General features: G+C 42.6%; 4 protein-coding genes and 4 non-coding genes across 25 annotated transcripts in view; 4 read left to right on the top strand and 4 right to left on the bottom strand.

Annotated features, from left to right (window-relative positions):
• Positions 1-34,857, bottom strand: part of Lrba (LPS-responsive beige-like anchor) — a 559,239-nt gene extending 524,382 nt beyond the window's left edge. For 5 of the 9 annotated variants that reach the window (XM_006502347.4, XM_006502349.4, XM_006502350.4 and 2 more), the window contains exons 1-2: positions 33,559-34,857; positions 32,809-33,244 (exon numbers count right to left, since the gene is read on the bottom strand). In XM_006502347.4, coding sequence (XP_006502410.1) covers positions 32,809-33,024 — 216 coding nt within the window. In that variant the 5' untranslated portion in view covers positions 33,025-33,244; positions 33,559-34,857. The remainder of the gene's footprint in view (positions 1-32,808; positions 33,245-33,558) is intronic. The other 4 variants (NM_030695.2, NM_001077688.1, NM_001077687.1 and 1 more) reach the window with 2 other exon arrangements.
• A 31,929-nt stretch (positions 34,858-66,786) lies between these two features.
• Positions 66,787-66,897, bottom strand: Gm23025. The gene has a single exon (XR_003954747.1). It is a non-coding gene; the product is annotated as a U6 spliceosomal RNA (small nuclear RNA).
• Positions 66,898-115,644: 48,747 nt separating this feature from the next.
• On the top strand, positions 115,645-120,373 carry Rps3a1 (ribosomal protein S3A1). Its single transcript, NM_016959.4, has 6 exons — positions 115,645-115,805; positions 116,512-116,615; positions 116,887-117,074; positions 119,065-119,273; positions 119,721-119,830; positions 120,203-120,373. Exons 1-6 carry the CDS (start codon positions 115,744-115,746, stop codon positions 120,322-120,324), a joined length of 795 nt encoding a protein of 264 aa, NP_058655.3. The 5' UTR covers positions 115,645-115,743; the 3' UTR covers positions 120,325-120,373.
• Positions 117,626-117,696, top strand: Snord73b (U73B small nuclear RNA). The gene has a single exon (NR_004418.2). It is a non-coding gene; the product is annotated as a small nucleolar RNA, C/D box U73B (small nuclear RNA).
• On the top strand, positions 119,455-119,522 carry Snord73a (small nucleolar RNA, C/D box U73A). Its single transcript, NR_004417.1, has one exon. It is a non-coding gene; the product is annotated as a small nucleolar RNA, C/D box U73A (small nucleolar RNA).
• A 7,413-nt stretch (positions 120,374-127,786) lies between the features above and the next one.
• On the bottom strand, positions 127,787-287,508 carry Sh3d19 (SH3 domain protein D19). Of its 9 annotated transcripts, NM_001374679.1 has the most exons (23): positions 286,889-287,195; positions 217,448-217,487; positions 183,125-183,165; positions 181,576-181,715; positions 179,329-179,368; positions 177,876-177,918; positions 174,948-175,086; positions 174,658-174,811; positions 172,956-173,945; positions 164,516-164,623; positions 160,054-160,166; positions 155,362-155,423; positions 153,966-154,230; positions 151,275-151,343; positions 150,961-151,101; positions 145,135-145,207; positions 143,396-143,526; positions 141,436-141,494; positions 137,581-137,783; positions 137,127-137,179; positions 134,981-135,167; positions 134,530-134,627; positions 127,787-131,718 (listed from the first exon to the last, which is right to left on the bottom strand). In NM_001374679.1, the coding sequence occupies exons 5-23, from the start codon at positions 179,342-179,344 to the stop codon at positions 131,602-131,604; spliced, it is 3,021 nt and encodes a 1,006-aa protein (NP_001361608.1). In that variant the 5' UTR covers positions 179,345-179,368; positions 181,576-181,715; positions 183,125-183,165; positions 217,448-217,487; positions 286,889-287,195; the 3' UTR covers positions 127,787-131,601. The 9 variants fall into 9 exon arrangements, 8 of the variants coding, with proteins under 8 accessions (NP_001361608.1, NP_001075883.3, XP_006501609.3 ...); NM_001082414.3 differs by lacking the exon at positions 181,576-181,715; XR_003954328.1 differs by lacking the exons at positions 179,329-179,368; positions 181,576-181,715 and adding an exon at positions 147,920-148,091 and having other exon boundaries at positions 129,398-131,718; positions 286,889-287,508.
• On the bottom strand, positions 157,658-157,779 carry Gm25188. The gene has a single exon (XR_003954775.1). It is a non-coding gene; the product is annotated as a small nucleolar RNA SNORA32 (small nucleolar RNA).
• Prss48 (protease, serine 48) lies at positions 255,765-264,701 on the top strand. Of its 2 annotated transcripts, NM_001001650.2 has the most exons (6): positions 255,782-255,864; positions 257,383-257,427; positions 257,769-257,931; positions 260,000-260,259; positions 260,935-261,101; positions 264,233-264,701. In NM_001001650.2, the coding sequence occupies exons 1-6, from the start codon at positions 255,822-255,824 to the stop codon at positions 264,491-264,493; spliced, it is 939 nt and encodes a 312-aa protein (NP_001001650.1). In that variant the 5' UTR covers positions 255,782-255,821; the 3' UTR covers positions 264,494-264,701. The 2 variants fall into 2 exon arrangements, with proteins under 2 accessions (XP_006501683.1, NP_001001650.1); XM_006501620.4 differs by lacking the exon at positions 264,233-264,701 and having other exon boundaries at positions 255,765-255,864; positions 260,830-261,003.
• Positions 287,509-288,358: the final 850 nt, after the last annotated feature.

Here is a 288,358-nt window from a genome sequence, read left to right as displayed (position 1 = left end):
TTTTGTTGTGAAATTAAGACCATTCCAAAAAATAGTCTAGAGTGAGGGATGTAACTCAACTGTTTGTCTAACTCATACGAAGCCCAGGTTCAATCCAGTGGCATATAAAAATCAGACATGATGCCATATACCTATAATACTAGCATTAAGGAAGTGGTGGACAAAGACCAGAATTTAGAAGACAGCCTGGCCTACACATACTACCTTATCAAAATAATAACACAACTATTTATTATTATTACTATTATTATTTCAGAAAAAGGAAAGTATATATGCAGAAACATTGTCAGCTTAGAGAATCAGAGACATGCTGACAGAGTAAAATGAGAGGAATGGGGCTGGAAAGAAGGCTCAGAGGTTAAGAGCATCAACTGCTCTTCTACAGGTCCTGAGTTCAAATCCCAGCAACCACAAGGTAAATCACAACCATCTGTAATGGGATCTGATGCCCTCTTCTGGTGTGTCTGAAGACAGCTACAGTGTACTCATATACATAAAATAAATATAATCTTAAAATAAAAAATTAATAATAAATGAGAGGAATGAGTGTGGGGGAAAGCTCAGTTGGTAAAGTACTCACTCAGTCACCACTGAGACCAAAGTTCAATCTCCAGCCCTGAGGAACCCAAGACTGGCGGGTCTCTGGCAGTCTAGCTTATCCAGAGACCACCAACCTCAGTGAAAGACACTATTTGAAAAAGCAAGGTTAACAGTTCCTAAAGAATGACCAGAGGCACCTCTGGCTTCCAAATGCATATATAAAAACATGCATGAACATATAACCACACACATCTACACACATACAGAGGAGGAGGAGGAAGAGAAGGAGGAAGAGAAGGAAGAGGAAGAGAAGAAAAAGAAGGGAGTGGTAAGGGAGGAAGGGAGGGAGAAAGGGGGGGGGGGAATAAGGAACAAGTTTAGACTCCCAAAAATTCTGCAGGCAAGAAAAAAGGCTGAAACTCTACAGTTGGAATGACATGCCATATATCAAAGGAGATTCATCAATTTTAATAGATTTTCCACTCGGTTGGGGGATGCCAACACATATGGGAAATAAAGGAAGGTGACTCATATAACAGATCTAAGAACTAAAAGGTAGGAACAAAAGCCTGGGAAATTATTGCTAGCTTAAGATCTAACCTACTTTCAACATCAGCCTGGCTGGGTTTTAGAACAGCTACAGACCAGTTCTCATTCATTTCCCCTGCTTAGGAACAGGAATTTACCTAGCAGTTATTTAATACCAATATACCACTGTATGCTGGTGTTGGGAGCTGGTCTACAGAGCCAGATGAACTGCCCAGAAAAAAAATAAAAAGAAGCCTAAGGAATCTTAAATACTATTTAGCCTGAAGGGTGTAACATGAATTCTTTTTCTTTTTCTTTTTCTTTTTGAGAAATGTTTATTTTATGTGTGTGAGTGTTTTGCCTGCATGTATGTAACATGTGTGCCTATTATTCTCAGAGGTCAGAAGAGGAGTCCAGATGCCCTGGGGTTAAGGATATAAGCAACCATGTGGGGGCTGCGTCCTCTACAAGAGCAACAAGTGTACTTAACGGCTGAGCCAATCTCCAACATTTGATAAGATTTTGAACTTCAAGCTTTGTTCTAATGCAGAAATATTGTAAGACTATGTTTTTGAGCTATAAATTATGTGTTATTTTGTTATGCAACATAAATTTGTTCCATTAATATATAACTGGCAGGCTAGAAATAGTTCCATTCCAGAGCTGGAATAACCTGAGTTTAAGGCCAGCCTGGGATACATAATCAAGATCCCATTTTTAAAAAAGCTGAAAGGTCATTTGCCAGTGGCTATGACTGGGTGATTCAAAAACAACTCTTTTCAGACATCAGATAACAAGCAGACTTAGGCTTGAATCTCTGAAACTTGAGAATCTAGGTAAGATTATCCCAAATTTGTTCCTAGAGGTACTTTGCAAATCATGCGCGGGGGGGGGGGGGGGATCCCCTCAAAGCCTCACTGAGTTAAAAAGACATCCATCTGAGTTCAGAGAGACTACAGTGGCTGAAACTCAAGAAGATACCATGAGTATCTGATTGAATGCTAACCTGAATAGACATTCCATGAGACATCACCAACATCACAATGATTAGCGTATGTAATCTGAAAACTTCCCACTAAGCACTGAGAGCTCAAAGTCTGAATTATATCTACTTTGTGATATAGCAATTAGAAGTTCTTTCCCACATCTCTCACTGTGAGGGAACAAGTACTTAACTACAATATGTTAATTGAACACTTGAATAAACGGTTCTCTCTCTGAGAGGAGAATACTGTATGCATGCAGTACAAATTTAGATTTAATGGAAAACACAAATTAGGAAAAGGAATAGTACACAAACATTTAAATCAGCTAGAAGACAGGTTAAAGGGTTTTGATAGAATTAGTATCTTCCAATTACTCTTATGAATTCATCACTAAATGCTATTTTGTTTCAAAAATACAAGTTCCTATTTAGCTATAATTCTTTAACAAAAATCAACATGAGAAAATTTTGCTCCAATGTTTTTCAGTTTTTCAAGTATAGACATTTTCACATTTTCAATGAAATTACTTTTAGTGACAAAATTATATACACATTTCCACAAATCCCACTTTCGCTCAAATTTCATTCAAATAAATCCTATTTCCTCATTCACAGTTAAAACAATAACTTAAGAATTAAAGGGACACACTGCATTTGAAGCTAAAAATATCACAGCAGTTAATTAGTAAAAAATATTTTTGATCTTTTTGTAATCGATTGTAAAGATAAATCCAACTTGTCTTTCAGTTCAATTTTCAAATACTTTGCCACTATTATAATTAGTAAATCTTTCAATATCCAAAGGCTACTTATAATCACTAACTCATATATTTTCATCTGTTATTTAAGATGATAAATCTTTAATCTACTCATCCAAGTACAAGTGAACACACTTCCACAGCTAAAGCAAAACACACAAATGAGCTTCCTTTATCATCTCCTCTAGAGTTCCTCTAGGGCAATGTTTTTTGGTTTTTTCTAAATCTTTTTTTTTTAATGATCTATTTATTTCTTATATGTAAGTACACTGTAGCTGTCTTCAGACACTCCAGAACAGCGCGTCAGATCTTGTTACCAATGGTTGTGAGCCACCATGTGGTTGCTGGGATTTGAACTCAGGACTTTCAGAAGAGTAGTCAGTGCTCTTAACCACTGAGCCATCTCACCAGTCCCTAGGGCAGTGGTTCTAAACCTTCCTAATGTAACCCCTTAATACAGTTCATGTCACAGTAACTAACCCCAACCATAAAATTATTTTCATTGCTACTTCATAACAGTAATTTTGCTACTACTATGAACCGTAATATAAATCGCTGTATTTTCTGATGGTGCTATGAAAAGGGTGGATGAGCTCCCACGGGGCACAACCTACTGGTTGAGAACCACTGCTCTAGATGTCCCATAAGCTTTTCCTTTTTTTTAACCTTGGGATTAAAACCATGCCCAGATTTTATTGACCCTTCTTATTCTTAATATCTTCCCTATACATTTTCTAATAGAAAATATGTAACTCCTCACTCCCTGAAAGTATACAGGTAACTATTCCAGGTGACAAAAATTAATTCATTAGTCATGTCATAAGTTCATTATATAGTGAAGGCTAAGTTTCCCAATTTATTCTAGATCTTACAAACTATTTTATTCTCTGCTATCATCAGACCAATTTAAAGTACTTAGGAGAGAGGGATTTATAGGTTTGTGCCAAAGACCAGCCTCGGCTTGAGGAGGGGTTCCTGAGAGAAGGAATGTCTGCAAAAAGACAAATGACTCAAAGTCAAATTGTGGGTTACAAGCCTATGTTCTGCTCAAGACAGCTTTTCCAGACTGCTCACTCATAGTGCAGCTGCCTCTGTTCCTTTAGATCTGTGAAGCTCCTTATATAATTCATATTGCATCCTTACATTTTGCATAGCTGAGAAAGTATATATTGTTGAACTCATGTATTCAGCATTCTTTGCCATAGTCTTTTAAGAGCTGTCCTGAAGGTCACAGCGTGATACCATTTTGCTAAGACATTAGCCACATCCTCGACTCCTGGATACCTGCTGTCTCTGACTATCATGGAATCATTAATGTTGGCAGGAAGGATGTTCCTCAAATGAGGAAAGTGAAGTTAAAAAAATAAATATATATACATATATTTATTTGTGTGTGTGAAATATATTCACACACACAAATACATTTTTTAATATACAAAACAGGCCTTACACAGCAATCATCAACACTCATGAAGGCCCACACCCTGCTGGCTCTGTTCCAGGGACAAGAACCATGTCACACTGTCCCTGACATGGCTGAGCAGGTTTGTCAATCATGAGATCTTATCATGTTGCCTAGGCTGGCCTTGAATTCTTGGGCTCAAAGAATCATTCCCTCTCATACTCTGGAAAAGCTAGGACCACAGGTGCATTCGACCTGTGAGAGGTGAGAGGCAGGCTTATGATCCTTCCAGTTTATTTCAAGTATACTAAGGTAAGAAAGCTAGACAACCAAGTTTAAAAATTAAATGTCAAGGAGATGGAGATGTAGCTCAGAGACAGAACACGTATTTGCATGCACAATGTCTTTGCTAGCTAGTGTTTTGTCAACTTGGCACAAGCCTCAGTCACAAATTTGATTCCTACCACCACAAACAAAAAAAGAAAGGTGGGGGTAAGGTTACATCACAGTAACTCTATTGTTCAGACAGAAAGAATCTAATTTTATTCTTAGAGAAGTCTCTCTTAAAACATAAAAGGCTTACCTGAGATTTTATTTACCAAAAAGATAAATTCACAGGATAAAAGTATATATATAGAGAGAGAGATACCTTAGCAATTTGAATAATTTTTACCATCACATTTCTAGCTTGGAAAGGAGATAAAGAAAGATCATTAAGGTAGGTCAAAGAAACGGCTATAGAAGACAAAAGGTGAGCCATGAACCTGCGGAATGTAGAGCAGTACTTATCAGTGAAAGTGAGTGAGTCAGCAGATGGAATGTAACAGAAGAAATTGGCAAGTCACCAGGCTGAAAGGCAAGCTAAATGGCCACATTGTAACCTGTGCATCCATACAAATGACTGCAAACTAGCAACTCTGAGAAAACAGTGCACAAGATAATTTCCCAAGAATTATCCATTCTAAGGACTTTTTCCCACTTTGTTTTAAAAGTTTCCATTCCAAATTACTGCCAGCGCATGTGACTCAGTGAACATTTTTTTTTCTTTAAATGTATTTGTTGAACCACCAAACACAGAAACAGAACTGAAATGGCACTGTTGCTCAGTTTACCTCCAAAACAGCAAAAACTGGTTCACCACAAGTGGATTCAGTATTGCCATGTCTCCTCCAAATTTCTTTTCTAAAGTGATGAAAATTAAAGTCTGCCATGTTACTTATTTCCTTTTATCCATCAATATGAAAAATAACTTTTTGCCTGATGTGGTCAGACACATCTATAATCCCAGCATTTGGAAGGCTGAGAGAGAAGAATTGCCACAAGTTCAAGGCCAGACTTAGTTACAGAGTGAGACTGTCTTAAAGTCCCACCCACAAAAGAAGCCTTTGTAGTGAGTAAGGCCCTGGCCAGTAACATACAAGCAAACCTCCCAGGAACTAACAGCAGCTTTGGGGGCACATTTTTTAAAAACCTCTTAAGTGAATACTTCCTTGCTGCTGACATACAACCTGGATACACCAGAGCTGAGAGACAGGGTGAGGCTCAACCTACATAGAGCACCAACCTGTCAGGACAGACATCAAAGAATTATAACAGTCTTTTCTCTGATCCACTACCCTAACCTGAAACCTGGAGAATTACAATTTTATGGAATCTAAAAAAAAAACGGTTTTTCCCTGCTCCTACTTATTCATTCTTTTAATTTATTAATACTTACTGGTAGATTCATTCATTTCTAGGGATATCAAGAGTATAAAACATGTCTTCAAGTAGAAAAATGTAGACCTTAATGTATATAATTCCTAATGTAGGACCATCTGTCCAATTAAACTATTGTTTTAAATTGGTCCTCTAAACTATGCCCTTCATCCTTTTGCTATTTTGTAAGGTTTTCATGGCATTAAAAACTGCATGCCATACAATTCACCTTTGCCGTTCAGAGTTTTTAGTTTATTCAAAAGTATACGATCATCTCCAGCATCTAATTTTTTGAGGTGTCTGTTTGTTTCTGAGACAAGGTCTCATTATGCAGCTTTGTCTAACCTAGAACTATATGAACCTACTTTCTGTCACTATGAATTTCCCTACTAAGAATATTTAATAAATACTATAAATAATAGAAATAGTTAATATTTAATATAAATATAATTTAATATAAATATACAGACAAAATAAGTACAATGCCTTTGCAGTGTGCTTTTTTCCTTCACTTTGCGCAATGTTTTTAAGGCTCATTAACAGTACAGTATCAATACTCCATTCCTTTTTTATGTCAGTGTGTTTTCAGATAAAAGAAAAAACAAAAGTATCTTACAGCATCAAATACTTTGGCACTTAAATTTGTATACATAGCCATCTTATTCTTCAGAAAGATTAATTGTTTTCTTAGTCTAAACAAGCTAATGTTTTAAACTAACAGCTTGTCCTAGTTTGCTTCCCTGTTGCTTTGAAAAAACTAACCAAAGCCCCTTGGAGGAGGAAGGGGTTTACCTGGCTTACAAGCCACAGTTTACCACCAAGGAAAGCCAAGGCAGGAACTTCAGTGCAGGAACAGAGGCAGGAACTCAAGCAGAGACTATGGAGGAGCCTTGCTTACTGGCTTGCTTCCTCTAGCTTACTCAACTACCTTTCTTATGCAGCCCAAGCCTACCTATAGTGCTGCCCAGGGTGGCCCCACCGACACTGGGCTGGGCCCTCCTACATCTATTATCAATTCAGAAAATGCCCATAGATATGCCAAGGGGCCAATCAGATGAAAACAGTCTCCTCTATTGAGAGTTTTCTCTTCCCAGGGATGCCTAAGTTTGTGTTGACAAAAACTAACCAGCTCACAGCTAAAACATAAATTCATGTTTAATTCTAAAATGAAACCAATGAGGTAAGCTCTACCAGGAAACTATATTTAACAGTAAAAGTAATGATTTTAAGTTAGTTGGGGCAATGTAAATTGCACTCTAATTTTTTTAATTATAGCCTAGATTAAAAAAAATTAATATATATTGTAATCTGGGGATTAACATGGTTTAACAGGCATATTTGTATAACCTTATGTGACAAATGAAGACAAGGATGATAGTGATCCGAATGTTTCTTTATAACTCTACACTGAAAAAAACACTTTACATTAGTTCAGTATAATGAATATGTAAATAGAATAACCACATATACTTTAAATACATAAAAAGTACATACTTTATAGTGCCAGCCCATGTGCTAAAATTATTTACAATATGGAAACAAACATGCTCTACTAATCATGCTTTTTGAATCTAAAGATTATACTTTAAACAGAACTAAGCCACCTTATTCATTAGAAGATAAAATATCTGAAAGGGGCTCAGCAAGTAAAAGCACTTGCTGTGCAAGCCTGACGACAATGGGGAAGCCAAGAACCAAATCCTGAAAGCAGTCCCTTTACCACCATAAGCACACAATGGAAAGTGCACACACACACACACACGTATACATGCACACACAGAGTGCAATAATTTAAATTATAATATAATAATTAAATATAATTATATCAAACATATTACATAATTCTTTTTAATAAATATTCTTATATTTAAATTATGTTTTGGTTATATAATACATACACATTATACAATATTGTGTTATGACTTATATCATAAATTAAAATAAATAATATCATAAATTATAAATAAAAAATTTAAAAATATAAAAGGAAATATTCCAATCACACATGATGACACACACTTTTAAACCCAGTACTTGGGAGGCAGAGACAGGCTGATTTCTGTGAGTTCAAGGCCAGCCTGCTCTACATAGTGAGTTTACAAGAGAGTCAGAGCTACATAATAAGACCCTGTCTAAAAAAAGAAAATGGAGGAAATATTCTACTACTCATATTTACACCAACTAGTTACAACCTCCAAGTCTGTATAAAATGTTTTAATGGCGGGCTTTAAGTAAATAGTTATAGACTACCAGCAATACTGTAATTTCCTATTTACTTTCTCATCTTGGGTATTATTCATGGTTGAGACAATATGTTAATGTATACACATATAAAACATGTACATAGAAGTAAGGTTTTATGAATTTAGCAAACCTCCTGCCTCTGTTACTTACATCTTTGGGGAACAGAGAAGCACATACTACGGTGCACCTGTGGAGGTCAGAGCACTTTGCATATAAGCCATGTCACCAACTCCACTCTACCCCCTGCCTCCTTAACTATCAAAAAATGTAAAACTTGATATGAAATAGAATATAAGCAGATCCGGTAAAATTAGTAAGTGGTGAAATGAATGAGGAGGGTAGACTGGCAAAGCAAATCTGCCAAACCAATCAGTGAATATCACCAACCTTGGGGTAGCCTTTTTTCGTCCCAATGAAAGTAGCAAAAATATTAGGAAAGCAAAACTGAAACCTACCCAGCCACCTTTGAAACCTGAAAAGAGGGATATTGCAGGCTAGAAGGCTAAGAAGCTTCCCGTTCCAAAAGAATAGCACATAAATTTCAAGGAAAAACACAAGCGTCCCAGGGGACCACTTCTCCCTGCCCTAGGGAAGACAAGGAGAAAGAATCTTTGTGGAAATTTCCACCTGAGTCTATAATAGAAGGAGGAGGAGAAGAAGGAGGAACAACCAATCAACTAACAATATACACTGTTGGGACAGAGATCAGAGAAGCCAACTGAAAGCACATTAGTCATAATTTGACTTTTCTCAGTCAAAATTATCCTTCAGATTTTGGTCTATAGGTTTTTAAACTGTCATACTTATATGGGAAGGGTTGGTTTTTTTGTTTTGTTTTATCCAGAATCAATTACATGGCACTTCCAGACAAATTAAGAACATAAAGTATGCAATAGTTCCACTGATGTGCAGGACAAGACACTGTGACAGACCGTAATTTGTAGTTAAAAGAGTATTTCACCCAGAACTCCAATAATGACAGGAACTAAAATAAAAACACACCAAATCTTTCTCCAAACGGGAGTTATATAATAAAGTATTAGGAAACGTTTGTAGATATCTGTAGTGTCACTAAAGATAAGGTACTTACAGAGTATGCATTAAAAAATCATGAGATGAGACAAACGCTCCCAATTTTTAACCCTCATCTTGTTAAAAATTATCCATAATGTCAAACACTTCCTATCTCAAATGTATGGTCAAACTCTATGTCTAATCCCACCTGGAACAATCAAATCCAAAGCCATTTGAGAGACGAAGAAGCAAAATTCAGTAGGTTACCTGCCTAGCTGTACTAAGCTGTGTTTGATCACCAGCAACAAATAAACCAGGTGTGGTGATATACAAATGTATCTTAGAGGTACAAGCAGGAGGATAAGAGGGTCAAGGTCACCCTCAGTTACATTGTGTACTGGCTGGTTTTTGTGTCAACTTGACACAAGCTGGAGTTATCACAGAGAAAGAAAAAGGAGCCTCCCTTGAGGAAATGCCTCCGTCCATGAGATCCAGCTGTAAGACATCTAGTGATCAATATGGAAGGGCCCATGGGCTGGTAGTCTTGGGTGCTATAAGAAAGCAGGCTGAGCAAGTCAGCGAAGCAAGCCAGTAAGCAGCACCCCTCCATGGCCTCTGCATCAGCTTCTGCCTCCAAGTTCCTAGCCTGTGTGAGTTCCTGTCCTGTCTTCCTTTGGTGATGAACAGCAATGTGGAAGTATAAACTGAATAAACCCTTTACTCCCCAACTTGCTACTTGGTCATATTTTGCCGAGGAATAGAACCCTGACTAAGACTAATGGCAAGTTCGAGACTTGGCGGGGAAACATGAAACCTTGAGAAAGAAATCGAGTAGGAGTGAGAGAGTGATAGGGATACAGGCAGAATGATAAGTTCTGGTCATCCTGAGCTCCATGTCGAGCCTGGAATGATTAGTGGAGCTCTAGGCCAGTGAGAGACCCTGCCTCAAAACAAAGTAGTCAGCACCTTAGTAACAAGGTCCAACACTGTCCTTTGGCCTTTACACACACCACCAGCAGCACATCTCTAGAGTTATGAAGATTAAATTAATAATCGAAGGCTGTGAGCACAACATTCTAGTAAAGGACTCAGGTGGCATGCTGAAGCCGTTTAAGCTCCAGCACTATAAGATGGAGTGGGCAGGAGGTGTTAACTATAGGTGAGAGTAGATATGAGTAAGTATTTAGCACATTTATTCACCCAACATGTGCTTAGTGAGCACATAGTATGGTCAGATACTCTTCTACGAGTCTACAGCAAAATAGCAGACAAAAACAATAAACCTATTCTCGGGGAGATTATGTCCTAACAGAAAACACAACAAATTGCATACCTCCTGGGATCATGCTAAGAAAAATACAGCCAAACAGGTGACAAGAAAAAAACTGTTTCAGTAGTAGTAAAATATTCTTTGATAAGGGGACATCTAAACAGAAACCATAATGAAATGAAGGAAAGAATCAAACACAGAGAACTAGGGGAAGAAGTCAGATGCATCCTGGCAATACAATCACTAACTGTGCAGAAAAGTCTTCCTGGTTTATAATTCAAAAGTGCTAACTTTCAGACAAAACCAGGCATGGTTGAACTAAAGCAATGAAACACTGCTTTGGGAGCACTGAAGACAGCACTGCTCTGGACTACCAACCCCCAGCTCGCTAGACGCAGGGTCACGTGAGAATAAAGGCCCCAAAGCTGGAGCCCAAGCACTGTGAGCATCTGAAAGGCAGCCCTCGGTGGTGAGGCAAGCAGCCCTGGCCTGGGAAGCGTCTGCTACACTTGCTCTCAGGCAACCTGAGGACAGAATCCACCTGTGCAATCTAGAACCACTCAAACTGAAACTTCCGTTTCAAGGGTGGTACCGGACTGGAGCATAACAGAGCAGACTCTAATCCAGACAGGCGGAACCCATTCTAAACTCAAGCCATATTCATAAATTAAAACCCACAGAACATGAACTCACTCGTACGTTTCTTTTTTGTTTTATAATAGTGATTAAACTGGGTACCATAAGTACAACAAAGCTACCCTCTGAGCCAGTGGTCATGATCCCTGTGATGTAGAAAGACCCTTTTACAGGGTCAAATATCAAATATCTTGCAGGTCAGGTGTTTACATTACAATTCATAATAGAAGCAAAATTACAGTTATAACGTAGCAAGAAAAATAGTTTACGAGTGGGGGTCACCACACATGAGAAATCATATTCAAGGGCTACAGCATTAGGAAGGCTGAGAAGCACTGCTCTAAGCACATACAGTCACAATTTTTTTTATATATTTCATAAAACAGGAGCCAGCCTGGACAACATAGCAAGTTCCAGGCCTACAAAGCAAACATGGCAAGTTCCAGGCTACAAAGTGAGATCCCCATCTCAGAGGAGAAAGAAGAGAGAAGAGAGAAGAGAGAAGAGAGAAGAGAGAAGAGAGAAGGAAGAGAGAAGAGAGAAGAGAGAAGAGAGAAGAAGAGAGAAGAGAGAAGAGAGAAGAAGAGAGAAGAGAGAAGAGAGAAGAGAGAAGAGAGAAGAGAGAAGAGAGAAGAGAGAAGAGAGAAGAGAGAAGAGAGAAGAGAAGAGAAGAGAAGAGAAGAGAAGAGAAGAGAAGAGGAAGATGGGATACAGAACTTGGCCTTTTCCCAGAAGAGAATTTTAGAAACCAAATCATCAGATGGTCAGATTTTAACTTTTGATAAGCAACTATATAAGGTTACTTGAAAGAAATGTGAGACTCAAAAGATGGAATGGGAAGAAAACAGTATTTTAAACGTACATTAAAAAAAAAACAAAGAATAAGTACCTAAACTAATATTTTAACACCAAAAATACACAAGATGGAAAAGATTACTAAATATTCAGCAAGGTTCACCATTTTTCCAAACAAGTTCAAATTAATGACCCAAAGTTAACACAGAAATGTCTAAATAAATCAATGTGCTCAATATAGCAAAAGAGTACAAAGTTTAAAAGTAGAAAAATGCACTAGAAATCCTTCCATATGGACTAAACGAATTAGAAACCAACACAGTGGCACAAGAGTATCTGTCAATAAACTTAAATCGTAATGAAAGATTGTGAGAATCAGCACATTTTCAGCATGGCTCCTAGGCTAAAAATTACAAAAAATATACTCTTCTGCTTTCTAAGAAACTCTAAAGACAGGAATAGCATTTGTGAATTGTTAGAAAATACATTTGTGGGCTCAGAAAACAGGTGTTTTATAGCACTTGCATATACTAGACCCTGGGTTGAAGCCTAACCACACATAAAAGATGATAAAAAAAATCAAATCAAAAACTAGAGAATATAAGTTGAAGAAATGGGCTACCTGGAAGATAAAATGATTTATGCCATCAGCTCCATAAAGACAAGGTCCATATCTACCTGACTCATTGCTTTAGTCCCTGTACCCACTGCCTCACTGAGTGGAAATGCTTGCTTGTTTCATGAAAAAAAAAAAGTAGTATCAAGTTATTAAAACATAAAGATATCGTCAAATAGGAAAATATAAACATTCTACTTTAAAATCTTGTTCACAGTTAACTCTTTAACTTCTTAAATTACTTACCTGAACATTTAAATGCTGAACCCTGATTAAATTCACACCCTATCCTGTAAGAACAATCTTGCCCCAAAAGTTTGAATAGGCGTAAATTTATTGAATAAATCTATCATAGAAGCAAATCCTACAGGACAGACAGGGCTGAACAGAGGAAGCTTGTTCTCAGAGGGGAAAAAAAGTAAATCAACTTCAGAAAAAGGCCATTTGAATCATGGAGACCCATGAATAGAGCTTTCAACACTGAAGGTGACACCAGACTTGTCTTCTACAACTAAAATATAAGCATCACCCTTTTCTACTGATGTGCCCAACATGATCAACATATGAAGTGACAGAAAGAATTAGGTTTCTTTTCTTTGTTTTCTGTGGTGCTCGAGACCAAACTCGGGTTCTCAAACATGCTAGGCCAATGCTTTACCCAAATTCCAGACTTACATAATCAATATATAAGGTCATTTCAATATTGGAAGCTAAATCTTTCTTCTTTTTCTAACTGTGCAGGCGTTTTGCCTGAGTTCATGTGTGGTTGGTGCCCTTGGAGACAAGAAAAGAGTGTCAGATCTCCTGGAATTTGAGCTACAGACAGTTGTGACCTGAAACATGGGTACTGAGAATTAAGAATCCTCGGGAAGATTAGCCCAGTGCTCTGAAGCACTTGACTGTCTCTTCAGGCCTCTAACTAAATCCTAAGCAAAAGAATAAAAGAAAGTCCAAGGCGCTGAACAATAATGAACTATGTCACTAATTCCACTCAATTTAAGTATTTATTATATTTACGAAAACCTCAGTTTTCCTAACACACTTTGAAGTTCTTTAAAGCAAACCAAAAGTAAAAACCACTGACATTCAGGCAAATGTGTCTACACTGGATAAGTTAAATAAGCCAGCTACCTTTCCAGACTCACAGAACTCAGTTACATAACTAAGCGCATGCTCGGTCACTATTTCACATCCATGGTTCTCTGCTGGTATCTACCACCAGCAGCTCCCTGGCTTAGAGCTCAGGATTTCCATCTCTTTAATTAGAATCTCAAAAACTTTACTTGACTGGATAGCTGAATAAGGGTGACCCCAAAGTCTCATTTTTTTAGTGCTCAGTCATCAGAAAGTGGCACTACTTGAGAGGGATTAGAAGGTGTGGCCTTACTAGAATAAGTATAACAATGTTAGAAGCATGTGACTTGGGGTGGATTTCGGGGTTTCAGAAGCCCAAGCCACCATACTTGGTGGTGCTCTCTTCATGCCAGCACTCTGCCTGTCATGTGTCCAGTAATGACAACAATAGACTAAACCTCCAAAAATGGAAGCAAGCTGCAATTAAATGTTTTCCTTTATAAGAGTTGTTGTAGTTGTGGTTTCTTTTCATAGATTCAGAACACCGACTAAAACACCCAGTGATTTAAGTAAGTTACATTTGCTTTAAGTCAGTTTTATCATTTATAAAGTGAATATTAAAATATAGCTTGATTAAAATTGCCTCCTACAGAACTATTAAAGAACAGAATAAAGCTGGGAATGATGACTATTGTGAAGTCATGAGGACACAAGTTCAAGGTCTTCCTCAGCTACACTGTGACTTCAATACCAGTCTGAGCTATATATGTTCTATCTAAAATAAAGAGAATAATAGGAATATAGAAGTGATGTGAGTTCATATACAACTCCTAACAAAATTCAAAGGAAAGCCTTAGCTATATGTGAAAGGCTTAAGAGAAGAGAAATAAAGACGTTCAAGCAATGCCTGCTTAATGACTTCAAAACTCACTTTGCTTTTTCCACTACATTAAATGGTTCTCTGGCTGCAACAGGTGAAAAAAATTGTAAAATACCCTTTGCTGTATTAAACAACTAATCAAGGTAGAAATCTACACCTCTGATCGAATTTTCAGGACTAGTTTTTTTGTTTTGTTTTGTTGTTGTTTTGTTTTGTTTTTAATGCTCTCTCTGAAGCTAAAGAATGAATACTAAGCTAGCATCTCAATGGGAGTATAAGCTCCACGATTAATACCACAAAAATAACTGTAATGCCACTCACTGGTAGACATTATTGGCATGATTTCTGAGTACCATTGGTATTCTGTATAAACTCTACAGGTTTACAGTGGCCCAATCCTGTACTTTGCCCAAAAGTTCTAGTATTTTAGCTCAATCATGGAAAACATAGCCAATGACATATCATACCAGTAACATATCATTATGAAAACTGTAAGAAATGAGGTGGAATAATGCATGTGTCAAATAGACACAGCACACAGCAAGCCTCAATAAATCTTAACTATTATGATTATCTTAACAGCATAGAATCAAGTTCAATTCAGAAACACAACAGTCACCCATATGCTTTTTTTTTTTAAATGTTTTATTTAATTACATTTCAAATCTTGTCCCCCTTCCTGGTTTTCCCTCTGCAAACCCCTCATCCCATCCCATCCTCCCCTTTGCCTCTATGAGGGTGCTCCCCCACCCCATCTCCCAATTCCCACCTCATCACTCTAGCATCCCCTTACACTGGGGCATCAAGCCTCCACAGGACCAAGGGCCTCCCCTTCCATTGATGCCAGATAAGACAATTCTCTGCTACACGTGTAGTTGCCACATGCTTTTCTCTTGCCCCAAGATCCACAATTAGGAACCACTCATCCAATGTATGCTTAGCCAGCTTTCAAAACCACTCCCTTTGTAATTCTGGCCATTGGCAATGAGCAGCACTGAAATAGAAGCCACCAAGTGTAAGGGAATTTATTCTGAAGTTCTTTTGGTTTATGCCTATTTGCATATTAATTTCATAGTAACCTAAGAAACTGAGTTGGTGATAATACCAATAATATTTTCTAAATAGCTTTATATCATCTTCACTAATGATTTATTTCTTCTTTTGTTGTTCTATCTTCTGGTTTTGTATGCTGTGTCAAGGTCTTGCTTCTGTGGCCCTGCCTAGCCTGGAATGTTACTATGTAGAACATAAGAACTTGGCCTTGGAGCTCAAACTATGCTATGAAGAACCAGGAACCTTGACCTTGGAGTGACCTTCCTACCCCTGCCCCTGCCCCTGCCCCTGCCCCTGACCCTGACCCTGACCCTGACCCTGACCCTGCCCCTGCCCCTGCCCCTGCCCCTGCCTCCTGAATGCTGAAACCACCACCACCCCCAGACTCTTCAACATTAAACACTAATGAACAATTTTAAATTAGGGCCTGCTTTGTTTAAAAGTTATACTCTGGCATCACTTTTGAAATTGATTATCATATTATAAATATTTTTTAATTTTTGTAAATTAAATCAGCAATTTTTAAAAATGATTTGTGCTTTAATATGTATAGATATGTACATATAGATATATATGTGTGTAGATATATATAGATATAGATATAGATACATGATATAAATATATATATTATAAGCTGAGATATTATTTAAGGTACCAAAACTCAAAGAACATAAAAACTATATTATAAGGTTTAGTACATATATTGCTTCATACGAAACAAATATTTCATCAGTCTCATCAGAGGTAAGATTATTTTAAATTCTTACAGCTTTATGAGACTCAATATAGTTTATAAGTAAAAGTGTCATACCAATGAAGTCACTACACATTGAACAAAGATCTCTTTAGACAGGAGAAAATCCTTTCCAGTTCCCACACAATAGATTCTTCTCTAAAGAAACATAGTTGCCAGGTGTGGTAAACTAGACCAGCAATCCTAGAACTTGTGAAATAGAAGGAAGATAAGGAAAAGTTCAAGGGCATCCCTGACTACAAAAGAAGTTGGAATTCAGTCTGAGCTATACAATATCCTGTCTCAACAAAAATAAAATAAGCTGAGAAATCCTGCATTTTCTCCCTTTTCAGTACAAACACACACATTCACAGCCACACATGGTGACACACATCTTCAATCCTAGTAATAAGAGAGACCCTAAATAAACACAGAGAGATAGAGAAAAAGAGGATTATATACTCTAGCTCTTTTTTTCTTTTTAACTTTTTTACATGTAGTTTCTAATTGTAGACTAATAACTACATATTTATGGGGTACAATGTAAAAAATTTAATATGCATATGCACAATACAAGTGTCAAATCATAGCTCAAAACATCTCCATCTGGGTTTAATATACGAAAATCCATCAATGTAATCCATTATATAAACAAACTCAAAGACAAAAACCACATGATCATCTCGTTAGATGCAGAAAAAGCATTTGACAAGATCCAACACCCATTCATGATAAAAGTTTTGGAAAGATCAGGAATTCAAGGCCCATACCTAAACATAATAAAAGCAATCTACAGCAAACCAGTAGCCAACATCAAAGTAAATGGAGAGAAGCTGGAAGCAATCCCACTAAAATCAGGGACTAGACAAGGTTGCCCACTTTCTCCCTACCTTTTCAACATAGTACTTGAAGTATTAGCCAGAGCAATTCGACAACAAAAGGAGATCAAGGGGATACAAATTGGAAAAGAGGAAGTCAAAATATCACTTTTTGCAGATGATATGATAGTATATATAAGTGACCCTAAAAATTCCACCAGAGAACTCCTAAACCTGATAAACAGCTTTGGTGAAGTAGCTGGATATAAAATTAACTCAAACAAGTCAATGGCCTTTCTCTACACAAAGAATAAACAGGCTGAGAAAGAAATTAGGGAAACAACACCCTTCTCAATAGTCACAAATAATATAAAATATCTCGGCGTGACTCTAACTAAGGAAGTAAAAGATCTGTATGATAAAAACTTCAAGTCTCTGAAGAAAGAAATTAAAGAAGATCTCAGAAGATGGAAAGATCTCCCATGCTCATGGATTGGCAGGATCAACATTGTAAAAATGGCTATCTTGCCAAAAGCAATCTACAGATTCAATGCAATCCCCATCAAAATTCCAACTCAATTCTTCAACGAATTAGAAGGAGCAATTTGCAAATTCATCTGGAATAACAAAAAACCTAGGATAGCAAAAACTCTTCTCAAGGATAAAAGAACCTCTGGTGGAATCACCATGCCTGACCTAAAGCTTTACTACAGAGCAATTGTGATAAAAACTGCATGGTACTGGTATAGAGACAGACAAGTAGACCAATGGAATAGAATTGAAGACCCAGAAATGAACCCACACACCTATGGTCACTTGATCTTCGACAAGGGAGCTAAAACCATCCAGTGGAAGAAAGACAGCATTTTCAACAATTGGTGCTGGCACAACTGGTTGTTATCATGTAGAAGAATGCGAATCGATCCATACTTATCTCCTTGTACTAAGGTCAAATCTAAGTGGATCAAGGAACTTCACATAAAACCAGAGACACTGAAACTTATAGAGGAGAAAGTGGGGAAAAGCCTTGAAGATATGGGTACAGGGGAAAAATTCCTGAACAGAACAGCAATGGCTTGCTCTGTAAGATCGAGAATTGACAAATGGGACCTAATGAAACTCCAAAGTTTCTGCAAGGCAAAAGACACCGTCAATAAGACAAAAAGACCACCAACAGATTGGGAAAGGATCTTTACCTATCCTAAATCAGATAGGGGACTAATATCCAACATATATAAAGAACTCAAGAAGGTGGACATCAGAAAATCAAATAACCCCATTAAAAAATGGGGCTCAGAACTGAACAAAGAATTCTCACCTGAGGAATACCGAATGGCAGAGAAGCACCTGAAAAAATGCTCAACATCCTTAATCATCAGGGAAATGCAAATCAAAACAACCCTGAGATTCCACCTCACACCAGTCAGAATGGCTAAGATCAAAAATTCAGGTGACAGCAGATGCTGGCGTGGATGTGGAGAAAGAGGAACACTCCTCCATTGTTGGTGGGATTGCAGGCTTGTACAACCACTATGGAAATCAGTCTGGCGGTTCCTCAGAAAACTGGATATAGTACTACCGGAGGATCCAGCAGTACCTCTCCTGGGCATATATCCAGAAGATGCCCCAACTGGTAAGAAGGACACATGCTCCACTATGTTCATAGCAGCCTTATTTATAATGGCCAGAAGCTGGAAGGAACCCAGATGCCCCTCAACAGAGGAATGGATACAGAAAATGTGGTACATCTACACAATGGAGTACTACTCAGCTATTAAAAAGAATGAATTTATGAAATTCCTAGCCAAATGGATGGACCTGGAGGGCATCATCCTGAGTGAGGTAACACATTCACAAAGGAACTCACACAATATGTACTCACTGATAAGTGGATATTAGCCCAAAACCTAAGATACCCAAGATATAAGATACAATTTCCTAAACACATGAAACTCAAGAAAAATGAAGACTGAAGTGTGAACACTATGCCCCTCCTTAGAAGTGGGAACAAAACACCCTTGGAAGGAGTTACAGAGACAAAGTTTGGAGCTGAGATAAAAGGATGGACCATGTAGACACTAGCATATCCGGGGATCCATCCCATAATCAGCTTCCAAATGCTGACACCATTGCATACACTAGCAAGATTATGCTGAAAGGACCCTGATATAGCTGTCTCTTGTCAGAGTATGCCTGGGCCTAGCAAACATAGAAGTGGATGCTCACAGTCGGCTATTGGATGGATCACATGGCCCCCAATGAAGGAGCTAGAGAAAGTACCAAAGAAGCTAAAGGGATCTGCAACCCTATAGGTGGAACAACATTATGAACTAACCAGTACCCCGGAGCTCTTGACTCTAGCTGCATATGCATCAAAAGATGGCCTAGTCGGCCATCACTGGAAAGAGAGGCCCATTGGACACGCAAACTTTATATGCCCCAGTACAGGGGAACGCCAGGGCCATAAAAGGGGAGTGGGTGGGTAGGGGAGAGGGGGTGGGTGGCTATGGGGGACTTTTGGTATAGCATTGCAAATGTAAATGAGCGAAATACCTAATAAAAAATGGAAAAAAAAAAAAAAAACATCTCCATCTGAAGTTTTTAGGTTGTTTGGTTGGTTGATTTTGTTTGGTGTTAGAGAGGGTCTCTGTAGCTTTGCAGTTCTGGACCTTGCTATATAGACAACACTGACTTCAAACTCACAGAGATTCACCTGGAATTAAAGGCATGCAGCACCATGCCTAGCTATCTCCTTTTTCAAAGTCTTCCTCATGTTCTTTATTTAGTACATAATAAATTATTATGAACTATAGTCACCCTAAACTCTAGAGCTCACTTCTATCTACCTATTCAAGTATCTGTCATCCAATCGACCTCTACCCTACCGCACCTGTTTGTATTTCATCACATGTTTAAATCTAGACTCACCATATGTCAGCACTCAGGTTCCTGAGTGGTATGGTGGTTGAATGAAAATGGTTCCCATATTTGCAAGTTTAGTCCTTAGTTGATGAACTATTTGGTAAGGATTACGAGGTGTAGCCTTGAGCTGGAGAGATGGCTCAATGGTTAGGAGCACTGACTGCTCTTCCAGAGATCCTGAATTCAATTCCCAGCAACCACAAGGTGGCTCACAACCATCTTGTAATGGGATATGATGCCCTCTTCCGGGGTGTCTGAAGACAGTGACAGTGTATTCACATAAAATAAGCAGATAAATCTTTAAAAAAAAAAAGGGGGGGAAGGGGTGGCCTTGTTGGAGAAGGTGTGACACTGGGGATGGGTTCTGAGGTTTCAAAAGCCCACACCAGGCCCAAGGTCACTCTGTTGCCTGTGGGTTAGGATGTAAAGCTCTCAACCACTGTTCCAGATCCATTACTGTCTGCTTCCTGTCATGATGACCATGGACTAATCCTCTGAAACTGTACATAAACCCCCAATTAAATGCTTCCTATTATGAGTTTCCATGGTTATGGTGGTTATGGTATCTTTTCACAGTAATACAATAGTAACCATGACTGACAAGGTACCCTATTTTTTGAGAGCCAATAAAAGAATACTAATGTAAAAAGAAAAAAAAAAACTACTTAAGAGCAGTTTAGCATGTGGTGCACACCTGTGATCCCAGCTACTCTGGAGGTACTGGAGAATCAGTGTGAGCAATTTAGGAAGATTATGGATCAAAACAGAAACAAAAGGGCTGGAGATACAGCTCAGTGTGAAACGCTTACCTAGGATATAAGAGGCCCTGGGTTCAACTTCAAACACCACCAAAAAATAAAAAAGCAGGCTGTGAGACTATTTTTAAAAGAAATTCATGAAGGTCTGCAGAGATAGCTCAGCAGTTTCGAGCACTTTTTCTCTTGCAGAGGAGCTAGGTTCAAGTCCTAGCACCCACATGGCTCACAATGATTCCTAACTTCAGTTCCAGATGATATGACACTCTCTTCTGACCTTCACAGGTACAAGGCATGTACACAGTATACAAAACATGTTTTTCAGCAAAAACATTTATACACATAAAATAAATAAATCTAAAACAAATTTTTTAAAAGGCTATTTCATGATAATATTCTTTTAGATGCAAAAAGGATACTAACGGCACTCAAAGTTGTATGATGACAACCACAGCTGTGAAGCTAGTTGGTCAGGTACTTGCTGCATAAGCAAAAGACCTGAGTCTGGATCTCCAGGACGAGTGTAAGGGCTGGGTAGAGCAGTACACACAAAAGGGCTGGGTATAGCAGTACACACAAAAGGGCTGGGTAGAGCAGTACACATCTATAACCCAGCACTAGAGGCAGGAAGAGAGGACAAGCGGATGCAGGCTTGCTAGCCAGCCCATCTGGCTGAAGTGGCAAGTTCCAGGTTCAGTAAGAGCCCTTGTCTCAACAATTAAGATGAAAAGACATAGAAAAACACACCAGACATCAACATCAACCATCACACTCTCAGAAACAAGCAAGTGCACATACACACTTACACACACACACACACACACACACACACAAAAAGCAATTAAAACACACAAATAAATAAAGAAGGAAGCACACCTAGTAAAGTAGCTGCATAACAAGGATGAGTTAGGCTTCTCAGTACCTAGGTCCAAGCGCCTGGCTGGCATGACCTTATAACGCCAATGCAAGGGGGTGCAGAAACAAGAAGAACCTGGAGTTCACTAGCTAGCCAGTCTAGCTGAATCAGTGAGCTCTCGGTTCAGTGACAGACTCTGTTTCAAAAAAATAAAATAAGGTAATAGAAAATTGAGGAAGACATCCATTGTCAACTTCCGGCATCCATGTGTGCATGTGAAATGAACTTACACTGGGTATACACACAGAAACACAAACTCACACATAGGTATACATACAGACACACAAACTCACACATGGGTATACACGTAGACACACAACCTCACACATGAGTATACACACAGACACACAACCTCACACATGGGTATACACACAGACACACAACCTCACACATGAGTATACACACAGACACACAACCTCACACATGGGTATACACACAGACACACAACCTCACACATGAGTATACACACAGACACACAACCTCACACGAGTATACACACAGACACACAACCTCACACATGGATATATACACAGACACACACTTACACATAGGTATACATACAGACATACAACCTCACACATGAGTATACACACAGACATACACACTCACTCACACATGGGTATACACACAGACACACACACCCACACATGGGTATACACACAGACACACAACCTCACACAAGGGTATACACACAGACACATACCCTCACACATAAGTATACACACAGACACACAACCTCACACATGGGTATACACACAGACCTACAACCTCACACGAGTATACACACATACAACCTCCCACATGGGTATACACACAGACATACAACCTCACACATGGGTATATACACAGACACACACTTACACATAAGTATACATACAGACATACAACCTCACACATAAGTATACACACAGACACACACACTCACACATGGGTATACACACAGACACACACTCACACATGGGTATACACACAGACACACACACTCACACATGGGTATACACACAGACACACACTCACACATGGGTATACACACAGACACAACCTCACACATGGGTATACACACAGACGAAGCTGAGTTATATGATGGTGCAAGTCCATAATACTAGTGCCAAGGAGGGTGAGGAGTTCAAGGCCCGCCTGGGCTGTATATAAAAAGAAAAAAGAAAACTGAGAAATGTGGTAACATTCACTGGTAACACTGCTTGCCTAGCTATAAAGAACAGAATTCCATATGAAGAAAGAAACAGATAGGAAGAAAGGAAGCAAGCAGGGAGAAGGGCAGAGAAAGACAGGAGGGAGGGAGGGGCAAGTTGCCCAACAAATCCTTTAAATGAGATAGAAAAGAGAAAAAAAAGAAAGAAATATCCCTCAAGGTTTATTTACATGGTATAGCCTTTATATAAAAAAATAATAATAATAGGAACAGGCTCAGCGGTTAAGAGTACTGACTGCTCTTCCGAAGGTCCTGAGTTCAAATCCCAACAACCACATGGTGGCTCACAACCATCCATAATAAGATCTGATACCCTCTTCTGGTGTATCTGAAGACAGCTACAATGTACTTAAATATAATAATAAATAAATCTTTAGGCCGGAGAGAGCAGAGCCAGAGCGAGCAGAGGTCCTGATTTCAATTCCCAGGAACAATATGATGGCTCACAACCATCTGTACAGCTACAGTGTACTCATATACATTAAATAAATAAATCTTTTTAAAAAAATGATAGGAACTAGACTTCTAATAGTTCTAGCTTCTTTAATAAAAAGATTAAGACATTTATATTTAACCAAGATTTTATTTTTTAAGGCAAAATTAGTTTCTGTTGTGTAGGATGGCTCTAATTTCTAGGCTCAAGGAATCATCAGGCCTTACCTCCTATATAAAAAGGCACTAAGAGGTAAGCCAATATGCACAGCTTTAGCAAACACTTTCAGGGTGCTAAGCATTAGGACGATTTCTAGAGCGACAAAGCTAAAATACTGTATGGTTCCTCTATAGCAGCAGCTCTCAAACTGTGTTGGCAGTGACCCCTTTGTGTTAAATGACCCTTTTATAGGACCACCAGATAACAGAGATATTTATATTATAACTAATAACAGTAGCAGAATTAGAGTTATGAAGTAGCAGTGAAAACAATTTTATGGTTGGGGTCCCCACAACATGAGGAACTGTAACTGAGGAACATGGGCTGCATCATTAGGAAGGTTGAGAATTACTGCTCTCTCTACATATTATGAAAACAAAACTATATTTGGGCCCACAGGTAATTTCAACTCTCCCTGGCTTAGAAGGCAGAGACAAGAACTCTGTAGCAAGCTGGTTAGACTAGGCAATGGGTGAGCTCTGGGTTCTGAGTGAGACCCTACCTCACTGAATAAGATAAAGAACAAGATTGCCCATGTCAAGCTCCAGACTTGGAATTATACATGTGAGCATACATAATACATGCTTACAACACACACATACAAAAAAAATCACTCAGTGAAAGAAGAGCTAAATAAACAGAGACATGTTCTATGCTCATGTACTAAGCCAATATTCCTCAAAATAAGCTATAGATCCACCAGTCCCCATCAAAATCCATGCTTGCTAGCTAGGCATAGTGGTACACAACTTTAGTCCCAGTACTTAGGAGTTGAAGGCCAACCTATGTCTACATAGTGAGTTCCAAGACAGCCAGAGCTATGTAGAAAGAGACCCTGTCTCAAATTAAAAATTAAATTCCTGCTCTATTTTTTACAAAACCTAATAACCTGAATCTACAATTCACTTGGAAATGCAAAGAACCTAGAATAATTAAAATATTTTTTAAAAAGGAAAACATTAAGACAGCTACATTCCCTATTTCAAAACTTACTACAAACTTAACAGTAATCAGCATAGTTTGGAATTTAGTAAAAAAAGATATATAGATCAATGGAAAATAAACAGTGTATCTCAGTGATACAGTCTATGTTTAGTATACACACACATATACACAAATGGGGGAGAGGGAGGAAAAGAGAGAAAGGAGGGGGAGAGAGAAGGGGGAGGGGAAGAGAAGGGGAGGGAGAGAGGAGGAGGGAGGGTGAAAGGGGGAGGGAGAGAGAGAGAGAAGAGGGAGAGGGTGAGAGAGGGAGAATGCACCTTGGGTTTCATCTACAGCTCTACAAAATAGAAATTTAAAATACAGTGAGTTAGAGAGAGAGAAAGATGACAGTGCACACCTTAAACCCAACATTCCTGAGGTAGAGGCAAGAGAATCTTTCTTAGTTCAAGACCAGCCTGGTCTACACAGCAAGTTCCAGGTCATTCAGTGAGACCCTGTCTAAAGGAAATGAATAAATCCCATACCTGTAAGCTCATTCTAAGGAGGTCAAGAAAGGAGGATCCCTAGGGCTTGCTTGCCAGCTAGTCCTGCCACTGGGTTCAGTAAAAGCCATGCCTCAAAATATAAGGTAACCACAGGTAAGTATAACTTGCACCCTCATCAAAGAAGCCTCTTTTCTCCGTGGACAGAGGCCACTACAGAAAGCTACAACTATTCAAAGGGCAGAGAACAACCAACTGTGGAGTGCCCAACCCCAACTAATGTATTACACACAGCCCTTACACCAATGGCTCAGGGAACATCGCACAAGATAGGGTGCAAAAAGTCTAAGAGCCATAGGACATCTGCTACAAGACAAACCTCCTAATATGATAGGGAAACTACACCCATAAAATGACAACAGTGTGGCTGCTTAAAGAAAATCTAAAAACGATGACAATACCAGTTGACTGCCAACCTAGAGAGGGGAGATCACTTGGGGTCCCACCTCTAGGGAGAGATCTTCAGGCAATTAAAACCTGCTGAGAGGGGGAGACTTAGTCTTCCCCAAAGACAAGCATCCTAAATGATTATCTAATACCAACCAGTCAGCCTCCTCCCCCCCCAAAAAAAATACACATATAGACTCAGTATGTACACACACATACACGTATGATCACATACATATACATATATATGTAACAACAATAAAAAATAAAAGACCATGAGTTTGAAAGGGAACAAGGGAAACCATGGAAAGGGTTGGATGGAAGTAAAATGGGAGGGGGGCAAATGATTATATTTTAATTAAAAAAAAACATTTTCTGAAAAAAAAGAATATCACAAGATGGACAGCAATTGATATGCAATCCTCAATTTCTGACATCCATGCACACACATACAAGTATACAGACATACACCTGCATGCACATGAACACACACACACAAAAAAAATTGTAATGAAATCAGTCAAGACAGATATTTATGCTTATAGTCAACTGAGTTTCAGCAAAGGCACCAAGACAGAACAATACTAAGATCAGCCTTTCTACAAGTGGCAAAGAGGCAATCAGATAACCAAGTACAAAATAAAAATTCACATCCTGTAAAAGTTAACACAAAACCCATCACAGGCTAATTAAAAGAGGGAAACTGTCTTAATGTCTTGAGCACAGAATGTAAATATTCCAAAATTAGATAATAAAATTAAAATATACTAATGGTTGTAAAGCTCTATAGATAGACTTAAAATAACTGAATTATGTAAATGAAGTAAACATACTGATTAATCTCATCAACACATTTCATTGGTCAATGGTCCAATTAGCTCAGAACATTAAGACAGACACTCCACCAAAAGATGTGTGTGACACAAGAGGTCCCACTGTCCTGTCTGGCATCCATACTACAACTTGAGAGGAATATACCAAACTGAAGCTAAATTCAAGAAAAGCAAAAGAGAAACAAAATGAAACTGTTACTTGAAGTCTCACCTTACCTTTGGACTCCAGATAAGTAAGTCCATAAATCCTTTTTATTGTGCTCAAAGCAACTGAGTAGAGGTTTGCTGAGGTTTTTTTTTTTTTTTTTTTTTCTTTTGTTTTGTTTCTTTGGGGTTTTATCGAGTTATTGAGACAGGGTTTCTCTGTGTAGCCCTGGCTAACCTGGAACTTGCTCTGATTAACAGACTGGCCTGGAACTCATGCCCCTGACTCACCAGTGCTGGAATTAAAGGCCTGTGCCCAATTGCACTTGAGCTTTCTATCACTAATACCAATCACAAAAAAGATAATCAACAAGAATGTTTCTAGAGTAGATTACTCCTAATCCTTAAATGTATAGGTACAGCATTATGTAGGAAGTAATCTAGATACTGATACAACTAATAAAAACCCAGTCGATGAGTTATCTTTATACTAAAGTTCATTTCAGAGTTTGAAAAGTAATCAAATATGGATTTATATAGCCCACATAAAATTTTTAAACGTTATTTTTATTTTTAAAGGTTTTTTTTTTAATTAGACTTCTAATTTTTCCCTCCAAAAACTAAAGATGTGCAACACCACTGAGACCACATTACAGCAAGACAACAATCAGCTGGGATGGCTGTTGCCCTCTGAAGCAAGCAAAGGTTATTCTATACCATTTATAAAAACATTTCTTTGTCAGGACATACGTCAATTGTTACACAGCAAATAATAAGACATAATATTCCATTTTTCAAGCTGTAACATTTAAATTAAAAATCAGAGGCTGTACATGTTGTGTTATTATACACTTGTAACCCCAGGGAAGATGGAGTAGGGAAACCTCAAAATCACAACTAGCCTAACTAGCCTCACTACACAGCAAGTTCTAGCTCAGCCTGGCTACATATTACATAGGGATGTTGTTGATGATGATGATGATAATAACAACAACAACAACAACAAACTAGCTGGGTGGTGGAGCCTTTATTCCCAGCACTCAGGAGGCAGAGGCAGCTGGATCTCTAAATTTAAGGACAGCCTGCTCTATATAGCAAGTTTCAGTACAGTTAGGACTACAGAGACCTGTCTCAAAAACCCCCAAAAAGAAGGGGGATTTGTCAACTTGACTACACCTGGAATTAACCCAAAAATGGTGAGCACACCCATGAGGTAGAGCCTACTTTTGCAGGATTCTGGCATACTGAAAATCAGCTGAGACATCCAGCCCCAGGAACTGCACAACTACACATTCTTGGACCTTCCACTTATAGGCAACCATTGTTGGATTGGCTGGACCACGGTCATTCTAATAAACTCCCATATGCATATAAAAAGATTCACTGTGTAAGCTCTGTTACTCTAGAGAACGCTGACTAATGCAAGGTCCTAGCAAATAAATAAATAAATAAGCAAGCAAGCATGAAAATATATGTCATTAGCCCAAGAGAGAAACATCATTCAATTAAATACCACTGAGTATCTTTAGATGAATAGTAGAAATCTTGAACTCTGTAACATGTTCCTGGAATATGCCAAAATATTAATTGTTCTGTATCCACTGTCTGATAAGTAAACACACAATTGAAGACAAAAGAAAACGGTTTTAAATTGCAACATGAAAAATATAAAAGTGGAGAACTTTGAAATGCTAGAATATATCAGTATCCTACTCATCAAAATTTAACTGAGAAGCAGATTTGCAAAGGAAATTACCAGAGAAAGTAACTGTTAAAGAATTTAGAACAGGTCAGTCAAGCTACATGAGCAAAGTTCGGAAGCAACATTCTATGAAGCCAGATGTCTGGAGTTGTATGGCCCTACTACTTACTATCTGGACAACTCTGGAAAGACAGGCTGCTCTTTAACATTAGAAAGTTTTTTGGGTTTTTGTTTGGTTGGTTGGTTGGTTTGTTTTTTTTGTTTTGTTTTGTTTTGTTTTGTTTTGTTTTGTTTTGTTTTGTTGTTTTTTGCTTTTTGTTTTTCCAGATAGGGTTTCTCTGTATAGCCCTGGTTGTCCTGGAACTCACTCTGTAGACCAGGCTGGCCTCGAACTCAGAAATCCACCTGCCTCTGCCTCCTGAGTGCTGGAATTAAAGGCGTGTGCCACCATGCCCCGCAGAAAGTTATTTTTTAAAGTAACAAATATTTAATCATTTAAACAAAATAAACAAACAAACAAATGGTCATAGAATATGTTTTTAGCTGGGTACAGTGGTATGTGCCTTTAGTCCTAGCTACTGGGGAGGCTGGGATAGAAAGATCACTCTGAGTCCTGGAGCACAAGGCTAACATAGGCCACACATGAAGATTTCATCTCTCAAAACAGGGAAGAAAGAATGTATGTATTCCTAACTTTAATATGCCTAAGAAATGAAAAAGTTATGATACTGCACTAGCAAGTCTTTTCTCAACTTAACACAGACTAGAGCCACTGGAGACGGGGTAGCCTCAATTAAGACAATGCCTCCCTAAGCCTGGGCTATAGACAAACCTGTAGAACACCCTCTTAATCAGTGATTGATGGATGGAGTGCTGCCACCTCTGGGCAGGTGGTCTGGAATCCGTAAGAAAGCAGACTGAGCAAATCATGGGGAGCAAGCCAGTAAGCAGCACCCCTCCACGGCTCCTATATCAGCTCCCGCCTCCAAGTCCCTGCCTTCTTTGACTTCATGTCTTGATTTCCTTCAGTGATGAACAGTGATGTGGAAGCCAAATAAACCCTTTTCCCCCACAACTTGCTTTTGGTCATGGTGTTTCATCACAGCAATAGTAACCCTAACTAGGGTAATACTCAACATAGTTGGTATTTATTAAACGAAAATCCCATTAGAGACTAACTCTCTACAAATGAAGGTGCACATGGCTTACACTGCTATAATTTCATGACTTACACATGTCTCATGTTCTGTTGCTTGATTCCTATTTTTCACAATTTTGGAAGTTTTAATTCAATGTACCATTAAGAAAGAGATAGTTAGCACTCGCTGAGGTACATACCTATAATCCCAGTGTGCAGGAAGCAGAAGCGGGAAGATTCTAACAAGTTTTTTGACAGTCTGGTCTACACAGACAGAACCAGACCAAGTAAGTATACATAATGAGAATCTGTCTTTAGACAGAAAGACAGGGGCAGAGGGGCAGAGGGAGGGAGGGAGGGAGGGAGGGAGGGAGGGAGGGAGGGAGGGAGGGAGGGAGGGAGGGAAGGAAGGAGGGAGGGAAGGAGGGAAGAAGGAAGAGAAGGAAAAAAAGGAGAGAGGGAGGATAGGAGAAAAAAAGATACAACTGGGGCAATATTTTTGTCAGCAATGTGCCTGCCATGCAAGATTGACAATCAGACTTCAGTCCCCAATTCCCACATGAAAGGCACGCACCTGAACCCTAGTGTTAAGAAGGTAGAGACATGTGGATCCCTGGAGCTTGCTGGCCAGTCATTCTAGTTGAATTCTCCAGTTCCATGTTCAGTGACAGATAGATAATACAGATAGATAGAAAGATGGATCGATGGATGGATGCATGCATGCATACATGCATGAATGCCAGGCATTGGTGCACACCTTTATTCCCAGCACTCAGGAGGCAGAGGCAGGTTGATCTCTTAAGTTTGAGGTCAGTCTAGTCTACACAGAGAAACCCTGTCTTAAAAAGAAAAAATGGGGCCAGTCAACTGGTAACAGCACTGGCTGACAATCTGATTTTGATCTCTAGAATCCACAAAAAGCCAGATGCCCTGACTCATATCTGTAATCCCAACACTTCTTCAGCAAGCTCGGAGGAAAAAAGAATCACCCCAAAGGGCAAGGGTCGGCTAGACTAAACTACACAGAGCAGACGGTAAGACAAGTAGAAGTGAAAGGAGAGGACTACCTTCCAAAAATCTGCCCTCTGACCTCCACACCCAGGCCTGGCATGCTCACCCGCACTTACACATGCATGCCCGCACACAACAAAGAAGAAAATGTGTTAAATAAGTAAATAAGGTGGAGAGTGCACCACTGGACATCAACCTCTGGCCTACACACATACATACACTAGTACATACATACATACAAGAAAAAAGTTAATAAGCAACTTTCTGCACAGACTGAATGAGAAACCAATGATGTGAACTAAAAAAATGTGTTTACATTAAAGTTGTTTTTTTTAAAGCAATGTTGTAAAAAGTTTTTTTTTTTAAGTTAGATAAAAAGGAATAAAATCCATTGGTGGAGGGTTAGCCATGAATATTTATCAAGACCAATGACTGCTGTGTCCTTGAGGCAAGCACTGCCTAAGGTACAAATACCTGCTTAGAGACAAAAAAACAACCACACACCAATTCATGTGACTGATAAAGTCCTGAAAAAACTAATCCTAAAAACCAAACTGGAGCAAGTGTATATTTAACTCTTCACTATCTTGGTCTCCGAGTTTTTGAAATGGCACCTATGTATTAGGTTATGTAGAGAAGAGTTAAATAAGAAGGCCACTTGGTCCACTACCGGGCACAGAATCAAGGTTCTTCTTTGGAACAGAATTACAGCTCACACTATGTCCACTAAGAAATATTAGATGCAGCAATGGTAACAAATGAGATGAACTAGCTGGACCACCAACGCCCTATATTTTAATCATGAAAGGTACTCTAAATGATGACTGAGGAAAGGACTGCCAGGGGCCCCTCTCAGCCACTCTGCCCATGCTGCTCAAAAGGGTGGATACTGCTGAAAAGGGCATACAAAGGACAGACCTTACCTCTTTGTACACTGTAAGCATGCAAGTATGACGAACCTAACCTTAAAGTCCATATCAGGACCACCCTTCAGCAAACTATTAATAAAAAATTTAGACTTTCTTTAATGATAAAAATCCAAGTGATTCCTGTTGGTCATCCACCCCATCAAACCACACTATAAAGAAGAGGAGTCTGTACCTTCCTGCCAAAGCGTGCTGTATGTCCACACAGAAACAACTAAGGATGGATGATATCACTACAAGATTTCTGTACATCCAAACTACATTAGGTTCAGAAAGAGAAACCAAGATTACATTTTAAAAAATTAGTTTTTTGTGGAAAAGGAATAGATGAATTTGCGTTTCATCTGGAAGCTCACTGTTGAAAGTTCAAACACAAGATCCCCAAAGTAGTAAAGTTGGATGATGGATACCCAGAGATCACTACACTATTCTAATATATATAATATGCATATATTATATATATGTTTCAATAATAGTTTCAAAAATGTGTATATATGTATGTATCTTTCAGTATATCAAAAATCATAATACAATAATAAAGAAATAAAATATAGCTTAAAGTTTTACGCTTCAAAAGTAAGTGCCTATACCTATATCACCTATACCTATTTTGTCATTCTATAATCTGTATTGCAAATAACCGGACTAACAGTAAAAGCCTAATGAAGGAAATAATTAACTGCCGGGAATAAAACAGTCTAACCTCAAAAATATAGAGGTAAAAAGAATGGCTACTAAACAGTTATTACAACTACTGCACATTTATATCTGGCACCTTGTATTATCTTCTAACACTGGTTGAATGAGAGAAAATTATTTTAAAACCAAACTCGGTTTCAACTCTTTTAAGTTTATAAGCAACAGAAAACTAAAGTCTAAAGGCTCCACTAAAACTAATTTCTAAAAATGGAATGGAAAAAGAAAAAAAGAAAGTATCTCATATCCACTTAAAATAAGCCATTGCCCACCATAGTATAATCAACAACTTCCAATGACCAAGTTTGTTTCAATGATAAACACAAATTTACAAAAGTATCAAGCTCACACTGTGGCTGCCTCAGGCCTTTTTCAAATTGACATTCAATTATCACAAGATAACCCTAAACCCACTGCAAAATTCAACCTTGGTTAGTTATTTCTAAAACTAAAAGTAGCCAGAATTTTAAAAATACTAATTTACAAGTTAGCCTATATCAGCACTATGAACATGAATTCTGTATTTAAAACTAACTATAGCAAAACATAACTTAGGCAAAAACTTACATTAGCTCCCAAGTCCAAAAAAAAAAAAGTCATTTATTCAAAATATTAAAGAGAAAAATCGCAGGCTTAAACATACACTCCAAGAGGAAAAAAAAGTTACATCCAAATTCTCCATTGAACACCTGACTACACACACACATGCACACACATACACACACAAATATACTTCCACATCAACACTTGCTTAATTAGCACAAAGGTGATCTGTTCATGTTCATTGAAAACCTGAAGCATCAAATTTTGCATAATTCTCTTTAAACTGAAATACAAGTAATTGCTCCATTTAGGTCAAGTAGAATTTTGTGTCTATCCGTGGAAAAAGCCATTAGATTGAGTGAAGCACATGACCCCAACTTCGTCTTGCTCCCCAACTCACCGAGAAAAGTATATGCTTATAAAATATTGATCTACTTACCAGGTTAAAGACAGTTTCTACAATATCCCTATTGGACACTTCTCCAACTTCAACCAACCCCGTCAGCACGGCGAATTTCATTCTGATGCCCCTGATGGGGAGCCCCGGCTTCAGAGACAGCGCACCCCCTTCCGTAGGGGTTTCTTCTTTCCCTCCACCTCCCCCGTCATCACCTGTTGGTGGCCGGGAAGGGGCACGATTGTCTTCACTAGCCATGACTAGTTCACGAGAAAGGACAAGTCAGAGTCACCCTGGGCCAGCAGTCGCTGCACGGAGAAGAGGCACCAACACACACGCAAACGCTAAACCAAAAAGGGTCTCTGTTCCAACTTGCGGAGAAACCCAAAAAAGCAGGAAAGTCCTTGGTCGTCGCCCTCCTCCTCTTGGAGACTATTTGTCCAATCTCTCTCCCGGAGGCTGACAACAACGCCAAAGCCTATTGGAAGATTAAACATCTGTTAAATAGGGTAGGTCTGTCGTGGGATTTTTTAGGGAGGAGAGGGAAATAGTTACTGTCTGTCAAATAAGTTACTAAGGGCACCCCAAGGGCCAGCCGGCCGGCCGCTCCTCCCGGGCTCCATCGCCCGCTCCGCCGAAGGCGGGTCCTCCAGGCCGGCGAGCAGGCTCACTCCTCCCCCCCCCCCCCCAGCCCGCGCAGGTGGTGGGCGCGGGCAGGTGCACCGCGGGGGACTGTCGCCGGCAGAGGACGGGGGGCCCCTGCGACCACTGAGGTCCAAAGTTCCTCCTCACCCGGAGACTCCGGCCTCGTCCTCACCCCCGCCGGGGCGCAGCGAGACGGAGGTGGCGGCGGAGATCCAGGGCAGGAAAAGGCGGGGGAAGGGGGCGGTGATTCTCCTCAGCGCTCGGCCCAGGGGGAGGAGTGGAGCACCTCGCCCGGGCACCTGAGCTCGGCTGAGGAGAGGAAGGGAGGTGTGTGCTGGGGCGGGAAGGCAGGCCCGACGCGCCTGCGGGGACGGGGACAGGGACCGGGACGGGACCGGGGAGAGAAAGGTCAAGGCACCTGGTCGCAGCCTTCAAGTTTCCCTAGTCCGCTCCCCGGGAGCCCGGCGGCTGCCTAGAACTCCGTGCTTCCCTAGGCCGCCCCACCCCTGCGCTCAGCCCTTGCAAACGCAGCTACTGCAGGCGGGGGCGACGCCGCGGCTCGTGCCGCCGCGGTGGCCGAGGATGCTACTGCCACAGAACGCCGGGCTACGGCGCGCGGGACTACCCCTATGCCTACTGAAGCTGCTCCTCGCCGCCATGACAGCGCCGAGGGCCGCCGGGCGCGGCGTGCGCGTGCGCGAGCGCGAGCGCGCGGGGTGGTGGGGCGGGCGAGCGAGCGAGCGGGCGGGCGCCCTAGCGGAGGCGGCTTAGTAGGGGACGTGCGGGCGGGCCCGGAGAATCGCGGGTGAGTGGCGGAGCAGAGCACGCGCGCTCGCTGGAGGTGCCACGCGGGCGGGAGCGCGCCTCGAGAGCGCGCTGCTCAGGTAGAGCCGCGAGCGGCGCGCTTTTCCCTCGCACTCTTCGCCCAGACTGTGCTTTGGCGACGAACGGGAGGCGGGTGCTGTGCAACAGCAGGTCTCTGAGCGCCGAGGGTACCCGCCCCACGTTGTCAAGGTGTCCTCGTGTTGGACTTGGAGAAGGACACCTGAGGGACTTAGGAGTCGTTGAGGTGGCGGCGCTGGAGCCTCTGGGGAGCAGTCTCCACCCCTGACTGAGCTCAGCTGCTGCCTGCCCGCCCGCGGCGCTAACTGGGAAAGATTTCCACTGGGATGCCCTGGCAGCTGCCGCTGCTCGGAGGGGAGGGACAGCGACTGGGAGGATTCCTTGCCTGGCAGCTGCCGCCCCAGCAAAGCTCTCCCACATTCTAAGGAGTAGAGGATTCATTCCTCAGACAGCTGCTCGGAGCTGTGGAGGCGGGATTCACCGGGGGGGTTGGGGGGGGGCTGGAAATGGGAAAGGGGGTTCCTCTCAATTTCCCAGTGTGGAAGTTAAGTTTGCCTCATTATAGATGCTTTTAAATATATATAAATGAGGATTTGAAGCCAGTACAAATTGTCATAGTCTAATGTTGTCATTCTCTTCACTGCCTCTGATGATGGCAAAGCATTGATCCTGGTGCATTAGTATAAAATAAAATGAACATAGAGGAGGTAGTTGTTCTATTAGTATTCTCTGGGATAAGACTTTAAAGTACTAAAATACTCCCAGGTTCCTAAAAATGACGGGATGAAGTAATCAAAGTACTCTGAAGGAATCCAAAGAAACGTAGATGAGTTTGAGAAATGAAATGGTTCACTTGAAAAGGTATTATTTGAAACATCCTTGAAAAATAGACCGTTTTAGCTGTCACATGGATACTTAAGAGAAGCAACATCAGAAAAGATTCTAGCAACGAAGTGTGTTTAGTTTATTGCACCTTTTTTAAATACTCAAAAGGAAGCTTCTTAAAAGAAATTAGGTTGCCTCAGAATGGATTTACAAATTCCAAAGATAAGGCAGACATTTTTCTAATTCTGTGAATTGCTGATTTGTGAACTTTTACTGTTAGAGTTAACATCACTGGCCACCTGTTGCTGAAATCCCTGAAGAAGGAAAACAAACAAACAAACAAATTCCTTGGATCTCAGTGTGTAAATCTGAAATAAGGGAGTGAGATGTCCCTGCAGGATCAAGAAAACATTCACTTGACCTTCTTGACCTTCTACCAATTTCTATTTTGAATGTGGGAGCCATGATTAGGCTACCAAAGTCATCTGGTAAGATTTTGCATCCTTGGATTTGGCAGATAGTTTAAGTTACTATATCTAGTTTATAGGCACTAATAATTTGTTGATGAATACCTTCTAATAAAAGCAGATGGATGGTAAGAATGAAAATGGTCACAGTCAAACCCTTTTCAAGTCACACAGTCTCAAGGATCCAGGATAAGGTACGTGTCTCATGCATTTTTGAGATTATTGGTAATGCTCCTTTACCTGGGAAGCAAAAGCTGTTACAAGACAACTACTTAACTATTTCAAAACAAATTACACACTTTAAAAAATCATTTCCCAGCACTTTTGTCACCACCTACTTTTCTTAGTAGTTTTACTGCCGAAAGAAGTACAGTAAATGCAGAAGAGAAAACTTGGGCTAGCCCAGCCCTGGTTAAAGTACAATCCCTGTAGATTGCCGTTTAGATGTACACCATCCTGAGGGATACTTTGGGCTAAACTGCCCATCAATTCATAAGCTCCTTGATGTAACTATATTGTAAATACTCTATCCTATATTAATGGGGATTAAATCAAACACTGAAGTGACCTGCTTTAATTCTTCCTGAAAGCTCTTGCTACCATTTGAATTGAGGAAAATTGTGCTACCATAGATATTTTGATATTATGAAAACAGTTTTTTATTAGTTAGATCTAATGAAAGTTAGTCTAGTCAAAAGCCTTCATATGAGCTATCTACAGCTAAGTTTATAATACGGTTTCAGCTGTATTATACACACAAGGGAGGATGTGGGGAAGAGAAAGTGAGGGGGGGGGGGTAGAATGAGAAAAATGGAGCAAGGGTAAGCTTGCCTTCTGCAAAGCCAGGTTCCAGTTTCTTGTTGCCATTTAATTTGTATCTATCTGATATCAATGTCTTGGAATTAAGTCGGAAGATTTTGATTTTTCTAATTTTCCTTATCTTAAGCATACATCAAAAACATAACAGACAACAAAAGAGAGAGAGAGAAGTCGGGTGTGGTGTGGTTCAGGCCTAAAATTCCAGCGAAGGCTTGATGACCTCAAAGTCAAGGCCTACCTGGACATTTTAATGAAATCCTATCTCAAAAAAAAAAAAGTTATAAATGTGTTAGAGGAGCTGATAAGTTGACTCAGAAGTTAGGAGCACTGTTACCACCATTTGTTAAGAGGACTGGGATTTGGGGCTGGTGAGATGGCTCAGTGGGTAAGAGTACCCGACTGCTCTTCCGAAGGTCCGAAGTTCAAATCCCAGCAACCACATGGTGGCTCACAACCATCTGTAACATGATCTGACTCCCTCTTCTGGAGTGTCTGAAGACAGCTACAGTGTACTTACATATAATAAATAAATAAATCTTTAAAAAAAAAAAAAAAGAAAGGGGTCTGGAGAGATGGCTCAGTGGTTAAGAGCACTGCCTGCTCTTCCAGAGGTCCTGAGTTCAAATCCCAGCAACCACCTGGTGGCTCACAACCATCTGTAATGGGGTCTGATGCCCTCTTCTGGTGTGTCTGAAGACAGCTACAGTGTACTCATATAAATAAAAATAAATAAACCTTAAAAAAAAAAAAAAGAAGAGGACTGGGATTCAGTTCCCAGCACCACCCCCACCCCCCAATGACTCACAACCATCTGTTACCCCAATCCCAGGGGATTTGACAGACACCCTCTTCTGAACTTTGTGGACAACAGGCATGCATGTGATATATACATGCAGGTCAAACACTCATGCACACAAAATAATAAAAATGTTTGATTAAAAAAAAAAAACAATTGGAAATATATATAGCACAGTGATAAAGAATGCTTGCCTAGCGAGTGTGAGATCCTGGGTTCAGTCCCCAATACAGAGAGGAGAAAAGGGTGAATTCAGAACAGGAAGCTTTTTTGCATAACTCAGAAGAACTCAAGCAAAAAGAATGTAATTTCATACTGAAATCAAGATTATCAATCTATGAACTCTTACCTGCATACAAAGAAAAAAAAATGAGAACAAAGATGAGATGGAATTTTCTCCTCTCAGAAAAACAATCTACCCAATTGTAACTTCTTGGCATTTTGTAAATATATAGGTTAAAAGATAACTTACAAGGAAAGTACAACCTATGTGATTGGAAATGTACCCGTGTATACCTCCAGATTTGAATTTTAACCATTCTTTAACACAGTTTATGAAAGCATAGGCTGAAAATTCATGTCTCTAACTTGCTTCTTCTTGTAAGAAAGGCAAACATTTTTTTAAATTATTTCTTAAATTACATCATTCCTACCCCCCTCTTCCTCCCAACTTTTCCCATGTCTGCCTCTCAAATTTAAGATCACTTCTTTCTTAATTACTGCTGCACATGAAATTACTGAGTCCATTTAGTGTTACTCATATGTACATGTGTTTGTGGCTGGTCAAGAGAACAAGAATTAGTTTTCTCCAGACCCTGAGCCCTCTGGGAAAGTATACAAACATTATTAAATAAAACTTCAAAAGTTAGCATTTATTACTGACTTTTGTTGATTGGTTGAGTTTTAGAGACTTTCTTGCTATAAAGCCCAAGCTGGTCTTAAACTTGCTCCAATCTTCCTTTAGCCTCATGGGTGTTGAGATTAAAGTGTTCACTACCACACCTCCTAAGTAATGTGAAAGAGGCAGCTCATGCATCCTATTCCTTCCTGGGAGTGCCGTTAGAATGCATGAAATGTTCTACCCTGACACACCACTCCAACACTACAACTTTTTTTTCGGTGTTGGAGATGGAACCCAGGCCCTTGAGAATGCTAAAGAACTAATCACTGAGCTACAGTCCTGTAACCACTGTAATTTATATGTGCACATATCACTAGAGAAATTAACTGCATTTCTCAGTTTTAGTCTGAAATCCTTGCCCAGCTGAGGTCTCTGAGACACCAAGGCTACCTCTGAAAAGAGATATTTACTCTTTTCATGCAAGGAGTAAGACTGGAGAGCAGACTGTTTGAACTGCTTTCTAGTCTCAAGTGGAGGAGAAAATTGTCTACATATGGTAGTGTGCTTGGAACAATCTCTCTTAAGACCCAAACTATTAGAAGAAACCATGTAGAAAAGTGTCAAAGTCCATCAGCCAACATCCGAAGCTGTTTGTTTGGTAAACAACCATACCCAAATCCCTGCCATGTAAGTAAATCCATCTTGAATGTTGTAGTCACTAGTCACAACCCTGAGAAGACTACAGCCCCAGCCAACATATATCTGAATTCATACAAACCTGTTGACCCACAGAGAATAGTAGATACTTGTTGATGTAAGCAACTGGGTCTTGAGTTATTTGTCATCTAGCCTAAAGACCAAACATCAGGTAAAACAAATACTCAAGTTTTGAGTTACCATCACTTTGTCCAGAGGAAAAATGTTCAAATACTGCAGGTCATAGCTATGCTGCAATTCATATTCCCTCTAACTGGACCTGCATGTTGCATAAGGTTTTCACTATGTTTAGTCAGAGAACAAGAGAAAGATGATGTGTATGGGCTCACATTTGGAGTTATAAGGTCAAATTGGCACTAGGATTCCCTTTCTTTCTAAATGAGAACTCGGTTTAGTTTTACTAAAGGAAATACCCACTTCCTTACAAGCACTCCAAACTATTTTCTCTGCAGAGAGCATACATTCTCAAATACACCAAATTAAAATGAAGAAAGTATTGAGCAAAGGGGAACTATCTACTCTAATTAACTGCAGATGCACATTGGCTGAACAGCACGTCCACAGTAGGCTACCCTTCACCATTTAGAATGTATCCTATAAGGCATTGGTTCTCCTTCCTAACACTGCAACTCTTTAATACACTTCCTCATGTTGTATGGCCCCAACCAAAAAAATTATTCCTCTGCTACTTCATACCTGTAATTTTGCGACTGTTGTGAATTGTAATGTAGATATCTGATATGCAGGATATCTGATATGTGACCCCCCCAAAGGGTAACGACCCACAGGTTAAGAACCACTGCTCTGGGTTCTTTCCAGCTTCTGGCTATTATAAATAAGGCTGCTATGAACATAGTGGAGCATGTGTCCTTATTACCAGTTCGAACATCTTCTGGATATATACCCAGGAGAGGTATTGCGGGAATCCTCTGGTAGTAACTATGTCCAATTTTCTGAGGAACCACCAGACTGATTTCCAGAGTGGTTGTACAAGCTTGCAATTCCACCAACAATGGAGGAGTGTTCCTCTTTCTCCACATCCTCTCCAGCATCTGCTGTCACCTGAATTTTTGATCTTAGCCATTCTGACTGGTGTGAGGTGGAATCTCAGGGTTGTTTTGATTTGCATTTCCCTGATGATTAAGGATGCTGAACATTTTTTCAGGTGCTTCTCAGCCATTTGGTATTCCTAGGGTGAGAATTCTTTGTTTAGCTTTGAGCCCCGTTTTTTAATGGGGTTATTTGATTTTCTGGAGTACTACTCTGCTATTAAAAAGAATGAATTTATAAAATTCCTAGGCAAATGGATGGACCTGGAGGGTATCATTCTGAGTGAGGTAACCCAATCACAAAAGAACTCACATGATATATACTCACTGATAAGTGGCTATTAACCCAGAAACTTAGAATACCCAAGTTACAAGTTGCAAAACACATGAAACTCAAAAAGAATGAAGACCAAAGTGTGGTCACTTTGCCCCTTCTTAGAATTGGAAACAAAACACCCATGGAAGGAGTTACAGAGACAAAGTTTGGAACTGAGACGAAAGGATGAACCATCTAGAGACTGCCGCACCTGGGGATCCTTCCCATAATCAGCCTCCAAACGCAGACACCATCGCATATGCCAGCAAGATTTTGCTGAAAGGACCCTGATATAGGTGTCTCGTGTGATGCTATGCCAGTGCCTGGCAAACACAGAAGTGGATGCTCACAGTCAGCTATTGGATGGAACACAGGACCCCCAATGGAGGAGCTAAAGAAAGTACCTAAGGAGCTAAAGGGGTCTGCAACCCTATAGGTGGAACAACAATATAAACTAACCAGTACCCCCAGAGCTCATGTCTCTAGCTGCATATGTAGCAGAAGATGGCCTAGTCAGCCATCATTGGGAAGAGAGGTCCCTTGGTATTGCAAACTTTATATGCCCCAGTACAGGGGAATGCCAGGGCCAAGAAGTGGGAGTGGGTGGGGGAATGGAGGACTTTTGGGATAGCATTTGAAATGTAAATGAAGAAAATACTTAATAAAAATATATATTTAAAAAAAAAACACTGCTGTAAGGGAGTGGAGGGGAGAATGTAATGGAAGTGTAGTTTAGTAATAGAGTGCTGTCTCGATATGTGTAAGGACCTAGGGTCAGTCTCTAGTAACACATGCACAGAAGGGAGCTGGAAGAGCAAGTTGTTTAGTGCTGTTTATTAACTAGAACTAGAAGTTAAGCTGAAAAGACAGGGAGAGTGTGATAAACATGTTTAAGGACCAGTTTCTATTATGAGGACAACCATCTATCTGCCTGAAAAATATTATGAGCAATAAAGTAACAGAATTTTACTAGCCTCTTAAGAAAATCACTAGCAGCTTCCAACTCCCACTCCATATTTGGTAGAATCAGCCATCGTATGGTATTATTGGACTGTAGTTGCATACTGCTTTATAATTTGCACAAAATATAAATATGAAAAATTGTGTGGAGTAAGAAGAGTAGCATCCATTGGAGTTGGGTGATTCATTTTACACTTTTCCTCCGAATGTTAAGAAAATAAAGATAAAGTATCAATGTCATCTCCTCACAGATAATGCCACAATATCTTTAGTAAGGAGTATGGAAACATAGATATTGTTCATCTGTAACCGTATACATAAAACATGTATGCACATTGTTCTAGAAATGTGATGTGCCATAAATATATTATCACCTTTCTTATATGAGCAGCTATCTTCAAATATAGAAAATGCCATCTTGGGCTGGAGAGATGGCTCAGCGGTTAAGAGCACTGACTGCTCTTCCAGAGGTCATGAGTTCAAATCCCAGCAACCACATGGTGACTCATAACCACCTGTAATGAGATCTGATGCCCTCTTCTGGTGTGTCTGAAGATAGCTACAGTGTACTTAAATATAATGAATAAATAAATAAATATTTAAATTTTTAAAAAAGAAAAGAAAATGCCATCTTGCATGGTCACAACCTGGTTCAGAGGGTCTCAGTGATCTGCCTTTATATTTTCCCCAAAGTAGTATTTTTATTATTTGGAAATTTCACACAAGGTACCCCATCACACTTGCTCCCAGGTTCACCCTCCCACATTTGCACCCCCACCACTCAAAAAGAAAGAAAAAAAACACCAAGTCCATAAACTCATTAGAGCACGGTCAAACTCCCAATGGCAAACCCCTTAAAGAGGACTGAGTTGTACCCCACCCCACCCACCTCCAGAAGCCATCAACTGTGAAAGAGTTTAACTGTGAAGAGCTACACTTCAGTATCTTTATCACAATTTTTAAGGACTCTCTTCAATACCTTCATGTCTGGACTGCTTCTTTTTCTTCTTTCCTTTTTTTCTTTCTTTCTTTCTTTCTTTTTTTTGGATGAGGGATGGCACAGAAGCCTTCAATGTCTCTCATTCTCATTTATGAGTCTGCAGTCATCAATACCACTGCAAAAGAAGCATTGCTGTCCATAGCTGTGTATGGCAACAGGGATCATGAATTATCAACATGATTGTCTCAACATGGATTCCAGCAGCAGCACAGACGTTTTACAGGTAGACCTAACTCAGAAAATGAACCATTTGTCATCTCAGATATCTTGATGCTGCTCAGAATCAGAGTGATCATGTCACTGAGCTCTGTGTGTGTGTGTGTGTGTGTGTGTGTGTCTGTGTGTGTTGAAGGGGTTGGAGGTGCAGGACCTATGAGAGCTTCAGACTGCTACACACCACCTTGTGCTTCCTACAGGCCACCCTGCTGGTCCCTCAGGCACCATGCCCAGTGGTGGCAACTACCAACAACATACTCTTTTGTCCACCACAGCTGCATTTCCATATCTTTAGTTCTGCTTCTCTCTTCCATAGATGCTGCTGCACTTCATCCTGCCATCTTTTTTCCTATTTGAGCTTTCTCATCTGAAACCTTTTAACATAACCTACCTTTTTTAAATCTCAGTGCCTAGAGCCATTAAATCAGAATCATGAATAAAATCCAGATATCAAAATTTTATTACAGCTTCCTGGACAATTTGTCCAATTTGTTCATTTGTTTGTTTGTTTTTCTTCTAGTTCTGTTTGTTTTATTTCATGGTGTTTTGTTTCGCAGGGACTAGGTACATGGCTGGCCTGTAATTTGCTATGTAAGGCAGACTGGCCTTGAATTCGAGATCTGCCTCCCAAATGCTGGGATTACAGGCATGGGCCAACACACTGACTCTAGCTAATTCTTATGTGAGACAAAGACAATAACCACTGAGATCCTTTTTTTAAATTTTGATTTCATAATAGTCCTTTGATGGCATATATAATAATGAGTTTAATGAGATTCCTGCTGTTTGTGTTTAGTGGTTATGTTTGTTTGTTTTTGTATTATTTTGTAGATTGGCCTCAAGTTTAATGTTCCCCAGCATCAGCTTCCCATGTGACAGGATTACAGGCATGTATATATCATACCACAGGGCTCATGAAGGGTTTTGGTTTGTTTATTAAGCTAAAGTCTCCTTCTGTTGACCTCCCAGCTTAAGTGATCTTCTTGCTTCAGCCTCCTGGGTAGCTGGGACAAGAAGCATGAGCCACTGATCCTAGCTAAGTCTAATATTATTTAAAATCAATTTGAGTGAAGATTTTTAGTATCACTTACTAAAGTTACTGAAAATAATCTATAGTGTCACTAAATCTGACTTTTTCCTAAAGGCATTAGCTCTCTAAATGATGAGGATATATGAGAGCTCTGTGTAAAGAAAAATACATTTGCTAGATTTCATACTAAAGACAACACAAGCATGGAGCAAAACTTTTAAATACTTGATTTCTACCTCAAATGTATTAGTAAATTAGAAGTTATAATTAACATTATAATTGTAAAATTATAATTTCCAGAGTATAATTGAAATGAATTGAACTACAGTAGAAGTGGGAAAATTGTATGTTGTATAGTAATATTAGAAGGTATTTGTTCCTCGGCTAAATTAAACTTTCTTTAATTAAGGTTGTCTATCAGTAAAACTTGATGTTTAAGATTTTTGAAACACATTTTGCTTATGTCATTTCAACTAGTTGAGAAAATACTAATACAGAAAGTAACATTTAGAAGTACTGATGATCTATTTCTAGTTACATGACTCAAACTGTAAATGCTTAAAAGAAAGAAAATTCTATGAACTGCGGTCCTGGAAAATGAGGTAAGACTAGCTTGAGTAGAAACCAGTCTAGTCAGCGACCTCCACACACTCATTTCCTTCTGCCTGCGAGCTTTCTTTACAGATGGGTGGAAGTTAAAAAAGAACTTTATTTTTCTGTTTTTTTATTTTTCCCATAGCCATTTTTTTATTTGATATTTTCTTCATTTACATTTCAAATGGTATCCTGAAAGCCCCCTATACCCTTCCCCTACCCTGCTCCCCAACCCACCCACTCCTGCTTCCTGGCCCTGGCATTCCCCTGTACTAGGGCATATGATCTTCAAAAGACCAAGGGCCTCTCCTCCCATTGATGGCCTACTAGGCCATCCTCTGCTACATATGCAACTAGAGACACGGTGCTGTGGGGTACTGGTTAGTTCATATTGTTGTTCCTCCTATAGGGTTGCAGACCCCTTTAGCTCCGTAGGTACTTTCTCTAGCTCCTTCATTGCAGGCTCTGTGTTCCATCAAAGAGATGACTGTGAGCATCCACTTCTGTATTTGACAGGCACTGGCATAGCCTCACAAGAGACAGCTATATCAAGGTCCTGTCAGCAAAATCTTGCTGGGATATGTAATAGTGTCTGGGTTTGGTGGTTGTTTATGGGACAGATTCCCGGGTGGAGCAGTCTCTGGATGATCCTTTCTTCCCTCTCATCTCCGAACTTTGTCTCTGTAACTCCTTCCATGGGTATTTTGTTCCCCATTCTAAGAAGGAATGAAGTATCCACACTTTGGTCTTCATTCTTCTTGAGTTTCATGTGTTTTACAAATTGTATCTTGGGTATTCTAAGTTTCTGGGCTAATATCCACTTATCAGTGAGTGTATATCATGTGTGTTCTTTTGTAATTGGGTTACCTCACTCAGGATGATATCCTCCAGATACATCCATTTGCCTAAGAATTTCATAAATTCATTGTTTTTAATTGCTGAGTAGTACTCCATTGTGTAAATGCACCACATTTTCTGTATCCATTCCTCTGTTGAGGGACATCTGGGTTCTTTCCAGCTTCTGGCTATTATAAATAAGTCTGCTATGAACATAGTGGAGCATGTGTCCTTATTACCAGTTGGAACATCTTCTGAGTATATGCCCAGGAGAGGTATTGCTGGATCTTCTGGTAGTACTATGTCTAATTTTCTGAGGAACCGCCAGACTGATTTCCAGAGTGGTTGTACCAGCTTGCAATCCCACCAGCAATGGAGGAATGTTCCTCTTTCTCCACATCCTCGCCAGCATCTGCTGTCCACCAGAATTTTTTACCTTAGCCATTCTGACTGTTGTGAGGTGGAATCTCAGGGTTGTTTTGATTTGCATTTCCCTGATGATTAAGGATGTTGAACATTTTTTCAGGTGCTTCTCAGCCATTCCATATTCCTCAGTTGAGAATTCTTTGTTTAACTCTGTATCCCATTTTTTAATGGGGTTATTTGATTTTCTGGAGTCCAGCTTCTTGAGTTCTTTGTATATATTGGCTATTAGTCCCCTATCTGATTTAGGATTAGTAAAGATCATTTCCCAATCTGTTAGTGGCCTTTTTGTCTTATTGACCGTGTCTTTTGCCTTACAATTTGGTTTGCAATTTTATGAGGTCCCATTTGTTGATTCTTGATTTTACAGCACAAGCCATTGCAGTCCTGTTCAGGAACTTTTTCCCTGTGCCCATATCCTTGAGGCTTTTCTCCACTTTCTCACCTGTAAGTTTCAGTGTCTCTAGTTTTACATGGAGTTCCTTCAGTAGACTTGACCTTAGTACAAGGAGATAAGAATGAATCAATTTGCATTCTTCTACATTATAACCACCAGTTGAGCCAGCACCATTTGTTGAAAATGCTGTCTTTTTTCCATTGGATGGTTTTAGCTCCTTTGTCAAAGATCAAGTGACCATAGGTGTGTGGGTTCATTTCTGGGTCTTTAATTCTATTCCATTGATCTACCTGTCTGTCGCTGTACCAGTACCATGCAGTTTTTTTTATCACAATTGTTCTGCAGTATAGCTTGAGGTCAGGCATGGTGATTCCACCAGAGGTTCTTTTATTGTTGAGAATAGTTTTTGCTATCCTAAGTTTTTTGTTATTCCAGATGAATTTGCAAATTGCCCTTTCTAACTCTGTGAAGAATCGAGTTGGAATTTTGATGGGGATTGCATTGAATCTGTAGATTGCTTTCGGCAAGATAACCATTTTGACTGTGTTAATTCTGCCAATCCATGATCCCCATAGCCATTCTTATCCAAGGCTAACAAGGTGAACAGAATAAGCAAACATGTGTATTTATTACTGTACACATGAACATGATACATGTGGGAGATACATTTGCCTGTTACATTAGATGGGTGATTGACAGAGGACAGCTCTGTGGAGCCAGTTTTTCCCTCCCACCATGGGGGTTCTGGGAATTAAATTCAATAGCAAGTGGCCCAAGTTGGCTCCAAGCAAAAAGATTTTTTTTTTTTTTTTTTTTTTTTTGGTTTTTCAAGACAGGGTTTCTCTGTGTAGCCCTGGCTGTACTGGAACTCACTTTGTAGACCAGGCTGGCCTCGAACTCAGAAATCTGCCTGCCTCTGCCTCCCAAGTGCTGGGATTAAAGGCGTACGCCACCACGCCCGGCTTAAGCAAAAAGATTTTATTGTTCCTTGTTTTAAGTTCCCAAATATCAGCCTGAGCAACATAGTAAGTAGTCCCTGTCCAAAATAATAGGTGAGGACAAAGAAATACAAACAAGGTAGGAAACTCAGCATCAAATCAGACATTGCAATCGGAGGTCAAGGTCGTTCTCAGCTGTGTATCAATCAAGAGGCCACACTGGACTACATGAGACCATGTCTCAAGGAAATAAAATGACAACAATCACAACAAAAACCATGCAAAAAAATCAAACAATCATTTCTCATGTACATAGCCAGTGAGATGTAGAAGCAGCATTAAGTGAGGTGTTAGGTGCTAAAGCCTCTGCCCTTGCCTCTCAAGTTCTGGAATTACAGGCACGTGCCATTACAACTGCTCTAGTGAAATTACTGAATAAATTACTCAACTTGGCATTTCTTCATCTATAAAGTGTTTATACCAAGAGGATTTCAGTAATTCTCTTAGCACGGCAGGCTGCAGGCAATCAGTACCTAATAAAAATAAGTAAACTTTATGATAAATAAAGCATAATTATTTTAAAAGTTTGGAAAATTTTTGAAAGCCATTTTCTGGTAAACTTGTCTGTTCAGTGTCTTATCCACCAACTATCTGATTAGCACGTGACAGTCACAAAAAGTTGTTTGGATTACAGAGCCTATTTATTTCTTAAATCAAAAGAGGGCATTTTTTTTCCCTATATTTTCTGTTCCTTTTTAGTTCTGTTAGTCTTTGTTTTTTCTGCTGTTGTTGTTGTTTAGAGGGGCTTGCATGTTTGTTTGTTTTTTTTTTTTTTTTTAGATAAGGTTTCACTAACCGTGGCTGGCCTGGAACTCACTATGTAGAACAGCCTGGCCTCAAACTCACAGAGATCTGCCTCTAGAGTGGTAAGATTAAAGGCATTGCCCTCCATGTTTGGCTCCTGATGTTCTTTGAAGAGATAACTCTTGACAGTGGGTTTCTCTTTGCTTATAAGCTGTCCACCAAGTAAGATGACTAGCAAACCACAGCAAGGTGATACCAGTTTCTGCTCTGCCTGATCAGGCCTTACAGCTCTCTACTTCCTCTTTGCAACTTTTTTGTAGGTAAATGAAATAAGTATAGTGGTGAGTTTAGCTAAACCATTTGCGTTCTCAGCCACCCGCCAGAGCCCTCTGGATTCAAAAATGAAAGACACACACACACAAACGCAAAGGTTGGGCAGTTCTAATCTTTTTTTTGCTCTTAGCAAACACCTTCCTCTGGTACTTCTGAGTTAACATTTTTAAAATCTATATTTCATCCTTGCTGCCCTAAACACAATTGGGGAAGTGGCCCGTGTGGCCACTTTCCCTGATGGCTGGCCTTTAGGTCTAGTCTTCCCCACCCCCACCCCTGTCACCCCACCCACGACGTGATCTCCTTCCTCTCTCCCAGTTCCCAGCCTGCACAAATCCAAAGGTCCCACCTTAGTTTACCTGCCCAATCATTGGCCGTTGACTCTTTATTGATCGATCAAAAACCAACTGGGAGCCGGGCTTGGTGGCGCACACCTTTAATCCCAGCACTCGGGAGGCAGAGGCAGGCGGATTTCTGAGTTTGAGGCCAGCCTGGTCTACAAAGTGAGTTCCAGGACAGCCAGAGCTACACAGAAAAACCCTGTCTCGAAAACAAACAAACAAGCCAAAAAAAAAACAAACAAAACAAAACAAAAAAAAAAAACAATTGGGGACAAAGACCTTCAGCGTTTGGACATGCAGATTCTCAATTTTGAGGACCAGATTAATTCAAAACTTGAAAGCCAATCCCCAATTTAAAAAAAAATTCATACAGAGCTGTGACAATTAGAGTTAGTGAATTCCATCCCACCTCGTGCAACATACTCATCACCCTAAGACCCTTCACGGGACCTCATCATCTGCTCCTACACAGAATGCTCTTGATTTCCATCCCATCCTTTGTCCCTTTATCAGTAATTATTCTGACTTCTTTTGTAGTAAGCTGAGTTCTCAATTATGTCCTGGTGACTTTTAATCAGTGAAAATATTTCAAGGCCTACATGGGAGCTCATGAAAACAAAAGCTTGGTCAGCAGTGTTTCAGATCACATTGGCGAGGTCTGGCTGGAGAGAGAGATGGCTCAGCACTTAAGAGTACTGATTCTTCTTCTAGAGGGCCTGGTTAAGTTCTCACCACTCACAAGGCCAATATATATCACGTGAACATCTTCCTCACCTTATCCTGTCCACCCTCCCTAAACAAACAACCTATTCTATGGCTTGTTAGCTGTCTGCTGTGATCTCTTTCTACTAGGTTCAGTGTGGCGTAGAAAATGAAGGTACTTTATTTACCTGGCCTTCATTTCTGTTTACAGAATTTCTTTGGAGCCTTTTTGCAAAGCTCCGTTCCATCCACTCCCACTGTTGCACCTGCTGATCCGATTCTAACCATCAACCAATGAGCAGGAAGGTCTGAAGCCAATTTCTGATGGGAGAAGTGGGAGGGGCACTCATCAAACTGGTTTGACTACCCCAAGACTGATTACCCTAGTTTTAACAAGAAAAAGAAAAAACTTACAAAATAACAGGATTCTGGACTTCCCAAATCTCAAACTGGATTTTGGAGCACTGACCAACTATATGTTTCACCCCTTTAAAATGTATGTATTACACTATTGTAGTGGGAGAGGTGGGTGCCATGATATTCGTGTACTTGCAAGGGGATAACTTGCAAGAGTGAGTTCTGTCCCTCTACTGTGTATATCCCTGGGATCACAGTTAGGTCATTAGACCTTTGCATGGGCCTTTAGCCAATGAGTCAACTGATTTTGTCTTTATGTTTTTGTTTGAGACAGGTTCGGGCTGGCCTTGAACTCACTATGTAGCAGAGGATAACCTTAAACTTCTGAGTCTAGGATTACAGGTGTGGCAAGGAAACCTGCTTGTACAAGGCTGAAGATCAAACCCAGGGCCTGAGGCATACTAAACTAGCACTCTACTGAGTGAGCTACTGCCCCAGCACACCCCACCCCTTTTTTGTACTGAACTACAGATAACTTTTAAATAGTACACTTTTTCTAGGTGTTACATGAATATTACATTAAGTGATTCACTTACATTTTAAGTTAGCATGCAAAGTAATAGTTTTCCTTATTTTCGGGCACACTTTGTTTTGGTTAATCCTTCCACTCTTTCTCAACTTGACCTTCTTCCTGCCCACTCTTCATCACCTTAGGGCAGCTGCTCTGTATATACAGCTTTGGGAGAGATAAATTGCTCTTCCCAGCTCGTTTTTTATGGTGCCCCATGGGATTAAAGAACTCATAGTCCCCAAGCTAACAATCCAGTCATGTTGACAATGCAGAAAATGGAAGTCTCCTAAGGTAAATAAAAGGTACTTAGACTAGGGAGCTGTGTACCCCCTTCAGTTAAGTGCTAGTTATTTGGTAGAAACTATAGGAAGAAATATACTTAAATAAACATCTAGCCACTAAGTATTTGCTTGCTTGCTTGCTTGCTTGCTTGCTTGCTTGCTTGCTTGCTTGCTTGCTTGCTTATTTGTTTATGGTGTTTGGAGGCAAGGGCTTGTGTAGCCAAAGCCAACCTTAATGTGCTGATCCTTCCGTTTTCCCCTCCCCAGTGCTATGATTATACATGTAAGTACACCCAATTACACTTTTCTTTTTACATGGGTTCTGGGGACCAAACACAGGTCTTCATGCTTTTGAGGCAAGTGCTTTACTGAGTTTTCTCACCAACCCATCCATGGTCATTTTAATTGCCCTTTCCTTGTGAATCCACAGACATTGTTTAAGCATCTTGCCCACCTCTACCTTGTTGTGAGTGAACATTACCTGTGTATTAGTCAGGGTTTTACTGCTGTGAACAGACATCATGACCAAGGCAAGTCTTATAAAAAAACAACATTTAATTGGGGCTGGCTTACAGGTTCAGAGGTTCAGTCCATTATCATCCAGGTGGGAGCATGGCAGTATCTAGGCAGGCATGGTGCAGGAGGAGCTGAGACTTCTATGTCTTCATCCCAAGGTGGCTAGTGGAAGACTGACTTCCAGACAACTAGGGTGAGGATCTTATGCCCACACCCACAGTTACACACCCATTCCAACCAGGTAACACCTATTCCAACAAGGCCATACCTCTAGATGGTGCCACTCCCTGGTCCAAGGATATACAAACAATCACAACCTGCTTCACCCAAGTCTGCTCTCCCCAATGCTGAGTAACCCAAGGTCCCTTTTCAGGGATGTGCTGTGCTTTCCATACAAGTTTGTGTTCAAATGAAAGAAGCAAATCTTGAATATAGAAGCATTTGTGGACCTCATTGTTTCCAACAGGCGACCATATCCCAACTGGAAGCCATTTTGTTCTTTGTCACTTAGGAGCACTAAGGATGGAACTCCAGTGATAGATCCTAACACATGAAGGATCTCCAGCACTTCATAAACTAGGCATCATGGTATAAGTCTGAAAGTCTAGCAGTTGGGAGGTAGAAACAGAAGGATCAAAAGTTCAAGGTCATCTTCAGGTACATAGCTAGTTTGAGACCTGCTTAGAAAACATAAGACAAACAAGCACAAGAAAGGATCACAGAAGGAAGTATATGTGATGTTTGAATGAGTTGAGGCAGGAGGATCTCAAATGCAAAGAAAGGCTGTGCTACATACATCAAAATTAACTTGGAGAGTCATTGGAAGAAACAACTGTATGCCCTATTTATCATGGCACTATTCACAGTATTCGAGTTATGGAACCAGCCTACATCCCCATCAACAGATAAATTTTTAAAATGTACTGGCCTGGCATGATAGTCCTGCCTTTCATCTCAGCACTGTGGAGGTAAAGGAGAATCTCTGTGAATTCAATGCTAGCCTGGTCTATATAGTGAGTTCTAGGCCAATCAGACTAAACTAATGAATCACACAGAGTCCATATATTTCTCTCATATACAGAATCTGGATGAGGGACTTAAGTAAAATAGAGATTATTAGGAAAGAGGAAGGAGAATAAGAAAAAGGAAGTAGGTGCTAGAGAGATGGTTCAGTGGTTAAGACCACAGACTGCTCTTTCAGAGGACCCAGGTTAGATCCTTAACACTCACAATTTCATTTTCTTTGATGTTGGGACTAAAACCACTTTCACATAGTACCACCTATGGACATCTTCAACACTTGGTTTTTTGAGACAGGGAAGCTTTGGCCAGCTCTGTACTGCAGAAACGGTCGTTTTTCTGATACTTAACACATTCTCAAACTCAGCCTGGTATTAATGGTATATTGGATGTATATACCTAAAAGAAAAAGACAAATTTTAATAAATCCTTGTACCCAGGTGTGATGACACACACTTGCAGTCCCAGCACCCGAGAGACTGAAGCAGGATGATCACAAGTTGGAAGCTAGCTTGGGCTACAAGTCAGACTCTCAACAAACAAGCAAGAAATATAAAACTTGATATGAGCTACTACCCATTCAGATATAATAAGTGTTACCTATGTAGATCCATGCAAAGACTTTGAGTCATAAAACTTAAGAAGACTGGGGTAGGAGCTGGAAAGATTTCATGCCCTCTTTGGCCTCTTGAGCAACAGACACACAAGTAGTATATAGACATACTTGTAGGCAAAGTACCCATACACACAAAACTAAATGTAAAAGAAGGCTGTGGCAGCTGCACTGCTGAATGCCTGTGATCCCAGTACTTGGGAGATAGATTGTAAATTCAAGCCCAGCCTAGGACACAGAATACCCTAACTTCTTTTTGATGATTTGTTTGTTTTTATTTTATGTGCATCAGTGTTTTGCCTGCATGTATGTCTGTATAAGGATGTCTGATCCCCTGGAACCAGAGTTACAGAGAGTTGGGAGCGGCCATGTAGCTGCTAGAAATTGAATACAGTTCTCTGGAAGGGCAGCCAGTGCTCTTAACTGCTGAGCCATCTTTCTAGTCCCAAGGAGACCCTATCTTTAAATAAAATTTAAAAAAAAAAAATAGGGAAGGAAGAAGGAAGAGAAAGGGGAAGGACAGAAGGACACAAGTGCTCTTTACCACCAACCCAACTCTCCAGCCCATGGAATTGCAGTAGTTATTACACCTACTAGACCTGATTATTGATGCGTAGAAAAATGGATGGATGGATACAAGCATTTGTGCTTTTCAATATTCTGATAACTGTGCTGCAAGGTAATTCTTCCCTACTCTACTCATTTAAGAACATCAGTCTAAGATGACTTCATTGGTTTTAGCAAGTGGACCAGAGTGAGCTCAAACATCTCTTCTCAATCTCTTGTTCAATATTTATGGCTTCTCCAAAGCCATGGTGTCCAGCTTCAGCAAGAATTTGTTTCTCCACCCTTAACTAAGCCCTCCAGAGCTTACCTCCCCACCACTTCTCCAGCCTATTCCCAACTCCTGCAGAACCCAGGGCCCAGAATGCTAGGGAAACACTCCATCATTGGGCTACACCCCAATGGCAATTGTTCTTTTTCTGTTTTCCATGGAAGCCTACTTTTACACCAAACATAGTACTTACGACATGGATCCCACATCCCACAATTTAACATTGGAGGTTTTAAATATCGCAAGTAGCCCTGAAACTCCAGGACATGTAGTAATTTGCCAGTCCACTGAGGCATGAAATAGGATTGCTACTTCTGGGATTGGAGTCAGTGAGCCGGTTAGAAGCCTGGCTACCCGGATCCACATTTCTACATAACGTTTTTCCATGCTGGTCACAAAGCTAACAAATGTTTATATTAACCCCATTTTACAGAAGAAGAATTAATGAAAGTATAAATTAGGGGAGAATTGAAGGACCTAGAGATTTTAATTGACTGCTGTATTATTTGTGACCCAACCATTATGGAGGTAAAAACTGTCTTTAATTTTAGAACCCTGGGACTCATACTGGGCCTGACAGTTGGTAGGTGCTAAGTAAATCATTTTCTGGTTAATGAGAGGAGGTGTGGTAAGAATTCTGCCTTCTCTCTCTGAAAAGGAATCTCTTGAGGTCATGGCCTTAAATTACTTCTCACTGAACCCCCAGCCCCTAGAGTAGCACCCAGTTTATACAAGTCAAAAGCCTCCTATCTCAGGCTATGATCATTGTTTTTTTTTTTTTTTTTTACTGCAGCATGGCATTACTTACCCCAGACTGGCCTCAAATTCCATCTTCCTGCCGGAACCTCTCAAATGCTGGGGCTGCAGATGAGATGCACCATGCCTCGCAGTGCATTTTAGGTTTTCTATGAAGGCTTCGGAATAGAAAAGTACAAAAGTATAAATCAAGCCAATTTTACACACAATTCACAATTGCTTTCAGCTTTTAACTTTTCAAATAACTTTACCAACAGCTGCCATGATTATAACAGGACTTGCTTTTATGCACTATGAGAAAGAAAATCTATATTTTCTTGGGCTGTTAATCATTATTAAAATATAGCTGGAACACATATATAAGTGCAATTCCTAGTTATATATTCTCCCTTAAGTTAAAATAAAATAAAGAAAATATTCAGTTTCTTAGTTAATTCAGATGAATACTTTATCTCATAGGATGAAAAAATGAGGCAAAGATAAATATAATCAGAGTTTTTTTTTTTTTTCCCTTTGAAAAATGTTTTGCTTTGTAGCTCCGGGTAGTCTGGGGCTGTCTATGTAGGCCTGATTGCCCTAGAACTTTTGGTGATCCCCCTGCATCAACCTTCAAGTCCAAGACTTCAGGACTATAAATATAGTCCTAAGACTACAAATCACCTGTAATTACAGTGATAAATCACCACTCCCAGTTTGAGAAAACTTTTTTTAATGCAGTCCTAGCTAGGCTGCAGTCGCTATATAGATAGGATGGTCTCAACTCAGAGAGATCTATCTGCCCCTGCCTCCTGAATGCATTTGCCATTATTCCCTGCCCTGAACAAAGTCTTAAAAAAAAAAAAAAGACATTTATTGATTTGCTTGTTAGTTTGGGGAGATTGATAGAGAGTCTCAGTAACCCAAGCTGTCCTCAAACGCACTATATACCTGAATATGACCTTGAACTCCTGCTCCTCCTGGTTCCAGCTCCCAGGTTCTGGGACTACAGGTATGTACCACCATCATGTATGTACTACCATCATGTGTGTTCCACCATCATGTATGTATCACCATCATATATGTACAACCATCATGGTGTGTATGCATTTTAATTTACTTCTGTTTGAGATTTTTTCCCCCTTTCAATGGTGAAAATGAAGCCCAGAGTTTCACACATGCTAGGCAAGTTTTCTATCGCTGATCTACACCCCTAGGGTGTGTTTTGGCAGGAGATAGATTTGACGGTAGTACAAGGATCAAAGAACAAAGAACATCTCTTTATCTACATGTCTAGAATGTGTTAAATGTGACTGTAACCTACCCCAAAACGTTTTCCATCCTGAGAAGTCAGCTTTGTCAAATTAACCACTTTTCACTTATCTTTTAAGTTTTCCTTTTTTTACTCTTAATTATAACTTTGTGTCTGTCTGTGGATATGTGCATGCATGTGTATGTTGCTATGCTAAGAACTTAGAGGTGTTGGAGCCCGTAGATAAAGTTACAGATGGTTGTGAGCCACCTGACACAGGTGCTGGGAACTGAACTCAAGTCCTCCAGAAGAGCAGCACAGTCTCATAAACGTTGAGGCTTCTCTCCAGCTCCCACTTTCACTTGAGAAAAATGACTTCAGATAGAAAGGGGTAACAAAGGCATTTGCTATCATGGTAGCTTAAATGAGAATGGCTGCCAGAGGCTCATATATTTGAATATTTAGTCACTAGTCAGTAAAACTATCTGGGAAGGATTAGGGGTGTGTGGCTTTGTTATAGAGGTGCATCACAGGGGGTCGGGGGTGAGTTTTGAGGTTCAAAAGTCCATGCCATTCCCAGTTAGCTTGCTCTGCTTCATTCTGTGTATAGCGCAGAGCACCCATGTGGAGGTCTGAGGACACATTTGTAGAATTGGGTTTCTCTGTCAGCCTTTATGTGGGACTGAGGACCAACCTTTACCCACTGAGCAATCATACCCAGCCCTTTAAAAAATGTTTATTTATGTGAGTGTATGTACACGCTCATGTAAGTGTAGTATACATGTGTGTGCCTATGGAGGCACTTCTCCTCCTATGGGTAACTTGTGGTCAGGCACTTCCTCCTAAAGGGAAGATGAACAAGATCAACTGAGAGCGGTGTTGGGCACAAACAGTGAAACCTGTTCTATCCTTGAAGTGACTATCAGGAAAAGGACTATTTATCATCTCATGCATATGTATGACAGCATATGCGCATGCCTTAAATTATGGAATGTATGGCCTGCTCAAATGCAGATTATTCTGTGTAACAGGTTATCTGTCAATCAGGGTAAGGATTCTTTCCTGCCCCTGGGGATCAGCTCCTCACTTTGCCTAGACTCAGGGCTCTTGAGCTGCAGGATGCTCAGGGCGGGTCCCATTCTATAGGCTGTACTCTCTGCTTTTACCTTCACTTTTAACAAAGCTATACGACTTTTAATACATCTTTACTTTTGTTGTTGTTTGGTTGGTTGGTTTGGTTTTTCAAGACAGGGTTTTTCTGTGTAGTCCTAGCTGTTCTGGACCTTTCTCTATAGACCAGGCTGCCCTTAAACTCAGAGAGCCACCTGCCTCTGCCTCCCAAGTGTTGGGATTAAAGACATGTGCCACTCTCACCAGGCACAAATCTAAACTTTCATTGCTACTGCTCTATGCTGTGAGTTTCACTTTCCTCTGCCACCAGCCCATGAGGGCAGAGAGAGCAGAAGCAGAGAGCAGGGCTCAGACTGCCATGAGTATGACGGAAGAGCTTCTGGGAGACAGCTTCAGTGAGATGACTCTATGTATTGTTCCAGGGGTAGAGCATATAAGGCTCTTAGGGGTAGAGGTGGAGAGGGCTGATTGGTCATAACACAAGGGCAGGAGGGAGAGCCAGACTTGTGCTGACTCATGCAGTGTCTGGAGAAAGCACTGTGCAGGGTCATCCTCCAAGTAAGGTCAGGCCTCTGTACTCAGACACCCTCCAAAAGAGTTGGATAGAGAAGAAGCCCCACTGAGAAAGGGAGGCCTCCATTCTTTTTTTTTTTTTAAAGTATTTTTTTTTTTTATTTATTATATGTAAGTACATTCAGACACTCCAGAAGAGGGCATCAGATTTTGTTATGGATGGTTGTGAGCCACCATGTGGTTGCTGGGATTTGAACTCAGGACCTTTGGAAGAGCAGTCGGTGCTCTTAACCGCTGAGCCATCTCACCAGCCCTAGGCCTCCATTCTTAACCAAACTCAGAGAGCTATCCAGACATGGTGGACTGCGATCTTAATAGCAGGGGTCTCCAACAGTGTGTCTTGTCCAATTTGTTGTTTGAAACCCAGAGAATATAGGAATCATGTCAAAGGGCACCCAGAGAGATAGTACACTCCAGTAATGTCTATAGTTGTCAGCTATTCTGTCATAGTAACGGGAAGACCAACTAATACAGAAAGTTGGTGCCGGTGGCATTGTTGCTATGATAAACCTGACCATGTTGTTTACAGGCTTTTGGAATGGTTTGTAGGAAGAATCCTCTAGCTTCACGATAGAGAAGCCTTATAATTCTTTAAGCTGAGCTTAACAGATCATTCTAGTGAGAACTCAGAGGCTCAGATTGATGCCAGCAGAAATGGAGACAATAAAAACTGTTTGTGAGGTTCGAGAGAGGAACAAGGACTATCTGAATCTAGGAACTGGACTGGAAGTTGTCTGTTCACGTTACATTCTGGCAACATGTCTGCTTGCATTCTTCATATGCCCTGAAGTCTGAGTATAGTTTCAGAGTTTAAAAGTAATGGACTAATGACCTTGTTTGAAAGAGTTTTGAGACAATATACTAGTTGGACTAGGGTATGGATTTAGTGAGGCATATAGTGAAAATTCAAACCAGAAAGTAAAACAGGAATCTGTAAAATATGCTAATTTTGTTCAGTAAGAAATGTGACAATAGATAAATCTGTTGAACACTGTGGGTTCAGACAAAGGGGCTGTAATTACAAGAGACTGATGCTATTAAAGAGACACTGTGCATTTTGCTCTGAGATAATAAGAAAGGAGCTGAGGATCAGTCCCCAAGGCTCCAGTGCATAAAAATAAAAGTTCATTTGAAAGAAGAGAACCGGGCTGGCAAGATGGCTCAGCGGGTAAGAGCACTGACTGCTCTTCCGAAGATCCTGAGTTCAAATCCCAGCAACCACATGGTGGCTCACAACCACCCTTAGTGAGATCTGACGTCCTCTTCTGGTGTGTCAGAAGTCAGCTACAGTTATACTGTAGCTTATGTATAATAATAAATGAATCTTTGGGCCAGAACAAGCAGGGACTGAGAGAGCCGGGCAGACCAGAGCAAGCGGGGTTGACCAGAGCAAGCAGAGGTACTAAAAATTCCATCCCCAACAACGACATGAAGGCTCACAACCATCTGTATGTACAGCTACAGTGTATTCATATACATTAAATAATAAATAAATAAATAAATAAATAAATAAATAAATAAATAAATAAATCCTGAAAGAAAGAGGGAGGGGGAGAGAGGAGGAAAGGAAGGAAGGAAGGAAGGGAAGAGGGAAGGAAGGACAGAAGGAAGGAAGAAAGGAAGGAAGGAAGGAAGGAAGGAAGGAAGGAAGGAAGGAAGGAAGGAAGGAAGGAAGGAAGGAAACCTAGACAAAGACAGCCTCCAAAGCACCCTGCTCCAGCAGGCCTTGCTAGCTGAGTGCTTCCCAGGTTCAGCCAAGCAGGTGCTCAAAGGCCATTGTGGTTGTAGCAGAAGAGGGTTAAGCTCCATCCAATTGGTAAAAGGAACATATGTCATCTGTGTAGTGCTGGACACTAGCATGAAGAGGCCATGGAGACTTACACCTGTATTCTAAAAGAGCTACTGCCATGTATGGCAGGGTCAGATTCTCTGAAGAAAACCAAGTAGGCTGCATGTGAAGTCATGAAAGAGGCACCTAAGTGACAGTGGAGCTATAGCCAACATATCAGAGATACCAGAAACATGGGGTGTTCACAAAGGAAAGGTGAAGTCCCTAAGAAGAGATGCCCCGAGAGAGGGTCCACTCATGTGACAAGAAAGGCACTTCTGCTGGATTCACAAACCTCTTGGTTCCCAGGTAATGTAATCCCTGGTGCCAGACACAGAACTGCAAGGTTTGCTGTTTGCCCTGCTAGGGTTGGGGTTTGCTTGGGTCTTGTCTTTAGCTGTTGGTCCACCATTTCTCTCCTTTTAGAATGGAAGTCTTTTCTCTGTTCTGTTGTCAGGTGTTCTGTCAGAGAATACCTTCCAACATCCTGACTGTTGGGAGACTTGTGTTTTGATTTTATAGGGGCTCATAGACATTGTCAAGAATATCAGGAAGAAACTTTAGGCTTTGGAACCATGTCAGGACTCTAAGAAGGCCTTTAAGCAGCAGAACCTGGTGAGAGGAAGTTAGGTCATTGGGGAAGTAAAAGGTAGATTGAAACACTGGCTATTTCCTCTCTCATTGCTTCTCAACTATGATGTGAGCATACACTTTCTGCCAGGCTCTTCCACCATTATGTTCTGTGTCACTCCAGGCCCAAGACAATGGAGTCACTCAGTGGTGGCCCGAAACCTCTGAAATAGTGATCCAACATAATACTTCCCTCTGGTAATTAGTTTATTTTATTACAGGTATTGATATTTTCAAGTTATAAGAAATATACTTCAAAGTATGATGGTACACAGCTGTAATTCCAGCACATGGCTGGAGGTGGAAGGTTAAGGCAAGTTCAAGGTCATTCTGAGCTATAGTAAAACTCTTTCTAAGGGGAACCACATATAAATAGACACACACATATACACACATCCTGGGTGTATACACACACAGTGGGAAGCATCACCAGTTGGCTTGAGCGAGAAGAGAAGGCTGTGATGAATAGAGAACAAGCCTGGTGAAATATTGCATTCCAACACCAATAAGGAAAAGTTAACATGAAACTCACAGGAGTACATCATCTAAAAACTCTAGAATATGATTAAGGAATAAGATTCAAAGACCCATGAGATAGATGAAGGATCTGAAATAAAACTAAAGGCACAAGAATCAAAGCAGAAAATTCCTCAAATCTAGAGGGAAAATAGGGATATCGAAATACAAGAGCCATTGAGACCTCTGAATAGATGTAAGCAAAGAAGAATCTATAATGTATTATACTCAAGATGTCAAAAATGCAAAGTAAAGAAATATAATAATAATAATAATAGTAATTATTATTATTATTAGGTTTTTTGAGACAGGGTTTCTCTGTATAGCCCTGGCTGCCCTGGAACTTACTTTGTAGACTAAGCTGGCCTCGAACTCAGAAATCTGCCTGCTTCTGCCTCCTGAGTGCTGATATTAAAGGCGTGTGCCATCTTGCCCGGCACAAAGAAACTTTATTAAAAGCTGTAAGGGAAAAAATACCAAGTCATCTACAAAGATAGAAATGTCAGAATAGCATCAGATATCTTGTCAGCATTTCTAAAAGTTAAGAAAGCTCAAATAATATATCTGAAGCCCTAAAAGTTATAACTACCAACCAAGATCCATATCTAATAAACCTACTACATTTTAAATTTTATAGGAAAATAATCACCTATCAATACAAGCACAAAGTAAGGGAACTCATTATCACTGATCCAGTGTTACAGAATAATCCATGGAGAAGAGTAATGTGTACAGAAGGAGGACTCTCAGTTGCAAAAGAACAAGAATAAATGTAGAGAGGAGTAGATGAGAGAGCTAGGAGCCATCATGTCTTCACAGTCAACCAGCAGATCCTTAATCCTAATGGGGAAGAAGATAAAGTCAAACAATAATCCAGCCTATGAGAAAAGCAACAACATTATAGGAATTAGTAAATACTTCTCAGTAACAACTTGCCAAAAAGAGACATAGACTGGCTGGCTAGATTTAAAACTTAGATCCTATTCTCTGTGGTCTCTAAAAAACATATCTCATGAGTTTAAAAAGAAAAAAAAAATCCAAAGACTTAAGAATTAAAGAATAAAAAACATGGGGCTGGAGAGATGGCTCAGTGGTTAAGAGCACTGTCTGCTCTTCCAAAGGTCCTGAGTTCAATTTCCAGCAACCACATGGTGGCTCATAACCATCTGTAGAGGGATCTGACACCCTCTTCTGGTGTGTCTGGAAACAGTTACAGTGTAAACATATAAATAAACTAAATCTTAAAAAAAAGAGAGATAATAAAAAACATTTTATCAAGCAAATAGAAACCAAAACCAAATCAATATATCTATACAGATGTCTGAGAAGAGACTTGAACCAAAAAAGAAGAGATAAAAACTACTACATCTTTTTTCTTTTTTTTTTTTTTTTTTTTTTTTGGTGTTTTGAGACACGGTTTCTCTGTGTAGCCCTGGCTGTCCTGGAACTCCCTCTGTAGATCAGGCTGGCCTTGAACTCAGAAATCTGCCTGCCTCTGCCTCCCAAGTGCTGGGATTACAGGCGTGTGCCACCACTGCCCAACCAAACATCTTAATAAAGGGAAAGTTCATCTAAGAAGGTATAGCAATTGTAAATATTTCCCTAATTACTATAGATGCAAAAATGCTCAATGAAATTTTTGTAAATCAAACTCCAGAATCCATTAAGCAGTACCCACTTGACCAACTAAGTTTCATTCCAGGGATGCAACTTTGGTTCAATATATGGAAATCAATAAGCATTTTTATAAATAGATTCAAGAGCAGGGGTCATATGAACATTGTAATCAATACAGAAAAGCCTTCAGTAACCCTTCAAGATAAAAATTCTCTAAGAAACTATGAAAAGAGTTGTTGCCTTCTAAGCTAAGCATGCCAAAAGCACGTCATGGTTTTGACCTCGGTCTTTGCAGCAGAAATGTTAGAAAGTGCTCAAACTCTGAAGATATATATTTTGAGTATGGGTTTGAAGTCTAAAATATGAAAGAAAGGGAGAAGTAGGGCTAATTTTAAAGTTTCGTGCTTAAGCAGCTAGAAGAATTCAGTTGCCGTCAGTCAGATGGGAAGGCCACATCCTGTTGTAAATATAAGTCTGTGGGTTTACAGATGGGCTTTATTTCTTCATAGTGTTTCCTTAGTTATCAAAGTACACTGTTTCCTTTGGTGCATAGCAGGGTTGTTCTAGGAGCCCCTGCAGACAGCAGGATGCTCACATCCTTTATTTAAAATGGCTAGTGTTACAGAGCCTGCATAATTTATTTAATCTCTAGATTACTTTAGCTAAACTGCTAGTGCCCAGTGTAACGTAAATGCTGTACCAAGAGCTGAATGTTCAACACAGATGCAATGTTTTAAATGTTTTCTACTTGAGGTTAGTTAAACGTGGGGTGTGGACATGGTAGGTCTCAGGTCAGGACCACGTTTCACACCGATAGATGATTGTTTTTAACTATAAGGGATCTTTGTGCGCAGTTTTTACATTCCCAGTAAAGTGCTGGTAAGTGAGAAAAGCTTCCTAACTGTTCCTTTTAAGCATTCCGAGTGCCACCGCTGGTGTAGTTTGTGATCCTTGCTCTTGCTGTGCGGCTGAGATCCGGCTGGCACATCGTGGGCGGTTCGGCACAGTGATCCGAGCCGCCCCTGGTGCCGCGGTACGCTAATTGTAGGAATTATCTCTTGCTCAGCTAGCTTCTGAACAGAGAATTTCTGCTGTGATTATCCTCTGTCCTAAACCTCTCACCACAGTGTAAACAAACTATGCTTTCTGCTCCACAGGGAATATTTCACTCTCCTGTTCTATTTCTACAAATAGTTTAAATGTAAGTCTCTATGTGCCTTTCTTCTCATTTTATCTTTTGTGAAATAAAACATTTTTTAATTAAAACAAACAAACAAACAAACAAACTTGCACCTGTAGACCAGGCTGGCTTTGAACTGACAGAGATGGGACTGTCTCTGCCTCCTGAGTGCTGAGATTAAAGGTTTGTGCCACCACTGCCCCATGAAAAGTAAAACTCCTGCTGGGTGTGGTGGTGCACTCCTTCAGAGTGAGTTCCAGGACAGCCAGGGCTATACAGAGAAACCCTATCTCGAAAGAAAAAAGAAAAAGAAAGAGAGAGAGAGAGAGAGAGAGAGAGAGAGAGAGAGAGAGAGAGAGAGAAAGAAAGAAAGAAAGAAAGAAAGAAAGAAAGAAAGAAAGAAAGAAAGAAAGAAAGAAAGAAAGAAAGAAAGAAGAAAACGCCTAGCTCTTCTGGGCTTTACTCTTATTTCAACCAGGGTTATTAGACAAGTGTTTTATTTTCTTTAACAGAAATGCAAAGTCTCTCTCTCTCTCTATCTCTATCTCTCTCTCTGTGTGTGTGTGTGTGTGTGTGTGTGTGTGTGTGTGTGTGTGCATTGTATAGGCATATTTTTGTGTGCATATGTACAGGTACACATGGAGCTCAATGGTCAGACCTAGGCATCTGAGTCTTGTAGATAAGCTGGCCTTGAACTCACAAAGATCTGCCTGCCACATTACCAATATTAAAGGTATTTCCCTCCATACCACCTTATTTTTTGAGACAAGGTCTTTCACTGAACCTTGAGCACACCAATTTAGTTTATCTGCCTAACAAGCAAACTATAGGAATGGATCCTATCTCCTCCTAACCAGTGCTGAAATTATAGGCATAACTGCTGCACCAGGCAGACATGGTGTTGGAGACAGAACTGAGTTCTACATCTTGATCCAAAGTAATCCAAGAAGAGGTTCCTCTCTGTGTTGGGCAGAGCTTGAGCATTGGACCTCAAAGACTACCCCCCATAGTGACACACTTCCTCCAACAAGGCTACACCCAATCTAACAGGAACACACCTCCTAATAATGTCACTCCCTGTGGGCCAAACATTCAAACACATGAGTCTGTGGGGACCTAACCTATTCAAACTACCACAACCAACAAACTATGTATATCCCCAGCCCTACTTTACATTCTTTTTAATCTTTTTTTTTCTAGCTGCATATGTACAGCAAAAGCTGTATTCTTTTTTTCTTTTTTATTGGGTATTTATTTCATTTACATTTATTTTCCATTTTTTATTAGGTATTTAGCTCATTTACATTTCCAATGCTATACCAAAAGTCCCCCATAGCCACCCACCCCCACTCCCCTACCCACCCACTCCCCTTTTTTGGCCCTGGCGTTCCCCTGTACTGGGGCATATAAAGTTTGCAAGTCCAATGGGCCTCTCTTTCCAGTGATGGCCGCCTAGGCCATCTTTTGATACATATGCAGCTAGAGTCAAGAGCTCCGGGGTACTGGTTAGTTCATAATGTTGTTCCACCTATAGGGTTGCAGATCCCTTTAGCTTCTTGGGTACTTTCTCTAGCTCCTTCATTGGGGACCATGTGATCCATCCAATAGCCGACTGTGAGCATCCACTTCTATGTTTGCTAGGCCCAGGCATACTCTGACAAGAGACAGCTATATCAGGGTCCTTTCAGCATAATCTTGCTAGTGTATGCAATGGTGTCAGCATTTGGAAGCTGATTATGGGATGGATCCCCGGATATGGCAGTCTCTACATGGTCCATCTTTTTATCTCAGCTCCAAACTTTGTCTCTGTACCTCCTTCCAAGGGTGTTTTGTTCCCACTTCTAAGGAGGGGCATAGTGTCCACACTTCAGTCTTCATTTTTCTTGAGTTTCATGTGTTTAGGAAATTGTATCTTATATCTTGGATATCCTAGGTTTTGGGCTAATATCCACTTATCAGTGAGTACATATTGTGTGAGTTCCTTTGTGAATGTGTTACCTCACTCAGGATGATGCCCTCCAGGTCCATCCATTTGGCTAGAGGAACACTCCTCCATTGTTGGTGGGAGTGCAGGCTTGTACAACCACTCTGGAAATCAGTCTGGTGGTTCCTCAGAAAACTGGATATAGTACTACCGGAGGATCCAGCAATACCTCTCCTGGGCATATATCCAGAAGATGCCCCAACTGGTAAGAAGGACACATGTTCCACTATGTTCATAGCAGCCTTATTTATAATAGCCAGAAGCTGGAAGGAACCCAGATGCCCCTCAACAGAGGAATGGATACAGAAAATGTGGTACATCTACACAATGGAGTACTACTCAGCTATTAAAAAAGAATGAATTTATGACATTCTTTTTAATCTTAACAGCAGCATGAAATCACATGTTAAAGTTGATGGGAAGCTTGGGAGTAGTATGATTCAAATTATTGTCTTAATTAGGCAAATTACCCAGCTCATTTTCAAAAACATTTCTAATATCAGGGACCCTATTTACACAATGTGGTAATCCATTTACTTCACTTCTAAAGAAACCAGATTGCCAAAATGTTCTTTCTTACAACTAGGTAAAGTTGTCATTTCTATGGCTTCTACCCACACACCCCTGGAGAAACAAAAAGAACACCTGCTTTAATCAAACATCTAGGGATATGTCCCCAGGTAGCCCCAATCTATCTATATAACAGTAAGTCAGGATCGTATCTATTCAACCCACTTTTCTGTTCTGGGAAATGAAAGGGTTGGACCATTTACTGCGTCTAGCTTTGAGATTTCAGGTGAGAGAGAATACAGTAAATATGGGGCCTGGTGAGATGGTGGCAGCCTCCACACCTATGGGTTTGAGTTAGATCCTAGAATATGGTGGAAGGATAAGAACTATCTTAGGCCCCACATGCACACCAGACATACACACATACACAATAAAATTCAAAAGAAATGTTTTTAAAGAAGAGTCAAATCTTGTTTAAAAAGTACATATGGTCAGTCATGGTGAAATAAGCATGTGACCTGCTCTGGAGGCTAAAGTACCAGTGTCATGCCCAGATTGTGAGGTCCCCACAGTCACCAGCGACCACCAGGAGTCTAACTTGTATGCAAAAGCAAATAGTCTTTATTCAAAGCTTGAGCTCAGACCCTCCAACCTCTCCAATACAGTGGATGGTGTGGAAAGTCCTGAGCTGGTCAAGCCTTGCCTGCTTATCATGGTTGCTGTAGCAGGGTGAGGGACTTTTTAACTTGGCAGTTACATGATGGTGCACTTCTATTGGCTAGTAATGATTTCAGCTTGGTATGAACAATAGTTACTAGCTTCATCAATCTACTTTCGACATCAGGCACTTTCCCCTTAAGAACTGATTGGTTGTTGCTAGGGATGGAGTGGCTATTTGCTCAGGGGAATTGTGGTTGTTACCGGGGTGAAACCGTTCCTCAAACAAGTTGGGATTTTTCTAGAGGATGAGTTCATTCAGAGGACAAGTTAATCATAAAATGGAATCTGAAAGCAAAATGGAGTTTGTAATGTTAAGCTGGCACCTTCAAGAGGAGGACTCAAACTTGAGGGCACCATGGGCAATGACAACTGTCCTGCTAAACTAGAGACAAAGAGACAAGAGACAGAGAGACCAGGAGAGTCCCAGGGCCTCTCAAATGACACATGAACACTCTACCACTGGGCTATGCCAATTCTTACAGTCTCTGATTCTCTGAAGTTCCAGTTATTTTTGTTTTCTTTGACCATTCAATCTTTTAATTGGGATTCGTGGAGTAAGTGTAAGCAACACTGTTGACCGCCAACATCTGCTGTGCTGCTAACTTGGAAATTTTTATTAACCTTTCTTAAAAGAACAAATGTTATTTGATGTTATCATAAATGTATAATTTTTACAAGAACTTCAAATAGCCTGGCAGTGATGGCACATGACTTTAATCCACTCAGAAGGCAGGGGCAGGCAGATGTCTGTGAGTTCAAGGCCAGCTGGGTCTTCAGAGTGAATGCCGGGATAGCCAGGGCTGTTATACAGAGAAACCCTGTCTCAAAAAAGAAAAAAAAATATCAAATATTCCCAAAATATATAACTCAGGAAATGAATGTCTAGATCAACCACACTGAGAAATAATCTCTGAAAATAGTATTCTTGCATAAACTTCTAAGATTCGTTTTTTTTATTGATACTATCGTTATTATTTTGAGATGGAGTCTTACTCATCAATCAGGCTTGTCTTGAACTCAAAATCCTCCCAGTTCAATCTCCCAAGTTGCTGGAACTTTAGGCAAATGTTACCATACCCAGCTAAGATCCTAGATGTACATTTCAACCTATACATTAATTTGAATAAAAGCTAAGTAATTAACAAACACTGATACTACATATTCATGTTGTATAAGATTACATAAATGTTACTTTGCAAAAAAAAATGTAACTATGGTATTCAATCAATACCTATTGTTCACACACCTGCCTTTTACAGTACAGAATGCTTTTTTCTTAATGCTTTTGCATGTCATTTAGTGCAGGGACCACTCTAATCTTCTCTGTATTGGTTCAATTTTAGTATATGTGCTCTCCCTACTTATAAATCACCCCATGCATCTAGGCAAGTACACTACCACTGAGCAACGCCGCAGCCTTAACCTGATCTCACCATTCTAATGTGCCTGTCCTGAGTGTTTAGTGAGGCTTAGAGACTTTTCAGAGATTTATTTCTGCGAGTCATCACTCACAAGATTCCTATCTACACTTATTAAGAAACTGTGGGCCGGGCAGTGGTAGTGCACATCTTTAATCCCAGCACTTGGGAGGCAGAGGCAGGTGGATTTCTGAGTTCGAGTTCTGGTCTACAGAGTGAGTTCCAGGACAGCCAGGACTACACAGAGAAACCCTGTCTCGAAGAAAGAAAGAAAGAAAGAAAGAAAGAAAGAAAGAAAGAAAGAAAGAAAGAAAGAAAGGAAGGAAGGAAGGAAGGAAGGAAGGAAGGAAGGAGAGAAAAGAAAAGAAAAAAGAAAAGAAGAGAAAAGAAAAGAAAAGGAGAGAAAAGAAAAGAAAAGAAAAGAAAAGAAAAGAAAAGAAAAGAAAAGAAAAGAAAAGAAAAGAAAAGAAATTGTGACAATAGGAACCTAAAGCTCCTGACACCTCTCACTTTTTAATCTTTCCGTGAGACACAGGCAGAGACTCACACCTTCTAGACAGCAGCTTACACCTGGTTCCTTTTTCAGATCGATGGGTTTGAGATCAAATTTGAAAGAGCAGGAAAAAAAAAAATTTTGGCACTCCACCCCCAGCCAATGGCAAATATACAGCAAATAAGCTGTGCCTTAATTGTACCCTTCTCTCTAGAGGTAATTATTATTTCAACGCAGAGAACAAGAGAAGCATGAAAGCATAAACCACGGTGACATGTTTGAAGAGTTAGAATGTGAATTCAGTTACGGTGTGTCATTGCTAACTACTGTTATTTGTGTTTTGTTTCTCTTTTGTGTGTGTGTGTGTGTCAGTGTTCGTCTTAATATAAAGCAGAGGCTGGCTTGGAACTCTCAAGCCTTCTGCCTCAGTTTCCCCTGTGCTAGATTTACAGCACAGCTTTTGTTATTTTTTTTCTGTATACTTTTCACCTGGATTCTGAAGATATTTCTAGAACCAGTCTTGTCACTATAGAGTAGAAATATAGTCATTGGTTTCTCTTTTTAAAAAATATTTTCTTTATGTGATTGTGTGTGTGCCTGAGTGTGTGCACACCACATGTGTGCAGAGGCCCACAGGAGTCAGGAGAAACCTCAAATTCCCTGGAACTGGAGTTCTGAGAGGTTGTGAGCCATCTAGTATGGGTGCTGGGAACCCGGGTTGTCTGCAAGTGCCCTTAACCACTGAGCAATCCTCCCAGACCCTATAATTGAATTTTAGTTATATACTATACAACTGTCTTATGATATACAAGATACAGAATTGAGGGTATAGCTTATTACTACAGTACTTGATTAGCATGTGAAAGGCTATGGGTTCAGTCCCTAGCACTGTAAAACACACACACACACACACACACACACACACACACACACACACACAACAATGTATACAATGCATTGGGTTTTAGTACATTCAGAAGTAGCCATTTAGTCAGTTATCTGCATCATCATTATCTAGTTCCAGAACATTTTTAATAGTCCAAGAGTAAATGTTATACCCACAACTTCATTCCTCATTTCTCATTTTCCCAACTTATTCCTGGCTAACACTGATGTAACGGTAAGCTTTAATGTTTGCCTAGTCTGGACATTTTATACAAATGGAATTATAGAATATGTGGCCTTTTGTCTGGCTTCTTTCACTTAACACAGTGTTTCCATCCATGTGCTGCATGTATCAACACTTCTTTACTTTTTAGGGCATAATTATATTCCACTGAGTGTACACAGCACATCTTGTTCATTCATTTACCAGACATTTAGATCATTCCCCACCCCACCCCACCCTTTTTTTTTATTTTTTTTTGGTTTTGATAATGCTGCTGTGCACATTTGTGTGCAGAGACTCTTTTCAATTCTGTGAGGGTAGATGTGGTGTTTCTAGGTTATATGAGATCTCTTTATTAAATCACTTAAGGAAATAAGGAAATGTCACTTGGATCCCCCAATGACTGTGTTGTTTTACAGTCCCAATAGCCATGCATCAGGATTCCAATTTCCCTGAATCCCTCAGGGTTCTAGTGCCTATAATCTTTAGTTATAATACAGCCGTTCATCCTAGCACATGTAAAGTAGTGTTGTGGCCTTCTATTGATTAATACCTCTGAGGATTTTTTCATGTGCTCAGGGGACACATGCATGTTTTGGGAAGGAGTTTCTGGATCCTTTTTCTTAAGTTCATTTCTGGTTTTTTGTTTTGTTTTGAAACACGGTCTTACTATGTAGCTCTGGCTGGCCTGGAACTTGCTATGTAGGTCAGACGAGACTCAAACTCACAGAGATACGCCTGCCTCTGTCTCCTGAGTGCTGGGATAAAAGGCAAGCGCCACTGGACCCAACTGTTTTTAACTTAATAGACCAGGCTTGCATTTCTTCCTTTATATGTGGGTACTTCCCATTATTGTGATAGAACCCTAAGAAAACAGTGTGAGGGGGAGATATGTGTATTCACAGGCTCAGAGTCTCCGTGTGTGACCAGCTGGTTCTACTGCTTGCACGTTTCCAATAAGACAAAATGTCATGATGGACAGTCATGGTGGGAGAAGGCTGCTCATTGAATAGTGAACAGGGAGTGGGCACAGCTCCCCCACCCCTGAGACGGGCTCCTGTATCCCAGGATGACATCAACTTGCTAGGTAGCCAAAGATGTCTTCCTATTTCCACCACCCAAGTGGTGGAGATGTATACCATTATGTCCTGCCCCTCTGCCCATTATTTTAAATGTTAATTAATTAAATAAAAGAAAAAAATTAAAATCCTTGGGGACCTGAATACAGGATAATGTTTCTCAACATGCAATGAATGGCTTCATAGAATTTTGCAGCAAATAGGAAAGTAATTCAGGAGTGCATTCTAAGAAAAATAGGAAAAAAATTGATAAATAATTAAAAGGAAAAGTATTTAGTGGGTAGAAAATTAAGCTTCACATAGTTACTATGTAAGAATATAGAACCTGTAATATATTTTGACTTCTACTCTTACCTGTCAGTGCAGATAAAGCAGACGCAGACTGTTGGAGGTTATTACATGAAGCATGCAGATTGTTGGAGGTTATTACATGAAGCACGGCTAAAGGCAAACCTGTCCCATGGAAGCTGAGAGGGACCGAAAGGAAACCAAGGTTGATTACCCAGGCTAATGGCCTGGGGCCAGAAATGACAGGTGGCTGCATTAAAGAAGTTATTACCTTCACATGTTGAATGATGGCCAGTGATGTTTTAAATAATAAGAGTGGCTCTTGAAATAAAGCTTTCTGATTAACTCCCCACCCCTCTTTGAAATCTTTGGTAGTTAAAGCTAACTTCGATATAACTCAGGAACTTTTAAACAAGTTCATGGGAGCACACAGAGTTAACAGTTTATAAATTTTCTTTATTCCACAGAGGGAAACAGGCACAGGAACTGGGCACCTCTGTTGTAGTCATCCTGATGAAAGTCTCCTGGGTTCTCTGGGCTATTCATTTCCTCCTTGTAAATACACTCCACCACACTTACAGGAACATGAAGAGACTTTAGAGAAGAAATGGTTCCTGATAGGCAGGTAAGGCTGAAATTTGAGATCACTGGGCGGAAAGTTTGGGTCAGTAAGACAAGCAAGAAGAAAGAAATGTGGGGTCAGAAATCTATTCAAGCAGTCTACTTAAAAGAACTCAGGACTTAAGCAGAATTAAATAACAATAAAGCCTCAGGACCTCACACAAGCAGGGCACACTCTTAACTCAGTTTCACCCTCTGCCCGCCTGGGAATTTTTAAGTGCTTAAGGAAAGAATTACATTTTCAAACCTTGCCAGAGTCTGCAATAGAAGCCATAAAGAGATGGCCACAGAGCTTTTGACACAAACGGATCCTGACAGGATGCTGGGGGGCTGGGTACATTGTAGAATGCTTGTAAATTTGGAGCCATGTATATTCTTGAAAGAGTTTTCCAACTGTACCGGATGAGTTGAAGAAAATATTTTACAAGCATCCAGGGTAACTAGTGTGCTGGGTACTTTCCATCATTGTGACAGAACCCTAAGAAAACAACGTGAGAGGGAGACATGTTTATTTTGACTCACAGGCTCAGAGTCTCCGTGTGTGACTAGCTGGTTCTACTGCTTGCACGTTTCTAATAAGGCAAAATGTCATGATGGACAGTCATGGTGGGAGAAGGCTGCTCATCGAACAGGGAGTAGGGCACAGCTCCCACCAAGTAGGTGCTACCCCCAGCTTCCTCCTACTCATTAGCTCCTCTAAGGTCTCTAGCCTCTCATCAGTACCACAAGCTGGGGACTAAGGCTTCAAGGGTCTTCATGGGGGACATTTCAGATTCAGGCTATAGCAACCAACTAATTCCCAAGAACACTAACATGCAATGAACCAGGAGAGTAGTGCAGTTGCCAATACTGACTAGAACCTGTTCTCATGAATCATATTCACAGATAATAAGAACACTTACGTTATAAGACAAGGAAGTTCAGGGTTAGGGCAAGGTTGACTGATGTCATTGATTAACAATGATATAAAAACAGAGGATTCTTCTGTCTCTTCAAGTGTGTCAACCCAGGTCTCTTGCTGCCCTTAGACAGTGGAGAAGTGACTGCAGTAATTCTTGACATCATATCCCAGAAGTGCTAACATCCAGAGAAAGAAGACCCATTTGCAGGAGTGAGAATCTATCTTTAAGAACCCTACAAAATTGGCTGCATGCTTATTTGGAAACCATTTACTGGTCCCAGGATGAAATGCCCTAGATTGGTTACGCCAGTCATATTGCTATAGTAAAGAATGGAATTTGCCTGTAGATGGAGGCATTCCATTGTCTCCTCCCCTAGAAGTTAATCTGGTTGGGCAGGTCCTTGACCTGATGAAGACCACCTTAAGTTCTGTTAAAGAGGAAGGAGGGGTAATTATCCTTTTAATGAAACATGTACCTTTCCTTGCCAGAATCCCCCCCCTGCCCATATACACACTCTTTTACAGGGCCACAGACAAAACTTTTCCTTTTCTTCTCTCTATTTCTGCTCTAAACATGCTTCCCCTAACACTTGGGATTTCCTTATTCAAACCCTCGCACTACCGTGGCTGCCTGCCCCATGCAGCTGCTGTCCAGACTAGTGTAGCTCAGTTGGGATGTTTGCTTGTTTTCTTCCCCTTCTCCGTTTTCCCCACCTGGGAAGTTTGCCTGCCCAGGGATTTTTCTTTTAAGCTCAAACAAAAGTGCCCTCAAGCTTCTGTCTGAGTACCATTCTGTCATGGTTTGTATATGCTTGGGCCAGGGAAGGACACTATTAGGAAATGTAGCCTTGTTGGATTAGGTGTGTCACTGTGGGCATGGGCTTTAATACCCTAATCCTAGCTGCCTGGAAGTCAGTATTCTGCTAGCAGCCTCCAGATGAATATCTAGAACTCTCAGCTCCTCCTGCCTGGATGCTGCCACGTTCCCTCCTTGATGATAACAGACTGAACCTCTGTGCCTGTAACCCAGCCCCAATTAAATGTTGTCCTCATAAGTGTTGCCTTGGCCATGGTATCTGTTCACAGTAGTAAAACCCTAACTAAGACACATTCTTAAGTTATTTTATTAACTAGATTAAGCCCCCTAAGAAGGGACCCTGATTTCTAGCTATTATCTAGTGACTGTATAGAGACATCACAAAACTGCCAGTACAGTATGTCTGGGATAGATAATAGAGAGTCAACCATATTTAGTACGGTCTGAAACAGAGCAAGGCAGTGCTGAGGTTGCTTCATCCTGTATTCTTGATAAGAACATTTCAGGTTTAATAGGACTTTACCTCCTTGATGGAGAATCCCATGGAAAATTACCCAACTCTATTCTAGGAACCCAAAGTCAAGATACCTCAGCTAATTTATCTTCGCTTCTGTTAAAACTGCTTGCTTATGAGCAACTCCTCCAGCTAACTGTTTATCTTAGCACAGAACCTCCTCTCCAGCTAACCATTTCTTTTCTGTCAAATTGTTTGCTTATAAAAAGCCAGTGTCCCCTGCAAAACACACACACACACACACACACACACACACACACACATTTACACAGGACAGCTACCAACTAAGATACCAGGACGTGTTTTTTGCTTTCAAACACCCCATGCTCTGGACACTCAAGGCTATATCTAGATCCCCAAATACCCACGTGTAATCTCAGTCAGCTAGAATAAAGACTTTCAATTGTATATAAACTGTGGCTGAGTGGTCATCTCTGGGGCTCCCTACAACAGGTCTACTTTGACTTTTATTGGTATTACCTTAGTTTTGCCTTATCTGGAACTTGTTACGGGTTGGCAATACTAGCAAGATGTCAGTATTTCATGCTCACGTTTTGATAAATGTTTCCCCCAAAACCCAAAACCATTACTGAGGTGCATTGTTCTTGTGTAATAACCAAAAAGGACATAAATATCTGAGAATTTGGCTTGGCAAAACAAACAAACAAACAAACAACTGATGAAAACATCTGAGTACAAATGAGTTAGTGTGTGTGATTGTTTGAATAGAAGTGGCCCGCCCCATAGACTCCTGTATTTGAATGCTCGGCCCATAGGAAGTAGCGCTATTAGGAGGTGTGGCTTTCTTGGAGTAGGTGTGGCTTTGTTGGATGAAGCATGTCTCTGGGGGTGGGCTTTAAGTTCTCCTATCCACAAAGGCCCTGTGTGGCAATGTCTCTTCCTGCTGCCTTCGGATATGGATGCACAGCTCTCAGTTCCCCAGCACCACGTCTGCACGCTGCTGTCTATGTACGTGCCAATCATGGACTAAACCTCTGCACAGGTGGGCAGTTTAGCGGAAGCTAAGTAAGCCAGTCCCAATTAAATGTTTTCCTTTATAAGAGTTGCTGTGGACACAGCGTAGCTCCACAGAAATAGAAACCCTAACTCAGACAACATGATCTATGGTATACATGTGAGACAGTTTAGACACATGTAACTTGTTATAATTAAAGATTCAAAATTAATGATCAAGTTACTTATCAGTGAACTCAAGAGAGCAGCGTAGGTGAGAGGGTATATTGTGCTGTGAATTCCATAAAATCAGATTGCAAGAAAATATTCAAACCCTTTTAAAAAGTGAAGAGGTTAAGGGGCAGGGATTTAGATCAGTTGGTAGAGTGCTTGCACAGTTTGTACATGGCCATGGGTTCAATCCCCAGTACCAAGTCAAAACTGGGCATGGTGGTACATGCCTGAGATCTCAGCCTTTGGGAGGTAGAGGCAACGGGGTCAGAAGTCTCAGCATCCTTTTCAGCATGAAGCAATTTCAAAGACAGCATGGACTTCGTGAGACTGTATCTCAAAAATAAATAAACAAACCATAAGTGAAAAAAACAAAAAGTAAATAAGGGAGCTGAAGAGACAGACCAGCATTTAAGAATGCTTACTGAATGCTTACTGCTCTTGCAGGGGACCAGAGTCCAGTTCCCACACCCACACTGAGTGGCCCATAGCTGCCTGTAACTGAAGCCCATATGGTACAGGGAGAGAGTAATCTCCACAACTACCGTCTCACAAAATACACACATGAAAACAATTTTAATAGTATTGAGAGAGAAGTAAAGGGGCTGAGTGTTACCCAGGATCATTACACAGGCACCTAACCTTACCAATAGATGTGTGTCTTCATTCCTAGCAGGCCAAACAAAAGATGTCCACAGGACCATTACTGTTAAACTTCTAAAAGCACCCAGGACGATTTGCATTTGCTTGTGGTGCTAGAGAACAAACCTGGAGCCTTTCGAATGCTAGACAAGCACGTTACCACTTAGCTACATCCCGACTCCTTTTACTTTTTATTTTGAGATATGTTCTCCCAAATACCCAGGTTAACATTTGAACTTCCTGTACTCTGGCCTCAGCCTCCTAAGTATCTGGGATTACTTGACCTGTGCCACCAGACCCAGGTCCAAAAATCCTTTTACTTGTTTGTTTGAGACAAGGTCTCAAGTAGCCCACAGTAGCTTCAAACTTGCTTTCCTGCTAGTTTTGAATTCTTGGTCTCCTGGCCTTTACCTCCCAAGTGTTATGATCATGGGTGTGTACCAGGAATCCCAGATCAAAACAACTTTTAAATGAGGCATTTTATCTGTGTTTAAGTGGCAGACTGAGTGTACAAATTCTAATATGAAAAATAAAAACGTACAGTAAAGTGTCCTCAATTTTTTCCCTTTATAATTCTGATACAGCTTTTTTTTTTTAATTAGCTATATATACGTGTAGAAGTGTTGCCAGAGTTGGTATGGTCAAAGGCTGGCCCAGGGAGTCCTAACAATCAGGTCACCTGTCCTTAATATGCCACTTGAAGGCACAGATAGTAGTGAAAAGCAGGAAAGGAGATTTATTCAATGTAACCATATTAGGAAGAGGAAATTTCACCTCCAAATCTATCTCAGGGAGCACTAGCATGAAGTTTTCATTTAAATGGAGGGGAACAGGTATACAACTTACAATCCTACTCAAGCTGCGGTCCCACCCATCACTCACCCAACCTGGCCTCAGTGCCAGGCTATCCCGCAATACTGCAAAGTAGGCTAGAGAATTTTTCTAAGTGTGTAAAATCTCTTCCTGGGTGGCAAGTTCCAAGTTAGAGTTTATTGTTTTTAAAGAGAGAGAGAGAGAGAGAGAGGGAGGGAGAGAGAGAGACTTGCCTTTTCTTTTCCTTTCTTTCCCCTTCTCTTTCTTTTTGGTTTTTTTTTTTTTTAGATTTATTTATTCCTTTTAGATTTATTTATTTATTTTATATGAGTACACTGTAACTGTCTTCAGACAGATTACAGATGGTTGTGAGCCACCATGTGGTTGCTGGGAATTGAACTCAGGACCTTTGGAAGAGCAGTCAGTGCTCTTAACTACTGAGCCATTTCTCCAGCCACCTACCTTCCTTCCTCCCTTCCTCCCTTCCTCCCTTCCTCCCTTCCTTTTTCTTTTCTTTTCTTTTCTTTTCTTTTCTTTCCTTTCCTTTCCTTTCCTTTCCTTTCCTTTCCTTTCCTTTTCTCTCTCTCTCTCTCTCTCTCTCTCTCTCTCTCTCTCTCTCTTTTTCCTTTTTTTTTGAGACAGGGCTTTACTATATGGACCAGGCTGCCCTTGAGTTTGCAGAGATTCACCTGCCTCTGCCTCCTGAGTGTTGAGGCTAAAGTTATGTGCACCATGTCTGACTTAAAGAAACAGATTAAGTGTAGGATAATATAAAGGTGCTCGGGGGACAGAAGAGGAAACAGCCAAGAGCATGGGTGTTGGCTGCTTAAAAAGAGCCACACTTACTGTGGCAGCCATACTCGAATTTTATGTGCGTTTGAGTTATTATCCTTAAGGGGTGGGTAAGGAAGTTAGTAGAGATCATAGGGTTTTTCCTGAGTTGCATCAGACTGGGTTAAAAGCTGACAAAACAAAACCATGGATCATAGGAAGGTAAGGTTATCTTTGCACAGAATAATCTTGTTCATAATATTCCCAGAAACTATCCAGAAGAGAAGTAAGATCATACTCAAAATCATATACACTCAGGCCTTAAGCATGCTTTGTTGCTAGTTTGACATTCTTACTTGAAAATTGCTCTACAGGAATGTGGCTCAGTTAGGACAACGCTTGCCTAGCATGCACGAAGCCACCAGTTCAAATCAACCCTTGAGGAGTGGCATTCTGAATTGCAGAGTGGCAGGGGTAGAGGCAGGAGGATTAGAAAGTCAAGTTTATCTTCTACTGCATAGGGAGTTTGACCAACTCAGGTTCAGGAAGCCCTCTCAACATGAGAAAGTGTGTGTGTGTGTGTGTGTGTGTGTGTGTGTGTGTGTGTTTGTGTGATATTGACTGGTTCACAGCCATCACGGCAGTATGATAATTGTACTGTGATTTTCAGTTGGTGACAGACTTCAATCAGACCCCACAGTGGGAATCTCCTTTTCCTTCCCAAGTCCTGGCGTTTTTCTTGTCGTTTTATACTGCCTCCCTTTGACACCCATTAACTTGATATCGTGACTCATTAATGTATCTGACTTGGAGATAACGAACACCTGGCTCCCTCCTTCATACCAATCCACAGCAGGAAGAGAAGGGAAAGCTACTGCCAGGACTACAGTGAGAAGTGCTTTGGTTGCTCAGGCCCCAATGTCCTGAGTTTTACAAAGTGGGTGCCTGTACCACTGTCACCCACAGGCTGGCCTCAGGAGGACCTACTCTTTCCTAGTAACCTTTGGTTTAAGGTGGAGATATCTCTTCCCTTCCCTTCCTGTCGCATAGTTAAGTCAGCCTGAAGCATTTAAGCTTTTCCAAAAGGCTCTGTGGGAACAGAGGGAAAGGAAGGGAAAGTGAACCAGCTGGCCATTTATAAGGGCAGATCTCATTCATCCTGAGCTGGTGTCTGGTCCTATCTGCCTCTGAGCTGTGAAGGCCATCTTTTCTTTTCCTTCCCAGAGTGATGAAATGAATTCTTACAGAAGAGTAGAGTAACTCCAGCCAGAGACCTCAGCTCCTGTCTCTGGGTTTCTAAGTTCCCCCTTTCTCTAATGCACACCTCCTTTACTGGTTGAATCTGTGGTACAGGTGGTCACAAACCCTCTCAGAAGGTGATGTTGCTCTTTGGTTTTATGCTTTTTTGATGCCACAAGTTTAATATTCTAAAAAGAAATATAAGAGATATCTTTTTAAAAAAAGTTTTTGTGTGTGTGTGTGAGTCTCCAACATACTAATTAAAATAATTACCTTTAAGTTTCTAAAAGGTTAATAATTATCCTGGCCATTCTGTGTGGAGACTAGCCTTAAATACAACAGAGACATGATCAGGACAGCAAAACACTGGTTTCCTATTTTTAAGTTTGTTTTTCTTTAAAAACTAAAAGTATACAGGCTTTAGGGGCTGGAGAGACAACTGTGGGGTTAAGAGCACTTGATGCTCTTCCAGAAGACCTGGGTTTGCTTCCCTGCTCCCACGTGGCAACTGATAGCAATAGGTAACTCCAGAGGATCCACCACCCTCTTCTCGCCTCTCTGAGGGCACTATAAACATGTGGTACACAGACACAGCATGCAGAGAAAATACCCATACATATAAAGGAAAAGAAATGAATATTTACATATATATATATATACACACATACATATATATGTGTGTGTGTGTGTGTGCATATATGCTTTAGAGGCAAGTACCCTTGTCCTTAATCTTTTTAAACCTCAGTCTACTCAGTCATAAAATAATTCTTTAGAAGGTTGTACAATGACAGTGAGCAAATCAGAAACTATGGTTTACTTAGTAAATGGTCAATGAGACATAAATCCTGCTTTCCATAGGTAAAAATAGGAAAGCAAATATTGTAAAGGCCTTGTTTAACTACAACAGCGGTAGCAGAAGGCTACCCGGTATCTCCGGGCCTGGCCTGGTTGGATCTGGATCTGAAGTCATCCTGCTCTGTATCTTCCGGTTCCTCAGTTCCTGGTTCAGTCCCTTGCCCTGCAATAACAGCGACAAAACCACAACCGAATGAGCATAGTGTTGCGTGCCTGTGAACCCAGTGCTCAGGAGGCTCAACTGTGAGGACTGCAGTGACTTTGAAGCCAGATGGAGCCACAGAGAGAATCCCAAATTCTCTGGGCTAGAGTGACCCCTACCTCAAAAACAAAAACAAAACCAGAAGACACAGAACAAAACCAGAGGACCTGTCAGCGTGCAAGTACTTGTTAGCCAAGTCTAACTACCTGAGTTGCATCAGCAAAATCCCCATAAAAATCTGGATGCAGCAGCATGAATGTGCAATCCGCACTCTGCTCATACGGTGAGATGGGAGGCAGAGAGGAGAAATCTGTCAGAAGCTCATTGGCCAGCTAGCCTTGGAGCTGATGTCTAAAGACAGAAACAAGAGAGACCCTGTCTTAAAACAAGGTGGAAGAAAAGAACTGACTCCCCAAAAGTTGTCCTTTAAACAAGGAAGTGTGTGTCCACACTCAACATATACACATTTTAAACACTAAATCAATTCATTAATTAAAAAAAACAAAACACAGAACAGCTAATAACATAACCAAACCCACCAAACAAACAAGGAATTCAGGGAAAAGTTTTTTTTTTTTTTTTTTCCATTTTTTATTAGGTATTTAACTCATTTACATTTCCAATGCTATACCAAAAGTCCCCCATATCCACCCACCCCCACTCCCCTGCCCACCCACTCCCCCTTTTTGGCCCTGGTATTCCCCTGTACTGGGGCATATAAAGTTTGCAAGTCCAATGGGCCTCTCTTTCCAGTGATGGCCGACTAGGCCATCTTTTGATATATATGCAGCTAGAGTCAAGAGCTCCGGGGTACTGGTTAGCTCATAATGTTGTTCCACCTATAGGGTTGCAGATCCCTTTAGCTCCTTGGCTACTTTCTAGGGCAAAGTTTTAATTCGATGGGTTTGATGGAGCCAGAGGGGGTGTACCTGAGGCCTAGCACCACAGGCAGCTGAGGCAGGAGGATCACTTGAGCTCAGTAGTTCCTACAATTTTTCTAGCATGCAGAAAACAAAACAAAACCAAGCAATTTCTCTTAGTGAAGTTCTGATCGTACCACTTTGCTGATCAACAAACCATTTGGTTCTTCACAGCCTTCCAAATAATTCTTTTTTTTTTTAATTTATTTATTTATTATGTGTAAGTACACTGTAGTTGTCTTCAGACACTCCAGAAGGAGGAGTCAGATCTCATTATGGATTGTTGTGAGCCACCATGTGGTTGCTGGGATTTGAACTCAAGACCTTTGTAGAGCAGTCAGAGCTCCTAACTGCTGAGCCATCTCTCCAGCCCCCTTCCAAATAATTCTTAACTGTATATTCTGGCATGTGATAGATCATGAAATAAAATGCTCTAAGTTGTTTCTGTGGAATAAAAACAGATGAAGGGGGGGGGGGGCTGGCGAGATGGCTCAGTGGGTAAGAGCACCCGACTGCTCTTCCGAAGGTCCAGAGTTCAGATCCCAGCAACCACATGGTGGCTCACAACCATCCCCAACAAGATCTGACTCCCTCTTCTGGAGTGTCTGAAGACAGCTACAGTGTACTTACATATAATCAATAAATAAATCTTAAAAAAAAAAAAAAACAGGTGAAGGTCTAGTTTGGTGATTAAGACTTTACATTGCATGTACAATGTCATCAGGTTCAATCGCCAGGACCTCAAAAATAAAATAATAATGATGGTAAATTCATTTTCATTGTTAAATTTGGTATACTATTCCTTGTGCTTTGTTTTTTCTTTTTAATTGTTTACAGGTTTATTTATTTTACGTGTATCAATAATATTTTGCCTACATACATGTATGTGCACTATCTGTGTGCCTGGGCTCAAGAGGTCAGAAGAGGGATGTACAATCTCATGGAACTGCAGTTAAAAATGGTTGTGAGCCACTGTATGGGAGCAGCCAGAGCTCTTAACTGCTGAGCTCCTTAAATGTTTTATTTCTTAGGTGGAATAGTAGATACATGCTTGGTTTGCTTAAGAATGGTAAAATATATAAAACATAAAAAGGACCACTCTTGACATTTCATGTCACTACAGTGTTACAAAAGCACCACTACTGTTGGGGTAGAGATCGATGACGCTTGGAAGTGGACTACACATTGAACATGCATGAAGACCTTGGGTTCAGGCACTGGCACTACACCAAACAAACAAACAGACATATTAATGGCCTCTGCACCAGAATTCCTCCTCTTGGATAAGTGTTTCTACAGTGCATCTGTAGTGTGTGTTATCGACATTCATTGTTAGAGCTGAATGCTTCTCCACTGTCTGAATACATCCTTTCACTGGCAAACATGCCAGGCTAGCTCTTTTGTCTGTTTCAAATAATGATGCTGTGAATATTTGTGAACAAATTTATGTTTAAGTATCCCTTCCTTCCACTTTTCACCTGAGGGGAAGCACAAAGTATTAAGGAAAGCATGCTTTAAAAGGGGGTAGAAGTGGCTATGAATTTGAGGGATACACACACACACACACACACACATATATAATTTTAGTTTTATTGAAAATATGTTTTTCATACACTATATTCTGATCACAGTTACCCTCTCCCCTCCATTAACTCCTCTCAGTTCTTCCTACCTTCCTACCCACCCAATCTACACCTTTTCTCCTCTCTGTCTCTCTCTCTGTCTCTGTCTCTCTGTCTCTGTCTCTCTCTCTCTCTCTGTGTCTCTCTGTGTCTCTCTGTGTCTCTCTGTGTCTCTGTCTCTGTCTCTCTGATTAGAAAACAAACACCTTTAATCCCAGCACTTGGGAGGCAGAGGCAGCCTGTTCTACAGAGTAAGTCTAGGACATCCAGGACTGTTACTCAAACCCCATCCCCACCCCTCCAGAAAAAAGAAAGAAAGAAAGAGAGAGAGAGAGAGAGAGGGAGGGAGGGAGGGAGGGAGGGAGGGAGGGAGGGAGGGAGGAAGAAAAAAGAAAATACATGTAACAAACCAACAAACCAGAATAGGACAAAATAAACAGAAAAAAAAAAAAAAAGAAGCAAAGAAAAGGGGCAAAACAAACAGACCCAGAGACACACATCTGCATACAATGAACTCCCATAAGAAAAAATAAGATTGGAAACCATAAAATACACAAGTGAAAGACTTATAATGATAAACAAAAACAAACAAACAAAAAGCCCAGCAAGGCATAGTGAGACAGAAACCCTCCCGCACGGCCTCTGAGCTCATTTTGTGGTGGCTGTATACTGTTGGGCATGGGGCCTGCTCTTAAATGTGATTTGTATATCCAGTGAGACTCCATTGGAGAAAACTGATTTTTTTTTTTGACACCGAATCTCTCATATTAGCCTTGGTTATTTTGGAATTCACTATGTAGACCAGGGTGGCCTTGAATTCACAGAGATCTGCCTGCCTTTGCTTCTCAACATTAAAAAGAAAATGAAAAGTTACGATTCATTTTCTCAGCAACTAAGGAAGTCAGGGAAATTGATGAAACTTGCCAGCTGTGGCTGTGCAAGTGACCACGCAGAGAGCAGGGTTTGGGAAGGACGTGTGCAGTGTCTCACGGTGGGAATGAGTATTTTCCCGATCTCTCCTGCACAGGTTAGGGTGGATCAGAGCTCCTGCTGAACCAGAATATCAGGTCTCCACTCAGGCTAAAGGTTCCATTCTCCCGACAATAGTGCGCCCTTAGTGAGTGTCAACTGCTTTGTAACACCCCTCCTCTGAAGAGGCAACCATAAAACCCCTTAGGATGAAACTGGAGAAAGGAAATGACCCATTTCTACCGTGACAATCTGGAGCGCTGGCTCCTTGGTGGAAGGGTTGATATCTGGACTGGAGTTTTAGTCCTGCCCTCACATACAGCAGCCTTCAGGCACAGTGCCTGGTCAGGATCAGATAAGATACCAGAGGTCCCTTCTGGCCAGAGAAACAAGGCCTTTTGGAACTTTTGCTTTCTATGTGAGACCCTGCCCAGAGCTGGCCTGTTCAGTTTCAGTATCTTGTTCTCACTATTATCTTTTTTTTCTCCCTTCCCTTCTCGCTCAGGGCCCCTCTCGCTCCGATTCTGCTCCCTCCGTGCCTCTGCTCCAGGTCACACCGGCCCATAGGTTTTTCTTTGTTTCTCTTTACGGATGGTTGTGAGCCAGCATGTGGTTGTTTGGATTTGAACTCATGACCTCTGGAAGAGTATTCAGTGCTCTTAACCACTGAGCCATCTCACCAGCCCTCACTAATATGTTAATATCATTTTCGGATTGTTATTGCTAATCTATAGAAGATGTTTTTAGAGTTGCTCTTGTATCTTGCAACTTTGCTGTACTACATGTATCTTTGTTGTTGATGTTTTAATGTTTTGGTGTCCAGCCTTCATGTATGTCTGTGTACCTACCACACGTGTGCCTATTGCCTCAAGAGGCCAAAAAAGGGTGCCAGATCTCTGGGACTGGAATTACAGATAATCGTGTGGGTGCTGAAAATTGAAACTGGACCCACTGGAAGAACAGCTCTTACCCACTAAGCCCTCTCTTCAGGCTCTCTCTCTCTCTCTCTTTTTAACGAATAAGTTTCACATAGTGTAGTGCAGGCTATCCTAGAACTTATCGTGTAGACCAGGATAACCTTGAATCTCAGCAGTAGCTTGCTTGCTATAAGCTTCAGTCTCCCAAGTGCTATAATCAAATCAACATGCCTAAGTTTTCCTTAGATTTATAGAGGTATAATTAAAAATTTTTATCTATTTGGGACTACAGAGATAGATCAGTGGCCAAAAACACTTGTTATATGAGCATGAGAACCTGAGTTTGAAATTGCAATGAGAAGCCAAATCTTTTCTTTTTTCTTTTTTTTTTTTTTTTTTGGTTTCAAGAATCTTCTTATCTTTTTAAAATAGTATTTCAAAAATTTTTTAACTTTTTTTTTTGTTTTTTTTTTGTTTGTTTGTTTGTTTGTTTGTTTGTTTTTTCAAGACAGGGTTTCTCTGTATAGCCCTGGCTGTCCTGGAACTCACTTTGTAGACCAGGCTGGCTTCAAACTCAGAAATCCACCTGCCTCTGCCTCCCAAGTGCTGGGATTAAAGGCATGCGCCACCACTGCCTGGCTAAGTTCAGACTTTTGTTTTTTTGGTTTTTTTCTTCGAGACAGAAGTTTAGACTTTTAAGAGAATCTGACCTACGTTTGAACTCAGGTAAAACTAACAGGCTAATACCTAGCATTAGTTTTCAAATTGCCCCTCAACAAAACCTGAGCCTTGCTCCAGTCTCTAGGCTAATTCCCAACATGACCAGTGTCTCCAGGTTATTCCCCAACAAATCTGCACCACCACCACCCACAGGTTACAAGCCCACTCCCTGCCTAACGACCACCAATGCACAGGGGAGCAGAAGTTAAGTTTATGATATGACTCCCAGCACCAGCCAATTACATTATGTTAAAGGCCACAGTAGCTTTCCAATGAGATGCTTGCACACTTACCCCACCCCCACCCCCACTTACTGCTTACTATAAATTCTTGCCCCAGTAGACATTTGGGGCTCCCCCACCACTAAAACTGTCCTGCATGACAGCGGTGCATTGGAGGGGCTCGAGCTAGCTCGAATACAATAAAGACCCTACTATAATTTACATCAGATTGGCTCCTGTCTGTTTTTTGTTGTTTTTTTTTGGGGGGGGTGGGGGGAGGCACTATCACTTTCCTGGCACTACAAAAACACCTATGCATGAAGTTGGAGTTGGATATTGTCCTGAAGGGTGGGGATCAGGTAGGGACAGACTGGAGGGTCACTATGACTTGCTGGCAGCCAGACCAGCTCCAGCATCAGTGAGAGACCCTGTCTTTTTTTTTTTTTTTTTTTCCTTCCCCCAATTTAGGACTGGTCAGCTTGAATAAAGTCAGGGAGTCTGGTAGGTCTACAAGTCTGGGGTAAACGTGTTCTGGCCTGACCAACTTGTTGGACCATCCTATAGCCAGGGACTCTACAGATGGGACAAAAAGCCAACCAGGTCTTTGCTTTAAGCTGTGAATCTTTGTCTCAGGTGAGGAGAATGAAGAAGCCAGCCATCTTGGCAGTTCCCCATCTATTTTATTACCCAGTTTTAGGGCCTCTCTCTACTATATGTCTTGCCTAAGAGGAAAACTGTCTTAGGCCTTCAAGGTTTTTGTTGTTGTTGTTGTTTTCATGTTTTTTAAAAATTATTTTTATTAGATATTTTCTTCATTTATATATCAAATCTATCCCAAAAGTCCCCTGTACCCTCCCCCCACCCTGTTCCCTAACCCACCCACTCCTGCTTCCTGGCCCTGGCTTTCCCCTGTACTGGGGCATATAATCTTCGCAAGACCAAGGGTCTCTCCTTCCGATGATGGCCGACTAGGCCATCTTCTGCTACATATATAGCTAGAGGCACGAGCTCTAGGGGTACTGGTTAATTGATATTGTTGTTCCTCCTATAGGGTTGCAGACCCTTTCAGCTCTGAGAGTAAGGCAGAAGCTGATGAAGCAGGACACCTGATGTTTCTGGCCTGATGGGCACACTTCATCATAGCCTTGAATCTCTACTTCCACCTCTCAAGTGCTTGGTTAACAGGCATTTGCCCATATTCAGCTTGTCTGGTTTTATTACTGGGTAAATATTGGCCTCATAATATAAATCAAGAACTATTCTTTCCTAGTTTTTTGGAAGAGCTTATAAAGAATTGCTATTGGTTATCTTTAAATGTTTGGTAGACTTCATTAGTGAAGCCATTTGGACCCTTTTCCCCCCTGGGATAAAGGGATGCTTGTTTGTAAGATTGTTTTGAGATCAGATTCTCTCACTCATGTAGCCTTGCCTCAGTCCCGCTATGTAGCCAAGGTGGACTTAAACTCCTGATCCTCCTGCCTTTGTGCTCTGGAAGTTCTAGGATTGCAGGAGGACTAAAGTTGTGTTTTAAGTTTAAATTGCAGTGCTCAAGAAATCTGTAAAACAAAACTGCCTCTACTCCATAAACTCCACTTGCTCGAGGACAGATAGCATCCTGAGATGCTGGGGCTGTTGCCATGTAAGATAGCAAGCCACAGGATGTTTCTGATTCTGTTAAACAAGCTTGATTGCCCCAGCTGCACAGGACATGCTTGATCACACATAGGCGAGAGGTGTGTCGTCAGGAAGGACATCAGGATGTATGCTTGCCCCCAATTGGACGAAGGCAAGAAGTACACAGCCTTGTAGGTTTTTCCCTTTGCAAGGCTCACAAACATCAACCTGACTTCAGGCAGCAGCACAGACAACAAACACTGGCGTGGCCTTCCGTGGTAACACCGATCATGGATATCAGCACAGCATCAGTCTGCAATGGACTAGGGACCCCCAACATAGCCTTCCATAGCAGCAGGAATCCCGGACAACAACATGGCCTCAGGTGGCATCATGGGCCACGCAATCAGTGTGCCCTGGCAGGAGCGGAGCTCATGAACACCCACATGGCTTCAGGTGGTACCATAGACCACTGAGCTTCCTGTGACTTTGGGTGGTCTACTGGCTGGTTGTGTGTGTCAGTTTGACATAAACTAGAGTCATCACAGAGAAAAGAGCCTCAGTCGAGAAAATGCTTCCATAAGAACCAGATGTAGCTGGGCGTGGTGGTGCACGCCTTTAATCCCAGCACTTGGGAGGCAGAGGCAGGCGGATTTCTGAGTTCGAGGCCAGCCTGGTCTACAGAGTGAGTTCCGGGACAGCCAGGGCTACACAGAGAAACCCTGTCTCGAAACAAACAAACAAACAAACAAACAAACAAAGAACCAGATGTAGGACATTTCTCAATTGGTGATCAATGTGGGAGGGCCCAGCCCATGGTAGGTGCTGCCATCCCTGGGCTGGTTGTCCTGGGTTCTGTAAGAAGGCAGGCTGAGAAAGCCAGTAAGCAGCACCCCTCCATGCCTCTGCACCAGCTCCTGCCTCCAGGTTCCAGCCCTGCTTGAGTTCCTGTCCTGAGTTCCTCCAACGATGGAAGAGTAAGCCAAATAAATCCTTTCCTCTCCAACTTGCTTTTTGAACCTGGTATTTCATCACAGCGATAGAAACCTTAAGGCAGGTGGTAACACAGACCACACACATCAGCATGGCCCCCAGATGCAGCAGGGCCATGGTGGCAACACAGACCTCCTGCTGTACACTACGGATATCCACTTTATCTCCAGTGGTAGTATGAGCCGCAGATATTGGCATGGTCTCCAGCAGCAGCCACACCACAGACATCCATATGACCCTTGGCTTCAACATGGCCTGGAGACGAATCAGAGACTATAGACACTAACACAGCCTATGGGGGCAACACAGACTGTGGAGGTCTTTTGAGGATGTCCAATCCAGAAAATGAACCATTTCTCATCTTGGACATTCCTTTGTTCCTCTCACAGCCAGGATGAATGTGTGGCTAGGTAGCCTGTTCAGAGATTGAGTCTAAAAACTCTAAGCTGCTACACAGCTCTCTGTCCTCCATGTCCATGCTGGCTGATCTGAGGCTCTCTGGGCTCTCAACCTTGGTGCTCGTGGCCTGCAGGAAGCACCACTCACTGCCCTCTGCTCTCCTGCCTCCCAGCAGGGAAAGCAGCTGCAGTGGCTCTATGTTGGGCATCCGCCTGTGAGCCTAGGACTGGTCCTGTTCAGTAACGGCACCTGGCTCTGCAGGACTGGCTCTTCCACGTGCTTCAGCAGCTCACTTGCAGATGAAGTAGATGCCGGGGTCAAGCCACTCAAAGTGCTGGATCTGGGCCTAGATGGTCAGCCTATGCCTTCTACCAGCCCAGGGTGCATTTCTTCATTCTTTACTTCTATTTGAACATTTGAATCTAAATATGGTCTCAGGGCTGGAGAGATGGTTCTGTGTTAAGAGCACCTGCTGTTCTTGCAGAAGACCTGGTTTTGGTTCCTGCTACCATATAGCATATGTTCACTGTCTGAATTCTAATTCCAGGGAATATAATATCCTCTTATGGCCCCCTTGGGCACAAGGCTCACACATGGTGCACAGACATATATGCAGGTAAAATACTCATACACAATTGAAAAATAAGTCCTTAAATCAGTTTCCTGCAGATGGTAAGTACATATTGCCTTTTGTGATTCAGTCTGAAATTACCTTTAAATTGTGCTAGTTAGTTCATTTACATCCAATGTTACGAATGCTGTTTTGTGCTTTTTGAGGCAGGGTCTCACTAGGTAGACATATCTATCCTGACACTTGCCAGGCTGGCCTGGAACTCACAGAGATCCAGAGTACTAGGATCAAAGGCACCTGCCACCAAAACCAGACAGCAGAGCTTTTGGCTGGGCATCTCTCCACCCTGACCTTGGGCTTCTTCTTCCTCTTCTTCTTCCTCTTCTTCTTCTTTAGATTTATTTATTTTATGTATATGAGTACACCATTGCTCTCTTCAGACACACCAGAAGAGGGCATCAGATCCAATTACAGATGGTTTTGAGCCACCATGTGGTTGCTGGGAATTGAACTCGGGACCTCTGGAAGAACAGTCCGTGGTCTTAACCACTGAGCCACCTCTCCAGCTCGACCTTGTGCTTCTTATCCTTAAGCCTCTATCTCCTGAAGGCTAGGATTACAGGCACATATCAGGAAGTTTACAAAGAGCTGGGCATCAAGCCTACTGCTCTGTGTATGCTAGGCTGGTACTCTACCAGCAGAGTTACATACGTCTCTTGCCCTAAGTGGAGGTTGGTTAAGTAATTCTTGTTTTCTATATACCAATGTGTGCTTTGACTCCTCTTACTTTTAGCACACACAAAGGTATGTGCTAAATTTCCACAGAAGGAACCTGTGTTGTTCTAAACCAATGCTTTTTCTTTTTTTTTTTTCTAGGTTCTTTCTACAGCCTTTTATTTCCTGTGTATCATAATATTCTGTCTTAACATAGAAAAACAACATGCTTGCTGGGATGAGATGGCCCTGTGAAGCTAGCCAGTTTTGAAAAATAGCAAAGAGTCAGCATGCCTTTAACATGCAGAGTAATAGACAAGCGCACACCTCCTCTCTCTGGCAGGGACAGGAGGCAATATTCCTTTGCTTTGGTCTTCACAGACGTAGGCGAGAGGCAACTAAAAATCGACCTTAGAGTCAAGGCATCCTGACTTAAACTGTTTACCCTGCCCCGCCTTTCCTGTCTTACAGAAATTCTCCAAAAGGTTCTACTGTTGGCTGTCCACAGCCGTCACCTGATCCGAACCTGGCGCTGACCACTGGGTAGCAGCCAGTGGCCTACTCTCCAGAAGCTGTCTGTGTGCTAAGCACTGCTGTCTTGTGCTTCTCTGTCTCCTCTTGTAACTCCCAGGACTGACCATCACACCAAAGACACTGCTGAGGAGACGCTCATCGGAACAGTGCTTACACAAGGTGTGAGCCTGACTGCCAACGCTGCTTACATGAATAAATAAAAATAAGTAACTAAACAAGAGAAGGAAGGAGTCTGACACTGAATACAAACACAAGAGTTTTCCCTCAGGCTCTCAGAACAGCAGCTACAGAAAAATTTAATATTTGTGCTTAAACATTTGACTCCTGGCTCCACTTCCTCCGCTGTGTGGTTTGGAGCACATCACAAAGCCCCTGAGTGTCCTTCTCTGAGTCACCCCCGGAGATTAAGTGAGATCACGTCAATGACTCTTCTACTGGCTCAGGGCTTCCTCTAGGCTATCGTTCTTTCCTATTGACAACATACAAGAAAAACACCTAATTCTCTTGGCACTGTCTTTTTTGTGTAACCATCAGAGGCTTCAGCTATTTAAAACACTTCTCATCTTGGCAATTACTGGGAAGGAGAAATGAGGAAGTAGGACTAGGGATAGAAAGCTGAGGTTATGTGATATTTCAAGAAGGAGAGATTCTATCTGCATTCATTCCCAAGGCGTTCAGAGTTGACAATTTAAATACTACCCTCATTCGGCTGATACTGAGTGTCTTTGATAATAAATAAATTCTAAAAATAAAATTAACTAAACCATCCTGGATTCTAGCGTATGCTCGAAGCTTGAGAGGAGAAGAGCCATTGGCCTGTGTGTTTTCCACTTTTAAGGATCCTTTGAGATGGGAGGGGCAATTATGATTGTCTCCATTTTACAGGGACCTAAAAGTCAGGGATCAAGTGGCTTGCCTGTGGTTACTAAGGAGCTAGTGAGGAAGCTGGAACTTAAGTCAGGTCAATTAACTGCAAATTACAGTCTCAGAGCTGTGGAGATCTTAAAATAAAGTATCTTTTGAGTGGATAAAGGTCACTACACACCTAGATAACACTTCTGAGAAAATACATATCTAATTGATTAGTAAAAAAATCTTATTGTAATAAATACAAATGCATAGATGCAAAAGCTACCATTTGAATAGGAAAGAGAATTGTGCATTTAAGGGAAGACACTCAAATAGTGTGATGGCACATGCCCGTAATCCCAGCATTTGATAAGTGAAGGCAGGAGGATCAGTAGTTCAAGGCCTGGGATGCTTAAGCCTGAGAAAGGGCCTGTATTTTCTTTAATCTTATCTCCTTATAAATAGATATATAGGTGAACAGAGTCATGCCTTTTCTTTACAGTCATTCTTTGTTCAATTTCCCTCTTGTCAAAGGCAACTTCCCCTTGCTCTAATCCTTGGGGTCAGCATTTTTTGTTTTGTTTTTGAGACAGGGTCTCATGCAGCCCCGACAGGCCTTGGACTCACTATGCAGCTACAGCTGGTCTTGAAGAACTTTTCAAGTGCTGAGAACATGGGTTGGCATTGTCATGTCTGGCTGCCAGTCTCTAAATTTTGCAGTACATTTAATTCATTTATTATAGTGTTCCACATGCTGATAGATGCATAAACTCTGTGAGCACTAAGAAAAAAATTTCATAGCTGGGCGGTGGTGGCACATGCCTTTAATCCCAGCACTTGGGAGGTAGAGGCAGACAGATCTCTGTGAGTTCAAGGCCAGCCTGATCTACAGAGCTGGTTCCAGAATAGCCGAGGATACACAGAGAAACCCTGTCTTAAAAAAAAGGCATGTACATAATCCTTATTGATATGTCATAAACATATTTTGATAGATAGCTATTAGAAATAATTTTCTGCCCCATGTGGTAGGACATTCCTTTAGAAAGCAGAGGCCGGTAAATCTCTGTGGCTATAGAGTGAGTTCCAGGCCAGCCAAGGACATTTTCATAAAACTTAACTAGGGAGCTAGAAGGTGACTGCTCTCAATTATCTGCTCCTCCCTTGTGGACAGCATCAGATTTGCTTATTTTTACCATGGCAGTGCTGGGGAAGGAAGGAATCCAGGATTTTGTGGATTCTGAGTGAGCACTCTAACCCTGCAGTATGCCCCAGCCTTAGTGACAGAATTTTTGGTGTGCACGTGGGAATTCTGTGCCAGCCTGCCTTCATTCTCAGTATGTTCAGGTACCGTGAGCAGATAGGATGTATGGAATACATGGATGGTATTCTGCAAGGAAAGGAACGTGCCTTCCTGTTTGCCTTCTCTCTCAGTGGAGCTAGTGTTGATTTTTCATCTTGGGTCACATGGATGAAAAAGCACAGAATGGCTGACACTGGAATTAGACCAATGATGTCATAGCTGTGTATGTCAGAAAAAGCATGAGACCTATGTATCACCTTGGTCTATGTATCACCCTTACATTACAGATGGCTTCTACATGGTTTCTCCCACTGTTATTTAAGTCGTTGTTGATGCTTCCCTGGAGTTGTGGAACGTGGTAGACTTAACCAAACTTCTAGTTAGTTGAATTTCAGGAAGACTTAGAGTTTTTTTTTTCTTTCTGAGATCAAACTACTCTAAGGTGAGACTGAATGGAGACCCCCATCTTCATTTTCTGAAATGTTGCTGACTGGAAGAAAGTTCCAGAACTTGTGCTTTTAGACTGACCAACTTAGTTCCAATTCCCTTATGAAGACAGTGACAATGGCTGTGTAGGAAGTGAAGACAAGTGGTTCCCTGCTGCAGACAGACAGGTGGCGTGGGTCCCTGCTGCAGACAGGTGGTGTCCCTGTGATAGCAAAGAGAACGGAGACCCCAGCATGAGGGCACCTCTATGCTCACATAATGGCACCAATAACACCATGGACAGATGTGATCTAATCTCTCTCCTCACTCTTTCTGCTTTGTTTCTCGGAACAAGTTCTTTCTTCTTGTCTGCCAATTACAGCAAACCTCCAGTGACTTCTACAGAAGCAATACTCAGCATTTCACCAGGGTAGGGATAGAGCTGGCATGGGTGTGAGTGGACAAATGTGGGAAAGCTGACCAGATAATAAGGCTCAGACTCATTTTGGTGAGACATCGAAGAAGGAGCATTAAAGTTACTGATGCCTAGTATGTGCTAAGCCTGAGGTAGAACTTCTGACATTACTGTATTGTTCACATCTTAGAGCTACCACAGGAACTAGGTATCATTAGTCACACTTACTGTCGAGAGAACAGGGACTGAACAAGCCACACAGACGTGAGATAGTTGGCCCAAAGCCCATGATCGCTACAGGATGCTTTGCTAGTGCTTTAGAAACCTTTTGAAAATATCTCATTTTTATTTATTTGTTTGTTTGTTTAATGTATATGAGCACACTGTAGCTGTCTTCAGACACACCAGAAGAGGGCATCAGATCCCATTTACAGATGGTTGTGAGACATCATGTGGTTGCTGGGAATTGAACTCAGGACCTCTGGAAGAGCAGTCAGTGTTCTTAGCCACTGAGCCATTTCTCCAGCCCAAAATCTCATTTTTAAGTGCATTGCTCTTGGGTATATTGCAGTGATGAAGCTGTGCTTAGCATTTATTAGACCTAGGGACTCATAGGACATTTGCTAGTCCTAGGCTTGGAGGTAGAGCTCAGAGCTAGAGTGTTCACCATGTATGATGTTCAGAACTGTCAAAATAGAAGTGGGAGGGCTAACTAGAAAGGAAAGGAAGAGAGGATGAGGGAAGGAGGGAAGAAAGAAGGGGAGGGGAATGGAGAGGAGAGACATTTCTCTTGCTTCTTTCATTCAGTTAGCATTTGAAAATTTTGAATCTCATTTTGAAAAGACCTAGGGGTTGGGTTGTTCCTTAAAGGGAAGGGGAAGGAAAGAGAAAGAAAAGTGGGCAGGGACGGAAGATGGATGGATGGATGGATGAAAAGAAAGAAGAAAGGATAAAAAAGGAAGGAAGGATGAAAAAGAGGAAGGAAGGATGAAAAGAGGAAGGAAGGAAGGAAAGAAGGAAGGAAGGAAGGAAGGAAGGAAGGAAGGAAGGAAGGAAGGAAGGAAGGAAGCAGGCTTTCTTTGTGTGGCATGCCCTATTCAATACTTTGTAGCACTTGGAATCCAGTTGATCCTTTGGCTCAGTTTACACTTTAATAGGGGAAAGTGCCAGATGGCAACAGGATGAGGAGTTTAATCCAGGGAAACTGGCACACTATTTTCTTGACAGAGAAAGTCTTAGTATGGAGGGAAATGTCAGCTTAATTAAACAATGTGTTCAGTGACATGACTGATTGTATTCTGGCAAAGGGTCCTTCTCACATTAACTGATAATACTTTGTTGACCTTCAACTTTTCTGCCAATTCGTAAATTTTGGGAAAACCCTAGAGTGGCTTTCAACAACCTCATCTCAGAGATATCTACAAAGCAAGCTTCTACAGCAGTGGGCTGTTTTCACTACATAAACATCTTAGAAAGCCTAAATTCCTATGAAAATGTGTAGAAGGCTGTAAATTAGACTCATTCAGGGGCTGGGGCTATAGCTCAGTTGGTAGAGGTGCTGCCTAGCATGCATGAGTCCTGGGTTCAATCCCCAGAGAAAAGAATAGCATTGTGATGTAGTAGCAAACGCCTGTCATCATAGCACTTGGGAGGCTGTGGGAAGAAAATGTCAAGAGAAAAAATATATGTGTGGGGGCAGAGGGTATTGGGAGGCGAATCACCTATTGACTGATCAAGTACTTCCACCACTCTGTCAGAGTAAGTTGCAAGCTAGCCTCATTACAGGACATGGATGCATGGGAAAAATGTCTGCTGCTTCTGCCTCTGGCTGCATAGGTCCGGCCAGCTCTGGGCATGTAGGTCAGACCAAACAACCTAGCAAACCCCTCCTTATCTCACATGGCAGAGGAATGGATTCTCTTGCCCAGTGGAGGATCTCAGAGTCTGCACCCACATCTTAAATATCTCAAATAGAGGGACAAATAGCAAGTACTCTGCTGTAAAAAAAAAAAAAAAAAAATCAAGCTTTTCTTCCAGCCACTTAGTTCCCTTAAATAATGACCCTGAGCCTAGGTATTTATTAATAAATAGACCATAAGAGTCAGCCTGTTCTTGGACTTGCTCTTACCGTATTATCCCTTTTAGTCTAACCTGGGTTCATCTATTTGGCTGGTTTCCTCTCCTTGTCTCCTCAGCTTTCCCAGGCAAACTTCCCTTTATTCTAACCTGAGTTCAGCTACCTGACTGGTTTACCTCCAACTCCTTAGTGTCCTGGCAAATCTCCTGTGCCTCTGGCTATTTCCCAGAATTCTCTCAATCCCTGCTGGATGTCCCACCTCCTATTTCCAGTCTCAGCTCATTGGCCATAGGCTTTTTTTACTGACAGGTGATGCTTAAAAGTGATTCTCTTTACACTCTGCCCTCAGTGTCTCCAGCACTGACATGAGGATGCTGTGGACAAAGGAACCTGGTACATAAGCCCTTCCACCTGACTGGGATGGGACCTGCATGCTCGTTAACTGGTCATGCCCTCTACTCTGCTTTCAATTTTTCCTCTTAGCACAGGCTAAGTCCAGGAGGCACACCCTAGCCACCATATTCTCTGATTAAAGGGCCATGCCAGATGCTCCGTCATCAAACTCACAGCTTTGACAGTTGGTCTTATGGCTGTAGAGACAGTAATGATTCTATTAAGTGATTACCCAAGCCCTCAGGTTCTTCTTAGATCAAGGAGATTCTTTCAAAGCTGGGCTCACTTGTGTGTTCTGAGACTAGGATCTCGTCTCTACCCAGACAAAGAACTGGAGGGCCAGTGTCTGCGCTCTCTCTCGCCTTGACGCCTACGAGGAGTGTATAAAGGCTTTGGCAGTGGAGCTGGCAGATGCTCTCTAAGGAATTCCAAAATCCAGGAGCTCATCTAATTTGGTTGTCATGCTTTACGAATTAAGCCTCTAAACAAGCAACCTATTTGTAAATAGAATGGTGTTAAGAAACATGTCTACTGCTGTCTGTGCTGGGCTAGATCTGTCCATCAGCAGGAGTAAAGAGCTGGCTTTAGCCTTCTTTGCTTCTTCAGTCCACACTACATGTAAGTTATTTACTAGAGACTTAATGTGACTGACTGCTTTCACCTGCCATCTGTTGATTGAGTGCATGGAGTAAAAACGAGGAGAATTTTTTTTTGTTTAAAGTTCTGTTAATAGGGTTAAGATTAGAAAACGTAGCCGGGCGTGGTGGCGCTTCTAGCACTCGGGAGGCAGAGGCAGGTGGATTTCTAAGTTCGAGGCCAGCCTGGTCTACAGAGTGAGTTCCAGGACAGCCAGGGCTATACAGAGAAACCCTGTCTCGAAAAACCAAAAAAAAAAAAAAAAAAAAAAAAAAAAAAAGATTAGAAAACGTTGTGAAGTGAACAATTTATACTTGACAAGGCAGTCACTGTGTCTGGGATTATACTTTTTAGCAACTGGAAATCATTTTTGGGTGGGAATATAACTTAGAATTAAGTTATCTCTTTATATAGTGTGACAATATAAAATATATCACTATATAGTACTCGGATAATTTGATGTTAACAAAAATATATATTGTCATGTTTTTAAATACTAGATATGGTCATGTAAGGGAATAGTCCCAGTGTTTAAAACTTTACCCTATCAAATGTTTCTACCCAAAATTTATGTTTTACTTGAGACACTTTTTTTTCATTAACTAAGAGGTATTGTTAGTATTGAAACGAATATACAAAGTTCATCATAGGTGAAATATGATAGAAATATCACTTAGTCCCTTTCTGTTCTGATCCTTCCTCCTTTTTTTGCTTTTTGTTTTGTTTTGTTTCGAGACAGGGTTTCTCTGTGTAGCCCTGGCTGTCCTGGAACTCACTCTGTAGACCAGGCTGGCCATGAACTCAGAAATTCCTCTGCCTCTGCCTCCCAAGTGCTGGGATTAAAGGTGTGTGCCACCACGCCCGGCCTGATCCTTCCTTGAATACTGATTTTAGAAAGCTTCCAGGTGCTTGTTCCTCATGCCAGAGTCTGATATAACAAACAGCTAATTACAGTCACCTTTTCCTTCCACAGAACTCTGGCCATGCTCCAGCCAGTTGTACAATTTCCTTTAACCTTAATTTATATTGACTCATGTTACTTTTAATGTAAAAGTTTTCCTCATGTAATTTTGTCTCTTAATGTTCCCCCACAAAACTGTACAGTTACCACCTACCTCTTAACTTAGGCTCAGGACTGTTTCCACTGTTACGTTTTGTCATGGCTGCTTGGATGCATCTTCTCTCTAACTGCTGCTCCTACATCACCCTTCTGTCAGCCTCGAAGACGTTACTAAGAGATCAATGGCCTCAAATCCTAAAAGCAATTCAGGTTCCTCTAAAAGGAGACAAATGGGCCATGGGCCATCCAACTCATTCCTCTTCTTGTCATAGAGCAACACTGTTCTACACCAGCAGCTCTAAACTGGTTTAAAAGGGGGCCTAAACACACAGGGACTAGACAGAATTCCTTCTGGTTCCCTCCCACTCTGGCTCCTCCCCTTGACCACTTCTTTTTTCTTATTATCCTCATACTTATGTCTCACCCTGTCCTTTAAACATTTTTACGTATGGAACTTCCCCCTATACCCAAAGAAAATGTTCCACAAGCTCTCTCAATGGCTCTCACTCTACAACAGCTCCATTTGTTCCCTTTGATCCCGATTCATCTGTAGAAAGACCTTTTAGATGGTGTGGAGAAACCCTGGCTGCAGCGGGCCTTCATCCTGTTCACCCAGGCCAGGTACAGTTCTATACATTAGTCTATTTTCTCCTTGTCCTCTCCTCTGATGCTCTGTAGCCTGCTGGTGCTTCTGCCAGCTCGCTTCAGGACAACGGTTCAGACAGTGGGATCAGTCACTGTCACCTTAAATCAACTCTTTGCAGGCCTACTCGCCCTTCCAGCCTCCACTGCTCCTCCCCTAACCTTGCCAGAAAAGTCTCTCAGTTCGAATCTGTAACCAAATCACCTGCTTTCAGCCTTCTAATAACTATTCTCCAAGCTTCTTCAGAAATATAGGATGACGATCATCTGACCCATTACAGCCAGCCAAGACTCTTCCCCTGCTGCATAACCAGAGGATGCCCTCTTCAATGGACCCAGAACTACGCTCTCTGAAAAGGACCTGAACAGCAGAAAGCAGCTGTGAAACTCCTGCCTGGCATTTTTTTTTTAATATCCTCTCAGAGTTAGGAATGATAGTTTCCTGCTGAAAGATTACACAGCCTAGCTTCCCTAGCAGACTACAGACGTCATTTCTGTCCCTCTACAGATCACATCCTATCTTCTTCTGTAGGCATTTTAGCTATTTACACATGTGAGTGACAAAGCTCCCTTGCTGTGAATAAACTCAGTCTAGCCACCAAGCCTCTTTCTTGTCACCTTCTCTCCCCAGCTGCTTTGATAACAGCAATAGGTGTGGTCACAGGAACTAAATTGACTAAACAACCCAACTGTTAAATGGTTTATCCTTTCGAAGACAATCTATCCTTGAATTTTAAGTCTTTCTTTTAAGGGAGGAGGGTCTCCTAAATTTCAGATTGCTGATGAACTTCAACTCCTGATTTTCCAACCCCTAATGGAAGGGTTGGGATCACAGGATGTGCCATCACATCAAGGTTTTGGTCACCGCCACCTTTCTCACATTATTTACAGATGCAGCATTTCTTTATTTCTTTCTTTATTTTATTTATTAGATATTTTCTTCATTTACATTTCAAATGCTACCCCAAAAGACCCCTATACCCTCCCCCCTGCCCTGCTCCCCTACCCACTCACTCCCACTTCTTGGCCCTGGCGTTCCCCTGTACTGGGGCATATAAAGTTTGCAATACCAAGGGACCTCTCTTCCCAATGATGGCCAACTAGGCCATCTTCTGCTACATATGCAGCTAGAGACACGAGCTCTGGGGGTACTGATTAGTTCATATTGTTGTTCCACCTATAGGGTTGCAGATCCCTTTAGCTCCTTGGGTACTTTCTCTAGCTCCTCCATTGGGGGCCCTGTGTTCCATCCTATAGATGACTGTGAGCATCCACTTCTGTATTTGCCAGGCACTGGCATAGCCTCACAAGAGACACTATATCAGGGTCCTTTCAGCAAAATCTTGCTGGCATATAGTGTCTGGGTTTGGTGACTGATTATGGGATGGATCCCTGGGTGGGGCAGTCTCTGGATGGTCCATCCTTTCGTCTTAGCTCCAAACTTTGTCTCTGTAACTCCTTCCATGGGTGTTTTATTCCCTATTATAGGGAGGAATGAAGTATCTATATGTTGGTCTTCCTTCTTCGTGATTTTCTTGTGTTTTGCAAATTGTATCTTGGGTATTCTAGGTTTCTGGGCTAATATCCACTTATCAGTGAGTGCATATCATGTGTGTTCTTTTGTGATTGGGTTATCTGACTCAGGATGATATCCTCCAGATACATCCATTTGTCTAAGAATTTCATAAATTCATTGTTTTTAATAGCTGAGTAGTACTCCATTGTGTAAATGTACCACATTTTCTGTATCCATTCCTCTGTTGAGGGGCATCTGGGTTCTTTCCAGCTTCTGGCTATTATAAATAGGGCTGCTATGAACATAGTGGAGCATGTGTCCTTATTACCAGTTGGAACATCTTCTGGGTATATGCCCAGGAGAGGTATTGCTGGATCCTCTGGTAGTACTATGTCCAATTTTCTGAGGAACCGCCAGACTGATTTCCAGAGTGGTTGTACCAGCTTGCAATCCCACCAACAATGGAGGAGTGTTCCTCTTTCTCCACATCCTCAGCAGCATCTGCTGTCACCTGAATTTTTGATCTTAGCCATTCTGACTGGTGTGAGGTGGAATCTCAGGGTTGTTTTGATTTGCATTTCCCTGATGATTAAGGATGTTGAACATTTTTTCAAGTGCTTCTCAGCCCTTCGGTATTCCTCCGTTGAGAATTCTTTCTTTCGCTCTGTACCCCATTTTTAATGGGGTTATTTGAATTTCTGGAGTTCAGCTTCTTGAGCTCTTTCTATATATTGGATATTAGTCCCCTATCAGATTTAGGATAGGTAAAAAATCCTTTCCCGCCCTTCCGCTCGACTCGAGACTCGAGCCCCGGGCTACCTTGCCAGCAGAGTCTTGCCCAACACCCGCAAGGGTCCACACGGGACTCCCCACGGGACCCTAAGACCTCTGGTGAGTGGATCACAGTGCCTGCCCCAATCCAATCGCGCGGAACTTGAGACTGCGGTACATAGGGAAGCAGGCTACCCGGGCCTGATCTGGGGCACAAGTCCCTTCCGCTCGACTCGAGACTCGAGCCCCGGCCTACCTTGCCAGCAGAGTCTTGCCCAACACCCGCAAGGGCCCACACGGGACTCCCCACGGGACCCTAAGACCTCTGGTGAGTGGAACACAGCGCCTACCCCAATCCAATCGCGTGGAACTTGAGACTGCGGTACATAGGGAAGCAGGCTACCCGGGCTTGATCTGGGGCACAAACCCCTTCCACTCCACTCGAGCCCTGGCTACCTTGCCAGCTGAGTCGCCTGACACCCGCAAGGGCCCACACAGGATTCCACACGTGATCCTAAGACCTCTAGTGAGTGGAACACAACTTCTGCCAGGAGTCTGGTTCGAACACCAGATATCTGGGTACCTGCCTTGCAAGAAGAGAGCTTGCCTGCAGAGAATACTCTGCCCACTGAAACTAAGGAGAGTGCTACCCTCCAGCTCTGCTCATAGAGGCTAACAGAGTCACCTGAAGAACAAGCTCTTAACAGTGACAACTAAAACAGCTAGCTTCAGAGATTACCAGATGGCGAAAGGCAAACGTAAGAATCCTACTAACAGAAATCAAGACCACTCACCATCATCAGAACGCAGCACTCCCACCCCACCTAGTCCTGGGCACCCCAACACAACCGAAAATCTAGACCCAGATTTAAAAACATTTCTCATGATGATGATAGAGGACATCAAGAAGGACTTTCATAAGTCACTTAAAGATTTACAGGAGAGCACTGCTAAAGAGTTACAGGCTCTTAAAGAAAAGCAGGAAAACACAGCCAAACAGGTGATGGAAATGAACAAAACCATACTAGAACTAAAAGGGGAAGTAGACACAATAAAGAAAACCCAAAGCAAGGCAACGCTGGAGATAGAAACCCTAGGAAAGAGATCTGGAACCATAGATGCGAGCATCAGCAACAGAATACAAGAAATGGAAGAGAGAATCTCAGGTGCAGAAGATTCCATAGAGAACATCGACACAACAGTCAAAGAAAATACAAAATGCAAAAGGATCCTAACTGAAAACATCCAGGTAATCCAGGACACAATGAGAAGACCAAACCTACGGATAATAGGAATTGATGAGAATGAAGATTTTCAACTTAAAGGGCCAGCTAATATCTTCAACAAAATAATAGAAGAAAACTTCCCAAACATAAAAAAAGAGATGCCCATGATCATACAAGAAGCATACAGAACTCCAAATAGACTGGTCCAGAAAAGAAATTCCTCCCGACACATAATAATCAGAACAACAAATGCACTAAATAAAGATAGAATATTAAAAGCAGTAAGGGAGAAAGGTCAAGTAACATATAAAGGAAGGCCTATCAGAATTACACCAGACTTTTCACCAGAGACTATGAAAGCCAGAAGAGCCTGGACAGATGTTATACAGACACTAAGAGAACACAAATGCCAGCCCAGGCTACTATACCCGGCCAAACTCTCAATTACCATAGATGGAGAAACCAAAGTATTCCACGACAAAACCAAGTTCACACAATATCTTTCCACGAATCCAGCCCTTCAAAGGATAATAACAGAAAAGAAGCAATACAAGGACGGAAATCACGCCCTAGAACAACCAAGAAAGTAATCATTCAACAAACCAAAAAGAAGACAGCCACAAGAACAGAATGCCAACTCTAACAACAAAAATAAAAGGGAGCAACAATTACTTTTCCTTAATATCTCTTAATATCAATGGACTCAATTCCCCAATAAAAAGACATAGACTAACAGACTGGCTACACAAACAGGACCCAACATTCTGCTGCTTACAGGAAACCCATCTCAGGGAAAAAGACAGACACTACCTCAGAGTGAAAGGCTGGAAAACAATTTTCCAAGCAAATGGACTGAAGAAACAAGCTGGAGTAGCCATTTTAATATCGGATAAAATCGACTTCCAACCCAAAGTTATCAAAAAAGACAAGGAGGGACACTTCATACTCATCAAAGGTAAAATCCTCCAAGAGGAACTCTCAATTCTGAATATCTACGCTCCAAATGCAAGGGCAGCCACATTCATTAGAGACACTTTAGTAAAGCTCAAAGCATACATTGCACCTCACACAATAATAGTGGGAGACTTCAACACACCACTTTCTTCAAAGGACAGATCGTGGAAACAGAAACTAAACAGGGACACAGTGAAACTAACAGAAGTTATGAAACAAATGGACCTGACAGATATCTACAGAACATTTTATCCTAAAACAAAAGGATATACCTTCTTCTCAGCACCTCACGGGACCTTCTCCAAAATTGACCATATAATTGGTCACAAAACAGGCCTCAATAGATACAAAAATATTGAAATTGTCCCATGTATCCTATCAGACCACCATGGCCTAAGACTGATCTTCAATAACAACATAAATAATGGAAAGCCAACATTCACGTGGAAACTGAATAACACTCTTCTCAATGATACCTTGGTCAAGGAAGGAATAAAGAAAGAAATTAAAGACTTTTTAGAGTTTAATGAAAATGAAGCCACAACGTACCCAAACCTATGGGACACAATGAAAGCATTTCTAAGAGGGAAACTCATAGCGCTGAGTGCCTCCAAGAAGAAACGGGAGACAGCACATACTAGCAGCTTGACAACACATCTAAAAGCCCTAGAAAAAAAGGAAGCAAATTCACCCAAGAGGAGTAGACGGCAGGAAATAATCAAACTCAGGGGTGAAATCAACCAAGTGGAAACAAGAAGAACTATTCAAAGAATTAACCAAACGAGGAGTTGGTTCTTTGAGAAAATCAACAAGATAGATAAACCCTTAGCTAGACTCACTAAAGGGCACAGGGACAAAATCCTAATTAACAAAATCAGAAATGAAAAGGGAGACATAACAACAGATCCTGAAGAAATCCAAAACACCATCAGATCCTTCTACAAAAGGCTATACTCAACAAAACTGGAAAACCTGGACGAAATGGACAAATTTCTGGACAGATACCAGGTACCAAAGTTGAATCAGGATCAAGTTGACCATCTAAACAGTACCATATCACCTAAAGAAATAGAAGCAGTTATTAATAGTCTCCCAACCAAAAAAAGCCCAGGACCAGATGGGTTTAGTGCAGAGTTCTATCAGACCTTCAAAGAAGATCTAATTCCAATTCTGCACAAACTATTTCACAAAATAGAAGTAGAAGGTACTCTACCCAACTCATTTTATGAAGCCACTATTACTCTGATACCTAAACCACAGAAAGATCCAACAAAGATAGAGAACTTCAGACCAATTTCTCTTATGAATATCGATGCAAAAATCCTCAATAAAATTCTCGCTAACCGAATCCAAGAACACATTAAAGCAATCATCCATCCTGACCAAGTAGGTTTTATTCCAGGGATGCAGGGATGGTTTAATATACGAAAATCCATCAATGTAATCCATTATATAAACAAACTCAAAGACAAAAACCACATGATCATCTCGTTAGATGCAGAAAAAGCATTTGACAAGATCCAACACCCATTCATGATAAAAGTTTTGGAAAGATCAGGAATTCAAGGCCCATACCTAAACATGATAAAAGCAATCTACAGCAAACCAGTAGCCAACATCAAAGTAAATGGAGAGAAGCTGGAAGCAATCCCACTAAAATCAGGGACTAGACAAGGCTGCCCACTTTCTCCCTACCTTTTCAACATAGTACTTGAAGTATTAGCCAGAGCAATTCGACAACAAAAGGAGATCAAGGGGATACAAATTGGAAAAGAGGAAGTCAAAATATCACTTTTTGCAGATGATATGATAGTATATATAAGTGACCCTAAAAATTCTACCAGAGAACTCCTAAACCTGATAAACAGCTTCGGTGAAGTAGCTGGATATAAAATAAACTCAAACAAGTCAATGGCCTTTCTCTATACAAAGAATAAACAGGCTGAGAAAGAAATTAGGGAAACAACACCCTTCTCAATAGTCACAAATAATATAAAATATCTTGGCGTGACTCTAACTAAGGAGGTGAAAGATCTGTATGATAAAAACTTCAAATCTCTGAAGAAAGAAATTAAAGAAGATCTCAGAAGATGGAAAGATCTCCCATGCTCATGGATTGGCAGGATCAACATTGTAAAAATGGCTATCTTGCCAAAAGCAATCTACAGATTCAATGCAATCCCCATCAAAATTCCAACTCAATTCTTCAACGAATTGGAAGGAGCAATTTGCAAATTTGTCTGGAATAACAAAAAACCTAGGATAGCAAAAAGTCTTCTCAAGGATAAAAGAACTTCTGGCGGAATCACCATGCCAGACCTAAAGCTTTACTACAGAGCAATTGTGATAAAAACTGCATGGTACTGGTATAGAGACAGACAAGTAGACCAATAGAATAGAATTGAAGATCCAGAAATGAACCCACACACCTATGGTCACTTGATCTTCGACAAGGGAGCTAAAACCATCCAGTGGAAGAAAGACAGCATTTTCAACAATTGGTGCTGGCACAACTGGTTGTTATCGTGTAGAAGAATGCGAATCGATCCATACTTATCTCCTTGTACTAAGGTCAAATCTAAGTGGATCAAGGAACTTCACATAAAACCAGAGACACTGAAACTTATAGAGGAGAAAGTGGGGAAAAGCCTTGAAGATATGGGCACAGGGGAAAAATTCCTGAACAGAACAGCAATGGCTTGTGCTGTAAGATCGAGAATCGACAAATGGGACCTAATGAAACTCCAAAGTTTCTGCAAGGCAAAAGACACCGTCAATAAGACAAAAAGACCACCAACAGATTGGGAAAGGATCTTTACCTATCCTAAATCAGATAGGGGACTAATATCCAACATATATAAAGAACTCAAGAAGGTGGACTTCAGAAAATCAAATAACCCCATTAAAAAATGGGGCTCAGAACTGAACAAAGAATTCTCACCTGAGGAATACCGAATGGCAGAGAAGCACTTGAAAAAATGTTCAACATCCTTAATCATCAGGGAAATGCAAATCAAAACAACCCTGAGATTCCACCTCACACCAGTCAGAATGGCTAAGATCAAAAATTCAGGTGACAGCAGATGCTGGCGAGGATGTGGAGAAAGAGGAACACTCCTCCATTGTTGGTGGGAGTGCAGGCTTGTACAACCACTCTGGAAATCAGTCTGGCGGTTCCTCAGAAAACTGGACATAGTACTACCGGAGGATCCAGCAATACCTCTCCTGGGCATATATCCAGAAGATGCCCCAACAGGTAAGAAGGACACATGCTCCACTATGTTCATAGCAGCCTTATTTATAATAGCCAGAAGCTGGAAAGAACCTAGATGCCCCTCAACAGAGGAATGGATACAGAAAATGTGGTACATCTACACAATGGAGTACTACTCAGCTATTAAAAAGAATGAATTTATGAAATTCCTAGCCAAATGGATGGACCTGGAGGGCATCATCCTGAGTGAGGTAACACATTCACAAAGAAACTCACACAATATGTATTCACTGATAAGTGGATATTAGCCCCAAACCTAGGATACCCAAGATATAAGATATAATTTGCTAAACACATGAAACTCAAGGAGAATGAAGACTGAAGTGTGGACACTATGCCCCTCCTTAGATTTGGGAACAAAACACCCATGGAAGGAGTTACAGAGACGGAGTTTGGAGCTGAGATGAAAGGATGGACCATGTAGAGACTGCCATAGCCAGGGATCCACCCCATAATCAGCATCCAAACGCTGACACCATTGCATACACTAGCAAGATTTTATTGAAAGGACGCAGATGTAGCTGTCTCTTGTGAGACTATGCCGGGGCCCAGCAAACACAGAAGTGGATGCTCACAGTCAGCTAATGGATGGATCATAGGGCTCCCAATGGAGGAGCTAGAGAAAGTAGCCAAGGAGCTAAAGGGATCTGCAACCCTATAGGTGGAACAACATTATGAGCTAACCAGTACCCCGGAGCTCTTGACTCTAGCTGCATATATATCAAAAGATGGCCTAGTCGGCCATCACTGGAAAGAGAGGCCCATTGGACTTGCAAACTTTATACGCCCCAGTACAGGGGAATACCAGGGCCAAAAAGGGGGAGTGGGTGGGCAGGAGAGTGGGGGTGGGTGGATATGGGGGACTTTTGGTATAGCATTGGAAATGTAAATGAGTTAAATACCTAATAAAAAATGGAAAAAAAAAATCCTTTCCCAATCTGTTGGTGGCCTTTTTATCTTATTGACGGTATCTTTTGCCCTACAGAAGCTTTGCAATATTATGAGGTCCCATTTGTCGATTCTTGATCTTACAGTACAGGCCATTGCTGTTCTGTTTAGGAATTTTTCCTGTGCCCATATCTTTGAGGCTTTTCCCCACTTTCTCCTCTATAAATTTCAGTGTCTCTTGTTTTATGTGGAGTTCTTTGATCCACTTAGACTTGAGCTTTGTACAAGGAGATAAGAATGGATCAATTCGGGCTGGAGAGATGACTCAGTAGTTAAGAGCACTGACTTGCTCTTCCAGAGGTCCTGAGTTCAATTCCCAGCAACCACATGGTGGCTCACAACCATCAGTAATGGGATCTGGTGCCCTCTTCTGGTGTGTCTGAAGATAGCTACAGTGTACTCACATAAATAAAATAAATAAATCTTTAAAGAAAAATAACAGCAAATCTTTAAAAAAAAGAATGGATCAATTCACATTCTTCTACATTATGACTGCCAGTTGTGTCAGCACCATTTGTTGAAAATGCTGTCCTTTTTTCCACTGCATGGTTTTAGCTCCCTTGTCAAAGATCAAGTAACCATAGGTATGTGGGTTCATTTCTGGGTCTTCAATTCTATTCTATTGATCTACCTGTCTGTCGCTGTACCAGTACCATGCAGTTTTTATAACAATTGCTCTGTAGTACAGCTTGAGGTCAGGCATGGTGATTCCCCCAGAGGTTCTTTTATTGTTGAGAATAGTTTTTGCTATCCTAGGTTTTTTGTCATTCCAGATGAATTTGCAAATTGCCCTTTCTAACTCTGTGAAGAATCGAGTTGGAATTTTGATGGGGATTGCATTGAATCTGTAGGTTGCTTTCAGCAGGAGAGCCATTTTTACTATATTAATCCTGCCAATCCATGAGCATGGGAGATCTTTCCATCTTCTGAGATCTTCTTCAATTTCTTTCTTCGGAGACTCAAAGTTCTTGTCATACAGATCTTTTACTTCCTTAGTTAGAGTCACGCCAAGGTATTTTATATTTTTTGTGACTATTGAGAAGGGTGTTGTTCAGATGCAGCATTTCTAAATGTACTAACCAATGGTCCTTCCAACTCTGGACATGGTGCATGCGGTTTTTACACGTAGCCCGAGAGAATTTCATATGATAATACACGAATGAACAACTGACTTGTAGTGTTGGGAATAGAATTCAGGGCATGCAGGCATATGATCTACTACTAAGCAACACCACAATTATTTTTGTTTATTTATGTTTGAGAAAGGGTCTTACTGTGTAGCCATGGCTAACCTGAAACTAGCTACGTAGATAAGTCTGGCCTTGAATTCACAGATATCTACCTGTTTCTGCCTACTGACTGAAATAAAGTCATGTACTACTATGGCCAGCATATTTTATACAAATAATTTTAATAATTTTGTGTCTGAACAAAGTTTTCCCATGTGGAATTTTCTACTGAAGCCACTTATCAAAGGTCACACAATTTCAGCTTTTGAAATATTTCATATTTCCAGGTTACATTGATCAATCTATATTATCATCAAAGCATTTGGGGAAATATTATCATTGAAAAGACACTTGAGATTTGCAGGGTTTCCTGGAACTTGCTCCATAGACCTGGCTGGCCTCAAACTCAGAGATCTGCCTCCTCACTGCCTCCTCAGTGCTGAGATTAAAGGCATACCATCTTGTCTGGCTTCTAACACGGCAGAATTCTAAGAAGGGAAACAACAACATAAGATTTTCTCAAATGTCTTTATTTATGGGAGACATTTCTATCCATTAATTAATTAAATGACCAACTAAACAGCAAGATACCAGCCAAATTCTGTTCAAAATGCTGTTATTTTAGAAAGAATTACATGTTTAAACAGAAAAGAAAACCAGGACAAGGCAAGATACAGGAATGTCAAGCTGCTCTGGCCAGAGGGCGCTTCTTGGTTCCAGAAGTCACAACTTATTTGGATGCCACACTGAATGACAGAAGAAATCTAACCCTAGCATGTACAGAACAGCCCCACCGGCTCTCCTCTGTCAGACTGGTGCTTCACGTGCCTGGAGGCCCAGCACTCACAAGGCCGAGGTAGAACATCTACAAGCTAGCGACAAGGATGTCCTACATAGTTTCAGGTCAGGGGTCAAAACAAAACAATAAAACAGAAACAAAAACAAAAAACCCAACCAAACAACCAAACAAGCAAAAAGAGAAACTAAGAAGGAAACTAGACATAGCTGGCTTCAGTAATGTCTCCCACTGTAGTTTTTACTCATGGGCAGAGAGAGAAAGGCCATTCAGGTTTTATTCTGGAGTTGTCAGCATGTGGGGAGGGGCCTATAATAAATTCTTTTGGGAAAGTTTCACAGTAGTGAAATGCCAGGTATAAAAAAAATCTGAGTCAAATTATTACTGACGGCTATAACTCAGTGGTTGAGCATTTGTATTGAAAGCATAAGGTTGTAGGTGGTCCTGGATTCTATCTAACACTGAAAAAGAAATGAGAGAGAGAGACTGAAAAGAGACTCTGCCAGCATTGAATTAATACAAGCATCTGCTATTATTTGAATGCCTGACTTGGAGCTGCACTGTACGATGCCCTTGAGTGGTCCTCCTGCCTCATCCCACACACTGCTATGTCTACTTCCCAGATACTTCCCAGATACTTCCCAGATCCTTAGATGGAAGACTATGTTTGGAAGGAATGTGGTCCTAGTCCATGTCACGAGCTTTCACCAGTCTGCAATGACACAAGGGAAATAAGGTCTATATTGGTATATACGAGTAATTGCTAAAGATCTTTTTCCATTCTGAGGCTACCATTTTGTGTGAGTGACAGTGTCCTTTGCCATACAGGAGCCTTTTCGCTTCGTGAAAGACCCTAACTTTAAAAACAAACAGCAACTATAAAAAACACCTGGATGGCGGGGGTGGGGGTGGGGGTGGGGTAGAGCTGACTTCTTCACTGAACAGAACTACACTTTTATCAGGGGATATCTTATTTTTATTCAGGTAGTCAAAATGTAAATTTTAAATGAAATAGTGTTGTTAGGAAATGTTGGGTCTTTTGTTGCTGTTATTTTACAGTTGGCAAAACTTAATACTTGTTGTCTTGTTAGCTCCTAAGATTATTCTGATATCTGGGCTGATTCACAGATAAGATGTGACTGATGTCTTCTAACCTTCTCTATTCATTGAATAAATATCCTGAGGGGTTACTATGTTCTGAGAGATGGGGCACAGATGGGAAAAAGGCCACGGCGTTCCCTTTCTTGCACACAGTGAGAAAGAGGCATGTTTTGTCTCTAACAAGTAATGCTAACAAGGTCTTCGGGAACCAGGTCTGAGAGAAAGCCCACTTTTCCAGGGACCGGCTTCATATTGAAAGGGACTGGGCTTCCTTTAAAAATGTTTGGGCACGTGCCAGCTAAGGAGGGTGAGGGAGTTGTAAGCAAGGGAATCGTATTACTTCAGGGGAATGTAAGTAATTTATTGATGGCTGAAGAATAATTATTTTGTAGGAGTCCAGACATGGTGGAGAACAACAGTGAAAGCAGCTCTGAGCACTCTCAGCTAAGCAGGGGCGCAGTGCAATGTTGCTGTGCGGGAGATTGGACCTACGGTCTTGGGCATGTTCTACAAGGGATTCTACGCCACCCCGTCCTGATGTTTGGTTTTGGTTTTGTTGTTGTTGTTATTGTTTGTTTTTAAAGTCAAGAGTCTCTCATGACACCAAAAAGCTTCTGTATGGCAATGACACCATCACTGGGGAAAAGTGGCAGCTTACAGAGTAGGAAAAGAGCTTTACCAGTTACAACACATCTCCTAGAGGACGTGGCGGTTTGAATGAGAATGGCCCCCAGAGGCTCAGTATTTGCATGCTTAGTTCCCCCAGCTGGTGAACTGTTCAAGATTAGAAATTGTGGCCTTGTTGGAGGAGGTGTGGCCTTGTCAGAGAAAGTGTGTCACTGAGGGTGGGCTTCGAGGTTTCAAAGGCTCACACCAGGCCCAGTGTCTCTTTCCTTCGGCCTGCTGCCTATGGATCAGGATGTAGCTCTCAGCAACGTCTCCATAATCTTGCTTGCCTGCATGCTGCCACGCTCCCTGACATGATGAAAACGGACTAACCCTGTAAGCAAGCCTCCAGTTAAATGCTTTCTCTTAAAAGAGGTAGCTTGGTCATGGTGTCTCTACAACAGCATGTGACTGAGACAGAGGGTTAATATCTAATACATATAAAAAACGAAAAACAACACCATTGCACACACTAGCAAAATTTTGCTGAAAGGACCCAGATATAGCTCTCTCTTGTGAGACTATGCCGGCCGGGGCCTAGCAAATACAGAAGTGGATGATCACAGTTGAAAGATCCTGGCAGAATGTAAAAGGACACAGAAACCCTGAAATTGGCAAGATAGACGTCAGTGTTAGCAGAACTAGCTTCACTGATTTAGAAAAATAGAGGTGCACAATGCTCTGGCCACTCCTTGAACCTGTGTGTCTGCCAATGTTCTGACCAGGTGTGTGCCCATTGCTGCACCTTCATTAGACTCTTTCCTTGTACCCCTCCCATACCCATTTCTTGAGAATAGACATTGTTTAGATCTGGAAATCCCCTACTCTCCCCCTTCTCCTTTCCCCCCTGAGGGCCTATAAAAACTGGGAACTCTTTCCCCTCGAGGACGACTCCTCTACCCCTGCGTGGGATATGAGTCGTCCCCAGAGCTCTGGCTTTCCCCGAATAAAGCCTCATGTGGTTTGCAACAAGCTCGGTCTGTCGTGAGTTCTTGGGTGTCCGCTATTGTCCTGAGGCCTGAGCGAGGGGCTCCTCTCGGAGTCTTTCACAGTCAGCTATTGGATGGGTCACACGACCCCCAATGCAGGAGCTAGAGATATTACCCAAGGAGCTAAAGGAAACTGCAACCCTATAGGTGGAACAACAATATGAACTAACCAGTACCCCGGAGCTCTTGTCTCTAGCTGCATATGCATCAAAAGATGGCCTAGTCGGCCATCACTGCAAAGAGAGGCCCATTGGACTTGCCAACTTTAGATGCCCCAGTACAGGGAAACGCCAGGGCCAAAAAGGGGGAGTGGGTGGGTAGGGGATTGGGGGGTGGGTATGGGGGACCTTTGGGATAGCGTTGAAAATGTAAATGAGGAAAATACCTAATAAAAAAAAATTAAAAAAAAAAACAAAACGAAAAACAAAACCTGAATACAAGAAAACAGATAACAAAATAGGGCAGTGGTGGCACATGCCTGTAATCCCAGCACTTGGGAGGCAGTGGCAGGTGGATTTCTGAGTTTGAGGCCAGCCTGGTCTACAGAGTGAGTTCCAGGACAGCTAGGGCTATACAGAGAAACCCTGTCTCGAAAAACCATAACGAAAAAAGGTCATTTGAAAAATCATATGGAAAACTACTAGTGTAGAAGCTTCCTAAATACATACACATATGGAAAGAATCTAAATGTTGTGACCAAATAATAGTGGAGAAATGCACCCAGTAGACATCTTACACCACCAACTAAAACCTCCAGTGCTAGGAATGGGTTCCATCTTGTTGAGTCACTGGCAAAGGAGGTCCCATGAACCCACACCCACACCCAAATAAAACCCTCAGGCTATTGCCAAGGTTACTGTTGCTCTCCACAACTTGATGGTAAGACCCTACCGCTGAGAGACGTCAAGCTGGTGCCTGACTGGTAGCTTACCTGTCCTGACTAGCATCACCGATGCTGGAAGGCACTCTGCACGCCTCTGGAGGAAAAGCAATCATCACTATCATCCAGCTACACACTGCGACCTACCCCGGTGACCTGCCTGCAAGCTAAACTGATGTACTAGTGGCATGGATGGCATGGGAATAACCAACCACCTTTTGATTTGATTTAACATCCACTCTCTGAGAGAAAACCCGTATCTGACATTGCCAACATGGCCAAGAGCCTGAGATTAGACAGGTCATGGGCTTAGGGGAAAACTGGAACTGCTAAAGGAACATAGCAATAAAATGACCCCCAATGACATAATTCCATTTCTGTAGGTCAGTGCCCCACTCAGCCTACATCAGAGAAGCTCCTTCTTAAAGTAACTGGGAATTAGCAAAGAGATTCACAATTGGACAAGGTGTGGAGAATGAGAGACGACTGTGGAGCACTCAGTCCTAGATGTCTCCATCCCCTCAAGGGTAAGGGAACTGTGTGGAGAGGAAGCAAAGTGCTAAGAGCCAGAGCTGATGGCTGACTAAAGGAAGCAGCATCTTCCAGACACAGCAGGATTGGTGCACATATGAGAAACCACAGATTTGTTTGTTGCAGATGCACAGGGCCTGCACAGGTTCAAGCCTGATAAAGTCCTAACACTGAGAGGGAAAGGCAGACATGGGGTCTGCTTTGTGGTTTTTTAAATTTATTTTTATTTTTTAGTTTTTTTTTTTTTTTTGGTTTTTCGAGACAGGGTTTCTCTTTATAGTCCTGGCTGTCCTGGAACTCACTTTGTAGACCAGGCTGGCCTCGAACTCAGAAATCCTCCTGCCTTTGCCTCCCGAGTGCTGGGATTAAAGGCGTGCGTCACCACGCCCGGCTATTTTTAGTTTTTTAAAGACAGGAGAAAACAGAACATAAAGTTGGACGGGTAGGGAGGCAGAAGATCTGGGAGGGATTCAGAGAGGGAAAAACATGATCAAAATATGTTGGGCAGTGGTGGCACATGCCTTTAATCCCAGCACTTGGGAGGCAGAGGCAGGTGGGTTCGAGGCCAGCCTGGTCTACAGAGTGAGTTCCAGAATAGCCAGGGCTATACAGAGAAACCCTGTCTCGGAAAACCAAATAAACAAACAAAAACAACTCAAGAAACAAACAAAATATGTAGCGTAATTCTTTTCAATAAAATAATAAAGTCAGATTCTCACTATATAGGCCTGACTGGCTTGGAATTCACTATGTAGACCAGGCTAGCCTCTAACTCATAGATCCAATTGTCTCTGCCTCCTGAGTGCTGGGATTAAGGGTGATACAGGGTCTCATGTCTCATTTGAGGCTCTGTTGGCCTCAAACTCCCTATGTGTTACCTTGAACTCTGATCCTCTGCACTTCCTGTGTGTTACACATGCCGCTGCCACCTCCTCTTCCTCCTCCTCCTCCTTTCCTCTTTTCTCAAATAGCGGTTCTCTGTGTAGCCCTGGTTGTCCTGGAACTCTGTAGACCAGCCTGGCCTGAAACTGATCCACCTGCCTCTGCTTCCTGAGTGCTGGGATAAAGGCAAGCACTACTACTGTTCAGGCGTGCATTTCTACACCCAGTTCATGTGGTGCTAGGCTTTGTGTCAGACGAGCATCTAGGAACTGGGTTACATCCCTAGCCCTTTGTTTCTGTCTTCTGAATTGTAGTAAGAAAAATAAGATCTATTTTCAGATTACCTTTTGACGTGGGGAGGAAGGGAGTTTGGTGAACTGTGCTGAAGATCAAGTCAAGGCCTTCCTAACTGTAAGACAAATGATCTCTATCACTTACTTACATTGCAGGCCTCATCTTAACGATCTCTGAGGATACACTTGGGTAGTTTTAAATAGAGTCACACAGTAAGGACTGGAGACATGACAGACAACTGAGATTTGTGGAGTTACTGAGGACTTTTTGGGTGGGACTAAAGGGTCAGGGAGATTGGCTCAGAGGGCAGGGGTAGGAGGACTAGGAGGGATCTTAAGAGTTAAAGGCTTGCCGAATGGAAGCTATGCTGTAGCTGTGAGGGTTTGGTGGGACTTAATGACTACCAAGAAGAGCCTGAGGGCAAAGAAAAGCCCCGAGGGCCCAGCATCCAAGGTGTCTGCCAGGCGTGACTAGTCACAGACTGGGGAGTTCAAGTGCTTTTAACATGACCGATCGGAACAAAGATGGCTTCATCAACAGAGAAAAGTTTCATCATATGCTTCCTTGTTGGAGAAAAAGTCCAGCTGATGAGCATCTTGACTGATGCTATGATTAGTGAGGCTTCGGGTTCCATCGAATTCTGACAATGTCTTCTGAGAAGTTAAACAGGACCCATTACGAAGTTTGGTACCCTTCAATGGGGTGACTCGATGGAGGAGCAGGAATGGTGTGAGAGATCCATTTATAGGACAGGGTGGATGAGCTGCAGAGAAAGGCACCTGTTGACAGAAAGGGAAACTTGATTACACTGGACTCATACACATCCTAAAGAGAGAGAGGCAAACGACAGAGAGGATGGAGGAGAGCCTCACATTCAGCTAGAAGCCAGAATATGACGAGACTTCTAGCTTCTTGGGAACCTGAGGTGGGAGGATCCTGTAAGATCTGGGAGAAGGCGAAGCCACATACAGAAACTCCATCTCAAAATAACAATAATAGCAACAGTTGTAACCAAATACTCCTAGCTACTACTTGGGGTGTTTATATTATAACACACACACACACACACACACACACACACACACACACACACACATTTACACATTTCTTTATGGTCAAGGACGATGAACCAAGTTACCTTGGTCACACCAATATACACTGTCACAGAGCAACATTTCCAGTCCTAGGTCTTCAGAGAAAGGCCTCACTGTGTAGCCCAGGCTACCCTCAGAGACTCTTGTCTTGGCCTTCTGAATGCTAGGATTACAGGGGTGTGCCATCACCCCTGGCTCCACAAGTTCCTTTCAACTAAACAGGTTTTGCTGTTCTTGTTTTAGCCTCAGACAGCTGGGTACATGTTATCTTTATAATAGGCATTTCTGTCATTTCCCAAATATAGGGTAACATGACGGTAGCCCTCCTCTCAAATCAGAGTCAATTTTGTTAAAGAAAGTTTTCAATTTGTTTCTGAACCCTAATCAATCTTTATATCTGAAGGGGAAAAAAAGCATTTAAAAACTTCTTGGGAGCCTGGTGAAGAGGGAGTTGGTTCTGATTTGGTCACCATTTTTTTTGTTTTTGGCCTTGGCTAGAGAGGATGTTAGAGTTCTGCCCTTGAGGTAGCTGGTGACATGTCACCAGGCTGTGATCTTCTGAACTAGATGTGGCAGAGCATGTCAGCAATGCCGGCACCCAGGAGGCGGAGGCTTGAGGAAGGTGAATTTGAGGTCAGCCCGAACAACACAGGAGGAATCTTGTTTTGAAAAATACTAACATAAGAATGGGGAAGCCATTTTTTATGGTGGGGGTTTGGGGATGTGGAGGGGTGGAGATAGAGGTAGAGAAATGGCTTAGTGGTTAAGAGTAGTAGTGACTGCTCTTCTAGAGGACCCAGGTTCAATTCCCAGGACCCACATGATAGCTCACAACTGTCTGTAACTCCAGTTCCAGGGGATCTGGGACTTTCACACAGACAAACATGCAGGCAAACCATATAAAATAAAAATAAAGACATCACTTTTAAAAGTGGGGAAGGGGTGGTTTGCATTAAGAAAATTGGTGGGCAGTTAGGTACAACAATTGATCACGACTGTGCCTTTTTGGGGTGCTAGAGATGGAATCCGTTGTCTCAGGCATGCTGAGGCTTTTCCAGGACACCACTCTAGTCCCCACTCCACTAAAAACCCAAACACTCCTCCTATCCCAGAAAAAACAAAACCAACCAACCAAAAACCCAGGGCTGTCGAGATGGCTCAGCTGGTAAAGGCACCTGCAGAGACCTCTCAGGCAGTGAGGAGGCAGGGCACATTGTATGGCAGCGCTGCGGGCCAGTGTGCGCAGGATGGCAGCCTCTCCCTGAGCCTTATACCCACATAGTGGAAGAAGAGAACCAACTCTTGAGAATAGGTCTCTGACCTCCACACAGAGACCTGTGAGGCACAGGACCACACACATAGTCATACAAAAAAAAAATGTGATTACAAATGTGTAAGAGTTACATATGTATATATGTGTGTGTGTGTATATATATATTCTCTCCTCTCCCCTTCCCAGTCTGTCTTGCTAGGTAGTTCAGGCTAGTACTCACCATATACTCCAGGCTCTCCTCCAACTTGCTGTCCTCCTGCCTCCAGAGCTCTGGGATTGCACACACGGCTAAGCCTCTTTTTTCATGAAAGTTCACAACACAGCCAAGCCCAAGAGTAGTCAGCACGTGAACAGCGTGCCCGAAGTCATGCTTATTGAATTACACTAATGTTTTGAAATAGATCACATGAATATTCCCGTTTTACACCCGAGGGAACTGATGGCTAAAGAGGTCAGAAGGCTAAGTACTGTTGGAATCACCATTTGAACATGGATTTGCTATCTCTGATTCAAAGCCCATGGTCTAGGGAAGAAACGTACTCTCAAAATTAGAAACAGAGAGTTCCCACCCTCGGGGCAACGGAAACCACAAGAAACCTGAAGTGGGTTGAGCATCTCTGACAATCTGCAGGCTCCCATGCACAGCCTAGCCAGCCCGCGGCCCGCTGCGCGACCTCCCGACACACGAGGGCGCTGTCGCAGCACGGCGGGAAACGAGCCGCCAGCTAGTGTCGCGAGATTCTTAAAGCCGGAAGGGCGAAAGAGCAAGGGTCACGTAGACGGCGCTCCCCGCCCGGCTCGCGTTAAGTTCTCGCGCGAGTTGTACTTCCGCCCTTTTGGCTCTCCGGTCGGCACCATGGCGGTCGGCAAGAACAAGCGCCTGACGAAAGGTGGCAAGAAGGGAGCTAAGAAGAAAGTGTGAGTGGCGGATCGCGCGGGTCCCCGGCCGTTGGGCTCCGCAGGAGTTGGTGGGCGGGTTCTGGGGTGCGGCGTGGGGCGGATGGTGAGGATGCGGGGTGGATTGCGCGGCGGTGCTGCGCTGCGCGGCTGGCGGGTGCGTCCCGGGCGGCCGCCTCTCCGCCACCCGGCCGGGTGTCGCGCGCCGCGTGTGATCTCCGCCCTGCGTCTCTAGCAGTCGCTCGCGTGTCGCGCGCGAACTGTGGGCTCCTGGGTTGCTGGAAGTCCGTGGCACTTTTTAACACCGCTCTACGTCAGTCACTCTGGCTGTCCATGTCGGGACCCCATGTCAACTTGTGTGCTGGGCTCTCGTGGGACCGACCTGGAGACCCGGGACACTTGTTTAGCAGCAGTTTGTGCTGTTGCGGACCAGTCACTGTCACAGGTCCCTGAGGTTCCAGGGCAGTGTGTATATAGTACTGCCTGTGTGATGGAGGAGTGGGGAAGGCATGGCTTCGAACTTACTGCTTTGTGCACTGGCAGACCAGCCGGCCTCGCAGACGTTCACCCCACGGGGAGGACGTCCGTCGTGTTAAGTGCAGGCCGATTGCAAGATCGTGCCTGGGAAACTGTTAACAGAAGTCTGAAGGATAAGAAGCGTTTAAAAGTGGTCGGGAGTGTTGTTACAATTTACAGAGAAACTTGAGGTTATTTTTCTCCCATCCAGGGTCGATCCATTTTCTAAGAAAGACTGGTACGATGTGAAAGCTCCAGCCATGTTCAATATTAGGAACATCGGGAAGACACTAGTCACGAGGACTCAAGGAACCAGTGAGTACTGTGGGCCCCTTTTGCTTTGTTCCTAAGCTGTGGCATGTGCATATTAACCGGCGCCTTGGTCAACTCTGATGGGGCGCTGGATTGAAATGTCAGCCCAGTGGTTGGAGGGCCTGGCATTGGGAGTGCTTGGTCTTAGTACAGATGTGGCAGCAATGAAGTGTTTGTACAGCTGTCCAAGAGAACGTTTAGGTGTTGGCAGTAAGCCACTGGTGTGAAGGTGGGTTTGGTTAACAAGTTAACAGGGTTTGTGGTTCTTTTTTAGAAATTGCCTCTGATGGCCTCAAGGGTCGTGTGTTTGAAGTGAGCCTTGCTGATCTACAGAATGATGAAGTTGCGTTTAGAAAATTCAAGCTAATCACTGAGGACGTTCAGGGCAAAAACTGTCTGACTAACTTCCATGGTATGGATCTTACCCGGGACAAAATGTGCTCCATGGTCAAGAAGTGGCAGGTGAGACCAAAAGCTGCGAGTGTGAGTGCTGTGGTGTGGGTGTGCAGATGTGTCATGGGTGTGTTGGTTGGTAGGTAGTATCAAAACATGGAATGGAGAAGTTGGTTTCATTTCATTTGAGTATCACTGTTAATTCTTGAGTGCTGGAGGTAGAATCCAGGGCTTTCCACATGCTGGGACATCAGTCCTAACATTGAGCTGCATCCTTTAACTTGGTATTGCTTGTTACGGCCACATTAGGTGAGTTGGGCAGCTTTGCCAGTTTGGGGACTGTTCTAGGGTTAACATCGTTAGAGTTGATAGAGAAAAGGTGCTCTATCTAGCTGACTCAGTTGTCTGACAGTGGAGTGTGGCTAGAGTCAGATTCGGTCCCCTTCTGTCCTTGAAAGTAGTAACAAGCTTTGATAGCTTAATTTCTTCAACATCAGCCCCTGGGGTTGTGAAGATGAAATGACATGTAGGGAAATGGGCTTAGCATGGTGACCAGCAAAGAAGGCTGATTCAAGGGAAAGCTGTTCAGATGTATCCTGATATTGACATTGTATATGGGAATGAGTGATGACAAGATGTTTCGGTCCCAAATGAAGCCTACTGATTACCGTAACATTTATTGCTGACATTCCCTTATACTTTATGTAATTTTGGAAATAATAGGCTATTTAGTACATACTGATGTATATACTCCTTTGCAGTGAAGTGGATGCCAGGATTTTGTTTCCGGGCAGTTCTGCTGGTCTCAAATTCTTGAGTGATAGGATTGAAGGCATGTACCACCGCTCACGGCAAATATTGGGTATATTTGAGAACTTAATATTTGTAAAATTCAAAGAAATCAGATCGCTTTGCCACAAAAATGGTCCTCTAAAAGATGGTAGTATGGTCTAATTACAGATTTTGTTTAGCTTTGGATCTTAGCTTTGGAATTATGTTTTTAAGTTCTTTGTGTAACTTAGGAATAAAAAGGCATTTAGAAAATACAGTTTTACAGCAGAACTTCTCCACTGCCCTCTTTCAAGAAAGGATCTTCAGGTCTGGAGGGATGGCTCAGCAGTTAAAAGCACTGACTGCTTTTCCAGAGGTCCTGAGTTCAATTTCCAGGAACCACATGGTGGCTCAAAACCATCTGTAATGGGATCTCATGCCCTCTTATGGTTTATCTAAAGACAGCTACAGTGTACTCACATAAAATAAATTTTTTAAAATAAAAAGGGTCTCCAACCTGTTGTGATCTGGTACTTGCTATGTAGACCTTTGTATACTGAGTGCAAGGATTGCAGACATCTGTCATGTACAGCTTATTGTGTGTTTGGTTTTTTTGGGCTCAAATTCCTAAAAGATCCAACATTTTTGTGTGTCCTGCTTGGAGTACTGAAACTAAAGCCGCCACACACAACCTATTTTTCCTTTCTAACAGGATCTTTCTTTTCTTCCTTTTGTGATTTTTTTTTTTTTTTTTTTTTTTTTTTTTGAGACCGGGTTTCTGTGTGTATCCCTGGTTGTCCTGGAACTCACTTTGTAGACCAGGCTAGCCTCGAACTCAGAAATCCGCCTGCCTCTGCTTCCTAAGTGCTGGGATTAAAGGTGTGCGCCACCACACCCGGCTATTTTTCCTTTTTAAAAGATAATATTCAGTTTCATTCTGTCTATACTATCTTAGAATTTAACTTACAAAGCTTTTATGTTTGAGGGATGTTGACATAAATGTAAAGGGTATGGGTCCAGTTGATTGTTTTAAAGGGAGGGCAACAATGATTTTGGGGTATCATTTTAATTTCACTTTAAGGAAGTGCCATAAACGGTATATTTGTCACGTGGGCTTGACATTTCCAAGGTTTTACATTAGCACTTAAAATGATTTAGGCCGTGAAAAACATAAAAGGGAGGGGAATCTCTGAGTTCAAGGCTAACCAGGGCTATGCTGTGAGAACCTGTCTCAGAAAACAGCAAACCCCAAAACCATTATGAGCTGACAGTATCCTTTTCTCACTAGACCATGATCGAAGCTCACGTTGATGTCAAGACGACCGATGGGTATTTGCTCCGACTTTTCTGTGTTGGCTTCACTAAGAAACGCAACAACCAGATAAGAAAGACATCCTATGCGCAGCACCAGCAAGTCCGCCAGATCCGGAAGAAGATGATGGAAATCATGACCCGAGAGGTGCAGACTAATGACTTGAAGGAAGTAGTTAATAAACTGTAAGTGCGTTTCTTTTCTCTCCTCTAAAAATGTTCAGAATGCCTGTTAAATCATCCTTCTGTTAAAGAAGAGGTGGAGTTGGACCTCAGCTTAAGCACTTCTAACATTGAAGTTATCTTACAGTGGACAGTGAAAATTAGACTTAATACACAATGAATAACAACTTTAATAATGCATGGGAACATGTGATGAGAAACTGTTTCGGTCCCAGTTGATGGCCACTGATAACATTACATTTTTCTGATGTTCCCATGCAGTATACAGGTGGTTAAGCGTGTTAGACAAAAAAGCATAAGGAAGACTTAAACGTTGATTTTGTTGCTAGGTGTTAAATTTAGATACTAAGATTGTTTTTTTGCCATTTAAAGAAAATTGCTTCTTGTATGAGAGACTTTGGTGGGTTTTTTGTTTGCGTGTCTTTTAAAAAAAGTTTATTGTTCTTGCAGGATTCCAGACAGCATTGGGAAAGACATAGAAAAGGCTTGCCAGTCCATTTATCCTCTCCATGACGTCTTTGTTAGAAAAGTAAAAATGCTGAAGAAACCCAAGTTTGAATGTAAGTGGGAAATCATGTTTCATGAGATAGAAGTTTGTGGAACCAAGTACGTGGTTTTAGAAATGACTGGTTAACATTCTTGATGGGTGTATGTGTATGAGTGATTTGCCTCTGTGTGTGTGTGTGTGTGTGTGTGTGTGTGTGTGTGTGTACACACGTTCCTGGAGACGTTGGTGTTGAGGGGCTGCGGCTGCAGATGGTTACGAGCCACCTGTGGGTGCTGGGTGCTCTGCAAGGACAAGTGCCACCTCTTCACCACTGAGCCAGCCTCTGCATGAAGGTTTTCAGGGCAAAGTAACGGTCGCTTCCTTCGGGCTGTAGTTTAGGTTCTGATACTTGTTTCTAACAGGATCCTCTTCCTTTTCCTTTCAGTGGGCAAGCTCATGGAGCTGCATGGGGAAGGCGGCAGCTCTGGCAAAGCAGCTGGAGACGAGACGGGTGCTAAGGTTGAGCGAGCTGACGGATATGAACCGCCAGTCCAAGAATCAGTGTAAAATCCAGATTTTTAATAGTGACAAATAAAAAGTCCTATTTGTGATCGTTTGCTTCTGTCCATTGATTTGAAACACGAGAGCCTGGTGAATCAGGTGTTGATTTTAGTGGGTTTTATCCATTAAGTTAGAAGCCAGGTTAGTAATGAGACAGGGTGGGGCTCTGTCTGGCCTCCAACAGATTTGCATATATCTGGTTTTAAGGCGTGTGCCACAACACCCTGAAAATAGAAACCAGCATACTCCCAAAGTTCTTTTCTCCCTTTAAATAACCACACTGCTCAGTAGCAGAGTTAGTTATAAAGTAGCAGCAACAAAGATGGTTTTATCATGGCAAAAAGGGTCACAGCATTAGGGTGGTTAGGACCACTGGGTTAGACTATATATACTTGGTGAACCAGAAGACTGAAAACTGAAAATCATAAGATTTTATGAAGCCCAGGGATCATCCAGATCTCGGGCCTTACATGTGCTAGGTAAGTGCTTTGCCACTGAGCGTGTGTGTGAGTGTGTGTGTGTGTGAGAGAGAGCGTGTGTAAATGTGTACATGTGCTAGGTAAGTGCTTTGCCGCTGAGCCTGTGTGTGTGTGTGTGTGTAAACGTGTGCATGCCACTCCAGAAAGTTCATATTTATGGAGATCCCTAGATTTTTCCAATAGATAACTCAGTTTCTTAATTTTCATTAAGCAGTTCCCCCCCCCCCCCAGTTTTAGCCTATACATTCACAGGGTAAAATTTTAATAATCCTCTAGGCAAATAGTCTTGTTTAAAGTATTAACAAAATAGGTGCCTTAGACATGGTAGCAAGCAAATACTATCACAACTACTTTTCTAGCTGTGAAGTATTAGTTGATAGATGTATCTCAGGCGAGCCTGTTGATGTAATAGCTGATTTCATTTGTGGGCTTGAGTCAGATAACCAGCATCCTTCCTGGGTGAATAGGAGTCAGTTGGTGTAAAGTTGGGTCATTACTAGGAATTGAATTTGTGTGAAAGTTGGTCTTCCCCTTACTACCATGAGGCTGGATATTTGTAAGATTGAAATTACTTAGTCTGCTATATCTTTGAGTAGGTATTTAGGGTAGCCTACCTATAGGCCACCCTGAAAATCTGTTAGAAGTGCCTCCAAAGGTCTTTGAAATTATTTTACCTTAGTCTATCATAGAAAAGCAGATTTTTGAAATAAAGACAAAACTTAAACCTTTCATTTGTTTCTTTAGCGTGGACTGAGGGTAGACTAACTTGAGGAGGGGGAGTAAGTCCTAGGGAGACTATTCTCATAAAGGATGGGCCATTGTAACAGAATAATGTGGGGAATGGATCACCTGCAATGCTGTCAACACTGCTCAGCCTTTTGGTCTTCATTTGGCTCCAGTGCTTTAAGTATTTAGTGACCATTACTAGGTTGATGGCAGCAGTTACTTGGTTATCTGAAGCTTGTCTCTGGGAGTCACTTCTCAGGAAGTTCTTTGAGTTCATTAATATTTACATGTACTTTATATCCAGAAGTTTTAAGAAATATTTTTATGTATATGTGTGTGTCTCAATGTATCATGTGCCTGCAGAGACAGAAGAGGCGTGTCCTCTGGAACTCAAGTTCAGATAACTGAGCGGCCGTGTAGGTGCTGGGAACTAAGCATGGGTGCTCTGGAAGAGCGGTTCCACAAAACAGGTTTACCTTGGAGCCCAGGCTGGGCTCTTAAACTTCTAGGAATTGCTGAGATTACAGCTAAGTGCCACCATCCTTTAAACATTTGAATGAGACTTCTGTTAGTCACAGGAGTAGAGGGCAGGCCCAAGCGGTGCTGGGACTTCATGTCTAAAGTTTTTACTGCAATGACAGATGCCTTGTCTGACAAGAGTGGGAATCTCCTGAGACTTATCTGTCACACTGCCACCTGTGAGGTATTGATAAAGAGAACAGTAGTCCATTGGTCTGACGCACTTTGAGTCATTGTGCCTGAGACTTGGAAGTAAAAAGGGATGGAGAAGTAGACTTGGCTCCCTGGTTTTGCATAAAGTGGTATGTCAGCTTTTTATAACTGAAACCAGTGCTACTTTGTTGATGGGAAGAGAAGTGGCTTATTTGAGTTCATATTTGACCAACTGGATCCTATTGCTTTGGGTGTATGGTGGTGGATGCATCATAGCAAGAGTGGCAGAGGAGCCCCATTTACCTTGTGACTGCACTAGAAACCAGAGAGCATATCTATGACCAAAGACCCGTTTGACCAAAGAGCCCTACCCAAAGGCTCTATATAGTGTGTGGACCTGAGATCGGTGCTGCAGGTTGGCTTTAGCTGTGCTGGTGAGAAGGCTTGCTGATGGTAACTAATGAAATGTCTGAATGAATCGAATTCTACCCTCTGTTGGTTAGTTTAACAGTAGCCTTTTAGGGTAGCATCGAAAATCAAGGTTGCCCAAGTGTGTCAAACAGAAGTGGCTTAGGCAACCTTCTACAAACCCTGTGTGTCTACATACATGTTCTATGTACAGTATACCAAAAATAAAACCTTGTGGCTGCTCTTTGCATGTGCCATGTTATACTTACACATATCCAGTGTAATCCTGAAGGATGAGGTAATGTCTCCCTTGGTATCACAGCCATTACTTTGAGTGGTAAAGTCCTTGTATTTTGATTCCATAGCCTCGTGTCTTTGTTAGTGAAATGACAGTAACCCACATGTGTAAACATGAAGCACCAATTACAGGCACTTTACTTTGATTCAAAAGCATATCAAAAAGTATTTGTGGGCTAGAGAGAGCTCAGTGGTTGATTGACTGACTGCTCTTCCAGAGAACCTGCGATCAATTGCTACCACCCACATGGTGGTTCACAATTCTCTGTAACTGGTTCAGCAGGTCCAAAGTCCGTGGGGAACAAGCATGCGTGTGGTACACAAATAACATGGAGGCAAAGTAATTCACACACTTTAAAAAGTAAATATTTCAGCATGAATCTTGGTTAGCTTTCTGTTATGGTGATAGAGGTTGCTTAGCAGCACTGCCTTTGCCTGGGTGACCAAAGTATAACATTAAATTAGGGGTGGCAGTAGATGTTGCTTACTACATGACAGCCAAGATGCAAAAGAAGGTACCAGGGTCCCAATATGTACCAGGTTTCTGCCTCCCAAGCAGAGTGAGATTGAAAGCTTGCACCCATGTTTTAAGAAGTAAACAACCTCCAAATATCAGGAAGTCCCTGAAACTTAAAAGGTTCACAAGGGCCCTTGCTCCCTGAGGTTGTATAAACAGTAAGGATTACTGGAGGAATGAGACTCTTAGGCATATATGAGACTCTCACTTGTTATGTTGCCTGAGAATTCTGTGGAAATGCCAAGATTAGAGCTTTTATAAGTGATCATCTATACTTCAGTGTTGAGGTAGACTTTTCAATGATGCACCTGCCTTGAAATCACGACTACTCCTTTTTGTTTGTTTTTTGGTTTTTCGAGACAGGGTTTCTCTGTGTAGCCCTGGCTGTCCTGGAACTCACTCTGTAGACCAGACTGGCCTTAAATTCAGAAATCCGCCTGCCTCTGCCTCCCAAGTGCTGGGATTAAAGGTGTGAGCCACCACTGCCCAGCTTCATGCCTACTCCTTAACCCACACTCTTGTAACCCCAATAAACTGGTTAAGTAAAAATTAAAAGAGAAAAAAGCATGCACCTGGCCCTGAGTTTTATTTTTGAGAGATCCTGGAATTTGATATGTAGACCTGTAGTGGTGAGACTAAAGGTGTGTCTAATACCTGACCTAATTATTTTTTAAGTAAGTTTCACTACATTTATATTGCTTAGATTGGTTTCCGGTACTGGGCCTCTCATCTCAGGTTCAAATGCATACCACTACTTTGATTTGATCTTATTCCTAGATATTGTCTAAAAGAGATGAGACATCATGTTCACACAACAAAAACTAGTTTTGAAAGTTGGTTTGGACCAGAATGGTCCTTTTTAAGTGCTTATGTTTGAATTATTAGTCTCCAGTTAGTGGGACTGTTTTGGAATTACCAGGTATAGCCTTTTTGGAGGTGTGCCACTGGGCTTTGAGGTTTCAAAAGTTCAGGTGAAGCTTGGTGTGTCTCTCTGTAGTTTGCAGATCAGGATGTAAAACTCAGCTCTTCAGCCGGGCGTGGTGGCGCACGCCTTTAATCCCAGCACTCGGGAGGCAGAGGCAGGCTGATTTCTGAGTTCAAGGCCAGGCTGGTCTACAGAGTGAGTTCCAGGACAGCCAGGTCTATACAGAGAAACCCTGTCTCAAAAAATAAAAACAAAAACAAAAAACCCCAAAACTCAGCTCTTCAGCCACTGCCATTGTCTGTCACTCTAAACCGCGAGCCCCCATTAAATGCTTGCTCCCTTTTGTAAGTTGTCTTGGTCATGGAGTCCCGTCACAGCAACAGCAACAGTGAATCAAGGTTGGGACCAATTTATTCATTGTACTAGAAGCCTAATAGATTGGGTAAAGAAATGTATCTGTATGTTTCAATGGTAGTAAAAGAATTGATTCAGCATGGAAAATTAAGCAAAAGAAGGCAGAAAATACTATATGCTTTTATGAATTTAGTGGTTAATCAAGTAGTGGAAACCAGAATAGTGGTTGTGGTGGAAAAGTTGAAAGGTTCGTAGTGACTGAGTGGGACTCTGTGAAGTGTGAAGGGACTCTGAAGACAAATATCTCATATATTGACTGTATGTGGTGTCATTTCATAGAATTATTTATTTGCTAGCCATGTGTTTTATGTAAAGTATGACTCTTAGCTGGTACAACCAGAAAGGCCATTGGTGCTACCAGTTTCTTGGCTTCCCTGGTGTTCCGGCCTGGGGCCTGGGTACCACTTCTAGGAGTCATGGGGCTGGATCCGATCATGCTTTCCAGCATTTCAGAGGTCAGGATCAGCATCGTCAGTGGTCTGACAACAGTGATTCTTACGTGCAGGGCTCTGCTCTGCACTGTGCTGGAGAAGATAGCCCTGAATCTCCTCCCTGAGGTAGTCAGTTTCCATAAATTTCCTTACCTGGTTCTCAAAATCTTCTATGTCCATCCCCTAGAGCATGATCTACCCCATCCAGTAGGAACAACCAATAACAGGTCAGACCACTTGAGGTTCACATTTGTAGAGGATCAACACTTTATTTTTGTTTGTTTGACTTAAATTTTTGAGACATGGTCTCACTATATAACTCTGGGTTTCACTAGAAATAAAAACTATGTAAACCAGACTGTCTTAAACTCAGAGATCTGCCTCTGCCTCCCGAGTGCTGGGATAAAGGAATGTGCCACCCAGCTTTCAAGTTTTTCTTTTTCTTTTTTTTTTCTTTTTGAGATAGGGTCTAGTTATGTAGCTCAGGCTGGCCGGGAACTCACTATATTGACCAGGCTAACCTCAGACTCCTGACCTGTCATTTGGTCTCTGTCTTCTGAGTACTGGGATTTCAGAGTCTTTCTACCAGCACATTTGCTCTGCATACAACCAGGATTTAAAAATCCTGTCAACATTTCCATACATCCACAGAGAAAGCAGTACTGTCTTTGTGATGCTGAACTGGAGGGTTAAATGCAACGAATCCTTTGAGAAATGATGACTCTGGTTTTCAGCTATGCGTGGCAAACAGCATGGTAGGCTGCAGGAATCTTCAAGTCATGACTTGTACTGGCAAGTTTTGTGTGTCAACTTGACACAGGCTGGAGTTATCGAAGAGAAAATAGCTTCAGTTGGGGAAGTGCCTCCAAGAGATCTAGCTGTAGGGCATTTTCTCAATTGGTGATCAAGAGGGGGAGGGCCCATTGTGGGTGGTGCCATCCCTGGGCTGGTAGTCTTGGAAGGAAGCCAGTAAGTAACATCCCTCCATGGCCTCTGCATCAGCTCCTGCCTCCTGACCTGCTTGAGTTCCTGCCTGCCTGCCTTTGATGATGAACAGCAGTATGGAAGGTGAAAGCTGAATAAATCCTTTCCTCACTAACTTGCTTCTTGGTCATGATGTTTTGCAGGAATAGAAACCCTGACTGAGACAACTATTAAGAAAAGACTTCTCCATGATCGGAAGAATAAGTGTAGATTGATTTGTTTGTGATTTCATGTAGGCTTTGAATTATGTATCAAAGGCTAGCCCTGAACTCCAGATCCTCTTTGCTTCTACCTACCAAGTGCTAGGATTATAGGATATGCCACTGTGTCTTGACTCATAGTTATTTTGATATGAGGTATCATTATGTTGTCCAAATTGGCTTTAGATTCAAGTTTAACCCACTTGGGCTGAGGTGACCTTGACGTCCCACCTCCACAAGCAGCTGAGAACAGGTGTGTCTCATCAGCCCTAGCTTGTTCTCTTCTCTCCCCCCACCCCCAACCCCAACCCCTCTCAATGGCTTTTTTGAGACAGGATTTCTGTGTAACAGTCCAGGCTATCCTGGAACTCCTTTTGTGGACCAGGCTGGCCTCTAACTCTCAGAGATCCACCTGCTTCTGCCTCTGGAGTGCTGGGATTAGAGGCATGGTCACCACACCTGGGCTTTTTGTTTATTTTGCTTGTTTGTTTTCCTAAAAAATGTGTAAAGAAGAAATAGCGGATAATTTAGATTGTTGGTCAGCCAGATGTGGCACACAACTCGTCCAGCACTTGAGGAGCCCCAGCAGGGTGATGGCTAGTGAGTTCAGCCTGGGATACACAGGGAGACCCTGTTACAACAGCAAACGATTGTTGGCTAATTTTTGAGAAGTAGACAACTAATACTTCTGATTTCTGATTTTGAACCATTAGTTCTGAAAACAGTGTCAGTGAATCCCTACCTAACTTGCAAAGATAAAGGCAAACAATATGCAATTGTTTAAAATCATCTGGGTTGGAGATGGCTTGTTGTTATATAGCCTTAAAACATTACAGACCTGAAGTTATAGGCAATCACCAAAAGAGAACTCCCCATTAGTGGATGAGCTCACAGTCTGAATTTCTGGAACCCTCCTCTGGGGATTGCATATCGGTTATTCACATTACAATTCATATCAGTAGCAAAATTACAGTTATGAGGTAGCAATAATGGTCGGAGGTCACTATATCATAAGGGACTGTATCAAAGGGTCACAGCATCAGGAAGGTTGGGAACCATTGTCCTACTGTCTCATGTAGCCCAGCCTAGCTGTGAAAGCTTCACTAAGCCGGAGAATGGCTGTGATCCTGATCTGTCTGTCTCTGCCTTCCAAATGCTGGGATTATGTACACACCACCAACCTGGCTAGTACTTCTCCATCTGAAAGAACATTTCAGAGGCCGGGGAAATGGCTCAGCGGTTAAGAGCATATGTTCTTGTAGAGGACTTGAGGTCAATTCCTAGCATCTATCTGGTGGGTCATAACCATGTGTAACTCCAGTTCAGATGAGCCGGCACTTTCTTACACACACACACACACACACACACACACACACACACACACACACACATATATGCAGGCAAAACACAAAATATTTTTTTAAAACATTCAGAGCTTTAATTTGTTCTTTGCAATCACTGCCCACCCTTCCTCCTTCCCTTCTTGTTTTGCAAGAAGATGGAATCAGACTCCTTAGTGCTGGGATTACAGGAATACCTGTGGGATTCTTTCTAATGAGTTGTGTGAGCCTTCAACTTCTATAGGCTAAGAAAATACCAAAACATTTAAAGATTTATTTTATTTTACTCATATCTTTGTGTTAGTGTGCACCTGTATGCAGGTGCCCATGCAGTCTGGGAGAGGACTTCAGTCCTCTGTAGCCAGAGCTGCTGGCAATTGTGAGCTGTCTGCCATGGGTGTCAGAAACTGAACCCTGGGTCCCCTGGAAGAACAGGATGCGCTCTTAAAGTCTGTCTCTCCAGCCACACGAGCAATTTTAGCAGCTAACGAGAAACATCATTTCAGCATAATAAATGACTGGTCGTCTGCAGAGCTAGGCTGTTTTTAGGGCTCTGCAGTGACCTTACAAGTCTTGGCTCCTTGTTGAGCTTTGTAGCCCCACACTTTAGAAAAAGAAAAGCTTGTAATGAAAGGAGAGGCCCCTAGATGGCGGCAGAGTTCCGAGTGAGGCTATGGATTCTGTTCCACACAGTGAAGTAAAAAGTAAGGTAGCAATGATTTCCCATTAGTTCTGGAAAAGAGAAATCAGCTTCTGAATTCATTCAGTGACATTCAAATTGGCATCGAATCATGAATTTTATGGCCTATGTGCATCTGACATTAATTAAAAGGAAACAATGTTCATACCAAAGCTAAAATAGTCTAACTTGATCCATATATTCATTGCTGTATTCTCAGGGTCGTGTACCTAAATTTAAGAAACTGAATACAAACAATGGTGGTTTTTAGGGATACTGACTTACAGTCCTATAATTATCTTTTTAAAATGCCAGTTCTGATGATATATTTTGGTAAATACACTTAATATTCTCTCTTCTAAATGACACAGGCTGATTCCAAGAGCAGTGAAAGAATTACATTCTTCCTACAGCAATGTATTGCAGGCACCTGAGGAAACCTTATCTTTGAAGGCTCAAAGGATAATATATTAAAAATGGCTTCTCCAGTTTTAACCTAAAAACAAAAAGCAAACCCCAAACCTGAGTATTTCAGGAGGTTTGTATGGTGTATGGTTTGGGTATGAAGGTGGCCCCAGAAAACTCATGTATGCAGGGTTTTGCCCTCTATCTACAGGCATTACTGAGATGGGATCAGGTCATGGTCAGATGAACTAATCCTGGATGGGTGGAAGCCACGGTGGATGACCTGGTGGCTGAGTGGGATATTAGGGGCCAGAGGAAGGCTATTTGAGGTGTTTCTCTGAGGAGTACGCCTTGTGCCTGGCTCTCTTTTCTCTCTCTTCCTGTTCTCTACTTTTTCTTCCTTTTCTGCCTCTTTTCTCTTTCACAGATTCTATATGGTGAAAAACTCCCCAATGTGATTGCACCAGGCCCAAGGTGATGGAGGCAGGTGACCATGGATTGAAAACAGGCCCAAATTTTCTCCTTTAAGTTGTTTATAATTAAGAATTTTGTCACAGCGATGAAAAGCTGACTGACAAAGATGAACAATATCAAGCTTTTACCTAAAAGTTTTGGAAACAAACACAATAACCCATTTCCATTTATCTCATAAAATTTTCTTCACAATTATTTTTCTTTGAACACTGTTGAGTTCTGCCATGACCTCAATCAATATATATAATAAGAAAGTACCATGAGAACCACACAGCTACACTTTCCTTTCTAGTAGTTGGGAGAGAAATACATAGCAAGAAAACAGCATGGAAGAGTGAGATGGAAAAAAAAAAAAAAGAAAGAAAAGGAAATTTGTTTCAATATATATCTGCATCAACAAATAGCAACGGTATTGAGTAAACTCAATGGCCCGTGAAAGCCATCCGTCTGTCTACCAAACCCACCTAGCAAATAACCACTCCACCCACCCGTGCAAAGGACTGGAGATACAGGGTTAAGACAGGTACCATCTACATATATTCTGAACAATGCAGTGTAGTCTGAGATGAGGAATCGAAAAGCTGAGTTCAGTTTATTATGGTGTCAAGTAGATACACAACTATCGCACTTATCCTGCTTACAGAGAGCCAATGTTTAAGAGGGATTTTTTTTTCTTCAATAAAGATAGGTTGCTCAGAATCTTCACTATTAAATGTTGAAATCTCACAGGCAAAGACACACTTCATACCCCTCTCCACACCCCTGCCCCCTTCTTGCTCTTGTATGGCTTGCTGCCAATGAGAATTTAGTCTGAATAACACTCAAGTCATCCCATTCTCGTAAAACTAACATGGGTGAGAACCTACAACGATGTTCCTTAAATACTCTTAACCGAAAACATACAATAGAAACCCCAGACCCTAAATGCCAAAATCAAGTGCAATCATATGCCAAGGATAGGAACTTTAGTAGAAAACAAAGTAAATATTCCCTTATAGAAGCAACACGTTCAGGAAACCGCTGGCCGCCCAGGTTTTGGATAACGGGGAAGACTACAAAGAAGTGGTCCAGCATATGGAACTCTTCTTGAAAACAGAAGAAAGCCACGGACCCTGCTGGAGAGCGCTTTCCATCTCCAGTGAAATGTTAACCCACTGGCCCATTAGATTGTCTTCAAAGTATTTGGCTTTAGTTTGTAAACTGTAATTGATTCAGTCACACAAGAGCCACTTTTGAAACTCAGAACATGTGAGCCTGGATGACAGGAAAGTGGCCTTGTATTTACTCCACTAACTGCAGAGATGTGTTGCATGGGACGGGGGGCACTGCACCAGCCTTCAGTCCTCTTAAGTTATGTTAACATCTGATTATATTGAGGAGAAATGAGCTATGGGGGCTTGGTACTGTTCTTCATCTTACCATTTGCTCTGTAATCTAAGATACTATCCAAGCTTCATAATGTACCACTATAACAAGAGACAGCTTTTATGTATTACTGGGGTAATGCAAAGAAAATGAGTTTTCCTTTGGGTACCAGTAATTGTCAAAGGAATGATTGCAGATTCAGAAAATGTGCTTTATAAGAACCCTGTTAACATGAAGTATACATACACCGAGGAAGAGGTAAGTTGTGGCATGTCTGTGGAGGGGTTAGTTGTATTAGCAAGGCATCTCAGGGATGGTTTTGGTTCTTTTGACCCCTTCAGTTCCCTGGACAAATGGGGAACGCTGGGACACACAAGGAGCACCTGGGGGAACACAGGCTTGTTTCCCCACCGGCTTGTAAATGTTCCACTAGTTACCAAACTATCTGTCCTGCAGCAAGAATTTGCCCTGGGGCTAAGACTAATGCGCTCAAGCTGTTAGAGTTAATTGAATAGCAAAAACGAAATTCAGATTACCATCCATGTCCTGATAGTTACAGCATGTAGAATGTCAAACGTCCTCTTTTTTAAACTAAAGTAGAAAATGAAGGAGCATGGTTAATTCGGTGTGTCGATGGGAACAGGTGTCTGAGTCCAGTTCCTGCTTGTTAGCCAACCCTTGCTGCCTGCACCCCGATGCTGTCTTTCCCAGGGGAGCTGCATCGCCTGCCATCCCTGCTAGCGCTTCCCTGCCGGCTCCCTCACTCTCGGGTTCTACGTACACCTTTCCACTGTGAATGAAGCTAAGCGATAAAACCTACAAGTTCTCTGCCCTCAGAAATTCTAGTGTACCACGTACATCTTAGATACTCTCTTTCTGTTAAAACAAAAAAAATAGTGCAAATATCTGATAGTCAAAGTGAGTGTTCAAGTGAGTTCTTGTGCCAGGCAACAGGCAAGCGTCACCTTCAGCTGACTTGTAGAAACTGAACGTAGTTTTTGGGAAACATTCCAGCTCTTCCCATTAGTTCTCCACGCATCCAGGCATCATCTATGGGCTCCAGCTCCGTTATTACGTCTCCAGCCTGGAAGAAGACAGGAGTTAGAAATAATTATTGGTTTCTGCAGGGTATAAGCACAGAGTGTAGCCTACCTGGAGCGGCGTGAATAATCTTGTCTTTATATAGCTCGTTTATCTTGATTTGCAGAGAGGATTAAATGATAAACCGCACAGATGATATACCTAATGACATTTGCTTTCAGGCCTCTTTTTCTCCGAGTAAACTCAGTCCCCCGCCGCTATCCGCCTTGCTGCAGCTTCCTGCTTATGTCTTATGCTCCCACAAGCACAGTTCCTAATCTAAATCACTCTTAGATCAATAACAGTATCAGCTATATATACACAAATGCACACAGTTCCAGTTAACAAGTGATTACAGAATACCTACTATGTGGCAGATGCTGTCCTGGGTAATATAGTTATAATGTAGTAATGGAGTTGCTCTAGGGTGGGAAGGCAAGAGAGGGATGGAGAGTGTGGCTTTGCTACTCACGAGGGCCGTCTAAGAGGGGCACAGTCACACTTACATAAAGGTCACAGGTGGAAGAGTGAGCCGCCTGCTCCTGCGTGCTCTGTCCTAGTCCGTGCGTGCCTCACAAAAATTAAACTACATTTGTATAGATGAGCACCGATAGCATCCTCATGTGAGGGAGAGACCTTTTCATATTTTTTGAGTGCGATGTGCATGTGTGTGGGCTCGTGTGTGCGTAAGTGCATGCACACGTGTCTGTGTGTACACATGGAAGCCAGAGCTGGACGCCAAATGTCTTCTCCATCATTCTGCATCTTATACTGCTGAGGAAAGGTCTCTTACTTGAACCCAGAGCTCACTGCTCAGCTAGTGTAGTTGCCAGCTTGCTCTGGAGTCCTGCCTCCAGCACATGGCCATGACCTTCTGGCATTTACATGAATATTGGGCATCTGAATCCCGGAACTCATGGTGCAGCAGGTGCTGCTCCCACCAAGCTCTCTCCCCGGTTCTTAATGTCCTTGTTTTGTAGATAAAGAGTCTAAGGCTCAGACATTATATATGTCTTATTTAAGGCTTCTATTGCTGCACCAAAACACCATGACCAAAAAGCAAGCTGGGGAGGAAAGGGTTTACTGGACTTACACTTCCAGATCACAGTCCATCATGGGAGGAAGTCAAGCAGGGCAAGGAACCTGGAAGCAGGAGCATTGATGCAGAGGCCATGGAGGAGTGCTGCTTACTGGCTTGTTCAGCTTGCTTCTTATAGAACCCAGGACTACGAACCCAGGAGTGGCACCACCCACAATGGGCTGGGCCTTCCCCATTAATCACTGATTAAGAAAATGCTATACAGGTGGATCTTATGGAGGCATTTTCTCAATTGAGGTCCCCTGATTTCAGATGACTCTAGCTTGTGTCAAATTGACGTAGAATAGCTAGCATGCTAGGTGGCAGTGGCACACGCCTTTAATCTCAGTATTTAAGAGGCAGAGGAAGGCAGATCTTTGAGTTCGAGGCCAGCCTGGTCTACAGAGTGAGTTCCAGGACATCCAGAGCTATATAGAGAAACCTTGTCTTGAAAACAACAACTATCACAAACAAAACAAAGACTAGCCAGCATAACAGAACTTACTAGAATTGCACATATAATTAGTGTAGAGCCATAATTCAAATTTTAGGGTGTTCTAAGGTCCACATTCCTAATCAAGAGGCTATGAGGAGGCCTCCACAGTTCACACTGTAATGTTACTATAAAACTGCTTTGTAACAGTCTGAGCGTATTGTACTCAGATTCCTGCATATAACCGTGTTTCCCTCTATCATGGGCTTATTCTATCCCTCCCCAGCATCAGCATCAGCACCAGCACCAGCACCAGCATCAATTGGAGTGCTTTGCCTCAGCAGAGAATACAATACTGGTTTACCATCATCCAAGTCACAGTGGTAGTGTGTCTTCACATGAGCAAACTATGATTCCCTTATCAGATGAGGATCAGATTTTGTTTTTGATGGTGTCTAATAATTTCTTAGAGCCTGGATTTAAAGGTCTGCAAAGGTCTAAGATGACACTGGCTACTTTAAGAAGAAAGTATATTTACCAGGATAAATGGATTTCTTTGTAGCACTAATATATAGCTCTCTGCAAAATTGTTCGATTAAAGCCTTTCCTTTTCGGAGACTGGAATGAAAGCATGGTAACTATCGGATGTCATTTATGTATACCTTGCTTAAATCTGTAAAATTCTGGCTATTCAAAACGTGTTACAAATAAGTTATAATATAACGAGTAGTTGAAGCTATGTTTCTAACCATTGTCAGCTTTGTGAATGCTAGGACTATCTAAGATAGCTATCTACTAACATACTGTGCACATTTATATTTAATATTGTTTAATAAACTTTAATGACCAATAGAAAAGCAGTAGATTTCCTTAACAAAAAAGCTCAACCATTTGACTTATGAGCCAGTCATTCCTGAAGACAGCCTGTTCTCTGTGCGGTATGCTGTGAATTCTGCGAATCGACACAAATCAAAGCCAAAATATGTAGCATGTACTATCTGATTTCTCCATTAATTTCAGATGTTGGTAGCAGGCTGTGAGGCTGTAGAGAACACTGCTAACGAAAACCCCCACATCAAGATCTGCTACTATGAAGCCAAGACACAAGGAATTCTTTGAAGATTGGGATTACTAAGTTCCCCTAGGTTCCTAAAGGACAGTTGATGACGTAAACTATCAGACCTTATTCAGTTTATTTAGTTCTTCCTCCCCAAATGCTCCCCCCCCCCCACTTTCTTTTTGATAAATCCTCACTAGAAGCTCAAGGTAGTTTTGCTGAGGTATATAAAGATATGTATTCTGACCTTGAAAGAGAGCTCATCTTCGTTCTCCCCAAGAAAATCATACAGGGCTTTAACCTTCCTCCCCTTCGGTATTGCGGAAGCCACACCTTTTGCCTCAGCTGCAAAGACACAAGAATCTCAAGTATGCAGGAAGACAATCACACAAAACAGACAACTTAAGAACCTGCCTTATCTTTCTCTAAATATTTTCAAGTAGTTCTGAATTTACTTAACTTGCAAAAAGATAAAGGATGTTCACCTAGGAGGAAAAAAGTTGTACAAAGTCTATGTGTTAGTCAAAGTTAGCTGCTATTTAATGATAGCTTTATCTTTTGCTCTCCACATAACTTTGATGCAGTAGTATAGAAGTGACTTTATTAATCATCTCTTCCGGATGTAGATAAGAAACTTAAGCCAAGCATGGTCAGAGGTAAAGGGCCCACGCAGTAGGTCACACTAGTAGCTGTCATACCTGGGCAGGGTTGCACAAACACTGCTGGGAAGATGCCCTCCCTGTCATGCAGTCGGCCCCGGTACCAGTCGGAATCTAGACGTTCAAGGATCAGGATCCGATCTCCGCGTTTGAAGGGTAAGTCCTCGCTGGTCTCTGCTGTGAAACTGTGAAGAGCTTTGCACCATTCTCCAGGAGGGCTGCTGTCCTGTTTTAAAGCAGGAGTCTAGTAAGAAACTCAAGGGTTTATCTCACATCATTTCTCAAGGCTTCAAATGTGGTGAGGAATAAAAGCTGAGGGGCCATGGGGGCAGGTAGGATGGCTCAGTAGTTAAGAGCACATGTTGCTCTTCCAGAAGACCAGAGTTCAGTTCCCAAGGAAACATGTCAGGCAGCTCACAACCACCTGTAACTCCAACTGAAGGGTATCTAACGCCCTCTTCTGAGGGCATTCACATGTAAACAAATAACATAAATAGATTTTTAAAAAATGGGGAAGCGTTTTTTAAGAGTTCAAAACCGGAAGTTTTGTTCAAATTACTTAATATTTTATGTTACTATTAAGTTTCAGAAATGTTTCCAATAACAAGTATGACAGAGTTTAGGGTTTTGCTAGTTTTAAGGGACATGCAATGTTTAAGCAGAAAATTTCTTCCTGTGAGCTGTTCTAATATCATCATAGGTTACTTCTAACTCTCCATTAGGAACATTTTCTGTGGGGCTGGGGAGACACAGAGAATGAAGGGGGGATGGGAAGGGAGAGGGAGGGAAGGAGGGGGAGAGGGAGAGGAAGGGAGGGGCAAAAGGAGAGGAAGGGGGGGAGAGAGAAAGAGGGAGAGGGAGAGGGGGAGAGAGAGAGAGAGAGAGAGAGAGAGAGAGAACACACATGGATGTGAGAGATAGCTCAGAAGTTAAGAACACTGGCTGCTCTTCCAGATGACCTGGGTTGGATTCCCAGCACCCACACAGTGACTCAGAGTCCTCTGTACACCAATTCCAGGGGATCTAGTGCCCTCTTCTGGCCTTCCATGGCACTGCATGTTCATGATACACAGAGTACATTCAACAAAACACCATATACATTTTTTTAAAAATGAAAAAAGTTAAAAAAAAAAACCTTCTCCACCAGTCTAAGTGGTACATGCCTTTAAATCCCAGTCCTTAGGAGGCAGAGGCAGGCCAGTTTATCTAGAGTTTGAAGCCCGCCTGTCTACAGAGCAAGACCATGTCTTTAACTCCCTCCAATGCATGAACCCCGATGAAGGGGCTGCTCTTCCAAGATGGACAGATCAGAATCTTTAGCAGGCAAAGGCTTTGCAGCCACGCAGGCAAAGGTTCCAGACTGGCTCTATCATTTCCTGTGACACTAGGCTTCTCTGGGATTTGGTTTCATATAAGGGTCACTGAGAGAGTCAAATGACAGGACCCAGAGAATGTATTCCACAGTGCCTGGTGTACCTTCCCTTCCCAGTAACTGCTGGACTAAAAAACAAAAACAAAAACAAAAACAAAAAGCTTGGGCTGGCAAGAAGGCTCAGCGGGTAGGAATACTTGACTGCTCTCCCGTAGGTCCTGAGTTCAAATCCCAGCAACCACATGGTGGCTCACAACCACCCATAATGAGATCTGAGGCCTTCTTCTGGTGCATCTGAAGACAGCTACAGTGTACTTATGTATAATAATAAATAAATCTAAAAACAAACAAAAAGCTTGCAAAAAGAAGAACCCCTTACCTGCTAGGTTTGGTGGTTCACACCTGTAATCTAAGCCCTTAGGGAGCTGAGGCAGGGGGATGGTCATATATTTGAGGTCAGCCAAGCAACCAGCACTGGGGAGTTAGAGGTAGGATGTATAAGGAGTTCAAGGCTACACAAGACTTTAAGAGTAATGGAATGGCAACCTGCGATATGGAAACAGAAATGAAGACTACTGGGAGGAAGAAGCAGGGGAGAGCAAAAGGCATAGTGTCTGGCTCTATCTTCTGTCAGGGTCTGATGTCTCCCTTCACGTCTTATGTACAGTATTATGGCCACCATCTCATCTACTGCAAACATTTGCTATATAACATGAAAACTGATTTTGTACTGTTTCCTCTTTATAATTATAGTATCAGTTCTCCCAGGTTTAAATGTGGCTGTCACAACAGTTATCAATTCAAGCAGCCTACCTGAGAATTTGAGCCAGGGTCTTCGTTTTTGGTCTTTGGTGGCACCTTTGTACCTGCATAAAAAAAAGCGGGGGGGGGGGGGTCAGATGAAAAAACTCCACATAGTATTTGAGGAAAACTTGTTAGGTGGGGGTGACAGCAAAGCATGGGATTCAAGACAGTCTCTGTGTCAGCCTCCTGGGGACTGTTTCTTTAACGGTAAACCAGGATTCAAAATTAACTGTATAATGCACTGCTTACAAGTCTCTGTCATTTCTCATAGGTAGCCATTGCTAATTACCTAAACAATAGATTAAACCAGTGTCCCCCACAAATCACCATTCAAAGTAAGTTCTTTTCTTACCGTAACAAATGTGGTAATATGGCTCATTAACCATTTTAAGCGTTATGATATTACTGGTTCATTTGAGTCAGGCGGAGACACAATAAATACCCACCCATCCCCCACACTCACTTAAAATATTTGCACCAGATGTGGGGTGATCCCCAACAAGCTCCACAAAATTCAGGGGGAAGATCCCGCTCCGGTCTCGAATCTCTCCTCTGCCCCATTCTTCATTCACGTACTCTGTGAGAATAATGACTTCTCCCTCTGAGAAACTTAACTCATCCTTCTGGTCTCCAATATACTCAAACCGTGCGACACAACGTGGGCCTCTGAACAAGGAACAACACAGTTACATGTTAAACAAGAGCATGGATGAGAAATACTGTGGTTAGCTTTACCATCAATTCTATTGTTAAGCAGCACTTCATAACAGAATAAAGTAACAGAATAACGTTCTCTCTAGTAGTAACTTTAAGAAAACGTTTCAAAGCCGGGCGTGATGGCGCACGCCTTTAATCCCAGCACTAGGGAGGCAGAGGCAGGCGGATTTCTGAGTTCGAGGCCAGCCTGGTCTACAAAGTGAGTTCCTGGACAGCCAGGGCTACACAGAGATACCCTGTCTCAGAAAAAAACAAAACAAAAACCTCAAAAAAACCAGAAAATGTTTCAACTTTCATTCAGTCTTCCAATAAATATCCTGTTTACTATGGAGCAAGGCATATTTTTTTCTATGAAAACAAACAAGCAAACAACGTCCACAAAGAAGAGTACATTGCACATCTAAATGACAAGACTTCTCTCTCTCTCTCTCTCTCTCTCTCTCTCTCTCTCTCTTGTTTTTTTCGATACAGTGTTTCTCTGTGTAGCCCTGGCTGTCCTGGAACTCACTCTGTAGACCAGGCTGGCCTCGAACTCAGAAATCCACCTGCCTCTGCCTCCCAAGTGCTGGGACTAAAGGCGTGCGCCACCACCGCCCGGCCGACTGGGCTTATTTCTAGATGGTGAAGCTTGTCACTCCGAAGGGCCAAGCTGGAGGCCAGAGACTTCAGCAGCACTCTGGCTGGTTAGTCTACACTGCACACCTGTCTTTGATCAGTTCTTATGTAAATACAGATTCTCCCCAGGCTCCATTTGTCTGTGTCTTTGTGCCAAAGCAATCCATGGCTCCTCTAAAGCCTTTTAACTGCAGACATGCTGGGATTAGGGTATTTCCCCTGAGAATCTCAGGGCATAGCATCAAATGCCTTGCTTAAGAATGAGGACAGTGCACAAGGGGCATCTCCCAGGCAGGGGGATGCTCACTATGAACGGAATCCACCAACGAGCTGAGTGTATAAATGAGCCTGACGGGATAGAAGGTCAAAGAGAACGGAACACTGGCATGCCAAAACACATACTCGTCCATGGGCTTCGCTGCTCTGTCAGGACCTGTCAGTCCTGAGAAGGCGCAGTCCTGAGACACGGAGCAACCCTTCGCTGAGCTGCAATTTTCACTGAAAATAAGATCCAAGCAGAGATAAAACTTGGTCTGTGGGTCTGATTCAATTCCAAGCCTTTGATTTGAGAGCTAGAAAGGAAGTTTCAACGGCAAAGATCTAAGGAGAAAACAACTGCCTGTGAAGGAAAGGCTGACCCTTGCTGCAATCAGATTCTGATTTAAGTCGGGTCAACAGATCAATGGCCCTTCAAGCCCATTGAAATTCAGCAGGCCTGAGCGGTATCTGTGCTCAGGGTAGGACTGGAACCTGAAGTACAAGCCAATGACTTGATGCTGTCTGTGACACTGAAAGTTTTCTTATTTGTGATAACCTTTGCATTTATTGTCCCCTGTCCCCTGGGAACATCTCCTTATGTCTGACCTATACACAGACAGGTTTACAGTCTTCGTCAGGTAGTGAATTGTACTAATTTGCTCATTTAACTAGAATAGAGAGCGGCATTGTGGCAAGGCTTTAAATCACCTAAGAATTACAATGAGTATAAAAGGCACATAAATCCCTGGAAAGGTCTCAGCAACCCAGAAACATACTTGGAGAGCCTGCAGTTTAACTCTTCCCTCACCGTTGCCTAGCCCTTAAAAACGCAACAATATAAAATGCTTACTAAGCTGCATTTCTTGTTTCCACGGCTGGGATTAGAACCCAGAGCTGCATACTCTGTCTGCCAGGTAAGCATCCAGCCACTGAGCTGGGCCTGGCCTCGTGTGGCGCTTTTTGTAGGATTCATATTTCTATAAGACAGACATATTTTCCACAAGGAAAATACTTTATGTTCCTAAAAATGCAGCTAACACCAGAAAGCTACACTAAAAACTTCCTGATAGCAAAACTGTATGTGGGTCAGGGCAAGTCTACCCAGAGTGATTCGTCGTTGCGCCCAAGCCTGGGCAGAAGGCTGTTTAAGCTGGCGTCTACCACCCTATTGCATTTTCATTTCAAAATGTTCTTTCTTTCTTCCTTTCTTTCTTTCTTTCTGTGTGTGAGTGTTTTATCTGATATATATATATATATATATATATATATATATATATATACACATATGCACCATACATATGTATGGCCTGGTGCCTACAGAAAAGACCTTTGGGATTTTGGAGCAAAGCTCTACCATCATCTGCAGACAACTATTCTCCCTTTGAAAAACAGCTCTTGGCCTGCTATTGGGCCTTAGTGGAAACTGAACGTTTGACAATAGGACACCAAGTTACTATGCGACCTGAACTACCCATCATGAGCTGGGTACTATCAGACCCTGCAAGTCATAAAGTGGGACGCGCACAGCAGCAGTCTATTATTAAATGGAAGTGGTATATACGTGATCAGGCCAGAGCAGGTCCTGAAGGCACAAGCAAGTTACATGAAGAAGTTGCTCAAATGCCTATGGTTTCTACTCCTGTTACACACACGCACGCGCACACACACACACCTCCCAGAAAATAATCCCTACCCTAGCACAGCAATTGGACATTTAGATTGTTTCCATAATTTCCCATTAAAATATTACTTTTCCAGGAAATGACTAACAGAAATGCTGTCCGTTCTTCTGTTCCTACACAGAACATCTTCAGTCCTCTTTCCTCCTAATATAAATTATCAAATAGAGTTTATTCCTTTCTCTTGCCCTCTCCAAAGTGGCATCTGCTGTGTTTTCTTCTGTGCACAGTGTGCATCTGTCTCTGTGGCCTTCAACTTCATCCTCGAGGTGAAGGCCAGGAGCTGTGACTGGGCATAGCCCGGCTCCTCTGCAGTGACGCTTGCACTGCCGCTTCCTGGTGCCTACAGAGGTCAGAAGAAAGCATTGACTCCCCAGGAACTGGAGTCACAAATAGTTGTGAGCTACATATAGGTGCTAGAATCGAAGCCAGGTCCTCTGTAAGACCAGCAAGTTATTCTTTTTTTTTTTTTTTTTTTTAAAGATTTATTTATTTATTATATGTAAGTACACTGTAGCTGTCTTCACACACTCCAGAAGAGGGCGTCAGATCTTGTTACAGATGGTTGTAAGCCACCATGTGGTTGCTGGGATTTGAACTCTCGACCTCCGGAAGAACAGTCAGGTGCTCTTACCCACTGAGCCATCTCACCAGCCCCAGCAAGTTATTCTTAATCGCTGAGCCATTTCTCTAGCCTCTCTTTTCTTTAAAAAAAAAAAAAAAAAAAAAAAAAAAAAAAAAGTTGTGCATGCACCCACAGGCCAGCAGAGGGCACCAGATCCTTGGAATTGGAGTTGGTGGTTTATGCTATTTAACTTGGGTGCTAGGAATTGAACCTGGGTCCTCTGCAGGAGCAGGACACATTCTAATCACTGAGCCATGCCTCCAGCCTCTCACTATGACATTTTAAGAAAATAAAGTTTCCTCAGAATTAAGGACACTGAGAATCTGTCTAATCGTGAGATAGAAATGATTAAGCTTAGAAATTCTTCATTGTTAACTCCTTTAAAAAAAAAAAAACTGTGCAAAAGAACACAGACAAAACTTACTTAGCACAGTGAGATGAAAAGGATTCTCTTTTTCCACTTCTTCCTTCTGGAATATCAACCTAGCAAAGACAAAATTGTGGTAACACTTCCTTTTTCTCATAATTTGGTTAAGCTACATTTAACATCAAGTACTTAGGAGATGCGTGACTAAAATTAAACAGTGAAGCTGGCTGTTGAAGTTACTGGAGCTACAGTTGCTAAACACTAAAAAACAAAAATGGGGTTTTGGAAAAAATATACAGATTCAGCGGGTTGTGGTTACATACTTGTGTAACATCAGCACACAGGAGGCTGAGGCAGGAGGATCATGAGAAAGAGGCTCGCCATGGCTACAGCAGTGAGCCCCTGTCTAGAAGGCATGGAGGGAGACTAGCTCTCGATGGAGTCCTCCTTGATCAACCAGTTACCTCTCGCCTTCCGTGCTTCCACGAGCACATCACACATTCTATCCCTGAGAGTTCTCTACACTTCATCCAAGGAGTGTAAGACATCAGACATCAGGCAGTGGGCGGTAATGCTGTCGCCCTGTTCAAACGGAGGGCAGGATGCTGCAACACTTCCCTGGTCCCCAAATGAAGCGTTTGATCAGACTGGTGGATCCTCTCCATGAATTGAAGGGCACTTTGCCTCTTCATATCCACAGGGCAAGAAGAAGGCAATTTGTGCTAAATGACCGTCTACTAAGCGCCAGGCATTTCATCTGGTTGCTTAGTAGAAAGCAACCAGGAAAGCTGTGTTGGGATGAAATCCTCAGCCACAACCACGCAGTTGAAAACTACTTAAGATTGTGAGGTCTGTATCAGATCAGTGCCCTTTCTGATAAATCCTCTAAGTTTGGTGTTTTAAAACAATTTTTTAAACTTGTGCGCTTAGGAATAACATTTATACCAATAATGTGGCCGACTGGGGGTGATTGATTTCAGTGTGGGAAATGTGCTTTTTAGAGCACCGCTCCACTGAGCAGAAGAGAAATGAGGAGGGGTGTTCAAACTTACATTACTCTTAATATTAATTTAGAGAACGTGGCTGCAGGCCTGGGAAGGACCAGGCCGCATCTGCACTGGGCAATATTTTTAAGACTTACATTTCATAATCCAAGAGGCTCAGACTCTTTCTACTTGAAAAATACAGATTTTCTGTAATACCTAGATTTTAAAAGTTTCTGATGTAATGGAAAATTATTGTTTTTTTTTCCCCCTCCAAAATAAGCTGTTAACGTTTAAGTTAGTTTTAGTGCTATTTCATAGTATCCATAGGTTATATTAGGGAGTGAATCATATTTTTCCTATTAATACATGTGTTCAAAGAGCAGTCTTGTTTTGTCCCTATGTTTCACAGCTACTCAGGCTTAGCAGGAAAGCCTTCAGCATACTGGAGTGTGTTCACAAGTTAAGCTATTAAGGGCCATACAATTTTGACACTTCAATATAATTTTCTCCAGTCTGACTTGAAAATATTATGTGAAAACAATGGACTACTCCCTCAGGTGTTCTGGTTCTCAAAATGACGTGGTGCCACACGCCCAAAGAGCATCCCTTCGAAACTGTCTGTAGCACTAACTCATGTTCACTAAATGTCTCCAAGCACTAACACACATTCTTAAGTGCTGAAGAGCTCTCCGAGGACGGGTGACTGACAACTGATACTGTTTCGTTGGAGCATGGTGGTTCCAGCAATGTGTACCTAACGGAAGACAGTGAGTCCTCCACTCCCAAACTCTGGCAATAGCCAATCGGTCAGCAGTAACAGGGTCACTGCTGAGATCTTACTCCTTCATAACTGAATGCTGACAGAGCCAGTCTGTGTGAGAAAATATTCACTTAAAAAATGTCCAAGTGTCAAATGATCCAGAGAAGACAGAAAAGGCAAATTCAAGACTGTAGGCTTCTAGTTTCTCTTTCCCATCTGCGTGTGAGACTCACTGAATGTGTGGCCAAATAAAATAAACAAACCCACTTACAATGACTTTGACGTAATTGGCAGGAAACACGCCAGTCTGGTTCCTACATTTCCCTCTGTACCACTCTGCATCTATTTTTTCGAGAAGATAAACAATCTCTCCAGATGTGAGACTCAGATCGTCAGCTTGCTCTGTAATACAGAATTAGTGACACACGATGAATTGCCCCAGCTGCACATGTGATTAAAGCAGAGAACAAAGTTGCATTGAGATCTGTCCACAGAGGCAGGGTGTGCATTCGGCTGCTTCTGACAGACTAGATTATACTGATCAAATTAATTTTCCCATGCAATTATATTTTTAAAATGTGATATTAAGAGATTCTAAGATCAGATTAGATATGTCTACTAAGGGAAACAATTTTTAGAACCACCATGGTCCTGGCCAGAGATTCCTACTGCGCCAACGTAAATCTTGCTGCAAACACATCCAGCATTGACAGATGTTTATAGACCTGGCGCGATACACTTACCACCATTCCCAGTCACCCGGAAAAGCCATTCCAACCTCAAATATTAACTAGGGAGTACTACAGATCTTTAGGAAGAAAATTTATCTACACCAAAATAAAAATCAATCTGCCAAGTATATATAAATAAGTTGTAAATAGTTTTTTGTTTTGTTTTGTTTTTTAAAAAACATTTGTAGCTTTGGCTATGAAGGAAACTTAAAACGATTACAAAAATCTAATTCTTTGATCTCATAGGCAGGTGGTGGGTGACACACATATTAAAAAACCTTTTAAAGAGTCAAAAGCCAGGTAATCACTCATGGCCTCCAGCTAAGGGCTGAAGAAGTCCTCATTTGTCTGTGGACCTCCACACCAAGAATCAAGTTGCCAATTCAATAGGCCATTTTGTATCAGAAGGTCAATTATGAAGCACCTAGAATTTTTTAATGATAAGAACATATTCTCTGGGTTCTGTTGTGGCCCAGATGATAATTTTTTTTTCTATTGTGGGTTCTGTTCCCCTGCCCCCCATTCCAGAAATTGGTTTTGATGTACCCAAGACTTGTTTTTCAATAAAGGAAATAAAAATCTCTATTTTTTTAAAAAAAACCCATTTAAACACCTACTTTACTTATTAAATTAGAATTAACTTCATTACAACGCTAAGCAAGCCAATGTTCTATCCTGAGCCCCTAAAGAATGTTATTTGAGCTAAAACTTCATCACAGACTTAAAGATAAAATGATAAGCAAAGGCTACTTTCCATTTGTATGAGGGATCTGCCATTCCTTTTTTTTTTTTTTAAAGATTTATTTATTCAATGTATATGAGTACACTGTAGCTGTACAGATGGTTGTGAGCCATCATGTGGTTGCTGGGAATTGAACTCAGAACCTCTGCTTGCTCCAGCCCCACTCACTCTGGCCCCAAGATTTATTTATTATTATATGTAAGTACACTGTAGCTGTCTTCAGACACACCAGAAGAGATTTCATTATGGATGGTTGTGAGCCACCATGTGGTTGCTGGGATTTGAACTCATGACCTTCTGAAGAGCAGTCAGTGCTCTTACCCGCTGAGCCATCTCTCCAGCCCCTGCCATTCCTTTCAAAGGGCAGGTTTTCAGCTAAGCCTTCTGGCACGACTTGGTACATGGATCCTTCCTGAAGACAGAGCTGATGGATACAGGGTGGTACCCGCAGGCTAGCATTCCGTGGGCACAGGCAATGGGGATGAAAGGCTTTGAGAGCATCCCAGGGCTCTACCAATTTATTATTTATGTCCTTACCTGCTGGGAAATCATGAAGAGCCACAGCGTGAGGAGCACCACTGTCTACAGGCTTCTGACTGTGGCCTGAATCCTTGGGGGAAAAGCAGGGCTGTGAGTGGGGTGTGCAGGATAGACACCAGTTTCATTATCTCTGCAAGACCATTGTTTTGTCTCGTTACAGAGTCCTCCCGAAAGAATTGCCCCATGAGTACTAGACGCAGACCACACAGATGGGCTAGACAAGGGAATCATAATCGCCTCAAAACAGATTGCGTCCTTGCCAGGGTGGGTACAGAAATACATTTCAATTGCATATCACTAAGCACTCCTTTTCAAAGATGTACTTACTTTATGCATATGGGTGTTTTGCCTGCATGTATGTCTGTGTACCACACAAGTGCCTGGTTGGTGCCTACGGAGACCAGAGGAAGGCACCGGATTCCCTGGAACTGCAGTTGCTCAGAACCCAACCTGTGTCCTCTGCAAAAGCAGCAGCAAGGCTTTGACCCCCAAGTCATCTTTCCAGCCTCACTAAGCTGTTTGATTTTAAAGGAGGAAACTGAACCAAAATAGAACTGTTTAACTTTAGAAGGAAATAAAAACAAAACACCATAACACTTAGCCTACCATGAAGCTGTGAGACTCAGCCACTTTGCCTTTCAGTGAATGGCACTCCCTGCACCCCTTCTACTGATCAATTAAACCTTAAGGACAGAGCTTCCACAGTTAAGTCCACACTGATGGAAGAGAATGAAGTTCTGTATTTATGTTCTTGCTTTTTGCAATGAAAGGAGCTAATGACTTCCCATAAAAGTATTAATCCACAGAAGGAAAACCAGTTCATTTATTACCACTTAACTGAATGCATTCTCTAGTCTGAAAGCAGTGCTATCTCCCGTTCTTGGCCTTTCTATTTAATCTGAATGGCTTATTCAACAGCAATTCTAAGTAAATTAGCCAAGAGAAAGCAGTACTCTTCGGCTAGGTAAACAATGGTCCAGATTAGCTGGAGGAGAAGGGGGTCCACTATGACACTTTGTTACTGCCAAGCAGCAACTCCTCTCTTTGGTTTTACTTTGTTTCTTCTTGTTCTTCTCCCTTCTCCTGCTGCTGCTCTTATGTGGACCAGGCAGCCCTCAAACTCATAGCAATCCCCCTGCCTCTGATAGGATTAGAGGCCTGCACTCACCACACCCTGTTTATTTCTTGAGAAAAGGTCTGGCTATATCTTCAGGGAGGCCTGGAACTCACTAAATAGACTAGCATGGTTCCAATTTCATGATGCTCCTGCCTCAACATTCTGTGTGCTAGATTTATGAGTGTGTGTCACCACACCTGGGTCCTTAGTCTCTTATATGAAGAAACAGGCTTATTGATGACATCATCATCACCACCACCACCATCATCATCAAACCCAGTTACAGGCTGTCGCTTACTTTCTTTGGCGGTCTGCAGATCAAGGCCAGGGTTTTACTCATGGGCAAGGAAGACTCCATCCTTGACCCTTGGGAATATTACTTAAAAATATTTAACACTAGCAAACTTATGAAATGAATGAAGGTAGACTTTTGGGTGCTTTCTCTCTCTCTCTCTCTCTCTCTTTTTTTTCAATGACTCTTGACCTCTTCATCCTTGCCCTTTCCACAGCCTCGGTGCACTGGCTTGATCACAGTGTACTGTGAGGAATGGCCCACTCTTCCCACTCTACACTCCTGTCAGATCTTTCCCGAATCCTCCTGCTTTTTTAACCAAAATGCGCCACAGGGGCAAACTGTCTGTTTAATACAGGAAGCAGAACTGTAACTCAGGTCAAGAGAGGATGGCTGAGGCAGCTTCACACCAGCGCCTGCTTACTGCCTTTGTCTAAATAATGAGCAACACGGGAGTTGTGATAATTGTGAGCTATTTTAGGTCTCTGGTGGCTTTAAGAACACCAATTTATGTACTTAATTGTGTGTGTGATTTTTATTTGTTCCTGATTTAAATCTTCAGAAAAAAGAATGGCTATTCAATAAAGAATACTAGGCTGGGTGGCTGGTGACTTGGAAAAAGTCGAGACATAGATCTACCTTAAACCTAACATGAATGTGAGTCTCCAAGTGAACCAAAGACCTGAATATACCCAGGAGTGAGAAAGTTGGGAAGATAATTTGAGCCTCCAGGTAGGGTCCTTGCTCAAGCCTTCAGTGATGAGCAAGCAGACTCATCAGGGGGAACAGCCTAGACAGGGTTGTCCACAAGGGAGGCGGACAACCCAGACTCCACTACCAGGGTGCACATCTTGTAGGTAAACCCAAGATAGTTCAAAGGTCTTCATTGCTAGAGTAATGACATTATAACAGTAAGAATAGCTAATACCACTGCTCAATTGTTGTGCTCCAACCACTGTAACAAACACCTTCTATGCATTAACATTACCTACTTGTTAAATGTCTGAGATACAATTCATACAAAATAAAATGTATCCATTTAGAATCTATGTGGCTTGTACAGGTTTTCATTTAAAGATGTTTATGTGCTTTTAATTTACAACTAACTTCTTGCTGCTGTATAGTAAAATATTAATATATTTTTATCGTTAAACTGCTGCATGACTATCAAAAAAAAAAGGATCTATGTGGTTAAGGAACATTCATGGAATTGTGCAACTATCACTGAAGTCTGTGTTTACAGTGTTTTGTTTTTTGTTTTTTGTTTTTTTTGATCCCCTCTGCTTCTCCACAGAGCCCGTGTGAAGGCTAAAGTTATGTTTTAAGTTTAAATTACTGTGTCAAGAGATCTATAAAACACAAATGCCTCTGACCTGCCTAAGAACAGACAGCCTCCAGGAATGCTGGGCGCGTTGTTCACAGGCCACATGCTTTCACTTTTGTAAACGAACTTGGTTGCCCCAGCTGGGCAGGACGAGCTTGATCACACGGGGAGGCGGGATGTGTGTCGGCAGGAAGGCCATCAGGATGTATGCTTGCCCCCAACTGGACGAAGGAGAGAAGTACACAGCCTTGTGGGTTTTCCCTTTATAAGCCTCTGACTAATATATTTTGGGGCTGTTCTCTGGGAATCCCAGGTAAAGACCTGGCTGGTGTCCACTGTCCTGGACAGTTTTAATAAAGCGTGCCTTAAATTGGCTCAAACATTGTGATAGTGGGCTTGTTCTTGCCCAGTGGGATTTGCCCCTACTGTACAACTCCTCGTTCACCATCCCCTCTGCCCTAAGCAAGCACCAATCTACTTTCTGTCTGCATGGAGTCAGCTTTCCTGGGTCTCTGTGCAACATGTCAATCTAAAAACAACCCTGGGGATGTTACTGTACATTCCATATAAAAAGCAAAACAAAACAAACAAACAAACAAAAAATGCTTCGGCACTCTGTGGCCACCCAGGTAGGAGGGAAACGGAAGGCACACACTTGCTGACGACCCTTCACTTTCTCTCTGACCAGTCCTTTGGATTCAACCATAATTGATACATTTAATATCTCCTGTTTACCAACTTAGGGGAAGATGCCCAATTTTGAACCTTCTTCTCCATGGCTTTTTGTGGTCTTGGCAATGGGCACCAGACAAGTGCTGAGGCCAGTGACTCAAGCTTCATTTTCTAAAAACTGTAACAATCCTAAAAACTGTAACAATCCCTCCAGCCCCAAAGCCTAATAGGACAGTTCATTTCATTATCAGCAGCAGAGACAACGCACTGGCTCCGGAGGCCAACTCTCTGCAAAGCCACAGCGAGGAACTAAAAGGCAATGTTCCAAGTGGGAAAACTTTGGACTGTTACAACTTTTACATTTTTAGCTTTAAAAATATATGTAAGAGGATAGATCTTTTTGGCAGTGTAAGTCCTGCTGTTACCAACGGCATGCTCTGGGAGAGGAAGGGCGGCTCTAACAGATGGCCGATGCTGGACCCAAGCAGAGAAAATTGGGTAAGAGAAGTTTCCTATGTGAACTAGTTAGAATTCTCACGTGCCAGCTGCACGAGCTGAAAACATAACTTCTCCCTAAAATGATAATTTTTACTTTCTTAGAAAAAAGCTTCATAGGATAAACTGCCTTTCAAGAAGAAGGAATTACACTGGCTTATGAAAACTAGGATGAAGAACAAACTCTTTACTTGAGTGGAGTGACTGGTGGGCAGTTACCTTGAGTGACAGAGTGAACACTTAACCGGGAGAGTTAAACTCTTCCAAACATGCAGCGTTGCTCAGAAGCAGGGCAGCTGCCTAGCTTCTCTGACACCCTGAGCTTGGTCTTCTGCAATGCTAAACTGTAAATGTAACTTTTGTTCTCCTGTGATAACTGTCATCTCTGAGGCTTACTGCCTCAGCCTGCTAACCCAGGCCTCGCCCTGGAAGCTTCTAGCCTCTTATCTAAGCCTACACTGTTTTCAGCCTCTGACACTTACTGCTGAGTAAGCTCTCAACTGTGGCTGGCTGGTTCAGCTCAGCTGTTCTGACTCAAACTCCTCTCCAAGCTGACTGATTCAGTTTGGCTTCTCTCTCGACCTCTGACTAAACTGCTCTGCTTGGCCTCATATTAACTCTGGCAATGTGTTATAATCTTCTGACTCGTTCTCATTCTCTGGCTCGTTCTGTCTTCACCTGTGTCTAGCTTGTTCTGTCTCTGTAACCTGTCTCTGTACAACTGTCCCAGTAAAACTGCCTCCTCTCCTCTCTCCTTCTTCCTCTGCACTGCTCTCTTTGCTCTATCTTCTTATGAGAGTTGAGCATATCCTATTCCGTCAAATCTTTCTCTGATTCATTACTGACACTCAATTAGACATCAAACATGGCTGCTTCCTTCAACAAACTAACTTTACTTTCATTGGGATTAAAGGTCTGTACTAAGGGCGTGTCTGCATTCCACCCAAAGGGGTTAAAGGTGTGTGCTAAGGGCTGAGCCACAGTACAACTAGAACTAGAAACAGTGTCCCGTTCCCCCCCCCCCCCCCCCAGTAAATGACACAATTTCAAGTTCACAGTGTGACCTGAGTCACAGTAGTGCAACACACTAAACAGTCTTCATCAGGCTCCACAAACTTGTCGTCAGGCCTAAATTGTGCCTTGAGACTGGGTTATACTTCATTATTTAATGAGCTTATTAAAGCAGATAAATGAAGATTATAGGTTTACACAAGGCTTCCTTTCTCCTCTCTAGACAGGGTCTCCTGTCACTCAGGATCCCCTTGACCTCTACCACACATCCAAGGATGACCCTGGCCTTCTGATCCTGCTCGAATCCACCTTCTTACAGAGAGAGCACCCGCTACTCCACACCCTGTTAGATTGATCTTCCTCCCTTTCTTCTTTCCTTCCTCCCCCGCCCCTCTCTTCTTTCTTTTTTGAGACAGGGTTTCTCTGTATAGCCCTGGCTGTCCTGGACCTCATTATGTAGGCCAGGCTGGCCTCCAGAGTGCTGGGATTAAAGGTATGTATCACAATACAGAGCTCAGCTTGCATTTTAAAGCAGTCTTTTATGTCAGATTTAGCATTCACAGGATTCCTTTTAAAATAATGGATTCATCCTGCTAGGAAAACAACCCTTGGTACTCGATAAACAGGTTTACATTATTTAAAAGAGTAAGTAGCTTTCTCAGTTGACAATCTGAGAGTTGAGTGTCCTAGCTCCCCAAGCCACCACGGACTTGAAGAAGGCGGAACACCCAATCTGTGCCAACATGATGAGAGTCATTTATTCCACAACTGGAGCAAACTGCTAGTGATATCTCCACCCTGGCTAAAGTAACGCTGCTGATACGAGGAACTCAGGGAGTGGAGGATATAATTAATAGCTCTGTGACATGGTCACCATGCAGGGCACAAACCCTCACGATAGCAATTCCTTACGTTAGGTCTGCCTCTCGGGCGCTCGTCCAGGGGAGTGACAATCTTCATCTGGGATGGGTGGACTCTGCCGGTGCCTTCTCCCCGTTGGCATTCCAAGTAATTATTTTCTGCCTGCTTCAGGATCACAAGGACATCCCCACGCTGTAAAGCACAACAGCACTCTCTGAAGCAATTATTATTTCATAAAACATTATTACTTTCCCACATTTTAATCTTTGGAGCCTAAAGCATTTAATAATGTGTAATAGCAGGAGCAGAGGGCAGCGTTTTTTGTTATTTTTTAATCAGTCAGTAAGGGAAGAGCTTGACTTTACCTTACAAGAGAGTTCCGTGGGGTTTCGGGAGACAATGTCTTCATTGGCAATTCCATGAGGCACAGACAGCTTAAATGTAAACCGTAAGAGAATTACTCATAGTCCCACATCGTCACCCGCTGCTGGTCACTTTGCCATGTTGCTGAAGTACAACTTCTCCAGAAGGACCGCTCTCAAGCAGGCCTCGAGCCCTGGGAGCCAGTGAGGCCACCATTTCTCCTGGGCACTAAAGCTCTCAGGAGGTGGAGCTGAGCCCACAGGATCACAAGGGGTGAATGTGACCTCACATTCTCTTGGGACCTCTCTCTGTAGGGCCTTACTGATGGCTTCCATTTGCCTTGTCTCCCTGGTGCCAGTGTCTGTCTGCTTGAAGCCCGGCCACTTCCTGTTCCCTCAACAGTCTGACCTTAGGATGGTTTTTAGACCCAGGGCTAAAGGGTTCTGTCCCTGCCTTGGTAGGTTTTGGCTGATGAGTACTTGTCAGAAGTTCTATGGAATATACACTAAAGTGAGGAAAACGAGGCTGCCCGGGCCCAGTTACCCACGAGCAAAGACGCAGCACAAGGAGGTGGCCTTGTAAATCTGGGTTGAGCAGTGTCGCTCCTCCCACATCTCCACAGCACCCAGGCTTCCAAAGCACACAGTAGTAATTTAATGGCGGTGTAGCCATGGGCGTGCAGGAAGTGGATTGAAGGATGTTATTTTATAATGAGACATATCACTCTAAACAGACCATCATTTTTAATTGCTGATTTCTTTGAATTCCTTAAATTGTTTGACATTGCACAGAATCCCAAGTGAAACTTAGTCCCCCTTGAATGAACAGTTTTGGCATAGAATGGCCATAGCATTAACACACCACTAATTAATTAGCCCTGTATTCATGGTAAGGTAAAATGCTAAGGGGTGTGAGTTCAGTGCCAATTGTTCGGTGGTAATGTCCTGGTTTTACCACTTAAATCTCTAACGTGGTCTCATTCTCCTTATTTGTGTAATGGGGATAATAAAAGTATCTAATCTACAAGGCTAGTTTTGAATAGTGCCTAGCTAATAATTAGTTCTCGACACATACCAATTACTATGTTACTTTATGTATTAAGTAGTCTATCCCAAAGACTATGCCTTGGGTTTGGGTAAAGTTTCATTAGTTTATGCTTCATCTTAGGGGGGTGGGGTGGGGATGGGGAGAGAGGCAATGGGTTTCACTAATTTAAATGACTAAATATATTATATTTTTTTTCCATTTTTTATTAGGTATTTAGCTCATTTACATTTCCAATGCTATACCAAAAGTCCCCCATATCCACCCACCCCCACTCCCCTGCCCACCCACTCCCCCTTTTTGGCCCTGGTGTTCCCCTGTACTGGGGCATATAAAGTTTGCAAGTCCAATGGGCCTCTCTTTCCAGTGATGGTCGACTAGGCCATCTTTTGATATATATGCAGCTAGAGTCAAGAGCTCCAGGGTACTGGTTAGTTCATAATGTTGTTCCACCTATAGGGTTGCAGATCCCTTTAGCTCCTTGGCTACTTTCTCTAGCTCCTCCATTGGGAGCCCTATGATCCATCCATTAGCTGACTGTGAGCATCCACTTCTGTGTTTGCTAGGCCCCGGCATAGTCTCAATATATTATATTTTTATCTGTTTATTCTCTGCTCAAAACCAGAATTAGCTTAAAGTAAAACAAAACCACTTCCTGGCTTGACGGAAGTATACAACAGCATTAAGTTACTAACTACTGTTAAACACATCACTGGCATACAATTATTTAAAAAATAGAAACAGTTCTCCCTGTCCACTCAGAAGTTAATTTTCATAAATCATCTCTGTCTGTCATTTGTGGGAAACAAGTGACAAAAGTCACTCGGTGAAAAACATCCAAAGATACCAAAATTAACAGTCAACTATCTCAATTACAGATAAGAACTTTTAACCAGTAGCTATTAAATGGGGCGTGATAATTATGCTTACAAAAAAAAAACTGTAAGAAAGCTCACTGATCTTAATAAAAGCTTAATTTCTACTTCATTTAAATGCTGCTCACTTAGTGGGCAAAGCAGCTGTAAAGTACAACCTCCACCAGGGATGAGCCACTCACACCCGGCAGATGCTGCCTCGTCAGTGAGGTAGAATTCCTCTCTGCCTGCGTTTCTAATACTCTGTCTGGAAAACCCAGGGATTTTTGTTGTTGTTTTGTTTTTTTAAAGACTTGTTTGATGTGTATGAGTATTTTGCTCACATGTATGACAGTTGTCTCGTATGTGTTATGGGTGGTTGTGAACTGCCTTGTGGCTGCTGGGAATCAAACTGGGATCCTCTGCACCTGCAAGAACAAGTGCTTCCAACTGCTGAGCCATCTCTCCAGCCCCAGGAAACTGAGGTTTGTGGCAGCTTAGTTCTCTAAAGCTTTCTGGGCCAGGGTCCAAGCCCACGTTTGCTTTTATAATTTTCAAAAAGAACTACAGGCCAGGCGTGGTGGCGCACGCCTTTAATCCCAGCACTTGGGAAGCAGAGGCAGGTGGGTTTCTGAGTTCGAGGCCAGCCTGGTCTACAGAGTGAGTTCCAGGACAGCCAGGGCTATACAGAGAAACCCTGTCTCGAAGAAAAAAAAAAAAAAAACCAAAACCCCAAAAACAAAACCCAAAACTACAGGTCTTTCTTATCCTAGCACAAAACCCTTAAGCACTTACCATGTATTTCCTGTAGAGAGGGTGTCCCGGTTTGGGACGAGGGGGTAGCACCGGATCTTGGTTTTTAAAGATTTGACTCTTGGCTTTTGAGAGTCCAGATACAAAGTGGCTTTGCTTCTTCTGAAGATCCATGTCAGAGGAGGAGCGGTTAAAAGGCAGATTTTTATTTGATGATTTGGATGCAGGAAGTTTAGGGGGTGGTGGTCTCTCAGGGGCCCCTTTTGGGGGAGGCCTCCAAACTGGAATGACTTTTCCATGTACAGGTCTGAAAGGCCAGGGAGCCATGAGTCAGCGTTAGATCTCATCTAGGTTCCGTTTCAACCCAACACACACACACACACAAACACACACACACACGCACGCACGCACGCACGCACGCACGCACGCACTCTCTCTCTCTCTCTCACACACACACACACACACACACACACACACACACACACACACACACACGGCAATCTGGCGAAGGCGTGAAGAGCTTTTTTGCTGGTGGGATACTGTTTACTAAAACCTGCAGGGTGTGCTATTTCTGAGCAAATGACTGTTGCATTAAACATTATATCAGAGGAAATGGTATGATGCTCCGGCTTCCTCTTAGCTTGCACTGGAGATTCATTAGCTCAAGACAAACAGGCATTTACTGTCATGAGCACTCCAAGGCCCCAACTGCTCCTAAACCCACGGACTATTTCAGGAAGCTAAGCACTATCTACCACAGTCTGAGACAAAAGCTCAGGCAGGAGATGATATCAGGTGTAGGTGCTTGGGTCGTTTGTATAATGAGAAAAGGAACATCAAAGTCCCCTAATGGTCGCATTATATTTACTATTAAAACTCTTAATTTAGATCAGCATAAAGTCCTAAAAATGCAATAGGACAGTTACTAGTTTGAAAACCTTTTTTTCTAACCTCTAAATGGAAATAAACTTCAACATGGCAATGCCTTCTGCAAGTGTGGCAGCCTTTGTTCAAATACCTCTAGAGCCCTGGGGAGAGGCCAGCTCTGAGTTCCCTCCCAAGATGCTGAGACACAGGCCTGCCTTTCCTAATAGGAGAGTGTTTATGAGCAAGTCTCCACAGAGGAACTGCTTTGGTTTGGAAAGCTGTCTTATTTATTTGGAAAAAGTATCAAAGGCTCACTCGTGTTTGTGCTCTGTAGGTTTTTGGATCTTGTTAAAAGAAGAAAAGATCAGAGAGTCCCATAACCTGCTGTCACAAGCAGAGAGTCCCATAACCTGCTGTCACAAGCAGACTGTGGGCTGGCAGCCTGGGCAGACTCATGAGTTTTTCTCCACAGCAAGATCTAAGGCTCACAGCCCTGCATATAGAAGATAGTGGACAGGAGCCAGTTCTCCACCGCATTCACGTCCCTCCAACTTTCTTACATTATACCTACCTTGGTGGCAACCTGGGGGGTCCTTGTACCAAGCCTCCCGATTCGCTGGCTTGCTCCAGTTCCTACAAATGTCACAGAAGGCTTTTTAGTCAAGACTAACCCAAAACAAGAGTTTGTAAGAGGAACTGGGTTCAGCTTTTCGAGTGATTCTCTAAGTAGAAATGCTGTGAAGTTATGGAGGCTATGTAACAGTTGAGAAGGACTCTGAGTATTATACATCATATACATATACACATACACATACATATACACATACATGCCCTTGCTGGCTTGGAACTATGTAGATCAGGCTGGCTTTGAACTCACAGAGATTCACCTGCCTCTGTGTCTGAGTGTTGGGGTTATAGGCACAGTCTATTGTGTCCAGTCATAAAGCAATATTTTTAAAAAGGCTTTTTTATGTGTATGACTGTTTTGCCTACATGTATGTCTGTGCACCACATGTCTGCCTGGTGCCCTCAGAGGACAGAAGCAGGGGTTGGGTGCCCTAGATGGTGATTGTCTTCATTTCTGCCAGTTTGTTTGCTTCAGTTTTAATATGTGACATTTCTTCATTTCAATTATGGGAGAAAGCAAACAGTCGTGAGTTTAAACCATAGAGAGTGAAGTGGATGGCTGTTGTGCCATCTCATCTCCTTGCTGGGTGGCTTCAAGACAAGCAGTGAGCTCTGAATTAGAGGAGCTGAGGGCGTTAAGAAGGACTTGAAAGTGAGACACTGGAGGAGAGACAGAAGGGCAGGAGAGATGGGGATTTCTCCAGACTGGTTGCATGGGCAGCCAAGGCCTTTGTGGGGTGTGTGTGTGTGGGAAGTGTGAGAGCACAGGACAGGTGGAGCAGCCTAATGATAGACAAGAGGATTTGGAAGGGGGCGGGGTCGATGAAGAGATTCCTTGGGAGCGGGGCTCAGCTGGTCTGTTCCATAGGTTTTCGTCATAGGCCGAGGACTATGAAATCATTCCTCTGTTGAGTGAGAAGCAGAAAGATCTCAAAGACCAGGCAGGCCTCTTTGTTCTTTTCTTTTGGAAAAGTCCTAACTAAATTGTTCTGTTCTTTTCTTGTCTTGTCTTGTCTTTTCTTTTCTTTCCTTCTTTCTTTCTTTCTTTCTTTCTTTCTTTCTTTCTTTCTTTCTTTCTTTCTTTCTTTCTTTCTTTCTTTTTCAATTGAAACCTTGAAAGTATTTACTCCTAAGACCAACTTTCCCTCTCCAGCCATTAAGACCCTAGCATACACCCAGGAAATACTGTCTCTAAGACTTGAAAGAAAAAAATTTTCTAGCCCATTAAAATTACTCTGCATTAACAGTTACTTAGTTATTGCTTAGGAATCTTTGGGCAAATCCAAACTGTTTCATCCTCATAACAAATGAGTTAAAACTTCTTTCCACGATTTTAAAATTCATGCTATTTATAACATTTCCTTAAATACCAAGTGATTAATCGCCAATAACTATGATAATTTAAACATGTTTCGATGTCTTAAAACCTCATTTTTTAAAAAACAAATTAAGCTTGCCCTTAAAACTTGGTTTCACTAATGAGTTCAGTTAATGTAGTGAAGCAAGCCGCCAGCTCATAAACCCTGCAATATTCCAGACTAACCCACGCCTTATAAACACGCCGCCGCCTGTAATTCTTCCTGACAATATTGCTCTGATAAAATGCATGGCTTTCCTTGGCCACCTTTAAAATTAAAGCAAACAAACTTTAGCAGGCAAGGAGAACTTTTTATTGATTTTCCTCAAAATTAGTTGTGGGTTATGCCTTAATAATTAAGGGAAACTTCAGCAGAAATATTAACGTGTAGCTGATATGGAAGGGTACATATCTTACGGTGTATAACACATATTAGCTGCTGCCTCCGGGACAGGGCTTGTCTTCTCGCTTTGTTTTCAGCAAGGCTTTAACCACAATGGAGCTACATCCGTGTAGCAAACGTTTGTTGGATATTTAAAATATCTTTCTGATCTCTCACTTAATAAACTCCTAAGTTGGAACAAGAAAGGCACATCCTGGAAGACACTGCCGTTTGTGACACCCTCTAACAGTGACAAGGTGGCCCCTATTGCTGCAGCTGTCTTAGTGTTTGTCAGTGTGGGTCGGTGCCTAGGTTCTGCCAACAGTCCTCAGAGACTACTGACTAAAGTTTTCCCCTCTTCAGCATTCTACACACGCTGCGAAGCTTTTCTCTATCTTCTTAGTTTTTTTTCCTAGTTCTGAGATTGCCGAATTCTGGTGTCTGAGATGCTGGCTGAGTTCCTGGCAGAGGTGTTTTTCTTTTTCTTTTTCTTTTATCAACAAATGTTCCCAACAGGTTAACTGCTAGTCAAGTAGCATATGAAAAACCTCATGGGAATTTTTCTTTATGGTCATGTCCACAGCAAATCAGAAACTGCATTCTAAAAGCCTTGGTAATGACCAAGAGGTGTTTTTCTGATCATAGCATTTCTATAGATGCCATCTTTGCACCATCTGCATTAGGATCATACTTGAATTTTGGAAAAATTCCTCTCAAATTTCTTTTTGAGACTGGACCTTGTGGTATAGCATGGATGGGAGTGGAACTCACAGTCCTTCTGTCTCAGCTTCTCCATGTACTAGGGTAACAGTGGATGTCATAACACCCAGGTATTCCGGGTTTGGTGTCATTTTTAAAAAGGAGGTAACTCTCCTTCTCCCAACACCACATGTGCACCACATGCGTCTTAGAGTTTCCGTTGCTGTGAAGAGACACCAGGACCAAGGCAACTATTATAAAGACGACATTTAATTGGGGCTGGCTTATAGGTTCAGAGGTTCAGTCCATTATCATCAAGGTGGGAACATGGTAGTACCCAGGCAGGCACAGCACAGAAGTTGCTGAGAGTTCTACATCTTTATCTGAAGGAGGCCAGGAGCAGACTATCTTTCAGGCATCTACAAGGAGGATCTCAAAGCCCATAGCTTTGACACACTTCCTCCAACAAGGCCACATCTCCTAATAGCACCATTCCTTGGGCCAAACATATTCAAATCACCACAGTATGTAGTCAGAAGTGTGGAGAAGCTGGCTTAGGTATGTTTTGTAGGAGCTGACACTCCTTAGAGCAGAGCTTAAAGTCAGCTTGTCTCTGGCACATACACTTTTGTGCTGTGTGCCTGGATTCATGAGCCATGCAGAGTCTCCCATAGAGTTGTCAGGTTTAGGGGATGCTTTGAGATAGTAAGGGAGCACACAGCTCCAGTGGCCCCCATGAGACCCTAGAGCCCATCACTGAAGTAATGGAAGCAAGGTTTGGTGACTGTAGCAACAGGGCTGATGACAAGTTCCCTGAAGCTCTGGTCAGGGGAAACAGCAGACAGGACAGTTGGGAAAGCCTGTCTATCCTCAGTCTGTGACACTGACACCTTCTAAGGGGCTTCTCCCTCACCTCTAGTTCTCATGGCCACCGGTCTAAATAAACTCAGTAATTTCAATTCTTAAAACAAAATTTTTAGGCACGGGTTTGACCTTAGTCTCTAGAAATTACACACAAACCTGCTTCCTCGAGCCCTTTCCTTCAGACTCACTGTGCCTATTATGGTCTGCACGTATGAGCAGACAGGCGGCCCGAATCCCTGTGATGGGAACAGGGCAGGATTTCCTCCTGCTCATGTGAGGCTGGGAGGTAGCTATGGACACCGGAGCCCTTTGGGGAGTTTGGTTTATCCAAACTTGTTTTCTTTTAAATGTAGGTGTCACTCTTGGACTGTGTGACAATGCAGGTGACAATCCCAGTGTTTCCATAGCGTGGTCATTCACAGAACCCGGCCCAGTGCTCACTCCTCCATACGGGTTTGGGATCACAGTAGAGCAGGGGCCCACGATCTGCTTTTGGGCTTTCTTTGCCCAGTTTTAATAAAATTTATTATCAAATACTTTGAAGATACAAATGATCACTAAATTTTAATTCATTCTACAGAAGAATCTCATTAACTTGGTATTGGCTAATTTAATTTAATGTCTTTTTCAAAGAAATTTCTCCTCACTAGATGATTAGACCGGTTTGCCTGTGTGATGAGCACAGTTAACGCACGGGGTAAGACTATTATAAAAATGGAACTAAATTGGTTTAAAGACTTTAAGAATTGATTTCTCTTGAAACAAGCCATAAAGATTGCCCACCAGGAGGAAATTTTTAAAAATGCACATGGGAGTAGTATTAAGGTTGAAATATAAAATACATATATAAAAGGTCCTGGGTATGTTAACAAAGGCATCGGAAAGTATTTGATTTCAATTAAAAGTTTTTCTTAAATTTCAAAATAAAAATTTCTTAGTTATTTTAAATTATTATTTTTTAAATAAAAATAGATTTGAATGCTTTAACAAAATCTGACAATTTGACTAATCTATTTCTATAAATATTAAAGTTTTTTGGAAGTTATAATACCTTCCTCATTATTATTATGGTATCATATAAAAGACAATGTCATTATATTGGTACAGGAGAAATTATTTTATAATGAAGTACAATGAATGAATCCAATCCTTCTATAGGGACTTGTAAAATATTGAATATAATATTAAGTAAGCACATGAGGTTTAACAACTGGGTTCTAATAAGATTATTTCTAAAAGTATAGCCAATGGTAAGATAATTTAAACAGCAACTGAACACTCGGAACTGGTTCAGAACTCTGTCTTAGGCCTAACCACCGCTCGGTATCACTTACTGGGTTTCTAGTTCTGTCAGAGTGACTGGGCCTTCCAGACACTGCACTGTGAGTATTCCCAACTGGCTTTTCGGCAGGAAGAGGAGGTGGGCTTTGTGGTTCCTCATGTAAACCTAGGGGAAAGACAAGACAGAAGTCACCAGCAATGGCTAGTCCAGGATTCCATACAATGACCTGAATGTTTGGGCTCCCTAGGAAAATGGCTGGCAGGAGACAGTTAAGTAATGTTAAGCAGACCTGTGAAAAGTGGAAAGTGAGTAAGCCCACACCATGCCACACAGCGGGATAGCATTTGCTAAGAATGATGAGTCAGGCATTAACTCAGGCACTCCAAACAAAATCACCATCCCTGTGTTAGATCTGTCTGGTCTACTCGTAGCTGGTACCATGTATGGCAATTTCGGTTTAAATCTTAAAGTGAAACAAGGTCAAAATGTTTGTTCTTTAGTTGCGCTAGCCACATTTCCAGCAGCCTGTTGCCACTGGGGGATAGAGGCTACCACAGTGGCCAGCACGGATATACCACTGCCAGAGTTTCATATTAGATAGTATGCTACCTATGCTAGAGATACTGGAATTAAGAAAAGTCTAAGTGAGATGTTTAATTTATTAATGACAGTAATTGTCAGGTTTGTTTGAACTAAAGTCTGTGCTCATTCTAGTAAAACATGGTCCTTAATAGGCGGACCACCCAACCCTCCCCATTCACAAATAATTAAACGTTTCTGATAATTTAGGTTAATGGCCATAATTGCCTTAATTACTGAAACAATACTTTTATATCCAAACCACACATGCAGCTCAGTAATATTCCCAACTTACTTTAAAGAAAGAAAATAGAGATGATTAGATTTAATTATTGCCAGAAAATTAAAATCTGTGTACAGGAATACTTCTTACTTAAGGGGACGATTGTAACATTGCCGGAGGCTAAAGCCACCGTTTCCACTGTCTGGTGGAGCCACTGAAGGTACACGGGAATTCTTGTTTTTACAAATGAATACTTGCAATTTCTAGCTCCAGTGAAAAGCCTCTAACATGAAGATGATCTGTCAGGTTCCTGTTCCACCCACAGACAGGAAAACATTCTCAAAGGGAGAAAAATGTCCAAGCCTGCTACTAGGAAAACAAATGATTTAAGTGCTTGTCATGAGAGAGGCAGGACACACAGTCCTCAAGTCAGGTCACCTTCCTCCATGCCCTCCCACCGCGCCAGGTCCTCAGCCTCACAAGGAGGCAGTCACACTATTTAAGAGTTCACTGGAGCACTAAGAAGAAGTGAGCTGGACCCTTACTTGCAGAAAAGGCACAGGGAGAACCTGTTATGGGTATGACGGGCTTCAGAGGCACAGTTCCCATTTTAATACAGTCAGTGAAGGCTCTGACAAGAGCCTGAAGGAACTCAGGGGACCAGCTACCTGCATAGCCTGGGGAGATTCCAGGGGAAGGAGCTGCAGGCTCAAAGTCTATAAAGGACCTTGCACACCAAGCTGGCCTTTTCTTCTCTGTCCATTCCAGATTCTTTTTTTTTTTTTTATAATTTTTTTAAAATTAGGTATTTTCCTCGTTTACATTTTCAATGCTATCCCAAAGGTCCCCCATACCCACCCCCCCAATCCCCTACCCACCCACTCCCCCTTTTTGGCCCTGGCGTTCCCCTGTACTGGGGCATATAAAGTTTGCAAGTCCAATGGGCCTCTCTTTGCAGTGATGGCCGACTAGGCCATCTTTTGATACATATGCAGCTAAAGACAAGAGCTCCGGGGTACTGGTTAGTTCATAATGTTGTTCCACCTATAGGGTTGCAGTTCCCTTTAGCTCCTTGGGTAATTTCTCTAGCTCCTCCATTGGGGGCCGTGTGACCCATCCAATAGCTGACTGTGATCATCCACTTCTGTGTTTGCTAGGCCCCGGCATAGTCTCACAAGAGAGAGCTTATCTGGGTCCTTTCAGCGAAATCTTGCTAGTGTATGCAATGGTGTCAGCATTTGGAAGCTGATTATGGGATGGATCCCTGCATATGGCAATCACTAGATGGTCCTCCAGATTCTTTAGACACCAGAAATCATGTTCTTCTTCCTCTACTGCATTTATGCATTGTTTAAAAACTGTACCAACGGGGGCCAGAGGATGGCTCAGGGACTAAGCGCACTGGCTCCTCTTCCAGAGGGCCCAGGTTCACAGCACCCGCATAGAGACTCACAACCGTCTCTCGTTCCAACTCTAATTTATCTGATATCTTGTTCTGTTTCCTCAAGCACTGCATGCACATGGTACAGAGACACACATGCTGGCAAAACTCCCATTAAAAAAAATAATAAATGATTTACCATTGGACTAGCAGAACTCTGTGGAGAACTGACTTGGGCAGGCCCTGACGACCCTTGGAAGGCTGTCTAGGCCTGTCAGTTCTCTCATGCCCACCAGGACAGAGTCACCTTTAAACAGTTCCTGGGGCGTTGTTTGGAAATTAATTTAAGATGATTCCTTAGCTTATCTTTTCACAATTTCAGAGTTAATAACCCAATTTAGGAAACATAAACGGGGTGGGGGGTGGCACTGCTTACCCTAGGAAGGCCTGTTCACAAGTTCTGTACTGTAAGATGGGACCAACCACCATTTACCTTTCACTTATTGATTGATTTTTTCTTTCTTTTATTTTTTCTTTTCTTTTCTCTCCTTTTTCTTCTTCTCTTTCTTTTCTTTTTCTTTCTTTCTTTTTTTTTTTTTTTTTAAGACAGGGTTTCTTTGTATAACTGCCCTGGCTGTCCTAGAACTCACTCTGCTTACCAGGCTGGCCTCGAACTCAAAGAGACCCACCTGTCTCTGCCCCTGAGTGCTAGGATTAAAGGCGTGTGTGAGCCATCACCTGGTACCAACTAACCATCTTCAGAACTAACAAATCCGAAGAATCTGGCTCAGCTCAGACATCTGGAACTCTAGAATCTGTCCAAGTTGTTTTTGGTGGCTATGTATCTAGACCTTAGGAACGACAGCGGGCAAAGCATCTCTGGTACGTTTCCGTTTAACATGTTGTGTGCTGTCCTAATTCACTGTAGGGAGACTGAGGTATGTTTTGTGTGGCGTGACCTCACTAGAGGATTCCTGGAAGCTTATTTCTGGTTTCTGTCACATTATACCCCATTTGCCTTTCCCCTTGGTGGATTCTGTCTCATTTTCTCTTACAGTAATAAATTATGATCATGACTATTGAGTCCTGAGAGGAGTCCTAATGATTCAATGACTTGGAGGTGGTCTTGGGGAAACTGGCATTAGAATAAAGTTAAGAATAGAAGTTGTGGGGCTGGAGAGATGGCTCAGTGGTTAAGTTCAATTCCCAGCAACCACATGGTGGCTCACAACCACTGGTAAGGAGATCTGACTCCCTCTTCTGGAGTGTCTGAAGACAGTTACAGTGTACTTACATATAATAATAAATAAATAAATCTTAAAAAAAAGAATAGAAATTGTGAACTGAGGGTATAACTCATGTAAACCATGAGAGATGGCTGGATTGTAGCCTTAGCAAGTAAAAAAAAAAAAAAGTTATCTTAGAACCCACATGAGGTTTCCATATTAGTAATCTTTGTATTTTACTATACTTGTAAAATCCAGAATATAGTTACAAGGTAACAGCACACGAGTGTTACCTTGTAACCTTGTAACCAATGAGCTACAATGTTACTCCTTTCTGGGCTATATTACACTGACAAAAGCCATTATGTCACCATTTTCCTAATCAACACTACAATATAACCTTTAAAGGAGCAAGACCTGTCAGAAATGGAGAGTGTTGGCTTTTCTCTTCATTTTTTCACAGCAACTCTGTTCAATCTCTTGCTACTAGCTGAGCGCTATCAATGAAAAACAAAACCATTAAGAGACTAAAACCAACATGATGCTTCTTGGTAGTGTCTTAGAGACAAGCCAGTCCCCTAAGGTCAAGTGTATGCTTCTGTCCTCTCTCAGGACACTCCAGGCCTGGACGCACCTAGGGTTATACAAATTTTAAAATGATATTTATTTTGCAATTTAGTCATTCTATGAAGTATAATTGTTAGCTGTTTGTAAAGCTATTGGGTGCAGTTCTTTGAACAATTCACACACACATGAAGACTGAGCTGGCTGGAACAGTGCCCCCCTGATAGACATATATAACTTCATTTGCTATTCGCTTCCCCTCTCTCCCACCATCTTTACCAGAGGCACGGATATAGGATACTATGATTTTTCCCAGATTCAGTCTCTTACTCTCTTTGTCTAAAATCAACCTTAAAGATAGACAGAACGCAAATTTTTGGTGATAATTCTCCAAAGAACTGGGAGAGAACACCTTGCTCCAGGATGTCCGTGACCATGCATAACAAATGGCAGGTAATTTCAAAAGCAGACACTGATAAGTTAATTCAGATTTCTCCTGGGCTCTTGGAGGAGTAAATTAGGAACACAGAGAAGAGCTTACATTTTCCTGGTTTGGCTGGGATTCGTATTACAGTAGGCTTCCTGGTGGGCGCCGGCTGAACGGCTCTTTCTTTTGTTGCTTCTGTTTTTGTGGGGAGCTGAAAGGGATCTAATGAAAAACATAGTTTATTTTGCATGTTTTAGTTAACACAGATTCAAACAAAAAAGCCTCATTCATAATTTAAGAGTCATATTTCTCATGCCCCAGGGAAAACTATTCATGGATAAACAAAATCTCAGTTTGCAGAGACAAAAACAAAGTTGGAGCTCATAAAAGGAAATAATTTAGTACCCCGTAAATAATTCATATGGCTTTCTTCCTCTCTGATGAGAGAGATCCAGGACAATCCTGAATTATGTAGAAGCCAGCTTTCAGGGGAGTGTAATCATTTCATAAATGTCTGCCTGTAAATGAGGGGGTAACTGCAACAAGCAATCTTCCCAAACAGCAAGGTCCCAGGCCCCCAGGAGGGCTCTGCTTGGCACAAACCTGTGCAAAGCTGTAATACACCAGCAGCCTCCTCCCCCCCTTACATGGCCTGACACTGGGAAGGGCCCAGCTGTCTTAGATTCAGTTTAGTGACGCTACACTTCCATAATGTAGAAGTAAAGAGGATTTTATTCCAAAAATAAATCATCTCCTTTCAAATATCTAACTCTGGGGCAAAGATATATGACTTAGCATTTCTTCATCTTCATTAATTTATTTTAAGTAAATCAGATATGCCTAGGGTAAGTATTTTAAATCAAGACATAACTATAAACCCATTTCTTTTAAACAGAAAGAAATGAACTTTAATGTAAATGCTCTTTTCATTATTTTAGAAATATGTCTATAAAAATGTTTGCATGTGGGGTGGAGAGATAGCTTAGCACTTGAGAGTGCTTGTTGCTCTTGCAGAGGATCTGAGCTTGGTTTCCGGGCCTGTAACTCCAATCCCAGAGGATCCATCGTCTCTTTTGGCCTCCATTGGTTCCAGGCACATATGTGATACATAAATACATATGGAGGCACACCCCCCCATATAAATAACATTTAAAAAATGTAATCATGGTATACGCTTGTGTGTGTGTGTGCACGCTGGTTCACATGCATATGTTAGAGAAGTCAGAAGAGGATGCCTGCCTGGTAACCTGTTCTATCATTTTTACCCCTTGGAGGCCGGTTATTTTACTGAATCTGAGCTGGCTGCTTTTTTGGCTAGGCTGATTGGTCAGTGAGCTCCATTGATCTCTCTTTACCCCCTTTATGCTGGGGTTGCAAATGCACAGGCCCATACTCGGACTCTACGTGGATGCTGAGGATCCAAATTCAGGCCCTCCTCTTTGTGCAGCAAGCACTCACTCCCCCTGAACTAACCTCCCCAGCTCCTATATATTTCTTTTTGAACAACGGGAACCCAGAGCTTTGGAAATAGGTCAGCTGGTGAAAGGCTTGCCATGCAAACACCGGGGCCTGGTTTAATCCCTAGAATCCATGTAAAAAACTTTGTGCACTGAGGAAGCGGAGACAAGAGGGTCCTTGGGGTTGGTCGGCAAGCCGATAGAGCAGAAAGGGGAAGCCCTGGCTTCAGTGAGATGTCCTGTTGAAGGAAAAAAGGGGGAGAGCAACAGAGGAAGACACGATACCAGCCTCTGGACTCTGCATGCACACAAGTGTGTGCACCACTCAGACACAGACAGTCACTCTCTCTTCCCAACAGTAGTAGTAGTAATAATAATAATAATAGAAAGATGGGAGAACCTGAAAATAAACAGAATAGGAAAAGTAAAATGTCGCACCCTACAGCACCTTCTCTTTCTGCTCATGTCTCCCTCCCCGCCTCTGTGCTGGCCCCTGGCCTGCTGGAACCTAGAACCGCCAGCCTTCCTTATCCTCTAGAGGCAGCAGAAGCCTGGCCTTGCCTTCCAACCCCCCTTCACCTCACCAACCCCCTCAGTGGTTACATCCCACTTTTCAGAATCTTGCAGGGATCTGTTTCCTGCTGGAAAAGGACTAGTTAAAAGAACCAAGGCTAATCAAGTTCAGGGTAGTCAGCCTCTCATGTGGAATTTCTGCTGTAATTGCTGCTTCTGGCATCTCTACTATGCTCGTTACTGGTATAGTTTTTGGCTAACGATGTTTGCTGGGTGAGTTGGGAGGGAAAAAAAATGTGGAGCCTGAAATTGAATTCTGCACCAAAAGAGGACAAAGAGACAAATCACTGAGAAGGAAGGGGGATCAAAGCCCTGGCCTTTACCTCCTTGATGGTCTGTGCACAACAGCCAAGTCCTCTCTCCCTGAGCCACACCCTCAACTGCTGAAGTTGACTTTTCTCCCTGAATGTGGGCACCATACAAAGCAAGCATGGCACCCCCTCTGTGTTAGAAACAAAAGCAAAATTCAGGGGCAACAACGGGGAATCTGAGTATTCAACTCCAAAATACTTTCATTTTATTATTGAAAAAAAAAATAACTGGGCAGTGGTGGCACATGCCTTTAATCCCAACACTTTATAGGCAGAGGCAGGCAGATCTCTGAGTTCAAATCCAGCCAGGGATACATAGAGAAACCTTTTTTTTTCCAACCCCCCCCCCCAAAAAAAGAATAAAAAATAGATGGCAAATATATTTTTTTAAAAATATACTGTAAGAAAGAACCCCACCCCCCACCCCAAGTACATTTTCTCAATGGTTTGAAAAATGACTATAGTTTTAAAGGTGGGGCTATTAGATACAAAGAAACAGTAGATTGGACTATTAATCTGAAGAGATATTGTTAATAAATCACATTGCTTTTCCAAGGCAAAATTAATATCAATTAACAATAGCAAGCTATAAAATAAAAAACTGTTTTAGTGACCTTGGGGAATGCAGATACATATATATTACTCACACACAATAAACAAACAGAATCTTAAAAAAGAAAGAAGAAAAAAATGATTAGGACAGACGTGGGCATCTGTATGATTCCAGGAGCTGTGAGGTAAAGGCAGGGGTGTGGCAAGTTGGATGGCAACCTGAGCTACAGAGTGATAAAATCCTGACTGGAAGGAAAAAGAAAAAGGAAGAAAGAAAAAACAAGTAAGCTGGGCATGGTGGCGCACGCCTTTAATCCCAGCACAAAACAAGTAAAGAAGATAATTTTGCTAAAGGTCGCACCTATACAATTTTTTTATTTATTTTGCTTTTTTTTTTCGAGACAGGGTTTCTCTGTGTAGCCCTGGCTGCCTGGAACTCACTCTGTAGACCAGGCTGGCCTCAAACTCAGAAATCCACTCGTCTCTGCCTCCGGAGTGCTGGGATTAAAGGTGGCGCCACCACACCAGACTCAGTTATACAATTTAAATAACTCAACACAAAATGAAAATCAGGCCTTCCATCCATCTTCTCCAAGTCCTTCCAGGTACATCGTGTAAGACTTTACACAATCAGCTGGGCGTGGGGCGTGGTGGCGCACGCCTTTAATCCTAGCACTCGGGAGGCAGAGGCAGGTGGATTTTTGAGTTTGAGGCCAGCCTGGTCTACAGAGTGAGTTCCAGGACAGCCAGAGCCACACAGAGAAACCCTGTCTCGAAGGAAAAAAAAAAAAAAAAAAAAAAAAAGACTTCACACAATCAGTAACTAAAATACCAGGAATCCCATTCTTCATCTTGTTTATTTGAGAAAGGGTCTTATGACTCCTGGGCAGTGATACACAGTGATACACAGTGATACACAGTTCGTATACAGTGATACATTTATGTATCAAGCTCACTAAGTAGCTGAGGAGGACCTTGAGCTCCTGAGCCTCCTGCTCCTCACCGAGTGCTGGAAATACAGGCCTGCGCCACCTCATCAGGTTTACACAGTATTGTCGGTTAAACTCAGGGCTTCATGTATCCTAGGTAGACACTCTACCAACTAAGATACATCCCTATTCCCTGGACCTTGCATCTTAAAAAATAAATAAAATATACGGAGGTTCGTTTGCTGACTAGGTACTACACAACAGACAAATTGTATTGCATCCTACCATAATTCATTTAAGCAGCCCATTGAAACTTATTTCCAATATTCTTTGTGAGTATTAATAATCTGCATAGACTGCTGATGAGAACGACTGCCATAGGTTCATATGTTTGAATATTTGATCTCCAGCTGCTGCAACTGTTTGGGAAAGATTAGGGGTTGTGTCCTTGTTGAAGAACGTGTGTCACTGGGGGCAGGCTTGAAGGTTTCAAAAGAGCCATTCCCAGTATGTGTGTCTCTCTCTGCCTCCTACTTTCAGATTAAGATGTGAGCTCTCAGATACTGTTCCGGCACCATTCCTGCCTGCTTGCCTGCAGCCAAGTTCCCCGCCACGATCATCATGGACCCTAACCCTCCAAACCATAAGACCCAAATAAACTCTTTCTTCTCTAAGTTGCCTGGATCAGAGTGTTTTGTCACAGCAACAGATCAGTAACTAAGACATATGCACATTGTCTCCAATATTCTTTAGAACAAGTTCTTAGTCTAGAGCCCAGGAGTGGTCTTCACGTGTTAAGGTTGTACCGCAAACTGCTCATACATGAACTAATGGATACCTTTTGAAAGGGGATAAAAGATGCACAGGCTGCAGCAGGTTCTAGAATCCTGGGGTCTATAGGTGGTTAATAACCTCCTGGGGATAATTCTATCAGAGACCGCTCACGCACACAAGACAAACACTGTCCAGATCTAGGGACGTCAGTGACATTTTCCTGTCTTTGCCGTGTTCACTCTGTCTTCTTTCTGGTTTCTCATTTCAACACCAATTACTCTACACGTGTCGCCAAACAAGCAGACCCCTTTACACCTAGGCACGGTCTTCATTACTGGGCTGATAAAAACACTGGTGATTTCTTTTGTCCATTAGCTGTCTGTAATAATACGCTTGTCACTGTAATTAGTTTCCCCATCTCTGGCTTGCTTTTCTGTCATTTCTCTCTCCAGAGTTCTGGTAATAGCATAGATTGGTCACTAAACTATCAGTCTGGTCTGTGTAATGGAGCTGACACTAGAAGCTTGCTTTTTTTTGGTTTTTTTTGACAACTAGGTATGATTTGTAAGGGTTAGGAGTGGAATTGCTAACGCTTCTTGGCTTTATTACATTAACCTGGAAGGCATTCTACCTATGAAATGAATCCAATATTAAATTGTCTGTTTTATGAGTTTTCCTTTAATAATTCTTCTAATCTTTACAATGTTTCCACAGTGTCAGTATTTTCTGATCTCTATTTCCTGAGATTAATACGGCAACTTCATTTTATGAATGCTTTATTAGTTTCTCATTATTTTTGAGGGAAGAGAAAGAGGTTCAAAGATGGACTTCTGAGTTTTCTTCTGCATTCCTCTCCCTAGTTCTGGCTGATGCCTGGACCAATTAGGCAAGGGTCCACAGAGACCATTTATTTACTTATAATGACAATGCCACCAAAATACCAGGAAAACCTCACAGAATCCTCAGCCAAAAACAAACAAAAAAACCCATCAGTACTGAGGGCCGAAGTGATCTCGAGGTTCTCTGGAGGGTAACAAGCAGATGGAGCCTCAAGGCCCGTGTGCACTCTGGGAAAATCCCTAGGGTGGCTGTGGCTCAGGAGATGATGAACGGCTTGAAAGAGCTTAGAAGGAAGGGGCAGTAATCCAGAACAAAGGCTGTATGTAGGAATAGGAGGCATGAGGCAGTTCTGAGGATGGGTCACAAGGTAAAGCAGGCAATGGTGACTTAATAGATGTGAAGTAATCACTACCTCCCAGTCTGCAATGGTGATAGCTCTCTTACAAGATGGCAGCAGTCTCCCCCACCAGGGGGATTACTATGGTATTTTATATGAGGAAAGAGAGGCACTGCCCGCATGATGGAAGTGCTGAGTCACACAGCAACTGTGTAAGAGATCACTCTACTCCCAATCCACATAGCTAGATACTCTGTGATACAGTGAGAAGATTCAGGGATAGCCTCTCTGTCTCTCTTGGGAAGGCTGTTGTGTGAGGTTGTCACCAAGTGAGGTGCGAAATATAGGGGTCAGGTTTACAAATAGACAAGCACGGGGCTCCCTACGACTTCACAGTCAAGAGCAATGGTTAGTCAGGCGTACAAATGATACATCTTGCCAATAAGAGGCCCTGATGATTGAATATCAGGCGATGAAGAGGTAGAAATCAAGATGCAGAAAAGACTGAGTGTGAGCATGGCACTGCAGCCATACTGTGTGTGAGCATGGCACTGCAGCCATACTGTGTGTGAGGCATGGCACTGCAGCCAGACTGTGTGTGAGGCATGGCACTGCAGCCAGACTGTGTGTGAGGCATGGCACTGCAGCCAGGCCGGATGCTTTCTGTTCAGCTTCCTGTTTGAAGATGTCTATCATGATCTGCTTTATAATACAGAAGGAATTCTCAGCATTTTTTTTTTTTCCGAGACAGGGTTTCTCTGTATCGCCCTGGCTGTAGACCAGGCTGGCCTCGAACTCAGAAATCTGCCTGCCTCTGCCTCCCGAATGCTAGGATTAAAGGCGTGCGCCACCAACGCCTGGCTTGTTTATTTTTATTTCATCTGTATTAGTATTTTGTGTGTGTTGATATTTGTGCACAGTTGTGTGTGTGTGTGGGGGGGGGGCAATAATGTGGGGAAAGAGGGGAGTGGGAGAGAGTGGGATTAAAGGCATGTGCCACCACGCCTGACAATTTTCAGCATTTTTAACCAAGTTTCCATCCCCAGCAGGTTCTAAAAAGGCAACCTCTGTTTGGCTTATATTGTTTCCTCATCTTGCCCTTCTCTGGCACTTGTAGCATCAAAAGGTTTAGATTAAAAAATGTTATTAGCAACACATTAAAATAGCCTATAAAGTTTTGTTTGTTTAGGGAGTCCTGAAAATGTGGGTAGCAAACATAATGTGAAAAACAAACAGGACTTAGAATACAAAGATTGTATTTGGGGGCTGGGAATGTAGATCAGTTGGTAGCATGATGAATGAAGCCTTGGGCTTGACCCTCCCCGCCCAAGGATACCAAGTCAAAGTGGACACACACACAGACACACAAACTCACACACACACAGACACATATACAAACTCACCTACACAGACTCACCCACATACTTACTCACACAAACACTCACAAACACACACATACTCAAACACACTCACACACACACACACACACACACACACACACACACACACACACACACACGTGCACATTCTCGAGGGTGCTCGAGTCATGGCTGGGAAAAGTTTTATGACATGAGGCACTGATAGTCTTTCAGTCTGTTTACTTCATCTGAAACGTGAGGCCACTGATGCCACACAGAGGGCTGTCTTAAATCAAATTAGTTTGAATTGAAATAAAAATAGCATCCATCACAGTATACAGACCATCCGCAGAAGCTCAATATAGCCTGCTGTTCTCCCTTCTGCCTTTTATGGATAAGAGATGTGCCTTTTTGCTTTATATGCCATAGCCAGTTATAATGTGTGCATAATAAACACGTAACAACTATGTCTCCTACCAATACAAGACACATGGTATTCAGATTTTGTTTGTTTGAGACAAGTCTCGGAAGAGCCCAGGTTGTCCTTAAGCTTGGGGTTTTCCTAACTCAGCCTCGAGTGCTGAGCTATCCTGCTTAGCCACACTTTCGCTTTAAAACTGTATGTATTCTACACCATTCTAAGGCATACTTAATATTTAAAAGATAACAGTTAAAATCTGGAAAATATTATCAAGTTTATATGCTCACAAATTTTCATCCAAATACGTAAACAATAGTAAAAGGAATTTTTCCATTGAGACACAGATCAGCTTGGTGTGACAGATCAAAGATAAACTTTATGTCACCGACAGATAAGCTTTGCTATCTGAACAGTGTGAAGAAAACATTCTCTCCGCCTTTGGGAAATTTAATTATCTTGATCTTGGCAGCACCCTTACCATTTTTGAGTTTTAGTTACAGAAATTTGCATTGCCGAGATATTCTGTGAGGATTATGGGAAAGAATCCTGCAGTGTGTGTCCTGGCTCCAGGCATCATCACTCTTCCAGGATCCCTCCTTGGGCGGGCCCTTCTCCTGGCTCTCAGCTAGGATCCCTGTGGGGGTCAGCAAATGATTCTCTATTTGTGAAGCCTGCATTTCATCCCCCTAAAGCTATGTTGTTCCCAGATCCTTTCATTGTGTGGCCTGAACTTCAAACTGCTAATTCAGGAAGCCAGCTAAAAAACTGATCCCCAGTCCCTGTCTGCTTATGTCTGGCTGCTATAATAAAATCGGTGTATTCTAGCATCTCTTTCCCTGTCTCTATGAGCATGTATCCCATGTCTCTTATTTCTGTTTACACCATCTTGAAAGATGTGCACATACCTCTATACATATATATGGACTGAATACCAAAAACAGCGAGTGAAACTGAAGACACCATTATAAGCTCAGGTTTCTTCCACTTCAGATTTTTACTCACCTAGAACCGTCTCAGAACCTGTGGGTTCTTCAGCTGGGCTCCCCGAGGTGGGCAATACGTCATCGTCAAAGCTGATGAGGTCGATGTCCCCCAGGGCTTTGCTCTGTGGTGCTGGAACTGGGGGATTGGATGGCAGCCCTTCTCCAAGTGACCGGAACGCTTTGGCTTGTGATGCTACTGAGAGTCGGGGCGGGGCAGAAACCAGTTTCGGTGGAATCGAAGGGTACGGTGGGGCATCTGTGGAGGCTGATTTTTTCGGCAGCAAAGGCCGGGGAGCAGGAGTTGGGATTTTCTTCCCCGTATCGGGGCTCTCCGCCATGGGTCTTCCTCCAGAAGTCTCATGGTTCACGCTTCGTGTAAGGCCAGGAGTTGGTTTCTTTGGCAATTCAGGTTTGGTTACTGGGGTGATTCCGGCTTCTTGTGGCGATGAGTATGGCGTGAGCCCTTCTCTGGAAGTCACCTTGAGCCTGTTTTCGGCCCATGTGTCCCATTCCCCAGAAGCTCTGTTAGCAGCTGGCTTGGGTGCCACTAAGGGTTTCCCTGAGGAAACAGCAGGCTTCGGGGGAATCGTGCGGGGAATAATCTCGGGTTTCTTGGGCAGTCCTGGGATTTCTGTGTTCGTCTGACCCTCAAATGCTTTGATCCTGGAAACAATAGTATTTTGGCTTTGTTCTGTGTTCATAATGTTCATCATTGCCTGGCTATCTAAATTGCAGGTGCTGTCCAGTAGACAGTGGGGTGGCCAGTCTTCTCTGGGGGTCACTGGGCTTTTCTGGCTGTTTTTCTCTTTACTGTTAGCATCCCTAGCTACTGGTCTGAGGTTGCTTTTTGATCTTGGCCTTGGCACTGGACATCTTGTAGCACTGGGGTTTTCAGGACAAGTTTGCTCTTCACAGATATCGAAGACGATTAAAGGTGCCACACCTGGGGGGAGGTTACCAGCTGAGGCTGCGGGTGACGGCTGGAGAGGCTTGAGAGGCGCCTGTAGTGCTGACAGGAGCAAAGGAACAGGGCAAAGGTGTGGTGTTACCATTTGAAAAGCAAAAACTTAACAGGAGCTATACAGATTTAAAAGTATACAGATGGGCTACCAAGAGATTAGGTTTCCATTAGGAACTATTCGAAGTCAGCTTACAGGACTGTACAACTTGCATTTGTTTTTGTAACATAGTCATTGTATGTTTTAAAATACCATTGAAGTCCTGGCTTTCATGAGACATCACACAAACCTGGCTGTCAAAACTCAACAGCTTTAATGCTCACTTTCCAAGGCAAGTCACTCTCATCTCTATTGCCAGAGTATAGAATACTCCAAAGAAGCCCACAGAACAGTCACCCATAGCATCTCACCACGAAGAACTTACTAAATACCTTTACTTATTGAGAAATGTTTCTTTTCGATATCTATCATTATGGAGAAAATCCTTCTCAATGGAAACAAAGGGACCCACGCTAATGCCCACTGTGGGTTAAACAGAGGGTGTTTTGTGAGACGGATGAGAGACAGGGTCATAGCTCTCAAGAACGATCTATTATAGCAATCACTGCATACCCAAATTAAAGCACACAGGGACCACAAAGCCTAGAAAGCAAGATTCAATAAATGATGCACGACTTGCAAATTATTTTAAAGGCAGGAGGCCGGGCTGATGGCGGCCCCAGAACTAGGTCAGAATTAGGGGAGACAGAGTACTTGCATTACTTGGGGGAGGATCGCTGTCTATGTCCTCCGGAAAGTCCGTCTGCGTCGCAGAGGTGATAGTGCTCCTTGGAGTGGCAGCAGCGTTATTGTTATTTGTGGCATTGACCTGGACTTGGTTGATTTCTTTTATCACTTGTTCATAGGATGGCGGGAGCTGGAGAGTAAAGAATGAAAATTGCCTACGTCTATGGGCAACAACAGGCAAGGTGCCTATAGCCTCATGGTGAAAATCTTGGAATGTAATTTGAAAAAAGAAAATGCAAAGACACAGTGTGGTAGTGTTTACACACCTCAGCGGGAACCAAGTCATTGGGTCTCCAAGGGCCTGCTCCAGGCGTGGAGGGAAATCCCAGTCCTGGAGGTGGAGCTCCTGGAAACCACGAGGCCGGCCTCAGTGGCTCTGCTGCCACGATGGTGATCTCTGGACGCCTGCAAGATGGAGCCTCCCTCAGTAAGGTTCTCAGGTAGGACACAGGTTAACATTGTGTATCAGTGTTTAGAGACTCACGGGGCAAGCACCTTCTAAAAAAAGCATCAAAATCTATTAGAGGTCTCAACACGGCCTTTGTGGTCCTAGTGGCCACAGAGAATAGCCAGGAAAGCTTCAAGGGAGCGAATGACCACCATCCTTCATGAACCTGGAATGCTGGAGAATTAGTCCCCAGTGTGCTTAGCTCGGCTGTGGTTGACAGGACAGGGTTGATTAAGGCCTCTCAGCTTCATTCCATAGCTCTGCTGTTGGCTAGTAGATGGCACAAATCTGTGGCCTACAGTAGAGAAATATCCTGGCCAGTGGGCTTATTTGGTTTTCTGTGCTGAGGAAGTATACACAGAACGGAAGTCACCATGTGACAATAACTCTGTTCTCACTCCGTCTCTGCCCCAGCTTGAAGCTACCTTTAAATGTTTTAAATGTACATGTTCGCTTTGAGGATTTGGCGTGTGTATGCACATCCTAGTCGGCTTTGTATTTGTATATGACTTGATTCATCTGGAAGACTTGTATCATAGTGACTCAAAAAAAAAAAAAACCTTCCTTTCTTACTCTGAGTCTGCATTTTTGTTTGTTTGTTTGGTTTTTTTTAAAGATTTATTTATTTTATGTATATGAGTACACACTTTAGTTGTACAGATGGTTGTGAGCCTTCATGTGATTGTGGGAATTGAACTTAGGACCTCTGCTTGCTGTAGCCAACCCCACTTGCTCCGGCCAAAGATTTATTTATTAGTATAAGTTCACTGTAGTTGTCTTCAAACGCACCAGAAGAGGGTGTCAGATCTCGTTACGGATGGTTGTGAGCCACCATGTGGTTGCTGGGATTTGAACTCAGTACCTTTGGAAGAGCAGTCGGTGCTCTTACCCACTGAACCATCTCACCAGCCCTTGTTTGTTTGTTTTGTGACAGGGTCTCACTATGTGGCTCTGGCTGTCCTGGAACTCACTATGTAGATCAGGCTGGCCTCGAACTCACAGAGATCCTCCTGCCTCTGCCTCCCGAGGACTGGGATTAAGGAGGTGCGCCATTACATTTGGCTTGAGTCTACATGGTTATGTTTATTTCCCAACTTGCTTTTCTAGCAAACTCCACCCATGTGACCCTGGGAAAGTTAGTCAGCTTTTCTGAACATCAGTTTCTTATCTAACAAACAGGAATATGACATTCGTTTTGTCTTCTCTAGCACTCTATGAAAATAGAAAAAATGTTGTTATCAAAATTGTATATATATACACATTCTCCAGCAAGCTCATGAAGTATGGTAGCCTTATCACTGATTAAGTTTGAACTGCATTCCCTAAAACCCCCACTGCCAGCCTTTATAACTTAGGAGAAGTTACCAGTTAGTGCTGAGCACTAGAAATATACATGAAGCCTTATGACAACCTGTGAGGTGGGTGTGGCCAGCACCATTTTTCAGAGAGGAAGTTAAGGAGGGCCAGTGGCTTGTCCAAGGCCATATGGTAGGAAATACTGAAGTCAGGATTTGAACATCATTCTATCTCAGCCTAAGTCCTTTTTCTGCTGGGATGGGTGGCTCACACCTGCAATCCCAGCACTCGGAAGGCTGAGGCAGGAGGACTGAAGCAAGGGCTTCATAATGAGCTACAGACCAGCCTGGGCTACTGAGTGAGACTGTATCATCTCTCCAGTGTCCCAGATAGTCCTTGTTCTTCATTATTCTTCTTCTTATTTAAAAAAATAACCAATTTATTTATTTTTGTGTACACTGGTGCTTTGACTGCATGTATTAGGGCGTGCATATGTTAGGGTGTGGGATCCCCTGGAATGGGAGTTACAGATAGTTGTGAGCTGCCACGTGGGTGCTGGGAATTGAACCCGCATCCTCTGGAAGAATAGCTAGTGCTCTTAACCACTAAGCCATTTCTCCAGCACCTCTTCATTATTCTTTACTGTACTTTAGAGAAGTTTAAAGCAGGGATGATGACTCATAAAGCTTTATCTATTCTTTATCCACCTGTCCATCCTTCTATTTGTCTATCTACCTTTGTTCATTCATTCATTCATTCATTCATTCATTCTTCTATCTACCTACCTACCTATCTATACATCATCTATTCTTTTACTTTGTTCTCTTTCACCCCTCTCTCTTTCTCTCTCTCTCTCTCTCTCTCTCTCACACACACACACACACACACACACATATTTTAGTTTTTTGAGACAGGATTTCTCTGCTTGTCCTGGAACTTGCTCTGCAGACCAGGTTGGCCTTGAACTCACAGAGATTCACTTGCCTCTGCCTCCCGAGTGCTGGGCTTAAAGGCGTGCGCCACCACTGCTAGGCTTTATCACTCTTTCTATTTAACCCTCTACCATGTACTCATCCAGATGCCCAACCAGCCTGCCTCTCTTAGTCTTTACTATTATCATACACCCTGCCTTCTATTATTATATCTGTGTAACATCTGTTCAGTACTTATAAGGAAAAATTATCTCTCTACATCACTCCAATAAAGTTTTACAGTAGTTGTTTAATAATTACCTTAAAACTGAATTCAGCAAATACAAAAGAATCTTTTAAGGCCTGTGTCATTTCTCTCAAGCAAAACCTTTATTTGTCAAACTTATATATGGGTTCAGAGATGTGTGGATGAGGGAGAAGTCGGTACAGCACTGCTTATGAGGTAAAACAGTCTGCCAATTGATGCTACTTCACTTTATGCTATCAGAATCTACCCGCTACTGTAACGATAACCATACCTCCTGTCCCGATGAAGTTCACTCTGAATACAGGTCCGAGAAGCTATGAGAGAAAAACAAACTAGTATAACACCATGCAAATACATTCAATAAATACTAAATTTCTATAGAGTATATAATTAGAAAGAAGTTAACTTATACAGGACACATATAGAAGATAATACTTTTAATACTGCTAAGAAAAGCAAATCAAAGTGACCTTTAAGTATAGCAGAGTTAATTGTAATCATATATTTGTACTGCAGAAGAAAATAACAGATTTCAAATAGTGTCTAAAATAATTGTCTATATTTCTGAAAATCACAGTGTGAAGACTGACCAAAGAAAAGAACATAAAGCAATAATGGGAGAAAAAAATTAAAACTTTATCTACAGGAGTAGCCTAATACAATAGTTTCATTCCTATTGTAAAAAGTGTAGAAGTAATGACATTTTTTTAACTTATTTTTTTTAGCTTTTCTGACCTTTCCAGTAGTTTTATGAAATAATAATAAATATAAGTGTAAATAAATATACTCAAAACACTTTCCCGCTCACATTTATAATACACAATTTTTGTGTGTGGAACAATTAAGACTTTTCTCTAAGTCTCAAACTCAAAAGTCTCTATGGCAGCAGGTGTGGGGCACACATCCTTAATCCCAGCGCTGAGGCAGAGGCAGGCAGCTCTCTGTGAGCCCAGTGCTAGCCTAGGCTAGATAGTGAGTTCCAGGCTGGCCAGGACTACATCATGAGTCTGCTCATCAGACTCAAATAAAAGCTCTGTGGCTTACATTTTTCTGAATTTTATTTATAAGGCAAATCAATTAAACAGGAAATTATGTCACCTTTGGAGACCCTTTTTAACATAACAGAATATTATCTCTATTTTCAAAGATCCCTTTGGCAGGTAGAATCTTTAAGTACTCTACTGTAAAGACTTGTGTACAAGGACATTTGTCTGGGAGACAGACTACTTGGGTGGTGGCTTTCAGCACCTCTCCACTACACTTTCCAAGCGCTTCTGATGTGGAGAGATTAGAAGCATGCATCTCACTTATATCTTCTAACGTTCCTCTGAGTGTGGCTGCCAGAGCTGAGACCAGTAAAGGCAGGAATGAAAGCTGGGATAATCTCAGAGCTGGGGCAGTTGATCCGATGCTGGGCTATATTTCCCGATATTGGAATTCCCAGGATCAGCAACCCAAACCCATGCCTGGATCTCGACTTGGAATCTGCTCATAGCATCACTGGGCTCCAGTGACATTTGACATTCGAGTCAAAGCTGAGCCACACGGAGGAATGTTGTCTACTGGAGCGGGAGAGGTCAGAGCTCTGCAGGGATGTCTGATTGGCAAGGAGGTTTTATTGCATCAGAATCACCCACGTTTGCTGCAGCCATATGCCCACCATCACCATTAAAGCTGGAATCAGCAGATGCAGCACTTCCCCAAGTCTTCCTGCATGAACATACCTCTTCCGCGGGGCATTGTGCTGTACACTAGTCATGAGTGCTAAGGGAGAAAAAGAAGGGGTTACAGAAGAGGAGCGGGAGGGGAAGGGGTGAGCCAGTTGCCTGTGCTCTACAAGAAATCCAGCAATCAGACCAGCAACCGTGTTGCTTTTTCCCTAAGAGGTTAAGAAACACATTCTAAAGATCCCTTTGTGGGCAAAAGCGCCAAGTTCCCCCCATTCTGTACACTTCAATGGAAAAGAAAGTTGATGGGCCACAGTTTCAGATGGTAGGATCATAAGCCTGGACAGGCCATCTTTGATCCTCCTCAAACCATAGGGAGAGCCGCAGAGGTGTGAGCAACTCAGGTCACACAGGTGTGACAGTCCAGACGGCTGGGAACAGCCTGCTGCTGCTCCAAATACTTTGGCTCCTTGTAGAACTGGGTGAGCTGGCTGTTAGTTCTCATTCTAAATAATTTAAAATAATCTATTAAATAACTAGAGGAAACAAATATGCAGAAAGATTTTATATTGTCCTGACTATAGAACCACCCTATTGGTAAGTCACAATAATAAACAGCTCAAAGGCGACATTTTTTTGGACAGGGGTGAGCAGATGAGTGTGATGTGACATCAAGGGCATCCAGAGAGGCAAACTTGTGCCTTCAAGTCTGGACGTCTCACCCACATCGCAGGCCTACCTTGTAAACCAAACCTCCCTGGCTTCAGCTTCCTTCAGCTGTAAATCAGGGTCCGCTCACAATCTGCCTAGAAAGTGCTACCTCCTAATGCGAGACAGCTCCCAACTGATGGTATGGGAGCAGTGTTGGAGGAATCTGGATTCTAGGGACATGTTTGTCTAAAAAGTTAATGAAAAGGCCAAGAGTCATGGCACACACCTATCGTCTCAGCACTTGGGAGGCAGGAGAATCACTATAAGTTCAAGGCCAGCCTGGTGTACATAGTGAGTTCCAGTCTAGTCTGAGCTATATATCAAAAACCTTGTCTTCAAAAAAGGTCAGATATGTCAGATATGTCCTATTAGCACATGTAAAAAAACATTAAAACATATTTAGGAGCCAAAGAATGAATGCACAAAATCCCACCATAGACTGGATCTAGAATCATTATTAAGGAATTTAAAAAGCAACTGGCTGTGTAATGTTGCTTTAAGGAAGAACAAAGGTTGACTTCTTGCCAGGGTTAGATGCCTGGTTGATTACATACCAGTAAATAGGTCATCTTAGTTGACTGCTATGATAAAAAAAAATTTACAACTTTCTCCTTTAAGAAATTGTTTGTTGCTTTATTTAAATCAGGGGCTAGGGAGCAGCTGGCTCAATGGTTACGAGCAATGGCTGCTCCTCCAGAGGACCCAGGTTAGATATCCAGCACCCACCATGGGCACTCACAACCATCAGTAACTATGTGTATGGATGTTTTGCCTGCGTGTATATCCGTGTATTCTGTGCATGCCAGGTGCCCACACAGGCCAGAAGTAGACACTGGATCTCTGTGGTCTGGAGTCACAAATGTTTGTGAGCTGCCACGTGAATGCTGGGACTCAGACTCCAGGTTCCCAGAAGAGCATCCAGCTTTTAACCACTGAGTCACCTTGCTAGCCCTACAAATGTTCTTAAACAATAGGCGAAAGGGAGAATGGGGGTGTAGTTGGTAATTATTCCTCACTTTATGGTTATATGAATGAGGGCAGTGTATCCATTTGTCCTTGTTTTTGCATTAGAGCAATAGCAGGCACATGTAGTTTTTTACCATGTGAATGACAGATAGGAATTAAAAGACAAATTGATCATTAGAACCCAAAACCCCTTTGCTTCATCTTCTCCCCCCTCCCTCTGCTGGGGCTGCTGTGCCAGCTTCCTCCTCTCTTGTGCCCTGTCTTGCTCTCCCAGATCACTGCTTCTCCTCCAGCCACAAACTTCCCCATCCTCGGTAGCCTATAACCAGGTTCCCTCTGCTAGACTTTCCTGTCTCCAACACCAGCCCCTCCTTCATTTATTTTTACTCACAAACTTGGTTCTAGTCAGTGTTGACATGTTCTACGGTGGCTGCTATCTCCACCGACCCCCAGGCACGGCACACGCCGGCCTGTGCTTTGACCCCTTTCCTCGGCCTCAGCAGCCTCGTATCCTTCCACAGAGAACTCCTTCAGCCCCACAGGCAGCCGGCTCCTGGTTTTCCCACAACTCCGGCCTTTCTTTCTGAGTTTGTTTTGCCCCTTTATCCTCAACTGCCTTCTCTTTACCTTGCACAGTCTAAGCAGACTCCGTCCCGGGGAACCTAGGGAGTCAGGGACAAAGTGCAAGTCCTCACATTCCAGGAAGGAGAGGGAAGACGCCAGCTGGTGGGGCACGGAATGCCCACACATCTCCTCCATTACTGTCCCTTAAAGAGAAGAGCTGTAAGAGACACCACAAGATCCTGTCTCTTGTATCTTTTTCCTCCCAATATGAGAGCTGAGAACCAAACTCCACCAAAGAACCACTCTTAACCACTGACCTCTCTGCCATGACAACAGGTTGTTATGAATTGCCATCACACCGATTGTTCCCTGCAACTGTCCAAAGCCATGCTCTTCGTGACATGTGGATGCTTTAACTCCATATTAAATATTAAAACCTATATTCCTAAACATAGGCTATATTATTTCTAGTGTAGTAATCTCCACTCCAGTTTTAGAGTAAAACATCTAAAACCCCGTCTTTACTTTTTCTATAAAAGGTAATCCCTGTTCTGTTTAAATAAAGGCCTTTATTTACAAAAGGTTAAAATCCTATACCAACAGCAAATCATAAAGCACCAGCCAAGAGGGAAAGTCACAAAAATATAAATGTTAAGTTTGGAGAGAATTCTACTGCGGCACTTCTATACGTAGAAGTATGAGCCTATCTTTATAGGCATCTGTTGAGTTTTTTTGAGGCAGGGTTTCTCTGGCTGTCCTGGAACTCATTCACTCTGTAGACCAGGCTGGCCTTGAACTCACAGACCTGCCAACCTCTGCCTCACAGGTGCTGGGATTAAAGGCGTGTGCCACCACTGCCAGGCTACACTTTTAGCTTTTGAAAATTTCATAAAGAGACTAAATTAACGAAAGAGACAGGATTTGGCATTTTTTATTTTGTGTTTTATGTGTATAAGTGTTTTGCTTGCATGACTGTCTGCCGTGTGCATGCAGTGCCTTTGGAGGCCAGAAGATGGCATTGGATCCATCGGAATTGGAGTTACGGATGGTTGTGGGCTGCCATATGGATTCTGAGAATTGAACCCAGGGTTTCTGGAAGAATAGCAGTGATATTAGCCACTGAGCCATTTCTCTAGACCAGAGGTTAATATTTTTTAAATTCAGCAGATAGATATCTCTTATTTTAGAAAAAATATTACATAAAATTCCATCTGCTTGTTGATACTACATAGCCAGATTAAGGCTTTTGGTTTTATTTTTTAAGACTCATATAGCCCAGGCTGGCCTCAAATTCCTTATGTAGCCAAGGATAACTGCAAACTCTGGATTTCCCCTTTCCACCTCCCAGTGCTAGGATTATAGGCATGTCCACCATGCCCGGCTCCAGATTTAAGTTGCTTGACTGTATGAGGGAAGTATAATTCTGAGATACTGACTTATCAAGCAATGATAGTGAAAAACCAGCTGTCAAAAATACATGATTAGCTCTTAGGAGAAGCTATATGTATTGGGTCCTTGGTAGATTCATCATATACAATCACTTGCTGGGAATTTCAACCATCATTTATAACGACTACAGAGGAAAATACAGAGCAGAAGAAAACAAACTTACATCTCTTGATTACCGCTCTAATGGATGACAGGGGTCCTTGGCTAGAAAGAGAGAGAGAAAATGTATTACACATTTATCAATCCTGTGGAGAATAGTTTTTCACAATGCCGGGTCTTCTAGGGGCATAAGACATTAGTTACTGGCCTCTTTACAGAACAAAAATTAATGAAAAACCTTAAATTGCCTTTTATATAACGATGCCTTAAAATTGCTTTCATAGAAATCTACAAATTACATCTCCCAGTAAAACTCTGGACACTCCTCCTCATCAGGCAGTATTATTACACGATGCTCACAAGAGCCCTACATAGCTCTCCTACAACCTTACAGCAGCTAAATACATTATCTGAATATCAATTTAACCTAAGGGCCAACAGTTTCTTCTTTAGATCAGGCTTTAAAACACCTCAACCCAACAAAGCAATCTTCTACTTGTGTTGGATTCTGTTCAGCAGCTGGCTGTGTCTTCCTGCTGTCTTTGTGCTCTTGGAAGAGTGACAGCCCCTTCTTCCCATGTGCCCATGCACTGGCCAAGACTCGCTAGCTACAAAGTGTTTGATGCTAGCGTTGTTTCTATTCAAGTCAAATGATCTTTGGAACATTGGGGGGAGGGGGGGAGACAATCAGTTTAATGAGAGGATTTGAGGGGGGAGGGACAATTTGTTTTTTGTTTTTTTAGAATGTTCTTTTAAACTATGGTATGGTATGGTATGGTATGGTATGGTATGGTATGGTAGCTTGCTTGCTATGGTAGCTTGAATGCCCCCCTCCCCCTCATACATTTGAATGATTTGTTACTAGGGCATGGAACTGTTTGAGAGGGATTAGGAGGTGTGTCCCTAGGGGTGGGCTTTGAGGTTTCAAAAGCCCCCATTAGGCCCAGAGTCTGTCTGTCTGTCTGTCTGTCCATCCATCTTTCTCTGCCTGGGGCCGGGATGTAATTTCAGCAACTGCTCCAGCACCATGACTGTTTGCTTCCCACCATGATGGTCATGGATTAACCCTTTGAAACTGTAAACAAGCCCCCAATTAAATCCTTCCATTTGTAAGAGTTGCCTTGGTCATGGTATCTTTTCACAGCAACCAAGTTAATAAGAAACTCGCTTTAAAATTTATGTTCTTTCAAAAATATGCCTTGTTTCATAAGCAGGAAAGTTGAGCCTTCTGGGTATCAGTTTATTTAAAGGAGGGCTCTTTAAGAATAAAATTCCTATGGCTTAAACATGTCTCCTATAAAGCATGTATCAGAAGCTTAACTCCCACAAACCAATATTTGGAGGACTTGGTTAGAGGAAACCAGACTGTAAGAGCCCTGCTGCCATCAAGTAAACAGGAACAAATTCATTGGAGATGGATTTGTATCCTGTCCACACATGCTCTCTATCACCTGCCCCTTTGCCTTCCACCAATGAACTGTGATTTTATAAACAGCTACGGTTAGCCTGATTTGCGTTCCCCCAGAAGAACCCAGGTGAGCTATGGAATGGCTTGTGTTTTTGTTTTGCGTGTGCTGGAGGGAACCCGAACCACCATGTAGTAACTTTTGATTTAAAGCAATAATTATGCAACAGAGGAAAGGAAGCACTGTTCTGCAAGTATTCTGTTCACGGATATAAAGGAAAAGTGATATTTTCATAGTCTAAATTAATGCCACATCACAGTCTGCTGGGCTGGATGTGATGAACTGTGAAGAGCAGGAGAAAGTGGAGCTGAGCAGAGTCGGTCTTCAAGTTCTAAGATTTGACAAGCTTCACACTTAAGAGGTAGGGGATAAAGCCTTGTAACGGGGTCCCAGGGATGTGGGTGGCAGAGCGCGACTTAGCACAGGATTTGATTTCTAGCCCCACATCCATTGAATGTGGAAGCACAGGCTTGTAACTCTCTTACTCTGGAAGTGGAGGCAGAAGGAGCTTCAAGCTCACCCTCAGCTACGGAATGAGTTTGAGGCCAATTTGGGTAACATGAGACTCCATCTTTAAACAATGAAACAAAGAAAACGAATGTGATCCATCTGGAGTGACTTTCCACACCAGAGGGGCTGACTGCACTCCCTCCAGAGACCAACACAGGTCATGTGCCCATCCACGTGCTATCACTGAATTAAGTCTCCAGCCTTGAGGGATGCTTTTCCTAAAATTAAAAACGCTGACAAAACAAAAAAGAATTTCTAATCTGGGAGTGAAGGGCACACTTATAATCCCAGCCCTTGCTGGTGAGTCTGAGGCTAGCCCGAGTTCATAGTGACTTATGGGGCACCTCTACCTGGCAGGCTTGTGCCTCAAAAGTAAAAACAAGCAAACAAAACAACAAAGTAAAGCAAAACTAAAGCTACAAAATCACACTAAGGCCTTGTGTACTTAAATCTCTGGAATCTGAAAGGGAAAGTTATTTGAGTTCAAATGCCTTCACTTTTGGTTACTACTAACAAGCCAAATTCTAATCTTTATGATCAATACCCCGTGTATGCAGATGCACTACTGGACTCCGTGGGTCATACAAACAAAGAAAAGGGTATCAAGGTGGGAGGGGCCATGTTGAGGGGCAGGCCTGGGGGAGAGGCGGCTTTGGGTAGATATGATTAAGATACAGTGTATACAGGTATGGGGTTGTCAAAGAATAAGTAGAAAAACTCTTTAAAAGGATCAATGATACAATACCAGCTTCACCAGACACTTTAATATTCATCTTTTCCAAAGATAAACAAATCATATAAAGGATAGGTACGGCTAATTTCAACAAGTTCTATTCACATGCTACACATCTGTGGGGAGAGCCAGGCTGGCAGGGTGGGGTGTGTCTATGTGTTGCCTGGAGCCACATCAGTGTCCAGAAAGGGTATAAACCTACAGCCAGCTAGAGACCTACTTCCACTCCTGTGAGCGGGCCATTCAATTTACTTCCTCCTACTTTTCTGCCAACATATGTCCATCTTCTGGCTGGCTGCCAAGACTTAAAGGCAAATGATGTGAAAATATATTAGCACAGAGCTGGCACATATTAGATTTTTTTAAAAATGTATATTTCCTACTCTACTTTCCGATATTGAAATTTCTATAGTTCATTATATATGTGGCTGAATTTTTGCTGTTGTTATTGTTTTTGCAATAAAATCTCCTGTGCTCTGGGCTGGTCTCAAACTAATTAGGCGGTTGACGATGCCCTTGCATTTCCGATCCTCCCGTCTCCATCTCTGAGGATTGAGACAGGAGAACTTGCATGCCAAGTCACAGAATTTCAGGAGTGATTGCTTTACATTTGCTTGTGGTTTTTAGCTGCACACTCTCTGAGCATTATAGGCACGTGTCACTACACCTGGATTATACAGTGCTGTGGATTGAATTCGGGGCTTCATCCATGATGCTCAAGCAAGCGTCTTACCAACTGTGCTCCACGCCCAACCAGGCTGACGCTTTCAGAGCTACCAGGTCAGCACCTGCTGGGCTGACCTAGAGCTACATAACCCTATCTTGAAAATACAAATATTTTCCATTTAGCAAACATTCCAAGTTTTACAACGTGTATCTCTTATATACCTCATCTCTTAGAGCATCAAGGGAACTACAGACTTTTGTACTTTTGAACCATGTTCTTATTCCCATTGTAACCACAGGCAGTCCTCTGTTCTGTTAGGTCACCCTCCCAGAATGTGTTCTACAAAATGGCCACGGAGATCAGTGGGCTCTGAACATTTAGTTTCAGGTTGCTTTAAGTCTATTAAAAAGAAATTCTATATAAAGTTCAAAGATCACGGAAAATGCTTTCAACTGTTAGAACTACAGAACATTTAAAATTGGAGTGTGCTACCCCGTCCTTCCTAATTCTGTCTATTTCTTTTTTAAATACATGCATGTCTTGACTTCCTAATTAGATTGCAGGTCTCTCAAGGAGAAATAATGGCTTCTCCCTATTTTCACAGAGCAATTCAGTACAACTGAATCATGTGCTCGCTGAACTGATGTGAGCCTAATCCCACTTGCAGGGAGAAAGAAATATAATTTAGCTAGTTCCAGTGATTCTACCCACAACCCACTTAGCACACATCTTCAAATCCTGCCGCTGGGTTTGTCTTGTTGGGATCAATACCCAGTTACGCCATGTCATAGGCACATCTTGCCCAAAGTGTCTGAATCTAAAAACAGGAACTGTTCACTGGGGCTCGTGGCACATGCCTGTAATCCCAGCCCTGAGGAGGTGAAGTGAGGAGGATGGCGGGTTCAAGGCCAGCCTGGGATACACAGTGAGACCTTGGCTCAAAAAATGCAGTTACCTGGGGCTATAGCTCAGTGGTAGAGCATGTGCCTCATATGTCCTGAGCCCCGAATCCACTGCCAGAACTGAGGAGAATAAAGAGGTACTTTCTATACGGGACATCGCCTTGGCATGCATGTGGCACTCACTGGAGGATTGGCCTCATTACCAACAGTGGGTGGAAGAGTGGCAGTGTTGGCGTTTTACACAAGGGTGCTTTAGACTCCAGCCTTTAACATGGGTATTCCATTTAACATTTAACTCCAACACTGGTAACAGACAGGAGAACTTGCATGCCAAGTCACAGAATTTCAGGAGTGATTGCTTTACATTTGCTTGTGGTTTTTAGCTGCACACTCTCTGAGCTTCTCTCATTATAAACTCTGCTAGCTTCCAATAAACAGGGTAAAAACTGATGTACTGCTAGTTTCAAGCTATGTGTAACATATAGTAACACACTGTGACTGCATCAGATAAAATGTGGGGTGGGGGAGCAGTAGAACCAGGAGTAGTCATGTGGTCAGAATAAAAAACAAAAAATTAAAGGCAGATGTTTCTTTCATTACAGTCTATACCTAAAGTCCTACCATTTCTACAATAAATAAATAAAATAGGTATAAGCACTCCCTCTTTTCTAATAACCCCCAAAGATTAGCTCTGTTCCTATAGAGACACTGAAAAGTCAAACTCATGCAGATATCTGTATCTGATTGGCAGACTACTTCAACTTTAGACCATGTTAAAGAGATGGAAGTGGGGCCGAGAAGCCGGCTCATTAGTTAAGAGCACTGGCTGCCAATTCCACAGGAATAAAGTTCGATTCCCAGCATTCACATGGTGGCTCACAAGCATCTGTAACACCAGCTCCAGGGATCCAATGCCCTCTCCTGGCTCCTGTGGGCATTGCATACACACAGACAAATATGCACAGAACACCCATACATATTTAAAAAAGAAAAACAAAATTGACAAAAGGATGTACGGGGCTGGAGATTGCTCCACGGTTAGTGTAAGCACCAAGAGGAGGACCAGCTTTCTGACCTCAGGAGCTATGCAAAAGTCCGGGTCACGTGATACCAGCGGTCCAACCCCAGGAGCTATGCAAAAGTCTGGATCACGTGACACCCACTTGTAATCCCAGAGCTCCAAAGGCAGAGGGGGGACTACCTGAGCAAGCTAGACTACATATGAGTGATCTTGGAGTTCAACTGAGAGGCCCTGCCTCCGTGAATAGGGTAGAAAGTGACTGAGGAAGACTCCAAATTTCAATACGCAGGCCCACTAATGTGCAAGAACACCCCTTACCACATGTGTGCCCACACAAACACATATGTACACACCTATACACGACATACACATACATGAAAAGAAAGATAATAGAAGAAAGTAAGAAGAATGAGAGGAAGAGAGAAATATATTTCACACTGCCCTTTGTTATATTTGACCCTTCTTTTGACAGCGTTTCTAACCCATTTTGAAGCAACCAATATTGAAATCTAGGAGACAGAAATTCCTAGCACAGGTCTCTGGTATCTACTGATGATGTAGCAAAAAATAAAAAATTCAGTAACAGAAAACTTGAAGTTCCAGAAACTGCTGACATTTGGAATTGGGCTAGCAACAGAATACATTACACAAGGGCGTGTGCATGCATGCAAGCTTTAGGGAGAATCCTTAACTTCAGCATCCGTACTGCTCAGACAAGACTAGAGTCACCTCAATCAATCAGTACAATAGTCTATAGAAAGAATATATCAAACCTTATGACTGATATAAGTCGCTCAAAGACCAGAGGGTTTAGCAGAAAACAACAGGCAAAGAAACCAGGTTGAAAACATGAGTTTATGTTTCCCTATCCTTCACAAGACTAAAATAAAACTACCAAGAGGGATGGAAGGCATTTTTTTTTTCTTAAAGACAAGAAAAATACACATTTTTAGCATTTGAAATGATCAAAATATTTATTTATACTTCTGAAAACGAAGGAAGTAACTAGTGACACAATTAGGAGGATAATTTTCTTACACCTTCGATGGAAATAAAATGCCTAAGTTACTATAAGACACCACAATAAGATAGGCATAGAGGCACATAACCCCAGCACTTGGGAAACAGCACAGGCCACACAGGGAGAAAGATGTCTCAAAACTACCACTCCCTCCAAACAAAAGGACGGCAGTATTTCCCACACCAAAATAACTTTTAAAATACCTCTTATGGGGCTGGACAGATGGATAGCTAAGTGACTGTTCTTGCAGAGGACCCGAGTTTAATTTCCAGTACTCACACGGTAGCTCACAACTGTCTATAATTTGATGCCCTCATCTGATCTCCACAGGTGTGCACATGATGCATGCACATACATGGATGCAAAACACTTGTACACAGAAGAAAAAGTCTTTAAAAATTAAAAATACCTTATTAATTAAGCTTTAAGATTTGGTCTTGCTGCTAGGCGTGGTGGCACACGCCTTTAATCCCAGCACTCGGGAGGCAGAGGTAGGTGGATTTCTGGGTTCAAGGCCAGCCTGGTCTACAGAGTAAGTTCTAGGACAGCCAGGGCTACACAGAGAAACCCTGTCTCGAAAAAACAAAAAACAAAAAACAAACAAACAAAAAAGACTTGGTCTTGCTATTTTGCCCAGGCAACCAAGCAATCTTCCTGCCTCTGTCCTCTCAAGTAGCTAAGACTACAGGTGTGTGCACAGTTACACCGAGCCCCTAGCTGCTCACTTCTTAGCTTTGCCTCCCTCAGTCAAATCAGTTCTTAGACATGTTTGCACTCAGACAGAAACAGCTGTAAATCTCCGGAAAGTGGCCTTGGCTCCAGCAGGGAAGCTGCCTGGAACAGAACAGAATGTGCTGTGTTACACAGCAGTTGTGGTGTTTGGAAGGCATTTGATCCTGTCATTCCATCAATAAGAAGGATAAAACTAAGACTGATGTGGAATAATTACAGGTGGTTTGTTACTCAACAGTGAGTCTTTGCTCTGCCTATAGGGGCTATCCTATTACTTGGCACGTATCATTCTGCCCTCAAAGGTCAACCTTACTTTGAAAGTAATTTGTTAAAGATTAACTTATTTTTATAGTACTTAAATTGTTTTTTATTTATTTTATGTAGGTGAATACACTGTTGCTCGCTCTCTTCAGACGTGCCAGAAGTGGGCATCGGATCCCATTACAGATGGTTGTAAGCCACCATGAGGTTGCTGGGAATTGAACTCAGTACCTCTGGAAGAACAGTCAGTGCTCTTAACTGCTGAGCCATCTCTGCAACTCCAGATTAGCTTATTTTTAATTGTGTGTGTGTGTGTGTGTGTGTGTGTGTGTGTGTGTTTGTGTGTGCACAGGAGTACTGGTGCCTGCAGGGCCTTGAGATTCCTCAGGAGCTGGACTTAGGCACCTGTCTTAGCTGCCTGACTTGGGTGCTAGGAGCCAAACCGTTCTGAAACAGCAGTTTGCTCTTAACCACTGAGCTATCTCTCTATTCCTAAACATAACTTTTAAAAACAGCTTTACTTATTTTTGTTTTAGGTGTATGAAGAAATGGATATACCTCGTGTGCTTTTTTGGTACCCTCAGAAGCCAGAAGCCAACATTCAATCCTCTAGAAGAGGAGTTGCAGGCTGGTGTAGGTGCTGGGAACTGAACCCTGGTCTCCTGTAAGAGTAGTGAGTGCTTCCAACAGCTGGAGCCATCTCTCCAACTCCCCAAAACAAAACGGTCTAACTGTCCATTCCCATACCTGTACACAGATTCATTTCAGCCTGTTTCTCTTGTTGGTAGCTTATAAGTGGGAAGGACCACCATCAGATAAATGGTGTTTAGACACTCTTATGGTGGGTTATTGTTGGTTACCGGGTCAGGTTAACACTGGACTGTGTGCCAAGTGCGTCTGCATGAGCCTGCCCTGGACTGGCTGGTCCTTTGAGGGATGGCTCTGGCTCTGGCTGCTGAAAGCAAGGTGGACTCTCCTACTCATGTCTGTAAAGTTTTGCTACTAGGAATCGTCATTCAATCTTTTTGTATTTGCAGAGAAGATATACTTTCTTAGTTTCTGAGTCTGACAATGCCCTCTTGTTTAGATGTTATTTTATTTGAACTGGCACATAATTAGTTCTATATTTGATAATTATTTTGTAAAGGTTCCCAGTGTCCGCAGGTGGTCCCTGTCTTCTAGTCTGCATTAAAATCCCAGGTTTTGTTAATTGTTTGTTTAACTGACTGTTTACTCTTCTCTTCCCCACAAATAAAGCTTTTGAAGGCAGTGGCTCATTTTTACAGCTATCCCCAGTACCTAGGAAAAACTGGAACCTCATAAATGCTCACAAGAAATACTAATTACATGAATGGCTTTTAAAAATATTTATTTATGTATTTATTTACTTATTTATTTATTTATTATATGTAAGTATACTGTAGCCGTCTTCAGACACTTCAGAACAGGGCATCAGATTTCGTTATGGATGGTTGTGAGCCACCATGTGGTTGCTGGGAATTGAACTCAGGACCTTTGGAAGAGCAGTCGGCGTTCTTAACCGCTGAGCCATCTCACCAGCCCCCATGAATGTTTTTCTTTTTTTTAAGATTTATTTATTTGTTTTATGTATATGAGTACACTGTAGCTGTACAGATGGTTGTGAGCCTTCGTGTGGTTGTTGGGAATTGAATTTAGGACCTCTGCTCTCGCCAGTCAACTCCGCTAGCTCTAGCCCAAAGATTTATTTATTATACTTAAGTACACTGTAGCTGTCTTCAGACACACCAGAAAAGGGCATCAGATTTCATTATGGGTAGTTGTGAGTCAACATGGGGTTGCTGGGATTTGAACTCAGGACCTTTGGAAGAGCAGTCAGTGCTCTTACCTGCCAAGCCATCTTGCCAGCCCAAGTGTTTTATTTTTATTTTTTTAAAGTGTTGGTGTCAAAGAGATGGCTCAGTGAAGAGCACTGGCTCCTCTTCCAGAGAACCTGGGTTCAATTCCTAGCACAGACTGTGGTTCATAGCTGACTGTGACTACAGTTTCAGAGGGGATCCAAAGTTGTCTTCTGGCGTCCAAAGACAGCACAAATGTATGGTGTACAGACAGACAGACATGCAGGCAAAACAATACATATAAAATAAAACTACATAAATCCTAAAAATTCTAAGTTTGCAGATTGATGGAGTGTGATTGTTGACTCCGTCTTATTTTCACCCCTCAGCAGGGGTGGTTTAGGAAACGGATCATTTTCTTTCTGTAAACAGCTTTGACAGTGCATAGAGGCCCTGAGTCATTTTATTATTCAACTTTGGGTCCAGGGGATTTTCGCTCCTATAATGGTAAATAAATCTGACCTCAGGCTGCTAATTTCACATAGTGATTGATTGGATGATGGCTTAAATATAATGTTCATTATTCAAAGGTGTTGAAATTGACATGAGCCAATTGATTTATTTTGTTTTGCTTTTTTGCCACAGCAAGTTATTTTAAAATAATTCACCGGGCTGACAAGATGGCTCAGTGGATAAAAGTGTTTGCTCTGAGGCTTCGGGATCTGAGCTTGGTTCACAGAACTCAGTGAAAGGAGAAAGGAGAGAACTGACTCCACAAGGCCGTCCTCTGGCCTCCACACGTGTGCCCACATGGTAAACACACACATGATAACACATAAAACAATGTACAAACTACACAGAGCATGTGTCCACTGTATGACGCTTAAGAACCACAGTGGCACCGTAGCACCACACTATAATTACATGCCTGGAAGGACAACTCGGTTAGCATTGGAGGCACAGAGCGCTGTCTGCTGTCGTGTGTTGAACACCACCTTTGTGTTTATATCGGTGAGGCCTTCTTGTTTGTTTTACTGTGGAAGCTTTCATTCTGTTGTCAGTGGTGTTGACAACATCGCTGCTGACACCAACAATAATTCCCGAATGGAGGAGGATCGTCTCATGCATCACTTTGTGCTCTTTTTGTAACGCTGTCTGTCCGTGCTGAAACAGAACCAGGACTTGTGGACACCATGCCTAGGCTTTACTGCTGAACTGCAGCCCCAGCTTACTATCCTGCTTTTGATACGCGTGCAAGTTAAATCTGCATCACTCACATTTTTTCCCATCACTTTAAGTGTAGACGGTGAGCAAAATGCTAAGTCGACCCCCTGGTCTGCCCATTTTTCCAGTATCGATATTCCCACCCCTGCCTGTTCACAGTGTGCCTCCCCTTGAAAGAGGTGCAGATTGCACACCTAGCAAGCAAAATTAACATGGTCGGAGGTGGTGTTCTTATAGCATATCCATTTTGTGATTTATTTCATTGCAAATTAAAGCCAGGCATGGTACTTGATGCCTATAAGTTCAGCACTTGGGAGTCCTGAGAGGATTTGCCTTGAGTTCAAAATCTGCTTGGCTAGAATAGTGAGTTTCAGGCTAGCCTGGGCTAATGAATGAGATGCTGTCTGAAATAAAATAACAAACCAATATAGAGCCAGAAGATCAAAAAGATTTGTGAGTTAATTTAGTTCTTAACATTGCCAGTGTCTAACAGCAAATTTGTAAAAATGTGTCGGTTCTTGTGTGTGTGTGTGTGAGTGTGCGTGTGTGTATGCATGTATGATCAATTCATTCAGACTGCTTCAACAAAAATACCACAGACTTACAGGCTCATTAAAATTGACAGGGATTTTTCTTTCTCATGGATCTGGAGGCTGGGAAGGTCACGGCCAAGGTGACAATAAGCACTGCATCTGATGGGGACCTGCTTCCTGGTCATAGAGACTGCCTTGTCCTTGTCCTCACATAGCAAAGTGACAAGTGTCTGCTGAGCATCTCTGTTGAAGGGCTCTGCCCTCAGAACACAATCCTAGCTTAAAGCTCCTACCTGTGGGGCTGAGGAGACAGATGGCTCAGTTAGCGAAGGGAGATGGGAGGACCTACTAGCTAGCCTGGGGGATAGAATAAGAACCAAGAAAAGACCCTCGCTTAAACAATGCGGAAAGGGAAGACAACAGCCAAGCTCATCTTCTGACCTCACCCGAATGCAGCCCTCCCCCCTACACACACACACACACACACACACACACACACACACACACACATACACACACACACACACACACACACACACACACACACACACACGTAAAAGATAAATAAATAATTAAAAGCTTAAAACAGAAAACATTGAATGATGACCTCATTGCAAAGACCATCGACATGGAGAGCAAGGAGTTTGGTGAGACACATTCGGACCACAGAGAGTTTTAAAGTGAGACTAAAAAATGAATTCATCTGAACACTGAGTAATTTGTCTACCTTTTCTAAGTGCTGGTTGGTCCTGTGTGCTCTCCTGCTTCGGCACAGACTACCTGGGGCCATTTCACTGTGAGGCTAGGGAAGAATGGCTGAATAGAATCCACACCTCCAGTGTGGGAGGGAAGGAGGGAGGGATGGACAGACACAGGACACAGCAACACGCCACCCTATGTAGCAGGCCAGTTACTTCGAGGCTAGCCAGTGTGACGTCATCATCCTTCAGGCAGAGGCTGACCTTGAACACATTTGGAAACTTTGCCCTGCTCTCCTATGATGGTGCACCCTGGTTCTGATGGACTCCATACCTGCTTCTTCTCTTCCTGTTTTCCTTCCTGGTTCTCCTTGATGCTTTTAAATATCCTGACTACATAAGACTGCTTAATCGCAGCCGTCTTACTATCTGCAGTCTTCATTAACAGTTGCTGTCCTTGAATGAAGATACTCTTATGCTAAACCTTGCTCTTCTCTGGCCACCCAAGTCCAGAAATGGCCGCTGCCTCTGGGGTAATTTCTTGTAGCTAGCAGTGGCCTTCATTTTTAAAGGACTCCAGGATTCCAGTGTCCTGTAGCTACCAGATGGGCTCTTGGTTTTCCAGTGGCTTTGCAAGGAATAGAAATTAGCTGGTGGGAGTCCCAATAGTCTTGCTTATGCAAAGGAGACATTTATAAATATTTGCATAAAAGTTTTGTGCCTACACATTGCTGGAGTTCCTGTCGAGATTCCCCAAAGAGAACAAACCCTTGCGTTGTTAGAAAGAACTCATGTCTCATTTACATTGTTGGTCAAAGCTACCAGTGCGAAGAACATTCTCAAGAAATGTCTGTTTTTCAAGGACATGGTTCAATTCACTTTCAAAATGTATGTTATTAGTAAACCAAAGGCTTCGGGAGGTCTCTACTATGGAAATTCACATTGGTTTTGTGCTTTTTGTATCTATTACTTTGCTATTTTCTCAACCTGTGATTCAGCCTATTTTATCCTGGCTTAGATGCCACTGAATATTTGATAAGAAGATATTCAATCCTAGTCCATGTTTTATTACTGCTGTTGATGAGATGACAGCTACTGTGGTAACACTGGGCATTCTGCTACAGAGAGGGACCCCACTGAAACCAAGGCCAAAACTTTCCCCCTAGATTTATGGCTGTTCCTGTCTGCACAGAATCATGTCAGAGGACACTGGGTTCTCCTCTTCTCAGGAAGAGAAGTGTGTGGTGGGGGCAATCGCATGGTGAACTGCAACTGTAGATGGTGGGGTGAGAACCTAAGCTTTACTCTAAAGTTGACATTACTCACACAAGCCATGACTCAAGAAAGCCAGGATCTGAAGAAAATTGGGTGGGACCTCCATGACAGGAAGGCCAGCAGTGATAGCAGCCTCACAGGAAGTACTAAAAAAGGTGAGGACACCGGCTCACTGCAGGCTGAGTGATGGGGCCATGGAGACAGTGCAGTGGATGGAGCATGTGCCGAGCCGGGGGACCTAAGAGCCATCCCTAGGACCTACATGGTAGAAGGAGAGACGAGACTCCGGCCAGGTGTAGCATATGCCCTCTCCACAAATAAATGTAACAAGAATGTTTAAAGCTGACTGACAAAGTTGTTCCTCAGGATATTAAACCCCTTGTCAAATCCCAACGTATTTTCCCAAATGAGGTCAGAACCATCTTGGGGAGTGGGTCAAGCCAACCCACTTGCAGGCTCACCACTCAAACTCAGGTAAAGGTATATATATCTGGGTCTGTGAGCTACAAAAAAGGAAGTATTAGTGAAATGAAGAAAAGGTCAGTAGGCTAAGATTGCCAATTCTCAGTAGCATTTTAGATAATTCAGCCACAACAAAATTATTATGGAGTTTTTTTAAAAAAATTAAATTTCACATGTCTTAATAATTAGTATGAATTACCTCATTACTTAGAAAAATGCTAACACATACAATAATTGTTTCTGAGACAGGGGTTCACTATGTATTCTTGGCTGGCCTGGTACTGTTATATAGACCAGGACGGCCTCAAACTCAGAGAGATTCTCCTGCCTCTGCCTCACAAGTGAGTAATTATTTTTGAATATAAGTGAATTCCACCTTCAATATACCATTGTACAGGAATTCCAGCACATCTATTTAATATCAAATTAGTGTTTCATAAAATTAAATGTTGAGATAAAAATTTAAAAAATTTATTCATGTATTTTTTTTATATGAACACTCTGTCTTCATGCACGTGAGAAGGGGGAATCAGATCCCATTAAAGTGTGAGCCATCATGTGGTTGCTGGGATTTGAACTCAGGACCTCTGGAAGTGCAGTCAGTGCTCTATAACCATTGAGCCATCTCTCTAGCCCCTAAATTTCTGTTTTCATATGCAATAGGCATGGTTCAAGTTCACAAGGTCTGAAACCAACAGCACTGACTGCAGCTCTAAATGCACAGGATGAAATAAAGGTTGTTGCTTACAAAAAGTCCCTGCTTCACTTTCTTTTGTCCTTAGTATCTTTATCTAACTGGAGCCAAAGACAAAAAGATTTTATTTTATTTTTTTAAAAGATTTATTTATTATTATATGTAAGTACACTGTAGCTGTCTTCAGACACACCAGAAGAGGGAGTCAGATCTTGTTACCGATGGCTGTGAGCCACCATGTGGTTGCTGGGATTTGAACTCTGGACCTTCGGAAGAGCAGTCGGGTGCTCTTACCCACTGAGCCATCTCACTAGCCCAAAGATTTTAAAATATACTTTTGATTAACCCTACAGAAAATTATGGGCCAGGAAATGATACACTCACTTCAACGAAACTTTAAGAAAGTCTACCTTTTACTGAAATCTTTACGAAAACAAACTAGAGTGGCTGTTTGGCTTTAAAATTAGGGCTGCAGGGACATCTCAATGGGTTTGGATGCTTGCAAAGCAACTATGAGCCTGGATTCCAGCATCCATGTAAAAACTAGGGCATGGCCACAGGAGCCTGTAACCCTAGTCCTGTATGTGGGATGGTGGGGGAAGATTGGAGAAAAGAGACTTGCAAACAGCCAGCCTAGCTCCAGGCTCACTGAAAGACCATCTCAAAAGAATAAGGTGAAGAAACTAACAGCCACTGCCCTGCCCCTGACCCAGCCTGGTTGCCACACTTGAGCACACCTGCATACACATGCATGTATCCATCCCCTACACTTAACCCAAAACGTGTAAATAACACTAAATAAATCTTACAGATAGAGGGGAACCAGTATCTATGACGAGAGAAACCTTTTGACAAAGATGGAACACTGGCTAGGACGGAATGGCGCAGAGACTAAAGACAAAGAGTTAGGGAGAAGTCATAAGGTCAGCATATGGGAATGTCTGCATGCAATTCAGTATGAGACGTTGCCTTTGAAATCACAATCCTTCTGACCTTCTTCTGACATGAGGTCATATAAACTCCCTCTCTTGTGTGTGTGTGTTCCAGTGCCTTACCTGTGTGTGTAGTCAATCCTCCTGCCTTAACCCCTGTACAGGCTATGTTTTCATTAATTATTTTAATTGTAATTATCTATTTATTGGGGATGGGGTAGTTACTCCCTCATATGGAGGTCAGAGGGCAACCTGCAGGAGTCATGTTCTCTCCTTCAACTACCTGGGTCCTGGGGATCAAACTTCACCTGCTGAGCCACCTTGTAGGCCCCAAGGTTATTTTCTTGAAGACCAATAAAAGTGGGGCTGAATATGTAGCTCAGTTGTAGAATGCAGGGTCTGGGTTTGACCCCCACCCAGAAGAGGCTTGACTTAAATGCTGGGATTAAGCCTTTTGTTCGTGCAAAGACCAAGAGAAGTGGCGAGAGATAACCCACCTCTACTATGAAGTATCCAGCGGCATTAAGGCTGCATAAGGACTCTGGAAGAATGCGAGGCTCAGGCCCTGTGATCTACTGTTGTTACATATGTAAAGTGGCTGAACTGAGTCCAGAAGTCTACGGCCCAACCTCAGTCCTGCCATACTCACTGTGTGAGCATATCATGCCAAGTAATGCCATTTCTGATACTATCAGGTAGTCTGATATTATCGGAGTGGATGACCTCTAGTCTAACTACAAAGTTTAAAAATTATGACATTTAAAACTGTAAGATTCAGTTTAAGTCTTCTCTCTCTCTCTCTCTCTTTGGTATTATGAGACAGGAATTTAAGTCTTCTTAATGCAAAACAATGACACAATCCAACACGAGCCAAGAGGCTCAGCCTTCATATTTATTAACTTCTAATTCTAACAAACAAAGGCCAGTGTAAATGTCCTTTAATTCAACCCAGACTTAAAAAGTAGTTATGATCTCACTTTACAGACAAGAAGGTTTATGTAGTTTGAATGTTCAGAGTCTTAGAGCCAGTGACGGAGGAGGAAGCCAGGGTTTGACTTTACTCCGGCTCAAAGCCCGAGTGCTTTTTGTGTTTCACCGCCTCACAGGAAGTCCACGCCTAACTGTGTGTGCACACCTACACACAGAGACCATCTTATAAAAGTATGGATTAATTGCCAAGCAGCCAAGAGAATCTGTTGTCTTTCAGTGAACATCCTATAGGCTAGAAGACTTAAATCTGAGGTGACAATGGAAGAAAAGACGGAAAGTGGAAGAAAGACTACCTTGAAGGGTATAAAGGGACGGGACATACAGTAACTAGTCAGCAGAGCACTTGCCTGGCCTGCACAAGGGCCTGGGCTTAGTTCTCAGCAGTGCATAGACTGAGCTTGGTTGGTATGTGGGAGGTAGAGGGTTGAAGATCAGAGTCCAACATTATCCTTGGCTACAGGGCAAGTTCAAGGTCAAGTCAAGTCAAGTCTACAGACCTTGTCTTGAAGAAAAGATTGATTGCATTTTGTTATAAGAAATCCTACATGAAAAATATTTTAAACTGTTGCTGGTTTAAGAAAACAAAATAACAACGATGTCTACTGTTCACTGAGGCAAGCGTCTGCTGCCACTGCCCATACGGGAGGCAGGCAGGCAAGTGATGCATCTTCCTGTAGGAGAGGGAGGGCGACAGGAGGGGTCTGGTTTGCCTGTAAACACTTTAAAACTCCATTCTGCTCTGTTTTCCTAATGTATTCATGGCATCCAAATCCATTTCAGAGTAAAACCTACAGTCTGGGAGAGTTTTAAAGCCTGTATTAAAAACGCCAGAAACGCCTTTGTTTCTAAGTTGCAATATTGCTGCTGTTGCTTCTTTTAATGGAATCATATCATCATGTGAGGCTGAAACAACCTGAAACCTCCTTAAGCTCTAAAGAAATGATGAGTTTTATTATGAGCATGCAAAGTTTATCTCTAGACTTCTTACAAACAGAAAAACACACACACATGAGGTGCGGCATTGGAGGAAAACGAGCCTTCCCACTTTTGAACTCCTCTCATTGTTTCTGTCTCATCTTTAAGCTTGGACTCTGCCTGCATCTGCACACACGTGCCAGCAATCCCAAGTCTAATGACTTTCAAGCCTGGAATAAAGCTAATTTTAAAGCTCTGAGTCTTCTAGCTTAAACTTGATTAAAGACTTGATTAGCAAATCCTGCAGGTTAGAGGTCCACCAGCTACATGCGGAAGGTGTGGGATCATGGGAGAGCCTGGCTCAAGGTGCGTGCCTGTGCTTCTCTGCTGGGCCTGGTGAAAGAGTTCTCAGAGAAACAAGCAAAGCACTAGCTGCAAGCAGCCTCCCTCCATCACTGCATGGGGTCAGCCTTTGTGACAGTTATCACCACATTGCTCAAAACCACCTAAACAATACCCCTAACAGGCTGGAGAACCCACACGGGGTCATTCCCAGAGTGACTCCTAAGATCTGAGTCCAGAAAGTATCTGATAATGTTTAGTGTCTTTTCTCCAAGGGTGTGTGTGTGTGTGTGTGTGTGTGTGTGTAGTCATTCTGTGTGTGGATTGAGTGGCGGTGAGGGCTTATTTCCAAAGGAGTGTGTGTGTGTGTGTGTGTGTGTGTGTGTGTGTGTGTGTGTGTGTAGTCATTCTGTGTGTGGATTGAGTGGTGGTGAGGGCTTATTTCCAAAGGAATGTGTGTGTGTGTGTAGTCATTCTGTGTGTGGATTGAGTGGCGGTGAGGGCTTATTTCCAAAGGAATGCAATCAGTTTCCTACGAAGTGGCCTGATTATACAAAAATCAGAATAAATGCAGAAAACCAAATCTTGAACTTTTTTTCAAGTAGCCTAAGAAAACATCTTATCATCAAGTCAAAAACCACACAGTTCCTTACAACCCAGCACTTCTGGTCCAGATTAAGCAAAGCACAGCAGCCGTGTACTGCCCCAGGCTCTTTTTATTATGTAGAATCTTATCGTGATCAGGCACCTGTCTCAAAACGGCAGGACTCTTCAGGACCACAATCAATATTAACTGTGCGGCTATTTATGACAAAAATGGACAAACAGCAATATCAACATTTTCTGACTTAGAGAGACGCAGAGTCCTGTCCTTGAGAAGCATTAATGACATCAAAACTCATGTAAGTGGGCTTAGTGGGCTTCTCCCAAGGTCCAAAGAGACGATGATGGCCAATTTTATGTATCAGTGTGGCTGGCTACAGTCTTCAGTGTTCAAATACAAATTTACATGTTCCTCTGAAGGCATTATATAGATAGGTTAAAAGCTGTTAATACTGGGAGGTTAGCTGTAAACAAGTCCAGATGGGCCTGGTTCACTCAACTGGAATGCCTCAAAGGGAGAGTAAGGCTTCTGGGGCGGAGAACTCTACTCAGGGGCAGCACCCTTGTAGCTGCGTCAGTCTGTATGGGAGAGTGCCAACTTGCTTCCCTCGAGGCCTGCCCTTTGGCTCTTCACTTGCTTAGTCAGCTCCTACAATACTCTGAGAGAGTCTCTGCAGTCTCTTCTCCCTTTTTGTAAAAGCTCTATTATGTTATTAATTCTGTACATGTGTGTGTGTGTGTGCATGTGCATATGTGCACTCCAGTGCTCTCGGAGGCCAGAGGCATTGATTCTGGAGTCATAGGTGCCCGTGTATCATCCAAGGTGGGTACCAGCAATTGAATTCTGGTCTTCTGCAAGAGCAGTATTCACTCTGAACTGATAAGTCATCTCTTTCCCTTCCCAATATAGCTATTAATACAGATACATATATTACTGGGCCTGTTTTGCTGACAAATATAGCAACTAGGGAAGTACCACAAACTTAAGAGGTAGACACTACACTTAGCCCTGTTTGCAGCAGAACCTGAAGTAAAGAAAGACCAAACTTGCCCAGGAAACCCAGCTCCTAAACAATGTGGCCAGGATTTGAATTCAGGCAGCCTGAACAGTGGCTCCATTCTACAGTCCCTTGGAGAACGGTTCTACCATTAAGGGGGCGCTACACAGTTGCAACAGGGCTTTAAAAGCTCATTTCAGAACAACCTAAAAAGTTTCCTTAACTTGAACACACATGGGTCCTATTTCAGATACAGGCCGGAAAGTATTGATTAGGAGTCTGAATTAAAATTTACAGGAACGGATAACAGAGGTGGGTGTGAGCGTGCTTCTAATAAATGTGAGTTATACTGAGATAGAATGTGTGTGTTTGGGAGATGAGAGATGAGAAAGACTGAATCCATAGCCTTACAAAATGATATGTAAGTACTCAGCCACTGAGCTACACCCTCACAAAAACCAATATTCTTGTTATTTTCTTCTGCTACACCCATAAATAATGCAGGGCAAAGGAACAGCTATTTATTTATTTATTTATTTATTTATTTATTTATTTATACAGTGAGAATGCAAACTTTTGGGAAACCCGCTGGGCAGCACAGATGCTCTTTGACTGTAATAGGTCATATCCAGTAAATCTATTGTAAATTGAATGGTCATAAGATGAAATGCTTTTTAAACCATCTAAGCGGGCTGAAGGGGAAACACTTGGAATAAAAGTGTGCAGATCCAAGTTTAATCCCGGGCTCCTGTGGGGAGGTGGGAGGCAGAGACAGGAGAGTCCCCAGGAGTTCCCAGCTATCTTCTGATCTCTACATGCTCACACACTTGCACACAAATATAAATGCATACGTGTGTGTGTGTGAACGTGTGCACACAAACACCCCCCTCTTCTAACCTGTTAAATATTACTGCTTAGCCTTATCTGAAAAGTTTAAGTCAACTCATTATATCAATACACACGGAGTCCTAAACGGCTCATTTGTACTTTTTGCTCTGTTAATTTCACTATGAGGAATTTATTATAAGAGATTATCAGAGGTGGACGACAAAGTGCAAATAAAAGACTGTTGGGAGGTGGAGAGATGGCTCAGCGGTTAAGAGCACTGACTGCTCTTCCAGAGGTCCTGAGTTCAATTCCCAGCAACCACATGGTGGCTCACAAAAAACGGTAATAGGATCTGATGCCCTCTTCCAGTGTGTCTGAAGACAGCTACAGTGTATTCATACACATAAAATAAATAAGTAAATCTAAAAAGAATTTACAGGCCTGTTCACAGCACTGTTTATTAACAGAAAGAAGCTAGGCGTGCTCAGGAGGGCTGAGGCTGGAGCACTGAGTTTGAGGCTGCGCGGTGAGACCCTATGGAAGGAAGAAAGGACAACGAGGGAGAGAGTGGGAGTAGCTGAACAGCAGCTAACAGGAGGGTCAACCTTGGGTAAACTACACCTGCAAGATGGAATACTACCAAGGAGTATGCTGTGGGGAAATGCTTACAGGCTACTGCTTTGTGAAGAACCATGTTAACAGATAATATAACGAGCATTCACAGTACACTAACATTAGCTACTATTGAACTGTTACTGATAAGCCTTTTTCTTGATTTTTTGTAGGCTTTCTACAGCATTTTTTATTTTTATAAAAAATTTTAACCATAATCTTAAGAATATGTATTTGAAGTGGGAAAAAAAATCATGAACTAATGAAATAAAAGCAACAGTTTTAAAATAGCATACTTATGAACCTCTTTCCATATTAAAGTCATAATCTATTTGAAAAGATAGAATCATAAAAATTACATTAAAATGTAATAATGATTAACTATGGGTAGGTATGATTAGATGATTTTGCTTCCTTTTATATACTTGTCTTTTAAAAAATCCCCATCATGAACATATTCTACCTCATAATTAGAATAAACACATGTAATTCCACTTTTTTTTTTTTTTTAAAGAGCCAAGGTGTTAAAGATGGAGCCCTCGATGGAAATGGTGAGGGTACAGTGCAGTCTCTGAGAACTTCCTCATCTGGATCTTCTCTTCAGGATGCAGTGGGCAATGGCTGCTGGTTTCCCTGCCTATCCTCGAACCTGCAGCACAGTACCTCTGGCTGCCTGCAGATCTCGAGTGCCAAGGACAGTTTTATCCTGAGGAAAGGCGTGCAGCTGAAGGAATGCTTGTTCTTTAGGCTACTCGGAAGGTTATGAGCCAGCTGGTACTTTCTCTCTATTCTTCTGTTTTCTTAATTACCAAAGGAAGGTCCTAATTTCCATCCCTCCTGTTCCAAAGGAGGGAGGGAGGGAGGGAGACAAGACAAGCCTTCTTGGACACTCATCTTACTTTCAACGCAGTCACAAGGCAGGTGCACTGGGATGATCTCTGCAAGGCTACCACAAGATGGAGAGCAGGAGAGGCAAACTGTCACTGGGGCTGAAGTTAAAGTTCTGGTGTGTTACGTACACAATTCTCTAAGCTACAGGAGAGTCCAGTGCTGGGTCCAGTGAGCTCCAGTCCTGGGTCCAGTGAGCCCAGTCCTGACCTCTGCTTTCCCAGGTTTTGGCTTCAGGGAAAGCATGGGCTCCTTACTGAGCCGCAGCTGCTGATTGTCAAGGAGATGGAGGTCTGAGGTTGCAGCCAACTGAATGTTTTTGTTTTGAACCAACTGTCTAGACTGAGATTCTCTAGGAATTAGTTTGCTTTTGTAGTTTATCGTTCCAACCAACATACTTGAAAAAGGTGTTCTGTGCTAGGCCAGTAAGGGGTATATTTAAATAAAATTTAAAGCCCCATTTTACAAGCATATTTATTAGTTGGGATGAACCATAACCTAAGGACAGACTGAGCCACAAGGCTGTACACCAAGCTCACTCAACCAAACTCTCTGCGATATTGGCTTCACAGTGTTGTAAATAACTGCTTCTAAATTATAGTACAGAAAGGTAAAGAACGAATATAAAATATGACCCAAGGGAAAGAGAGGAAAGAATTAAAGGGTCAGGAGTTCCATGTGTTCCCTGGACTGCTGAAAAATTGTGGCCATACAACCCTGTCTTGAGAGAACATAAATACCAGCCAGCTGTTTCAAAGCTAGCTGCCTGCTGCTTAATTTGCAACTTCAGAAAAGCTCCCAGGTAAGTTTGATGGCAGCAGCAGGTCAGCTGATAAAACGGTTCAGCTACCCAACAGACACAATATAAACGTTCATTCCCATCACACCGCAGGGAAATGCGAAAGTCCCATTTCTTAAAACCACGGTAAAACAGCACAATTCATATTATCTCGTCTCCCTCTGCAAAAAGGGCTCTTTCTCTCACAAAACCCCACATGCACTTTAATTTTTCACCTTGTCTCGAACTTTGTAGATCTTAGAGCAAAAGTAATGTTTCCGTTATAGCTCACAAAGCATAATGCCAAGAAGTAATTACACACAAGCTATAGTTTATAGAGGTACAGAAATCAAAACATATGGGAAGGGAAATGCTACAGAGTTACAGTAGCTAAGTGGAGCCCAGAAGAGCACAATGATTTAACAGACATAGTTAGGGAGAGAAAAGCAAAAAGCAAGGTAAATCTTTTGCTCAGACATTCTATTTAAAACCATAATGAGATGGTGGTGGTGATGGGTCAAAGAGAAACCTCAACATCAGTAATGGGTACCAATGTCTAGGACCAATCAACAACAGGTATCGATGCCAAGAACCATGATGGATGACAGGTGCCAGTGTGGAGAACCCTCAATGACAGGTGCCAACGGGGAGAACCATGATCAACGATGGGTCCCAATGCCGAGAACTAGGAGCCTTTGAAAGTCTTAATCGTGAGGTGCTTGCTGGGATGTTAACATCAACAGCTCTTAATTCTGTGTCCACTGAACTCTGTGCTGTAAATATTTTCTGAGTTGCACTGCAGTCCTTCCTAGGCACCATAACACCATGGAGGTATATGAAAGTTCAGAGGTAGGAACATAGGCCATGTAAAAATTTAATATTTAAAATGATTATGGAAGTAGAAATGAGAAAATAAAGAGTCTCTTTGGGAAGAAACAATAAAGGTTTTCACAGACAGATCTACAGACACGATGTTCACAATGGGACAATTTCTAACTGTAATGACCTGGAGACAACCTGAACTTGACTCAAATGGAACTGGTCGAATCAATGATATAAAGCTATGCTGAACAATTTTATACGGTATTTTAAAAAGCGATACATGTTACTCTGTAACCCTGTTTCTTTTTTATTTATTATTTTATACATTAATTCTTATTTTGCCTGCATGTTTATCTCCACACTATGACTGTAAATGCCCATGGAGTGTTCAAAGCCAGCTCAAACTCACTCACTCTCTATCTCTTCTCTCTCTCTCCCCTATTGCTGATTCTCACTGCAGTGGTCGATACCCAGGCTATGATCCTGAACAAGCTGTCTTTACTGTTGTGCCACTTTACACTCTTTCAAGTTTCCCTGGCACCCTCAGTCTTTGAACTTGCTGTGTCATTCCAACAGAAGTGAAGTTCTCTCTTCTTATCCTACCCCAGCTAAACCCAGAGCTCTACTGCATGCCAGGAAGAACTTGGCACTGAGCTGAGCTACACCCAAACTAGCATGATTTTGGGCTAGGAAAACTTTCTTTCTACCTTCCTTCCTTCCTTCCTTCCTTCCTTCCTTCCTTCCTTCCTTCCTTCCTTTCCTCCCTTACTTCCTCTCTCTCTTCCTCCTTGCTTCCTTTCTGAAGGAAAGAAGGGTTTCTTTGTTTGGCCCTGGATGTCCTGGAACTCGCTCTGTAGACCACGCTGGCCTCAAACTCACAGAGATCTTCCTGCCTGTCTCCCAACTGCTGGGATTAAAGGCGTGCACCACCACCTGGTTTAATTAATCTTCTTAATTACTTAAGTTACATCTTTTGTGAATTCTTTGACCCAAAGAAAAAAGAGTTGTTTTTTATTTCTTTTTCTTCTGAAATACAGTTTTTAATTTATCTTGGGTCCTAACCTTTGTCACTTATGTATATTGCATGGGCACACTTCCCTTCTGACACATTTCTGACCTCATCAGATACCTAAATTTAAATTTTACATCCAGTCTATTTTACTAATCTTTTTATGTCTTGTACTTGTTGAGTTTAACAAATTCACTGTGAGGGTTGGAGAGATAGCTCAGAGATTAAGATTACTGACAGTCCTCCCAGACACAGGTTCAATTCTCAGCATTTACATAGCAGCTCACAACCATCTGTAACTCTAGTTCCAGGGGATCTAACACTTTCTCTAGCTAGGCACACAAAGTCATAAATGAAATGGAAACTTAAGGGTTCTTTGGGAAGTCAGTTGTGTTGGATGGTGTTTTGCTGGGGCAAACATGTGAAGGAACATTTCGCTGAAGCAGGCACAAGTGAGATGTTCCAATAAAGCAGACTCGTGAAGCAACACATGATGAAGGATTCTTCCATAAGGACACACATGTATTGGTTCGCCTTACACAAGTTGTTGAGCTCCATTTGTGTTGACTCCATAGAGAGAAAAGGGTGATGTGCTGGTAGCTTCTTGCTACTTCCTCAGACTGGCCAATTGGCAGAGTGACGTTAGCTGATGCGCACTCAAGTGGAGTTTTGCTAAGACAGATTCAAGTGGTGAGGCAAGACATGTGATGTTTGGAAGGAATATAAATAGGACTCAGCTGCCTGTGAGAGGGGCTTGCTTGTAGAGCTAGCTTTGAGACCAATGCTTCTTGGACTCAAGTCTTCAGTGATCTTCGCTATGCTGAGAGAGGCACAACTGAGAACTTCTCCTGGCGTCGTCGGTGGTCCTAATCCCTCCTGCTGACTTGTATGGATTCTGCTAAGGCCTGTGTGTCCTCCCACCACCGCTGCTATCCCAACACTACTGAAGTGGACTGCTAGTGTATCTGTGAAACATTTGTCAGTAGTTGTTGCTACTGACCTTTGAACTAAACTGCTGATTTCCTGACAATGCAGATGGGATTTGCACTAAAGAACCATTTCTAAACAGGTCCACTTCCCCCATGTCCTAATAACCTTTCTTTTCCACCTTCTCTGGAGGGTGGTGGCCTAGAAGTGAGGTTTAAGAACCATCATTAAAGGTGTATGAAAAATGTAAGCTACACATATATGCAGACAAAACACCCATATACATACATACATACATACATACATACATACATAAAATCACTGTGGATTCTCAAGTCACAAAGACTATCTTACATATTTCCTCAAGCATTCCATTTTGAGTTCTCTACTTTGATAGGTTCGCAGCTTATCTCAAAGGGGTGCTCGTGGATGTTTGATACCTGGATAATCAATGTTTCTAGCACCATTTGTTGACAGCTCATTCTTTTACGGATCTGTAATGCCACCTCTGTTACATCCCACAGATACTGAATATAATTACCTGTCTGCGAGCTCTTCTCATTCTGTCTGGTGACCTAACTGTTGACAAAACACTGTCTTAATCACTTACAGCCATCTGCCTCCCCTTCCTGCCTTCCTGACTTTCAAACTTCACTTGGCCACTTTTTCTCATTATACATTATAGAATCACTTCATGTTTTCTTTTCTTGAGTGTTTTTTTTAAACAAAATATCATTGAATTTCCTGAATGGGCCTCAAAAGAGATTATGACAGGTAATTTTAACAAGGCTTTAGGGATCTCAAGATTCACGTGATAATTTTTGAAACAGATTTAAAGGTTTTGTTTTGCTGCCTCTTTCTTTGCTGCTATAAATTATTTTCTTGGAGAAGATAAAATATTTGAGATGAATTATCTAGTTATTCAGTCCCCGTAAGTCACTGAAATCTGTAATTTAAGGCTCATGGGGTGGTACAAAGAGCTTCTAATCTTCTATTCACAGCAATGATTGCCACAGGACCCAGCGTTCTATATTATCATCAGTTCCTACTTCTATCTAATTAGTTTCTATAACACTATTTCCTAGTGTCTTTTTTTTTCTAGATGTTATTAATAGCCATGTCTGGGGGAGAAAGTTATAAATTCAAATAAAAATTTAATCTGATGTCTACTAGAACTCTCACTTAGAGTTTTATAAAGAACTTTACATATTTAAAAATGCTTGCCCCATGGAGAGTGGCACCATTAGGAGGTATGGCCTTGTTGGAGTAGGTGTGGCTTTGTTGGAGGAGGTGTGGCCTTGTTGAAGGAAGTGTGTCACTGTGGAGGGGTCTTGGGAGTCTTTGAGGTCTCAGGTGCTCAAGCTCCACTCCCTGTACAGCGCCTCCTTCTGGCTGCCTTGGAAGATAGTCTGCTCCTGGCTGCCTTTGAATCAAGATATAGAACTCTCAGCACCTCCACTACCATTACCATGTCTACCTGCATACTGCCGTGATGATAATGAACTAAACCTCTGAAACAGTAAGCCAGCCCCAACTGAATGTCCTTTATGAGAGTTCCCTTGGTCACGGGGTCTCTTTTTACTTATTTTTTTATTAGATATTTTCTTCATTTACATTTCAAACGCTATCCCAAAAGTCCCCTATACCCTCCCCCCGCCCTGCTCCCCTACCCACCCTCTCCCACTTCTTGGCCCTGGCGTTTCCCTGTACTGGGGCATATAAAGTTTGCATGACCAAGGGGTTGCAGACCCCTTCAGCTCTTGGGTACTTTCTCTAGCTCCTACATTGGGGGCCCTGTGTTCCATCCTATATAGATGACTGTGAGCATCCACTTCTATACTTGCCAGGCACTGGCAAAGCCTCACAGGAGACAGCTATATCCCCACCTGGGGGTCCATCCCATAATCAGCCACCAAACGCAGTCACTAATGCATACGCCAGCAAGATTTTGCTGAAAGGACCCTGATATAGCAGTCGCGGTGTCTCTTCACAGCAATAAAACCCTAAGACAAAGGTCATTCCTAGGAGTACTACTCAGCTCTATTCAAAGTGACAATGGATTGGTTTTTGTTTCTGGATCCCGAAAAGGTGAGCAAAGTTTGCAAATAACTGAGAATTACATTTGTTGCGAAGACCCCAATTCATACAAGGGAAAGAGAAAAAAAAAAACGAACTATAATTTTTAAAAGACACTGGTTAAACTCTGTCAGGAGACCCATTTAGAATGAGATAAAGTCTTACTTATCTATTGCCCTACTTTGAACTAGGGTAGCCTTTTGAAACTGACTCAAGCTCTTAAAAAGACTTATTTAAATTCTCATTTCTGTGTAGTATGTGTGTTTCTATGTGTGGGTATGTGCCTACAGAGGTCAGAAGAGGGCGCCCGACTCCCCAGAGCTGGAGTTACAGGCAGTTGTGAAGGGCCCAGTGTACAGAGTATTGGGAACCAAACTCAAAACCACTGAAAAAGCTGGAAGGGCTCTTGAATGCTGAGCCACCTCTCCAGTCCCAAGATCGAGCCCCTTTGAAACTGTGTTGGGAAGACCCTGTCTAGCATCTAAGACAGGTAGGTGGTATCTCATGTAAATGAGGAATCAAAGCTAGAATTAACAGCGTGTACTGAAATTGGGTCGGACGTGTCAGCCATTGCATCAGGCACTCTCCATCCCTCCACCCCACAAAGTGCTGCTAAAATCCCAGATGGCCCACCAGCCTCTTCAGCTGGCTCTGATGTTAAAAAACAATTCAAACTGCACTGAAATTTGCAAGAATAAAACCTGGGATTTATCGCTTCGGCATAAAAAAAGAGCTCTGCCCGAGGAGAACACTTTTAATTCCTCTCCTGCTCCTGCCTGGAGCTGCAGGATCTTAATTTAAGGAAATAAACAAAAGTAAGTATGAGGCTGGTAACCCTTCACAGGATGCCCGTGTTTCTTCCAAGGACATGGCTGGCTGGGCAACAATCTATCTAAAATAGGTCAAGCCTATTTCACCAAGGCTTGCTGTCTTAAGCCTCACTCAGTGGTGCCTTACCACGTTGCTCTCCTGATATGGCTCATGTCCTGTCTCATCCTCACACAGTTGGAAGAGTAACACCTGGGAGAGGGTTAAGCTCAGGATTGACATCCCATCCCATCTATACTTCCTGGGCGTCATCTGGTGTTAGAGCCATCCTTATAGGAGTTTAAAGAATAGGATCAACAGCCATGATAACGGAAATGGGAAGCTCTCTGATACGTAAAGGTTTTATACATCATACATACAAAACTGGCATAAGCAGGCCTCTAAACAGAGCATCAGACATGAGTTTGTAACTCTCCCTCCGTCAAAGTGGATACAAGTTTTAGTTCCTATTCTGTCTAAAGATGTCATTCTATGCTACCCTCTTTGAAACATACCTACATAGAAGAGCCAGAAAGTGAGAATATGTCTTCTTCCATGGATATAGAAGTATGAATTGCCAGTGGGGAATGTAACAGAAGTAGGAATTTACTTAACACTTAGGGGCTAATGAGAAATAAGAAAACCACCAGAAGGGAAATGGCAGAGTACACAGAAGGGAAGAGAAAAGGAAGCTCTACACTCCTCCCCGCTGCTCCTAAGCTCAGAGCACCTCTGACAGTTAGTTTATAATGCCAGCGTAGAATCAACTGGTGTGGAGGTCTGAACGAAAATACCCTCTATAGTCTCAGGCATCGGAACACTTGGTTCCCAGTTGGTGGCGATGTTTGAGCAAGATTTAGGTGGTGCAGACTTGCTGGAGGTGGGCTTTGAGATAAAAAGCCTTATGCTAACTCCAGGTCACTCTCTCTGCTTTGTGTCTGTTTCAGGATGTAAGCTCATGGCTTCTGTCCTGCCACCATCTGTCATGCTGACCCTGCCACAATGGACCCTAACTACCTAGAACTTTAAGCAACAGGAGATTAGCTAATACACTGGGGAAGACAGCCTTAACTGAGGAATTACTCAGATCAGGTTGTCTTGATTGTTAATTGATGTATAAGTATTTAGGGAACTGTCCTGATTGTTAATGAATGTTGGGAGGCCCAGCCCATTTGGGAGGCACCATTCCCTAGGCAGGGAGACCTGAACTACATAGGACAGGAGCAAGCTGGATGAGAGAGCATCAGGTGATGTGGATGCAACTGTTTTCTCTCCACTTTCTACTGTGGCTGTGATGTGACTTGGTGCTCCAACTCCCTGGACATGATGGACTGTAATCTGTAACTACAAACCAAATCTGTCCTTTCTTCCTTAACTCACCTTTTATCAGGATATTCATCACAACCACAGGAACAGACCAGAACACTTACTATCCTTTCCCCACAGCATTCTAAATAAAGACATCTGTGACAGCCTGACCCTCACCTAGACCCTATTCACTTGTCTTAGCAGGCAGCACCAGAGGCTGGGATTGAACCTGACCATCAGAGAAAAGGATGGAAGAAGTCTCTGCTCTACACACTGGGTTTTGTTGTTTGTTCATTTGTTTGTTTTTCTTCAGTGTGAAAAGGGAACAAAGAAATCCAGCCTGCAAATCTTGAATCTTCCTGGAGAAGGAAGGACCGAGATGAGTCTACCTGGTCCCTGTTTTACTCTAACCATCGGTGGGTGGCTCAAGGCTACAATCACACTCTGGGATCCACTCTGAGCTGATCTCATTTCTGCTCTAGCGGAGGAAGAGTGATCCCATGGAACCCATCCAGCCAATGGCAGAACTGTCCTGAAGGAAGTGGTTGAAGGTGTAAGAGAAAGCTCGATCACTCTCTCAAAGCTTTGTCTATCAAAACCCCAGAGAAGGAAGGGTACAGTGTGCTGGAGATAATGCTGACCAAAGAACATAAAGTCAGCAGTGGCTCCATGTGCAGGTCTGGCGAAACACTCTACTTCAAGTAGCAACGCATAGAAATGGTTGACACATGAGCCCCAGCATCTTAAAGTCCAGTTAAAGAAGCTGATGTGAACCAGGGGTAATGAGAGGCTGAGGTGGGAGAATCTCCAAATGAAGGTCAGCCTGGACTTACATAGTAAAGTTTAAAAGGCTATTTTAAAAAAATAAGGCCGGGGCCTAGCAAACACAGAAGTGGATGCTCACAGTAGCTATTGGATGGATCACAGGGCACCCAATGGAGGAGCTAGAGAAAGTACCCAAGGAGCTAAAGAGATCTGCAACCCTATAGGTGGAACAACATTATGAACTAACCAGTACCCCAGAGCTCTTGACTCTAGCTGCATATGTATCAGAAGATGACCTAGTCAGCCATCACTGGAAAGAGAGAAAGAGAGGCTCATTGGACTTGCAAACTTCATATGCCCCAGTACAGGGAAACGCCAGGGCCAAAAAGTGGGAGTGGGGGGCGGGGGGAGAGTGTATTCGGGACTTTTTGGATAGCATTGGAAATGTAAATGAGGAAAATACCTAATTAAAAAAAATTAATTCTAAAAAAAAAAAAAAAAAAAAAAAAAGAAAGCCTGTCTCAAGAAGAGATCGAGTGTGCCTAAAACACAGCTGTGTGGGGTCCCAGTGAATAAACAAAGTTAAGGGCCAAGCTTTTCTAACCCATCTCTTCCACAGCAGCCCCTCCATCCGTCACTCAGTGGGGTCAGGGGCTCTGAACAATTGGTCCTGGTCACTCAGATACCATATTTTGCAGATGATTCTGCCATCTTTACCTTCTGTCATCTCACTTCCTTTGATTCTAATTCCATCTCAGGGGCCAGAATAGAGATCTCCCAGACCAATATTTATGAGCTACTAAGTAAACCAGGGGCTGAAGCCACTCTAAGACTAACTTAGTTACAACGGAATCTTTTTCTATTTTCTTCCCGGTGCCAGCTAGTTTAGCTTCCCGTCACAGTATTTGCTCACAGAGCAGCCTGTCTTTGATCAGCTCTGACAGGAAATTCTTTCTCATATTGTGTAGAGAGATCCATCCCCCTTAAAGTTCTGTCCACTGAGTCACATTCATCTTCGGGGACTTCTGCGAACAGTCGGGCAGTTCTTTCCAATGCTACTTTCTACTCTGACATTTTCAAGTCAGGGTTTGGAGTCGGACAGTGCAGCCGGTAAAGTGCTTGCATAGAACCCAAGGTCAACATCCAGGCATCCAAAAGCCAGGTGTGTAAGCTCAGGTCTGGGGATACAGAGCCAGGTGACTCTAGTCAGCCAGCCTAGGCTAAGGGGCGAGCGGTAGGGACCCTGAAGGACTGTCTTAAAGAGAAATCACGCACCATGGAACAACACCCAAGGCTGACATCCATTCACATGCACGCACATGCCCTCGCCTACAGACACACACAACAAATGTTCAAGTCTATAAAAAGACTGAAGAAACAATTCAACTCACACATACATATGCCTTCTTTCTACGCTCAAATCACTAATGTTCTTCTGCGATACACCTGCTTCTTCACCTGCCCTTGTTTTTCTCCCATGAATTATATGAGACTAGACTGTACACATAAAACACGGCACCCCTGACAGTTTGGCATCTGTCTACTGCAAATGACTTTCTTATTCTCTATCCAAATGAGCAATGTTTACAAATAAAATCCATATTTAAGCCTTTTTAGTTGCCTCTTCTCCAATATCTTTTTTTTTAAGTAATAGAGTTGTTTTAAATTTCTTCTTTTATTTATTTGGGTGTTGTATGTGTGTGTGGGGGGGATATTTTTAATCTTAGATTTTAAATATCAAATGCCCAGACCACATTTATTTGTTAAGGTTTCTTTTAATTGTAAGTATGAGCTATTCTTGCATATGCAGGATAAACATTCCATATTCCCAGCCTTCGGATTTTCTGAGACAGAGTCTTACTACGTGGCACAAGCTGGTCTGAACTCAGAATCCTCTTGTCTCCTTTTCCAGAGAGCTAAATTACAGGTGTCTACCACATCTCTCTCTCTCTCTTTGTTAATGTTAAACTTTCTCCTAGTCTATTTGTGCTTTTTTTTTTTTTAAGATTTGTTTATTTTACTTTTTTGTATGAGTACACTGTATCTTCTGGTGTATCTTCAGACACACCAGAAGAGGGCATCGGATTCCATTACAGATGGTTGTGAGCCACCGCGTGGTCGCTGGGAATTGAACTCTGGACCTCTAGAAGAACAGTCAGTGCTCTTAACTGCTGAGCCATCTCTCCAGCCCCTCTTTGTGCTTTTCAAGACACTATCCTCCAGAGCCCACTCTCTGTTAGAGCTACCATCTAAGTGCCATGTGTGCTGCTGCTCTGTCATCTGGAGACACACAATGCCCGGCTCTTGTCAACTGTGATAGATAGACAAGGTGACTGCTTGATGAAGGCAGTGACTTCCCCTTATGCAACTAAGGACCCTTTATGGGGTGATCTTTTAAGGCCACACAAGTCTCCACTCCCCAACAACTCCGCAGAGGAGTTAACTGCCACTGATGGTCCTCACCTCAGTCAGCCACTGCACAGCGATGTGTCCTTCCCACTACCATCCTTTCTATGTGGATTTGAAGAATTCCAATATGTTTTATATCCAGCAAGGCAAGGTGGTATGTGCTTTTAATCTCAGCACTCAAGAGGCAGAGGCAGGAGGATCTCTGTGAGTTTCAAACCAGCCAGGGTTATAAAGTGAAATCCTATTTCAAATATAGTCATACAAATAAAATATATATACACACACACACGTAGATTTAAAATCCATTATCCTTTTTTATTTTTTTTAAGACTCAAATCATAAGCTGGCTGTCAATCCCTAGGGTCCTCCTGTCTTCCCCTTCACAGAGCTGGGATTACAAGTCCCTACAGCCATGCCTGTTTTTTGTTTGTATGATTTTTGTTTTTGTTTGTTTTTTTAAAGACAAATGCTGGAGATCCACCTTGGGTCCTTACTAGTGCAGCAAGCACTTTTATGTGACATCTTACCCAAGCCCCCAGTATATGTATTTTTCCAAGATTTTCTCAGTTGGGCACTATATTAGTTAGGGTTCTTTAGTCACAGAACTTATGGACAACCACATGCACACCTACCACATGCACACCCAACCATATGCACACCTACATATACTCATATACATGCACAGCCATACACATGCATACCTGCACATGCACACACACACACACACACACACACGCATAATACACACACAAATACATAATGATATAGTAATAATTTTTATGTCTGTCAAGACACAGGACCAGCCATACATAAAGAGTGAATTATAATGTGTATATTATACCTAAAGAAAGGCCAATATTATAGACACTCAGCTATGTTTTCCCTTCAGATAGACTCTCACTGATTTGATTGAAAACTATTGAAAGATGATGTCTACTGTAATTAGGGGAGCTTTCAGAGATTTTTTTATATTTATTTATTTTTATTACATATTTTCCTCAATTACATTTCCAATGCTATCCCAAAAGTCCCCCATACCCCCCCCCCCCACTTCTCTACCCACTCATTCCCATTTTTTTTTTTTTTTTTTTTTTTTGGCCCTGGCGTTTCCCTGTACTGGGGCATATACAGTTTGCGTGTCCAATGGGCCTCTCTTTCCAGTGATGGCCGACTAGGCCATCTTTTGATACATATGCAGCTAGAGTCAAGAGCTCTGGGTTACTGGTTAGTTCATAATGTTGTGCTTTCAAAGATTTTATAGTTTGATTCACCGAGTTCAATACAAGTTAGGAATTGACCTTTTCAAAAAGCATTAGGGTATAGTTTACCAGTAAACCTAATGAATGCACTATCACTACTTTATCAGTCTCCATAAAATAAAAATTTTTAAAAAGCAGTGATATATAAAATAATGAGAAAATAATAGCAGAAAAATTACAGTTTTCTAAAATTTGATAATAATACCTAGAATAGCCTGCAAGTCTTACTTAAAAGAGAAAGAGACAAAGGTTCTACCTCTTCAAGATTGAAATTATTTTTAGAACTATTCTTTGGTGCTGGTGAAAGTTGGTTTTTGTTTGTTTTTTTAATGCTTTGTAGTTCTAAAAATTAAGTTAGGTGTAGTGATGCACACCTCTAACCCCAGCACTAGGGAGGCAGAAGCAAGCAGATCTCTGTGGGTTTGAGGCCAGCCTAGTATGTATATATATGAGGTTCTATGACAGCCAGGGCTACATAGAGAAATCCTTTCTCAAAAAAAAACAAAACAAAATACATTTTTTTTTTGTGAGGCAAAATGGTTCAGTAGCTAAAGGCATTTGTCATACAGTCCTGACAACCTGAATTCGTGTAAAGGTGGAGTGAAAGAACTAACTCCACAGAACTCCCTCTGACCCACGCATGCTGCAGCATGTACTCTCAAACGGTATACACACATCAGTTCCACATACCCAACAGTGAAATCTAGAAATATCTTCTGTGTTTCTATAGAGTCTCTGTCAATTCTGTCATCAGGAAAACAGCAATGTGTTGTTTTAAAATACTGGTTAGAAGGAGGAGAGAAAATTAAGTTATAAAAGAAAGAAAATGAGAAAAATTAAGTTATAAAAGAAAGAAACTGAGAATGCTTTATGCAGCCGGATCTGTTCCTGACAGCAGTCCTCAGTGTGAAACACTGTCCACGTATTCAGTGTCTTCAGAGGGTTTTGTTCAGAGAACAAATGACTTCCCTTCTGTGAGGCTCTGGCAGCCATAACCGAGTTCAAAATAACAGTAACCCTAAAAGGGACAGTTTCATTGCTTCCAAATAGTGTTTCAAAGAAGGACCCTTTAAGCAGAACCATTAAATACTATAAATTCATACCTGGAAGAACGATGCTCTGGCTTATGTCGCTCGTTGCGATCTGTAAAGAAAGGAGACAGTCACACGTCAGCACAGGCTTTAAAGCAGCTGTAGATTCCAGCTGCCACACCAGAGTCTCACAGATGACACTTCAGGGCAGCTCTGTTTTCTTCTGTGCAATGCTCTTCACTGGAGTTGAGAGGATCTGCCTGACATGGGCGTCGAAAGGGGACACGTAAAACTTTTTTGATGGGTTGGTAAAATCTACTCAGAAAGTGTTATTCATTTTAGAAGATCTTTGCTGTGTTAAAGGCTTTGCTAAAACTTAGCTAAAGAAAGTAAGGAAACTGAAAAGCCAGAGATTACTCAGCTCTAAAAAAATTATTCCATGAATCATGGTTGGCAGGAGCTTCTAACAGAATGGGAGGGAGCAAAAGGAGCAGCTGCCAACATCTGCAGACACACCAAGACCAGTACAGCCTTAACTCCCTCCCATCCAGAACATTCAAGAACGTTCTGTGGAGAGTTAGCTAAAATGTGGTACACATAAACATTCCAGTCATCACAACAGCGCAGGAAGGAACCGGGGCTGGAGAGATGGCTCAGCAGTTAAGAGCACTGACTGCTCTTCCAGAGGTCCCGAGTTCAATTCCCAGCTCACAACCATCTGTAATGGAATCCGATGCCCTCTTCTGGTGTGTCTGAAGAAAGCTACAGTGTAGTCATATACATAAAATAAATAAATTTTAAAAGAAGAAAGAAAGAAACCAGAGATGGTGTTAATTGTCCAAAAGTGCACAGGGCAACGCCCTAAGATGTCAACTGTGTCGGGGTGAAAAAGCCAGCAGTGTATAAAAGTTCAGGGGCTTAATTTGCTCAAAAGTAATTGTCTAGAATGTTACAAAATACTATGTATTCACCTGAAAACCATTTCATGCACAAGACACACAAAACATCCAATTTGCTCATTTGAGTCCAAGTAACAACTGTTCCTTTGTTTACCCTTCCATACAAGAAAAGGAAACCGAAGAAAGCCTCAGTGTTTACAAAAGTCACACAGAGAGAAAGAAACACAGTACAGTCCCACCAGACTTTAAAAGGAACCTATGAGAACACTGCCACATTCACTCTCCTACAACACCATCCCAATCGACGCTAACTTCGTAGAATGATTTAAGGACAAAGCAAAGGTTAGCTAATAACATCCCCTCCAATCTCACTGATGGTAGAGCAGGCCAGAGAGCACTGTACTCTAGGAGGAAAGGGGAGGGAAGGAGTGAGGCACACTGAGGTGCATGATGCTCTGTGTCTGCACCGGGTTTATAATAAAAAGAAGAGCTGTATTTGTTTATTCACTTGTTTAGTGAATAGACATGCAGCTTTCACAAGCATTTCACAGGCATTAGGTCCCTCCTGCCGTGGCTTCCAGGGACCAGACAGTCAGGTCAGCAGTCTTGCATGACAAGAACTCTCCTTGCTGTAGCACTTTTACCCACTTAGCCATCTCACCAACCCAAGAAATGCCCTTTTAAGCCAAAGAGCTAGCATACAGTAAGACACTGTTTTCTGAGCGAGTAGAATGTAGATTCATGGTAAAACATGTTTGTTTAGATGCTCTGCCCTCCAAGTGTACAATGGTAATGTTTCTGGTTCTAATTCCTACACACTGGGTGTTACTGTACCTTTAAAAAACAATCTTAATTTACTCATCCCACTCCTCCCTTAAGCAAAGCCAGCAGACTTTCCATAGTAACACTTGGCATACTGTGAATCTTAAGAGGGAACAAATCATTCTTCCAGCTTTTAGCTTGCTTGTTGCGTTAACAAAAGCAAAGCAGAAACGGGATAGAAGCTAGTTATCCCCATAACAAAGCAACAGCTCTTACCTTGGCTAGCCAGGAGCTAAACCTCTGCCCTGGCTGTCACTGCCCTGATTTCCTACAGTTTCCTTATCTAGGCATGTGCCAGCAGGATCCTCCACTAATCTTCCAAGGCACACAGCACACAGGAGGAGGGAGAAACAGAGTCAAGAGCAAGTAAACAAGTCTCCTCATCCAAGGGCTTCCCTCCAGGGCCCATTCTGATTGGCAGATGTGCTATGACCAGTCTGCACATCTGGATCATGGCCACTCAGGAAACTGGATAGCTCGCAACTCGCAACTCTCCTCCACACTGGGTTCAGGCAGGAAATCCCAGTCATTTCATAACTTTCAGCTCTAAGAAAACACAAATGCTTTCCTCTTTCAGAGTATCAAGCTGGTAAATACAATCCAAGAAAATGACCTGATTAACTGTTGGAAGACTTTTAGACGTTTCCCACAAGTTCACTTTGTGCTATAGATCAGACTCCTATGTCAATATATATGCAGTGTTTATAATGTCTTAGTCCTACAAACTGGCACAGTGAAGATTTGAGGATAAGATAAATTATCCATTGTTTACAATATCCCCAGATGCTCAACTTTCAACAACAATAATAAATTGAAACACACATCCTCACTTTGATCTTTTCCCCAAAGGACACAGATAAACACAGTTCACACTTGGTGATCATGTCATTTTTTTAGCTGGAATGCATATAAATATGTGGAGTGTGTGTGTGTGCGCACGCACACGCGCTCTCACGTGTGCATGTGTTTATCTGAGTCTTATGTTTGTACTTTTCAAATCGCGTTATGGTTTATGCACTTCAATTTTAAGCAAAGCAATTTTCACAATGGGGAAGAATATTGTGCAACTGTCAGGGAATATATTGTGATTATTTCAGTCCAAAAGCCAAGAGTGAACAAAACAAATCACGAGAGCAGATTCAGGCTCCACTTTCTTGCCAACAATGAAAAATTAGTTGGATAAAACCTTAAGCAGACAATGAACAGACTGACATCAAGCGTGGAAATTTTATCTTGGTTTTAAGCACACAGTGCTTAAAGAGCATGAATTTTACTTACTTCAAATCAAATACTTTCTTTCTTTTTTTTCAAGACAGGGTTTCTCTGTGTAGCCCTGGCTGCCGTGGAACTCACTCTGTAGATCAGGCTGGCCTCGAACTCAGAAATCCGCCTGCCTCTGCCTCCCGAGTGCTGGGATTAAAGATGTGCGCAACCATGCCTGGCAAATCAAATACTTTCTAATATGTTCTCCATTTCCTTAAAAACTTCTAAGGTTTAAATAATTATTAAAGAATGTATGGGCAGAAAGCAGGTTTCTGGACTCATGTATATTTAGCAATGATATGAATAACATTGAAGAGTTGCTAAAAATAAAAAGACCCAGATTAACAACTCCAGGTTAAACACGTTTCCCTTTCAAGACAACTTCTGGTTCAAGACAACATGGAGCACATACGTTTTAGTTCCATTCTAACAGCTGTGATAAGAACATGCTCAAGGTAAGTCTTAGGGATTTACTGCTGTGAACAGACACCATGACCAAGGCAAGTCTTATAAAGATCATTTAACTGGAACTGGCTTACAGGTTCAGAGGCTCAGTTCATTATCATAAAGGTAGGAACATGGTAGCATCCAGGCAGACATGGGGCTGAAGGGGCTGAGAGTTCTATATCTTGTTCTGAAGGAAGCTAGGAGAAGACTGGCTTCCAGGCAGCTAGGACAAGGGTCTTAAAGCCCAGTGCCCACAGTGACACACCTACACTAACAAGACCACACCTATTCCAATAAGGCCACTCCCTGGGCCAAGCGTATACAAACCATCACAGCAACTTACAGTTGAAAGGCTTTATTTGGGGCTTACAGTTTCAGAGGGTGAATCCATGACCATCATGGCAGGGAGCATGGTAGCAGGCAGGCAGGCAGGCACGGTGCTGGAGCAGGAGCTGAAAGGTTACATCCTGATCCACAGGTAGGAGGCAGAGAGAGTTAACTGGAAATGGTGTGAGCTTTGGAAACCCCAAAGCTCAACCCCAGTGCCACACCTCCTTCACCACATCTAATACTTCTGAAAGAGTTCCATCCACTGGAGACCTATTCAACTATACGTGCCTATGGAGGCCATTCTCATCCAAACCACCACCACGTATGATCCAATGTTCATGTATTCAGATAGTACACCACTTGTGTCCACTCTGACCAGGGTGGATTTGGGGGAATGACCACACAGGCCCTACTCATGACTCTGAATCTAAGATGACAAGCACTTTGAAATGTAGATGATACAAATGCAAGTGTCATCTTTTGCTTTGGTTAAAACTTAAGAGGGATAGCCAATGTAGATCTTGCAGAGTCTGTTGTAAGATATTCAGGCATTGATGATTCGGCTTTGATCACTTAACTTAAGAGAAAAATCAAACCTCATTGAGTAGAGAGGAGCTTGCTTTAGTAACTGCAGTCAGAAGTGATGGCTCTTATATTGTTCTTTGAAATTAGGGGAAGACTCAACCTCCAGAATGAACACAGGATAAACTCACAGCAGAGTGGGAAGCAGTAGGAAACAGTGTGAAGGAGATCTGCCCTACACCTCACACTAGAGTTTCAAAATGTCTATGACAAGAAGAATCTTTAAAAGGTTCTGTAGCATACTCCTAAACACTACCATCAGGTGCTCGAGTTCTGGCTTGAGTGTTTATATATGTTCAATTTTAAATTGTAGTGTAGTGTGTGTGTGTGTGTATGGTATATGTGGTGTGTATGTGTGTGCATGTATGTATGATGTGTACAATGTGTGTATGATATATATGGTATGTATGTTTGTGTGTGGTGTATGTGGTATATGTGTGTAGTGTGTGTATATGCATTCATATGTATGGTGTGATAGTATTTGTCTGTATGTGGATATGTGTGTGTTCACACATGTGTGGGCACATACATGCCATGACACATGTGTGGAAGTCAAAGGACAATGTACAGAAGTCTGTTCTCTTCTGTGTTGGGAGCTGGAGACTGAATTCAGGTCATCAAGCTTATCCATTAAGCTATCTCACTAGCCCTAAAAATGTGTGTGTGTGGGTGTGTGTGTGTGTTTATTTTATACAGGGTCTCACCGTATAGCTTTGGCTAGTTTGAAATTCTCTGTATAGGCCAACTAGTCATGAACTCCAAGTTGTGCCTGCCTCTGCCTCCCACGTTTACCGCCATTCCCAGCGTTAAAAAAACAAAAAAACAACCCCCCCCCAAAACTGCCTTACTATGTTGCCTAAGCTGGTCTCAAATGATATTCTGTTATTTCAAAAACATGGACCAATCACACACACACACACACACACACACACACACATACACACACACACACACACACACACACACACAAATCTTTCAATCATTCAACATTAATACAAGAGCACATATATCTGAAAAAGGATTAGCCAAGTGCTATGTAAGGTTCAAATAGACCATATATACACTAGTGGTCCCAAATGATTTCCTGGAGTTCCTATTGTTTATCCACTGTCACAGTACAACACATCGCACACATGTTTGCAGAATGCTGCTATGAACAGACACACTGTATGGCACTCATGAGCACATAGCACATGCAATGAAGCAGGGTACATACTAATGACTACACTGCTGGTTTAGGTACTTATTATCCTACACTTCTAATCATTACTTCAGATCATATTCTTCTCTGTATAACACAAGTTTACTGTAAAACAGCACATAGCAGCCTCATTTGTCTTGTATCTACTGCATCTCTTCACTCCAAGGGCCTTCACTCAGTGCCGCTCCACACCACCTGGTTCTGTGTAAGTCTCTGTGATGTGTACATGACCAAGACACTGCCTGATGACATATCTTCCATACACATTATATCCCCATCATTGGCGACCCAAGGTGACACTTGCCCAACAATACTTTTTATTGCTTTTTATTTATGATAAGCTGCTTAAATCACACAATGAACCCATCCATTATGTGATGGAACAAAACCATCCAGGGCTCATGAGTCCTCGATGCCTCTTTAAAAGACAGCAAACTGATTCTACAGAGACACGTGGGATACAGAGAGCTTCCCGGGCTTCAAACAGAGACACACCAGGGAGCTGGTCAGCCTGACAACCTGAGTTCCATCTCGGGGACCCCATGGTGGCAGCAAAGAACCAACTTTCACAAGCTGTTCCCTGACTTCCATATGTGCATGTGCGTGCGCGCACAAACACACACACACACACACACACACACACACACACACACACACCAAACAATGGAATAAAAAGAAATGCATTGTACATACACATAGTTCTTAAGGACCCATTGATTGTTCTCTGTGTACGTGTGAGACATGAATTCTTAGAGATGTCTGCTTCTGCTGCCCACTAAATCAGCTTTGCTCCAGTCTCAAAAGTGACTTTTCTTCACTGTTAGGGTTCCCACAGTGACCGGGATATTGCTCTATTACATGCACGTTTTCCAATAACTTGTTTCTTGTCTTGCAGTGCTAGGGAACAAACCCAAGGCCTTGCTCATACTAAGCAGGGAACTGCTGCTCTACCACTGAGCCCGGCTCCCCAGAGAGAAGCCCAGCAAAGATCTATTTCTTGTTGACATCTTTGAACTTCCAGGTTAACACCTCTGCATCAGGGCACACTAGGAGCAGTTTCGTGACTGCTGCCCTTTTCTAATCCTAATTAGAAACCCTAAAAGCACTGAAACCTAGCGCCTTAATCACAGGGAGGGGAAATGAATACAGAAGGGGAGTTTAGTTTTCAAAACAGGATTCCTGATTACAGGCCTGCAGCACACTGTCTGTGTAGTCTGTTTGCCCCAGCCATACCCGCTGTGTCTACAGGAATCTCCTAGGCTCTTATCAGCTTTTGTCAAGGTGTTGTGTCCCGACCGGGTTTACTGGTTCTGGCCTCCTCTTCCATCCTGTCATATTTGCTTGCCAGATAAATCTAGGTCTTAGAAAAACTACAAATCATGACATGTCATACAGCCCAAGAAGACAGATAACACAGTGACGCCTTGCACACCCTGCCTGTGCTACTGTAAGACCTCATAAGCCTCAGCCGCCATCATGTCAGAGGGCAGCAGTGAACTAGCTGGAGTCACTGTGCAATGACTGCGCTAGTAATTTATGCTCAGCCAGTTTTCTCGGCTGTGAAAAGTGAGATAATACGTCACAGAGTTTCTGTAAGGGAACGTGCCATGCATGAGTGTGTGTGTGTGTGTGTGTGTGTGTGTGTGTGTGTGTGTGTAACTTGCTATGTACTGAAGGTGACCTTCAGCTTCTGAGCCTCCTACTTCCACCTCCCAAGAGAGACAGAACCCCAGGCTACACACATGCTAGGCAAGCACTGTACAATACATGTGGGCGGGGTATGAATTCAGTCTGTGTGTTTATGGCTGTACACACGGTGTGCTGGTGTGCATCCGCCAGTGCAGGGCATCAGGTGTACTCTCTCTCACTCTCCATTTTATTCATTTGAGGCAGGGTTTCTCCCTGAACCTGGAATTCACAATTGTGAGCTAGGCCAGCAGCCAGCAAGCCCCAGTGATCATCACAGCTCTGCATCCCCCCTCTCGGGTACAGACATGCACACGAGCACACAGGCTTGCTGCATGGGAATTAGGATCTAATCGCAGGCCCGCACCGTTGTAAAGCAAGTGCTCTTAATGACCGAGTCATATCTCCAATCCCCTTGTTTTGCTTTTTTGAGACAGGGTTTTGCTAAGTAGCTCAGCCTGGCCTCTGTAATCCTGCTTCAGCCTCCCAAATGCTGCGATTACAGGTGCAAGCTCACACACCCAGAAGCTGTTCTTGAAAAGGAAGTGTTTTTATGTTGTCCAGGCTGCTCTCAAACTCCTCAGCTCAAACAATCCTCCTGCCTCAGCTTCCCAAGTTGTTGGGACGATTAGCACATACAATTATGCCAGGATTACGTCTACCATCTTTAGAAGCGGCTTGAGAGCCACTTTCTCCACAAAGCAGACACTAGCGCTTCTTTCTCTTCTTCAACAGTCTTCTATTCGTTTCCTCTTGCTGTGTTCTTAATGGAAAACAACAAAAATGTGTTAACTCATGGTGTAGAGGCAAGATGTCAAAGGTACATCTCCTTGGGATAAAACTAAGGTTTCTAAAAGGCTTTATATTATTTCTTCTGGAATAATGGGGGTTGTGGGTGCATTTATGCATTTCCTTGCTTTTTTCTGTCCCTTGAAGTATTGTATTCCTTAGCTTGTAGTTTCTTCCTCCAATAGTATAGTATGTGTATATGTGTATGTGTGTGGTGTGTATGTGTGTGTATGGATCTGTGTGTATGTGTGTGTATGTCTATGTGTGCGTGTGCATGTGCACAGAGACTAGAGGTTGACACTGAGTGGGTTTCTCTACTGTGGTCTACCTTATTTTTATAGTTATTATATCTTATTTATTGTGTTGAGGGTATGTATGTGCCACAGTGTGCATGTGGAGGTCAGAGGACAACGTGCAGAAATCAGTTCTCTCCTACACTGTGAGTCTTGAGAATTGAACTCGGGTCATCAGGCTTGGTGGCGGAACCTTTACCTGTTGAGCCATCTCTCTGGTCCCCTATACCTCTTCCTGATACGGGGTTTCTCACTGAATCTGGAGTTCATCAATTTGGCTAAGCTGGTTGGCCAATTAGCTCCATCGATCTGCCTGTCTCCACCTCCCCAGCACTGGTACCGTGGATGACACATGCCTTTGTGTTGGCTTTTATGTGGGGAATCCAATCAGATACTGTTGCTCACATAGTGTCTTAGTTAGAGTTTTACAGCTGTGAAGAGACACCATGACCAGGGCAACTCTTATAAAAGACAACATTTCATTGGGTAGCTTACAGGTTCAGAGGTTTAGTCCATTATCATAAAGTCAGGAGCATGGCAGTGTCCAGGTAGGCCTGGTGTACGAGGAGCTGAGAGTTCTACATCTTCATCTGAAGGCTGCTAGGAGGAGACTGGCTTCCAGGCAGCTAGAACTAGGGTATTAAAGCCCATGCCCACTGTGACGCCCTCTCCAACAAGGCCAGACCCCTCCCAACAGAGCCATTCCGTGGGCCAAGCATATACAAACCATCACACAAAGAAAGCACTTTACTGACTGAGCCTTCGCCCCAGCATTTTAAAATCTCTTTCTGACTCAGGCTTTCTCTCATATCTGTCTTAAATATCAGTCATGGCCATCATAGGTCAGAGATGATCATTCAGTATCATTTCTTTATAAGATGACCAACTGATCAGTGGCATTGATCCTCCTTTGCTACAGAATGAGACAGCCACTGGTTCCAAGCATTAGGGTATGGATCCTTGTGGGGAAGGAGGAGTGCATTATCTTGCCTGAACCATCTTATCTGAATGCCGGCTCCATCTCACCCACTCGAAACTTAGCTCACAACAGCATGCACGCATTACTCTTTACAGTTTTCCCACGAGTCTGCTCCATTTATCCCAAGTATGGTGTTTGATAGAAGCAGTCTTGGGTCCTCTACAGGGTCAGCCTCTGCAAATGCCTGCAATAATGGGACCAGCCAGTGCTCTCCCTTTCCTCTTCTGTCCTCCATCCTTTATAGGGTACCCGTCTCACAGATAAATCTGACAATGCTGAAAAATACATCTAAGAATGTCTATGCATCTTTTACTTTTCATGAACATGATTTTAAAAACCACCACCGTTCTAAAACAGTGCATTTATTGTCTATCCTTCTGCCTCAAAGCAATCCTCAGAAAAACAAATATGGGAGACAAAGTTACAGCCCATATGAACTGGAAAAGGCGCTGGCTATTTGGTGGTAGGCTGCCTCTTTTTAATAATTCTTTTTTTGTTTGTTTGTTTTTGTCTTTTTTGGTTTTTCGAGACAGGGTTTCTCTGTATAGCCCTGGCTGTGCTGGAACTCACTCTGTAGACCAGGCTGGCCTTGAACTCAGAAATCCACCTGCCTCTGCCTCCCGAGTGCTGGGATTAAAGGTGTGCGCCACCACTACCTGGCTTAATAATTCTTTAAAGTGTCTCAAGTGGCTCACTCTGACTGCTGAACTTACCTGGCTATTATCTCAGGCCATTTGTGATCAGAGCTTTTTTATTCTGGTCATTTTAGACACTCCAAGTCCTCGCATGTCCCTTTTCACCCACAGTGAGTCTGGCAGGGACCGTAGGAACATGGATATTTCATCAGCGCTATGCAGGGAAGAAGCAGGAATGGAGGCTGGCCCAGGGCCAGGCATCCCCAGGCCTCCCTGCTGCTCTCACTCAAGCTTCCCAGCACAACACTTCTTTGTTGCATTTATTTTAGTGTGTATGTGTGTATGTGTGTGTACACCTGCACACATGAGTGTGCACACAAGATTTTGTTATTGTCTTGAGACGAGTTTTGTTATGTAACACAAGTGGCTTGGAACTGATGACCCCCCTTCCTCAGACCATAAATTGCTAGTATTAGAGGTATGCAGTGCCATGCCTGTTCCTTATTTACATAACTGTGCTCCCCCAATGCGTTTCATTATGACATAACCTCCTTTAGTCTCAAAAATTATTAGTATTATTAATTTGCTATTTTGAGACAGGGTTTCACTATGTAACTCTGGCTGCCCTAGAACTATGTAGATTAGGCTGGCCTCAACTTCCCCCCATTATTTTTCAGGACAGTTCAGATTTTGTTCATGAGAACCCAGGAAACAAAAATTAAGATTGTTATTTCAGGTGCATCAGGGATAGATAACACTCTAGCCACGTGTTGCCCTTTCAGCTGGTAGGGTTAAAAAAAAAAAAGACAAAGTCTCTATACCCCTTTAAAGACAAAACCCCTATTTTCCCATCTCCTAGTCTCCTAGTTCTAAGCACTTTTTAAAAAGATTTGCTTGTTTATTTTACACACACACACACACACACACACACACACACACACACACACAGTAGCTGTCTTCAGACACACCAGAAGAGGGCATCAGATCCCATTACAGATGGTTGTGAGACATCATGTGGTTGCTGGGAATTGAACTCAGGACCTCTGGAAGAGCAGTCAGTGCTCTTAACCGCTGAGCCATCTCTCCAGCCCCAAGTTCTGAGTATTAAGTGATCTTGTAACACCAGTGCTTTCCTCCTGGATAGCTGACTCTGAAAGGTAAACCAACATTAGGAAAGAGTGTAGCTAAGAGATGCTTTCACTTGTGGAGTAGCTGAAAGCACCAGGGCTTTGTGAAGAAGCTGATGGCGACCTTGCGGAGAAGGGAGGTCACCAGGCCAGGCCCAGGGACTCCAGTGAAAGAACAATTGGTAAGTAAACCTTTCCCACTGGGATAAGAATTCTTGTGACCTGCATTTTCAAGTTGACATGTTTATCCACAGTGGGGCAGTCTTGATCTCTAATCTAGAGTGACCTTTAAAAAATGTATTTTAATCAAGAAAAGGTAAAGCCGTGTACGAGCCTTGCTAATATCTGACCTAGGGATAGAGAATGTATTTTCTGTACACACATTGCCCCCACAAACGGAAGCACACTCATCTCCTTCCTGTCTGTTAACCTGCATCCAGCGAACTACCTTTAGAAGAACACGGAAGCACCGGCAGAATTCTCAGCCGGCTCATGCTGTTCTTCCCAGTGTAGACACCTGAGCTAAGTTCTCAGAACTGTTGAGTGTGAAGAGATGCCTAAGAGACATCTATCACGTTTGCTGTGAAACCTTTTTTGATCTCCCAGGAGCAGAAGTAACACCTGCCTTCTCCCTCTTCCATCCAGAACTTAGCACCTATCAGCACTAACCCGCTTTGACACCTCACTGCTTAGAGATGACAAAGCCTGTAATGCCTGCTTGCACAGTCTCAGTGCGACGCAAATAGCGGGATACACGGGCCGGAGTTCTCCAAAGCCAGTGTTGCCTGTTTTTGTCTTCTTGTGGGAGCGGTTGGTTATGAATGATTCATAGAGTGTGTATCATCATCCAAAAGCTTCCAATAGTTCTGATTAGGAAAGAAAGCATTGGAGGTATTACTTCGGAAATGTAAACCAAGAAACGTTTAACACCAACAAAGCAATGCAGTGCTGAGGGACAATGCCTCTGTACAGATAAACGCAGAGTCACTTCTGTGGCTCCCAGGTTACACCACACCACGGGAAGAAATGTGAACTGCTTATCAGCACAACAGCTGTCTACTATGCTAGGACATTCTTAAAGTGCGTGCGGCCTCTTCACCTTCACCAAAGCCCCGTGGTGAAAGTCCTTGACATATTGATGAGAAAGTAAAGTCTCAGAGAACATAGTTTGAGAACTAAATGGGGAGATTTTTAGAGTTGAAGATCCCCCAAGTCCCTGCTTTCCCCTTAACATCAGAAAGCTGGTGGGGCTCTCATCTGATGAACCCGTCCATGGTCCACAAACAAAACTGTCTCTCGCCACAAGCCATGCTTATCCTACATTAGATGACATGTCACTCAAAGACTGAATCCACAGTCCTGAACTCCTTCCCCCAGACTCTGAGTTTTCTTAAGCTCAGAAACCCCCCAACGTCACAGAAGCCTTCGAGGTGAGCACCTTATGACAGCCAGGAGAGCTTGGAGAAGAGCCCCCATTTACTACCTAGTGTTTTTGGATTCTTTGTCTTGTTGCTAACGTTGAATACATGAGCAAGTGTGTACACGACGTAACGATGCAGAGCATCATAACATATAAGAGGCTTGGATTCTGTGCAGATACCACTTGCTGTTCATTCCTGCGTCTTCTCTGCACTCCTGCAGGAAACAGGCAGGCCTTATTAATACACTGATCGCCACAGTCCGCTCTGTAATCAGAGGAAAGTGCTTTCGAAAACAAACCTTCATCCTACATCAGTCAGCTCATTCTTTCATTCATAAATATGCTCCCTCAACCAACATTAAACAAGCAGCTACGGAAATCAATACACAAAACAGACTAGCCAAATGTACAATCGATTCTCAATGAAAGAGAAAAAAATTTAGGAATGAGGTATTTCAGATGTTTTAATTGCATTCTCAGATTTAACAAAGCGTATTTTCTCTATAGATCTCTATTTATACATAAAACAGGAAAGATCTACCATGAAGAAAGAGAAGATAGAGAACAAGTAGTTCTTCTGAGAGACTGAAGAGATGGCTCAGTGGTTAGCATTTGCTGCGCTTCCAGAGGACCTGGGTTCGGTTCCCAGCATTCATGTGGCGGCTCAAAACTATCTGTAACTCTGGTCCCAGGGGGGCTGACGCCTCTTCTGGCTTCTGCAAATACTGCATGTACATGATACATATACACAAACAAATATATACAATAAAATAATTATTTTTATAAAGAAGTAGTTCTTGGAAGGATTGGTTGTAAACAAAAGACTAGAGAAGAGAATAAACACACCTGTAAGTAAATCTGAAAAAAGTAAGGTGACGAGAGTTTACATAACACAAAGATAGAAAACATAAAAATTAAGATCCATAGAAAATCAGTTCAGGATGTTCACATCATTTGCTTGTTTATGTTTTTGTCTCTGAGATGGTAACTCAGCACAGAGCAACAGAATAGATAATAGAGAGATTAAGAATCCCAAAGAAACAGTTGGTGAAAAGCTATGAACAGAACACATTCCAAGACATTCGTAGGTAACTGTCCAAAAGGAGAGCTATTACCCATGTTCCAAAATTCCATTCAGAAATATCCTCCACGGAGAAAGGTGGGCAGAGGAGAGATGGGTGTTATGGATCTGTTTGGGGTGTCCGTGTGTACGTGTTTGGGTTTATTTTTGTTTTTGAGATAGAGTCTCAAAGTGTAGGTGAGGCTGGCTGGAACTCACTATGTAGTGCAGGCTAGCCCTGAATTCACGGTGCCTTAGCCCCATGAGTGCTGGAATTACAGATGTGACGAATTACATCTGGCTGTTGGAGCTGTTGATTCTGTTACAATATATACAGGGGGAAATGTCTGGGGTGGAGCTGACAAACCCAAGAAAAGCTCTGGAAACTGAGAAGTGCAATTCAGGAGAAAATGAAATAGAGATTGCATAAATAAGAGAAAAATCGTAGATAGATCCTATCCACAAAGTAGTTAATAAAAGATTCCACATAAGAGGCTTAAGTTTTCCATCAGCATCCCCACTGACCAGACATCAGTGCACTGAAAGGATTTTTCTAAGTTGCTAACACACAGTGAGATACTACTACTCCACCCCCACCAGAATAGCTACAAGTGAACAGATGGATAATAAAAAGTTTTGGCCAGGATGTGGTAAGAATGGAACCCTTCCTTGTTCCTGGTGGGGATGTAAAACGGTGCATCTGCTTTGTAAAAGAGTCAGCAGTTTCAAAAAGCTAAATACTAGAGTTACCATATGACCCCAAGATGCCAGTCCTGGGCACAAGCATCAACTCAAAAAACAGCTTATACCCCCAAGGCAATAAGAGATAGCTTACTCTGGAGCCAAATATGAGTGATCATGGCCTGGGAACACAGACTTAGGTTACCTGAAATTCCATGTTCCAACACATAGAAGCAGTTTCATGAAGTTTTTATAGTAGCGTATCAAAGAAAGTCATAAATTAAGCCACTTGGCAAAAACATAGGTGGAAGCACCAAGTTGGCGGTTACAGTACAGCAGGAAAGCCTTGGCTATGGCCCTCAGCTGCTATCTAGAGCATTCTTAGTCTTTGGGTTGATAGAAATGGGGTTTTGTTAAGCCAATACATCCAGTTTCTAAGTCTGGCTTTGTCTGGTTGTGACAAGATGTTAGGTCCAACACACTGGGGTGGGCATGCAAGAAACAGCTATCAAGTGTAGACAAGATGCCTGAAATAAATTTAATTAGACTCTGGGCTACAACAACCAAACCTCTCCACATCATTGATGTTCCAATCGGCCTTTGCAGACACAGCGATTTCCAGGAATTCTTGTTCCCAATACTCAAGACAAAGGAAATCATTTGCACACAGAATCCTGTATACAAATGCTCAGAGCCATATAACAAGCAGTAGCCAAAAAAATAGAAATATGTTTTACACTAATGAACTAGTAATGGATAAAATATTGGTAGCAGGGCCAGAGAGCTGACTCAGCAGGTGAAGGTGGTTGCTGCTAAGCCTGAGTTCGTCCTTGCAACGCACTGCAATGTGTTCTCTGGCCTCCATTCATGAGCCATGGCGCACATGCTCGTGAGCACACATGGGCGCACGTGCGAGTGGGCGCACACACACCTACATGCATGTGCACACAAACAAGCACACACACAAATGTGATTAAAATAGTCTGGCATATAATAGAGTATCATTCGATCAGTTATCAATAGAGAAAGGAAACATTGAAACGTAACCCACACAGGTGAACCTTGAAAACAAACATTATTTAGAAAAGAAACTAAACACCCTCATGGTGGCAGGAACGGAAACGGAGAACACACAGCCTCAACCGGAAGTTGAGAACCGGGAGCGTGAACTGGAACTATGCAAAGCTAAAGCTCACCCCCCCCCCCCGTGACGTACTTCCTTCAGCAGGGCCACACCTCCTAAACTTCTCTAGACAATGCTACCAGTTGGGGACTAGGTTTTCAAATGCCTAGATGTGAGAGTCAAATGCCATATAGTTATGTCACGATTCAAACAAAGGGGTAAATATAAGTGATCCCCATATAACTGATGGCAAAGTCCTTCCCTCCCTTCCCATTCCCCTCAACACAGCATCTTCCCAACCCAGCCCCTTCTCTCCCTTCCCTTCAACACATCACCCCCTGCCCCCTGCCATCACCTCCCCACACTTTCTCTCCCTCTCCTCTTCCCCTTAGTCCTTCCTTTTTATAAGTGCAAGTCTCACTGATACCAAGCAGGAGCTGTATCTATAAGCTACCACCTTCCATCCATCAACAGGAAGCCCTTAATTAAGCATTCATGTTACATTCTTGCCCAGTGGCAAAAATTAAGTCATAACTGGACAAATACTCAGCTAGAGAAAAGACTCCTTATAGCACAATGGTAACTATTAATAATACTGTTTTGAGAACAGAATCAAAGCAGGAGACACTGGGTCTGCACTGTAGTGTGTGAAGCAATCCCCATGGCAAAGCATTTCAACTGCTGGGGAGAGCTAGGCACTCAAAGCACTCTGTTTATTTTTTACTGGAGTATTGAGGAAACTTCATTCTTTGACACAAGCTAAAATACTAGCATGGCTTGAGAATTGCTACTACAAAGGAGACCAACCATAAATGTGCGTCTTAGTTACTTTTCCGGCTGTGATGAAATACCATGACCAAGACAACTTACAAAAGAAAGCATTTAAGTGGGCATACTGTTCCAGAGTGTAAGAGTCCCTGATGGCAGATCAAAGTCATGGCGGTGGGTAGCTAGAGCGAGCACAGCTGAGAGCTCTTGGCTCCACTGCAAACAGGAGGCAGAGAGAGCTCACTGGAAACACAGAGCTTTTGAAACCTCAAAGCCCACCCCTGGCCATACCTCCCCAAACAGGAGTACCACCTTGGAACAAGTACACAAAACCCCAAATGTATGGGGGATTTTACACAGAGAGTCATGGCGTGAGGATGTTACCCCGCTACTAGAAAAGAAACCCAGAAGGAAAACCATCTCATCACCCCCCCCTCCCGCACCCCTCCAAAGAGTAACAACTTAATAGATTCTAAAGACCTGCTGTGGAATTCAGTTTCCAAGCTTAATGTACATCAGTTCACGGCGCCAGCAGGTGCTAACCAGAAGGCTGAGTCATTTTTATGGTTTAATAAAATGGCTATTAACTCCTGAAGTTAATCAGCAGGGAGCAAAAGCTGATTTGACCTTTAAGGGTCTACAGTACACAAGGCACGGATTGTTCTGCAGGACAGGCGGGATCTGCACTTCTCCCCAGACAAAGGCACAATACTCGAAGGGGTTGATGTTGTTGCTGGTTTTGTTCAAAGATACCCTAGGAGTGTATTAGTTGGGAGAACTACAACCTAAACTTTTAAAATTGCTCAGAACCTTGACAGAGTACAGCAAGAAAGTTAGACATTAGAATTGACCTAGGGAAAGTACAATGTACAACAAAGCCAAGAAACAATAACACTAAGACTTGATCCTAAATTGTTTCTATCTATATCTGAGACTAGGGATAACACATTTGTCCAAGGGGATAAAGGCAAATAAAAATATTTAAAAGAAAATAAAGATGGTTAAAATGGGATTTAAATATAATTTTAACAGTTACTTTTAAAGGACATGAGTATTGCATTAGAACCAAAGACCATAAAGAACATTGTTTTAGTTAGGGTTTTACTGGTGTGAACAGACACCGTGACCAAGGCAACTCTTATAAAAGACAGCATTTAATTGGGGCTGGCTTACAGGTTCAGAGGTTCAGTCCATTATCATCAAGGCAGGGGACATGGCAGCATCCAGGCAGGCATGGCACAGGAGGAGCTGAGAGTTCTACATCTTCATCTGAAGGCTGCTAGCAGAATACTGACTTCCAGGCAGCTAGGGTGAATGTCTTAAGCCTATGCCCACAGTGACACACCTACTCTCCCTAATAGGGCCACTCCCTGGGCCATGCATATACAAGCCATCACATACATATATCAAATAAAATACACCTTCTGAAAGAGCCTAAGATGATGATGAACACGAGAACTGGGGTGGTCTTTCACGGGAGTTACTAAAACAACCCATTCGGTAAACATGCTTCCAATATTAAAGTCCAGTGTTGACTAAGCATCACTGCCCAGGGCTGTCTCTGAGACAGTCACAGCAAAATGGACAGGCAAAGAGGAGCAATCTCCAAATATTCCACCATGATTACTGCTGGCTCTTCTGCAGCATATCAGTATTCATTTGTTCATATAGTGATTAAATACTGCAACAAGCTCTGATTTCCATTTCATTTGTTTCTGGGGAAAAAATGAGGCGTGAGGAAATATTGATATTGGGTAAAATTTACAAATCAACTCTCTCTCGTGGGAAACAGGGGTCCTCCCTCAGCTGCATGCTGCTTTCAGGAGCAAGTGTGCCCGGGTCTTTGGAATGTTCCTAGAACATTCACACCTGTTTTCTGTAAAAGCTTGTAACATTCTGGGTGTTGGTTAGCTGGGAAGCTGTCAAAGTCAAATGTAATTGGATAGATTTACACTGGTCCAGCACGGCCTTCTGTGTCTCCCTCAGATCTGGCCAGTCTCAATTCCCAAAGAAGATACACATAACTAGGGACGAACAGTGAAGAGAAGGCCTGGTAAGATGCATGACTTGAGACCAGATCCCCACCCTCACAAGAGGTAAAAATTGCTAGTTTTTCTGGGAGTGTTTATGTTTTTAGGAAAACTAAATCCTCCTCCAGATTAAAGTAGCTAAAACCTTTCGGTGCAAAGTTAAATTTTACTAATAGCATATAAAGCACAAACGTGAAAAGGAAACCCCAACTCCAGGTACCTAGAGGGGTGCTGCCAACGGTCTTTCTCTGAGCTTCATGCCTCTGAGCTTCATGCCTCTTCATATATAATATAATATGAATTATATCTGTTCATGTGTCACCAGAGAAAATCCCTTTGGCATTGGGTTAGTAATGTCTCCCTTAGACAAGGGCTTATTAAATTCTTTCCACTCATGACCCCTTTCACCTGAGAAGTTTTTATGCAACTCCATACACACAGGTACATAAAATGAGTACACATGTCAAACATTTACTGACAATAAATCACAAAGTAATTTACTTTGAAAGAATTCTGTGGTATACATGTAAGCTTACTCCTTATGAAAAGCAAAGGCAAGCTTAAATATTAATGATAGGTGTGCTTGCTTAATTTTATATAAATAATCAAGTCCTGGCCGAATGGGATGCTGAAGGCTAGAGCATCTTCAACAGTCCTCAGAGCTGACTACTATTTTGGTTTATAATCATCGATGTGGCCAGTGCTCCTTCACGTAAAAACATGGTACAATGTGGCAGAAGTATGGTTAGGGCCATTTCTGAAACTACTGGAAATTCTGTCCTAATCCCAAGACAAAGTTCATTTAAGAATTCTTTTAAAATCAAACCAAAACACTAATTTTTAAAATCAAAGCTTTGGGGGCTGGAGAGATGGCTCAGCAGTTACGAGCACGCTTTGCTTTCCCAGAGGACCCAGGCTGGATTCCCAGAGCCCACAGAGCAGCTGCCACTACAACTGCCGTTCCTGGGGATCTGAAGCCTCCTTCTAGACTCTGCAGACAACGAGCTCACAGTAGTGCAGAGGTGTGTATGCATGCTGGCAACACACACACACAAAATAAAATAAAATTCATAAACAAACACAACAAAATGTTGTAACCCAATTCAATCCAAAGACAAGCTAATTTGACATTTACATGCTGAAGAATGCTGGCGTGAAAATACTGTCTTTGCTTTTCATAATTATATGTTTCTAAAGAGCAGAAAACTTTGTACACACAGCAAAAACACGGTAGATCACAACCTACAACAGTCTTGAAAATTAGGTATTTCAGGCAACTGTCACTGGTGCCACAGGACATGATGGCATGCACGGGACACATGGGCATTCAGGACCTCCACTGGAGCGAAGTCATGCGACTCGGCCCAAGCAAACTCCTCCAGAACAACATTACACATGCAATTTTTGAACTCATTTTCGGTCACTGCGTCTTGGAAACCACACATTTCTCAAGACTCCTACAGTTACTCATGAAGTCATGACTCAGGATTTGAGATAATGGAACTCACAAGCGTCTTCCTGAAGAAGGAAGCGGACAAGATCGGAGGAAGGGACACGAGATCTCCAAATAAAGCAGAAAGGGAGGGGAGAACACTGTTGAAGGTCAGGAGCAAAGAACACAGAGCAAGCAAAGAGCTGGGTGCCTCGGTCTGTAAGTTTTACTGAGATGGGCATAAACTTTGTTCTGTCCAAGGAGTCAAAGCTGCGCTGGGCCAGGGAAGAAATAAGTAGCTGAGTTCCAGTATTGCTGGCTTTAACTCTGTGGTCAGATAGAAGGCCGATCTTTATGGACTAAATAAAATTCAGGCTAGAGATATCAGGTAGCTAACCAAATTTATTACCTTTAGTTGGCTTTGAGCTGGAAGGCGCAGTTAATTGTTAGTATAGATTGTTTACCCTTTTATCTCTGCGGTCAGTGTAGGGCCACAAGCTGCTCCTTTGATTCCTTTTTAACTGAACAGAGACAAGCAGTGTGGAAAGTGTTTGCTGAAATGTTAGCACTTGAAAGTCCTAAGTTGCCTCTTGAGAATCTATCTGCCTCCTCTCCCAATTCTTTTTCGAGATAGGGTTTCTCTGTATAGCCCAGGCTGTCCTGGCACTCACTTTGTAGACCAGGCTGGCCTCGAACTCAGAAATCTGCCTGCCTCTGCCTCCCAAGAGCTGGGATTAAAGGCGTGTGCCACCACTGCCCGGCTCTCTCCCAAGTCTTGAACTCCTTGCCTACTCTATCTTATTCTGTATTTAACTAAATACATAGAAAAGGACACAATTTTTTAAAATAATAATGTCTAATGCTGGTACAAATAGCACAGATACAGGCATTCTTCCTTGCCATGGTAGAAATGGAAATGGATCTTTCTAGACCAGAAAAATCTGACATTTTAAAAAGTTTACAGCTTTTTGTTCCCCCTCAAAAGTTCAGTTTCAAAAAAAAAAAATCTCCAGAAATAGAAGGGCAATGGAGATTTCCATGAAGATTTTCATTGCACTCTTCTTTTGGAAAAAAAAAAAAGATTTATTTTATTTTATTTGTAGAGTGTTTTGCTTGCACACACATCTGTGTACTCTGTGTATACTTAGCGACTGCAGATCCTCTAGAACTGAAGATGGTTGCAAGCTGCCATGTGGGTGGTGGGAGCTGAGCCTGGGTTCTCTGAAAGCACAGCCAGTTAACTGTGTTCATGTGCTGTTAACCACTGAGCCACTCTCCAATTCCACACTGTACTAGTCTTAATGAAGTTTTAATAAACAACCAAAGGCTCAGCACGGTTTTTATGCCTCTAAGGAAGTAGAAAAGGAAGGAGGAGAGGAAAGAGAAGCTCTTTAATAACTTCTCTTTTCAATCAACATTACCTCTTCTTTAGATGTTCTGAGTTCTGTGTCACACATTTTTCTTTCCATACAGCTGAATGATGAGTATTTTACATGCCATAAAAGTTACCTCTTTAAGGATACAAGTCAGTGATTCTGGTAAACTTACAGAGCTGTGCAATCATTACTGTAATCAATACTGTAATCAATACCGGAGACACTGTAGAGCTCTCCCACTGATGTACACCAGTCAGTCACAGGACGACTTATCAAGAGGCAAACTACACAGTAACTAGAGGCTGCTGGGACTACAGAGTCCTTACAGCAGGGCAGGATGTGATAGTCTCACTGTAAAGACACGACTGCCACCACGTAGCTGGGACCAACATGGCTGACCAACCACATCTATGCATCATTAATCTTACAGAGTTGCCTGCTCCTATCATGCCATAGCTGCAAATCCCCTATGAGGACAGGAAAGGGGAGAGAACCTCATTCTGGAACAATAATAACTCAAGATAATTCTCCCTTCATTAAAGTTTGCCCAGGGAATAAGCTAACGTATAAACGCCAGCAATGTATCTCATCCCTTAAATGTACCTTTGCCCTACTAAGCATACTCTCTGTCATTTACTTTGACTCAGTATTCTGAATTTTTTGCTGGCAAGAAGAACCTGAGAAAACAGAATAAGGAGTCTCAATCTATTTCTTATCTTTGAAACCTGCTCCATTCTCACCACCAGTAACCAATCCCATCTGTAGTTAATCCTGCAGCTGCCTTCAAAACTTCCACTTTGTCTCAAGATAACTCTACAGTCTTAATGTATGTGAGCAGATATGTGTCCGTTTTATACTGATTAGCAGATAATTAAATCGTAGATGCATAGTATATAGTGGGGTTATAGTAGATAAAATGTCTACTTTTAAAAAATTAACTTGGTGCTATAAACAAGTGGTATGATTTTCTGATAGCTCATTAGAGCCTTCTGGTAGCAGGAATGATGACACTCCAATACCAGTTGAGGCAGAAGAATCGATTGCCAGTTCAAGGTCACCAAGAGCAACATGGTGAGCTCTTATCTCAAAATACAATTTCGAAGGTATGTGACTCCATCATAAAATACTTGCCTAGCATGTGTGGGGTTCTAGGTTCAGTCATCACTAAGAGGAAAATAAAACTGGCTGCTCTCATCTCCCTATATTCAGCAAGGTGACATCCACAAACATGTGTTCCTAACAGCGCTTTTGGGAGCATGCAAACGGAGGCCAACATGCACACTGTCATACCAAGACCCCTGCCTCTGAAGCACATCAGAAATGGCCACTTCGCCTCCACTTTGTTAGCCATTTTTAATTGGAAGATGATTTTAAACGCTCACCTTCTTTATAATTTTGCCTAATGAGTCTAGCTGTTTCTGAAGTGGACAAAGTATTTTCACCCAAAGTATTCAGGAATTTGGTGCTCAGGAATAAGTGCGGCTGATTAAGAGACTGGCCAATATGTTTTTGGTTAGTGCTGAATAGAGACATCCCTAATTAGGGAGCATTTGTGTCATCTGATTTCTGATCCTTGCTTCAAAGTTCTCCCCACACAGCAGGGAACACAAGGAGAAGATTAAACTTGATTTAATGAGAAAATATTTTTACGTGTTCAAACACGCAGAATCAAGGCAGTAGCCTTTTTTTAGATCTAAAATTACTAGGAAAAACTGCTTTGAGCATTAAGAAATTCTTCCAATGACAAAGGTCAACAGGAAAGAAACTCTTGGCAAAGTGCGAAGAACATACACTTTTTTTTCCCTTTTTTTTCTTTTCTTTTTTTTTTTTTTTTTTTTGAGACAGGGTTTCTCTGTGTGTAGCCCTGGCTGTCCTGGAACTCACTCTGTAGACCAAGCTGGCCTCGAACTCAGAGATCCGCCTGCCTCTGCCTCCAATGCTGGGACTAAAGGCGTGTGCCACCACGCCCAGCTGAACATACACTTTTAAAAAAAACGTAGACAAAGGTTCAAATCTTGGGATAGTCCCTAGTTTGTCTCTGTCTCTATCTCTTTCCTTTTCTGGTCTCCCCCTCTTCTATCTGCCAGTCCCTTACCTCTCCAAAAGACGTAAGTAAAACACTTCAGTGGAAAAATAGCTCCAGGATTTTCTCACCATGAGTTTGTACTGGCTTGAACGTTTTTTTTATTCAGGAACTAAATAAAGCAACTAAATTAGCTTTCTCCCTTGTCAACACACTCTCCTGGTCGGCCATCTGTTAGCTTTTCTGTCATCTCCCACTCAAAGGCATAAAGTGAACCTCAGAAACACTCACGTGGATACTCAGGGTTGTTGTGAGGCTCCGACAGATGTGTCCTTACACCAGCTCTCCATCCTGAAGCCTCCAGGTTAATTACTGTGCTGACAGGAACAGTCACAACACGGCTACCCGAGGCACAGCACACTCGAGTCACTCAGTTCTCACCTTCATCCTCAGCGCACACTCAGGATGTCTGTGCAAGTCATAATATTTAAAAACATTTTCTCCATTAAATAAAAGAAAAAGATTACACTTGACTCTCCCGGTTTAAAGCTGAACACTGTTTCCAATGTTTTTCTTTTTATGAAAAATTAAGGTTCTCAAGCCACAATAAAAAAAATGTGACTTAACTGGATTGAGAGCATACATTCAAGATTTTCATAAAATAATCATCAGAAAGGAGAATAAACTTGAAAAGTCTAAATCTATACTACTGCCTCTCAGATCCATGCATATTCCTTATAAAAATAGGTCAAAGTTTAAAGATATGAAAACCTGGTTACTGATTAAAGAAAGAAATTTCCAGTGTAGTCATCAGAAACTCAGGCACTCTGATGGATCTAAAGGCCATACTTTCCAGGGATTACTCCGATCCTACAACCTTTACAAATGTGCAAAAGAAAATGATGGCTTCCACAATTCTTCCTCTTTCCCCACTTCTCCTCTTTTTCTAACACAGGGTCTAGCTTTACAGCACAGGCTACTTGTGACCATCCTCCTGCCTCAGTTTCCCAAATACAGGGATTAAAGACATGTGCCTCTATGACCTGCTCACCATTTTCTTAAATTAAGAAATTAGTTAAGGCTATCTCAGTTTAAACTAAATGCTGTAGCAAAGGCTAGCCTTTTAATTAGTACACCTCCTGTCTCAGCTGGTCATTCTTTAGCTTGTATGTGTAAGCTCTAAGAGAAAGGTATCAAAGTTACGTAATCTTCACTAGGCTAGCATCTTCACCTTTACTCTTTTCTTTCTTTCTGTGGTTTATCTAACAAATGAAAGCCACAAGAAATTCTAAACTCCAAAAGGGAGGCAGAATAAAATATCCAGACGGGGCCCTTTTCTGTTATGATAAGTCTACTCCAGAACAGGTCCCGGCACCTGGCACAGGAACCCAGAACTGACTGCTCGGTGAACGAATGATTCGTTAGGAACCTTCTGTAGCACGGAAGGATGTGTTACTAGACAGTGAACCTGTAATATTAGGAAGCTGGGGCGATACTAAGCTTTGCTAATTGACACATAAGATAACTAAGCTCACACTTGGCCAACAGCAACCTCAGTTTTCTTACCCACAAAAGGGGGATGAAGACTGGAAAGACCGCTGTGTGATGAGAACACCGAGCAAATAAAAACACCATTGAGTTTCCGTAACTGATCACATTAAATGACTTAGAATCACTTTCAAATCTCTGTGCAATACTTTATTGTTAGAGGGGTTATTTGGTTTATAAACCAAAAGGACAACTTTGATAATAACAAAAGACTATAAATCACCTTCTTTTCTCCAGGGTTCATAATTATCTCCATATAAATTGTACATATTCATATCTTTTAAATTCTAGCTTCTGGGTGCTATGGCCAAGATTATTTTTGCTCTCTATTCTGAGGTCTTACCCACCTACCTCCTCGATGTTACTTATTATTTTGAGATCTTTGATACTTTTTGTCTTCCTACAGGCCTTCCTGCGGTCCCCAACCAGGGGACTCACACACAGAAGAAACAGGAGCCCTGTTCCTCAGGACAGCATGCCAGGCAGTGCAGGACAGTGGTTCTCAACCTGTGGGTGACAACCCCTTTCACACAGGTTGCCTAAGACCATCAGAAAACACAAACACTTACACTATGATGAATACCAATAGCAACATTACAGTTAGGAAGTAGCAAACCCAGTAATATCATGGTTTGGGGGTGGGGGTGGGGGGGACACCAGAACATAAGGAACCGTATTAAAGGGTTGCAGCATTAGAGAGGTTGACAACCACTGGGGTAGGGAATCTAGTGGGCACCAGGGAGGGAAAAGAGACATCTTCCCTGAGATATTTTTGTGTTTCAAATTCTATAACCAGAAATGTGAACACTTCAATTACATTAGTTGTTGCCTCACAGAAATAAGATTCAAAATGATGGCATCAGCATGTATTAGACCACCTTAAAAAAAAGAGGGGATCCCTACAAAACTGCTTGTTAAGTTAATCAATGCGCTTTTTAGAACACTGTAACAAATGCGCTGAATTGTACTGCGAAGGAGAAAACAGTGTCTCTTGATTGAACAGCACACTTGCTTCCATCAGGTCACATGGGGTATAAACGTGTCTTTTGAGGCACTGACCTCTTGAAACATCCCGTTCTCAAATGAAATCCTTAAAGCATTGCAATGCTACCAGTGACTCTTGGAAAATACAAGCCCTCTTTTACCCACCATGGGCCTTCGAACTCCATACATTTTTATTATTTTCATGATATATTCCTGTGTCAAGCACTGGGCCTAAAACAGAAAGGGCTCTCAACTGCTCCAGCATCATTATATTAGCAGTCATAGCCAGCGCTTGCTCAGCAGTCAGGTTATAACTCATACGTTCAAAAGTTCTCAGGGTCAACCTGCAGGCGGGCTGGGAACGAGGCTGGACAGCCTGTGCCATGCATGCCAATGTGGTCACTTACCTTTCATAGCCTTCTCTATTATGGTTTTTAATAAACTAAGACCTCTGCGTTATTTCTCCTTTCTCACTAGACTCTCCCACCCGACTCTGCAGCTACATTCGTGCTACAAATCCTGGTCTCCATTTAGCCTAACACCTTGTAGATTACAAATACCCGGTGACCAACGACTGCAAAGAACAGAGTGTAAAAGGGCAAAACTGTAAAGAGAAAGCAGCAAACCCTGGTTATCTAACAGCTAACAATGCCTAGCTAACTTAACTGGCAGGTGAATTCCCTCACTATTGTCCTGATAGGCAGGTAACCGTTTTCCAGGCCCAGGACCTGGTACAGCCAGTCCTCTTAGACTTTTTTGATTCCAGTTTAGGGTTTGGTCTAAGTTTCCTACTCTTAGGGAGGAATCAGATGAGAGACTGGGGTATGTTCCTGGCATGTAGCAGAGAAGGCAGAAGGTCTGTGTCTAGACTTGTCCCACACTGCAGCCACTACCCATTAAGTAGGTCCTGCTTCTTCTATTGCCCACCTGCCTTGCTCTACCCCTATCTCCCCAGAGGAAGCAGAAACTCTCCAAATAGCCGCTGAGGCTCCACTGCCTGAGCCTGCAGTAGTCTCTCAGTCCACTCCTTTCACAGCCGGGCTGAGGTGAAGATGGTGGGGTGGAAGTGAAGGACTCCACTAGGAGAGCTGTCTTGCTCCTTCTCCTTGCTGCTCCATCTATGTTCCTGAGGATGGAGTGTGGATTCTGTAGGCGCTGTGGACCTGCTGTTACTTCTCCCGGGGACTTCAGGTGAGCCCCAAGCCCTAGGCAGTCACACCTACCTTGGCTCTACCGAACTCATATCCTCATGCTTGCCTGGCAAGTGCTTTCATCCCAGAGCAATCGCCCAGCCCTCAAATCCTCTCTTCCCTGTGCTCCTTCACAGTCGTCCTGCTATTATCTCCCTGATTATTTATACTGGCTTCTGTTCTTATTTAGCTATGGCCTCAGAAGCACAAGGGTCAGGGCGACCGCTGAAGGGAGGACAGCGGTGGTTAATCTGAGAAGTAATTGGTAATATGCCAATGTGTACCTGGGTGGAGAACGCATGGGTAGGCGGGTAAGGTAAGCACACCGGCCCAAGAGCCTCGTTTCTGTGTTCCCAGTCTCACTTCTTCTTACCACACTAAATCTACCCTTTACTTCTATGTAAGAATAGAACTATAGTCCAAATTTTAAATAATATAAAACTATGTTCCAGGGCTGGTGAGATGGCTCAGCCGGTAAGAGCACTGACTGCTCTTCAGAAGGTCATGAGTTCAAATCCCAGCAACCACATGGTGGCTCACAACCACCCATAATGAGATCTGACGCCCTCTTCTGGTGTGTTTGAAGACAGCTACAGTGTACTTATGTATAGTAATAAATAAATCTTAAAAAACAAACAAGAAAACCTATGTTCCAGATGTAACAATCACTCCATATTACTGCTTCCTGAATCCTAAGACGTCTCCGTGCCATCAGAACGGAGCAACGATTCTTATTCACATCCAGGTGCTCAGTCTGTAGACGATTTCAAAAACCATAAATCAGGATCCTGCCTACCATGGGGCGAAATACTTTTTTGGTTTGTTTGTTTTTCAAGACAGGGTTTCTCTTTGTAACAACCCTGGATGTCCTAGAATTCACTTTGTTGACCAAGCTGGCCTCAAACTCAAGGAATCTACCTGTCTCTGCCTCTCAAGTGCTGGGACTAAAGGCGTGCGCCAATATGTCATGAGGAGAGCAAAATACTTTAAATCAGTGCTACCTGTCAAAAATCACTTGCTAAAATTTGTATTTACTGCTGAAGTTGCCTTCTCAGTCTTTAACACAGCTCTGACTCTTTGGGGCCCTGCATTTTTAAAGCCAGCATAAATGCTAAAGGGGCTAAGAGTGTCTCACAGATTTGCAGACATTTAGGGACTACTGTCAAGGTGAAAATGTGGTGCTCAGAATTGAGTTAAGCCCTGATCTGCTTGCTCCAAGTGCTGGTTGGGGCTTGGGTGGGGACATGGACATGGACGGTATATCACAAGGAAACCTTCTCCAGTGTACTTCTTCCATGCTGCACCTATCCTCAGAGCCCCTGGAGAATCCAGGAGGTTTCAGACAGGTCTAACTCCACAAATCTTAGCTGACTCATGAAAAGGTTCATTTGCTTCCCTTTGCCCCTACCCCTCCAGTCCAACTTTCCCATCTTCCCTGGATAAGCAGGGGAAGCTCCTTCAAGGGTCAAGTTGAAAGATTTGGGGTCCTGGAATGAGTGGTGAGCTGGGGATCAAACTATATCCCAAACAGAAAGCCTCCAGTATACAATATCTGAACCAGTGAGCCTCCAGTATACAATATCTGAACCAATGATCCTCCAGTATACAATATCTGAACCAGTGAGCCTCTAGTATACAATACCTGAACCAGTGAGCCCCCAGTATACACAAACATCAGTTTTATAACTTTTGTATTGAGAAGTCAGCCATCTCGTCCACAGAGCTTTCTGCTGCCCCCCACTTTCTGGGTTCCTCTGTTAAGTTTCTCCCTCTGATTTTTCTTGGGGCTACCTTAACTGGTGAGGTCACTATGGCCAGGATGAAAGAGCAATTGCAAATGAAGGCGAAAAGGCAAATTTTAGAATCTGAGAATCGTGGAGTCTAGCAAGACAGACACAGTTTGGCTGGCCTGTAAGTCTGACCTGTTTGTTTTTTTCAGCCTGTCTGGAGAGCCAACTGCCAGAGTGAACACTTGGGGTGATGGATAACCCAGTGGCTTAAGCTTATCAATACACAGTAAGTGTACCACAACATAGCATAACCCTGCAAGGCTGTACAACTACACTCTGTCGATCAAAAACTGGGCAACTCTAACAGTTCTCACACTCACTCTCTTGAAACGGGAGCAGAGCTTGCAAAGAAGACAGAACTTTAAGGCTGAAAGGAATCCTGAAGCCACCTGGCCCCACCCCTTTCCACACTCAGTAGGAAAAGAAGCTGGGGTCCAGAGGTTGCCCTGCTTTTGGCTGGAAGTCAAGAAGAAAATCAGCCATTGTAAGCCTTAGACTCGATTCTGAAGAAAAGGGAAAAATGTAAGAGACCAAGTGGTTCCAGGGAAATTGGGTGAGGCTGAAGGAGCCCACAGGCTGCATTAGCCATCTACAACAAACCACCTCTATACTTACCAAACAAACAAACCTTAGTTGCTTTCTGTGGGTCAGTGACCAGGAAGGGCTGGGCTGGGGAGTAACGGCTCAGCGTCTCCCGTGAACTGCTGCTGTCTGGACCACATCCCACATTCGTATCTGAGCTCATTCATGTACCTGCAGCAGACCTCAGCTTGCTTGTCATTCCTTATCCACCCACTCTCAGGAAGCCCTCTGCAGAACGGCCTGGTGAAAATGGCTTCCCAGGAGGGAGTGACCTTAGAGAGAGTGAAAGCAAGAGCCTGGGTCTTTTTATAGCCTACTTTCACGTCATTCATCTCATTACGTCCTACTGTATTCTCCAGGAATGAGTCAACAAGGTGTGACACTCAAGAGGCAAAGATTGAAGTGACCTGGTTACTTCTTTATTGCTGTGAAGAGACACCATGACCAAGGCAACTATTAGAAGAGTTTCTTGGAGGCTTAGAGTTTCAAAGGGTCCATGACCATTATGGCGAAGGGTGTGCCAGCAGGCAGACAGGCAGGCAGGCATGGTGCTGGAGCTAGAACTGGAGAGAAGCTTACATCCTCCTCTGGAAGCACAAGGCAGAAAGAGCTGAATAGCAATGGCATGGGCCTTTCAAACCCCAAACCCCAACCCCAGTGGCACACTTCCTCCAAAAGGCAACACCTCCTGGTCCTTCCCAACCAGTCCACCAACTGGGGACTAAGAACCCAGATATATGAGCCACTGAGGGCCATTCTCATTCAAATCACCACAGGGAGGACACTTAAAGGCTGGACTCTTTTCTCATTTAGAAGCTAAGGGACACGTTATCATGATGGCTCCAAAAGTCAAGGTTGCCAGTGCCATTCTGTCGATCAAAAACAAGAACTCTAACAGTTCTCACACTCACTCTCTTGATGAAACGGGAGCAGAGCTTGCAAAAAAGACAGAACTTTAAGGCTGAAAGGAATCCTGAAACCACCTGGCCCCACCCCTTTCTACACTCAGTAGGAAAAGAAGTGCTCAAGGATCACACAGAAGAATGCAGAGAATTCCTGGAGTCTCTCATTAGCCCCACCCACAGGAAGTCACGCTCCCTGGGGAGCTGTTTGGGAAGGTTTTCTTAAAGTTAGAGAGAGAGCATCTGAAAACACCTTTCATATAACAAATGCAAGGCTGCCTTACTGTTCTTCTCCTAAGCTCTGGCATATAAAAGATAAATGGTTAAAAGCATGGGATACACACTAGCCAGGGCTAAATCCTTTTTTTTTCTTCCATAAAATACTAAAACAACGATATATCACATGACAGATAAGAGTAAAACATAGTTATTGGAAGGAGTTCTGGCATGAAGTAGAATGAACAACAGCAAATCAAATCCCAGATTTCATTAAATAACAAAGGGGGGGCAGTATTTAAAGTCATAGCTTTCTGTACTGGTAAGGGAACAAAACTGGGACCATTATAAGAGCGTTCAGGGCTGGAGAGATGGCTCAGCAATTAAAGCACTGACTGCTCTTCCAAAGGACCCAGGTTCTATTCCAATACCCACATGATGGCTCACAACTGTCTGTAGCCCCAGTCCAAGGGATCTAATGCCCTCTTTTGGCGTCTGTGGGCACACACATACAGCAGATAAAATCCCATATTCATAAATCAAGAAAATAACAGAAAATTATTTTTAAAAAGTTTTCCAAACACAAGAAATGCTAAGAACTTTGAAAAAAAATCCCAAATGTAAAATTATACAAATTATAATCAAGACTCAAAGAATGATTATAATTTATTCTCAAAATGACACTGTCTGTGTCAATAAGATCTGGGAAGAATTCTCTTTAGATGACATTATTACCAAGCAATACTTGACATTGGAGGATGCTTAAGTATTAGAAAAAGATGCTGAATATGCATAAAGCTTAAAATGATAGGAAGAAGTGAAAGAAGACATGTGTCTAGATGTTAGAGTCAAAACCAAACGAAACCAAATCAAAAAACAAAAAACAAAACAAAACAAAACAAAAAAAACACAAGTAGATAAAAGATTGCTATAGAATCATAAATCAGTTGAAAGGTACTTTACAAAGGAACTTTTACCTTAGGGCCTAAGTTTGCTTTTTAATGGATGTAATTGATGGAGCAAAATCAGAAGTCAACTGTTGACTCTGTCAGAAACAGGAGAACAAGAGCTGTGATCACAGCCTAGCTCATCATATTCTTGTACCCTAGATTTCTCTCTTCTCCTATGCTAACACACACACACACACACACACACACACACACACACACACACACGCATGCATGCCAGACAACTGTTCTACTATTAAACTACAACCACCAGTCCTGCAACCTTTTAAAAACCCAAAACTTAAATATAATACATGACAGTTAAATCTAAAAGAAAACCAAGATTCCTGTAAACATATTCCTCATGTATTATAGGAATAAACTTGAGAAAAATTTCAAGTCAACATACTTGGAATAAGATCATTTGTAAGAAAAATTAATTCTTGTTCACAATATCAAACACTGATGAGGGAAAAACCAGAGGTAGTTAACTTGGACTCTAAGACAGAAGTCAGTTAACTATGTGTTTATCAGACCTTTGGCTTCTGAGGGAAGGTATCCTGCGTCTAAACTCAGGATTTTCTTTTTTTTTCTTTTTATTGAATATTTTATTTATTTACACTTCTCCCCTCCCCCTGCTTCTATGAGGCTGCTCCCCACCCACCCACCTACCCACTCCCATCTCCCCACCCTGGCATTTCCCTACACTGGGGGCATTGATCCTTCACAGGACCAAGGGCCTCTCCTCCCATTCATGCCTGATAAGGCCATCATCTACTATATATCCAGCTGGGGCCATGGGTCCCTCCATGTGTACTCTTTGGTTGGTGGCTTGGTTCCTGGGAGCACTGAGAGCTCTGGCTGGTTGTTTTTTGTTTTTTGTTTTTCTTCCTATGGGGTGGCAAACCCCTTCAGCTCCTTGCATTGTATTTTCTTACAAAAATATGCAGTGTCTGGAGAAGTGATCTTATGAAGTGGAAACTTATGGGTTCTTTGGAAAGTCAGTTGTAATGGATGGTTTTTTGCTAGGGCAGTCACATGAAGGAGTGTTCTCCTGAAGCAGACACCTTCTCCCCTCCCCCTGTTTTGCTAAAGCAAACATGAAAGGAAGAGTGATGAAGGATTCTTTGCTAACATCACACATTTATTGGTCTGCCTTACATTTTGTAGCTGAGCTCCATTTGTTGTGACTCCATAGAGAGAAATGCACCCAAAAACTTCTGGTGCTATGCTGGCAGGTTCCTGCCGCTTCCTCGAACTCCAGCAAATCAGCAGCGATGTCAGTTGACACGCACTCACGTGTTTTGCTAAGATAAACTCACACACTGAAGCAAGACTTGTGGTGGGGCAAGACCTATGGAGGCTATGTGATGTCTGGAGTGTATAAATAGGACTCAATGGTCTATGAGAGAGGCGTGACTTGCTTGCAAAGCTAGCTTCTTGGTCTAAGTCTTTGCTGAGAGAGGGACAGCTGAGAACTTCTCCTGGCATCCCTGGTGGTCCTGGTTCCTCCTGCTGACTCTACTACTTAGTGCCACAGCTGCCAATTGGTTCGTCCTTGCTGCCCCGACTCTACCAACCTGGACTGCTGGTATATTCATGAAGTGTTTGGGAGTGGATCAGGCTGCTGCTGCTGACTCCTGTGAACTGAAATGCTGATTTCCTGACAACACAGATGGGATTTGCTCTGAGGAACTATTTCTAAACAGGCCCATTTACCCCGTATCCTAATAACCTTTCTTTTCCACTATGTCTGGTGGGTCATGGGCTAGAAGGGAGGTTAAAGCATTTAAGAACCATCATTAAGATTACGGTTGAGAAGAATTTAAGACAGTTTTTGTTAGTAAGAGCAGTTTGTAAGAATGTTTCACCCCAGTCCATTAAAGGCCACCACCACTTGCTCTCTTTTGGGCTCTTCAAACCACACCTACCGTCTCATGTGACTTCCCTACACATAAGCAAGAAGGAGGTGCCTGGTTGGGAAAAATAAAAGTTCTTAATAATGGAGAAATAAGTAACTCCTCTTGTAAATGGTGAGTCTAGTTTCTATAGAGATCTTGAATGCGATAAACTGGATCTTTTGTGAGTGCTCTGACAAGCCTTGAATTCCAGAAGCTAAAAAGATAAAGCCTAGAACCAAGACTGAGCTGAGTCAAGACAAGTCGTGTGTGTGTGTGTGTATGTGTGTGTGTGTGTGTGTGTGTGTGTGTGTGTGTGTGTGTGTGTGAAGACCTGCTTCAGTGGATTCTGTAGGTGATGTGGCATTGTTATCTCATCTCCCAACTATGGCACAAACTTGCATTTGCCTTGTGATTCCTCGGTATTAGATACTACATTGTTCACTTCCAATATCACCTAATTCAGTCTTACCAGCGAACATGTACAAATGAGAACAGCATCACAAAACAACTGAGATCATGTTAACGTGTTTATCCTAAACTGCCTGACTCTCCGTCAGAAGTGACGTTCATCCACTGTTGAGAAGCTGTGTCCAGGGCTCTTCCTTCCCCAGCTATCGTGCATCTTATTGGAGTCAAAGTCTCCCTTTGTAGTTGTTTAGTTCTCCTTTGGAGCCGGTATGAACAGCTTGGGAGGAGAAACAAATGTCCAAGTCCTTTTAACCTTCTAACAGTTCTAACAAACGGGAAGTGTCCAGGCCAGTTGATGAGGGGTATTTTACTTTTTTTTTTTTTTGGTGTTTTCATTTGTTTGTTTGTTTGTTTGTGAAAGGGACTCATATGTAACCCATAGGTTACACCCAAACTTTCTATGTTGCTAAAGATGACCTTGAATTCCTGATCCTGCTTCCAACTTGTAATTCCTGTTTTTGCCTAGCTTCAATCTAGTTTTTAAATGAACAAAATGAGACCTATACACTATAGAAACCCAGCTGTTAAAATCATGAAGAATTATTTAGTATGAGTAGAACCAAAAATTGTCAAGGAGGAGTATTTTCTCTTTAGTAAGATATAGAATATATACCTTATATATCATAGGTATACAAATCCCTACAAGAAGGCAAGCAGGGCAGAACTCGGACAGGGTCAATCTCAGTCAAGGGATACCTACAGACCAGCTAAGAAAATAAAGAGCCAGGGAAAAGAGAGGGCTGTCCAGATGTCCAGGGGTCCAGGGTGTGAGCTTGATATAACAGATATATATATATATATTCTATGACTTAGTGTACTGAAATTAAGGCTTGACTAAAATGTTCTTATCCAGGTTCAAGAACTAAGATATGATTGGGCCCTTTAAATTTGTGTTTTTCATTATTATTATTATTATTATTGGCGGTGGTGGTGGTGATAGTGTATACTGAGTGTACGCTTGTGTGAGCATGTACCACAGCAACTGCGTGAAGGCCAGAGGACAACTTTTGGGAGTCAGCCTTCTTTAATGTAGGTTCCAGGGATCGAACTTGTGTGACAGGATTTCATGGCAAGCTTTTCACCAGCTAAGCCATCTTGCCAGCCTCAGATCGGATCTTCCAGTAGAGTCATAGGTATCTGGTGCTGAGGGCATCAAAAATGGCCAATGCCAAAGTCTGCTCTTCTATAAGGGATGGTTTTATGTGGGGCTTGCTCATTTCCTACACAAAACTGATTTAGTGGGCTGAATTAGGTAAGAGGTAGAAATACAGATAAAAAGTTATCTAATGTGCAAGTTCATTTAGCTCCTTTTATCTTCAGGATACTCATGATAAAAATTAATTCCTAAAGAGCAGGACAGTGGTGGCACACACCTTTAAAACCAGCATTTGGGAGGCAGAGGCAGACAGATCTCTGAGTTTGAAGCTAGCCTGATCTAGGATAGCCAGTGCTGCAGAGAAACCCTGTTGAGGAAATCCAAAACTAATGATAATGATGGTGATGATGGCGATAATGATGATATAATAAAATTCCTAACATGACATCCTTACTCTATATAACAGGGTTCTCAACAACCTAATGACTTTGACCCCAGGGCCATTTGACAATGTCTGCAGACATATCCCAACTAATAGTAGGTAACACCATCCATCTGGCAGACTAGGAACGCTCCTTAATATCCTACAATTAACAAGGCAGCTTCCCCACAACCAAGAATCACCTGATCCTTAAGGTCACCAATACCAAGGTTGGGACATCCTAGCCTACAGTATCCACTGGCACAAATCTAGGTTGTCACCAAGGTAGTCTTTGCTGAGAATGAAAACAAGAACAGCAGCTGCCATTTATCAGGCTGCTTTAATAGGTGAACTCCAAGCTCAATGCTAGCGCTGTACTAATACATTTAATTCTTATGAAGATCTTATGGTGGACTATTTATTCCCATTTTGCAAAGGTAAGGAGGTAGTTACCTGTCCACAGCCCCACAAGTAACAAACCTATCAATACTCCCTCCATATTGGCATTTCCCAAACCAATAGCTTTCGTGTACAGTAGAAGCAGTTGAAAAGCACCTTAATTGCAAGGCCTGGGACAGAGAATCCAACACCGGAGGCGGCAACAGCAGCAGCAGCGGCAGTGGAGAGCTCAGAGAGAATCCATGTGGTGACATAAGACGGACACTCTCTACTCCCGAAGCCTTGCTGCTTCCTTAGTTTAGAACAATCCAGGGAACAGTAAAAGGACAGGCTCAGAGTGTTTCTCGATTGGTGAGCTGAAACTAAAATGTCTGTAGAGGAAAAGTAGAGTCGCTACAGAATGCGACGATGAAGGGACAATGCATCTTCAACGCCACATTTATCAAGGATCAGGGGTAGGGGCGCTGGGTAAGGACACTGAGTGCTCTTCCAGGGGTCCTGAGTTCGGTTCCCAGCAACCACGTGGCAGCTCACATTTATAAAGGATCTTTGTGAACATCAGTTGATTCCCGCCATGGCCCAGCAGGAGACCGGAGAGAGGCCATTGGATAAAGGTGATTTGTTCAAGGCCACTGTGCAAAACAACAGGGCTGTGGACTAAAAACCACCGGAGCATTCTCCAAAATGACAAAAAGAATTTAGCTCAGACTTACAAAGGGATCATGGGTTCCTGATTCTCTCTTTGAAAATATATATTTCCTTATATAACCCAAGGTCATTGTCACACCTACCAGGATTAACGTCACCCATCCAATACATGGCTCTATCAAATTTCCTTCCTTAGAGAAAAAGGACTTATTAGAGCTGATTTGTTAAGTTGGGATCCAAACAGGGAGAACACACTTACATCCCTCTTTAAAGTGAATGATGACCCAGAGCAGTGTCTCTCCCCCTTTCCCCTCTCGGGGTTGGCTTACTACAAAAACGAGGTTAGCGGCATTAGAAAATGCCCCACATTCCACCTCTGCCTATTTACTTCCTTGTGTTGTCATTTAACTGGTACTTTCATCCCGGGTATTTTTGGCAATTGGAAGTAGCTTTAGAGCTCAGGTCTCTTTCTCCGACAAGAATGCTGCACAGGAGGTACTGTGTGCTTCATATTCGCGACATCAAGAGGCACACGTCTGCCTTGTCCCACTTTCTAGCCATGCCACAGTTGATCAGAGGGCTCAAAGGTGTCAGCCTAAGATCTGCATCCACTTTTCAACTAAACTACTGTAGACCACTCTCCTAATCAATTTTCATGATGGGCTGTAAGTAGTGACTTTCTAATTTTTTAAATTTTTTACTAGTCCAAACACATTTATTAGGCAGACTCTGCCCCACACGGGCTGAGCCTAATTGGTTTCTACAACTATAATTTGTATGAGAGAAGCAGGTCAACTCTTTTTTACCCTCCAATTTTCAGAATAAGAAGCCAGTGCCCTTGTTACATCCCATAGAGTTTGCTTCCAACAAAACTTAACAGACCGCAGTATCAAAATACATTTTTATAAAACATTTTAACAACAGAGAAAAGAGAATCTGTGAGCAACCTAACTAACGAAATTATCAAAGAAGTCCGTTAGAACGTCACATCTGTACTGTGATGGCAGAAGCCCAGACCCTGGGATAATCATGGGACCAAGAGTGTCTGCTCAAACCTTTACTCCTGACAAATCAAAGACCTGGCCAGAGCCCAAGGATCGACGCAAACCAAGGCAGAAGCAACCTGTTCTCCAGTCAGGGGCAAATGTCAAAGGAAGATCTGACGTTTCTTTTCTTTTTACAGTGCTTGGGGTAGAACCCGGGGCCCTTCATATGTGAAGTAAACACTCGGCTATGCAGCTATCCCCAGCTCCCTGACCTTTTAAAAAGCCACATTCACGGTTAAAACTGTCTGTGAAAACCAGAAATTATTTGAAATAACCACAAAGGTGATTGTGATTAAAACAAGTGGTTTTTTTTTTCTTCAAAAAAAAAAAAATTAAGATGAAAAGCAGGAAGTCACAAATTATAAGATGATAAAAATCATAGCAATTGGTACAAACCCTGAGTGAATGTTTTCAGCTCAAAGACAGGGGACAGAAAAAAAATCTGTCCCGTCCACATGCACGGGAGGAGTCAGGCTGAGGGCAATATCACTAAAAAACCTGCTGGCCTACTCTGACACATTTCCATATCCCCTCCCAGCTCCTTTTATATGAGGGTTGGTACTTCACTGCCAGGAGAACCTACATCCTGGTAAGAACAGATCATCTGCACCAATAAAGCCTCTTAGGAATTTAAGTTGAATAAAAGGAAGCTCTTGGGCAGGTGGTATGGACTGTAGTTGAGCCATTTTAATGTAAGAATGCCAGGAATCTGCGTGGAGACACTCAACAATCCTGCTTATAAGCTCTCAAGCTACCACAAACCCACGTCCTCCCAGTTCTCGTCTTCAAGGGCTGTCCTAGGTTAACTCCCTTATTGGCTTTCCACACAAACCCAGGTGTGAACACCGAGACCACACTACAATAAATGTCCCATACACAGAGCATTGCCGAAGACTTTAGTTTCCAGAAAACCTGATTTGTAAAAACAAACGGATTTAACTCAGAGAGTGGGTTAATTTCCTCTTTTATGTGTGTGTGTGTGTGTGTGTGTGTGTGTGTGTATTTTGACTAATGCTCGAATCCTGCCCACTTCCACTTTGTGCTATGGACAGACAAGATCTTAATCCTTCCCAATACCCTCTACCCCCACCTTCGGCAAAAACAAAACAAAAAGAAACAACAAAACTCCACAGTGGCTCCCCCAAGACAGTAGGGGGCGCTGCACAGTCCCGCAGCCGCTCGGCTTAAATCCCTTGCAGTCCGGCCCAGGCGAAGGGGAAAACGCTGAGAGCGCCACCTAGCGGGAGCAGCTGGTCCTGCCCCTTCCGCGGCTACTTCTCAGCGGCCTTCCGACAGGAGCCTGAGTCCCGGAAGCCGGAAGTACTGCAATGAGGACAGAAGCATGGGCCCTGCTGGCCTTAAGGTTCTGCTGCTGCTTTTTCTGGGTGAGCCCCAGGGCCAGAGCCAAGAGGGGAGAAAAGCAGAGGTTTTTGGGCCTCAGGAAGGAATCAGATGATAACGTGTGGGCATTACTTGTGAGTGGCATTGTCCAAGAAACTCCCGCGAGGTTACTGTCCGTGGTTCGATAAAAGCAGTAAACAAAACTAAGGTCCTTGCTTTCATGGGACTTCTAATCAGTGCACGTATTGAAAATGTAAATTACCAAGCATAACAATGGGTAGTAATGTCATGAGAGGAAAAGAGCACCTAAGGTTCAGGGACAATAGAGGCCTGTAATCCCGACATTCAGAAGAGCTGTACCCAGAAGATCCTATGTTTGAGGCCAGACTGGGCTACATTTGCGAATTCTAGGCTGACCTAACTTACATAACACAAAAGAACAAAAAAAGGTAACTGGTTAGTATAAAGTGGCCTCTCCCAGAGGAACAATTTAAGCAGATACTTGAAAGAAACTGGGTAGTGGCTCAGCTGGTGGAACTCATGGCCAATGCGTTCCAGCCCCAGTAGCACAAGGGGTCTCCCAGGTGCCATTCCAGGGACCCACCTGGCTGGGGACTTGAGGGAATGAGGAAAGGACAAACACACATACACAGACACACAGAAAAGCTGGGGTTGGGTGACCGGAGCTGCAGCAGCTTGGCATGTTTATTATATACAGTTGAATAAAAAGGTGGGCTTATTACATACCCGTAAACAAAGAGGCAGGCTGTATGGTGTAATGCTGGATTGAGGAGGCAGGTTTAGCTAATCTACTTGTCTTTGTTGGGGAGCATCCTTCAGGCCATAAACATGGTGGGAGAAAGCTACAGTGGGCATTTTCTGCCCAAACTATCAACATCCACATATGAACCAGAGAAGGTTTGCCATCCCTCTGAGCCTTACCCCGAGAAGTGAGGGGTGCTGCCATTTTCCCACAGGTCTGAGTCTACTTGATAAGGATATGCCCAAGTGAAAAAATATACCTGTGCTCAGGGCTATCTTCACACCCTCAAGAGAGGAAGACTTCATGGAAATGAGCAAGTTAGATAAGACCCAGGCCTGGGAAAATTGCACTTCAGGCAGAGGAAACTAGAGGCACTTCTGGCATAATAAGTAACTTGTTCGGTTAATTCTCTGGCCCACAGTTGATTAAAACAAGGGCACGCTATCAGTAGCAAAGAGGTAAGAGGTAGCACAAGAGATACACACGTTTTGTAAAATGACAACTCAGTTAAAGAAAACAACATAAAAATAAAGAGTCTATACATCTCAAACGCATCTCCCAGCACCACTGTATCACAAGTGAACACGCGGGATGCCCTGACGATGACCTTGAACCACCAAGTAAAAGGTAAACGTCAGTTGCCATAGGCAGGAAGGTATATAATTATGAAGAGACCTGCTTGCTGGCAGATAATTGTAAATTTTAGCCTTACCACCACTCTGGAAAGCTTTCTGTTCAGTGAGTTTAATGTAAGATGTTTTATTATGTATTAATGAATGACATGGTGTGTTTTCTGTAGGAGCTTTCCAGGGCTCTTTTACCAAAAAGAAAAACTTGCAATCAGGTGAGTATCCTCACGCTGGATCTGAACCTGGACTTGTGGGGCTAGAGGCATGGCTTGGTGGTTAGGATCACTGGCTGCTCTTCCAAAGGTTCCGAGTTCAATTCCCAGCCCCCATATGGTGGCTTACAACTGTAGTTCCATGAGATGCCCTCTTCTGGTATGCAGTCAAAACATACAGATAAAAGTATCTAAATAAAGAGTCTTTTAAAAAATGGAATTGGGAAGGGTAAGGAGTCTTAGGGAGGGCTTAGATCCTAGAAAAGGATGAGATGGGAGTTTGGGGACAATAAGAAAATGGCGGAACTTCAATCTGCACAGTTCCCCTGCTCTTCTTTGTCTAGTATGTGGACGACCTGTACACACTGGACGCATTGTGGGTGGCCAAGATGCTGCTTTGGGGCGCTGGCCCTGGCAGGTGAGCCTGCGTTTTGACTACACCCATTCTTGTGGAGGTTCTCTCATCAGTGACCACTGGGTGCTGACGGCAGCACACTGCATAAAAAAGTGAGTTGTAGCTGGGAGCTAGCACGCAGAGGCTTCTGGGAAATGTTTAGATGGTGTCATGGGAACCAAGTGCCAGCATTCAGATCTGTGGGGCAGCAGGGAGCCCTAAGTCACACAGGAGTGAATGGAAGGGCGAGACAGTTCCTTCCTTCATGTCAGCTTACTTCTGAAATACAGGTCAGGGGTTTGTCTTGAGCTTTTGGGGCTCACAAATATAATCTGAGCTTTCTCAGAGACACTGTGTGAAAACAAGTTGCTGCGTGATGAGCACCACAGGAAACTGGTTCCTCACAAAGACTCCAACTCAAATAAGTGAGCTGGAAACAGACTCAGTCAAGCCTAGGATGGCTTCAAGCCCACTCCAATTGGAGCAGCTTGAGAGACCCCGAGATGGAGACAATTGTTAGGTCACATCTGACCCCTGACTCAAAGAATCTGAGACACAAGTATTTTTTTCATTTGTACCACAAAACATTGTAGCAACTAATTGTGAAACAACAGATAATTAATATGCATAGAGGTCAAAATAACAGGATTTTTATTAACAACCATGAAAACTCAGGAAAATGGTGTAGTGACTTCAAAATGCCGAGGGAGAGTTTCTTCCCAGGCCAGAATTGTATAGTCTATCCATATATCCATATACTATGAATCAATAGGATATAAACAGACATTTACAAATATACAAATTCATAAAAATGTTACCACCCACACATATGGGCAGGGAGGAACAGAAAAACAGGACCAAGACAGAATAGTAGGCTTTAACTCAAGAGAACTCTCAAGAAGATCATAAATATTATAAATATAAGTCCAAAATGATAGCAGCTGTAGTAGACCAGAACAAGAGGGCCAAGGGCCACAATGAGGTGGGGTGGGGTGGGGTGGGGGCTCACAGACTGCCTGAGAGGCCTGGACATCCTGAGGAGTCTGTATTTCTAGCAGAGAGTTTGGGGGCAAAATGACAGATTTGAGATGGGTGTATAGAAAGCAGAAGGAGGAGGCTACGTTATTAAGTTCAGGAAAAGCAAAAGGTTTGGTGAGAAATAAAGAGTCACAAGATCCAATGTAACCTGTGGTGCAGGAAGCCTACACAGTGATGAGAAAACATTGATCTAACCCGCATTGGTTAGGAAGAGGAGTGACAACCAATCAGAGAGGGGCTTGTCTCAGTCGCTGTAATAAAGACCATGACCAAATTAACCCATCCAGGAAAGGCTGGTTTCAGCTTACAGGTGAGGTGTCCTGAAGTAAATACAGGACAGAAACTTAAGGCAGCAACTGAAGCAGAGACCACGGAGGAACCCTTCCTACTGGCTTGCTCCCCTCCCCATAGCTAGCTCAGCCTGCATTCTTTTACCACCAAAACCTTAGGGGTGGCACACTCCACAGTGGGTTGGACCCTCCCACGTCAGTCATCAATCAAGAAAATGCCCTGCAGATTTGCCTCCAGACCAGTCTGATGGAGGCATTTTCTCAGCTGAAGTTCCTCTTCCCAGCTGTGTCAAGCTGACAAAAAAAACAAAAACAAAACAAAAAAAAACAAAAAACAAAAAACAACAACAAAAAACAAGCAAACAAACAAACAAACAAAAACTTAGTAGAGCAAGGCTAGTCAGTGAGATGTGTAAGGTAGCTCAGTGTTCACCTTCTAATTAGGAACTCAAGACCCAAAGTGTATGTGTGTCTGTGTCTGGGGTGGGGGTTGTCAAAAAGACAAAACTGTGTTTCTTAAAAACACCAGGGAAACCATTAAGGGCTGAAAGCTGGAAGTGACTAACTAACTAACACACACACACGCACACACACCTATGGAAGGGGTGAGAGAGATCAGGGAGAGTATGTAGGACAAACTCTGGCCACCAGCATGTAAGAGGAGACAGCAGGAAGAGAAGCCAGGGCAGGGCACAGAGAGAAGAAAAGGACACAGACTAATCTTAGCTCAAGATTTACTGAGTGCTGGTATCCTCCTTTCTTGTTCAGAGTCTTTGGGGTACAGATAGGCAGCTTGTTCTGATCTACGTAGGCCAACCCTCCACTTTGACTTTCCTCTATCTTCTCCTCGTAGGACCTGGTACAGTTTTCTATACAGTGTGTGGCTTGGATCCATCGATAGAGAGTACTCAAGCACAGGCAAAGAATACTATGTGTCCAGAATCGCCATCCCCGACAAACACCGCCACACAGAAGCAGACATCGCCCTGCTGAAGCTGTCTTCCCGGGTCACCTTCTCATCGGTCATTCTGCCCATCTGCTTGCCCAATATCTCAAAGCAGCTGACAGTTCCAGCTTCTTGCTGGGTGACTGGATGGGGACAAAATCAGGAAGGTACAGGAGAGATGGGGAGAGACAGGGTCTTGTGTAGCTCAGGCTAGCCTTAAACTTACTCAGTGGCCAAAGCTGGCCTTGAACTCATGCCCCTCACATCTCACCTTCTGTCTACACTCGGCTCTAGCTAATATTATTCAACTGGATCAAATCAATCTACGAGTTTTCAGATGGAATATCTTTTGGCACTTACACGTTTATTGACTCCTGTGTCTTGCCTAGAGCCTGGTTATAACTGACAGAGCAAATGCTAACAATTTAAACACATAATTATCTCTCCTTCAGAGATTATTAAACATGACTTAATGTTTGGAGAGTCTAGCTTTGCTTGGTTTGGTGTGTATATGTTAATTTGTTGACAAAATGTATGTCAACACTTTTCCAGGTGAAGTAGAGATGGGACAGGAATTTATCTGAAAGCAGAAAATGAGGAGGAGCAATTTTAGAATAACTTAGATTATCTTCATTTTGACTTAATCAGAAGTTACCTGAATATTCTTTATTTAGAATACTGGCACAAGTAAAAACCCTCAAACACAAAGAATTCAAACTTATTATCATTTCTTTTAGATCTTTCCATAAGCAAGTCTGGCTGGAAGGTGGATGATTCTGACTGACTGTTGCCCTGGCCACTGGGCAGGCTGTTAAGCTCTTCCTCCCCGGCTTCCTGTGCAGGTCACTACCCCTCTACCCTCCAAGAACTTGAAGTGCCTGTCATTTCCAGTGAGGCGTGTGAACAACTCTACAACCCAATTGGTGTCTTCCTCCCGGATCTGGAGCGGGTCATCAAGGAAGACATGTTCTGTGCTGGTGAGAGGCAGTCGAGGAAGGATAGCTGCAAGGTCAGTGTTGGCTCTTGAGGCATTTCTACACACCTCCTTCCGGATCTTAATGTGGATCTAAAGCTGTTCTATCTTTAATTAGCAATAAATTACAACCCAAGAAATGATAGTTCTGACAAAAATTCTTGAGTAATGCTGGACAAATCAACTGACCTGTATCAATATTTAAATTTGTTTGTTTTATTTTTAAGATTATAGTTACATTGTTCTCCCCTTTCATTTCTTCCCTCCAGACCCTCTATATATGATCCCTGATCTCTTTCAAATTCATAGCCTCCATTTTCATTTCATTGTTATGCATATTTATCCACTATGTATACATAAACATAAATATAATCTGCTCCAACTATGTATCATTACATGCATGTATATTTCCAGGCCTGACCATTTGGTGCTGGACAACCAATTGGTGTGCTCTTCCTTCCTGAGGAAGGTCCTATCTCTCACTTTTAGCCTCCCTTAGATGCCTGCAGCTCTATGTAGGGTTGAGGCCTCGTGGGCTTTTCCCTGTCCACTCTGGCCTGTCTGCCATCTTTGTTTAGCTTTATGCAGCTGGTGAGATTTGATGGGTGTAAATTCTGACACAAGACAGTCTCACAGCACAGTCCCCGCTCCTCTGGCTCTCACACTCTGTCTGACCCCTCTTCCATAATTTCCCCTAAGCCTTAGGTATGGGAGTTGTTTTACAGATATGTCCCTTGGTACTAGATTCCACCACTCTGTATTTTTAGTCTCTGTGTATTCTGTAATGTTGATGGATGTCAAGTTTACTCCTTCAAACATAAAACTATTGATCTAGGCCAGTAGTTTTCAACCTCCCAAGTACTGTGACCCTGTAATACAGTTCCTCATGTTGTGGTGATCCCCAACCATAAAATTTTTTGTGTTGCTACTTCATAAGTGTAATTTTGCTACTGTTATAAATCAAAATGTAAATATCTGATGTGTGAACCCTGAGAAAGGGTCATTTGACCCCACCCCACCGCAACCCCCCACCCGCAAAGGGATTATGACCTACAAGTTGAGAACTGCTGATGTAGACCAATGTTACATTTTTTAAAACATGTAATTTTTCATAAATATACTGAAGTAAACATACAATTGCCCACTTTTTACTTTTCTTTTTTTTTAAGATTTATTTATTTATTATATGAAAGTACACTGTAGCTGTCTTCAGACACACCAGAAGAGGGAGTCAGATCTCGTTAGGGATGGTTGTGAGCCACCATGTGGTTGCTGGGATTTGAACTCAGGACCTTCGGAAGAGCAGTCGGGTGCTCTTACCTGCTGAGCCATCTCACCAGCCCCACTTTTTACTTTTCTTAAGAAAAAGTATATGATGAAGTATTATTATTTCAGGGCTGAACATTTAGTACTACTGGACAACCAATTGGGGAAGATCATTTCTCCCACTCTAAGCATCCCAGGGTACATTATTTCATCATATACTTTTCAAATGTCATCTGGAGTCTCCTGATCAACCGTCCGCCACAGGGTTTGTGGGTGTTCCTCAGTGGTACATACAGACTTGCCTAGCACCCATGAGGCGTTGGGTTTGAGTCCCAGCATCATAAGAACAATCCACCAACCCAGCCACTGCTTGGATTCCCATTCCATGCAGTGTATGTTGTGTTGAATCCGGGTGACTACCCCGACCCCCTTTCTCTTCTTTCTAGCATTGCTCCCTTTGCTTTCTAATTGTTGTGGTAACTCTAAGCTCTGTCCCCCCAATCTCAAGCCAGCGAGACTGTGTGTTCCTATTTGAGTTCTTGCTACGAGATATGCTAAGGATGGGCCTGTTTTAGAGAAAACCACTTAAAGACAAAGTGGCATTCTTTCTTCCGAGGATTAACCCGTGTCTGTCTGCTTTTGACCTCTCTCCACTGCCTTCCTAGAGTTAGCTTTTCTATGTCGTCCTCAGCAGAGTTGCTGTGAGATAAGCATCAAAGAACAGAACACACTCTGGATGCACACAGAACACTCCCCAGATCAGCACAGCTGTAAGCTGAGCCTCAATACAGTTGGGGGATTGAAATCATAGGCAACGGAGGATCTCTAGTAACAACAGAATAAAATTAGAAACAAGTAACAGAAAACTATGGACAGTTCAGCTCTGTGGAAGTTATTCACATATTCCCAAGTAACCAATGAGCCAAAAAGAGAAATCACAACAAAAATTAGGAAACCGTCTGCTAGAGAAGAAGTAAAGGCATAGCCTATGGTTGGCGCTAACACAGTGGTTAGAGAAACTCCTAGTTGTAATGTCAGTCCTATAAACAAGAATATCTCAAGTGAAGAACCTGATCTCCACTGAGACACTGGGAAGGAGCCTGGACATGCAAGGCAGAGGCACAGACCTGCCCAGGCTCAGTCTGAGTGCGGAAGAAAGAAGAGACAAGGAAGGGAGCAGAGAGGAGGACAGCCGTGGATGAGAGGGAGGAGAGAGGGGGAGAGCACAGCACTGGGGCTGTGGGGAGCAAACTAGACCTGGAAAAAGAACACAGAAAAAATGAGAATTGTATTACTGAAGCAGAGAAAAGAAAGACAATATAAAAAAAATTAGCTACACTGAGAAAGTAATAAGCTGATATTAAAACTCATATGGAAATTCAAGTGGCCATAAACAGTCTTAAAAAGGAAGAACAAAGTTGGAAGACTCACACTTTCTTATTACAAAGCGACAGTAATCAAAACAGAGTGGACAATCATAAGACCAGACACACAAAGTGAGCTGTGAATAGCATTATATCGTAAAGCCGTGTTACAAAACAAAGAAACAAAGCAGGAGACAAACTCCTAATGACTGTCATTATCACTCTACAGAAGAAATGAGCACTTAGAAAAAGGACAATGGAAAAAGAGAGGGTGACATACTACACTAAGTCCTGCCTTGTCCTGAAAACCTTAACGGGAAGCATCACGTTAATTTTGCTTTGCTTTTTCATGGTATAGCAGATGAACATTTAGAAATGGCTAATGTATATTTTCCAAACTCTGTGATCCCAGAACTTGAGAATTCCACAGCTGAGGGTCCAGGTCCAGTTCTGAAGAGCTCTCTGTCACCCCTGACTGGCCCTCCTCTCCCCGTAGGGCTTCTCAAAGCTAAGCTCAGACCTTTCTGTCTCCCTTAGGGCGATTCTGGAGGGCCTCTGTCCTGTCACATTGATGGTGTCTGGAGGCTGATGGGTGTGGTAAGCTGGGGTTTGGAATGCGGTAAGGATCTTCCGGGAGTCTACACCAACGTGACCTACTACCAAAAGTGGATCAGTGCTATTATCTCGAGAGCTCCTCCGGGCTGGGGTGGTGACAGCACCCACATGACTTCCTGTTCCCTACTATGTTACTTTCTCTGGCTCTCCTGGGATCCTCCCGAGCCTTTGGCCCTAGCGTAATACCAAGTCAATCCAGGAGCTGCTGCTGTTGGGGAACTCACGGGATGGGGTGTGTGGAGAATAAAGCCTTAGCGGAGAACTCATGAGACAGTCGCTGCGATGCCTGGATGACTGCCTTTATGTATGTGCTTGCAAGGTTCTTGCTTTGTGTATGTTTCAGTAGTTGGAATGCAAACAGCTAATAAATAAGGCTACCACTTCTGTGCAAGATTTGGGGGGTTTTGTTGTTGTTGTTCCAGAATGTATCTGATGAAGGAGGAAGGGTGCTTCCTATAAATAAATATTTGTGAATATGGGTTAAATAATAAAAAATGAAGATGGTGTAAGGGAGGTCCCTCAAGGAACTCCAACAGAGTCTATTTTGAACCTTAGCTGCCTCAGGGGCTTACCTGTTCTGTCTGTTTTGCCTCCTCTATCATTCTTTCTTCCCCTGATAACCCTCTTCTATCCCTGAATCTGTAATAAGGAGTGCATGGAAGTCGCTTAGCTCTTGTAAAATTCTAGTCTGTGATTTACTACTAAAAATATTGTTAAGTGTGACAGCACAGCCCCCAGGAAGCAGAGGACAGCAGGTCTGAGGCCAGCCTGGGCTACAAAGCAAAACCCCCCTCTAAACAACGAAAATCAATCAACTAAACAGACTGATGCAATGAGCCCCGAGGTCTTGGGTGTAAATGATACTAACCTACAAAGGTCCCACAGTGTCTGGTTTCTAATAAAAGACTTCAAATGTTCAGACCTAGGAAAAGACCTCTGTGCTTAGACTACAGGGGCTCAGAGCTTAGTCCTGCATGGACCACGGTCATTATGTTCTTCGTTGATTTTCTGTTGTAATTTCATTTATACACCTTTGAGTCATCCTTTCTTTCTCATTTGACTTGTTTATTGCCATCTGTGCCTTTTATGGTAAATCAACTTCCAAAACCAACTTTTTGGTATTTATTTAAGCACATTAAGTAGGAAGTGAGTATAAAAGCCGGACGTGGCACATGCTTATAATTCCAACTCTTACCTTGACCTCCATTCTCAAATTATCTTTCCTGAAGCTCTTGGTGGCTCTCCTGACCACAACAAATCTTTATAAATAAATGTTTGCACAGCATGATGGCGCCTTCCCTCAGAGAACTTGACACACAGCAATAACCTAGCATTGCTTTATATAGCTGTATAATTATTATATCCGTCTTATCAAAATGTAAGGTGTACGAGCGTGAAGACATTTTTTGTTTTTGTCTACAACTGTATCCCAGCCTTGCTAATGATCTGAATGAAGGAAAGAAGGAAAAACACCTGACCTATTTTTGTCTCCTCCAAATACCCTGTGAGGACCTGAGTACCCTGTTTACTGAGACAGCCCAGACTCTGATGAAATTCTTATGCTCAGGTGTTGATGAAGTAAAAGGATGAAGGGGAAAATGGTGTTGCTCCTGCCCAGACAACAGAGCCGAGGAGAGACTACTTAAGGCAGGGGAGCGGAAAGCTTTTCAGACAAGAACAGAAGCTAAGGCAGCTCTGGATGACACAGAAGAGAGAAAGGACAGAAACAGAGGAGGAAAGACAGACCACCCCCAAGGACCAGGATGGAATAGAAGTACAGGTGTGAGCCAGAGTCACAGGGCAAAAAGGACACAGACCAAGACCACCAAACGCCCGCTTCCTCAAAACAGGAAGCGACTGCCCCACAGCACAGCATCTGGCAAAATTTTTCTCATGAATCAGGAACCAAACAAAGCTTAAACCTTTAGCAGGTGCAAGGTCCGAGTGCAAAGAAGGCTATCAAAGGATCTGTCACATGATGGGACGGAGCAGGGACGGGAGCCCGACTGAACAGAGGCCAGGGGTCTTGCCTCAGAGATACACACCCAGTCCTGGATGACACAGCAGATCCTTCCCCAGGGAAAGTGTGAAATGAGTCAATGTGTATTCAACAGTATCAAGTGCACACCATGTAACAGGCACATAAACAGCAGAGCCTGCAATACACTAAGCCTGCCTTTAAGGAGTTTACAGCCTAGTGAGGGAGTGACAACATCAAGTGCAAAAGAAACAAACTAACGTCTGATGGAGAAAAATAAAACCCAAGAGGCAGCTGGTAAGAGACAGGATTCTACCTGACACGTGTAGTTTTCCTTCTCCTGTTTCTTGTCTGCCCCGTCCTTACAGCAAGAGCCCATCTACACTGCTAATCTGAGAAAGCCACAGCTTGCTTTTTACACTGAATTAAAATCCAGCATTAAGATACCCAGCAGGCTCTTTAGCCCGTTCCCACCTCATGGCCTTATTGTGTCTGCCCTCCATACCTAAAATACCCTTCCTTTGTACATCTCAGGGCACTTATTTCTGTCTACTGCTCAGAAAAGGAAGCAAAGAACACAACAAAATACATTAAAAGCACCATAGGAAATGGTTTTTAAAATTAGGGCTGGAGGTGTGGCTCGGTGGTAGAACACTTGCCATGATAATCAGAGCTCTGGGTCCTATCTCCAACACCAGGAGAGAAAAATTAACAGGCAAGGGGTGAATTGCATAGCACATGAGTTATCTCTCATTAAGGAGAGAACAGGGAAGTTTATCTTCTGCTTAACTTAAATATTGACTTCTCTATGATATATTTGGGGCCCGCTAAAGATCTGAACAATACTTGTGATTGCATTTCAAAACAAGACTTAAAGTAATTATATACATTTTCTGTTTCAGTTGCTAAAAAACAAAATGGAAAGTATAACCCAAAATGTGGGCTATGAAACTTGTTAATACATTACTGGAGGGGGAAAAAATCAATAGACATTTGTATTCACAAAACTGAAATGTCAAGCAGTTACTGGCAACTAATGTAGCCAGCGCCATCACACCGACAGAGCAAAGGAGGACATAAACAAGGGCATCTCTATCCTCCGCCTTGGGAGGGCTCAATATAGCACTTCTGATCTAAAATCAATTTTAATTTTCAGAATATGTTACTTCTCGGAGTATCTCATTTTCATATGTTCTACCTTTCATTTTCAGATGTCTTGAGAATTTTAATTAAGGTAGGATTTTAACAAATAAAAATCGCTGAAAATATCTAGTCAACATTTTCCCCAAAAACTGAGAGGGGCAAGTGTACAGATCACGATATCCAGATTTTTTTTCTCCTTTGTTACCAAGTGTATCAGGTAATGACCTGGTTTTCCCTCAATCTCATCAAGCCATACAGTTGTCCTCCCGAGTGTGGGGACACCACAGAATTGGAGGCCTGCACACTGCTTCTGTTTCAATGGTGGCACTCCACTTTCTCAGATGCCTTGTTTCGTCGATGCTATTATAATCTCCCCAACAACTCTGACAAAATACACTTTATTTACATAATAGAAATGACCCTTCTGCAACTTCTTAAAACATACCCTTTCTTCAGGAAGGAGACGGGGGAGGTAGAGAGGCTCAGCTAATCGGAGCTCAATTTCATTCTCTATCTCCAAAGATGGAGAGGAAATACTCAATCAGATGGACAAAAAAGACTAACATCTTTAATGGAGATCCTAATTGCCTTTCAAGATAATTATCTTTAACCAACATGAAGTCTCTCCAGTGCCTTCTCTGATGTAAGAGTTCACTTCCATCTCCATATGGCTGAAGCGAGGTAACTGAGGTCTAGCCCTGTGGCACAACATAGCCACTTGCGACACTTAGCCCACACAGTATTACGCTGTAATTAACTCAGAACACCCAAGAGTGAAAAGAAGGGGCAGAGAGCCATCCTGGGGATCCAGGATGCCCAAGACATCCATTCTGCACTTGGTGGAAACTAATGAAGAGGATAAAACTGGATACAACCAGGTGGCAGCAAAAAGGCAACATCTGCTCAGCTTTGGACGTGATCTGGAGGCAAGCTGGTGTAGGATGGAGACAGGAGGATGGGAAAGAGAGAAGAGAAACTAAGAACGACCGGGCTCACAGGTCACTGGTCTCATGGTGATTGTACCATTAAATGAGATGAAGAAGGAGGAAGAGGAGGGATGGGTGTATTGTGCTATCAAATGAGGTAATGGTATGAATAGCACCTCCTGCAAGGATCTCAATGTCCTAATCCCCACAGCCTGTCAGTATGTCTTCATACACAGTTATAGGGGCTTGCACATAAGATCAGGCATCACAAAGTGGGCACATTATCTTGGGTTATGTAGGTAACCCTAAGTAATGGCAGGGCTTATTGACACGGTTAAGGCCGGAGAATCACAGAGATGCTCATAAGACATGGTGACCCAAAAAATGTCCTGGTGATGCAAAAGAAGTAGAGAAGCAAAGGTGCTGTGCTGGAGATGAAGCAAGGGATCATGAGACAAGGAATATACTTGGCTCCTAAAATCTAAAAGCTAAAACCTTGGCATTGTACAACTAATCCTGGCACTGTGGAGGCAGAAGCAGGAGGTTCTCTGTGACTTCCAGGCCAGCCTCGTCTACACAGGCCAGCTAGGGCTACATAGTAAGAGACCCTGTCTCTAAATAAAAAGTAAAGAAAGATATGTGTTGTGGATGGCCCTGGTGTTGTTTGTATTTTGATGTTAATTCTACTTTCCCAGGATCGAGGAATAAGTCATGTACTCAGATGACTTCTTGTGAACCAATTCCCTAATGAATAAAGGAGCCAATCACTGGGCAAGTAGGAGGGACTTCCAGGTTGGACAGAGGAAGAGAGGAAGCAGGAGAAAGTTAGGTCTTTTTGTACAAGGATAGTGTGAGGACAAGATGTAGCTATGAGTGTCTCCCGGTTTCAATGGTGGATCCGTCAGGATTTGCCACAAGAGAATTTAGATTTAATAAGGCTTACAAGATTAGGATTTTAGTTGTTGTACCCAGCGATTGAGTTACCGTTTCTGAACTAAGTTTGCGTGGTGTTTTCCTTGACGCTGCGGCTCGTCCAGGTTCAAGAGAGAGAGGTATGGCACAGCAAAGTGTGGGTTTGTCTGAGGTGCACCACAAAGGCCGTGGAGGTACTGAAGCACAGGGCTGGCACAGTAACTACCTGCCAGTGGAAACCTAGCGAGCTGGGTGGAGAGACTGTGGAGCTCTGAGTCAGAGTCTCCATGAGATAATAACAGGTTGGCCACTGCCTGCCAGTGCCAGTGGCACTCAAGAATTATATAGTTCTCGTCAAACTAGCAAAGCTTTATGTAGGCACTGTTGCTTCCTCTCACCATCACTGTATCCCCTGTACATGGATTACCCACCCACTAAAGATCCCCGGGACTCACCTGGGAGCTTTATAGTTGTTGCATCACAGATTTCTGGTCAGGCTATCCAGAGCCTACATAGTCGTATTAATTGTATTAATGCCACTAGGCCATTAATATGATGTTAGCCAATGAAATGTGAGACGGAAGCCTGCAGGCTCTAAACAGAGGCTTTAAATGCTGGCACTCAGATTTCTGTCCACTGTGCTTCAGTTAGGGGTTGCTCCTTCAGCCAGGATCCCAGAAGAGCAGCAGGGTGCGCCTGTGCATACACCTCTCCAGCTGAATACGGTGGTGACCGTCAAAGCTTGTTGTAACCACTACATTCGTGACAAATTATGTCAGGTTCTGGTGGCTAACAAGTAATAATGTATAATCTATGGTGTTTCATGTTTCAGTTGAATTTTTCTAGTAATTTACTAAGAAGAAGGGGCTGGTGGGGATATTGGCCTACATATCCAAATCCAGAACCAGGAATTTTAAGCCTGAAAGGAAATCTGATAAACAGGAATTAGCAACCTTTTACTCTAAAAGGCAAGCCGGCCAAGTATTTCAAGCCATAGATAAATAAGCGTGTATGACTGTGTACCAATAAAACAGTCATAAAATTGAGGCCTAGGTCCATATCCTTCATATTTGTCAATGGAGATTCTGAGACAGAGAGTTGTAGTTGTGTTCATACAGTTCATATTTCAGTTTCCTTTATTTAGTTTTTTTTTGTGTGTGTGTATGAGTATTTTGTCTGTGTGTATAACTGTGCACTATATGTATGCAGTGCGCTAAGAGTCCAGAAGAGGGCGTTGGATTCCCTGAAAGTGGAGTTACAGACGGTCTTTAGTTGCCATTCAGGTGCTGGGAATTGAACCCAGGTCCTCTGGAAGAGCAGTCAATGCTCCTTACTGAACAATCTCTCTTGCCCCTTAATTTTCTTTCTGTTACTGACCAAAACCAATTTAGGGGTGAGAAGGATTCATTTGGCTTACACTTCCAGGTCACAGTCCACCATTGAGGGAAATCATGGCAAGAGCTCATGGGAACTTGAAGCAGAAACCTCGGAAGAAGGCTGTGGCTTGCTCCCTGGGTAGCTCCCTGACAGTGGCACTTCTTGCAGGAGGCTGTCTTCCCAGATCAAGTAAGGCAATCTAGACATGCCTCAGCAAGTTGGCAACACAGTAACAGATAAATACAATTACACAATGGATACTCTTTACCACATCCTGCAGGTGAGTCTAGGCTTTGCCACATTGATTGGCAGTTAATGTTAACTATCTAGGACAGCTGGCCAGTAGGAGGTTGGACATTTAGTTTAGTTTAGATTTGCTTTTACTTTCTGAGACAGGGTCTCTCAATGTAATCCCGTCTGTCCTAGAACTCACTATGTAGACCATGCTGGCCTTACACTCACAGATATCCACCTGCCTCTGCTCTGATTAAAGATATATGTTCCACTACTCCCACTGAGGGTAAGCTAGTCCTCAGAAAAAGATAAAATACATATAAAAAATAAAGCAGGGAACACTTGGGATGTTTAATTGTATTAGGCAGGCAACAGTGATATAAATAAGGATTGAATTTCATGCGATTATGGCATCTGTGGAAACACGTGAATAGGATAAGCCCAAACTTATGAACAAATGATGGATTAGGCAGCGTCTTGAAAAACGAGCTTCAGTGGAAACACAATTACATGCTCCCTTCCAATGATCATCTGCACGACAGTTTATCAATCACTTCTTTTATCAACAGGACAGCAGTTGCTATTACTTTAACAGTAACTCATCTCAGGGGAAAATAGCATTTTACAATAATATAAACATATATACGAATGCAGTCGTAAGTCGCTTCACTTTGCTGTTCTGTACTGAAGACAAACTCGAGCCGAGACAGCTAAGCTCCAGCTTTGCCACCGACCTCCTCGCCCTTCCTGCTTTAAACTTACTTTCCCTTTTTTTTTTTTTTTTTTTTTTTTTTTTTGGTTTTTCGAGACAGGGTTTCTCTGTGTAGCCCTGGCTGTCCTGGAACTCACTCTGTAGACCAGGCTGGCCTCGAACTCAGAAATCCACCTGCCTCTGCCTCCCAAGTGCTGGGATTAAAGGCGTGCGCCACCACTGCCCGGCTAACTATAACTTTCAAAAATAGTAAGCAGTCACTGGTGAAACTCAAACAGTGCAGGAACATAAGGTAGAACACTCCAGGCTCTCTTCTATCCCACTGTCCCCGTGTTACACACACATTCCTTTTTAACATTATTAATAACTGTTGTATCTGAGCAATGTAGTAAAATTATTTTTTCTAGTCACTTTGACAAGGAAGAAGAAGACAGAGTTCACCTGGCCAGATGTTCATAAAAAAAATCCTGTTTTAAAACCCAAATAATAATAATAATAAAGTGGGGTATAGGAGTTTTGTCTGTGATCTTAGAGAAGGAAGGAGCCCAGAGAGTTTGTGTAATGATGAGTGCTCAGCTAAAGAATGCCCCCTTTAAAAATGTCCTTCTTTTAATATCTCCGTGTGTGTGTGTGTGTGTGTGTGTGTGTGTGTGTGTGTTTGCACATTGCCTGCAAAAGCCAGAGGATGATGTTGAATCCCCTGGGACTAGAGTTACAGATGGTTGTGAGCCACCTTGTGGATGTTGGGAATCCAGACCAGGAATTCTGAAAGAGTAGCCACTTAACCACTGAGCTGTCTCTACAGCCCCCAAGACTCATCTATTTTTATTTATATTTATTTATTACTTATTTATTTTGTGACCATGGGGCTGTCATGCCAAGACATTCATGTGAATGTCAGTAGATAAGTGGGAGTCAGCCCCTTCTTCTCACATGGCCAAGTTTGGTGTCTGTCACCTTGACTCAATGAACCATTTTGCCCTCCTCAAGAGTCCTCTCTATAAACACTTCATACAGATTTATTTTATTACTTTAGGCTATGTGTACATATGCATGTATACCTTTGTGCAGTGCCCTCAGAGGACAAATGTGCCTGTTCTAGTGGAGCTGGAGTTACAGGTGGTTGTGAGCTGCCCTGCGGGTGCTGGGAAATGCACCTGGGTCCTCTGAAAGAGGAACAAGTGCTCCGAAACCCCTAACTCCTCTCTCCAGCCCGTGCTTTGTTCTTTTAAACTGTCGCTATGGTGCCACGGCTGGCCTAGAACTACTGGACTCACTCAATTCTTTCACCCCACCCTCCAGTACCCTGGGTGCAGGCCATGTTGCGGCATCCTCAGAAACACCTCTAAGGTTCACCCCTCCCGCCCCAGCCCCAACACAAACCTCTTCTTACACTTTGGTGGGGAGTTGGGGAGCTGGAAGCTTTTGCAATCACTGTTTGGGTTTGTAAGGTGGTGGAGTGTGTGTGTGTGTGTGTGTGTGTGTGTGTGTGTGACCTAGCCCAGGTTAGCCTCATACTCTGTGATCCTCCTGCCTCAGCCTCCTCAGTACTGAGATGATAATCCTGTCACACAATGCCAAACTTAGCTGCAAACACTTTTAATGGTACTATCTTTCCAGCACCTCCCTCTTTACTTCATGACTAGTATCCTTTTCATAGCTAAATATGCAAATGTAATCTGAACTTTAAAATTTTGTAGACGTCAGTTTGATGAGACACAGTGGCTCTGCCCTCCTGTACAAGCAGAGCCTCTGCTTCCAAGAAGCTATGGCAGATGTACAACCACCAGGCTCTCCCTCCCTCCGGGTAGGGAATTCATCCTCCCACCCCACCTCCACCCCAGCAGAGCCTGCGGGGACAGTCAAGTACATCCAACCCCAAGAATGGCTGCTGGGAAGGCACTGGAAGCTGGACCTGAACTCCGTGTACTACTACACACAAGCCAGCAGCAGTAAGCCGGTGCAGGCTACACTGATGGCAAACTTTTAATGCCCTTTGGACTCACATAAGACAGGAAAGCATAAAGGCTCCTTAGATAAATAGGTTCCCCTCAGTGGGGCAGGCCGTAAGCAACAGAGGCTTCCCAACTTTGCGTACATAGGATTCAGGTTAGAATAAAATGATACAAGTAAATATGATACAGTAAATCAAGTCAGGGTTTAAAACTAAAGAACAGTAGGGCATGGACACACACATACACATAGGCATACACACATAGGCACACATACACACACACACACACACACACACACACACACACACACACACCTATAATCCTAAGCACCGGGCAGGTGGAAGCTAGAGGCCTCCAAGCTTGAGGCCTATGAGTCTGAAGCCAGCTTGGGCTATATATCAAGAAACTGTCTCAGAAGCAAGGGCTGAGGATATAGCTCAGTAGAGAAAACCTGCTAGCATACAAGGACCCCGATTCAGGTATGTGTGCACTGCTTCCTAGTTGACTCTAATACCTGCCAGAATGGAGAGCCACTGCCCCACAAGATAGACATGGCCTTGACCTCCGATTTGTTCCAGGTACAGTCACCAGCACAGGGATAAGAGCCTGTAAGTAGTTCCAGCTATTCAGGGGGCTTATGTAGTAAGAGGAGCCTAGGAGTTCAAAACCAGCCTGGGAAACACAGTAAGACCCCCATCACTGAGGGAGAGAAGATGGGAGGAGGAGCATAGAAGAGCAGAGAAGAAGGGAAGGAAAGATACAGAATCTTAAAACCCACAAAACCAGGACTGCATTCTAGCAGGGCCTCCAGTGGGTCTATGGACATAATGAGATTTGAGAAGCACTGGAGACTACCTGCTGCTATAGAAATATGGAGATTATGCCACACTATGAAGTATTTATACAAAAAAAGAGATAGTACAAGGTAGAAGATAAAATCATGCTTGTGATACTAAGGCATTTCATATAAGGCATCCTATTAAGTCAAATATAAGCCATGCCTTTAGTCTCAACACTCAGGAGGCAGAGGTGGGTGGATCTCTGTGAGTTCGAGGCCAGCCTGGACCACAGATCAAGTTCCAGGACAGCCAGGGCAGCACAGAGAAATCCTGTCTCCAAAAAATAAATAAATAAATAAATAAATAAATAAATAAATAAAATAAAATAAAAGTACACACTTTAAAACTAGCACCCACACACCTTCCAACAGAATCCACTCAGAGACCAAGAGGCCGCATCCTCCACTCCAGTGGCAATACTCAACTGAGTAACACAAAGCTACCCTGTAGCCCCAGAGTTCCAGCTCTCTCCACTATATGACAAGTCCTCCTGAAGAAATGAACAGCAAAGGGTGTGGTCTCAGGGTAAGAAGGGATCATGGACACCAGTGGTGGTGTAACACTTTCAAGGGACTACTTAGTTTTTGGTTTTGTTTTTTGTTTTTGTTTTTGTTTTTTTGAGACAGGGTTTCTCTGTATAGCCCTGGCTGTCCTGGAACTCACTCTGTAGACCAGGCTGGCCTCGAACTCAGAAATTCACCTGCCTCTGCCTCCCAAGTGCTGGGATTAAAGGTGTGTGCCACCACGCCCAGCTCAAGGGACTATTTAGAAATGGTGATCTTTATTATAAAAAAAAAAAAGAATCCTCTACCTTGTGTACAATGTTCTCAACAGATGTTGTAGGGAGTTAAAAATTAACAACCTTCCAAATACAATGACACTTTGATTAATGTTACTTCTGGAAACTTCACTGTTGCAGTGAAGGCAGCCATATTGAACACAGGCAAACTCTAGACCCCCACCTGGCAGCAATCCAGATATTATGGTCTTCACTAGCAATGGAAACAACAACCTGTTTGAAAGCATCGGAAGAGAAGTAGCACCTCCTTCTACAGCTTCTGCTCATTTATTCTCAATTAAGCTGACACTAGGCAAATGCCAAAACCAGGAAAAAAGCTGTTTCTATATTCCTGACTTGTTGGAAGGTAACCAGGACTCCTCAACGCATGTAAACTTCAAACTTAGAAACACAGTCATCATCATCAACCTCTGGGATCCCCAATCAAAAGAGGTAACCAAAATAAGAAGAGGCACTCATACAACTGAAACAATTTGTCCAAGGTTATTAAAATAAGCCAAAAATATTATAAGGACCCACGTGTTTGCTTTTGGTTGGTTGGTTGTGTGTGGTGTGTGGTGTGTGTGTGTGTGTGTGTGTGTGGTGTGTCTACTTTGCCTGCATTCATGTCTATGCACCATTTATTTGTCTGAGGAGGCCAGAAGAGAGCATCAAGTCCCCTGGGACTGGTGTTACAGACCACAGTGAGCCACCATGGAGGTACCAGGAACTAAACCCAGGTTGTCTGAAAAGCAACCAATAGCCAAGTCAACTCTCCAGCCCCAGATCTAGGCAATCTTGTTTTAACAAAGTACATTATAGTTTAGTGATAAGAGGAGGCATGCAAAAGGCTCAAGTTGGAGCCTGTCTTAGGGTTTGCATTGCTGTGAAGAGACACAATGACCAAGGCCCATCAAGATACAAAGAACAGCCGGGCATGGTGGCACACACCTTTAATCCCAGCACTTGGGAGGCAGAGGCAGGTGAATTTCTGAGTTGGAGGCCAGCCTGGTCTACAGAGTGAGTTCCAGGACAGCCAGGGCTACACAGAGAAACCCTGTCTCGAAAAAAAACCAAAAAAAAAAAAAACCAAAAAAAAAAAAAAAAAAAAAAGAACACATTCTTCAGTTGTATTCATCTTGAGCCTACTTCCTCCTCCTAGCCCAATGTCAAATTCCTGCCAAATTCCGAGCTCCCCACAACATTTAACTGGAGCTGGCTTCCAGGTTCAGTGGTTCAGTCCATTATCATCAAGGCAGGAAGCACTGCAGCATCCAGGCAGGCATAGCACTGGAAGAGCTGAGAGTTCTACATCTTAATCTGAAGGCCGCTAAGAGAAGACAGGCTCCCACATGGTTAGGAAGGGGGTCTACTGCCCACTCCCACAGTGACACTGTCTTAGTTAGGGTTTTACCACTATCAACAGACACCGTGACAAAGACATTTAATTGGGGTTGGCTTACAAGTTCGGAGGTTCAGTCCATAATCATCATGGCAGGAGGCTTGGCAGCATCCAGGCACACAGTACTAGAGGAAAGCTGAGAGTTAAGATTCAAACGCATTCAGAAGACTGACTTCCAGGAAGTGAGGAGGAAGGTCTCAAAACCCACTCCCACAGTGACCTACTTCCTCTAACAAGGCCATAGCTGCTCTAGCAAGGCCATACCTCCTTACAGTGCCACTCCTTGGGCCAAGCATATTCAAACCACCACAGATCCTTTACCAGATAAGGGCTACATCTGACTGTGGTTAGGGGCATGGGATAACGAACGGAGGCTTTATCAAGACATCTGAAGATATTATTTTTGTTGTTTTCTTAAAGAAAGAAGGCAAACAAAGGCTCAAATGGCAGCGACTCTAGGAACTGAGATTCCATTCTGTTCTACCACTGACATTTTCTGCTCTTAGCGGCCTTCAGTTTCTGGCAAACTACCATTTGGATCCTCAGTATCCCCCAGGGGCCCATGTGTCTAAGGCTTGTTCTTCAGCGCTTTGGGGAAGTAGGGGAACTGATATGAGGTAAACCCTAGTAAAATGAAGTTAGATCATGCAAGGCATGGCATTTTTTCTTCTCTCTCTTTGCTTCCAGCTGCCATTAAGAGAGAGGCTTCATATGCCAAGAACTACTGGCCATGAGGAATTACCTGGCATAGGTGCAAGGGCAATGGGACTAAGCAAGTACAGACCAAAACCTATGGCTCAAATAAACCATTCCTCCTTTAGGTTGAGTGTCTTGGACATTTTGTCACAGTAATAGAAAGCTTACCAACTCATAGTAGGATGGGGAAAGATGAGGTGATAAGGGAATAGGCCATTCTATGCAACTAAGTTGACCTCTTTAAGGTTTTTTGTTTTTGTTTTTTTTAAAGAAAAAAAAACCTGCCTGCATCTATGTCTGTGCACCGCATGTATGCGGTGCTTGTGGAAGCCAAAAGAGGACATCAGATCTCCTGGAACTAGTGTTACAGACAGTTATTAGACACCATATGGGTACTGAGAATTGAACCCAGGTCCTCAAAGAGGACCATTGCCTCTTAACTGCTGAGCCATCTCTCCAGCCTTGAGTTAACCCCTTAAAGAACAAAACTCTTAGAAACTCCACTCAACACTGACTTGCAACTCACCAGCAGGCTAGAAGCAGCTCCATACGTAACTACGCTGCCAGGTTCACCAACACAGGTGTTCCAGGCCCAAGGAAGGCGTGATGAACGAGGAGTAGGCAGACCAGTGCCTGCAATGCACTCAGTCCTATTCTATCTCTATCCGTGTAACCTTCCGTGGATTATCTGCCCTTGGCAGGTCTTGGGCCCTTCATTCACAAAATGAAGGACGCACACCAGGGCTGAATAAGAAGCAACTAGCAAACTGCCTGGCACCTAGTGCACAATCAAATAGTAACTCATTATCTGATTCATCAGAGCGAGCCCAGTGTTTTTCCAAATCCTCCCCAGCTCTCTGACTTCCTCTCCATTTCCAAAAGTGGAAAGGAATGTATATTAGTCATCATACCTATTGATAGAGCACTCTAGTGGGAATGAGTTTTAGCTGTAGGCTCACCTCAGTCAGGTGTGCACCTCACATCTTTCCTGTTTAAACCATGAAAAGAAAGTACACAAAGACTTAGGGTGGAGGAACTGAGATTCTCAAGGACACAGGAGCATCCCATTGATCTGTAGAGCTGAAGAGATTAAGATACCCAGGAAGTAGAAAACAGTGGGAAATGGGGCCAGGAATGATGTCCGATTGGTAGAAAGCTTGCCTAGCAAGCATGGAGCCCCTGAGTTAGAAATTTCCAGAATATTGAAAACCAAGCGGCAGTTGCCTGTAATCTCAGCAGTCAAGAGATGCTGGCAAAGAGATCTCCAGTTATTGCAAACTTTATATGCCCTAGTACAGGGGAAAGCCAGGGCCGAGAAGCAGGAGTGGGTGGGTAGGGGAGCAGAGCGGAGGGAGGGTATAGGGAACTTTCGGGATAGCATTTGAAATGTATATAAAGATAATATCTAATAAAAAAAAAGATCACCAGTTCAAGGTCATTCTTGGCTACATAGAAACTTTGAGGCCAGCCCAAAATACACGACACTCTGTCTAAAAAAGAAAAAAGAAAGAAAAAAAAAGAAATAAAAAAAAATGCCTTTTATGCAGAAGTTTTTTTTTTTTTTAATGTAGATGTTTTATGTCAAAAGAGGTCTGTCAGGGCATCTTACTCTGTTGGGGCAGCTCTCAGGGCGACTTCCTTCACTTCACACTGTGAAAGTCACAGGGAGCAAAGTTAAAGTATAAAAACCTGACAGTCACTACCAATGCAATTGGTAACACGGATTGTATACATCCCTGACACTGGATAAAGACAGCACATCACCCCTCTGGGCTTCCTAGCACCCAGCCTAATCTTTAGAAAACCAGCAGAGGCCAGAGAGACAGCTTGGTGGGAAAGGGCCTGAATGTGATGCTCAGAACCACATAAAAAGCCAGAGGAGATCGCACACATCTGTAATCCTAGCGTTCCTAAAGAAAGACAGCAGAACATTTACCCAGAAGCTCATGGGCCAGCCACCCTGCTGCACAGCTCAGCAGCAGTGCCAAGAGACCCTGCCTCTGCTTCAAGGGGGAACGTGAGAACAAGCCCACTATGGCGCACACACAGCTGCACGTTCTCATGCAATTGACAGACAGACAGACAGACAGAGGCTTCTCAGATGTTGTCAGACAAATCCCAGTAGAGACACACTGTACAACATATCCAATTGTTATTCCTCAAAAACAAAGCAAGAAATATCCAAAGAGCTGCCACAGCCACAAAGAAGCCTAAAGAGGCCTGGCAAGTACATGCAAGATACCAGTAGCTAGGTGGGAACCTACAACACAGTAAGGACAGGAAGTAAACAGTAAGGAAACACAAATTGTCTGGGCCAGTGGCAGAGCGCCTGCTCAGCACACGCAAGGCTCTGGGCGTCCTCCACCCCAGCAGGAATCCTTTACCTACAACACAAAACCTTAAAGCGAAAGGTCCAGGAAGATGCTGTAAACTGCCAGGGCTACAAGGCTAATTGAGACTAGATGCAAAGCTGGAATTAGGATTGAAAACAGAATGCAGATGTTCTCCCCAGAATGCGACAGTTGATAGAGCTACAGAAGTGCAGGGGTAAAAACAAAGAAGGAGAAGGAACACCCTAGCAGAAACAGGTTGTGTGAGTCAGTCGATTACAGGCTGGCACACCTGCAATGCCAGCACTTTAGAGACTGATGCTAGAGAATCACAAGCCTGAGGCCATTGTGGGCTACACAGCAAGGCCCTCTTTAATCTATCCCTAAAGGTCATGGGAGTGAGTCTTTTCTCTGTAGTGTACTAGGATATTGTAGTGTACTAGCACACTGGCAGACAAGTTGTAAATAGTTACAAAGTTATTTGTATTTAGTTTAAATCGACTTTTTGTTGCTTTTGTTTAAAGATCTGTAAAAGATTTGCTGCTCCCAGGTTCAGCCCCCAACACCACACAGCAGCTTACAATAGTTGTAACTCCATGTCCAGAAACTCCATACCCACTCTAGCCTCTGTAGGCGCCAGATGTGTGCATGGTGCACATACACACATGAAGGCAAACACTTATACGTGTGTGTGTGTGTGTGTGTGTGTGTGTGTGTTGGGAAAGTGGAATAAAAGTGCATTTTTCAGGTGTATTGGGAAATGAGACAATAAAATGGTCAGCATTTAGCTTACAAATAAATTTTAAAAAGAAGAAGAGGAAGCAAAAGACAGCACAGATAATGTGAGGCTGGGGTGCACCCCAGGTGCTTCCCCAGTGTGTTTCCCGAGCACACTCAAGGCCCTGGGTGTGATCTCCAGGACTGAGGAAGGAAAGTAAACTATCAACTTCTGATTGGTTGAAATTAAGTCACAAGAGAAAACTTTTGACAATAATGAAACCTAAGCACTACTACTGGAGCCGGAGAGATGGCTCAGCAGTTAAGAGCACTTGGAGCTCTTGCAGAGGATCTGGGTTTTATTCCCAGCATCCACACAAGGGATCCCACCGCCTGGAACTCCAGACCCTCTTCTGACCTCTATGGGCACCAGGCATGTGGTACACAGACCAACATGCAGGCAAAACACCCACACGCTAATAATAATAACAACAACAATTATCATTATCATCATCATTGTGGTCGCTGTCATCGTCATCTGATGGCTTACAGAATGCCAAGATAGAGAACCAGGCTCAGTCTCTAGGAGTATAGTAGGACAAAGGCGTTTCCAAGAGCAGAGTGCATTTCACAGCGACCACATCTGATTGCTGAGTGGTGACATTGTGTCCCTGTTGTATCTTCTGCTGAAACAAAACCCACAACCAATCTCCAGATGGAACAAAAGTTCAGATACTTTAGCAGTAGCAAAAAGCAGATAGAAAGTAAATACTAATAGCTATAAATATTTACAACATGTTTGGCCGTATTCTAGGAGTATTCTAATAAAATGCTACAGGGAAAACATGTTCTCAGGATTTATTGTAGGGATAGCATTTATTCACCAGGAAGAGGAAGTGGAGACAATTATAAAGGAAAACTTTACATAGTCATCTATATTAAAATGAGAAACACTGACATCAAAGAGACCACAAAGAAAACAATAATGAAATAGATAAGCTTCAGAGTAGAAAATATTTGCAATGTATGTAACTTACAAAAGTTTACATACCTTGGTTTAAAAAAAATAAAACAAAAACAAGGGCTGGTGAGATGGCTCAGTGGGTAAGAGCACCCGACTGCTCTTCCGAAGGTCCAGAGTTCAAATCCCAGCAACCACATGGTGGCTCACAACCATCTGCAACAAGATCTGACTCCCTCTTCTGGAGTGTCTGAAGACAGCTACAGTGTACTTACATATATTAATAAAATAAATTTAAAAAAAAAACAAAAAAACAAAAACAAAAACAAAAACAAAAACCCTCCAACAATCAATAAAAAGAACAGAGAAAAACATATCTACCACAGTTCCTTAGAGTGTGGACTGCCACCCTGCATATAATTGAATGTATAATTGCAAAAAAGTCTGGGAATAGTAAAATGTTTCTGAACATGCAAGGGCCAAAAATATATTCAAAATCAAATGTGCAGCAGATTCAAATACTCCTGACAGTTCTTGTCCATGCTGCAGCCCTGGATTTCACTACAGCCCTGGTTCTGAACAGAGAACAGAGTCTACATCACACACATGCACACGCACACGCACAAACACGGCCATCACACCATCAACACCAACAAACACATCCTGAAACACCCTGGTTCATATTTGAGATTATTATAAATTGCAGTGTTTTTTTACTGTATAGAAGAAGTTTTCTGCTTTTGTAGAAATAAAACATGGATTAATTATGGAAAATGCAAACAGTATTTTCTTAGCACCATTCTTTAGCAATGTATCAAATCAGTATACATTTAAATTGCCCTGGGTGGGAATGTTTGACTTTTCAAATTGCTGTTTGAGATACTGCCTGAAATTTCATTAAAAAAAATTAATTAAATGAATTTTGTCTTGGGACTAGAAGGGAATTTCCAACAGTCAGCCCTAAGAGGACCTCAGCCATTCTGACCCTCAGCCATGTGTGTGCCTCTGTGAGCAGCATTCTCCGTCCGCACTCTCTCAACATGTGCTAACACCTTGTACAGTAAACATTTCAGCCAAGAATTAACTTAAAAAACAAACAAACAAAAAACCCACACCTACCTGAAGAGTATGCAAATTTGCTTTTCTCTTTAATAAGTAAGAATAATTAGATGTCTATCAAAGGATTGTCTTAAGATAGAAATTCTTTATGATTTCTTATCAGTTACCATTTTTATAGGCCTATACATCTAGAGGTATATGAAAGTTATTCTAGTCCAAAATGGGTGTCAAATGAAAACATATTGAAGAAGACCCATTCTACACAACGGGGATAAAACCCCACAGCAATCTGTGTCGTTATTAATCTTACAAACAACTGCAAAAAAAAAAAAAATGTGACACTTTTAGCAGCCAACTTTAACTTCCTTTTCCTTCCTCTTCCTCCAAGGTCAAAAGAAGTTGAACACCTTAGCTTTACAGAGGATGGCTCTATACCCTGATGCGCTGACACTTCTGGGTTTCCTGGAATAGGGAACTTTCCATTTCAAAAGGCAAAGTCAGTCTCAGGAAACCAGGAAAGAATTGGTCACTCCGGCTTTTCCTTCCCCTGGCCTCCAGATGATACACTTCACCGGCACCAACCGGGGTAACACGGTGATGCCAACACACTAGACTTAGCAGTATGGATGGATGAAGAATTCTTGGCCAAAGACAAAGAAGTCAAGAACAGTTGACTGTCTGGGCTGGCCCACGTAAATCAATCACAGAATCTCTTAAGCAGCCAAGAAACCCAGAATGAAGTATAAACTCCAGTGGATCTCTCCGTGCGCATCTCAGTGTTTTTCAACTGATCTGTTCAAAAAGACCCAAAAGCATCAAAATATCTGGGAGCATGTTAAGAATATTCTCAGATCTCAACCTGTGAGATGGCTCAGCGGACAAAGGTGACCAGTGGCCTGAGCTTCATCCCTACGGCCCACATGGCGGAAGAAGAGAAGACTCCAGCAAGCTGTCCTCTGGCACGAATACAAAATAAACAAGTTGTGATTAAAAAAAAAAAAAAAGAGTATTTTCAGACCTTATCCCAAAACCGATGGGGATCAGAGATTTGAGAGGGCAGCCGGCAATCTGTGTCTGTACAACCCCTGTACAGCAATTCTGGTACACAAAGGAAACGTTTAAGAAAGCTGGGTTCACATACTCACATCTTGTCTGCCCTGCCTGAGAGTGACATTTAATGGGTCAGTAAGATGCTCCAAGAGTTCAGATGTGTCTGGCTTTTACATTTTAACTGTCAAGTGAGGCAATCAGAATTTTGTATCACACCATCAACAATGAATCTCTCAAGCTGCCGGGTTCACACCTCCGGCATCAGTGCCCAGCAGGACCTGGCAGTGCTGTCCTCTCTGCTCCCCTGGCTCCTCACAAATGCATGTCAATTGCGTGACAGCCCCATTTTCAAATGGTTTTCTCTTCCTCCTCATCTTCTGCATCCTTTTGCTTGCTCTCTTTCTCTTTTAAGCTCCCCCTCCCCACCCCATCCCTGGTAGGCTATAACTTTTTCTATGCGGTTCTCTTTATCACTAAGAGCAAAACAGAAACACAAAGAAGTAATGGGTGAGGGAGGGGGTTGAAATAGAATTTAAAAAAAACCAATTTGATCAATATGAGGAAAAAGTCCATTTGGTGCCCTTGGTGATATCTTTGAACCTTAAAAATAAATTAAAACAACAACAAACCAGGCCTGGAAAGAACTTATGTTTGGCATGGGTAGGGCCCTGGGGTCAACCTCTAGCATGCATGTTCCCTGCCTCCACAAACAAGCAAAACCTGAGTAAACTTACAGATACATATTATGAAGGTAAGAACTGAATCAACTAGCCTCCTCTCTTACGTGTAAGATGAAATGATTACTAAAACACATTTGTTTTCTAAGGATTCCCTGCACAAAACAAAAGAAAACAAAAAGCATGATGTTTAAAAAAAGAACGCTGGTGCCCATACTCCTGTAATCCAGCTCTTAGGGGGTGAGGCAGACCGGGCTACAGAGCATGACCTTGAGAGAAAGGCGGCAATCAGGATGAGTCTACCTAAATCAAGGTACAAACTTCAACAGTATTGCATAGGAATGTGTGTGTATAGTAAATTGTAAAGACAAAACAGGAAATAGGCCGGGCATGGTGGCACACGCCTTTAATCCCAGTACTCGGGAGGCCGAAGCAGGTGGATCTCTGAGTTCAGAAAGGCCAGCCTGGTCTACAAAGTGAGTTCCAGGACAGCCAGGGCCACACAGAGAAACCCTGTCTTGAACCCCCCCCCGCCCCCCCCAAAAAAAAACAGAAAACAATCTCAAAAACAGCTTTTTAATAGTAAGTGGGTAAGCACTTGCCTAGTACACACAATGGCCTGAGTTCAGTCCCTAGAAATACACACACACACACACACACACACACACACACTCACTCAGGAAAAGTTTTTAATGGTTAACTATGCAGAGGGAAGGGACAATGTCTGGGAGGGATAGAGAATGATGTCATTCCAAGGACCTGATATATTCTTTTTCTTACTCAGCCATAATGTTAGAAGAGCCTTTGCTTTATAATTTATTGTATGTATATTACAAAAATAGATAAACTTACGCAAACATGTAATTTAGCAGGGCGAGAAAGTTCATTGGCTGTTTCAAGTCTACAAGCCCCGGGGTTATGGTGTGTATCAGGCCATGCGAGATTAAAGAAAAAGAAAGCCTTTAACTTGAGGGAGGGAGGAGGAAACACAAAGAACAGGCAAAGCCATTTACCATGAGGAAGAAAGCAGAGGGACTGGGGGACATCAGGCCTCTGGGTGAGCTCCCACTCTCTTTTGGAAGAAGACAACTACTGCAGTTAATGCCCAAGCTTGGTAAGGAATGCAACAAGGGGTTGGAAAACACGCTAATACATTAGGCGGGAGGGAAGCACCACTTGTCGACTATTAAATAATTTATCCCCAAGACGATAAAATCTAAAATTACAAGTCTGACCCTCTCACACGCAGCATGCACTTGCTGACCCCTCGCCCCTTCATGAAGGAAGCCATGTTAAGGGTAAGAGAGCTGAAAACACTTATTTCTGGGTGCAGACGCTACCAAATCTCGGCAAACTATTATCACAGAGCCTAGACTAGGCCTTGTCTTCAGACATTATGGAACTAGTAAAAAGTTACAAAAGTAACATTTGTGCTGGCCTTGGGGGGAAAAACACACTGAAGAACCGTTGAACCTGTATCTGGGTCATATTTAGTTTAAATTCCGACACTGCTCTCCATGGTGCAGTCCTCTGTAAGAGGGAGACTTTCTTCTAAAAGGTACCAAGAATCCAAGGTACTTATGCACTTTTAAAATCTGTAAGCAACCAAGGCACAACTTTGCAAACTTTTTCATGGTACTGAATTATTTACGCAGCAGTTAAGTGTTGTTTCAGTTAGGCTTACATTGAACAAAACTACCGATTATTATCACTTGGTGTTCATGGTAACAGTCAAGTGTCTTACTCTAAAAAAGGCCCCGTGGCAGGCAGGCAGGCAGGCATAAAGTTAATTTTAAGCTTCCGGAATGTCTTACTCGGAATACGCTTACCGACTTTTTTTTTTTTTTTTTTTTTTTGCTTTTATCCCATTTTCTGCCCTCCAATTCCACAGACCCAACTTTCTCCTGGTGGTCACACAGAGGAGCCTCTCCATGTTCCCTTTCTAAGAAGGCTCCAGTCTGGTGCCTGGATTTCCCATGACTCTTCCCAATCCCTTCACCTCTTTATGCATCTTCTAGGTTAATTCTTCCATCCAGTTTCAGATAACTGTGGTTAACCAGCTGGCCTAATAATTTCCTCTCCATTACGGTTACATTGAAAACCCACCCCAGGTAAAGGGAAGGAGGGTGGATCTACATTTAATTTTATACTTATGCACCAAGCTATTTGATTCGTGCTTCGTTGGTGTGTCCCAAAACAAGATCTTAAAGGTAACTAACTATAGGCCCCCAAATGACCTCCATCCAAAAGAATTCCCTTCTCCAATACTACATTGGGCACTCCCGGTTTACAACGGGGAGGGCAGTTGCAACAAATTAACTCTCCAGCAGAAAATCAGCGCTGTGGGGGAGGGAAGGAAGGGACTAGAGGTCCGAAGTTCACCGGCTGCTGAAACAAGACTTGATTCAGCATGGGCACGTGGTCTGACCAGGTTGGGGTGGCCCAGGCGAAACCGTAGGGATGGGTCGTGGTCCAGAGAGAGATAGACGTAGGGCATGGCCTCTGACTCACCTACAGATAAGTAATCACCCAGCCACAAGTACCAGCCGCCTTGGATTTAGTTTCCACGGAAATTTTGGAGTTTCGGCTCCAGGGCCACTAACAGGTAAAAGAGACCAATCTGAATTCTCTCAAAAAGGAGAAAAGGAGGCTAAGGATAGAAAGGCCACTGTCCCGCCCTCTCGCCATCAGGAGTTAAAGGTGTCAGTCCCCTCCAGGCAGCATCGAGAGCAGCTGCCGAGCTGGGCAGGGCATGAGTGGGCGCGGAGAACCCGGTCCTAGATGCTCCCAACCCCCCGTGCGCCCCTGGTCCCCGCGTCCCCCGCGTCTCACCTGCAGCCGAGTGGCCCGGGAGCGCGCGGCTCCGGGCGCGGCGCGGGCCCCCAAGCTCGCGGCGCTCTCGCAGCTCTTCCTCCTCGTCCTCCCGCCGCCGGCCCTCAGCCATGGGCGAGGCGCCGCCGCGCAGCCCAGGGACGGCGGGCGAGCTGCGGGCAGCGGATGGCCCTCGCCAGCGCGCTCGGCGGGGAAGGAGGGCTCCACCTGCAGCGCGGAGCTGGGGCGCGGGCTGGGCCGAGCTCCCCGCCTTCTGGGCACGCACCGGCGGCCTGCAGCTCCTCGGCAGCTCGCTTCCCGTCCGGTTCCCTTCCCCGCCCCACAGAGGTCCAGCCTGGGATCGGGCGGGCTCCCGACCGGCCTCGCCTCCTCGGGGAGGGGTTTCGGGCTGCTGAGGCCGCCCTCCAGCCGCACAAGCTGGAAACACCCCCACAACCCAAACAGACGTGCACAAAATAAATAAAGGGGTTGGGGAGTTGAGAGAGAGAGACAAGGAGGCTTGGCCTCTTCCTGCCCTTTCACAATATTCCAGAGTCAACAGGAAACCCATTCGCTTGACACTTAAACAAAAGGGGGAGGAACCGGTTCCTAGGCGAGTCTTGGAGAGATGCACAAACTGGGAGAGGCTGAACTTCACTTGGGGCACACCACCTAGAGTTGAGTCTAGACTCTAAGAGATCTCTGTCTCTCTGTCTCTGTCTCTCCTCTGTCTCTCTGTCTCTGTCTCTCTCTCTCTCTCACACACACACACACACACACACGTCTTAATTTGGCCTGAAACTCCTGATCATTCTGCCTCTTAAGTGGTGGAATTACAGTAGTATGCTACCATATCCGCCCCCCCCCCTTATATCACCCCTTAAAAAGTACCTCATTAGGGAATAGGTTTTTTGGTATTACTGTTTTCCTTTTTTGGTAGTCAAAGTACTCTGTGATACATGTCATAAATTAGTTCAAAGGCACAGAGTGTGCAACAGCAAGGATGAGCCCCATGTACGCTATGAACTTTGTGGGCGATAAAGATGCGCCTGGAGCAGGATTAAGTTTATTAGTTGTAACAAATGTGCCCCGATATGGAGGATGGTGGTGAGGAGGGAAGCTATGCATAAGGGGGTCAGGGAGAGCATTTGTACTTTCATTTCAGCTTTACCGAGAACACAATACTGGTCTAAACAGTACAGTCTAATTTCTTTTAAATACTAGGTAGGACTTGAGGTTGGGGGAGGGGGGTAGAACAGTTCCCCAGTTTGGGTGAAGCTTATCTCTGGCACTGTAAAAAATAAATACATAAACAAATGAATAAAGCCTCCCAGTATTCAGTTAATTGAGGGTTAGGAGAAGGCCACCATCCCTAGAAGTTCAGGGAGAAATGTGTTAAAGGAGTTCCATACCCAATGATTTGTAGAGAGGTGATTTGGCCAAGTGGTAGGAGAGCTGGCTCTGAAGTCAGAGGCTGTAATTTGAGGCACT

Source organism: Mus musculus, chromosome 3 (assembly GCF_000001635.26).
Source record: "Mus musculus strain C57BL/6J chromosome 3, GRCm38.p6 C57BL/6J".
NCBI lineage: Eukaryota > Metazoa > Chordata > Mammalia > Rodentia > Muridae > Mus > Mus musculus.
Note: the sequence above shows the minus strand (reverse complement) of the source record. Positions and strands in the feature narration are given on the sequence as shown.

Excerpts from the sequence above, each read along its gene's own strand:
- Rps3a1 (NM_016959.4), top strand. The coding sequence starts at position 115,744 with ATGGCGGTCGGCAAGAACAAGCGCCTGACGAAAGGTGGCAAGAAGGGA. Across the intron at positions 119,274-119,720 it reads AAGGAAGTAGTTAATAAACT|GATTCCAGACAGCATTGGGA; the intron begins GTAAGTGCGTTT and ends TTGTTCTTGCAG. Across the intron at positions 119,831-120,202 it reads GAAGAAACCCAAGTTTGAAT|TGGGCAAGCTCATGGAGCTG; the intron begins GTAAGTGGGAAA and ends TTTTCCTTTCAG.
- Prss48 (NM_001001650.2), top strand. The coding sequence starts at position 255,822 with ATGGGCCCTGCTGGCCTTAAGGTTCTGCTGCTGCTTTTTCTGG. Across the intron at positions 255,865-257,382 it reads TCTGCTGCTGCTTTTTCTGG|GAGCTTTCCAGGGCTCTTTT; the intron begins GTGAGCCCCAGG and ends TGTTTTCTGTAG. Across the intron at positions 257,932-259,999 it reads GCAGCACACTGCATAAAAAA|GACCTGGTACAGTTTTCTAT; the intron begins GTGAGTTGTAGC and ends TTCTCCTCGTAG.
- Sh3d19 (XM_006501546.4), bottom strand. The coding sequence starts at position 287,438 with ATGGGTTTCCTGTTGACTCTGGAATATTGTGAAAGGGCAGGAAGAGGC. Across the intron at positions 151,102-151,274 it reads CCACGGAACTCTCTTGTAAG|CGTGGGGATGTCCTTGTGAT; the intron begins GTAAAGTCAAGC and ends TGTGCTTTACAG. Across the intron at positions 141,495-143,395 it reads CCAATTACGTCAAAGTCATT|GTTGATATTCCAGAAGGAAG; the intron begins GTAAGTGGGTTT and ends TGTCTTTGCTAG.